The 243,793-nt window shown below is 41.4% G+C and overlaps 3 protein-coding genes across 8 annotated transcripts; all 3 read left to right on the forward strand.

Moving 5' to 3' along the window:
* Window positions 1-14,530: 14,530 nt before the first annotated feature.
* LOC101271656 (bolA-like protein 3) lies at window positions 14,531-15,037 on the forward strand. Its single transcript, XM_049702858.1, is given in 2 exon segments — window positions 14,531-14,632; window positions 14,634-15,037. Coding segments are annotated over 2 exon segments (333 nt in total). The 3' UTR covers window positions 14,865-15,037.
* A 93,622-nt stretch (window positions 15,038-108,659) lies between these two features.
* Window positions 108,660-156,320, forward strand: ZNF507 (zinc finger protein 507). Of its 5 annotated transcripts, none has more exons than XR_004479588.2 (8): window positions 108,660-108,818; window positions 110,290-110,383; window positions 116,232-118,366; window positions 119,993-120,110; window positions 123,729-123,843; window positions 125,468-125,565; window positions 151,624-151,758; window positions 151,895-152,021. XR_004479588.2 is itself a non-coding variant. In XM_049702857.1 (8 exons), exons 3-8 carry the CDS (start codon window positions 116,234-116,236, stop codon window positions 156,122-156,124), a joined length of 2,766 nt encoding a protein of 921 aa, XP_049558814.1. In that variant the 5' UTR covers window positions 108,660-108,818; window positions 110,290-110,383; window positions 116,232-116,233; the 3' UTR covers window positions 156,125-156,320. The 5 variants fall into 5 exon arrangements, 4 of the variants coding, with proteins under 4 accessions (XP_049558814.1, XP_033270899.1, XP_004284907.1 ...); XM_049702857.1 differs by lacking the exon at window positions 125,468-125,565 and adding an exon at window positions 155,987-156,320; XM_033415008.2 differs by lacking the exon at window positions 125,468-125,565 and adding an exon at window positions 114,022-114,248 and having other exon boundaries at window positions 151,895-155,750.
* A 10,765-nt stretch (window positions 156,321-167,085) lies between these two features.
* DPY19L3 (dpy-19 like C-mannosyltransferase 3) lies at window positions 167,086-242,035 on the forward strand. Of its 2 annotated transcripts, none has more exons than XM_004284857.4 (19): window positions 167,086-167,227; window positions 168,990-169,131; window positions 171,368-171,501; window positions 192,800-192,890; window positions 199,545-199,666; window positions 200,416-200,561; window positions 202,520-202,643; window positions 203,190-203,324; window positions 212,897-213,028; window positions 214,398-214,499; window positions 216,995-217,068; window positions 217,232-217,390; window positions 221,080-221,202; window positions 221,788-221,899; window positions 222,512-222,568; window positions 226,486-226,568; window positions 233,846-233,978; window positions 236,427-236,585; window positions 238,066-242,035. In XM_004284857.4, the coding sequence occupies exons 2-19, from the start codon at window positions 169,029-169,031 to the stop codon at window positions 238,225-238,227; spliced, it is 2,151 nt and encodes a 716-aa protein (XP_004284905.1). In that variant the 5' UTR covers window positions 167,086-167,227; window positions 168,990-169,028; the 3' UTR covers window positions 238,228-242,035. The 2 variants fall into 2 exon arrangements, with proteins under 2 accessions (XP_004284905.1, XP_033270886.1); XM_033414995.2 differs by lacking the exon at window positions 167,086-167,227 and adding an exon at window positions 198,220-198,247 and having other exon boundaries at window positions 169,002-169,135.
* The last annotated feature ends 1,758 nt before the right edge of the window (window positions 242,036-243,793 follow it).

The following is a 243,793-nucleotide window of genomic DNA, read 5'->3' on the forward strand; positions in this document are numbered from 1 at the left end:
GACTTTGGGCTATCATGCACTCACCTGTTTGTAGTTCTGTCTCCACCACTAGATTGGGAACCATTCAAGGGCAGGAGGATGGTGATAACTATCTCCATCCGCAGTGCCTGATACGCAGGAGAACTTCAGCAAAATCTTGTTTCCCTTTCATCATAGTCTCATGGCATCCTTCAGGTTCCGGGTCCCAAATGTTGATGGGTGCTTGTAGTAACTTGGGTAGGTAGCCCAAGACCACCATAACCCCCAGTCTCTTCTTCAACCCTAGACTCGTCACCCCTAGACTCATCACCCATTTCCAGCCCCACTTCTGATGCAGACCTCCACATTCTGGCTTTCCTTAGCTTTACTGAGGCTACCAAGAGAAGCACCCGGTGGCCCCCGAAGGTTCATTCCATCCACACAGGCAGGGAATAATTCCCTTCTTTGTGATCCTCCTGATTTATTTACATTTTCAGAACCAAAGATATTGAGAGGCAGTTCTTCTCAAGCTGATGTGTACTCTCACCTCCACGTGAACTTGCCCTTGTTTTTGTAAATCTGCCTCAGCATGGCTGTGGCTTGGAGGCTTGTGGCATGTGATCATGGGGCCTGAGAACCACAAGGGAAGCAAGAAGCAGGAGCTATGGGCACCTGTGATGAGGAAACACCAACCCCATGAAATACAGACCCCTGTGCTCCCCCCCATACCACCTTCCACTGCATAGGCAGCTCAGTGCAACACATCTGTTGTTGTAGAGAAGTTAAAACCAAAGGCATGGACAAGAGAGAAAATGAAGAGCAGAACACGCTAAATAAGGAGCACCTTTGTATATAAAAGTCAAGAAAAAGGATGAAGACTTGGGCTTTCACAATACAATTAGATACCTTCTGCTGGTTTCTTTTTGTAAAAATACTTTCAATAAACTAAAGAAAATTTTTCTGAAAAAATTTTTTGTTTACTTTTGTCTTTCAAATGTTGACAAATGGGTGGGAAAAAATTAGGAGTAATGTGCAATCCAGGTGTTCCCCTCACCTAGTCAAAATTGGTCTAGGGAAGAGGAGAGAGTCAGAGGGGGCAACAGTACAGAGCCTGAGGCCCACGTGGGCATCTGAGCAAGACCCCGGTCCCACGTAGCTCAGTCTAAGCATGACCCAACAGACTGCTGAACTCCCTGGAGCACCAACGAAAAGGATGGGACAGAGATGGGCTTGTGGGGCTGGAGCTGGCAGGTCTCCATCAACCCCTCCGAGTTCCCAGGGGCTCCGGAGCAGCTCTGGAAGGCCACCCACCTTTCCCACGCACCCGGGAAGAAAGTGCAATTAGCTGGGAGAGAAAGCAAGTGGCACGGGGGCACCTTCTGCAGGATGAGGCGCTGGCAGGTGTGGGCACATCATGGACCAGTGAGAAATCTCTAGGCAGCAGCATCGAAGGCTATCTCCACTGCCTGCGAGCAAGCCAGCTCCTCTATCCCCTAGATAAGAAGGCGGGAGATCCCTGACTTGACTGAGGAACTCCAAATTAACTGTTTCTCCAGAATTGATTAGCTTGAGTTTCTACCACTGGCATGATGTTTATAGCAACATAAAAAAGTTAGAGTATGTCCCCCCTTTGGTACATCTGACTTGGTGGGCTGAGAACTCGCCCCCATCACCTACTGGTTCATCACCATTGACGCTTGCTGCCACCACGAGGCATGTTGGAAAGCATCTCTCCCAGGAGGAGCCCCCGGGCCTGGGGGAAGGAGGAGACCAGGTCCAGCTGCTGCCTAATGACTGCAGGGAGGACCGCCGAGGGGAGGGCACCTGAGGGTGGGCGGCAGGTCGCTTGAGTCAAACAGGGAGAGGATGTCTTCCACCTGGTGTGGCAGAAAGACTCTAGCGCTGAGGCCAGCCCACAGGGCTTTGCAGGTGGCCAGGATGGTGGCCTGGGTGCTGGGCCAGTGGGAAGCTCTCTGCAGCCCACCATGGAACCCGAGTATCCCTTCTTCCCAGAAGGGCAGAGTCCACATCTGCTCCCAGCCAGAGACACCCGGGAGCAGGCCAGCCATGACCGCTGACGTTCCCAAAGGGTTTCCCGCAACTGTCACCAAGAGGGGACAGGAGGACAAGCCTGTGACACGCAGGCTCTGCTCAGCGCAGCTCCACGGGCCTCCCCCAGGGCGGCTCCAAGCCTGGGAACACTGCACAGAGGGGGCAGGCACACAGACAGCTCAGCGGGGCCCTCCCTGTCCTTCTGTCCCCAGGCCCTCCCCCCAGCCCCTTGCCAGCTCAGCTCCTCTTGTCTCTGGAGTTGAGGGGTCCTTCTCCCCTGCTTCACCCTGCTCCTCCCCCACCTCCCTGACCACCCCTTCCCATCCCATCCCTCCTAAACGTAAGGATGCCCTGAGATTCTGACCTCCTCGCTCCCATGTCTCTGCCTGGTGGCCTCGTGCCCACACCTCTGTGGGAGCAGCCTCCGCGTGTCCATTCCCGCCCCCACCCCTCCCCTGGACCCAGCCTCCTGACCCTGTCACCCACCGGGCATGCCCGCTGAGGGCTTCCATTCAGACTCACAGTGGCCGTTTCTCCAACCTCCCATCCATGTGTTTCTCCAGAGTATTATCATCATTTGAACATGGTATCCTTCCAAAACTGGCGAACAGGGGTCTCTTTTGTAGGAAGTGATCAGGGAGGGCACCACCCCTCCTGGCCAACCACATCTTGCTCATCCCTCCTTCTTCACATCCCTGCTTCAATGCCACCCCCTCCAGGAAGCCTGCCCTGACCACCAAGACGGGTGAGTCCCTCACTATACGTTCTCTTTCTTCAAAATATTTATCAAGATTCTGATCAATAAATGGTCTGTGCAATAATTAATCTGAGTCTTCTCCCTGCTAGAGAAGCAGCAGCAAAGCAATGGGTGATCTCTTGCTTGCACGGTACCTGTATGCAATAAGTACTCAATAAATGCTTGAATGGGAGAGAGCCAGGCACATTTATTCATTCAAGCATTTATAATGCTTGGTGAAAACTAGCCGTATGCAAATTGGAATTTGTATTACATATCCTTATTTGTGATAAATTTGTACCAACAGCACCTGTCTAGGAATCTTGCAGCCTAGACATACAGGGCCCACATCTTCTAGTTATTTCTTCATCACAAGTTTTTGCATTCATTTTGACTTTTTCAATACTGCATTCAAATATAATTTAGCCTGACTGTCGTTTGTTTTCACTCCCTTAAATTTTGCTCCTGTGGTGAGAACCTCCTGTGCCTGAACCCAGCCCCTGACCCCCGCCTTGGTCACCACCGTGCAGCCAGCCGCCAAGCCACATACCTCGTGTTTCCGGCATCTCCGGCCACTTGCAGGAAACACCTCACCTCTGGGGCTGGTGTGGTGAGAAGCTGCCAAAGGTGCAACCCAGAAGATGCATCGTGGAAATGCAGAGGAGATACCACCCAGGGGATGAACTGTGACCAGGGGGAAACAGGAGATGGGAGGGAGCCAGGCACACAAATGCCCTCTTCGCCTTCACTCCCAGCTACTCAGAGACGGAGTTTCTGCAGGCACAGCCCATCTGGAGAAGACCACAGAGCCAAGCAAAGCCACCTACCGAGTCACCTGCTGTGTCTGTCCGTCACCACGCAGGACCGCACGTGGCTTCCCATCCCTCCTTGCCTTGCTTCCCCCCGCCTCACTCTCTCTGCCCAGTTTGCGCCTCCCAAATAAAACATCGGCACTTTCATCCTTGCCTCGAGCCCTATTTTCTAGACAGTCTGGGCTATGACAGGTCTGCGTTTGGATTTTATGTTTTGTTATCTTGATCTATTTTGTGGCTTTAAAATGCGTTTCAATATCTAATACAAATTCTCCATCTCTCTTTTTCCCCCAAAAAATGTCCTTGCCTATTATTAATCATTTAATCATCCAAATGAACTTTCCCAGAAGTTGAATTCTGGGGGAAAGAAATGCCTTTCTATTTTTTAAGTCATCTTCACATTTATTATCTTTTTCTAAATCCAACACAAATATTTATTAACAGCTTGGCTGAAAGCACAGTGGGCTCTGGGGCTCTACGGGATCCCAAGGGAATTGTATTCTAACCGGGGCACGAAAGGGAATGATAAACGACCTTTGTGTAAGCCCTCAGGGTAGACGGCAGTAGCCCTGGTTTGCATAGAGCCGGACCCAGAAGTTCCAGAACTGCCTGAGAGGAACGGTGGGGGGAGCCCCGGTTAAGGCTAGAGCCCTGGTCCCCCAACCCCCAAGTCTCTGGTCTGTACACTTGCCAGCCTGGAAGAGTGATGACTGCAAAGGCAGTGAGCCTCAGGAGGGTGTGGTGATGTCACAGGAGGCTTCACGAAGAACAGATAAGATTCAAGGAAATGAGGAAACATCCTTCCAAGGAAAGAGAACATCTGTGGAAGATTCCAAAAGCAAATGGAATTGGATTCCAGAGAGGACCCGGAAGCATCCAGACCCCAGTGGACAAGGCACACATAGAGCAGGCACGCATGAGTCCTGCGGGTGCGCAGCTGGTGGGCAGCCATGGCTTCCTGTCCTAAGTGCTCACTCCTGTCCCCTGAGAATTTTCCTCTGAACCCCCTCCCCTTGGCCGCAGACTAGGCAGAGCCCTCAGCTTGTCCCACACACTGTTTGGTGGCCCGTGTCTCCCAGCCAAAAGTTTCCAGGGAGATGGTCCAAAGCCAGGACAGCAATGCCCCACCCTTGTTTTGCAGGATTTTTAAAATCATCTTCAAATGTGCGATTTTCTTGAGCCTCTCAAAATTTGACTTGAAAATAATACCTCTTATTATGGTAGTGGTCTGCGTGCTTCTTAAAGATTCTTCAATCGAAAATTGATTCGCACGACGATGGGATGACAATGTCTCATCCATGCAGTCCCGTGCACAGGACTCATCGTGGGCGCCACCTCCAAGAAATGTAGGACCCGGCTCCCCTTTGTGGGCGGGGACGTCTCCCTGCGTCCTGAGCAGTTATCACTGTACCCGGAACGTCGTGGATGCCTCAGTGAGTGAAAGAATGAGTAAACTAATATGAACCACGGAGCAGACTCTGAGCCCCTGGTGCCGTGTGAAAAAAGTGCCAGGGAAACACAGGAGAGGGAACAGCCACACACGCAGGGGACACTGTTGAAGCCTCTTCACCCAATTCCTGCTCAGCAGCCAGGGGACCGGGACGGCCCGTATCATCCAAGGAGCAGTGTGAGATGATGAACCAACCTCGATTCCTCAGAAGGCAAATGCCACCTTAGGGGATGCGAGTGTGTATGGGTGGGGGGAAGGGACAGATTCCTGAAACAGGACTTTTTTAGAACCCTCTGGAAGATCCTGGTTTGGATATTTCAAGGAGCTGGGAAGGCCTTTGCAAAAGCATGAGGCTAGAGCCGTGAGTGTGCTTTGAGCCTGCAAAGTGGTCCGAGGTAACTGGAGCCAGTGACTGCACAGCATGCGGCCGGGAGGGAGGGAAGGAGGGTCGGGGAAGCCAAGGAGGAAAGCATGGGCGGAAGAATGGATGACCTTGAATGCTGGCGGAGGGGGAGGGGGGCCTCTGAAGGTACTCTGTGTGCCCCTACACTGCCTCCAAGAGAAAGGCTCCGAGAGGTACGTTCATCCCTCGAATATTGGCAGTGCACTTCCTACGGGCCAGGCAATGCTCTGGTGCTGCAGATGCAACACTGGGCAAGAGAGGTGAGATGCCTGCCCTCATGGAGCTGACGTTCTAACAAGGAGATGAAGCCTTCTGGATGTAAGAGCTTTGAAGAAATGCAACACTGTGGTGTGATAGAGAGATAGCCATCAGGAAGTCAAGACCCCAGTGACAAACTGCATTTCACGAGCAGAGGGAACGGCAAGTGTTAAGGCTCAAATTTAAGGAACTAAAAGGTCAGTGGCTGGAGGCTCCCAAGTGTCAGAGGAAGTGGCGTGGGGTCAGAGGTCAGGCCTGTCTGAATCATGGAGGTCTGCCGAGGCTGTGATGAGAGGTAGGGGGTTATTCTAATGCAATGGGGAGCTATTGGAAGGGTTTAGGCAGGGTAGTGGCAGGACCAGATTTCTGTTTTAATGATCATTCTCTCTCCCATGTGAAAACACAGGGAGAAGGTGGTGTCCGCAAGCCACGAAGAGTGCTCTCACCAGAACCTGACCATGCTGGCACCCTGATCTCAGACTTCCAGCCTCCACAACTGCAAGAAAATTCATTTCTGTTGTTTAAGCCTCCCGGTCTGCGGTATTTTGTTATGGGAACTTGAGCTGACTAATATAGGGGTCCTACTGCCATATGGCACTCTGCCCCGCTCCACTCTCTTTCCAGAGAATGCCATGGAGTGCTGGGATTGAGGGGAGTCCAACTTTCAGAGTGTCAAACTCCACAGAAGCCAACAGCCCCAGCCCGCACTGTACGCCCTGTAGCGGGGGACCTTCTCACCTTTCCCAGCTCTAGCGCCAACTCGTTCACGTGTTTCATTATAATCCCCATCATTATGGGGCATCCAAAAGCTCCCACAAGCTTCTTCCCTGAACACAGAAAAAAGAGAAAGAAAAAACACCTCCACCAAAGATCTCAGAAAAATGTATAAGTGGTCTCAGATACTCCAAAGGAGCTCAAGCAGGGGGGTGTCGAGACCTTCACTCTTGCAATTTTGAGTCACAAGATCTGGCCGTGCACACCAGGCCGATTGCGGGGCTGTTGTTTTTGTCCTTGGATATGGCAATCCACCAACATTCATAGGCACGTGTATAGGGCACATGGATACAAGATGAAAGACGAAACAACTGCGTAGGGAGTAAATCTGCTTCAGCGTTTAGACTCTACAAGGTGGTCCTACATGATTGCTATGACTGCAGCCCACAATGCCAACGCAAGACCCAGAAATTTCCACACTTTTCTTTCCAGGATTCTGCAAGATGCAGAGCTTCACTATATCTTGCTACTTGGATCTGATACCTTGTCCCAGGTGGGCATGTGGACGAGATGTCTAAAGAGGGAGCGTTGACCCTGAGGTGGCAGGACGATCAACCTCATTAACAGGGTACACGAGCAAGCCCAGAAGCCAGCACAGCCTCTTCACACACCCGCTCGTTCAACATCAGCCAGCACCGTGACTAGAAAAGCCATCTTGACACAGCTGCTGTCACGATGGGGACTCATGTGCATATGCCGTGTTGCATGTGCATGTGTACAATGATGTCACAGGGTTGCCTATGCAGGGAAAGCGTAGGACATGCACGAAGCATCTGTCAGAGGCAACTACCTCTTCTACAGGTGTGTCCTCACATCTGGACCACCCCCACCCAGCCCGGATTTTACCCCCTAATGACCCTTCTGGCTCCCAGACCATGCCCAGGTGACCAACCATCCTGTTTGCGTGGAACCGAGGGGTTCCCTGGATGTGGACGTTCAGTAGCAAAACCCAGAACGTCCTGGGCAAACCGGGATCAGTTTGTCAAAGCCCAAGGGCCCGGGAGACGAACAGCCCACAGTGCAAAGCCTGGGGCCCCCAGGACAGAGTGGAGCTGCCTTGCACTGCTGGGCTCCCCTCTTGCCTGAGGGCCGGGCAGTGATGGCCAGTCCCCTATCAGGGCCGAGGTGCTCTGTGGACCTTTTTGGCTTCATAGGGTTCCTCAGTCTCCCTCAGGACCCCTTTCTTCCTGGAGAGTTGCTCAAACTGTCAAACACCTCACTACCCCAGTGGTTTCCGCTCAGAACCATGGAGGCAGGCAGGTGTGGATGGTGATTTCTTGCAGGCTCTGACTTACGGAGGGACCCGGGCCACAGAAGAGAGGCCAGCAGGCAGGCGATGCCACAGCTCCCGGGTCTGCAGGAGAGGCAGGAGGGAGCCCTGGGCCGGCTCAGGCACTTGTGTGCTTTTGGAAACCCAAGCCCTGACTGTGGACAAAGGGCACCATCCCAGAGTCTGGGGGTAGGAAGGTCCCAGACCCACGTGGCTGGCATTGCAAGGTCAGTGTTTGTCCTTCCCCAGCAGGCCACCTGCCGCCTCCCCAATCCACTTGACCTTCAGACGGAATGGCTTTCTTCAGCCTGGTTTTCCATATGGCAACCTTTCTGAGAATCAGGACAGAGTCTCCAAAGGAAATGACATAACAGATCAAGAGAATTTCTTCTCAGGGATATGGGGGACTCTTCTAGAGTTTAAAGCTGGGGCACCCCTGGTAATGCAGCAAGTCGGCAGCAGAAGCCTATTCTTAGGTGAAGGTTATACCCCCAGACCTCCCCCTCCCAAGTGAAGGCCACAGGCGGGTCCCAGAATGCAAGGACATCCCTGAGACAGGCGGTCACACTGCATAAACCCAGCTCCAGAAACTCTCAGCAAAGGGACCCTCTGTACCTGGTGCAGCTAAACTCCAATCCACCACACGGCGGGGGTGGAGGGGGGCTTTCCGGAAAGCAGTGGCCCTGGACTGTGTGCAAAGCAACATTTAACCTGATGCTGAAGGCTGCATATTCCCACTACTGCATACATTACCCTTTATCTAATTCAACTGGGCCCCAATCCTACCGAACGGCCAATTAATAAGGCAGTATTGGAAAGGTGGGTTGTTCCCGTAGTTGGACATTGTGGCAGCCCCCTGTCCTTGCTTTCACCATCTTCCTATTAGTATGAAAACTTTGTCCCTGCCTCGCCAGAACGTCAAGGCGAGCCAACGCCTGCTGGGAAGCAGAGACGGCGCCCTATAGAATGGCCTGAGGGACAAAGAGAGTTTGCGGGAGGCACAGTCTTCTTCATGGGCCCAAGGACAATAAGCGAGAGGCCCCTGGACCCTGACTTTGTCTCTCGACTCTCGGACCTACAGATGTCCTACAGGGCATAGGTCCTGTCGAGGCAGCAAGAGCAGCGAGCTCACCGGCCCTTCCTCAGTGGAGGTCACTCAGGAAACATCCCTGCCTTCCAGCCTCCCCCCAGCCAGGGAGGCAGGCCTTGGGCAGAGCGTGAGCTGGACTCCAGGAAGTGGCTGCTGTGCGGAACTGAGGCCTCACCCCTTTTGAAGGGTCAGGTGTGCCCTGTTACAGGCTGCTCCAGCTGCCAATCATGGGAACAGGCGGAGGAAAGAAACAGAGTTTAGGGAGCGTGCTTTTCAAAGGTAAGATCTTAATGATGCAAATGCATGTTTCAGCAAGTAGGGGCCAAGGGCAGTCGGCAAGCTCTCTGTGCACCTGACCACCGTCCCCTCTCCCTACCCCTCCTCTCTCTGCCCCCACTCTGCTCTCAATAAGCAATAAGAAATGTCTAGGCTAATAACTTGATTATCAGCGTAAGTCAAGCACCTCCACAGAGCACAGGGAAGGGGTGGGAGTACATGGCGTGGACGCTTCCCGTCTGTGCCCTTCTCCATCCCCCGCCACCGGGCCATCTATAATCAGCAAAGCGCCACCAGAAACTTCTGAGGAGAAAAGAGGCAAAATGCCTATGGGAGCCAGGCAGGCAACCCAAAGGAGTGATGCCAGCCAGGTGTACGAAATACAGCCGTGAAAATCCAACTGTATGTGGACTGCCACTCACAGCAGGGCTGGGAGAAGGTACAGAGCTGTGGGGACCAAGGCAAACGACAGAGCATGGCCTCGCCTGAAAGGAGCAGCCCTATTCGGCACCCCAGTCATGTTCATGTGGGAATCTCTGGATTTTTTTTCAAGAGAAGTCAGAAATTTGGATTTTACGTGCAAACTTGCAATTTGTAAAGGCTGGAACCTAATTCAGGTTTTGCTAAAAGAATGCAGAGGGAAAGAAAGAAAAAGAGAGACAGAGAGAGACAGACAGAGAGAGGAAGAAAGAAAGAAAGGAAGGAAGAAAGAGAGAAAGAAAGGAAGAAAGAGAGAAAGAAAGGAAGGAAGGAGGGAGTGAGGAAGGAGGAAAGAAAGAAAGAAAGAAGGAAGGAAGGAAGGAAGGAAGGAAGGAAGGAAGGAAGGAAGGAAGGAAGGAAGGAAGAAAGAAAGAAAGAGAAAGAAAGAAAGAAAGAAAGAAAGAAAGGAGGGAACTACCTCGACCTGAAGACAGCCCATGGACCATCTGTTTGCAACCTCTGTAGTCCCCAGGGAAAGCCAACTAGTAAGGGATCCTGGGCAGGCTAAAACCCCAGTGCAGGCCCTGACTCAGGGATCTGCCCTCCCGGGAATTGGCATGCCCAGAACCCCTCTTCTGGTCTGTGAGACTTGATCTTGGAGAACAATAGAGAGACCAGGGAGAGAGGACCTTGTCCAGCTCAGGCGGCTCACTGCTGGCACACTCCACACAGTGAGCTTTGCAGGGGTGCTGGGGGGCGGATGGAGGGGCCCATCCACATGCAGCAGGAGCTGGAGGAGGATGTGAGTTCCCCTCTCCATGGCCCCGCTGTCAACCCAGTTGAAAAAGGTATTTGAACGAATTAAATTCCACGAAAAAGTTCTGTTTCCCTGTCAAGGCAGCACCTATTTCCAAGTGTCTATGATTGACATGACTCTTCATGTCTGTTTTTAAACGAGACCATTTTGTGTGCAAATATGGCAGGAAAAAGAATTCCTTGGTCCAGCGATCCTGAGGCTTCCTCTCCTGGTGAGACGCCCAGAGATGAAATTGCCCTTGAATGTTATCCTCTTCTCCTATTATTTTTATCTTAGGTTCCAGACCACAAATGAAACACATTGGGGAAATAAGATTCTGTCACCACTTCTGGATGCCTGTCGAAGGTGCTTGCATCCTGGCTGAACCAGTGGCCTTCCCCGCGCCCCGTCAAGCTGTCCTGGCCACAGCTGAGGTAGAAGAGGACCAGTGCTGTAACCAGGGGGACCCCAGGCTCCAACTTTGGGTCTCTTCTCTCTAGCCATGGACAGAGGCTGCCACCTGTGCAATGCACAGAGTCCCTCACTCAGAAGGGCTCTGCACTGGGTTGAAGAATCTGCGGCTGTGTCTTGAAATTCTTAATTTTGTTAACAAGGGGCCCTGAATTTTCATCTGACCCTGGTCCCCACAAATCATGCAGCCAGTCCCGCCCTGAAGGGCGCACACCGTGACAGCTGCCCTGCTAAGGGGCTCAGCTCTTGAGGGAATTCCCCACCCCAGAAGGTGAAGGTACATTTACTCTGAACTGGGGGCCACCATCACATCCAAGGAAGCCTCATCTAAAGCTGTTTTTTGTGTGGTTGTGTAAGGAGCCCAGAAGCCTGAAGAGGGGGAGAAAGTATGCATAGACACAGCGTTGGAAAAGCAGAGCTCGCTGTGGGCTTCCTGGAGGAGGGGACCCAGAGCTGGGAATGAATTGGACAGATAGGCAGGGTCTGGAGGAGCCATGAGGATGGAAAGTGGGGTATGTGGTGCACAGGAAGCAGAAGTGGGATCAGCAGGCCGGGGCCCCTTGATTGTGGGGGAGGTCTTGGAACCCCTGTCCCCAGCCACCCCAGCCACTGAGCAGTGACTTCACTCATCCTCCCAGGGCCACGGCACCTGCCACCCCTCAAGCACCCCCAGCCCCTCATCTCTCTGCACAAAGGCTGCTCTAATTCCCCTTGCAGCCCGGGTGAGAGGCAGTCAGGGAACAATGCTATCTGCGCGTAGTGGCGCCCAAAATACGACTGTCATTTATTTCGTTATATGAAATTAGAGCACGCCTTGTAGCCATAATGAATCATTTCCTTCTTGCCTCGGCCATGGTGTCAGGCAGGAGCTCAGCATCTCCCATTCAGGGCCTTTCACTTCATCGCAGGCTAATAATAACCCACCCGGGTGAGCACACATCTTCCCAAGACAATGGAGGGCCCAGACGGGCATCGTGGGCAGGAGAGCAGTGCCCGCAGGGGAGGGGGAAAGATCAGGGTGTCATGGCAGGAAGAAGACAATGTCCATGGGGAGGGGAGGGAAAGCCTTAGGGCGGTGGCTCCGGTGGGAACCTGGGTCCCCCAGGTCCCTTTTCCAGCTGCTCCACCTGATGGGGGCAGGGAATAGAGCCCACTCCTAGGCTGCCCTTCTACTAGCACTTCTTTCAATCATTGCCCAGGTCCAGCTCAGAAGCCTCCTTCTTTGTTTGTTTTTTTTTGTTTTTTTTTTGGCGGTATGCAAAAAGACCTAACATTCATTTCACCAGGGCCTCTCACTGTTGTGGCCTCTCCCACTGTGGAGCACAGGTTCCGGATGCGCAGGCTCAGCAGCCACGGCTCACGGGCCCAGCCGCTCCACAGCATGTGGGATCTTCCCGGACCGGGGCACGAACCCGTGTCCCCTGTATCGGCAGGCGGACTCTCAACCACTGCGCCACCAGGGAAGCCCTCAGAAGCCTCCTTCTTGAGGAAGCCGTATCCTGATCCCCCACCACCACTAGCACCCACATCTTCCATTCGAGTGTGAGCTTTCAAGGCATTAACTGTTTCCACAGCCTTGTCCCAGTCCTGCCCAGGCCTGGAGCTGCCAGGAGTTGGCCTCACCTCTCTCATCTCACATCCCTGCCCAGTGTGGGCTCACTGTGTGCCCAGTGGCAGACGCTCAGTACATGAGTAAGTGTGTCCTGATGGGGCCAAACCTCCAGTTGTCTCCCACTGGGACTGTGACCAGGAGCCCCATCTCATCCTGGGCAGGAGAAGCAAGGCCCAGACCCTGTCCCCTAGAACCTCCTCCTCCAGGACAAGGCAAGGCCAGCCAGGGGAAATTATAGGGTCTACTCAGACACTGTGATTACTGTCTCTTCCACTAACTATAACTTAAGATCTTTTAGTCACCGTATCTGCAGGAACAGGCACAGAGCCAGTTTTGTTGAATGAAAGAGTAAATGAATAAATGAATGAGCACCAAAGGCCATGTGCCAAAGGACAGAGAACAAACCGCAGGGGTGAAGTGATCAGAGAAGGCTGCTCACTGGTCCCAGAGGCAGACTGGGTTAGGACTTCAAGACCCAAGAAATGTAGTCAGTTCACTTGGTTTCCCTTTTGCTTCATATATGTTAGACTTGGAAGAGAAGAAGTCAAAAATCTGGAAGCTACAACAGGCACAGACACAAAACAAAAGCCCCAACAAAAGCCTGATCTCTCTAGTCAAAGGACAAAGAAAGGGGCAGCTTAGTAAGACCAAAAACTTTTATACAATAACCAGTCTACTCCACCCAAACACTAGAAGAAAAGAAAACAAAAAAACTCTGGCCCCACTCATACCCATACCCACTAAGACCAAATGGGGGAGTCTAGACTTCCATCCTCAAGAGGCTATAACAAGGAACCCCAGAGTCCCCACTGAGGTAATGTCAGAGAAGGACAGGTATGGAAACAGGATCTTCATCCCCACTGGGCTCCCTCTCCCAACAGTGTCAGTGGAGACTGTGGGGAGCCTGAACTTCACCTCTCTCTTGCCAGTAACAAAAACACCCCTCCCATTCTTGATGGAGTCAAAGCAGGCCTAGTGGAGAATCAAGACTTTCATCATCACCCAGCAAACAAGGCCACGTCATCACTGTATCAGTGGTGCCCACATGGGGAGCCAGTTTTCCTACCCACACCCAAAAGTAGTAAGGATCCTATTCCCTCCAAAGGCAACAGAGTGGGGAACTTGGAGGTAGACTATATCAGATAAAATAGACTTCAGAGCAAAGAAAATTATCAGAGACAGAGACATTATATCATAATAAAAATGTTGATTCACCAAGAAGATATATCAATCCTAAATGTGTATGCACCAAACAGAACTGCAAAATATGTGCACTCAAAACTAATGGGCAGCATCCACCCCCACTAGAGCAGTGGCAGAGAAAACCATCTAAAACAAAAGGTTTAAGTAAGATCCAGAATCTCCTAAGATAATGCAAATTCCCAGGTTTCAATAAAAAGTCATCATCATACCACAAAAAAGAAAGGTCTCAAACTGAATTTAAAAAGACAATCAGGGGCTTCCCTGGTGGCACAGTGGTTGAGAGTCCGCCTGCCGATGCAGGGGACACGGGTTCGTGCCCCGGTCCGGGAAGATCCCACATGCCGCGGAGCGTCTGGGCCCGTGAGCCATGGCTGCTGAGCCTGCGCCTCCGGAGCCTGTGCTCTGCAATGGGAGAGGCCACAACAGTGAGAAACCCACGTACTGCAAAAAAAAAAAAAAAAAAAAAGACAATCAGATGTCAACAACAATATGAAAAAAATGTCAGAATTTTCTGACAAAGATTTTAAAGCACTCATCACTTTTTAAATGCTTCAATGAGCAATTACAAGCCCATTTGAAATAAATGAGGGGAAGAAAGAATCTCAACAGAGAAACAGAAGATATAAAGAAGAACCAAAGGGCAATTTTAGAACTGAAAAATACAGTACCAAAAAAACAAACTCAGTAGTTGGGCTTAAGAGCAGAATGTAGAAGAAAGAGGAAATAATTAGTGCACTGGAAGAAAGGACGATAGGCATTACCCAATCTGAACAATAGAGAGAAAAATAGACTGAAAAACTAGTAGAGCCTCAGGGTCCTGTGGGATTATAACAAAAGACCTAACATTCATTTCACCAGAGTCCTGGAAGGAGAGGAGAAAGAGGACAGGACTGAAAAGTATTCAAAGAATGACACGGCGACCTAAGACAGTAGGCCACATCAGCCGGGCATGGCAGCATGGAGCTCAGCCTTGGCAGCACCTCCGCTCTGTGGAACCTGCCGGCTTCCTCTTCTCCACTGTGCCCAGTGAATGTTTGCCTTGCAGACTGAGGGGGGAGATCAAAGTGACCCAAATTCTCAAAGAAAAGTTTCCTCGAGCTACAGCTATCAAAGTCACTGACATTTCAGGAGACTGTAGGACAATGTATGAAATTCAAGTCAAATCAGAAGAATTTAAGGAGAAGAGAACTGTCCAGCAGCACCAGATGGTAAATCAGACACTAAAAGAAAAGATCAAATGTATGCATGGATTGTGGATATTTACCTCTGTCCCCAAACACTGACCACGCCCTGGCTACATAGATATTGCTGCTGAAACCTTGGATGAATCTTATTGCCACCATTCTTTCCTAGGCATATGACAAAAAATGTATCTATTTTATTCATAGACATTTCCATATTGTAATTATAGAAGAATATGGTATCTATTTAGATGTTAATTAAAGGTAACAGACAACTAAAAATTTTTTTCATTACAAAAAAAAAAGTATTCAAAGAAAGAGTGGTTGAAAACTTCCCAGGTTTGACAAAAGACATAAACCTTCAGATTCTAGGAGCTAATTTTACCCAAAGAGTATAAATACAGAAAAAGCCATACAAGACACACCATAAATAAACTTCTGAAAATGAAAGACAAAGACAAAATCTTGAAAGCAGCCAGAGAAAAATGATATGTTAATACTGGGGAAAAGCAATGAGAATAATAGTAGATTTCTCATCAGAAACTATGGAGGCCAGTGGAAGTGACACAATGTTCTTCAAGTGCTGAAGAAAAGGCTGCCTAACCCCAAATTTTATACCCAGCAAAAATGCCCTTCTTTAATTAAAGGGAGATCAAGACATTCTCCAGTGAAAATAAACTAGGAGAACTTGTCCCCAGCAGACCTACCCTAAAAGAAAGGCTTAAAAAGTTCTGTAAACAGAAAGGATGTTACTAAACAAAAAAAACCTTGGAACATGAGGAAAGAAGAAAGAATACAATGAGCAAAAATGTGGATAAATACTATAAGTTTCCCTTCTCTTGAGTTTTCTAAACATGTCTGATGATCAAAGCAAAAATTACAATACCGTTTGATGTAGTTCTAAATGTATGTAGAGAAAATATTTTAAACAACAATATTATAAGTGGAGAAAATAAAGGTAGTTAAAGGGAGGTAATGTTTCTATACTTTATTCAAACTGGTGAAATGATGATATTCTAAGTTATATATCAAGCATGTAATGCCTAGAGCAACCACTAAAAAAGTTACACAAAGAAATACACTCAAAAACATTACAGATAAATCAAAGTGGAATTTTTTAAATGTTCAAACTAACCCACAGGCACACAGAAAAAAGAAAACAGAGAAACAAACCGCAGAAAACAAATGAAAGACAATGGCGGAATTAAGCTTTAATATATCAATAATTATATTAAATATAAATGGTCTAAGTATACCAATTGAAAGAGGTGGCAGAAATGGATTAACAAACATGACCCAACTACATGCTGTCAACAAGAAACTCATTTCAAATACAACAACATAGGCAGGTTGAAAGCAAAGGGATGGAAAAAAATATATCATGCAAACATTAAATAAATAAAAGGAGTATAATAATATCAGATTACATAGACTTCAAAGAAAATTACTATAGATAGAAAAGGATAATAATGGTAAAATGATCAGTCCACCAAGAATGCATTCTGTTTTTCTATTTTTGTTTTTTTTTGGCCGTGTGGCACAGCATGTTGGATCCTAGTTCCCTGACCGGGGATTGAACATGTGTCCTCTGCAGTGGAAGAGTGGAATCTTAACCACTGGACGGCCAGGGAAGTCCCAAGAATGCATTCTTATATACATTATTCTTGTATACTTGTGTATACACTTAGAATGTGTATATATCCTAAATGTGTTTATACCAAACAAAAGAGCTGCAAAATATAAGAAGTAAAAACTGACAAAACTGAAAGGAAAAAGAGATAAATCCACAATTATAGTTGAGTGCTTTAAGTCTCCTCTCTCAGAAACTAGACAGAAAAGCAACAAGGATATGGAAGAACTCAACACCATCAACCAAGAAAATGAACTGACATTTAAAGAACAATCCACACAACAGCAGAATACACATTTCTTTCAAGTGTCCATGGAACATATAGAAAAATAGGGTATATCCTAGGCCATGAAAAAAAATCTCAACAAATTTGAAGGAATTTAAGTCATTCAGAGTGTGCTCTTCAACCACAATAAAACCAAATGGAAATCAATAGCAGAAAGATAACAGAAAATTTTCCAAGCATTTGGAAACTAAACAACACACTTCTAAATAACCCATGGATCAAGAAAACAGTCTCAAGGGAAATTTTTTTAATGAAACAATGAAAATGAGAATACAACAATCAGAAGTTGTAGGACACAGCTAAAGCAGTGCTGAGAGGGAAATTTATAGTACTGAATGCATACATGAGAAAAGAGGAAAGGTCTCAAATAAATAATCTAAGCTCCCACATATAAAAGAAGAGCAGAATAAACCCAAAGGAAACATACAGATGGAAGGAAACAATAAGGTAAGAACATAAATAAACGAAATTAAAACAGAAAAACAATAGAGAAGATCAATGAAACAAAAAACTACTTCTTTGGAAAGATCAATAAAATTGACAAATCTCTGGCAAACTGACCAAAAAAAAAAAAAAAAGAAAGAAAAAAAATTAGGAAAACACAAATTGTCTTAATAGGAATAAAACAGAGGATATCACCACAAACTCTGCAGATATAAAAAGAATGATAAGGCAATATGTAAACAACTGTATACCCATAAATATGACAACTAAAATAAAGTGGGTTGATTCCTCAAAAAACACAAGGTACCATAATTCACTCAATATGAAAACAAGAATGTGAATAGCCCTATAATGATTAAGAAACTTGAATTTGTGATTTAAAATTTCTAAAAAGGAAACCTCCAGGCCCAGATAGTGTTACTGATGAATCCTATCAAATGTTTAAAGAAAAATTAATGCTATTCTATAGGATTTCTTCCAGAAATTAAAGAGAAGGGAACACTCCCCAATTCATATTATGAAGCTTATATTACTCTGATGCCAAAACCAAAGACTGTGAAAGAAAGAGAGGCGGGAGGGAGAGAGAGAGAGGGGGAGGGAGGGAGAGAGTGGAGAAAGAAGGGAGTGAGAAGGGGAGAGAGGGCGAGAGGGAGAAAGGAAAGAAAGAAACTACATGAATGTAGATGCAAAAATCCTTCACAAATATTAGCAAATAGAATTCAGCAACATATATAAAGAATTACACACAGTAACCAAGTGGGATATGTTCCATGGATGCAAAGCTGGTTCAGTATTAACAAGCTAAAAAATAAAAATCAGGGGCTTCCCTGGTGGCGCAGTGGTTGAGAGTCCGCCTGCCGATGCAGGGGACACGGGTTCGTGTCCTGGTCCGGGAAGACCCACATGCCGCAGAGCGGCTGGGCCCATGAGCCATGGCCACTGAGCCTGCACGTCCGGAGCCTGTGCTCCGCAACGGGAGAGGCCACAACAGCGAGAGGCCCGCATACCACAAAAATAAAAAAAATAATAAATAAATAAAAATCATATAATGATATTAATTGATGCTGAAAGAGTATTTGATAAAATTCAACATCCATTTATGATATTTTAAAAAAGAATGATGCTCTCAAAAAACTAGGAATAGTGGGGAACTTACTTGACTCGATAAAGGGCATCTATAAACAACCTACAGCTAACATTGCAGTTAATGGTGAAAGACTGAATGTTTTTCCCCTGAGTTCTGGAACAAGGCAAGGTGTCACTCTCACCATTCTTATTTAACATATTGGTGAAAGTTCTAGCTAGTGCAATAATGAAACAAAAAGGGAAATAAAAGACATGCAAATCATAAGAGAAGAAACAAAACTGTTTCTATTAGTATTTGTAGATGACCTGATTATCTATGTAGAAATCTACAAAAATTCTCTTAGAAATAACAAGTGAATTCAGCAAGGTTGCACGATACAAGGAAACATGCAAAACTCAGCCGCATTTCTATATACTAGCAGTAAACACATGAACACCAAAATGTTTAATATAATAATTGCTCAGATATAATTTATAATTGCTCAGAAATAATAAAGATGTAAATCTAACAAAACATGCACAAGGCTTGTGCAGACAACTACACAATGCTGATGAAAGAAATCAAAGAAGATCTAAATAATCATTCAAGGATTAGAAGACTCAACAAAGAGATCAGTTCTCCTCAAATTGATACACAGTTTTAATGAAATTTCTATCAAAATTCTAGAAAGACAAAGACATACATATATAATACACACACACAATGGTATTCTAAAATTAATTTCAAATGCAAAGGAACTAGCATAGCTAAAACAATTTTAGAAAAAAGGAATAAAGTGAATGGAATTGGTCTACCCAAGTTCAACATTACTGTACAGCTACAGTGATCAATACGGCATACTGGCAGAGAGAGAGAACTGTATATCAATGGAATAGAATAGACAGCCCAAAAGTAACTCACACAGATATGCCCAGCTGATATTTTTTATTGAAATATAGTTGATGTACAATATTATATGTTACAGGTTTTCAATATGGTGACTCGCAATTATTAAAGGTTATACTCCATTTATAGTTATTATAAAATATTGGCTGTATTCCCTATATTGTACAATATATCATTGTAGCTTATTTTATACATAATAGTTTGTAACTCTTAATCCGTTACCCCAGAGTCCCTCCCCCATTCCCTCTTCCTGCTAATTAGTGATGACCACTAATTTGTTCTCCGTATCTGTGAGTCTGTTTCTTTTTTGTTATATTCACTAGTTTGTTGTATTTTTTAGATTCCTCATGTAAGTGATCACACGGTATTTGTCTTTCTCTGTCTGACTTATTTCACTTAGCATAATGCCCTCCAAGTCCATCCATTGTTGCAAATGTCAAGGTTTCATTCTTTTTTATTGCTGAGTAGTATTCCATTGCATATATATATATACCACATCTTCTTTTTCCATTCATCTGTTGATGGGCACTTAGGTTGCTTCCATATCTTGTATGTGCAGCTGATTTTTTACAAAGGCACAAAAAGCAATCTAATGAAGGAAAGATACAGCCTTTTCAACCAATGGCTGTGGAGCAATTTGACATCCATAGGCAAAAACAACAAAAAAGAGAATATTGATCTAAGTTTAACACTTATAAAATAAACTCAAATTGATCACAGACTTAAATGTAAAATGTAAAACTACAGAACTAGTAAAAAGCATGGGAGAAAAATCTTAGAATCTAGGGCTAGGCAGAGAGTGCTTAGACTTGATAGGAAATCGTAATCCATAAAAGGAAAAATTGATAAAGTATACTTCATCAAAATTAAAAGGTTTTGCTCTTCAAAAGACCATGTGAAGAAGATGAAAAGACAAGTTGCAGAAAATATTGTATATCTTAAAAAGAACTAGTATCTAGACTATAGAAAGAACTCTCAAAACTCATCAGTTTAAAAAAAAATCAGTCGAATTTTTTAAATGGGCAAAACCCAAAATATCATTATATGTGCATATTCATTAGCTTATCAAATAACAAGCTCTAATGGCAGATCCAACAATTTCTAAATAGAGATGAACACAAATTATAGTTCGAGACAGCTACAATAGTAATAATGCTATATGGAAATATCTCTGGTTTCTATTGGTGACAAAGTCACAGGATATACAAGAGACATAAAAAACATAAGTGACACAAAAACAAAGCAATCAGCAAAATCAAGTCTGTAGGAAATGGTACAATTCATCCAGTTCCTTCAATAAATTCCAAGGGTAAAAAAATAAAAATAAATTCCAAGGAAAAAAGAGAAAGAGAAGGTGGGGACTTAGAGATGAAAAAAGATGAGTTATGTCAACCAATTGCAATGGATGGAACTTATCTGATTCAAAGCCCCCAAAAAACAGCTTAAAAGAAAAAAAAAAGATTATGAGACAAAACTGACCATTGCCTGGATGTTTGACAATATGAAGGAATTTTTGTTAAAGTGAGATAAAGTTACTGTACTTATGTTTTTCTAAGGAGTCCTTATCTGTTAGAGATGCACTCTGAATCATCAATGGAGGAAGTAACAAGGTACCTGAGATATGCTTCAGTAAACCAGGGTACAGGAGGGGGCCCGGGAGTTGGATCTGGGGAATGGGTACATGGGGGTCTGTTTTTCTGTTCATGCTACTTTTGTACATTTTTTAGTTTTCTATAATAAAAAGTCAAAAATAAAGTTGCAGTAAACATCATTGTACATGATTCTTTGTTTTCATTTAAGATTATTCCCCGCAGACATTTCCTAAAAGTAGAACTGTGGCATTCAAGGCTGTGCACACCAAAATGCTTTTGAAATGCACTGCTTGAGTGAATTAGCAGAACATGAAAAACCAGGCACCCATCTGCTGCATTTAAATCATTCATTCATCTAGTCTAGTGGTTAAACATATATGTTTCATCAGTACCTTTCTTTTATACTAGATGCCATAACAACACACCTATAGTAAATTGCTATGCTCATTTGTAATAATGTCCTCAGGATAAACCCCTAGAGAGGTCTCCCTAGGTCAGAAGAAAGCGTACTTTACCCTCCTGGTAACTTCTCCTGTTCCTTGCCACCACCCCCGGCAGCCAGCCATGCTGCTGGTTCCTCGCCTCTGACTACCTACCATCAAGTCCACAAACAACACTGACAAATTTGGTGGGTTAAAATAAGATCACTTTGCTGTTAGCATTAGCATCTTTTATTACTGGGAGGTTGAATCTTCTAATTGTGGCAAACCCTTAGGAGCACCGGAGAAAAATTAATTCCTTAGACTCCCGAGGAAAATAAGGTCTAGCATGGATCCTTCCTCTGGAGAGTGGATTTTCTGTTACCAACCCCTCCACAGCCAAAGCCCCCATGTGCCCTGAGCTGTGATCCCAGCATGGGCCCCAGCCCCTGGCATGGGAACCGCTGGAGAGGAGGTCCTCAGGGAAAACTCCAGGAGCGGAGTCTCTGGGAGTGAAGACCGAGCATCACTGAGGGACTCTGATGAAGACTTCTGACCAGCGCCGCATCCCGAAAAACTTAGCGGGGCGCTGTTTCCCAGGAGGCAGCCCGAAACTCTTCTTACTAAATGAGCCAACAAGGAATTAGAGAAGGAAGGAAGGGAGGGAGGGAGGGAAGGAACTGCTAAATTAACTGACCAATATATTCATGAATGAACAAATGAGTGGATTCATTAACAAATGAATAAATGAGGGAGTCGGTGGGCTAATAAATGAACGTTTATGAGAGAGTTGGGGAACCCGGCAGAGATGGAAGCCTGCCAGCCTTCCCGCTGTCACAGGCAGCCAGGTTGGAGGAAGAGGCAGAACCACAGCCCACCACCAACCTCCCTTTAGGCACCCGGGGCTGCCTACTGGTGCGCCCCAGGACCAGAGCACCCAACTCCACCCATGATGCTTCTCATAAAACGACAGAGTTTTACGTTTTCTACACACATTTTCAAGGATATTTTGTATGTGTCCTCACTACTAATGAAATAATTATTTCGGGGCGAGGGGGGAGGAAAACGTTCAACATCTGAAATAAAATAACACAAGCTGCTGAGAAAATGAACACTTGCCTTGTGAGTAAGCAGAATGGATTTTCCAAATTTCCACCAGGGAAGAGAGATCTGAGCAGCTTGGGAGCTGGCAGCTCCTCTCTCCCTTCTCTCCTGCCTACCCCCACCTCCACCTTTTCCTTCTTTATCTTCTAAGAAGGCTTAGCACAGGTGAGAATAAAGCTACTCAACATCCCCTAGGGCTCCCCGATCCCCTCCATGCAGCGTGCAAGAGGCAGGCCTGCACCCCTTGCCAATCCCCACCCAGAGGCCAGAGGAACAAGGACATGTCTGGGGTCCCAGGGCAGCTCACAGGCACTGAGGTCTGGCGTCTCTGCTGTCTGTGTTCAAACCCCGACCCCAGCTTATTCAGGGACCCACAGGCACCTGGGGTGGGATGAGACCCCAGACTCGGGAATCAGGGATAGGCCAATGGCCACAGGCCGGCAGGGCACACACTGCTTCACGTTTTCAGCAGCCCTTGGCTAGAGCAGACTCCTCTCCATAGAAAACCCAGGAATTACTCATTTTTATTGCTTGTTCCTCCAAGTTCTTGAAAATGAGTGGCCCAGAACTTGGGCAGGTTTTCCCAAGGGGTTTCTTTTGCCCCTCTGCTCTGTCTTCTGGAATACACCTCCCCCTCCTAGCAAAGCAGTGGGGCCTCTGCACCCTGGGAAAGCAAGAAGTGCTCAGCCAGTGCCTCACTGCTATTTCCATAGTCTGAGCACCACCACCTTTGTGTGCGTCACTGTCTAATTCTGTGGCAAAGAAACGGCTCCAGCTACACCTGCCCCTGTCTCCACCCCGGGAGGCGAGCCAGGGTGGCAAAGATGAGGCTCTCCCCGTCGGCACCCAAGATGCTCATCGCCCCTCAGCCCGGCTGTCCCCACTCCAGCCTCTGCCTTTGCTGCCAGCCTGTCCTCCTCCCTCCCTTTCAGGGGAGCCGTCCGGCCATGCACCTCTTCCCTCCAATGTTACTTCAACTTCTCGTCATAAAACGAAATGATTCCACTGTTGGTGCTGTTAGCTACATTTATCTTTAAGAGCAAAATGTTGAGTTTAGTTTAGTGATGAAAAAAGCCTTTCAAAGGATAACTCATTGGAACTCATTATGTACCATAAAGGCCACTATTTAAAGATTCAGTAATTCCAGTGACGATCTTTTTAAAGCAGATTTATAGCAGAAAATAGTTAGATTCTTTGACTTCGGTTATAATTTTCCATTTTGTAATTTAATACTCCTTTAGTTTATATTTGCACATTAAAAATACAGCATCTAAAAGTCCATCACTAAATACTTTTAATAAGTGCAATAAATAAGTTTTACAGTGCACATAAATCTAAAAACAAAACCCAACATAAATTGTTAATCTTACACTTTTTCTCATTAATTGCAATACATAAACATATGTTTTATACAAAGATATTTGCTACAAAATAAGTATAATAAATACAGTTTACCACATGTATTAATCTTAATAGTTACAAGCTGTTAATCTTATATATTAGGTAATAATTTGCAATAAATAATTGTTTATTATCTTGATGTTTGCTTGTCTTGGGTTTTAGCAAGATGCAATAAAGGAATGCAATTTTGAATAATTTGATTGTAAGACTGCTGGGGAAACACTGTATGTTATAATTAGCTGGGAGACGATTCTGTTCACAAGAAGAACAGTGGAAATGGGGTGAAATAACCAAAACATACGTTAGTGAGTCCATCAATAATTTAAGAAAAGTTCACTTTCAAATAATATATTATTTTGAACACTTAAATGCAAATGCAATGAGTGAAACGTGTCACATTCTCTTGTGCTTTCATCCTTACCTATTCAAGGAAGATGGAGAAAGTGGTAAGCCTCATGGAAACTACCCAGTTCCAAGCTGGGATGCAAGTACGGCTGCCTTTGGTGAAAAGAGCAAACTGCCCGCCCCATCGGCCAGAGGCTCCCCGCAGCCTGTAAATGCAGCTTCTGGAACAGCCCGCAGAGCATGCACAGATGCAGCACCCTCCAGACCCAACCTTCAGCCAGCACTTGTCCAATTCCACGTGAAAACCGCATATCCATTTTCAGGGAGGGGTTGTCACCTTTACCGAACTTAATAGAAACGGTTCATCTTATATGTAAAGGTAATAATTTGTCATAAATAATTGTTCATTATCTGGGTATTTGCTTGTCTTGGAGTTTAGCAATATGCCATAAAGCTGTGCAATTTTGAGTAATTTGATTGTAAGACTGCTGGGAAAATGAGGTGGGTGGTAATGAGCTGAGGGAGGGTCCTGTGGGTGAGAGACATCAAGACAGAACCAGACCACTGTCTACCAGCGAATGTAAAATCAGGGTCCTCGCCAATGACAACGTGGGGTCTTTGCAAATTCACTCAAAGACAGAGAGTGAATCAGTTTCCCTTTCTTCCCTTTTGGAGGCAACCAGCTCTAGCTGAATGAAGACTTGATCCCTCAGTGATGATGCAGAGATAGCCCCAGGGATGCTCAGGTCCTTCTTATGGGTGCTGGGGGTGCAGCTGCAGAGGTATGTCTTGGCCAAGACCCTACAAGGCTCTTGGGCTGGCCAGTTGGTGTCAAGGCTCACCTGTTGGTCTGATGCTTCTCACTGCAGCAACCACACACTGTCACACCCCTGCAGGCACAGAGCCGGATGGGTCCCAGTCACGAGGAGGCTGTGCCGGCCGGGCGCTAAGACCGTGAGAGCTCTGCCCTCATGCGATCCCAAGGGCACAGTCTCTTTAGGAAAACCTCCCCCAGCCAAGAAAGGAAAGGAGGAAGGGAGGAGGGAAGGAAGGGAGGGAGGGAGGGAGGGAGGAAAGAAGGGAGGGAGGGAAGAAAGAAGGGAGGGAGGGAGGAAACGGAGAAAAAGAAAGAAACAGAATCCCAGATCCATTATAACCATGAACAACTTTTCCAACTGTAGACAATATTAGCAACCCCACAAAGATACACACACACATACATGCACACGCACGCATGTGCATCAAGTGATGCAAAAGTCTCCACACCAAAGCACACTAGTAATGTGCTCATGTCAGTAGTTCCTGTGGCTTTAACACCTCCTTCTTCTATGCTTCTGTTACTACGTGTCCCTGGTACAGCCAGCCTGGCTTCTTTTTTTACACCCAGCTCCTTGGACAGCCCTCCCAGCCTCACCTCGAGGGTAAGCCCCTGGCACCCTCTGGCCAGGCTGGGTGTGGCCCACAGGCTGGGAGGAGGCTGTTCATCAGGGCAACAGATCAGCTCAGTCCCTGGACGTTCCTGCCTAGGGTGGGGCTTCAGGCAGAGCTGGTTCCAGGTTCCTAGGAGCAAGTTCCATGAGCCTGAGGCTCAAGGGATCTTAAGATATCACAGACTCACTGACTTGTCCTCTCCTTGGTCACAGCCAGCAGCTTCCATCCCGCTGCCCTGCTCTCTGCTGGACAGGGAGGAAGCCCACCCCACCCCCAACCGTCCCACCTCCACCCAGGCACAGTCCTCAGTTCTCACTACCCCAGGCTCCCCAGTCTCCACCCTGGATATGAGATAACGGGTCTCAGGATGCAGCTAGCACTACGGGGGCAGGGACTGGCCCACTCCCACCCCATCCCCCCATATCATGACTTTGGAGAGGCCTCCTAAGGTTCGTGAGGGGTCGGTAGAGCCGCACCCCAGCTCGTTGAGGAGAAGGAATTTTAGAACATCCCTGGATAGTCGGGAAATCCTGACTAATCTGGACTTCCGGTGGAGGGCCCGGCTTGAAGTGGGGACCACTCTGATACCCCAGAAGATGATGTGAAAGCCCCAAAGGGGGAGCCTTGGGCTCCTCTCAAACTCAAGGAGAAGGAAAAGGAGTCAGGAAAAGTCTGCTGCTCAGAGGCAACTGCCTCTAAAACCCAAGATGACGAACACTAAAGCTCGTTTCGGCAGATGGAAACGTGCCTGCCTCCTCGCCTGAAGATGCGAAAAGCAATCCGAGTCCCTGGGCGGCGCAGGGCAACTGCGGAAATCTCGCAGCCAGATGAAGCTCATAAATTTCCCCTATGAACAATTGTTTTCATTTCCCTCCCATGCCACTAGATATTATAAGTGGAAAGCAAAACACAAGTAAATATGTTCATTCCACTCTTGTGATCAGTGATAAACGAGAGGCCGCCGAGGCTGACAAAGGTCAGCGGGCCGCGCGATGGGTCTGCGGGCAGACACTGCCACCCTCCGGCCGCGTGCGGGACTGCACCTGTCGGCGCCGCCCGACTCGCCTGCCTGCCCGCCAGAGCCGCAAGCGCGGTCTGCAGGCTCACTTCCCATAAACGTTCACTTTGCTCCAGTTAGGGCATCAATACATACGAAGTGCAGAAAAGTGAGAAAGTACAGAAAACCCCAAATTAAAAATAGACATCATCCATAACCCTTCTAAATCTAACCGCTCCTATTAACATTTTTGTACATTTTTCTCCTATTCTGTGACCATCCTACAATGCATGCAGAAGCTGTACATACAACATTTTAAAGTGTCCATATAATGTTCAATCCTGATTTTCTACGGAACGTTTCAGCTAGAACAATTTCCATAAATATCTCATGAATATCTTTTTAGGGGCTGCATAGTATTTCAACTTGTGACTGTATGAAAAGTTATTTAACCATCCCCCAATTATTGCTCATTTTAAATGTTTCTGATTTTAAATCTTTGTAGATCATGCTGTGACTGAAATCTTTATGCATAGACTTTTGTTCACATTGTTAAGACTGATCACTAAAGGTGGAATTATTAAGGGAATTAATTTTTAAGTCTCTTAATGACATTATTTCTAGATGTGTAATACCCGTGTGAAGAATATTACAGGAAATGATGGGTGAGTATAAAACAGTGCCCAAGTGAATAATGAAAGGTGATACACTAGCTCCTGGACAGAAAGGCTCTGTACTGTCAACATGTCAATCTTCCCCCACCTAATCTTGCAATTTAATGCAAGTCCAATCCAAATCCCATCAAAACTTTTTTGAGGTTTTGTCACAATGATTTCCAATTTTATTTGAAAGCTTGAATAAGTAAAAAAACTGTTCAAGAAACATTTTAAAAAAAAAAGAAAAGGGAGATGAAGAAATGAAAAGCAAGTTTCTCAACCAGGTATTAAAATATGTTGCAGGAAACAACAATAATTAAAACAGTGAACAATTATGTCAGTGAGAAAAGGATGGCTAATTGATGAGGTTGTAAGTACATTCTACCACTCACTCAAAAAACAAACTAAATCAGTGCCCTGCTTCACACCACATATCAAAACAAATCCTATAGGAATTAAAGATTTTAATTTTTAAGTGAAACTACAGAAGTACCATTTATATAAATTGTAATGGGGAAGCTCTTTCTAGGACCAATTCCAAAGGTAGAAACTAGAAAGATAAAATATAGCTAGATTTGAATTGTGCATTTAAAATATCCGTATGTGAAAAATGCAACTTTGAAACTGAAAGGTAAACCAAAACCAGGAAAAAAATATTTTCAACATATATAACAGAGAGGAGGTTAATGATGCCCCTAATGTAGAAAGCTTTCTCACAAATGAATAACAAAGACAAATATTTCAACAGGAAAAAAATGTATGGAGGACATGAGCAGCAATTCACAAAAGAATAAATACAAATGACAAACACATAAAAGATATTCAGCCTTATTAGTAATCAAAGACATTGCAAATTGAAACAAAAATGAGAGATCATTTTTGCTCCTATATTGGCAAAGATAAAAACAATTGATAATATATGGTGTTTTCAAGGAGGGGAGAAATGAATCGTTTCAACACCACTGATGATAGGGTAAATTGGGTAACCTTTATGAAGGGTAATTTGGTAATACTATCAAAATCCTTAAAACTGCATGACCCAAAGATTCTACTTCCAAAGGAATCAATTACGGATGTGTATAAAGATTTAGCTGTAAGTTGTTCATTGCTATTGGAAACAAATCCAACGCCCAACGATGGACGAGTAGAGAATTATATATATTCTCCATACAACAGAGTCCTTAAAAATAATGTTATACAAATGTACCTAATAACATTTAGGGATGTTCATAACATAATGTTAAGTAATAAAGAGCAAGTTACAAACAATGTAACTGTGTTTTCTACACACACAGGAAAATAACTATAGGGGTGTACCTCCAAAAAATAATGGCAGGTGAGACTACAAGTAATTTTTTTGCATCCATAGTACTGAATTTGTGTGGATAATCGATACACATAAACAGGCACACCTCATATACAGTTACCAATACTTTATTTTATTGACGTATAGTTATTTTACAATGTTGTGTTAATGTCTGCTGTACAGCAATGTCTGCTGTGATTCAGTTATACATATATATATTCTTTTTCATATTCTTTTCCATTATGGTTTATCACAGGGTATTGAATATAGTTCCCTTTGCTATACAGGAGGACCTTGTTGCTTATCCATCCTATACATACTAGTTTGCATCTGCTAGTCTGGGAATTTGGGATTAGCAGATGCAAACCAATACTTTCTTATACAGTTCATGTTTCAGTACTTCGACACTATTCTATTTACACTCTGTTTATGTACATTAGAGCCTTTCTAAAGTCAGTGCATTGTCAACACATTTTATACAGTAATTTATGAGGTGAATGTAGTTAATAGTTAATTTCATATATAAGTAATTTTTAATATTTTTTGCTGATTGGTGTTTGCTAATTTTCTCCATTTAACTATTTCTTATCGATCGTTAATGAGAAAAACAGTTTTTAGAGGTTTCTAGAAAGGTCAGAGGAGAATTTGTGATCTCCATCATCCTCACCCAAAGTTGGATCTGCCTGCTCTGTGTGTATCTAGAGGACCATGTGCTCGGGATAGGGGCAGGGGGGTTCTTTTGTGAAAGGCAGATCAGGAGTTTAATCAGCGCCCTAATGCCCAGAGGCATCACCTGGTTGAGTAGATGCAAAGGCACCAGAAAAGGAGGTGCCTGTGTGGATACAGACACTGGGACTCTAGTTTGGGGTCCCCTTAACCACTTAACTGTAATCCATCTGTCCCAAGTAAGGTATGTGCTAAGAGAAGGGCATCCCCAAAAGAGTCCCCTGGGCACAGTGCTATGAAAACCCACTGCATTGGCATGGAAAGGTCTCCTAGGAAGTGACACACAGAGCCTACCACGGACATCTTAGGACCAGCAGTCTCTGACATGTCCCAAGGTATCACAATTGACCAAAAGCCACAGCCCAGCCTGGACGACATCACCACACCCAGGCAGCCATGGCATGAAGTCAGAAGGCCTTTCCTTTCTACTCTGGCTGCATCAACAAAGGAGCTCACCTAAAAGACGCCTTAAGAACACACGCATCATCTGTGAGCATCTCAATCCACTGCTCGGCCCTGGCGCTCAGTGCAATGCTTGGCACATGGGAGACACTGAACAAGTGTTTACTAAATATAGGAAGGCACAGGGGAGAGTGGAAGGGAGGTGCAAACACAATCCAATGGCTTGTTTCTCTCCCAGTTTCGTATCCAAAGGCAACATAGCATTTCCGGGTCGAATTCAAGTGCCGTCATCAATTTCATACTGAGCATCTGCTGTGGGAGAGAAGACCATGCCCACAGTCTGGGTGGCTCTTACCTCCATGACAAATCACCTTCCGAAAGACGCTCCCCAAGTGCTGCTGGGGAAAAGCATGACAGAGTCAGAACTGCCCTCGGGGATGGCTGCAGCGCAGAGGCAGGTGGGCGGGAAGTTGAGCACATGCTACTCACCTGGCAGTGGGGAAACCTGGACAAAGCTGGGTCTCTGCTTCCCCATCTGTGAGATGGTGTTAATTACCCAGGCTTGTCCCAAGACTCTAATGATGGAATGAGCACAAAAGCCCCTCATTAACCAGGGCTAAAGACATCGCTGTGCCATGTTTGAGAGAAGCCCTGTATGCCACTGGCCAGAGCAGGAAGGGGGACGAAGGGACGAGTACCCCTATCTGCAACACACTGAGCCCAGAATTTTAGCCCTGGGGCTCCTGTCCCTCCTCTTGGGGACCAGAACTGCCTGATGGCTGAGTCCCTGCGGAATGCTCTGGTGTACGTCGCTCTGCCCTGGAGGATGGGAAGGGCTCATGGTTGGGGGGCAAGGGAAGGCAGCCCCCCATTTAAGGGTCTGTGCTCCAAGTACCTCCTTTCCCTTGTGCAAGGAGGTGGGGGTGGGGCACAGGGTGGGTACAAGGCTGCCCCTGGTTCAAAAGGCCTCTCCACTGGCTCATCCCAGGGTCCTCGCAGGGAGCCCACGGGTCCCCGCACGGCACTCAGGCGGCTCCACCATCACTGGACGTGGCAATAGAATGTCCAGCAGGTAGGATGGATAAACAACAGGGACCTACTGTATAGCACAGGGATCTATATTCAATATCCTAGGATAAACCATAATGGAAACGAATATTAAAAAAAGAATGTCTGTATGTGTATAACTGAGTCACTTTGCTGTACAGCAGAGATTGGCACACCATTGTAAATCAACTATACTTCAATTAAAAAATGAAATTAAAAAAAAAAAAAAAGAATGTCCAGCAGGGACTCCTCAACTCTCTCTGTCTCAAAACGGCTAAGGGATGAGAGGTGACACAGATTAGGAAGTAGATAAGCACATTTAATAGACACTGAGATGATAGACTCATATTTTTTTTTACCCTGGCGTGAGATCCCTAAGCCGACACAGCCACGCCCACTCCCCAGGATTAGTGTAGGATGTCCCCACCAGGCCACATGCTCTGGGAAGGGTCTGCGTCCTGCTGCTTCCATGACCACGGACGAGCCCCCAAGCTGGAAACGCAAGGATGAGGCCCGCACCAACACTAAGCCTGCCAACACGCAACAAAGGCCGTGCCCCTCCCGCACCCGCTGCCATGAGGGTGCCCCTGCAGTGCACTTCACCACACTCGGGCTCACCGAAGAGACACACACATTTTAATCCAGAATGCCCCCCCTCAAGCTGCTCCACTCAAGGACCCAAGGACAAAACCGGGGAGCTGCAGATTGGCAGGTGTATCCAGACAGCCTGCGGGACCCTCACCCTCCTCAGGCCTGAGGAGGTCACCAGAAAAGGAAAAGAGGCAGTTCCGGCCCGGGGAGCTCACAGTGCGCCTGGGGAAGAAGACCCGAGCTAGCAAGGAACCCTGGAGGACGCAGCAAGCGGGGCACCGCCCCGCGCTGTGTGGCTCCACACAGAGCAGCGGAGCTGGGCGGGCAGCAGAGGCCCGCCCAGGCTGGGCAGTCAGGGCCTCTACCAAGCGTGTCAGGTCTAAAGTGGCCTTGGAGGAACGTGCTTAATTGGACTCCCTGGCCTGGACGCGCCTGGTGGCCCAGAGGAACTGGCTGGGCCTCTCCGCGTCTCTCCTCTGGGAAGAGCATGGGAACCACAGAGCAGATCTTGTTTTGTGCAAGGCCACACCTGCTGCCCAGCACGTCCTACTCACACCTCCAAAAACCAGGCATCGGTGAGGGACGAGGGGCGGTGTGTCACTCACAGGAAGCCACGAGTGGAGGGCACGGGGCATTTTGCTGGGAGGTAACTACCCTGAAAGTCTGAGGGCTCACCCAGCCCCCCGTTCTGCCTTTGCTTCCACCTCACATTGAGCACACCAAGCCCCCTTCCATCTACAACTGAGTGGATGTGTCCCCTCTCTCTGGAATGTTCTCCTTGGTCACGTGATAGCCATGCATCCGGTTGCAGGTCAACCCCCCTTCCTCGGGGGCATCTTCTCCACCCACCCCAGGCCTGGTCTAGTCGCCCTGATTCACAGGGACAGGGACAGGGTGAGGGGAGTAAGGCACTCACCTCAAAGTTTAAGGGGGCACCAAAACACTCAACAATTAGGGTAAGTACAATATTTTAAAAAATCAAAATTAATGTGAAAAAAATCCATAAGAGCACAATCTCAAATTTTAAAATAACGCTGACCCCGCCTCAGCGGCCTCCCCCAGCCCCTGCCCTGCCATTTCACATGTCACAATGCCCAGTGCTTTGTCCTCACCACGGCCATAAATCAGTATTCACAGGGTGACAGCTGGATCCGTCTCTGATCCCACAAGGGCAAGGGCAGCGTGCTTCACCAACCCTGGTGTCCCGGGCACCCAGCTGAGAGCTTGGCACATAGTAAAGACGTACCTGGGAATCCCAGAGTGAACATCACAGGTGGAAAATAGCCCTGACAGCTGTGTGGCGTCTGCTCAGATGCCACAACCCGCTAGAGGCTTCGTCCCCCAGCCCTGGGAGACTCGCCCGCTGGACCAGACACTGCCACCCAACAAGCCCCTATCTTCCCGCAGGAAGGAGCCAGGGCTGGGCTCTGACAACCCCTTTGCTGTCATTTGTGAAATGATACGTTAAGGGCAGAGCCGATGGGATGCAAAAGCCAGTAAGACTCGCAAAACAATCAGGCAGATCCTGAGAAAATGTATCACCTATTCATTTCCTACGGATCCCGTGACTTTTTGCCACCTTTCTCCCAAGGGCCACCACCAAATGGCGTAGGAGGGTGTGTCCTGCCGGTCCAGGCGCTTCAGTACCTGGGCTTCCACGGCTGGGGACCCAGGTTGGCTCCATTCCAAGGCAGTTGCTCCCTGTCCACTTCTTCACAGAGAACATTTCTATTTTGAAGAAGCATTATTTGAGGCCGGCTGGAATCACAGTGGATAGGTTTGCCTGAAACATGCTAAAATGCAGGCAACTGCTAAATAAAAATCCCCAAATAACCATGCTCTATTTTTGTGCTTTTATAAATTCTTTGAAAGGAAAAAGAGAAAGATATTAAGAAATGCAGCATTTTTCCATTTTCTTACCTGATGTCCCAGTTGCAAGAAAAATAGGAAGTGGGGGGGGGCACACGAGAGCAGGGGGAGTCCCACATGGGCCGGCACTCCTGGTCTGCGGGTGGGCACTGCCTCAGCCCTCCTGATGCACCTGTCCCTCTGGTTTGGAGGGGCAACTGTGCTGAGGATAGAAAAGGGGAGAAGAACCCCAATTTTTATCATTCGCTCCCAAGTTCCTCAAAAGATGCCCAGCTGGAGAGGTGCCCGTGCACAGCCCCCAATGCCAGCAGCTCGGTGCTGCCAGCTCCTGGGGACTCAGGCCAAACCAGAGACCAGCCCGGGCTCATTGTTGAGGAGACATGGATGAAGAGGGAAAAGCAACACGCTGTTTTGATTCTTTGTTAAAAACTCACAGGCCCTGGCAAAGGGTCAGTCTCGCTTTCAGAAAGGACGTTAGGTGCCGTTTTCCTCCTGGAAGCTCCACAAATCCCCACGTCTCCTCAATATACAATTCAGAAAAGGCCTCAGAACTGCCACTGCTGTCATGCTAAGCACTGGAAAGTTCTGCTTGACCTTTTATTAACATTTTTCTAAACCAATATGCTTTTTTTTTTTTTTTTTTGCTACAAGCACCCTGAGGAATTATGAAAAATACTTTTTTCTGTAGTTTATCCCATATGCACTTAATAGGCTCACAAATATAATACCATTATAAAAAAGAAAAACTGCCAACTCTGCTAAAAAAATTGTCATAACACTAAATTATTATATAAATATAAAAGGAGTGTGTCTGTAAAATATTCACTCAATGAACATCCCAAGGTGATGGTTTTGCTATGTTGTTTTTATTCCTGAGAGATCCATAACGCATTTGGATATGCCACATGTCACCACATGAATCAGGCTGTTAATGCATGTGCTTTTTAGAAGCAGGGATGTCTTCCCAATAGAATGTGCTATAAAAAAGTGTAGAGATCCGGCTGCTTTGTCTGATAGGCATAATTTAATGTCTTGCTTATAAGACTGCATCTTAAGGAAAAATACACACTGTCCTATGTAGTTATTTACAATATATTGCTAAGTCTATGCAAATATGTTTCCCCGAGCCCAGGATTATATAACAAAGGTCAACAATGTTTGAAATATTTTGAAGCATATTCCCAGTATGCTTAGTGTATGGTGCTAATGTCCAATATATGCACATATATCTTAATATATTTCCAGATATTTCTGTTCATTGTTCTCGCCATAGATTCCCACAGAATACTATTAGAGGAAGGTTTTCTTCTGAAGAAAGCCAAACATCGCCTATCCATCTTGGAAAAATTTATTGAGGTGGCTAATTATGCGGTCCTTAATATTGCATTAGTATGGAGGTTGCTCAGTGCCACTGCGGGAGAGAAAAAGAAGCCAGTTCGATAATTCTGAAACCAGAGATTCAACGTATGCAGAACAAGCACACACCTATGTGATCCTATTTTTCTGTCACAAATTTCCAAATCTGGCAATTACACAGAGGCATCACACTCATGCATACACACATACAAACACACACAGACACATACGTGTTTGTGATTTGGTGTACACAAAACAAAGATGACAAGTCACACAGTCTAACTCTCATTTCTAAATATTGCAAATTCTGTCCTTATTTTTCTGAGGGGAATTTTGTGATCACATGTAAATTTCATTCAGATCACTTTCTTAAGCAAAGAAAGTCTGATTAGTTGCACAAGGGTGAGGGAAGGAGTTGTAAAAACCATACTTCCAGTATCCAAGCTATGCCCAGAAGAGATTTGTATCAGAGGTATCTGAGATCTGGGCCCTCAACTCCATCCTCCGTTCCAAACATGCTGTTCTCTTACCATTCCCCAATCACTAGGTTGGACACACACAAAAAAATTTTTTTTCGGCCGCGCCCATGTCTTTCGGGATCTTAGTTCCCCAACCAGGGATTGATCCCGGGCCACGGCAATGAAAGCGCTGAGTCTTAGCCACTGGACTGCCAGGGAACTCCTTGGATCAAATTTTAAAAGCCTACACAGTCACCCAGACATCAAAACAAGCAGCTGGCGCGTATAAGAAGGAGTCAATTCTAGGAAGATCCTCATCCCCTGTGTCAGTGGGCTTCTCATTTCTGTGCTGTTGAGACACTGTGTAGCTGTCACCAACCCTGGGCCACATCACTGCAGAGGTTCACTCTGCCAGCTTCACACCCCCTTAGTCTTTAGGGTCCTCAAAAACCCCAAGGCAAAACCCTTCCAAACAATCCACCATTTAAGAAACTACAGGGCTTCCCTGGTGGCGCAGTGGTTGAGAGTCCGCCTGCCGATGCAGGGGACGCAGGTTCGTGCCCCAGTACGGGAAGATCCCACATGCCGCGGAGCGGCTGGGCCCGTGAGCCACGGCCGCTGAGCCTGCGCATCCGGAGCCTGTGCTCCGCAACGGGAGAGGCCACAACAGTGAGAGGCCCGTGTACAGCAAAAAAAAAAAAAAAGAAAGAAAGAAACTACAAACATTACCCGCTTCCAAGGACTATGAAATATGTCTAAGATGTTTTATTAGAATCCTTTTCCAAATGATCGATCCAGCCAACCACATAGCCCACCTGATGAGGCCTCTGAAAAGGGCCAAAGCTATGAAATTAGCTTTCCTCCACCCAATGCTTTGCATCCCCACCATCAGCAGAAATGAGTAACCCAGAGTGGCCTTGAGCGTGGAGTTCTCACAGCTCAGTCACAGACACAGTGCAGTCTCCTGGTGAGAAGGCACGCTCTCCTTTTTCTCCAGAGGGAAACTTCATTAACAGACTTTGCTCCAGACGACCTTCTTGTTTGACTCTGGCCATGGGATCCCCTGCACCCCAGTAGTGATCCCACTTGTGTAGGGGAGATTGGAAGATAGGTCAACATGCATACACATGTGTGCCAAGGACAGCCCCTGGTCTTGCTAAACCGTACACTGGTTTCATGAAGCATTCTAGAAGGTTTTCAGGAAGAGTCTCCCAAAGGCCAAGAGAGCTGTTAGCATCTTTGTTCTCCCACCGGAAGCTCAACTGTGTATAAGGAAGAGCAAATGTTAAATCATTTAAAGAGAGCTATTTTTCATAGTTTCCAGTACATGTGTTTCAGTACATGTTATTGTAAAATAGTGTTTCTACTTACGTTCTTATACATCTGTTGTGTTTACTCATCCTCTAGTTCTGACTCTTAGAGATAGCAATAAATCTATTTTTTAATCCCCTCTTCTGATGACTGATTATTCATCGCTGAAAGGGATGGAGGGAGGCCGTTTGAGGAGTGATCCACCCTCTGGAGCAAGCCCCACTCACGCAAGATAAACAGGGTCCAGGGAGATTCCTCTTCTGTCCTGGGTAGTTTATGCAAACGAAATAAGGAGTTGGTGGCAGCTCACATAAATATAAATTACCCTCTAGTGGGAACTCCAACCACTTGTTACAGTCAATTTCAGCAAGGAGGAGCCCATGGTGACATCTACACAAGCAATACAATTCATTTTTATACCGCGTCCCTAATACAAAGATCACAAATGGCTACGTGGAAAGTCAGTCATCCCTGAGCGAAAGCGAAGAGGATGGGAAGCCAACCAGGTGGAAGCAGGAGAAAGAGAAGCCTCCGCTTCTGCGCCCTGAGAAGAGGGGAGGAGTTGCCAAAGCCAGTGCCTAAAGAGCTCTGTCAGCCAGGATAGGATAGGCTTGTGCTGCTCTAACAAACAACCCACAAGGCTCAGTAGCTTAACACAGCAACGTTAACTTTCTTGCTCTTACAAAACCCGCTGAGCTTCTTGGAGGCTCAGAGGACAGCTGTCTACATTGCACGTGACTCAGGGAGCCAGGCTGTATTGCTCCTGTGGCCCCCACCTCTTAACAGGGGCCTACGTGAGCAGAGGAGGTGAGCCACGGGTAGCCAAACAGGCACTTTGATGCTTTCACCTGGAAGACGTCCTTTGACCAGAGTAAGGCACACCCTCTGTATTTGCACGGGAGCTGGGAAATATGGCAGAACTGAGGGGAATATTTGGTGAATACCCCTATCTCTGCCACTGGTGACAAACCATTCCACAGAGAGTCAATCATGGCAGAAGGAAGTCAGTTCCCAAGCAGGACACGTAATAAAGGACGTTCCAAGCACTTTTCCTAAAAAACCGTTTTCTCCCTTTGTCTCTAACTAAACTGTGCTTTGTTTAACTGGATCTCTTGGGCTAAGAGATCAAAGAAATGTCATTTCCTCATCTGTAAAATGTGGGTACCAATGCCAGTCGAGCAGGTTATTATAAAGATATGACTTCATGCATTTGTAAAGCTCACTCTGTTAGCGTACACATGTGGGTTAGCAGAAGTAAAAACCATAGCCATTTGGCCAGCATTTCAGCATGCTGGAGCATGCTCTGGTTCAATGGCTAGAACCGTGGCATCCAGAGTGGTCACCAAATGGTGGTACCCATCTGGTTCCATGTGATGTTTAGCCTTCTACTTTCCGTGCCTTTCATTGTCGTATTTGCTTTAACACCTCTGCCAAGAATAAACACTTGCATATTTTTTGTATACACATTCCTAACAAGTGTCAGAAGTTCACGGTTCCATGTACTTGATCCCACAGCAGAATGCCTAGATTACTGGCTAGAATTTTGGTTTTTTTAAATGAATTCCAAATATGTCCCAGGATATCTAGCAGGTTCCTGGATTTGCACTTAGTACATGCTTAATCTTGTCAGTTTTCCCACACTGGAAATTTAATTCTAATGGGTATATGAGGGGGTCGTGGATCCAGGTATTTTTCCAATGGTCTCATACTGATTTTCTTGGTTTGGGGTTAGATATATATTACCAACTATTCTTCCTAAAAAGCTTCTTGACACCTTCTCATCTCTGAGTCACATATGAAATGACCAACTGCAAACAAAACCACCTTGAGACTTGACAAGAGGGAAGAGATGAGGTGGAACCTTTCTCACTGGGCTCAGTGGAGATGGCAGGGCATGGCAAAGTGGAAGAATCTTGACACTGAACTTGGGTTCCAGTCTCAACTCTGCCATTTGCTAACTTGGCCTTGAGCAGATGGGATCCTCTCTTTGGCCTCTGCTGGCAGGAGAGGACAATACAAGGTGGGCTCAATAAGACAACATGCCCAAGACTGTGGCTTGGTGAGTGCTGAGTGCTCAGAGAAGTCTGGTCCTTTTCCTCAAACCTCTGGTGACACCCTCATCACTGGGCATCCAAAGTGCAGTAAGACTTGGCCATGTAGGTGTCATGAGCACACCGGTTCAGGGAGTGCATGGGAATAGTCTCCTCTTTATAACTCTGTTGGTGAAATGGAGCCACTTCCAGAAAGTAGCCCGTGAGATCCTCCTTGTGGCTTGAACTGGGATCCCCTAGAAGCCCCCAATAATGGGGCCATCCACCCATGGGCTTTCCTACTCAAACTCACAGGGCAGAGTCTAACCTTTGCCAGTGCCGCCGCCTCCAACATCATGGATTGGAATTCGCGTTGAAATTATCTGTCTGTTCTCAGACGACACCAACCCATGCCCAGTTCGGTTTTCTTAACCAATCTGTTGGCTATTTCAACCAAATTACCAAAACACAAAGGTAAAATAATCAGAAATGCTAAATCGTTGCTGAAAATCTGGCCAGCAGGGCCGAGATGGTTGGAGCAGTTTTAATATTATACTTTTGTGCTTTCCTAAACTAATTTAGCCTACTAATTTTCTATAATTACCTGAATGCTCTTAGCTTCCGCTGGTCAGATGAGTTCTGAGACATTTATATAACCAGCATTAAAAAGATGCATTTAGCAGCTCGGACTGTTAAAGTAACAAAGCCTATAGAATCCGGAGGTTATTGTATTCTCCCAAAAGTACTTAAATAATAGCCTAAAATCTGAAGAATTACTTTAATACTTCAATAAAAATAACCCAATTCAAAACATTTTCAAGGAAACAGAGTTCTTTGCTCTAGGCTACCAAGTAATGGCTGAGAGAAAGTATATAGCCTGTCACTTCTGATTAGAGAACTGTGCCTCTGTGCTTTGAATGAGGGGCATGTCTGGTAATAGGAAGTGCAGATATTAAAGTTAATAAAATAATGTGGAATACGATATATATGAAACTTGACCAAGTATAGCACAGAATATAACATACATTACCCTGTTCAGTCAACTCCTGTGGCCCGGCATCTAATGACAAGCTTAATTTCTGTTTCCAGTGAGAGTACAGCTAAAAATACAATTTCCAGATTAGACAAATATTTTATCCGACTCCCTAACAAATGTAACCAAGGATGGCTGACGTGTCTACACAGATGCCTGGCGACCATGAGAGGGAATTACTAGGATTGCAAACTGCTCAGCCTGAAAAGTCCATGAAACCTCATCATCTTTGAGGTCATTGTAAATAATTAGTTGCAAACCCGGCAGCGTCGAAGCTTCACCTCTGGAAAAGGACTGGGGCGCCTCCATTTCTCTCCTACCCCGCGAGGCTCCCGGCTCCCTCTCGGCACAATTAGGTCTCCCCAGACAACTCAGCATCAAGGCCCCTGCACACCCATTATTGCATCTTTAATCTAAAACCCCAACGCCAACTGTAATGGTTTTGTTTTTCGATACATTAACCTTCAACTCATATTTTCACTATTAAATAACCAGCTTGAGAACCTCCTAGAATTTTTTTTTCCCCAGTCACCTACATGAAACCATACGGTACCCATGATGTGACCCTCTTAGGGGATTTAAAAGCAATTCAATGAGCTAATCTCGGTAAGCCTAGAATCAAAGTTCTTGTTTCCATATTTCACTTTCAAAATATTTAGAACTTTGACAGATATGACATTATGTTTTCATTAAAACAGCTGATTTCAAAACGCTGCACTGTGCAGAAACGCCATAAACAGTTTATGATGAACTGCCATGCTCTTAATTAAAACAATAAATCCAGCACACAATATTTGTGCAGCCTCCAGTCTGACCTTTGCCTCTTGCTATCCACCACCAAGCCGCGGCTGCGTTCCCAATGCCAGACGGGAAAGGTTTTAAAACATGATCTGAAAGGCACTACAGATAAAATAAGAGAAAACGTACCATTAGTCTTCGCAGTTATGATTAATTCAGTTCATATTTTACAATCTGGTTATGGAGTAAAACTGCAGACTTTACATCAAGTATTTGCCATTCACTATACCTAATCTATAAAAATGCTTGATATTTTAGAAAATGGCACCAAGCTAATTCACCACAACCCCGCGAAGGACAGGAATTGAAATCATAAACACAGAGAGTGATTAGCTGTCTGTCTGAAGTGACGAGCAGAACTCGCTCGTTGGACGGTCAGCCTCGGACGATAAATACGTCGATTGCAGCCCAGCCTCACCACACCACTCTTCTCTCTCTGCCGCTAGATTTCAGATTAAAATATTCCCTTAAATCCTTCTCACGTCGGCTGCTGGAGCAGGCAGCAAGAGTGTTAATTACCAAGCAGGAATAACAGTAAATTTGTTGTACTGGCCCAGAGTCACCTAGTTAACGCGGGTCCCTGCCAGCTTGGGGTGGAAACTGTTCTGAGCGGGGTCTCACAGGCACCCCGCATGAAGAGGGCAGCAGGTGGCTAGAAGAGTCCATTCTGCAGCCTCTAACTTAATGGACGGACAGACAGACAGCAACTGTGCTCTGGAAGAAACTGCTCCAGCCATGGGAGAAGCAGACTTCCTGCAGGAAGGGGAGAAGGGTGGCCAAGCTCTTTTGGGGAAATGGGAACCAACTCCATGGTGCCTGCAGCAGACTGGTCCCCAGGTACCTCCCATCACACCTGATGTGAGCATATGTGTCCAAGCCTTTCCTCTGGGCTTTGTCCCAGCTCCAATTTCCTGTCTTTCCAACCCTCCATCATCCCCCTCCCACCCACTGCACATTCACGTGACACGCTCACAGCACTTGGCCATGCCGACAGCTGCGCACAGCAAAGCCTCAGAGGCTGGAGAACTGGAGGGTGACAATGAGAGGCGGGACACCCCCTTCAGGTCCTTGTTGGAGGTACAGGCAGAGCCCACCAGAGTTCCAGAAGATGGAGGAGGGGGAAGAAGTGCCGGTAACAGGAGGCCAGGCAGGCTCTCAGCCCAGGACCTGCATCCCTCCTGTCCACGCTGGGAAGAGTGGAACGCAAGGGGGCCACCTCCCACTGTAAGGGCAAGACCCTCACCTTAGCCTACCTGGCTCTGGCCTTCACTCACCCCTGCAGCCTCATCTTGCCTTGTTCTCTCCCCACTCCAGGCACCTTACTTAACTCCAAGGGCCCCTCCCAACCCACGCAGCTGTGAACTCACAGCTCTCACCCGTGTCCAGGTCCTGGAGGAGACTGCTTACCCTTGCATGTCATGGGGCCTCCAAAGGTGGCCTCCAGGGAGAGGTGCGTAGCTGAGCCCCCAGAGCCTTCCTTCTGCCCTAAAGACAGGTCTCAACCCTTGTTTACTTGGAGAATTCTGTCCCAGGTTATCCTAGCAAGGAAAGCCCCCTCCAGGAAGGCTGGGCTCTGGGGTCCCTGAGCACCACGCAGCCTTCCTGTGCCCACACGGCATGGCCCTCTGCAGGAGCCATCACTCAGTATCCTCGCCCTTAAAGTCAAACATCATAGTTGGGGTACATTCCATTCACCTCCCTCTCATCACAGAAGAAGGCGTCCCAACAGGAGTCAGATCCCCTGCCCCCTCCAGCTGTCCCCCTTCCCAGCCCCTGGGACACTGCACACCTGGGGTCCCCTCCACAGTGACCCGTAGCACACCGTCCACTGGTGTAGCCCACCCTGGCTGACAAAGGTCATCCTAATGTGTCCTTGGGGTCACATTTACCCCCTCCCCGCCATTTTGTGCGTACCACTATTTTTCAGAAAACTGAGAACCAGAGGATTGAAGTTTCAATCCTGAAGTCACCCAGCCAGTGAACGGCCCCACGAAATGAAAATCCACTCCCTCTATCTTTGAGGTCAGTGCTCCCTCATGGTACCAACCCTCCTTTAGGCAAACTCTGAGACTCTCCAACTGAGGTCCGTGGATATAGTCTCAAGGGTCCATAACTCTTTTTGGTAATTTTTATTTATTTATTTATTAGTATTTTCACATCAGTGAAAATCCATCTAAAAGACACAATGAGAATATCCTATGATAAACCATAATGGGAAAGAATATTTTATTTTTTAACACTTTTATTTTATACTATTTGTCACAGAAATAATGATTAGTTTTGTTAACATTGTTATTGTCTGGAAACTGGAAACTTTTTTTTTTTTTTGGCCACACCACGTGGCATGTGGGACTTAGTTCCCTGACCAGGGATGGAACCCGTGCCCCCTGCAGTGGAAGCGCGGAAGCTTGACCACTGGACTGCCAGGGAATTCCCAAGAATGTATATATATATGTATAACTGAATCACTTTGCTGTACAGCAGTAATTAACACACTAAATCAACCATATTTCAATTTAAAAAAAAAGACACAATGAATACATATTCTGGATCATCTGGGGAACCAACTATCGTATGATTTCCATCCCAAGCTTGTGTTTTCCATTGTGGGTGTAGAAAAGCGCACTCTTCAAATCAGCAAAGACTAAAGAGTGGGGGCAGAGTGAGTGGGTCCTGGGGCTGAGGGAAGGCCAAAAAGAATTATAGGATTCTGTTCATGGAAGTGTCAGCCTTGTGTTACTCCAAACTCAGAGTGGGGAGGGGGGGGTGTTCCCTGAAAGACTGACCTGGGACCCATCAGAAGAGTAGAGAAGGTAGCATATTCCACGTCCACTCTTTTCTCCACTGAGTCATTCCTCAGTCCATATGGCGTCCACCCAGGTGGACACCTGGAGTCTTCACCTTCTGTTCTTCTCTCTTCTCTCCTACTTTCTTGGTCTCTTTCCATCCCTATCTCTTCCCTCTGTATCCACATCCCATGCTGGAGGAGTGGGGTCACATCTTCAGATTCCGTATTGCTGTGAAATTTTAGATATCTCAGGTTCTTCAGACTGTACCAATGACATTTTCTTGGTAAGCTCGACAGCTCTTCAAGCTTAACGTTCATGTGTTGTTGTGAAATTATCTTGTCTTCACTGGTTCTTTAGCAAGGAATGAGGGAGGTCGAGGAAGAAGGGAGCAAGGAAAGAATAATCCCCTGACCAGTCACCAGAGATGCTTCGAGCAGAACACAGGTAGTAGAAAAACTGAATCAGCAATGTCCCCACCCCACCCCACCCTCAATATATGTCATCTTAACAATCTGGAAAAAATCTGGGTCACATTTTCAGTTCCACAATCATGTTACAAGCTGTGATTTCATTTCAGCAAAACAACATTATCCTTTCCATTAAAGAATATTTCTATTTTTAAATTTATTGGTTTTATAATTTTGTTTGTATTTAATTTGTAAATGAGACCTGGTTTTAGAGTTGTCTAAAAGCTATAAGGACGAGGATTTTAAATCTACTTTTGTAAGATCTTTAGTCAAGAATATTACTATCTTTCTCCTTGAGTGGTTATAAGGATAAAAGAAGTCATGCAGGGAACATGGTTAGCGCAGTGCCTGGCATATGGGAAGAACTCAGTGTTATTAAATATTTTAATTGAAGTATCATTGACGTATAATACTGTATTATGTAAATTACAGGTGTACAGTATAGTGATTCACAATTTTTAAAGGTTATACTCCATTTATAGTTATTATAAAACATTTGCTTTGTTCCCAGTGTTGTACAATATATCCTTGTAGCTTATTTTATCCCTAATAGTTTGTACCTCTTACTCCCCTACCCCTATATTGCCCCTCCCCACTCCCCACTGGTAACCACTAGTCTGTTCTCTATATCTGTGAGTCCACTTCTTTTTTGTTATCTTCACTAGATTTTGTATTTTTTAGATTCCACATGTAAGTGATATCATACAATATTTTTCTTCCTTTGTCTGACTTATTTCAGTAAGCATAATGCCCTCCAGATCCATCCATGTTGCTGCAGATAGCAAAATGTCATTCTTTTTTATGGCTGAGTACTATTCCATTGTGTATATATAGACCACATCTTCTGCATCATTCATCTGTTGATGGACACTTAGGTTGCTTCCATATCTTAGCAATTGTAAATAATGCTGCTATGAACATGGGAGTGCATGTATTTTTTCAAATTAGTGTTTTTGTTTTTTTCAGATACATACCCAGCAGTGCAATTGCTGGATCATATGGTAGTTCTATTTTTACTTTTTTAAGAAACCTCCATACTGTTTCCCACAGTGGCTGCATGAATTTACATTCCCACCAACAGTGTACAAGGGTTCCCTTTTCTCCATATAAGTGTTAATAAATTTTGCTATTTTATAGTAATAAATATTACAGCAAAAATAAATCAAGTTACTATTAAGGGTTTCCAATATTTTTTTCTTAATAAGCTACATCAATCAAGCTTTTTTTTTTTTGCGGTACATGGGCCACTGTTGTGGCCTCTCCCGTTGCGGAGCACAGGCTCCGGATGCGCAGGCTCAGCGGCCATGGCTCACGGGCCCAGCCGCTCCATGGCATGTGGGATCTTCCCGGACCGGGGCACGAACCCGCGTCCCCTGCATCGGCAGGCGGACTCTCAACCACTGCGCCATCAGGGAAGCCCCAATCAAGCTTTTTGTACCTCTCAAAATTCATACGTTGAAGTCCTAACCCCCAGTACCTCAGAATGTGACTATTTAGAGAAAGGGCCTTTAAAGAGATAATTAAGTTAAAATGAGCTCACTAGGGTGGACCCTAATCCAATATGACTGGAATCCTTACAGGAAGAGATTAGGACTCAGATACACACTGAGGGAGACCATGTGAGGACACAGGGAGAGGATGACCACCTACAAGCCAAGGAGAGAGGCCTCAGAAGAAACCAACCCTGCTGACACCTTGATGTTGGACTTCCAGCCTCCAGAATTGTGAGGAAATAAATTTCTGTTGTTTAAGGCCCCTAGTCAGTGATATTTTGTTATGGCAGCCCAAGCAAACTAATAGACATTTGAACGTTGAAAGTCAGGAACAGACTTACATTTCCCTGTGCTCTGCTGGGCCATCACTTCCACAAGAAGAATCCTGTCCAGTCAGTGTGAAGAAGGCGGGGAAAACAATGAATATGAAAGCTTGAGTTCACACCCCAGCTGCCATCCCCCCCCACACTAGGCTTGCCTGCCAGCCCATGAGACCCTGAGCCGAGCTATGTCTTGTCCACCAGGGTCTCCCCTCAGGGCCAGTGTCAGCAGGAAGGACCCTGTGGTCCCCCACTATCTGCACCAAATTGGACACTTGTTGGCACGCATCTCACTGCCCCTGTGCCTCCTGGCGGCAGGGTGGGGAGTGGAGAGTGGCAGGGATCAGTGCTGGGGGATGGCCCCTGGGTGGATGCAAGTTCATAGAGGGTGGCCACCCCAGGCTCTGGAGCCCTGGGAGCAGCCTGGCACGCTCCCCACTGTTCCCCATCCATCCTAGGAGCACCCTGCAGGGCGGGAGGGCCAGAGGCACAGGCAGGACCACAGAGGGCTCCCAGGGCTCAACTCAGCTTTACAAGGGGACAAATGGACTGTTTCATTTCCCAGAATAGCTTTCCAGGAACACTTCCATCCAGGGCCATAAAAGAAGATTTCGAACCAAGAACTTTCACAGGTTTTTTTTTTTATCTCCATGAGTGTCTATTGAGTTTTACACCCCTTCAGGGTATCCAATGGCTGTGGGCAGAGTAGGAAAAGGCCTTTTATTAAGTGCAGGAAGGAAGGAACAGTCAGAAACGAGTTGGATTCTTTGCTCTCTGGTTTTAAGGCAATTCTTTTAAAACCCCATATTCACGCCTGAGCTCGCATCTGAGAGCAGCCCGCGGACTAAAAGGTAGCGCCCTCTGGTGGTTGGTTGCATTCTGAGTCCTAGCCTGAGGTCCAGTGGGGCCATTGTCAAGGGCTAGCTCAACATGAAAGCCTCCTGAGGGCGACCAGGGCCAGGGATCATAAGGGACAGCTGACCCGCCAGACAGTGTCCAGGTACCCACGTCCACTGGCCCCTGGAGCAGAGGGGCAGCCAGCTACGCGATGTGCCCAAGGAGTCCTCAGGTCTCCCTGCATCTCATGACCCACCTCAGAACATCCCATCCTGCCGTCGGGAATCTCAGCACTACAGGGTTAGCCTGTGCGTTAGAGACAAACTGTGGTCTCCAAGGCCCCAGGTGAAGGAAGCAAGGAAAGGCTTAAAGAGACAAGGACAGGCCAAGGAGTCACCAGGTCTGCAGGCCCCCCATCACACCTGCTAGAGCAAGGAATAGAGCATGCTGTTGGTAACACGGGCTTGAGAGGTCTTATGCCAGCTCCAGCACTGCTGGCTAACTGAATCTAAGCCTCAGCTTCCCCATCTGTACAATGGGAGATTCACAGAACTTGTTCCAAGAGTAAAGGACACACTGCACTGAAATGCTGAGCACCAGCCTGGCCCAGAACATGTCTCTCAATGTAAACCATACTCCCCTTTACCAAGATCATGGCCATTACCTTCTTACTAACACTACGTATCCTAGCCAATATAAACAACGGCCCGGGGACCCACAAGGGACCCAGACCTTCCCCAGAGGCAACACTCTATATTTTCCACCAACTCGTGGAGAAACGGGGGGCAGAAACTTTGGCCTAGGATCCCCTACATATCCCCCAGCCCCAGGACTCAAGCAGCATCAGACACTGGCCCGTGTCTCTCTGTGAGTCTTACCTGTTCCTTCTCTCACTCCAAACACCTGCTGCCCAGCTTCACCGCCAGATAACAATGGAGGTCAAGACAGCCAGAGCTGAGCTCAAGGAAAAGTTTAAGGGTGACTAGGAAGGACCCTGGCGTCCCCAAGTCTATTTCCATCTCGAGACTCAAAAATTCTCCAGACACCCTTGGATCTGCCATGAAGGCAGGTCTCTGCCAGAACTGCACCCACATCCACTGCTCCCCAAACCCTACGTCCAAAGCACCCAGCAAACGCAGGTTGTAACTTTAAAAGTATGAAAATCAGGAAACAGAACATTGCTAATTCTCACGGCAGCATTAACTCATTCACTTGCACATATGGGGTATTTGGATCCCAGTAGGTCTTCTATATATATAACTTATTATACAGTAGGTGCAACTTGGAGAATTAATGTTGCTATAGGAACATTCGGATCAAGGCTGGCTTCCAGAGTGAAGAGAGAAAAAATAAGTTTTCCTCCACAGTGTACTTCTCTGTTTTGAGTTTCAAAGAGGAAGAAGCAATGTAATCGAGTCAAATGAGGCGAGGAGGGGCTTCCCCTAGTGGTTTGGGGAAGGTGAGAATTCCTGGAAGCAGCTCACTGAGGAGGGAAGGGGGAGGCTCAGTCTGAGCCCAGTGCCCACGTGGCTGGGAGGGCTGGAGAGAGAGACACCTCGGGGGCGGGGGGCGGTGGGGGGAGGAGGTAAACAGCTGCTCTGGCCAGGAGCAAGCCCGGTGCCAAAGCTGGAGCATTGCCTTGGGGTGATTCCAGAAACTCCCTTGAGGAAGGTAGAAAGCCCTATAAACCCTAGAACATGATGTGCTCGCCTCCCCCAGCCCGACGTCCCTGTGTCCTATTCCTACAACTTTCCATCCTTCCAGGGGATAAGGTCAAGTGAAAGGGGAGATCATGGGTGAGCTTATTGGTCTGCACTGGTCCCTGGATGGACACTGCAGAGACCCAACTCTGGCTGAACTATGCTGGAAGTTTGTGTCAACAGTGGTATGAGAACTCAGATCTCTTGTTTGGACCTTGTGTCCACCTGCAAATCCCCTTCCTAAACTAAACTCTATCTGTTAAAAATCTGAGCCTTTGGCTCACCCATTACAGGTTTTCCTGACTAGTAAATCTGGATGTGCACGGAATGCCCTAAGTGCTCCAAAATGTGTAAGCCTACTGTCTCCTTTGGGGAGAGGCGGGGGTCCTAACTATCCCCCCCACTACCTTTCCTACCCTATCTGGGGGTTTTAGCAGCCCACAGCCACAGAGACACAGCCAGAAATTCTACCCGTGGTGAGGGCAGCCCCAGGACACCCCAACACACACACCCAGGTTGAACGCATCACCCAGCCTCAGCATCCGGCAACATGCTGGGCACAGAGAGGCAGCCCAGAAATGCGCTGGCTGAGGAGCAGATGCTGAGTCCAACATGGCAGCAAAGCCAAGAGGGAAAGAGGAAAGAAGAAAGGTCAGCATTCCCACCACCACTTCCAACTCCATGTTCTGCAGGTGCCCACAGATAGCACCAGGCACTAAATTATGCCCAGGGGATACCCAGGTAAATAAGACGTTACCTCTGCCCTCAAGATGCTCACCGCCCATCTAGGGGAGGGTGACAGAGAGGCATGGAACTAAACAGCAAAGGACCGTGTCTCGCTTCTGGTCTCCCCAGGAACTGTGCATAGGCACTTGCAGATGCCCGTGGGATGAACATGGAGATGGCAGAGTGGCAGGGACCCGCCCTAGGAGAAGCATCAAGTGTCCAAAGGAGCCCAGAGTGAGGGAGATTCATTCCAGACAAGGAGGTAGCATCCCACAGGCTGATAAAACCCTGCAGGTCCACTGGTGACTAAGGCTTCTCTTTCCATTAGGTATTTCAGACACGTTCCAAATACTGGGACAGGGAAAAGAGGCTGCCGCTACCCTGAGCTGCTGTTTTGCATCTCATTTGAAGCTGTGTCTACTTTTAAATATATATGTAAGAGTCAAGTGGAATATCTAAATGCTCCCCGGTCCACTCCACTTGGAACTTCAGGCTGAGCATCTTCACCAGCGGGAGGGGCTGAGTCCCAAAGACGAAGGGGAAACCGGAGCACCTCCGTCCTCAAGGAAGGCAGGCAGAACAGGCATCCCTGCCCTCTCACATCTTCTACACAGTTAAAATAAATGTGGATTTGCAGCATCCCTGAGTCAACAATTGGCCAAATTTCACATGACAGACCAGCAAGGGAAAAGATGAGTAAAATATACCCAAAGATATTGGTTACTCTGAGATGGGGATGGGCAAGTGGTTAAGGGTTATCTGTTTGTTTAATAGACCCAGTAGGCCTCCCGGGCATCACTGAGAGAGACCCTGTTCCAGGGATCCCAGGTCCCACAGAGCATCCTACATATTGTCACTCTGTTCTGTGTCGAAAATGCTTCTCTTTGTTCCTTTAGCTCACTTTAACTCAAGTGTCGTGTTTTTAATTCTGTCTGTGGCATGATTCTGAAATTAAGCAGTTTGGGTGCTGACAGCTGGTGTTACAACTGGCCTATTCCTTTCCACCCCCATAAGAGCCAACTCAGTGGGTGTGCAGCCTCGGAGGAGCTCACGCACGTCCCAATACCCACCTTCTCTCTCGGGGAGGGGGGAGGGTGCTGGAGAACCAAGAATGCCAACAACCTTGCACAGCCCTGGGTGCATCATGGGGTGGCACGGGATGCACCCCTAAAACATAATCCCCACTTTCCAACACAGCTTTGGGACACTGTCAGGGTCCAAAACACGCTCTACAACAACAGAGGCCTTCCAGCACCTCACAGGTCAGGCCACAGGCCCAGGCTAAGTGTCTGTGCCACTAAAGCATAGGAAGGTGTATGTCCCTCGGCTGTTACAGGTGAGAATTTTGGGCACACGGTATGCCTTGAGAGCCCTTTATATTTGTTACTCTTGTCCTTTTGTCTCGACACAGCCCTAAGTCTGCCATTAGCCAGGCTACCCGAGACAGGTGCGGGGAGCGAGTTCCCAGGAGGTGGGCATTTGCAAAATTTTGCTCAGTTCAAGGTGCTAAGAAATGGTCCCCAAACACAGAAGCAAATTTGGGAAGGCTACCCCACAAAGACCCAGTAACCATGTGCACTTCCAAACCTCATCTGTGCCAACCTGCTGTCCACAGCCAGACCCCCCTCCCACACTCCACCTCCCACCTCATCCTTAACCCTCCCCCATGTGCACAGCAGGTCCTAGCATTAGACAGCAACCAACAGAAGCAGTCCAACCCCTGATTCCTGTGCCCACGAAACCTCAGGCCTCGGCCATCCTTGACGTCATCTAACTTATAGGAGGCTGCCAGAGCTGCTTTTTCATTTTCCTCTAGGCATCTGTATCTCCCTCATAACTTAGACCATTTTGCATAACATGAAATTATTAACCTCTAGAAAGTGAAATTTCTAGAGTGACTTTTTCAAGTACGGAGTATTCTAGACCTCAGGATCTGTAAATAAGTCAACAGCTAATCTAAGTATCCAACTTCCTCTTCACATGAATGCAGAGTTGAGATTTCTGTAAAACAAAGAAGGTGATGTTGTTCCTTGCAAAGTTCAGTAAGTGGTTCACAAGGTCCTTCATCCTATGAAACCTTTCACTGGCTCCTGCTGCTCTCAGGATAAAGTCCCAACTGCCACCAAGACCCACAAAGCCTGCCTGTTTGGTCCATGCCTGTCACCAGCCATGTCTGCTGTCCCATGCCTCAAACACAGCCATGTCTGCTGTCCCATGCCTCTCACCAGCCATGTCTGCTGTCCCATGCCTCAAACACAGCCAGTCTGCTGTCCCATGCCTCCTTCCACTCCAAGGCTTGTCCCCGTGCCCATGCCTCTTTCTCTGTCTGGCCAACTCCTCCTCATTCTTCTCATTCTATGTAAATGATACTTTTATCAGAGAAGCAGGTCTTTTCAGACTCTGTTTCATCCTCTCCGAATCCCTACTCTTTTTTTTTTTGAGAGCATTTTTCACCAGTACAATTATATAAGTACTTGTGAAATTATATTTTTACCATATATCTAACTGCATACAAGCAAGAACAGTACTTTTTCTCACCACAGTATCTCCCACCCTAAACAAGTGCCTGGGGCTTAGTAGGTCCTCAGGAAATATATATATTTTAATGAAGCATTGATTCTCATTATTAAGTCACGGCATACAGTTAGGCTTAAAAGAAAAGTACTTGAAATTGACAAATCGGACGTCATCAAAATTAAAAACTTTGGAGTCTGCAAAAGCCATGTGAAAGAGGATTAAAAAGAGAAGCTACACATTAGGAGAAAAATAGTTGCTAACCACATACCCAACAAAGGACTAGGATCTAGAATATATAAAGAATCCTCAAAACCCAACAGTTAAAAGAATACAATCCAATCTGAAAATGGGCAAAAAACAAACAAACAAAAAAACATTAGCAGACACTTCACTGACGAGAACATACGAATGGCAAATAATCACATGAAAAGTAAAGTGGATGTGTCAACAGGCTTTGAAGGGCCCCTTTCCTTAGGTCCAGAGAGTCTACTTCTAGGGATTTCTCCAAAGGAAACAGAAATGTGCAAAGGATGTCAGGATCCAGAATGCTGGTTGCAGCATTATTTACTTACAATAACAAAAACTTTGAACCCTGTAAATCTCCAACCACAAAGGGTTAGTTGAATGACTGTGCTCCTTCCAAACGTATCAGAATGTAAACTCCTCCAGGCTGGGGTGCTTGTTTGAGCACCAGCATATCTCAAATGCATAGAATGAGCTTCAATAAATAGTATCAGATTGACTTGAACTCAACGGTGAAACACCTGGCACCACAGAAAAGTGTGACATGCGAAAATGTAAGTGAAAAAAGAGAAACAGATTGACAGACTATACATACATTGTAACCATAGTTTTGCTTAAAGGAAAAGAAATGTATGTGTGTTTGCATGCCTAAAGACAAAAGGAAAATAAAGCAAGACATTGGCAATGGCTATCTCTGGCAAATGGGCCCTTAGGGGATTTTTCCTTCCCTTACTTTCCCTTCTTTTATTTCCTTTGTATTTTGTGTGTGTGTTTTCTATATATTCCAAATTTTCTACGAAGAATATTGATTCCTTTTTCAAACAAGACAGTGGTATTTTTAAAGTAGTTTTGAATCTGCACTAAGTTACAGTGAATTCTGGTGCAATGATAGAGTTCCAGGGGGCGGTGCCCCGCCCTTTTGCCACCAGCACCTCACAGTAATATGGTAGTTTCCCAGACTACTACCATTCACATGACACCTTCAGGATACTCCCCATAAACCAGCATCACTTGGATTCGTATATACTTAATATAATTCTTAAATAAACTCTTGTTATTTAAAGAAACATATTTAGAAGGAATCTTTATCATTACCATAAAGGGAAATCAGTATCTTTTGTCACGCATAGAACATAACTATAAAATAAATAACATTATTTTTCAAAGTGGCGTTTTTTAGCTGCAGCTGGATACTGTCCCATGAAGAATTTTCTGAGTCCAAGGCCTCTTCTCCTTTTTTTCACAAAAGGAGGTTAGCAAATATAAGAGAGTCAGGTATTAAGACATTTTCACACCAAATAAGCCTTTCTCTTTGACATAATCAGAAACCTTGAAAATGGGTTGAAAGGGGAATGATATTTGATTCAGTATCAGTTATTGCCATGTCTCTGTAGCAACCAAAATATGTCACATACCACTAGCGGTCCCCATCCCACTCCAGAGGGCACTGGGCTTCATGGATGAGCCCACACGAAGCCCTCGAGCAACCCAGCTCTGTTAGCCCTTTGGGCTCCAAGCCAGCCCTCCCCAGATGTGGATCAGAGGAAGCAGAGCAGGGTAGACCCAGAGACTAAGGAGGGACCCTGACCTTCGTCAGTCCTGGGGGGCTCAGCAGGTCACTCTTAGACCTCAGGGAGGGTCTTCTCCCACCCAGGGAGGAGTCGTGGGTAGGGGAAGCAGGAGCGCCTCTCTCCAGCCCAGTAAATCTATGAGATGTACTCTTCTGGGACGCCAGACAGGAAGAACTGGAGTGAATGATCTGCAGTCATGTTTGCCGGTTACAGAGCTAGGAAAAATGATCTTTTTTCTGCCCAGAGCATTATCAAGTGAACTGCACCAGTTTTATTAGTGTTGGAAGCAACCATATGAAATTATGGAACTCATGATCGCTTTGTCAGGGAAACTGTTCCTTTCTGATCAGAAGTTCTATTACACATTAATTTAATTCTAAACAGTGTTACCAACAGATCTAAATGATTTACATTTTAAGCAATCTTCCTTCATTATCTAATACCTTGTCGGATAGCGAAAGATGGATTTTTTTGAGCTTCTATGATGAGAAATGATGAATGCCCCTAAATGGGAGTCTTTCCCTACTCCAGCTGTTCTGGTGTGGGATCGCATCCCTCAGTCCTGCTTCAGTGGGCCCATTTGAGAACTGAGATCGAAGAAAGGGCATGCAGAAGCTGCATCCCAAACTTTCCTTAAGTTGGATCTAAACAAGGTAAATGTTTCCAGGTAGGGCATTGAATACCATTTGGTACAAAACATTCTCTTCCATTCAGAGAGAAGGAAAGAGAGGGAAAAGGAGAGGGGGGCATCCACTAGTAATGTCAAAAACTGTTACACAAGCTTGAACATTTATAAAAGAAATAACATGGTTTTAACCTGTCAGGACATGGATATGTGAGTGGGGAAAATGGACATTGATTCCCAAACAGAAGCAAATGGGGAATTTTGAATCTCGTTGGTGCTTTGAGCCATCTCAGTGCTAGAGTGTAATGAGGCAAGCTGGGTCTCTCGCTTGCTTTGCATATGCCTTTGCATTCATTCCATCCAGGGGAGACCTGGACAACCAGCCCAGAGATACCGTGAAGATGGGATGAAGATGAGGCTGCTGCGTGAACTTTTCTAGAAGCCTCTGTCCACACGCCAGATTCAGATGAGACATTCCCTGAGGGGCAGATTCTCTTCCCCAGTTTCCTGCAGTTAATTCCTCCCCCACCTTTGGTCCAAGGAAGGGTCCTCTGACTCTGAATGGCTTCGGTGAGCCCTTTGGATTCAATGGTTAAATTAGAGGCTGAGTCACCTGGAAGGAAAAAATGAGATATGCCTGGGGCTGCCCCACAGCTAAGTGGCAACTTTAGACTTCACCCAAATCATAGCACAAGTTTAAACCCAGAAGTTTAAAAAGTGAACAAAATAAAATGCAAGCAACTCCATGCTCTGATTTCCAAATTTTAAAAAATATGCAAAAATAGCCTCTGAGAAATCATCTTTGCATCTTCGGGAATCCTGCTGCCCTCTAGGCTTGGGTAGCCTCAGAAGACTACTCCAAAATGACCAACAACAAATAGAGGGGCAGGAAAGCAAACTGCACGACAAAACGTGAAACTGCCCTCCACTCGGGGAAGGGGTCATATCCTTGAAGCAGGGCCCACGGTTACCCGGAGCCTCCTAGAAAGTCTCCCCCTCCCCCTACCATTCATGGTATCTTTAGAATCAAGGCTGCACACTGCATGAATAGCGAGTAATTCAATTAACTCTATAGTCTGAGATGAAAAAAGGGCCATTTTGCTAGCTCAAGTGGAGCACAAGTTTAACCCTGGTGCTCAGGAAATTCCCAGGCCAGACAGCATATTAAACCAGCTCTTCAACTTAAGAACAATTACTGTCATTTATCAGCCTGAATAGCAATAATGCACAAATCGACAGCTTTCAGGAGGCAAAAAGCTAGCCAGGTGTAATGATATGCAAAGCCACAGCACTCTACATTTCGAACTGTCTCCATCCCATCAATACATCTCCTACCACCTACAATTTATCAATACAAATGTGGTGCCCAATGAAGGCAAGACCAAGAAGATAAATATGAATGGGGTGAGGGGAAAAAAGGCTCAGGAATGTTTGAATTTTAAAATGATGAAGTACAGATCACATTCTTAAAGTATTTTACATGCAATGACCCGATCACATCAAGTTCTCTTCTGAAAGAGGAAAGAGAATAAGGAGATTTTTCTACTCCAAAGTTGCAGGTAGATGCAGCTTTTATCTTCTCTTTCTGTTCCCAGATCATGTCTTGAACAGAAGGGTGTGATCATTTAGGGACCTAATATTAAAAGGAAGAGTGTGAATGCTAGTCACAGTGATGAATTTGCATAGAGCCTTTTTCCTGATTCCTTTCACATCTATCATTTCAATTTTATAATATCTATGAGAGGTAAAAAGATAAATATAATTATATCCCTTTTGAAAGAAGGGGGAACTGAGGCATGGGGTGAGTTTGAGATAGCCTCCACATCACTCACTCAGGGCTAGAATCAGGGTCTGAACTCCCAGCCCACCCTTGTGAAGTTACAGCACACCCAGGGCAAGACCAGTCTGCCCAGAAGTGATGGGGAGGGTTCGAGAACTCAAGTACCCAAAGAGAGCAGATGCCGATAGAAGTGGGAGCCGTGGAGGTGGGGCAGGGTAAAGATGAACAGAATTTCCAATTTCAAAACCAGACAAGTGGAATCCTAGGGCTGCAGCACACAGTGATTGAGCCCCTACTCTGTGCCAGGCCCCGGGGGGTCGTAGGAAAAAGGCCACTGCTGACCCAGGCCTTGCTTGTGGTCCCCGCTGCCCCTACAGCCACCACACACTGACTTTTTGCTGAGCAGCCATCACTTAACCTGACAGAATAAATTTACCTTATGTCTAGAGAAGCCGGGGAGGGTGGTACCCAAGGTGGAAAACATGCCTGCAAAGACAATGGGGGCCGTTTCCCCCGGGAGCTTTGGATGCAAGTCAGGCAAATAAGGCCCACCTAGCCTTATTATAGCCTTATTATAGGCAAGTCAGGCAAATAAGGCCCACCTAGCCTTATTATTATAGGGAAGTTCTGGGGGGTGTTTACTGCTGTAGCCACTTTCACCCTTCACCTTCCAATTATTCCACAGACCCATCCAAGCCTCCCAGCAGCTCCATCACACGTGCTTATCATCTCAGCCCTAATATTGTGCAACGGCCTCTAACTCTGGCATGCAAACTCTTGGCCTTTAGGTAATATTTTTAACCTACTTAAAAGGGGAAAAAATGATTGGTGATAAGATTTAAGGGATTTGTTTGCCTGGTTGTTTGTTTGAAAGGTTGGGTTTTTTATTCTGGTTATCTCTCTTTCCTAATGTAATACCTACCTAATTTAAACTCCCAGTCAGAAATAAAATGATCATCTCTTATAAAACACTGAGATAATCATTTGGTGACATGACGTCTTATGTCTTAATTTTTAAAAGGGTGGCAAAAATCTTGAACAGTCTTATATTCTGACATCAAATAAGCATGTAGGTGCATTTCCCTCCCTTTATAAGAAATTACACCTTGCTCTTACTATTAAATTAGAATCTCCTCTCCTCTCTCTGAAATTTGGCTGCTTCACAATAAATACATAAATCAAAAAGGCATGGGATCCAGATGCCAATTTGCAGACGGCACTGTGATATAAGCACCGGGACACGGGTGTGCGGAAGTGTTACAACCTGTTCCAATCTGCTCCTGTTCTTCCTCATAACAAAAGAGGAAGAGAGTCCAAACCCTCCTACACGTGCATGTACACGCACACACGCGCGCGCGCACACACACACACACACACACACACACAGCAAAGTTTGGGAGGCTTAAATAGAGCTCAGCCTGCTAAGAAGAGCCCCCCAACTGCTTGGGACATGGGTTTCTCACTCTCACCGCCGAGCTGCAACATTTGCCACATCTTGCCAACAGAAGATGGTGTGAACTTGCCACGTGACTGCTGAGAAGTTTGGAAAAGCCTGGGGTTTTGCCAGTATTGTTATCACCATTGTCGTTGTTGTCTTCAGGCCAAAGAAATTTTCCAAGCACTTGAGCTTAGAATTGTTCTCAACAGCCATGAGAGGGTGATCAGGAGAACTACTGCGATCATTCTTGTGACAAAACCCGTCCAGAGAGAATAAGGTGGGCGTAGCAATCAGGACACCTTTGGTGGTCAGTGACAGAAAATCCAACCCAAATTGACTTGAAACAAAAGAGAATGCATTGGCTCACATAAGTGAAAAGTCCAAAGGGTGAGTTGGCTTTGAGCAGGAATGAATCAGAGACCTACCACTCCCAACTTCCACCTCTGCTTCCTGGGGTAACCTTCTTCCCCAGCTCAGTGGAGTACCCTGGCAGCCTAAGGCTCAGGTCTACATAACACAATGGCCTACAGATGAGTCCAAACCAAAGCTCAGAACTGAAACTGATTGGCCCAGATTGACTTCGGTCCTGTGCACATGCCTGAACCAATCACTGCAGCCAGAGGGATGGAGTGCACTGATTGGCTTAGACAAGATCACATGCCTGTCCCTTGGCAAAAGCTTCACCAAAGCATGTGGACTCAGAGAAGTGAAGGGGGAGCCCCACCCAGTAAAACCAGGGGAAGTGGATGTTGGGAGGTAAAATGCAGCAAAGGTCCACTTCAAAGCATCATGAAATTCAATCTTTGGTTGGACCCAAAATCTCCAATTCCAATGACCACGACACTATGCCCAGAGTTCACTTACAGCTTGAGTAGAGAGTGTAGCCACTTACCTATGTCAAATGCCTTGTTTCTTTCAGCATCCAGACTACATATGGCCACTGCAACTCCAGAACCTGATAGGTTCACAAAAATGATTCCTAGAGGAGAGTTTTTCATACACTAGTGTCCAGAATTTTAATAACTGCCACTCTCAAGTTATAAAGCTTATACCAGATGAGTAAAAACCCCCTAGTTAAGAACTAGAGCAAGGAGGTGAACTGCAGGACCAAGTCACTTGTGCTTTATATATTTTCTAAAATTTTAATTAAGATTTCAAGTCAGATTAAGTAATTGCTTTCTATAAGATAGATAAACCCAGAAAGACATCAACATCAAGATTTTTTTAAAGAAACCATTTAGTTTCAACTTTGATGTCTTCTTTTTTTGTGTTCATTAAAATTCCTCTGTTGAAATACAACATACATATGGGACTTCCCTGGTGGCACAGTGGTTAAGAATCCACCTGCCAATGCGGGGGACACGGGTTCGAGTCCTGGTCCGGGAAGATCCCACGTGCCGCGGAGCAACTAAGCCCATGAGCCACAACTACTGAACCCACGTGCCACAACTACTGAAGCCCACGCACCTAGAGCCCGTGCTCACAACAAGAGAAGCCACTGCAATGAGCAGCCCACGCACTGCCACGAAGAGTAGCCCCCGCTCTCCACAACTAGAGAAAGCCTGCATGCAGCAACAAAGACCCAATACAGCCAAAATAAATCAATAAAATATTTTTAGAAAGATACATATGGACAAATGCACAAGTCATCAGTGTACACCTCAATTCACTATCCCAAAGTAAACCTACATTCAAGCAACTACTACTGAGGTCAAGAAAGCCCCAAAAGCCCCGTTTGGGCCCCTTACCAGTCAGTACCTCACCCTTCCACCAAAAGGTAACTACTGTCTGATCTCTAACAACATAGATAATATTTGCCTATTTCTTGAACTTTATATAAATGGAGTCATACAGTGTGTACTCTTTTGTGCCTGGATTCTTTCTTTCAAAAGACAGTCACCCAGAGAAAGATAAATACTGTATGATATCACTTATATGTGGAACCTAAAAACTACAACAAACTAGTGAATTAAACACAAAAGAAGCAGACTCACAGACAGAGAGAGCAAACTAGTGGTTACCAGTGGGGAGAGGGAAGCGGGATAGGGCAATATCGGGGTGGGGATTTTAAAAAGGGTTACTATGGGATTATATGAAATCATGCTTTACTTCTGAAAATCGTAAAGCACTATAGGATTTTTTTAAACATAAAATAAAATTTAAACTTTTCAATTAAAAAAAGTCACCCAAGGTGTTACAAGTAATAGGAGTTCATTCACTTTTCTTCCTGTTTAATAACCCATTATATGAATATTCTGCAGTCTATGTGCAATGGACTATATTTTCATGTCCCCCCAAAACTCCTATGTTGAAATCCTAACACCCAAAGTGATGGTATTAAGAAGTGGGGACTTTCGGAGGTAATTAAGTCATGAGGCGGAACCCTCATGAATGGGATCAGTGCCTTTATAAAAGGGACTCCAGAGAGTTTTCTTGCCCTCTTTCACCATGTAAAAACATAACTGGAAGTTGGCAGTCTGCAACCTGGAAGAGAGCTCTCACCAGAACCTGACCGTGCTCACACCCTGATCTCAGACTTTCAGCCTCCAGAACTGTGAGAGATACATTGTTGTTGTCTATGAGCCATTCAGTCTATGGTAATTTGTTACAGCAGTTCAAACTAATATGCTATGTATTCAATCTATTCATGGTGGTCATTTTGGTTACTGTGGTGCACGTTCTTATGCATATACAGACATTTTTGTTGGGTTTATATCTAGAAGAGGAACTGTTAGGTTACACGTACATCTTTAGTAGATAAAAGCAAACAGTCTTCCAAAGTGGATGTAACAATTTACTCTCCCAGCAGCAGTAATACCTCCTGAACACCTTCGACCAGTCGTTATTACTGCCTTGATCAGTTCAGCTCTGTTCCTAAGCATGACCCAACTAAAGGAGATCATGTGTAGAGCTTGGGAGGCAGCCAGAGATCAATTTAAATCCTGGCTTCACCACCTACTGAACGATGAGTGTTTCTTTGGAGAATTTCACTTAGCCTCAGATTCCTGATCTGTGAAGGGACCATAATCGTAATGCTCTTGTAAAAATCAAATTGCATTTTATACACAAAAGTGCTTTGCCAACTGTAAAACTATATACCTATGTTAGGGATTAGAAAGAAGCTGTGGGTTCTTTCAGCCAATATTATAGTCAACTGGTGTCAAAACAGAAATCCTCCAGTAGTATTAGGAGAGCAGTGGATAGTAAGTTAGAAAAACCTGGGTTAAAATCCTGTCCACAGCACTTACCACATGACCTTCAAGGAGTTGCTAAATCCCCCTGATCCTCAGGTTTTTCATCCATGAAATAAGAACAGTAAGACTTCCCTGATAGCTGTTATCAGGGAAAAAAGGACATAAGGTATCCCCAAAAAAGTGAGAGTGAGAGCAAGATTGAAAGAAAGAGAGAATCTAAGTATTGATTCCAGCTCCTGGAACACAACAGGTACTCAAAAAATGACAACCATCATTCGTTAAAGGTTCAGAAAATATGGTAGACATCTGGTTCCATGAATCCTTTATACTGATGCTCTTATCTTTCATAATGAAGGTTGGTTTATGCAAAATTATCAATTGACGAAATTTGGCTTTTCTACCTCAAGAGCCGCTTTTTCTGTTTTCTGCCTGTTCCAACCATTCGGGGGCTCAGTCTACCCAGGATCTCTGCCATCCATCCCGCTAAGAAAAGCTTGCTATCAGGAAAGAGTGAAATTTCAGAATTCTATATGACAGTCCCAAGATATCAGAGCTAGAAGGGACCCGACGGCATACAACTCATTCAATTCATAGTGGCGCTGAGGCAGAAATCCAAGGTAACACCTCTGGACAGTGGCAAAGCCAGGGAAAAGGCTCAGCTTTCCCGACAACCCACCCAGGGCTCCCTCTTTAATAGCTCAGTATAAATGTTAATCTGTATCTCCAGTGGTAAATAAAAGAGTTGGTTCTTTAGTAAAGGCCTTTCAAGTATCAGAGAAAGGGTTAAATCACATCTAATCTATTCATAAATTAAACAGGCCCTGCTAAAATTTAAAGCACTGACATAGACAAAAACCAGCAGCATTTATATTTTAAATAACATCTTCTCTTTAAAAAAAATTGGAGAACTTCTGCTTCTAACCATGACAGAATAACTGATATGAGACATGCCCTCCTGCCAAAAAACAACTATAAAACTAGACAAATATATGAGGCAACTGTTTTCAGACATTGTACAACAGACAGTGCAGGACCGTAATTTTGAGAAAAGGCATACATAGGAGGTGAATCCCATTATTTCTCTGGCTTTTTGCCTGGGAGTACCTTTCTGCCATGGCACAAGGATGAGTGGTACAAATGGAACAGTAGTTGCACTAACCTAAGGAGGTAGAGATCAGAGTTCTAGTCTGTTGAAGTGGCTGAATAGTGTAGAGCAGAACAACAGAAAAGAGGTTGCTTCACAAAGAGGTCCTGTGAATCCAGTGGAGGGTTCACCATGGGACCATGGGCTGTAATGTGCATGCACTGGGTGACATTCCAGGAAGCCTAGCAGATGTCTCCTGCTATGGAGCTGAGAGTGGTATGGTGATACTAGAAGTTGTGCACTGCTGTAGGATATTAAAGTTTCAGGCAAGCCAAGGTAGAGGAACTTCACTGAATACTCCAAGCCTCCAGCTGAGATCTTCCAAAGCTCATGTCTTTCAATTAAGGAACACAATCCAAAGTGAAGGCAAGTTCAAAATTAAAATAGATCCTAACAACAAGTTAAACCAACTCTAATGGGCAGAAAGGATCCACTTGCAATGTTACTACCTGACAGAAAAAGCTAAAACTCTTTAACGAAAGATGACATAATCTGGAATCCCAACAGTGCAACATTCACAATGTCCACTATTCACTCAAAAATTATTAGACATGGAAAGAAGCAGAAAAATGTGATCCATAGGGCTTCCCTGGTGGCGCAGTGGTTGAGAGTCCACCTGCCGATGCAGGGGACATGGGTTCGTGCCCCGGTCTGGGAGGATCCCGCATGCCGCGGAGCGGCTGGGCCTGTGAGCCATGGCCGCTGAGCCTGCACATCCAGAGCCTGTGCTCCTCAATGGGAGAGGCCACAACAGTGAGAGGCCTGCGTAGCACAAAAAAATAAAAAATAAAAAAAAATAAAATAAAATGTGATCCATAATTTAAAAATAATACTACTAATAATAATTCAATAGAAACTGACCCAAGGATGACACACAGGTTAAAATTAACAGGAAAAAGTCTTTCAAGAAACTTTATAAATATGTGTTCAGGAACTTAAAAGAAAAGATAATCATAACGAGTGAACAGCAGATATATCCCCGCAAAATTATATGTGTGTTTGTGTGTGTGTGTGTGTGTGTGTGTGTGTGTGTGTGTACCAAAACAACCCAAATGAAAATTCTGGAAATGAAAAATACAATGACTGAAATGAAAGCTCTGTCAGTATAGGCTTAACAGAAAATTGGAGGTTGCAGACAAGTTAGTAAACTTGAAGACAGATCAATAGAAAGTATTCAATCTGAGAACAGAGAGAAAAATATTGGGCGGAAAATGAATGAAGCTTCGAGTACTTGTGGCAAAAATGTCAAGTAGTCCAACATATATGTAATCAGAGTCCAAGGTGGAAAGGCAGGAGATAGAAAACTGTATGAAAGAATAACAACCAATGGGCTTCCCTGGTGGTGCAGTGGTTGAGAGTCCGCCTGCCGATGCGGGGGATACGGGTTCGTGCCCAGGTCCGGGAGGATCCCACATGCCGCGGAGTGGCTGGGCCCGTGAGCCATGGCCGCTGAGCCTGCGCGTCCGGAGCCTGTGCTCCGCAGCGGGAGGGGCCGCAACCGTGAGAGGCCCGCGTACCGCAAAAAAAAAAAAAAAAAAAAAAAAAAGAATGACAACCAAATTTTTCACAAATTCTGTGGCAAGTGTGAGCTTATAGAGTCAAGAAGCTCAGTGAAAAAAAAAAAAAGTGAAAAAAACAAAGCTCAGTGAATCCCAAATGGCATAAATATAAGGAGAACTACACCTAGATCAGATCAAAGTCAAATTGCTAAAAACTAAAGATGAAGAGTCGGTCTTAAAGCAGCTAATTAATAAAGGTCCACGGCATACAGAGGAGCAATGATATATATGAATGACAGCTGACTTCTCATCAGATTGGAATTCAGATCTACAAGAAGGAATGAACAACATCAGAATGGTAAATATGTGGGTAAATATAAAAGTAACACAAGGCTGAGGGCTTATTAAGTATTATTAAAAATATGACATTAGGATTTTCCCTGTTGGTCCAGTGGTTAAGACTCCACGCTTCCACAGCAGGGGGCATAGGTTCGATCCCTGGTCAGGGAAGTAAGATCCCACATGCTGTGGCACAACCAAAAAAATATATATATATAAATGATATTAATAGCACATAGGATGGTGGAGTAAGTGGACTTTACTGTTATTAAAGTCTTACACTTTGCATGAAGAGGTACAAGATTAACTCAAAATAGACTGTGGTGAGTTAAGAATGCACAGTGTAATCGCTAGCTTGGTCAATTAAAACAAAACAAAACAAACAAAGAGATAGGTTTCTTTGTATTTAAATGTATAAAAAGAAGAATTAAAATGGAATGCTAAAAAACAGTACAATAATGCAAAGGTATCCAGGAAAGAAAGAACAAATAAATACAAATTAGATGGAACAACTAGAAAACAAATTGCAAGATGGCAGACTTGCAGACTACTGATCATTAAATTAAATATAATGGACTAAATTCTCTAATCAAAAAGTACAGATGGGATTCAAAAATCAAGATCCAGCTATATACTATCTATAAGAGACATTGTCAATGAAAAGAAATAGCTAGGTTAAATGTGAAAGGACGGGAAAATGACAATAAATCTACTGGAAAGGTAACTTGACTATATTAATATCAGTCAAATAGACCTCAAAATAAAGAATATAACCACAGATAAGGATCTTTCACAGTGATAAAGAGACAATTTATCAGAAAAACATAACAATCCAAAGTATGAGGGAATTCCCTCACGGTCCAGTGGTTAGGACTCGGCACTTTCACTGCCATGGCCTGAGTTCAATCCCTGGTTGGGGAACTAAGATCCCACAAGCTGCATGGCGTGGCCAAAAAAAAACTGAGTGTAATAAATACCAGGGCTTCAAAATACATGAAGCAAAACTCAACTAAACTAAAAGAAGAGTAGAGAAATCCATAATCATTACTGGAGATTTTAACATCCATTTTTTTGGTAATTGATAAAAACAACTAGACAAAAAAAAATCAACAAATATATAGAATATGTGAAAAACAATTATCAACAAACTTAACCTAATTGACATTTTTAGAACATGGTGCCCAGCAACTGTAGAATGCACATCGCTTTCAAGTGTACCTGGAATGTTCACCAAGATAAATCATATGTTAGGTCAAATTCAAGTGTCAATACATTTCAAAATATTGAAATTTTTAACAGTATATTTTCTGACCACAATGGAAAAGCTGCAAATATTTGGAAATTCACAACACACATCTAAATAATCCTTAGGTCAAAGAAAAACTTAAAACAGAAATTGCAAACTATTTTAAACTAAATGATAATAAAAACACAATGTATCAGAATTTGTGGGATGCAGCTAGAGCAGTACTTCGAGAGGATTTTTAGCTTTTAATGGGTATGTTAGAAGGAAAAAAGATTTAAAATCATGATTAAAGTTTCCATCTTAAGAGGCTAGAAAAATTAAATCAAATTTAACCTAATGTAATTATAAAGAAGGCAGTAATAAAGATGAGACATTGATGAAATGAAAAACATACAAATAACTGGGAAACTAACAAAACCAAAATTTATATTTCAAGAAGATTAACAAAGTTGATGTTAGAAAGACTAAGAAAGAAAAAACAGAGTAAACACAAGTTATCAATATCAGAAGTGAAAAGGGGGACATCACTACAGTTTCTACAGACACTAAAATGATAACAAGGCAGTATGATGAACAATTTTACTGCAAGAAAATTTGACAGCTTATATGAAATGGACAAATTCCTTGAAAGCTTCTACTTACCAAAACTGATATTAGAAGAAATAGAAAATCTGGAAAGTCTTACTTCCATTAAAGAAGTTGAATTCATAATGAAAAACAAACTTGAGGCCCAAATGGTTTCACTGTGAATTCTATCCAATATTTAAGACAAAGACAATAATCATAAACTTACATAAACTTACATAAACTCTCTCAGAAAATAGAGGATAAGAGAATATCTCACCACTAGTTTTATAAAGACAGAAAAACACTGATTCTAAATCTGAAAGAGAAAAGAAGGAAAATTACCAACCAATATCCTTCATGAATTAACACAAAAGCTGTTCACAAAATATTAGCAAATAAAATCCAGCAATATATTAAAAAATAATACATCATGACCAAGTAGAGCTTTTCACAGAAGGCTGTTTGGTTCAATAGTCATAAATAAATCAGTATAATGCACTATATTAACAGAAAAAGGGAAGTAAAACTATCATCTAAGTACATATGCAAAAAAAATTTATGAAAATTCTACACCCATTTTTACAAGAAAAAATTTAAACCAGGAATAAAAAGGAACTTCATCAATCTGGTAAAAGGCCTCTATGAAAAATCTACAGCTAACATCATACTTACTGGTAAAATATTTAATGCTTCCCCCTAATATTGGAAATAAGGCAAGGAAGTCCTCTCTCAGCATATCTATTCAGCATCCTGGATATCCTAGCCAATATAATAAGACGAAAAAAGCAGAGATCAAAAAAGAAGGAATAAAATTGGATGCATTTAGAGATAGTAGGGTGGTTTATATTACAAATCCTAAGGAATCTACAGAGAAATTGCTAGAACATAAGTAAATTTAGCAAGGTTGCAGTATAAGTCAGTATACAAAAATAAATGGTATTTCTGTATACTGGCAGCAGCAAAAAATTGGAAATAAAAAATTTTAAATGCTATTTAAAATATAAACAGCATCAAAAATATAAAACACTTAGAAATACATTAACAAAGCACATGCAAGATCCTTTCTCTGAAAACCTCTACAACAGAAATTAAAGACCTAAGTAAATGGAAAGGTATACCATGTTCGTGGGTTGAAAGATTCAATACTGATTGATTTCTAATATTAGAAGACTCAATATTGAAGACTCGGTATTGATCCATAGATACAATACAGTCTCACTCAAAATCCACACTTTTTGTAGGACTTTATAAATTCTAAAAAGTTTATGGGAATGAAAAGAACCTATAAAAAGCCAAAACAATATTAAAAAAGAAGAACGATGTTGGAAGACTCATGTTACCTAACTAATGGTTAAGCTAGAGTAATCAAGACCTAATTTGATATTAATTAGGATCATAATTGACAATTAGACCAATGAGACGGAATAGAGTCCAAAAATAGACCCACACATATTGATTTTCAATAAAGGCACCAATGTAATTCAATTGGGGAAATAAAAGCCTTTCCAACAAATAGTGCTGGAAGAACTGAATAAACATATGGGGGGAAACGAACCTCAATTCCTATCTCAAGCTACACAAAAAATTAACTTGACATAGATCACAGACCTAACTATAAAAGCTAACACTATAAAACTTCCAGAAGAAAACATAGAAGAATATCTTCATGACCTCTGGCAGGTAAAGGTCTCTGAGAGAAGATACAAAAAGCACTCCCTCTGAAAGAAAAATGACTGATAAATTGGGCTTCATCAAAGTTAAAAATTCCCACTCATCAAAAGTCACTGTTAAGAAAATGAAAAGACAAGTTACACACCGGAAGAAAATATTCACAATTCATATGTCTGACAAAGTACTTGTATACAAAATACATAAAGAAGTCATATAAATCAACAATGAAAAGTTAAATAATTCCATTTTTAGAATGAACAAAAGACTTGAATAGACTTTTCACAAAAGACTGGCCCAAAAAAACACATGTGAGGTACGCAAAACCGTGAACCATCAGGAAACACAAATTAAAATCACAATGAGATACCACTTCACAACCAATAGAGTGGCTACAATTTAGAAAACTAACACCACCAAATGCTGGTGAGGATGTAGAACAACAAACATTGCTTGTGGGGGTTAAAAAGGTACAATCACTTCTGAAAACTAGCAGTTTCGTAGGAATGTAAACGTACACTTTCTATATGACCCAGCAACTCCACTTTCAGATTTTTATCCAAGAGAAATGAAATTTATGTCCACACAAAACTTGTCCACAGATATTTATAGCATCTTTATTCATAATAGCTAAAAGCTAAATGCAACCCCAAATATTCATCAACAGAAGAAAGGATAAACGAACTGTTTACACAATGTTATACAATGGAATACTAATTCACCAACACATACAATAAAGTGAATCTCAAAAACATGTTGAATGAAAGACGCCAGACACAAAAGTGTACATTCTCTGTGATTTTTTTTTTTGAAGTGTAAGATCAAATTAATCTACAGTGATAGAAATCCGAGCAATATTTGGCTACGAATGGTGAAGATTCACTGCAATGGGACACAAGGGAACTTTCTGGGGTAATGGAAATGTTCCATATCTTGACTGTGGTGTTGGTTCCAGGTGTATATTTTTGTCAAAACTTACAGAATTGTACACTGAAGACATGTGCATTTCACTGAATGCAAGTCTTACCCCAATTTTTTTGATGTAAATAGATACCATTTTCACTGAATCTTGCCCAATGATTTTGCTCTTTCACAGGCTTTGCTATTGTTAGTGTTGTTTTCCTGAAAAACTGTTCTTTCAGGTCTTGCTTAGATCCACCTTCCTCCCTACAATGTATGGGAGCTAGACCAGGACCAAATCTGAGCAGGAGATAAGCTACTGTCCTTGGGAGCACATCTCCCTCCAGGGACTACAGAGCTCATGTGACCTTGTTCTCAGCCTTCCAAGGTCTTCCTTTGCTATGATATCCATGCCCTGCCCCCATCTCATGAGAAGTCAGGCAATTCTGGCTCTTCCCCTCCTCCCACGTTAGGCTGTGGACATCCAGGGAGAGCTGACATGTTCTTATCTGGTGTTTGTTGCCTTTTCCACTGGCCATTGCTATGAGCTTCTCTGTTCTTGCCTAAGAACTCTTATATTCCCTCCTATTATCCCCAGTTTTTACTAGTTTATTAAACACTAAGTCCAGGTTGGTAGGGCCTTGGGAAATGAAGGGAGGGCTGGAGTCCCTTCATTTCCAGTCCACTTTGCCCCAGGTGTGGACTCCAGCCCTCGCCTCATTCTCAAAGCTCTACTCACCTGAACTTAGTGTTTAACAAACTTTCTAAAGACTGGAGATAACAGGAAGAAATGGAAGGAAGAAAAAAAAAATTTAACCCTGGAATCTCTTAATTCCCTCAGTCAAATCCCTTCCCTAAGAGCCCCCGGCTCCCAGACTGATGGCACACTGCTAAGACTCTCTGTTATCCTCTCTCTCCCCTGTCCCTAGGTCTGGTTAGAGGGATCAGAAAGTAATAATTTTATAAATAAGTAGAAAAGTAAATATATAAAATATATACATGTAAATAAATCATTTACTCTCACGGTAATCTCAGTAAGGGGGGGCTCAGTCTGAAGTCTGTGCATCTCAGTTAAACTCAGTGCTTAGAACCAGCTCCTGGACAAATCTCCGCCTTGGCGTCACAGATGCAAGCTGCTAGGAGGCCTAAATAGACACACCCACACTGAGTCTCCTCCCCACTTCTCTAAGTCCTCACCTCATCAGCAGGGTAGGGAACCAGGGTCCTCTCAGACCCCACTCCCAACCTACCACCTGCACTTAGTTCCCAAAGTCAGACAGGCAGGCAGAGCTGCACGCCCTCCCCTCTCAGTGATTCTTCTCCAGGGAAGCCCCTCACTCCAAGCAGCCCAGACTTCTTCAGCTCAACCTCAGACAACCAGCGTCCAATTGCAATAACCAGTTGGTTGGTATCTGGGCTGTTCTTGCTGTTTTCATTCTCAATCCATTGAAGACAATTGCAGCACCAGAACCAAAGCAAATGATTTATTAATTATTTTTTCTTTTGGCTGTGCCACAGACATGCGGGATCTTAGTTCCCCGACCAGAGATCGAACCCGTGCCCCCTGCAGTGGGAACATGGAGTCCTAACCCCTGGACCACCAGGGAAGTCCCCCAAAGCAAATGATCTGAACTAGACTCAGAGATAGAAACTTGCTTTGGGTTCTGGAATTATCATCAATAGTTGGGTTTCCACTTAATAGCTAGGTGACCTTGGGCAAGTTACTGCAAGTTACCTTGACATGACTTGGGCAGGTGACCTCTCTGTGCCTAATTTTTCTCTTTGGAAAATAGGGTTAATAACAGGACCTACATGGGAAAGGCTTAGAACAGTGCCTGGACTAAAGTAAGCACTACTGAAATGTTAAACCAATATAAAGTTGTCCTCATGGACTTCAAAAGGAGGACATTACCTAGGGGGAGAAAATTAGTCGAGGAAGCCAAAACTTGTGCACGTTTCTTTAAGTACACCACTCGTGCAACATTTTTAATTCAGCTGAGGGGGAAACTATATACATATATACAAAGGTTGGTTTTAGCTTAGTCAACAAGTGCAGAATCTTCAACATGGCAACATAAAATAACTTCAAAGGTAATATTGAAAGAAAGGTGGATGATAAAATTGGGGTCAACCAGTCTTAAATTGAGGGCAATTTCTTGGCTCAACTTCCCTCACAGTAAGAAATGCAGCTGGAGGACATTGGCCCCGGAGCTGCCTGAGTGGTCCAAGCAAAGACACGGCCAAGGCTGGCTTGTGGGCAGCTGCTCTGCGGTCTGCACAGGGCAGGGCAGGAGAGGGACCTTCGCTGGTGTCATCTCATGAGGCAGAGAGGACCAGACTGTCCATCACAGAATCATAATGCAGGATAAAGTCATAAAGCCAGCTGCCGCCGCCAGCTCACACTCTCCCTCCACTTCCCCCAATTGCTCCCAGCTCAATGACTGAGGTAGGAGGCCCTGTGTTCTTCAGCTCTTTACTCTTTAAGCCCTGTCACTAGCAGGAGAAACCTCCTGCGGATGGGCTGTCTATCCTGCCTACCTGACAAGGCTACAAGGGCCAGAGCACAGCAGTGTTAATCATTCATTCATTCATTCAACAAACATTGAGTACCTACCATGTGTTGAGCCCTGCCTTAGGCACTGCACACATCAGAGGAGCAAACCAAGAAAGATCCCTGCCATAGTGGAGGGAGCCAGACAAGAGCAATAAATATAATAAATATTATATAGTCTGCTGAAAGGTGCTGAGTGCTTTGGAAAACACAGAGCTGAGGTACCCATAGTAGTCAAATTCATAGAGACAGAAGGTAGAATGGAAGTCATCAAGGGCCAGGGGAGGGAATGTGGAATTGCTGTTTGATGGGCACAGAGTTTCAGTTTTGCAAGATGAAAAGAGTTCTGCAGCTGATGGTGGTGATGGTTGCACGACAATGTGAATGTACTTAATGCCACTGAACAGCAGACTTAAAACCGGTTAAGATGATACATTTTATGTTATGTGTATTTTACCACAATTAAAAATAATTACAAAAAACTAGGCAAGGTTTGAGCATGCACTGGAAATTGGTGGGGAATTTAGCCAAGTGGACACCTGGGGGAAGAGCAGACCTGGCAGAGGGCAACACAGAGGCAACAGCCCTCATGGGAGAGGGTACTTGGCGTGGTTGAATCATAGCCTCCCCTAGACCTCATGCCCATGGGTGACGTTGCACGTGGCCAATAATGTGTTCAAACTTCGTTCCTCGCGAGCAGGACTCAATTTACTGCCTGCGTGTTTAAGCCCCTGCCAGTCAGGTTTTTGGGCATAAGCACCCTGTGAAGGGCTTTCTTCTGGGTAACACATGTGTCTGCAGATGACATCGTAGACCACAAGCCCCACGAGGCACCCTGGGAACGCTGAGCTGGCCCCAGATTGAGCTGCTTGTTGATGAGCTACATGCTGGAGACAAGAGCACGAGGAGGGGAGAGAGAATGGCATTTCATGCTCCACAGAGGACTAAGGTCCTCAAGATATCAGACCCCGGAGGCTTAATGGGTACGTTGATTCACCAGCTTTGGCGATAAATAAACTTCATCATTCCCCGGTCTGCTGATAATTAGCTCTCAGACAAATCAGTGATCAGACTTAAAAAGATGGTCTGTGAACCACTAATCTCACAGAAGAACAATTGCACAAAAGTGTACTGTAGCCATATGAAGGGAATTTTTATGAACCTTTTAAATCTGCTGATATACTTGGGGAGTGAGTGCATCAGTGGTGCATTTAAAAGTCTATGTGGAAGTAAACATTTTACTGCATGTTTGGGAAGAAGGGAAAAGTTAGCCAAGATTCATATTTTTCTAGGGCAAACGAGGTCATGCACTGGTTTGCAGCTGGTTTTCCCTCCCACCAGGTCTGTAAAGATTCAAGAAGGCCCCAAGCACTGCTGCTCTACCCAAGACAGACCAGGAGGCAACAGCTGGAAGATGGCATCGTGGCCCCACCAGCCAAGACAACAGCGCCCACCCACGTCCTCCCACGGCCTGAGGATGGGGACCCTGGAGCTGGGGCAGACATGTCCAGGACCAGACTGGGCCTTCACCCCTGACCTGAGCCCTTCACCCCTGACCTGGGGCCAGGGGAGGACAAAAGAGAGGCCCCTTCTTCTGTTCCTGCTCTCCAGGCCCTCTGGAGCTCACAGCAGGGGTGTGATGGAGGAGTGCCCCGGTGGCCCTGCGTTGCTCAGCAGGAAGGGGCGGTTGTTCAAGGGCAAGTTTGCCACTGTGACTTCTGAGCCTCCAGTGCCCTTCCTCTCAGGTCCCCAGTTTTCTTCGAGACTTCTCTTTCCCTCGAGTGTCCTGCCATCTCCCAGCCAAGAGGTGACCCATCGTCCAGGTTCGCCAGTCAGGCTGCTTAACCCAGGCCCTGAGTCTTGAGGGCAGTGATGCAGGCAGGGAGCCCTTAGCTCCAGCTCTGGTGCCCGGATTTGCAGAAGCTGCTACATGATGCCGACGTCTTGGGCCACCTGACTCTGCTCCTTTCCTGAGCCTTGTTTTCCAGCTTTCCCATCCTCTCTAGAGCTGTCTGGGAGGCTTCCAGTAAATTCCTGATGTGCTGATAATCCCTGGAGTTAGTTTTAGGTGCCTGTTAGCAAGGAATCCTGATGGGTACAGATGGGTATTGTCCCAGGGCATGCTACTGAGCCTAACCAAAAAAGTGCACCTTACCTCTCTGTGCAAACACTCACTTTGCCTCCAGAGACCCTACCTTAGCAGGACCAGTGTGCCTCTCTAGGGGTTCAAATGAAGGCCCCAGTGGCTATGAGTTCATTAGTTCAACAACCAGAAGTAAGCCTTGGAATTCATAGTCTTCATGGAGACGGGGCTAGACTCACTCGCTCCAGCACCCTTTCCTAAGCAGGATTCTTAAGTCGTAAGGGTCAGGAGCCATCACACACCAGGATGCCACAATGCAGAATCCTGAGTTTACTTTTTTTTATGAGGGTAAAATGTACATAGTGCAACATGTACCATTTTAACCATTTTTAAGGGTCCAGGTCAGGGGCATTAAATACATTCATTGTTGTTCAACCGTCACCACCACCCACCTCCAGAATATGTTCATCTTCCCACCCTAAAACTCTGTACCCATTAAAGAGTAACTCCCCATCCCCCTCTCCCCCAGCTTCTGGGAACCACCATTCGACTTTCCGTCTCTACAAATTTGACGACTCTAGCATCTCACATAAATGGAATCATACAGTACTTGTCTTTTCGTGCCTGGCTTATTTCACTCAGCATAGGTTCAGCCATGTTGTAGCTTGTGTCAGAATTTCCTCGCCTCTTAAGGCTGAATAGTATTCCATTGTAAATCTATACCACATTTTGTTTACCCATGCATCCACTGATGGACACTTGGGTTGCTTCCACCTTTTGGCTATTGTGAATAATGCTGCCATGAACACAGGTGTACAAGTATCTGTTCAAGTCCCTGCTTTCAAATCTTTTGGCTGAATTTACTTTTGAAGACTGCCAAATGTGGGTTGCATGGCCTTGTCTTTTTATACAGGTGATTTACATGAATAATGTCTTTGTGAGCGCTTGCTAGGTGCAGGATGCCGTGCCAGGTTCAAAAGACACAAAGATGGATAAGCTGAGGGTCTTCTCCAGCACCCACCAGGAAGACAAGAGGCTCCAGGACAGAAATACCAGGAATAACAGCTAGGTCAGTCCCACGAGGTGCAGACAGGAGTGCCAGTAACTCTTCCAGGAGGCCCAGGAGGGAAAGGCAAGTGAGGGTTGGTGGGGCACTGGGAATGGGCCATCAAGGGTACTAGCACACAGAGCAGCATCAGGGACCGCCATGGCTGGGCCTACCCATCCTGTGGCCAGAGCCTGTTGGTACCTTGTTAAAAAAGGCCCAAGGTGGGCTTCCCTGGTGGCGCAGTGGTTGAGAGTCCGCCTGCCGATGCAGGGGACACGGGTTCGTGCCCCAGTCTGGGAGGATCCCACGTGCCGCGGAGCGGCTGGGCCCGTGAGCCATGGCCGCTGAGCCTGCGCATCCGGAGCCTGTGCTCCGCAACGGGAGAGGCCACAACAGTGAGAGGCCCGCGTAATGCAAAAAAAAAAAAAGGCCCAAGGAAATTCCCTGGCGGTCCAGTCTTTAGGACTCAGCGCTCTCGCTGCCAGGGCCCCAGGTTCAATCCCTGGTTGGGCATCTAATATCCCACAAGCCACGCAGCATAGCCAAAAAAAAAAAAAAAAAAAAAAAACAGAAAAGTCCAAGACAGGTCTTTCAAGGACTCCTCCCTTGCAATGGCAAACAAAAGCCCTGTCCCACACTCACACAGCAAGGACTTCACATGAATTCTCAAGGGATGGCAGTGAACCTCTCAGTGCGTGTGATATTGGGTAAGTTACCTATCTCAGGATAAGCTTCCTGAGCCCCTGTTACTTCAGTTGAAAACTCATCAAGGGTTTCTCTGGTGGCACAGTGGTTAAGAATCCGCCTGCCAATGCAGGGGACACGGGTTCGAGCCCTGGTCCGGGAAGATCCCACATGCCGCGGAGCAACTAAGCCTGTGCACCACAACTACTGAGCCTGCGCTCTAGAGCCCGTGCGCCACAACTACTGAAGCCCGCGTGCCTTGAGCCCGTGCTCGGCATCAAGAGAAGCCACCACAATGAGAAGCCCGCGCACCGCAACGAAGAGTAGCCCCAGCTCGCCGCGGCTAGAGAAAGCCCGCGCACAGCAACAAAGACCCAACGCAGCCAAAAATAATAAATTAATTAAAATTTATTTTAAAAAAAAGAAAACTCATCGAGTTGTTGTCAGAACTAAATGGGATAATCCATGTAGATCCTGGGTTCAGTCCCTGACCATAGGAACGCCCTCACAGCGTTGACTATTTCTCCCCAGCCCCTGAGCTTCATCTGAGCAGGAATCCTCATAACTGCATCTCCACGACCTAGCATAGTGCCTAATGCTCAGTAGGTGTATAGTAAATTTTTTTTTTAATTCTCTAATCTTCAACTTTTAAGCCACAAAGAAAAACAAGACAGTCATAAGTGAATGGGTAGCACGGTGAATACTGTCTCTCAGTAAAAGTCACCCTCCTGGCACACCTCCCTAGCGCTGGAGCTGGAGGCCTGCAAATTGCACTTGCCACACTCCTGTGCTGGCTGGCCCACTTCGGACTAGGCTCTGCGACCAGGAAGCTCTAGAAGAAAAGTAGCAGGCGTGAGGGAGGGAGGAGCCGTTGCCCCAGCTTTGGAGGCTCCTCCGGCAGAAGCAGCAGCCCCAGTAGTGGAGGAGGGCCAGCAGGGAAGTGGACACCAGCCAAGGCAGTAAAAGTGGTGGCGGCAGAGACCCAGAAAGTACAGGCCTGGCTTCCTGATCAAGCCGCTCGTTTGCAACCGCAGCCGTGCGCAGGAGGGTTTTGCTGATTGGACTACAACCAATGCAGTCAACTAATTCTGGAAGCAAGAGCCTAGGGGCCCTTCTCCCAGGGCCCCTCTAGATGTGGAGCCTCCTCCCCATCTCTGCCCAGCAAAGGTGGTTACAAGGAAGCCCCACCTGAGACACCGACCACTTCATACAGTTGCGCTGGTTGTTCAGTGCACAAAAGTGCGCCCTGCTAAGGGCACTTATGCAGCTGAGCTCTGCGTGCCAAGCCCTGTGTGCAGTGATGCTGTGCTCACCTGCAGGAGGCCTTTTTTTAACTTATACGTAGGCTGGTGATGATCGCGCTGAGATGCTTCTGGGCCCAAGCGGGTCTGGTGGGGCAGGCTCTTTCCCCAAAACCCCAAAGGCCCTAACCTCCTCTCAAGTAGTCCCCGGGGCTGTTTTCTGGGCTGCCTGGAGCATTTCAGAGGAGAAGAATTTCAGTTAGGATTGATGGGCATTTCCACTCAAGTGGAGGCCAGGCCAGAACAGAACAGACCCAGGACTCAGCAGAGCTTCGGAAGCTGCCTGGAACCTGGCCTTACATCATTCAACCCATCCCCAGGCCTCCTTTCCATTTTGTATGACTCTGAGCTGGGTGCAGAGAGAAAACAAGAAGTGCCAGCTGCTCTTGTGGGGCTCCTGGACGTTGGGACCCCAGCAAGGCACAAATCTCTCTCCATGCCTTCTCCCACGACGTGAAGAACCCAGAAGGCTGCTCCAAGCTCTCTCCAAATCACATGCTCCCCAGGCCAGGCCCTGATGCTACCAGCTCTTCCCAGGCATCTGTGCCAACACGACGTTTCTGAAGGGTTTCAGGTTCTCTGATGAATGCAGTAAAATGAAGCAAGCCCTCCTCTCAGCCCCCTAATCCTTGTAGAGTTAACCACTTCTTTTCCTGTTGTTCAGAAAAAGCATGGGGGCCGGGAGACCATACCACCCACCAAGTTCACTGGAACCGAAGCATCCTATTCCCGCGGGAGAGTGAGTGCACGTATATGCTTGAAACCCTCCAACAATCCCTCGCCATATGTGTCGATTTAAATGGAAACCTAACGGCAGAGGATTCTGACGACAGTCTGTCACTGACAGCACTACTTCCTCCAGTTAATGTATGTCTTCCGTAATCAAGCTGATGCTTTTTAAAAGGCTCCACCTGTAATGGCACTTTTTTGCCCATACGTTCACATTCAAAGGTCCCCAGCCTGGGCGCTAATAGTCATTTGAAGACACTGCACTCTGCTAGTACTTTATCTTCCTCGCTCTTTACCTGTATGAATTAATTAGTGCTATAAATACAACCAGCACATGACTCTTCTAGAGCTAATCAGTCAGTGACTCAGCTCAGGACCTGGAGGGAAATTAGGAAAATTGAATCTTTCAAAAGTTGGACCCATACAAGGCAACTTAGTCGATTTTGGCCTGAGGGTCAGTGGGGACTGGCTGATTTAGGCTCCAACTGGGTAGAAAAGCAATTTCCTTAACAGCAAGCCAGCAACCCCGGTTAAGGTGATACTGGCTTATTCCAAATAAAACACAGATGATGTTTTCTTGGCATTTATTGAGGGCCTACTATATGCCTCATCCTGGGCTATATGGTAATTGTCAGGGGACAGGCTTAGGCCTTTCCTACAAAATTGTTTCGGTGGTTTCAGCAAAGCCAGAATACAGTCCAGGGTCAGAAACATCAACCCCCAAAATCAAGCAGAGGAAATCAGGGCACTTGGAGCTGATGTAAAATAGTATAAATTCACCGAGTCATTCAGAGAAATAGTCATTGAACATCTACTATGTGTTGCACGCGAGACACGAGGAATAAGACTCGGTCTCCACTCGAGGGGCTGACAGCCACTGAGACATGAAAACCACAGAAAACCCAGGAATCCACGATGCCCAGAATCGAGGGGAGTGGAGGGGTACAACACAGGATATTCTAAACTGCCCAACTCACCTGGTCATTGGTTTGTCTAGGAAAAAGACTGAAGAAGGAAAGTTCTGTTGATTCAACCATGGGCCTTGGGCACTATTCTTACTGCTGAACCACAACTACCTCTATTTAGTCTGGACCTTACCTCTGAGTGTCTGGGTCGAAATTTGCTTCTGATTCCGTGTTTGGCCCACTCGATCCTGTACACCAACCCTTGGCCTCACACTGCAGGCCTCTGCCCTGAGTCTGGCCTCCATCTGGGTCGTGGGTAAATAGGGCACCCTGAATCCCTATGGCCGACCCAAGAACATCATTTCTCCAGCTCAGTTCTCTTCCATTTACTGCAAAATAAAGAACTCATCCCGTCCAGGGTCTTTCCCTGGGCCAGGAGCCACCAGCTGGTATTTATATCTGTGAGTAGAAGCATTACTTTGATCTCCTCTGATTTGCTTTTGGTTTTGCCCACCTCGACAATTAAATCCAGCAATGCTGTTACACACAGGCTCTGGGCTGGGTGCTGGGGGATCAGGGATGCAAGAGCCTGACACATGACCCTGACAAAGGAGACAGGCTGCCTGGGACTCTGACTGGAAGCTCAGACCTCGGGGAGATGCATGGGTACACAGCAGTGTCAAGTACACAAGAAGCCCTGAAGGTACAGAGTGGGAGAGATGGACTCTGCCTGCTTCTTCATGTGGGGAGTGGAGAAAGCAGGTAGGAGGTCAGGAGGCATTTTGGAAGAGGGCCCCTCCCAAGAGGGACGATTTAGCAGCAACAGGGGAGAAAAGCATCATGGGACAAGGGAAGCCTGTGGGCAAGGACAGGAATGCACGGGGCATGCGCAGGATGCCTCCCAGCCCATCAGGCATCTTCTGACAGTAGTGAAAGCAGAGACAGTTTCCCCTCAGAGCCAGCCTGTAGGGAAATGATCTCCTTGTGTCTCCTGTGCTTTCCCACCCCCTCTTGCAACCCCATGGTCCAGCTCTATTCTGAGGCAGTCCCTCTGCACAGAAAGAGGTGATTTTTCTTCTCGTTTCCTTGCAGCAACAAACCACCCCCAGATATTTTGCTTCTGCTCCTCACTGAAGGGTCCAAAATGTCCAAAAAGAGATGCTTTGCCTGCCCACGTAGAAAAGGGAAAGTCCTACGACTGGGCAAAGTCAGTCTGAGTGGCTACAGGTTGAAGTCTGTGAAACTGGCAAAGAAAAGTACCAATTCCCATTTTCTTAAGATTTTTTCACTCAACCCTAACAATGAACTCTCAGGCCGGATGGGGGCCTGGGACACCACCGGGAGCCCATGAGAGGCTCATACTGGGGCTGTCCAGGGACAGATGTCACCACCTGCCAATGGACACTTGCCCATATTTTACCTGCCTGGTGAAAGCCACAGTTTTGCTGGTGCCCAGCCAAGGCCACCTCTGCTTTCAGGAAGGTGACATCCTCTGTCAAGGATCTTCTGGCACACCAAGTCACAGCCTGGTGCAGGCGTGGAGCCCTACATCCACCAACAGATGGAAATCCTTCTACCTCCTAGCCACTTCCTCTCCTGGCTCAAAAGTCTTTTGTGCCTCCCGGGGGTGCCTCTCAAAGCCACCTACTCCTTCTATCAGGGCCCTTTTCTGAACTTCCAAAGGCAGAGGGTCTTCCCCCAAGATCACCCATGAAACAGCATGAAACTCAGCTCCCCAAATAAATGAATGAGTGAATGAATGAATGAATCATTACACTATCCCTCAACCTGCCCTCTCAGAACAGAAGACCTAGAAGAATAATAGACATACAAGATCCTGTACCACTTTAGTAGCATTCAGATCTTCCAACTAAGGAAAGCTAATTATCTGCACCCACTCTTGCGTGAAACAGCAACATTCAAAAAGGAGTGAGCAGCTCATCTCCAAAAATGTGTAAGCAGAGGCGCAGGGACTATCTGTTCTGAGCCAGAGATATTCTAGCCTTGTGCTACTACCAGTGTGGTCCATGGACCAGCTGCACGAGCATCACCTGGGAGCGGTTAGGAATGCAGAACCTTGTTAGAAACACCTACCCCAGATCTACTGAACCGGACACTGTACTTTAGCAAGATCCCAGGTGATCCTGTGCACATTAAAGTTTGAGAAGTGGCTATGCCCATCACTAGCTGCATATTAGAATCACCTGCGCAAGTTTCGTTTCTAAATATCGACGCCCAGGTCCATCTACAAGCAAGTGAATCAGAATCTCTGAGGGTGGGCCCAGTTACTTGCATTTTTTTAAATTTATTCAAGGGATTCTAATGTGACCTGAGTGAGAACCGCTGCCCTAGAAGATTCCTGCACTTCATATCCGGCTGGACTTGAGATATTTTCTTTCTCTTCCCTATTGTTATTTTTTAACACGTAATATATTTACACAGCTTTTTAAAAATCAACAAATACAAACTAGTTATACAGTGAAGACCAAGCCTTCCTCCATCCCTAATCTTCAGTATCCCAATTTCCCCCTCCAAATGCAACCACTGCTACCAGATTTTTATGTCCTTTCAGAGCTTTTCTGTGCCTGGCCAAACACGCCCGTGTATATACACCCTTCTTCTTTATATACACAGTGGTGTCAAACTACACATACTGCCCTGCATCTTGCTCTTTTCACTTAGTATATCTTAGAGATTGCTCCATAGCAGTAAACATAATTCTGTCTCATTGTTTTTGACAGCGACGTAGTATTCTATTGCATGAATGTAACAATTTATTAATGTCTCCAATTGATGGACATCCAGGTTGTTTCTAATTTTTTGCTAATACAAACCATCTGCAGTGACCAATACATAAAATAGCACCCACTGCAGTCACTCCTTCCCTCATTTTCTAACCTTATTATTTTTTTTCATAGCACATGTCAACATCCCCTCAGGGTGACCATATCATTTATCATGCAGACCGGGACACTTCCGAGAGCAGAAGCGGGTGCTATTGACAGTTATAATGAGGACGTAAATGTGACCATCCCAGGCAACTGGGATGCGTGGTCTTCCTACCTGACTTACTACGTATGTGTTACTTGCGTGTTTTGTTTATCATCTGCCTAGAATATAAGCTCCTGGTGGGTAAAAGCTAGTCTGTTTTGTTCACTGTTGTTTCTCCACTGCCTAGAACAGGACCTGGAATGCAGCAAGAGCTCATTAAATATGTGGAGAATGAATAAATGAATAATAATAAATAAATATTTTTGAATGTTCATCATTGGCACATGTGTGAGTATATCTTTAGGATAAATTCCTAGAAGATGAGTAACGGCGTCAAAGGGTATGTGCATCTTATAATTGAATGGATGTGACTGTCTTGTACTCCACGGAGTATGTACTAATTAACATTCCCACCAACACCGACAGTGGAACCTCTCTGCCCCACTTGATCCTCATGGCCGCATCTGGGTGAGCATGTGTGTGCACAAATACACGTGCACGTGCACATCTGTAAACTCAATATCCCCCCCACACAGAGACCCGCTGCTACAGCACAGCCATAGCCATGGCCGAGCATGGAACATTCTGACTTCCCAAAGGCACACGTGTTGGTGCAGAAGCAGGTGAGGAAGAGGCCCTCCTCGCATCAGCTGACGAGGGTGTTCGGCGCATCGTCTCTTCTCCCTGCTACTCCCCAGACAGGATCAACATTTGCAAATTACCTTCCAGGCCCCTGACTATCAGACACAGCGTGACAGCACCTAGCTCAGGCCTGGCTCAAGAAATGTTTAATTAATTAATTAATCAATGAGCCAAATCAAAGATTAGGTTGATTATCTAGATCTTTTTATCCATACAACCCTAGGCAACGGGTTAATTGCTTTTTCTTCTTTTTTTTTCAAGCTTTATCCTGAAATGACAATATGTTCTGGAATTACGTAGAGATAGCCTCAGAGGTCAAAAACCTGAGCCGATTGCTGCAGAAGCAATAGTCATTACCCTAGAAGTCAATGCCTTGATGTTACCCTAGTGCTGAGGTATAGAATACCCTGGCTTATGAGAGGATAGCTAAAATCCGCAAATATGGTTCTGCGAAAACAAAAAGCCAGACTCAGAAAACCGACTTCAGCACTCTTTTCCCCATTGTGGATGTCCATACATATGCTGATCATAAAGACAAAGGAATGTGTTATTGCATAACACTCTTTTTTTTTTTTTACATCTTTATTGGAGTATAATTGCTTTACAATGGTGTGTTAGCTTCTGCTTTATAACAAAGTGAATCAGTTATACATATACATATGTCCCCATATCTCTTCCCTCTTGTGTCTCCCTCCCTCCCACCCTCCCTATCCCACCCCTCTAGGCAGTCACAAAGCACCGAGGTGATCTCCCTGTGCTATGCGGCTGCTTCCCACTAGCTATCTACCTTACGTTTGGTAGTGTATATATGTCCATGCCTCTCTCTCGCTTTGTCACAGCTTACCCTTCCTCCTGCCCATGTCCTCAAGTCCATTCTCTACTAGGTCTGTGTCTTTATTCCTGTCTTACATAGCATTCTTAATTGTGCCTCTCCCTGTGGGATTCCGTCAGAATCTCGGCATGGCGTAGCGCTGTAAGAAAATAGCATGGGTAAAGTGTAGGAAAGTGAAAACCTGGTAATCAAACAGCCACCACGAGGAGAAATGCTATGTGGCTCCTGTGCTTAATAAGCTTCCCATGGATTGTGGAGATTTCTAGGAAACCCCATCCAGTAGTCTCATGGAGCCCCACGTTAGGTTCCATAAGTGTCTTCATATATTCAATTAAGAGTTCTAAATTATCTGCCTTAGTTTCACTTATAGATCACAAGATGCTGAGATTTTGCGCTGTTTATTTTTAGCTGTAAATATTAGACTAGGCCTTTCTGGCTATTAATCTCACTGGAATTGTGTTCTGGGCGGATTTGGGGCAAAATAAAGTAATGGTGTCCCGAGGCCCTTATCTGGCCATGCCACAACCAGGCACCCAGGGCAGTCGCATCCAGAACCTGCCACTTCTCTGTCACTGGCAGCAGCTTGGCCCAAGCAGGCCCAGGACCTCAGGAAGGGGCAGAACTCAGAGCAGGAAATCCTAGCAGGTTCAATTCAACTGGAAATTTCGGGTCACTCCCAGGAGCTGAGAAAAGTAATTCACAAAAGCATCTTTCCCTTACTTTCTAAAGATTTGTCTTTGGTTTTTTAAAAAGCTCTTTTGGGTTGAGTTAGAGCACTCACTCACACATTCGTCTGGGAGCGGTGATCTGGCAGCAGCCCATGCCTCAGAGACTGCCAGGAGGACTCCAGTGGCTGGTTGAGGCCTCGGATTCCTCGCAGTCTGAGCCTGAGCGCAGAGACGCGTGATCCCGACCATAAGCGCTGCCTTCACAGGCTGTCGGGGAGTGTGAACCTGGGACAGCAGAGCTGGCTGGCGGCCCTGCAGTGGCCACTTCCTCCTCCACCACAGTGAGTCGATAGCTGTGGCTTCAGAACTTCCCTCTTTTCAACGCTGTTAACACACGTGCAGCCACACATTGTATACATGTTAAGTCCATAAAGACACATGTCAATGCACACTTCTGTCACGTGTTGATCTTCACGGTCAACTCAACACCTTTAAATGATGCAACTCACCATTCAGGAGTGGCAACCCGGGCCTGGCTAAAGACTGATGTCCTGTCCACTGGCTCTCAAGGGGTCCAAGGTCCAATCAAGGTCTACCAAGGCTTCAGGGACAGTGGTCTGGCAACTATGCAGGGACATTTGTGCCTTCTTCAAGCCTGAATCACCTATGAGGGGACATGCCTCCAGGGTCTGAATGATAGACTATGTATCAGAAAGCACAGAAGTGGTGTCCAGAGGGGCAGGACCTTGAGGTGTGGACCCCAGGGCAGGCCCTGCTCCTCCTGGGGGACCCACATTTTCTTCCACAACTCATCTTCCAGCAAGTGCTATGGTACGACCTCTTAACAGATGGCAGCTCCGAACAACTCGGTTCCAAATTGCCTGTGTCTGTCTGTTTTTAAAAGAAGAGGAAGAGCTGTCTTTCCTGGGGACTCTCACTATGAGCCATGTGGGTCCTTAGCTGCAGGCAGGCTTGGGTTCAGTCTCTGGCTCTGCCATCAATGGCTGGGTGACCCCCAGCCAGTATCAGAACCCCTCAGACCTTTGCTTTCTTAATCTTTAAAATGGGGATGATAGCATCCACTCCCTGGGGTTCATTGTGGAGGATTAAAGATAAGATATATAAAACACTTTGCACCCAATAGGAGTGTGGCATGTAGAGGGGCAGGCGGGGGCCATGGTCACCCCCTGCATAGGAAAACTCAGTCTACCTGTGGTCTTTCCTCTGCTGCAGGGTAAACTTCCCCAGACCCTCCAGGAAACACAGATCAGACCAGTGTGCTTCTATATAAAGGAGCATAGCTTTGGGATTGACCACAGAAAAGGAGAGTCGAGGATCTTTGGAGTGGGAACGGGTGACAACGTGGTATGTGGGCAGGAAGCAGAGGCCTGGCTTAAGGGAAAAGGGAGGAAAACCTTGTGCTAAGCAGGCCCTCCCACACCCCTGATAGAAGAGAGAGGAATTGATGGGTGACACCGGAGGGATGTTATTGAGACACCTAGGAGCCTCACCAGGCAGAGTCCTCACCAGCAGGTCCCCACCCCATGATCTTCATGCCCAAATGATGTGTCTTCAATAGTAGACATCTCCACCCCACACACACACACAGTCAGCTAGAGGGTGGGGCCAGCAGTCACCAGCCAGCTCCCCCTAAAGAACAACTCCCTGCAGTATCTTCTCAGACTACTGTAAAACCAAAGGAGACCCTTGGGCACCTATCAGGGTCATGGGGAGGAGCCCCACCCACATGTGGGTATGAAGAGCGAGGACTTTGGCACACCAACGGGGGGCAGTCACACCTCATCACAAAGGCAGTTGAGAATGTGGCCCATCATTATCATCGTTCTGGTCCAGGAGGTCAGATACACAACAGGGAAGTTGCCAATAAGCTTCCCTGAGCAGAAAAGAGAGATTGAAAGAGGCCCCTGGGAAGCCAGCTTAGGAGTCTCCACAATGTGATAGGAATATAGGACAAGAGGGAAATGTTTCATTTCAGATTTTCTCCTGGAGAAAAACTTTGTCTGTTTAGAGGAAATACTTTGATAAGCTGCCTTGTGGTTTGGGGGTAAAACTCCAGGAGCGTGCTCAGGTAATAAAGATGGCAAGCACACTGCTCTCTAAAGCGTATCCTGTCAACTGGAGGATGCTTTGTTGCGTTGGATTTGGGTTTGTGAGTTTGAGGGTAGGACTGAGGAAAGATCTGAGCAGTCTGGCATAAAGAGGAGAGAAATTTTGGATCCTGAAATGATGAAGAGCCAGGTGCTGGGCACTGCACATAGGACAACTGGGAATGACCAACAGTGGTCACTGGTAACCAGAACTTTCTATTGAGGATGCTAGAAGGTCATCGTGCTACGACTCTCTCTGCCATCCCAGTGCTCATGAGTGCCTTTGGGGGTAAGGACTTGTGGAGTGCAAGGGCAATGTCTAAGTCGACATGTGAGCAAAACACAAGCAGCATGCCTGGACACAGGGTCCCAGGGATGAGGTAGAGCTGGCATCAGGGCTGCAGAGAGAACACAGGGTAGGAGACAGAGGCTTGTGTGCAGGTACAGCTCTGTAGCTAATGAGTTTTGAGACCCTAGAAAAGCTCCTTCCCCCTCTGGGCTTTATTTACTCAACCCTAAAATGGGCTCATGGCCTTCCAGCCCTAACATTCTATGACTCAAATTTTAGTTCAGCCCTCTCCACAACACACCGGGGGATGGTGGTGGCTATTAGCAGAGTATTTGTGCATTTATATGGAATGTGTTTGCTGCCACCATGACATAATGAATTTTCTCACAAATTACATGTGCAAAGAACTGCTCAGATTGAACTGTAATATCACTTCAGATGCACTATTGATTTTCATTATTTTCGTTTTCTCCATCCCTGAGTTCCCTGCAACCATCCCCCAATTTGATTTTACCCAGCAGAAAAATCTCTGCCTCCTCTTTCTAATAATCAGTTCATAAAACCTCAGAACTTGGGAGTTTGAGGAAATAGGCTGCTTTGGATAGAATGTTTATCCTTCCAGAGGGAAGATGGTTTCTGACCTCCTAGGGCCAGTAGGACTTTCTCTGGCTAGAGCAGTAGGTATCCTTCAGTGGCAATGTGAAGGACCAGTCGTGTATGCATATCCACTCTTCTTATATAATAAAAAAAAAGCAACTTATATTATGAAAAATTATCGTGCTAAAGCACAAGTGCTTTTTTGTCCCTACCATGGCTGTCCACCTGGGAATGCTGAGCAGCCCTTCTCCATGGAAGCTCTTCCAGTGCCCACTTACGCACCCTTTTCACCTTGTTTCCTTGCAGTGACTGGGCTGTGCAGCTTCTAGGCAGGACCAGTTCCCCAGAAGGGCAAGCAAGCTGGTTTTCCAGCAAAGGGGGCCTCTCCTGACTTTGCAAGGGCCGTCCAAGGGACTAAGATCCCTCGAGTGTGTTTTTCAGCATTTCCCCTCTGATTCACTGTCATCCTAGGACAGATTAGTTCTGCATACAAACACTGGGATGTTAACATTGGACACTGCTCTGTTTCTGATATTGAGGAACAGTCACGATGGCTTTGCGTGAAATGACTTCAATAACAGAGCAACAAGATGCACAAGTCTAAGGCTATTTTTTGTAAAGAATAAAAAGTAAAACTGGGGACTTCCCTGGTGGCGCAGTGGTTAAGAATCTACCTGCCAATGCAGGGGACACGGGTTCGATCCCTGGTCTGGGAAGATCCCACATGTCACGGAGCAACTAAGCCCAGGCACCACAACTACTGAGCCCGTGCTCTAGAGCCCACGCGCCACAACTACTGAGCCCATGCGCCACAACTACTGAAGCCCGTGCGCCCTAGAGCCCGCGTGCTGTAACTACTGAAGCTCATGCACCCTTGCTCCGCAACAAGAGAAGCCACCACAATGAGAAGCCGGTGCACCGCAACGAAGAGTAGCCCCCACTTGCCACAACTAGAGAAAGTCTGCACGCAGCAACGAAGACCCAACACAGCCAGGGGGGACAAAGTAAAACTGGAAGGACCGGCTCAGCTAAAAATTTACAGGTGAGTGGGATATAAAACAAGAGGCCATTGTGGAGAAAAAGACCACAAAGAAAGAGGACTCAAGGGCTTAATGTGTTGGCCTTGGGGACTTGAGATGACTCATTCATTCATTGGGTGTACAAAGGCTCAGGCACTGTCCTAGGTGCTGAATTTCCACACAGTCAAGAATATCAACAAGGTCCCTGCTCTTCTGGCACTTACATTCTAGTAAAGGAAGACCAACAATTAACTTGTAAATATATCATAGACAAGATGACTCCGAAAACTGTAAATGCTGTGAAGAAAACAAAACAGGATGGAGTGACTGAGAGACCTGACAAGTCGAAAAGGCCTCTAGTATAGCCTGAGTGGTTAGCGAAGGTCTCTCTGCAGAGGTGACATTTAACAGAGACCTGCAGGTTGAGATCAAGCTAGCCATGCAAAGATCAGAAAAAGAACATTCTGAGCATCCGTAACAGCCTGTGAAAAGGTCCATCAGTGACTTCGGGGCAGAAAGGAGGTCTGCATGGCTAAAGCACAGGGGGAGAAGGGTACCAGACAAAATTGGTAAGAGGAAGGAGCCTTGACAAGAAATTTGGATTTTATTCTAAGGGCATCAGGAAACCCTGAGGGACTTTAAGCAGAGCAGTGATAGGAACTGACTTTTGCTTTTTAAAGATGACTCTGGCCACTGTCCACAAAGTGGATTCCAGGGGGCAGGTGTGGCAGCTGGGAGACTAAAGAGAAGGTTCTCACAGATGCTAGGTGAGTGATGATGGTGACCTGGAATGATGGCAGTAGAGGTGGAAAGAAGTAGCTGGACTTGGGATTTTTTTTAAGATTGAGCCAACAAGACTTGTTAATGGGTTAAGTGGGAGGCATAGAAACAAAGAAATTCAGGGTGACTCCTGGAGTTTTTTGGCTTAAACAACTCTTTGATGGAAATGAGTTATCAGTGCATCAGGAGTAATGATAAACCCTGTCCCATCCTTCTTTGGAGAGAGGCAAGGGGGTTTTATTTGTTTGTTTGTTTTTGTTGTTTTTGGAGTTTAGGAGCCAACTCATAAGAAATATAAGGGCCAGCAGCACTCAACTCTGCAAATGTTTTAGCTTTTGTTTGCATATGATGATTTTTCCCTACTTTTTCAGAAAAACAAATGCTGAGCAGAGGTTAGGAACAAATCTTGGCATAAATGTAAACATCCACTCTGTAGAGACTCAACCAAAGGCAGGTCCTTTCTCTGTCAGATATGTGTTTGTTTCTAATGTGCAAAGGGCAGGAGAGGCCCAAACTCAACTGTTTGGTGGGGGATCCAGACTTTATACTTATGCCAGTGCATCTTAAAGCCAACTTCGCAGAGTGTCTTTGTTGAGGATTCTAGTGTATTTGATGGAAGTGAGTGAGCAGAAATAAACTGAGGGTTCAGAGGAGGAATGAGATTTTAGAAGAGGCAAAATATCTAAGAAGAGATACTGCCAACAGATTCGAGGGAATCGATTGGCTGCCCAGTAGTAAATATCACTTCTGTGATTCCTGTGAAGGAATCACGTGACTATTTTCAAGTACATTAGCTTGCTGTGTGGATGGCCTCTAATGAGACACGGTTTCTAGCCAGTTAGATTTCACATTGCTCAGTGCCAGCTCAGTGATTTGTTTTGCATGAAACACTGCAGCCTGTTAACCTGGTGAGTTACAGTTTTAGGTGGGCAGCCAGAATCCCTCACAGCACTTAAACACTTTTTTCTTAAAATAAAAAGAAGATGGTCATGGTGATGATGATGATGATGATGATGATGATAAAGAAAATGAGTTCAATCAGGTTACCATCTTGAAATCTTGAATTCATCTAGCTAAAATGACCCAGATAATGGGCCTTTTTCAAATCTCTTCTGGATCATTCCAGGGAAGAGCTCAATCCATTTTTCAATCTTTCTCTGCCCTCTGCTCTTGTTGGGAAAACCAGGCCTGTCTATTTCTTTCCTTTCAGGCTTAAGGTAATTTAGAGTCCTGAAAGAAGCAGTACACTTTGGGAGTTTGGCCTAGGGCAGACTGAACCTGAGGAGTAAGAATTTAGGAGCAAAGGCATCAGACTTCATTCATCTCAACTGTAAATGGAAAAGTCCTCCTGTGTGTGACAACACCAGGAAAGTAGGTATTTTCTTCTTTAGGAGACGGAAAAGGAACCATCCCCAGGAGGAGTCTGTGCATGCGCTCTCTCTTAGTGACTCAAAGGAACTTAAAACCTTGGGCTGAGCCAAGTCTGATCTCTGAGCATGCTCACTGAGCTGCATTAGAGTTTCCCACTTACTTGAAAAGTCTATGGTTACCCTCTCCATGTTCCTCCTCTTCTTTCCAGAACAGAAGGGAAAAGGGTGTGCCAGCTTTGATACCAGGAAGCTTTCAGAAATGCTTGTCCCTGCTCCCTTTACAAGGGGACATTTGATGGGTAGAATAGCTCACTTCCAAACTTCCTTCCCACAAGGTCAGGGCAAGACAACTCTGGTGGCCACAGTCTCAATGGAGGGTGAACCTTGGTTTGCTGAGGTTCAGCTGCAACTGCTACTTAAGTGAAAACTGCACAGAGCTAGTCAGAATATCCGCCTTCTGACAGGAGATGATGAAAGCTACCCTCCATCAACGCATGAAACTTAAATGACAAATTTTTTAAAGTTTAATTAAAGATAATACAAACAGATGGAGAGATATACCATGTTCTTGGATTGGAAGAGTCAACATTGTGAAAATGACTATACTACCCACAGCAATCTACAGATTCAATGTAATCCCAATCAAACTACCAATGGCATTTTTCACAGAACTAGAACCAAAAATTTCACAATTTGCATGGAAACACAAAAGACCCTGAATAGCCAAAGCAATATTGAGAAAGAAAAATGGAGCTGGAGGAATCAGGCTCCTGGACTTCAGACTATACTACAAAGCTACAGTAATCAAGACAGTATGATACTGGCACAAAAACAGAGATATAGATCAATGGAACAGGATAGAAAGCCCAGAGATAAACCCACACACATATTGTCAGCTTATTTTTGGTAAAGGAGGCAAGAACATACAATGGAGAAAAGACAGCCTCTTCAATAAGTGATGCTGGGAAAACTGGACAGCTACATATAAAAGAATGAAATTAGAACACTTCCTAACACCATACACAGAAATAAACTCAAAATGGATAGAAGACCTAAGTCTAAGGCCAAACACTATCAAACTCTTAGAGGAAAACATAGGCAGAACACTCTATGACAAATCACAGCAAGATCCTTTTTGACCCACCTCTAGAGGAATGGAAATAAAAACAAAAATAAACAAATTGGACCTAATGAAACTTAAAACTTTTGCACAGCAAAGGAAACCATAAACCAGGCGAGAAGACAACCCTCAGAATGGGAGAAAATATTTGCAAACAAAGCAATTGACAAAGGATTAATCGCCAAAATATACAAGCAGCTCATGTAGCTCAATATCAAAAAAAACAAACAACCCAATCCAAAAATGGGCAGAAGACCTAAATAGACATTTCTCCAAAGAAGATATACAGATTGCCAACAAACACATGAAAGGATGCTCAACATCACTAATCATTAGAGAAATGCAAATCAAAACTACAATGAGGTATCACCTCACACCAGTCAGAATGGCCATCATCAAAAAATCTACAAACAGTAAATGCTGGAGAGGGTGTAGAGAAAAGGGAACCCTCTTGCACTGTTGGTGGGAATGTAAATTGATATACAGCCACTATAGAGAACAGTATGGAGGTTCCTTAAAAAACTAAAAATAGAACTACCAAATGACCCAGCAATCCCACTACTGGGCATATACCCTGAGAAAACCATAATTCAAAAAGAGTCATGTACCCCAGTGTTCATTGCAGCTCTATTTACAATAGCCAGGACATGGAAACAACCTAAGTGTCCATCAACAGATGAATGGATAAAGATGATGTGGCATATATATACAATGGAATGTTACTCAGTCATAAAAAGAAATGAAATTGAGTTATTTGTAGTGAGGTAGATGGACCTAGAGTCTGTCATACAGAGTGAAGTAAGTCAGAAAGAGAAAAACAAATACCGTATGCTGACACATATATATGGAATCTAAAAAAAAAATGGTTCTGATGAACCTAGGGGCAGGACAGGAATAAAGACACAGACGTAGAGAATAGATTTGAGGACATGGGGAGGGGGAAGACTAAGCTGGGACGAAGTGAGAGAGTAGCATTGACATATATACACTACCAAATGTAAAACAGATAGCTAGTGGGAAGCAGCTGCTTAGCACAGGGAGATCAGCTCTGTGCTTTGTGACCACCTAGAGGGGTGGGATAGGGCAGGTGGTAGGGAGATGTAAGAAAGAGGCAGGGGATATGTGGATATATGTAAGCACATAGCTGATTCACTTTGTTATACAGCAGAAACTAACACAACATTGTAAAACAATTATACTCCAATAAAGATGTTAAAAAAAAAAAGGTTTGGGTGGCAATAACATGGTTTTGACTCATGATGAGAATGAAAGGCTTTCTTAGCTTAGAGGAGAAGTCAGGAAGGAATGTGAGCGCACGCATATGGACATGTGTTTGTGAGTGTTATGTGCATAAGTGTACATGAGTGTGTGTGTCTGAGTATGTGTGTGGGTGCAAGAGACACTCCCTCAAAGTACCAGAAGCCAAACTGTCCGTTGATTTCCTTTTTTTTTTTAATAAATTTATTTACTTTATGTATTTATTTTTGACTGTGTTGGGCCTTTGTTGCTGCACATGGGCTTGCTCTAGTTGTGGTGCACGGGCTTCTCATAGCGGTGGCTTCTCTTGTTGTGGAGCTCGGGCTCTAGGCGCACGGGCTTCAGTAGTTGTGGCATGAGGGCTCAGTAGTTATGGCTCGCAGGCTCTAGAGCACAGGCCCAGCTGTTGTAGCACATGGGCTTAGTTGCTCTGCGGCATGTGGGATCTTCCTGGACCAGGGCTGGAACCCATGACCCCTGCATTGACAGGAGGATTCTTAACCACTGCGCCACCAGGGAAGCCCTCCATTGGTTTTCTGACAAGCTGTATGGTCCCTCTCAACTACCCAAAACAGAAAGATGACCATAAGCAGACAAATACTGTCAGGAGGCTTGGGAAGTGTACACCAGGCCACCCTAAGCATCTGATTCAACGCACATTGGCAACCGATCACAGTGGAACTTCTGCTCCTGGCCCTGTGGCCCTGTAGGCCAAGGCCAGAAGTTGCAAGGCTCATTGGTTTTACACCAACATGGGCACATTGAAAGGTTGTGCCCTGGAGAGCCATGGATTGCTTTTACGTGTTTTGTGATCTAAACTTTGTGGTCTAATATTTCAAGCAAATACAGTCACTTTCCAAAAGAGGGTATTTCTCCTGTGCCTCTCCCAAAGAACCCAGTGTGAGAAAGCCATGTGGGACTTTTGTTTGGTGATGTGTTTGTGACGTGCTTCCGTAACAAGTAAATAAGCTTTATCAAGGCAATATGTGGCTTTGTGGCAACTGACAGACAAAAGTTGCTCTAGAATCCAATACAGACAGAGGATTGGGTTATAGCCAAACTCTCAGCTCCAAGAGGGTGAAACACATATCAGCACACAAAGGAGCAGGCAGAAGGCAGGTCCATTCTGAACTATATAAAGACATGCAGTTATTAGTGCAATTCACAGAACTTGTCTTGTTAGACCATCTTACACAAACATTTTCCAACATATTCAATCAGCCCCCTCAAATTGACACTGTCACCAAAATTCAATCAATACTTCTTGTGAGAGAGGAATAGTATCTTATCTAATAATCAACTTATCTGAGATTCACAATGCTGGTTGCCATTACAAAAAGGCATTTCTCTATTATTTACATTTAACTATACATTACTTTGACCTTTGTATCAGTTGCATTGAGATAAAATGTGAGCTTCTAATTTAATTTTGTTTTGGATTTCCTTTGACATATCTATTTATGCCAATTGCCCAGGAGGAAAAGACCATCAGTAATAATAACAGTTATGGAAAATACTTATTAAGCACTTCTACCATGCAGACTCTGGGCTCGAGCCATCACCGAGATTGTCTACTTTAATCTTCGGGCAAATCTACAAGGGAGCCGTGATTGATATTTCCATTTTAGGGCTGATGAACCGAGGCTGAGACATTAAATGTCTTATTCCCAGGATTGACCCAGGCAGTCTGGCTTGAGAGGTCTGCTCCTAACCACTGCGTGACTCCACTTCTTAGTGGTATGAATCATCCCAAAAGGAGATGCCCAAGACTCCTTTACACTCTGAGTTAGCAAAGAATCAGAGGGCCATGCAGATGCCATGCAACTAATAGATGACCCAGGCTCTGAATAAGGTCCAAGTCACTTCTGTTTACTGTTCTCTGTGCTTCAGGTTCCTTCTGTCTAAGATGCTTGCCCCTCCCCTAGGATTATCATCCAAGAGATGGAGTAGCAGTCTATTACATTCTTCAGACAAAAGGCATTTTCTGAGTGAGATAAAAGGGAAGGAAAGGAACACGTGGATATGTATGGCATGTGGATGAAGAATGCCTGTGTAAAAATCCCAGCTCATCACCTAGTAACTGATAAGTGTCCTGATAAGGGTCAATTCTCTGCACCTCTGTTTCTTCATCTGTAATACAGGGATGGTCATAATTCCTCTGCAACATGAGGTTAGGCAGAGGGTTATAAGAAACAGCTCATGGAAAGCACTCACCACACGCCTGGTACAGAGTATGTGTTCAGTCCTGTTACGTGAGCCATGATCACCTGCCATGACCCCCACAACTACACCCTACATGGCGCACGCTCTGAGGAGTTGTTTATACACCTTCCTTCTCCACTGCACTGTGAGTCCCTCGGGGCCTGAGTTGTGTTCATTCATCTTAGGATCTCCAACTGTCAACACAGTTCCCAGCCCATAGCTGGCACTCGTGGATGTCTGCTAAGTGAGTGAACCATTGCATATATGCACTTACTCCAAGGCCAGCTCACTGAACAGACAAAAGAACTGAAGCTCAGAGATGCCAAGCCACTAACTGAGACCACAGAACTTGATGGTGGCAGAGCTGGAAGGGGGATCCAAGCTTCTCGACTTCCAGTCCAATGTCTTCACATTACAGCAGAGTGCCTTAACTTTGCATTTTCTGAAAAACGTTTAATCAAGACCAAGGCCAAAATGATAACCAGAACATCATTAATATTATCAACCTAGGGACACGTTCAGAATCCATTTTTCCAACTTCCTATAACTTACATGTTAGCAATCCATCACATAAAATGCAAAAAAAAAGTTGCAAAAATATAGGCCTAAACATTTTTAGTGTCTTGCATCTTAAGTAATTACACAGCAATACTATGATAATCTAATAGCAATCGACAAGACAAAAATGCATAGTAATCATGTATTGTACCTGATATAAGCAATATTATATCACCTAATACCCTGCCTTTTACCACAACTATTTCATTACTTGGAAGCTCCCTGGTAATGAATATGCTATTAAGCAGGGTTTTTTTAATTTGCGTGTTTCTCTTAGAGATTCTTCGATAAATTTTTCAGACTTCCTTCATAAATAAGTTTCATTATTCCTCATTATTTTAAAAAAAAACACATTCTCCTTCCCTGAAAGGATACCATATATTAGATGACCCTCCTATATAAAATCATAAATGGAAAAGGACCAGACAACCTTCAGGAAAATAAGTTATCAGACAATAGGACACTAAATGCAGTTGGCATATATAAGGCATTATGGTATAGTTAAAAGTCTGCAAAAAGAATATTTTACAATGTAAAGAATCAAAAGAGAATTTAGTTTTACTACAGCACAAGACAAATCCCAGCTTTTGTACAATTTATCACCAATTTCTTCATTTTGTTGTTTTAAACATGCTTTTAAGACATACTGGATAACTAGTAAAAATTGTATACAATGCAAATGACATTTCATATAAGTTTTATTGACTTAATGCTCTGATAATAAAATTATAACAATCAGTGTTATTCTGATTTATTGCAATTTTTACTTTCACTTTGTAATGGACCTGGTGCCTCACAGAATTGAATGTAATGTTGCTGCCACCTCAAGGTCACTCACTGAAAATGAGACGGTTCACTTCGGTCTAATGCACTAAAGCACGTAAGTAACTGAGGGCTTTATGAATGAAAATATCACATCGTGGTCACGTCACAGTAAATCTAAACTTTTATTTGCAATGAAACAATGGGTTTTATATTCAATTTGCAATGAAAACATACTCCAGTAATGCTAGGACGGCACAGTGAGTTACCAGGTCTGTGAGAAGAAAGGCTCTTATATCACAGTCCAGGGGAAGAAATGTCAATCCATCAAACTAAAGAGCCATCTGTGCATAACTGGCATATTGACAGGGCATAATCCAGATACAGTGGTTTCTTTAGAAAAAGAAACAGTCCCTGAGTTTATTTTTCTTTCATAAAGCTCACTTGGCTCTTTTCCTCTCCTTCTTAAATCTTTCCCAGTTGGTGACCTCTCTGAACCTGACTCTCTTCCAAATGGATTTATCGAAACTACCCTTAACACGAATGAACAGTTTACAGAGAAGGAAATGGCAAGGAGCCGACTCACTCAAAGAGTTACATGTTTTGCCTAACAGATTGTCAAAGATCAACTTTTGATCCCACTGGTTTGGCAAGGTGGTACTGTAAATTAGGAAAGAGGGAAATGTGGTGATATTTTTCAAATTTTAAAATGCATATACCCTCTGACCAGCAATCTCATATCTAAAGATTTGTTTTTCAGATATATACATACAAGTGCACCAAATGTCTGTACAGGGAAATTTATTACAGCCAAAGATTGGAAACAAACTAAATGTCCATCAACAGAAGACTTGTAAATTACAGTAAGTGCATAAAATGGAATACTGTGCAGCCTTTGAAATCAACAAGGCAGCTTTCTACGAACCAATATGGCACAATCTCCAAGATCATGTGGGGAAGTCGGGAAAAAAAAGCAATGTGCAAAACAGTGTATATAGTATGCTTTGTATGTATGTATTTGCATAGAATCTCTTTGCAAAAATTACAATAAACCATTAACAATGGTTCCTTTGTAGAAGAACTGGGGGACTAGCAATCTAGGTGGGGGAGACAGTTTTCCCTGTATACCCACTTTTGTCTTGAATTTTATACTGTATGTATGTGTTAACTACTTGAAATGTGTAAATAAAAATAAAGCATTAGACTGTAATTCAAGGGGAAAGCCAAAATTATGAAGAAGAGATTAAGAAGTTCCTGAGGGGGGAAGGGAGGAGGGACAGAGGAGGAAGGGTAGTCAAGGGAAGGTGCTAGAGGCACACCTCCCCCTGGATGCTTCCTCTGCTCTGATCCAGCCTGAGCTTATATTTCTTTTCTGGTCTCCACATTCCTTTCATTCTCCTCTGACTCTTTCCCTCGCTGTCAATTCTCATTTCAATTCCTCTGCAACTCCTTGTGTTCTGTCTCTCTCTCTAGGGACCCTCAATCCCCACAGTCCCCAGTGTGAGGAGGACGAGAACCAGCCCTCCTGTTCCTGGTGCCAGCACGTGGCCAGGCTAGCCAGGGACACGCCGAGTGCACTCTGGACATACACAGCATGGCGGTGGACGGCCCCATCGGCCATCGGCCATCTGCCCTCGACTGGAACTCAAAGTTCAGCAGAGGTGGTGTGCATTTCGCTTCTTCTCTAAGCCTAGATACCACAAGGATGACCACTAGATCTGCCCACTGAACAGCACTAGCCAGGATGCAGAAAAACGCATTTGGAACAGAATCTAGAAACCTGGAGCTATTCGCAGTTTGAGAGAAGGCGATGGGTGAGCAGTCCTCCCACCATTTCTCAGAAATGGACCAGGGTCACCGGGCACTCATTGGCTGCCTGTGTGGACTACCTCAGTAGGGGTGGTGAGGGGCACCCAGCAGAGAGAAAAGGGAGGTGAAGAAAGGAAATGGATGCTTCCAGCTGCCCATCTTCATTGGTTTACTGGATTTCATTTGACTTTCCATTTTCCCTTTTATTAAAACAAATCTCTTGCAATTTTTATAGCTCCTTTCAATGACACATCATTAACAGCAAAGCCAAAATTTTGTTTGACATTGCTTAATAGTTCAAATTCCATCAAACATCCACCAAAATACTAAGCCACGGATAGGCAGCATTTTAAAAGCACATGCATTTTGAAACTTTTGAAAACTGTAAAGCACTACAGAATTTAAAGAATCTTTCATTCAATAAAAAAATTTTAATAAAAAAAATTAAAAATAGGAAATAAAAGCACATGCATTTCCCACTGAACCCACACTTGGGCTGGTTAGTTTCCTCTTGGTTATTAATTTGAAATGTTACGGCTGAAAAGATTGAGTGTTCCTGCACTGACCCAGGGAATTTTACAAACTTTGTCCATTTGGAAAACAGACACCATCATTTTTATTATATTTGGAGGTCATGGAAAAAGTCAGAGGCAAAACAATAAACTGGGACTATTTAGTCTTAGAGGGATACCTTTGTAGATTTCTGACGTATGTAAACTCCTCTCCCTTTTTCTCATAGAAAGGCACCAAGGGAAGGTAACGTGCTAAGCCCTGCCTCACCATGTGAGGGGGACCCCCCAGAAAGGAGGGTGGTGCAGAAACTGGGCACACGGCAGGACTGCTGAGTCCCTGCCTCTGCTCTCCGGGCCCCTCGGTCGCACAACCTCACTGATCTTCCCATTCCCTAAGATCCTTCCAGCCTTAAAATCCTATGACATTCATTCTGAGATAAACAGTGAAGGAAGAGAAAGAAGGTAAAAATGGGGAGCAACGAAAATGGAGTTTGGAAAACTTAAATCAAGCCTTGCACCTAGCCAGAGTCAGGCAATAAGCTTCCACTGTCTTTCCTCCCCCCAACCAGGGTTTTACACAGATATAAGTTAAGATAGATTATATTACCGAGTACTTCTGCCCCCAGGTCCCTTCTTCTACCTTCTGTGTAATTACCTGCAATCATCCCAAACATATAAATAGACACATTTAAAAATACCCCCACCTCGTAGGTGTTCCCAACTTGGTTTTGAAATGGCACCCTAGAAATCCAAGATCTCCTGAAACACTAGGCCTGCCACAAGTTGAGGAGGAAAAGGGCCAGATCGGGTCTCTGGGGTAGTGGCTGGAGCCTCAGAAATCCAAGCCCTTAACCAAACAAGCCAACATGGTGGCTGCAGAATAATGGCCCACAGGAGAAGGGAAAGGCCCCTAAGGACAGAACTTGGGGCTGGGGGAAGGAATTCTCTAGAAGAGAGGCACTGAAGACAAGGACTCCATGGTGAGGTTCTGACCTCGTCAGCAGGGATGTTGAGGTGAGGCTCGCCGTGAATAATGCCCGTGATCACAGATCTGATGGGTGGTCTCCCGCTAACTACATCCCAGCATTGTACAAAAGTGGGTTGGGCAGGATTAATTACTACAACTGTTGACGTTATAGAGTTTCAAAGATTTTTATTTTGCATTTAAAAGATTTACAGGAAATCTCCAAGCAGTTAAGGCAAGGGGCTGAGCTTGTCTCTCAGCTGGCTTGAAGCCAATCATTCGGAGGGTAACTTTAATTCCTGGGATAGGAGTCATACAGTCAGGAAGCAGCCCTGACCCCTGTAAGGTCAGTGTCGTGGCCAACTACCCCGGGCTCAATTTAGAGACATAACTATGGCAACAACTGTGCCCAATCGGTTATTAGAGGAGATTTATTGACGGATATGCTTGAATAGCAGAGCCATTAATTGCAATTACCAGACAAGACACTTTGTTCATCTCGGGGAACTAGATGCCAAAATGCCCTAACAACTTTAAAATCCCATTTGCTCTTGAGCTCCCGGCTGGCCTCACTGCACCTGCCTCAGCTTCCCAGTACTGGGAGGGAGAGGAGAAGGGGCTCAGCTTGACCTGGCACCAGCCGCAGAAAATGGCAAGTGTGCTGGGCTATGGGGCACAAGCTACAGGAACCTCACAGAGTCCCAACACCCTTCACAGCAGTGAGGGAGGAATAAGCAGTACTTCTCCTGCTGGTGCCCCTTCTCTGGGTCCCACCAACAGAATAGAGAAATGCCTTCCTCCTTCACTCCCCTGGTCCCTGCCCATCATTTTCTTCAAGACTCTCTGGGTCGCCTCTTGGCCTTCCTGTGCCTGGTGTAGCTCAGCCCAGGCTCTGTCCACCTTGTGGTCCCCCAAGCCTGAAACAATCAATTCCCAGATTTCATCCTTCTGGTCTACCTCCAGGCAGCCTCTCCCGAACACTCCATTTCTCTACAACAGCGACTGACTCTCACCTCCTCCTGTACTTTCTAACTTCTCATTTGCTCTTGTTTCTTCATAGATTGCAGTCATGCTATTTATTGGTCTGCCTGTTTACATGTTTATTTCTATCTTCCCTCACTAGATTCTAAGGTCCACGAGGGCAGAGATTTGGTCTGTCCTTTCCACCGCGGTATTCCTCGTGCCTAGAATAACACCTGGCATACAGTAGGTGCTCAAGAAATATTTGTTGACTGAATAAATGGATTCGGTACATTCTGCAATTGTGCTTAAAGGGCTCTTCTCTCTCCAACTAGGTCATAACTTTCCTGAAAGCAGGGATGCTCCCTATAGCATCTTATTTAGCACCGCACATACCTTAGGTGCTTTAAAACAAAGCAAGTGGATGAGAGAGGTTGCAAACCACAAATTCTATCCGTGCATTGAAATAGGCAAAAGCACACCTCCCTCCACTTCTCATGGAAGAATAATAGCTAAGGCTGAAATATGCTTTCTACAGGGGCATGCTCGAAGCACTCTCTAGAGTATTCAGTCATAAAACCCACATGATACGACTGACTGTGAGATCTGGAATGTTATTCTCTGCATGTTAAAGGCAAGGAATTAGGATACAATGAAGCAAAGTGATGTGCCCAAGATTATACAGCTAGTGAGTGATAGAGCCAGGAAATAAACCCAGGCATGGCCCAGAATCTGTGCCCTTAACCTCTATGATTGCCATTTTTCTTGACTTAGAAATCTAGGATAAATACAAAAACAATTAGAAAATGCCCCAAGGAAAGCCTTTGGGCACTAACACTACGTCCCCTTGAGTTTACTCCTGTTTTTTTTCAAAGTAGATTATAAGCAACAAATCTCTGCTCCAAATTAAGATGTTGCCTGATCATCTTTCCCTTATAAATAAAACATCAAGACTATATCCACCTGAGCTTAGTGAGGCAAAGGATTTTTAGAAAATTCTTTCCAAGAGAGAGTGGAATGTATTATAGTTCTTCCCTAGAGCTGTGAGAATGCAACTCCCATTCTTGGACTCTGCCTGGGTTTGGATCACAAGAATTCTCAGCTAACACAGATGAACTTCATCAATGCAAAACTGGCCATACCAGGTGCCTCTTTATTCTATAGCATCTCAGTGTTAATAAGCAGAAGGACCTTTGATCAATGAGGCTACTCAAGTAATTGGAATTTTCTATACTCAACACTGAGACCCCATGAGGTGAAGTATTCATTTAAATCAAATTTTCCTCAGTGGGTCTTAGAACTCACAGAAATTTAACCCATATTGTCTATCATCTAGTTCTCTATTTTGCACAACCAAATGGAGTGCTATAGACTGAATATAATGTTCCCCCAACATTCATATGCTGAAACCTATCCCCAGTGTGATGGTATTTGGAGGTGGGATTCTTGGGAGGTACTTAGATTATGTGGGTGGGACCCTCGTGAATGGAATTAGTGCTCTTATAAAAGAGACCCCAGAGAGCTCCCTCGACCCTTCTGCAGTGTGAGGACACAGCAAGAAGATGGCTGTCTGTGAACCAGGAAGTGGGTGCTCACTAGATACCGAATCTGCTGGCACCTTGATCTTTGACCTCCCAGCGTCTAGAACTGTGAGAAATCAATCTCTATTGTTTATAAGTCCCCAGTCTATGGTTTGTTGTGATAATAGCCCGGATGGACTAAATCAGAGTGATTTGATATTGGACTGATGAATCTGAAGCACTACAAGAACCTCAGTCACTCAAGACAAACTCCACCATATTTATCATTCATTCATTCATTCATTCAATGTTTGTTTCTTCATCAGCATCTACTAGTGCCAGGCACTACACTAACACAACATGTTGGCTGACATCACAATATCCGCCGTTTATGAAGGGCGGTTGACATGGATGCAATAACCATACAGATAAACTACAGCGATGGCAAGAGCTGTGACCAAAGGGCACAAGGCTCTAAGAAAGCGTAAAGGGATTTAACCTGGTCGTGAAAGTCAGGGAAGGACTCCCTGAGAAGACAGTACTTTGCTGAGACCTAAGGAAGAGTAAGAGATAATCACACGGAGAGGAGTGAGAAGAGGTAGGAGAACCCCAGGCTCGGTGCAGCTGGGAAACAAAAAAAACACACTTAAGGGTGGGCGGTTGTGATGGGGTCGATGCTGGGGCAGTGGCCAGGGACATCAGGCCAGACATCGAAGGCTGGGTAAAGGTCTGGATCTTTATTAGAAGCGTTGGAGATTTTTAAGCACCACCAGAAAGGGAAAGATTTGAGGATTATTTGGAAGGTGAAACTGACAGCCTGGTGATGCATCAGTTCTGTACACTCAGCTTGCTATGGCAGAAAACTGGACAAAGGGAGAAAAGGAAAGGTCAACAGCAAGGGTTGGAACAAAAGGATTTCCAGGCCCATCTTAAGATAATCGAAAAGTTAAACGATCAGGGTGTGCATTCCCAGAGTGGTACGCTTGGGCCAGGTCTCCCAACACTCAGCTCATTCTGTACAGTTCTGCAAACCAGAAACGAGCCTCACAGCTTGATAACGCTGAGGGTCAACTCATACTCACCAATGGAGATGAGTCCTATTTTGCATTGCTCTCACTAGAACATAAAAAAAAAAAATTCTATAATTCTTGTGCTGCTACCGACATCATTATGCATCAGTATAACAGAGTACTAATTTTAATCTGCACAAAAATCAGAGAATTTTCATGCTGTGAGGAACCTTAAACATAATCTGAATATTTGTGAATTTTTTCAGTATGTTCATAGATGTTTTCATGTATAATTTATTTCCTATTAACATGTATGTTTGGTGTCCTCTAAATAAACTGTTTTTCATGGACTTAACCCAGGTGTATTGCCTTTGGGGCCCCTATCAATCCCACCTGAACCCCATGGGACACACACACACACACACACACACACACACACACACACACACACACGCAATGCGCACATGCACAGAGATAAGACTGTACCCAGAAGATGCTCAGTCACCACTGTTAGTTGACTACCTGACAACAGACCAAAAGCTCCCTCCGAGTCTGACAGTCAAAGCCGCAAAGTCAAGACAATGGTCCATTTAAAAGAATCTGGTAAAATCATGGGGTAGAGAAGAGGTGAACAGTCAGACTCCCTCCACTGGCTCATCAAAGAATGGAAAAACCTGGAAGGAGCTAGAACCTTGGTCCCAGCCCTTCTCCACGCAGGGAAGACAGTTCTGTCACCCATAGGAAGAGTGGTTGAGGCTCAAACAGGAGAGCTGAGAAGGATGCCATATCGCTGGTTAAAAAGTCGGGGGGAAACAAGTATATTCAGCAAACTGAGAAGTGCTGCAATTTTAGAAGGAAAGTCGCTTTCTTAGATGACAGCAGAAGTTACTTCCAGCTTTTTCCTTACTTTGATCCATCAGTGTTGCCCTGGCCACCGACCAAGTTCACATGGTCCAGACATTTTAAGTGGAATCAATGTGTTAGCACCCCTATTTTTCAAAACGTAGAGGACATATATCTAAGATTAAACCTGTACAAACCAACCCCTAGATGTCATTGTTGCTGCTAAAATATCAAATCTTGAGTCTTTGAAATTCTAAATCTGAAGAGATAGCAGTGTTAATCTGAATAAACCACTTAAATAATGCAAATTCAATTCACTTTCAATTTTTCAAAGCCAAGTCCAAAGTCTTCTGGACTTCTTAACCAAAATGTAACTAAATCTTAGGGTGTTAGCACGCATTCTGATGCCAAAAAAATCCACGTTTAGGAAAAATAGGCTGGAAACGCACATAGTCATATGTAACGTGACTAACTGGGCTCACATCAAATTCCACGACTGATGAGCTGATTGTAGCGTAGCTGGGTGATCCTGGCCTCTTCTTTTCCGTGTGTCCTCTGACTTCTGTGCTTGCCTCTGCCATTGGTGTTGGAGCCCAGAGCTGTCTGTCCTTCCCACCCAGGGCACACTGAAATAACAGAGGTGCTCACTGGCTCTCCACTGCACACCCTAGTTCCAATTAGCCTCAAATGCTACTTGTTCTCTGATCACAGTCTCACCTCCATCTCTTCCTTCCATTTCATACCATTCCAGTCTGAACCTTTGCAATAATAATACTTGTTGTTTATCGAACGGGCATATCAGTGCTTCCTATACATTATGTCCTTTAAATTTTTCAGTAGCCCTGCAAGATAGGTATCACTATCCCCATTTTACAGATGAAGTAGCAGAGGTACAGAGAGGTTAAGTACCTTGCCCCAGATCACACAGCCAGTGAGTGCTAATAGGTTTTGAAGCTCAGGGTGAGACCCAGTCCACAGCCTGGATTCTTAGAGCCTCTCTGAAGTCAACTCCCAGGTCCCTAACCGGACACCGTCTTTATTCTCTCTCCCAAGCCCCAGCCCTCAATCAAATTGCTGCGATTCCCCAAAATGGCTTTCAAGTAGCTCCTCAAATAAAGCCCAGATCTGGGAGCATGTGTGCTGAATGAGATCACTTCTTCATTCAATCAACGAGTGTTTACTGAGTGTAACTGCATTCGGGGTCCTATTCTAGGCCAGGGGGAATATTGATGCACAAAACTGCCAAGCTCCCTGGGCTCTTGGAGCTCATTCTCTGCCAGGGTAGACAGTTGCTGAGGCAGGGATTACACACATAATTAATGACTGCAGAGCCGAGTCCACAAAGATGTGTGGAACAAGATAAGCAGAGCCCCTAACACAGGGCCCTACACCACGAGGGCCCCCAGTAGATGCCTGCTGCCTGTCTCTGCTCGGCCAGCCTCAGCCCCAGTGTGCCTTTCAGGGCAAAGCTCCCCCTACTCCCCACTCCAAGCCCTCCATGCCAGGCAGAAGTATCTTCACAATCCAGACAAATGCCTTGTGTTCACTCTCACCGCACACTTCCATGCATGTTGGTCCATATTCTTCCACATACCACGCTGATTTATTCAAGACCTTAGCTCAGGCTTCTCCCCTCCCATCAGCCGGGCACAGGGTTCTCCCTCCATGGGGCCCAGAGGTGTGCGCTGAGGGAGAGGTGCTAGTGCAAGAGGGGTAGATGACATGGGAGCCTGGCCACCTGCTCATGAAGCTCACAGGTGCCCTGCAGCAGCCCCACGCATGCCTGATTCTGGATATACCACTTCCATCTCACAATAGACCTCAGCTGGATCCTCCCAATCTTACGTGTTGCTGGAGCCAGTGAAGACTAGTTTTGGCCTCATGACCGGAAAAGGCATGACAATTACAGTACAGACCGTCTCTGGGTGTCATATGCATTTTCCCTTCCCTTTCTCACTCATGTCTCTTTCTCAATGAAAGAAACACCCCAGAAGATCAAACAATGTTCCTCATGCCTGGTCTTCCATAGTATATGAAGAGCTCAGACTGGAGGACCTTAGAAGGTAGTCTACTTACTGTCTGTGGTTATCCATTTACTGATGTCTTAAGGAAGCAAGAGGTGGAACTCCCAGCCGGCTGATGATGATGCTAGCAGCTTCTCCTAGTCTATCACCTCAAGAGGAGCTGTCAAAATAACAAACGACACATTTGGAGGTCACAGGATTACCCTTTAGCCAGGCCCTCTTGGTTTGATTAGCAGTTACTTTTCCTCTTAGTGTTTTTCTTCATCTTCTCCTTCTTCTTTTCATTTTCTTCCTCTGCCCCTCTCATCAATAAAGGTCACTGCGTTAAGGAAACCGTTTCTGTGAGAAGAATTTAACGGTACCCTATTAGAATCACACTGTCTTGTTCAGAAGCAGGTGGTATTACCTGTCAACAGGATTTTGGACATAGCAAATAGCTGACACCCAACTCAGCTGAGGCTCCTGGGCAGATAAAGTGGCCCAAGGAGACAGCCCTCTGGCGGCCTCAAAATCTCATTTTCATTGCCCTAGTAGAAAAGAGACTGACTTTATTGACAAAGACGACTGAAAATTGCTTGAGCGCTCCAATAACCAGTCTGCGTTGAAGCAGAGAGACAGTCTGGCGGAGACCAGCTCCCTGCTCCCCCGTGCAGCTCTGCCCAGCCCTGAGTCTGTGGCACATGCAGACCAGACTGAAGGGAGCCTGCTGACACCCTCACGGGCAGCCCCACTCCACCTCCACACCCAGCCTGCTGGTGCCTTTCCTGGACCCCAACCATAAATCAACACGAATTCAGGACAGCTCTGCCAGAAAGCAAACTCTTAGACTGATTCAGGGACCCAGGGGTCAGGCCTGAGTTAGCTGGAAAAGGCAAATGTCCTGCTTCCCACTGGAGTGTTCTGTGGCTTGACTGCACATCCCAGGTAGGCCACTAGATGTCACCACCATTGATTCTTGTCCTTACTCCCAGGTGCTGGTATAAGACAGAGTCCAGGGACCAAGGGAACTCTACAGAATTCCATCACCGCCAGGACTGCAGGGCTGCTTTAGGTCCTCTGACAGTCTGAGCTCCTCGAGGGCCTCTCCTAAACCAATTAGCAGCTCAGACCCAAAACAGCTGAGCTGAAAGTTAAGCAAACCTCAACTCTGAGAATAGACGCCCCCTGCTCTTTCTCCAATTCTTCCTGGACAGTATCAGTTGTGTATCCTTCTAGTTTATTCTGGCCCTCAATAAGAAACAAATTAATATGTGTGCCTCGTAGTACCAGAGATTTTAGATGTCAATGTGCTGCTGAAATGATGTAGGTCTGTGGCTTTTAGCAGAGAATGAATGACAAATGGATAATTTATGATGATTCTTGAGACCTGAACTATAATTATGAAGTATTTCTAGGTGTACATTCAGATGCAAAGTGTAAGGAACCTAGCGCTAATATTAATTTATTACTGACAGCAGTATATATAATAATATATCATGTCTTTTAATCTTACATTCCTTCTAACTTACATCAAGCAATCTTTTCATTCATTAATAAAATCAAGCCTTGCCATTATTCTTAATGATGAAGTCCCCTTTTGAACCCAGAGGACTCCTATAATTAAACTCTGTACTTCCATGTACCAGACATTTGAAGCTAAAAAAAGAGGATAAATTGAACTTCTTGTCTTACAGGCAGGATGAAAACGTCAGAAAGATGCAGCCTACCTGCCCACAGTCCCACAGGAGCTAAATAGAAAGTCAGGAAAAATTTTTGTGTTTATCTTCTCCACTCACACCACCACATCCTTTTCTTTTCCCCTTTTAGTCCCCTGCCTTCTCTGACCCTTCCACAATCTTTCCTTTCTTGTGTTTTTTTTTTTAATTGAAGTATAGTTGATTTACAACGTCATGTTAGTCTCAGGTGTACAGCACAGTGATTCAGTTATACATATATACATACATATATTCTTTTTCAGATTCTTTTCCCTTATAAGTTATTACAAAATATTGAGTATAGTTTGCTGTGCTATACAGTAGGTCCTTGATGGTTATCTACTTTATATATAGTAGTGAGTATATGTTAATCCCATCCTCCTGATTTATCTCTCCCCTCCCCCCTTCTTCTTTGGGAACTATAAATTTGTTTTCTATGTCTGTGGGTGTATTAATCTTTCTTTTTTTGAGGCAGTATATCCAAAGAATATTTTTTAAAGGTCACGATAAAAATTACAACTAAAAGAAATGCAGGCTAACATGTCTCCTCCAATTCTCTGTGCTGTGCCAAAAACCTACATGATTAATCCCTTCAAAAGAAATCTAACCTAATCCTATTACACCAAAGACGAGGTGTCCTTCATGAGTATCATGTCCGGGAACAAGTTGGTCTTCTCCACAAGTTTCAGCTGGTTAATGTCTCATTCAGTTTATAACCAGTCATTGCCTTGGCAACTTATTCACTGCACTGTACTGAATGTTCCCCAAATTTAAACAGTGTTATGGTTTAAGTTGTCAAGCACACACCATGTATTATCAGGCAACCTGGTCACTTTAGAAGATACAGACCCTTGACACTTGTAGAAGTGAAACCTTTAAGCTCATCAGCTAATTACTGATCCCAAAATAGAATAATGAGATGTGTGGAGATAAGCATTCAGTTATCTGGGTCATCTCTCATCTGGAGACAAAATCTGATTCCACTGAGTAGGTACTAGATAACTGAGTAAGCAAGTTTCCTATCTATAATGCTAAATCTTAATATGATTGGTTAATTAAATCATGACAAATGACATTCTGTGGCAAGTGGAAGGTGCTTGAAAGAGATTCGGTGAGATATCCACAAGTTCAGTGGAACTATACCTGAACGTCTTTGTATTCCCCTGACCTAAAAACGTTTACTGCAATTTTCTGGAGACCTTCTGTGTAGGAAAGAGAAATACTGAAGTTTTGCTCCACTGGCTTTTTGAAGTTGCCTAGGTTTTTCTATTGGATTCTGTGTCTTATACCTTCTCTGTCTTCAGGTTTTTGTATTGGATTCTGTGTCTTATACCTTCTCTGTCTTCAGGAATGAAGGTCTTAATTCTTTTATTAACATTCCTATCTGCCTGTAATGGTTTCTTCTTATTGATTCTGTCTCTTCCAGTTACTTCAGTGTAGGGAAGAGGAGTGTCAGTCAGCAGTGGTTATGTCGTGGTGAGTAACAAACAGCTCCAAAACCTCAGTGAGGTTTATATACATTCATTGTGGGTCAACTAGGGGCTCAGCTCATCACCACCACTCTATAATGTGGGCTGACAGGGTGGCCACCATTTCAAACACTGCTGGTTATCAAGCCAGCAGGGAAAGGGCACTCTGGAGGGCACTGCCCTGGCAAATAACCGTTCCAGGATGGAAGTGGCACCCCTCACTTCTTCACACAATTCATTAGCCAACACCAGTCAGAGGCCACACCTCTGAGCCAGGAAGAGGGCCAGGAAGTTCTGTCTAACCTTGTGCTGGAAGAGGTACATTGCAAAATAGCTGGTGAATATTAGAAAAGACAACCACAGGAAGTTCAAACAGAGATATACTTAACCTCTCACTTGTTTTAGAATTCCCTTATTTTCCCTAGATTATAGTTTCTCCACTTTGTTTTTGCACTGTGCTCTGGTAAAATAATTCTCTGATTCCTGTTCTGTCAACTTTCATATACATGGACATTACAGTTAAGACAGTACTAAAGAAAAGCCTCTCTTCAGGTTGCTTTAAACAAGGATTGTTTGTGTCAGTAGCTCAAGAAGAAAAAAGAAATTTGCACATTAATTGTTTGTTCTCACATTCTTCCTTTTATGTACTTCTGGTTTTCCTCAACTTTTTTCCTTCCACCCTTCCATGCTAGTCTCCTGCTCAGTCTTTTTTATTGAAAAAAATTATTCAACACTTTATTTTTCCTTCTTCTTAGCTATTTGGTCCAATTGGCAAATAATTCTGTGGAATAGCAGAATTCTAAATTTGCTGGTTTCTCAACCCCCCAACTTCAGGTGAATTTGTATCCTGAGATATTTACTGTATCTCAGGAATTACTGACCTCTCTGAACAATGACAAGGTTTTGTTGGATCTTTCTCCCACTTGATAATTGAGAGTCCAGCCTGCTGCAAAGGTCTCTAAGTACACCTGGAAGTCCCCAAGAGATACAGACATAACTCATTTTATTGTGCTTCATTTTTTCTTTTTAATGAACTTTGCAGATATTGCATTTTTTGCAAATTGAAGGTTTGTGACAACCCTGCATCAAGCCAGTCTATCAGTGCCATTTTTTTCAACAGCATTTGCTCATTTCATGTCTCTGCATCCCATTTTGGTAGTTCTCAAAATATTTCAAACCTTTTCATTATTATTATGTTTGTTATAGTGACCTATGACCTTTGATGCTATTATTGCAAAAAGATTATGAATGTGAAGGCTCAGATGATGGCTAGCATATTTTAGCAATGAAGTATTTTTTGATTAAGGCATGTATGCTGTTTTTTAGACATAATGGTATTACACACTTAATTACAGTAGGGTGTAAACAAAACTTTTATATGCACTGGGTAACCAATTGATGTCAAATTCATGTGACTCGCTTTATGGCAGTGGTCGAGAACCTAATCCACAATCTCTCCCAGGTATGCCCGTATCTCAATGAACAAGTCCATTACTATGACTGGAATCTTCAGTTTTACTCCCTTCCTACTGTTCACGGCCCACATGCTCAGTCCGGATCCAAGCACCCTGCCGTGTAGTTCTCAATACACCAAACCTGTCCAGCATTCCTGAAGTTGGGTGGAACGCTTAACTAACATTGCATTTTACTCTGTCAGCAGTGGGATGGAAACAGGACTGCTTATAAAGATGGCATGTATGTCATAAAACAGATCCAAATGACCAACACCATGGTGCCCTCAGAGGACTGAGCTTGTGCTACCAGGTGAAGCAAGCTATCAAGTCTGGTCCTACAACTCTCAGGATGAGTTCTTTCCCTCAAAATCCTCAATCTCTCCAGCAAACAGATTTCCCAGGGCCAGCTCTGCCCCTCACCAGGCACACTTGAAGTCCAGCCATGAACCTAGGTAGCACCTCTACATTTTAGCCAAGAACCCCACAAAAAAGTATAGCCCAACCAAAAGCTGTAACAAATTCAGAAGCATAGGGCTGTAAAGAATGTCAACGCCCACTGCTGAGAGCCAATGAGGGAAAGGAAACCTAGCCCACAGCAGGTTTGGGCGACGTGGGGAGACTCCAAAGTGAGCACTCACTGACTTCTAGACCCAACGACCACTCAGAAGGCCACGCTTGGGCCGTGGGAGCCCGACAACCCGCGCCTTAAGCTCACCCAGGAGCCAGGGATTGCAGTGAGCTGGCAGGGTATCCTCTTTGCGCCCGCCCAGCCGGCGTCCCGGGATGCCCATGGGCGGGGCCTAAGCATCGCCCCGCCCCCTCCGCCCGCCACTCGGGTCACCTGACCTGCCCGCGGCTCACGTGATCCGTCCCAAGCGCCGCCATTTTGGAGCTCCGGATGAGGAGGGAAAAGCGGGGGGGAAAGAGGGAAAAGAGCAGGGAGAGAGGTGGGCGAGGACGAGGGTGAGGGCACGGCCGGGCTCCTGGCCGGCCAAAGGAGGCTCGCGGAAGCAGCAGCCGCCGCCCGACCGCAGGTACCGCGCCCCGGGGCCGCCCCTCCGCCCGCTGTTAGCGCCGCCGCCGGCCATGTGCGTCCTCCCCTCAGGCCTCTACCGGCGCCGGCTTCCTCCTCAGCCGGCAGACACCCGCCCGATGCTGGCCACATGCCCCAAGTTCCTTGTCCCTTTTTAGTCCTCTGTGCCGCCCACAGCAAGGCCTGTGGAGACCCCGGGCTTGCCCTGCACCTTGGGGGTTGGGGGGGAACCTGCCGCTGCCCGCGTACTCTCACCAGCCTGGCCCGCAGGCAGGCCCGCCGGGTGTCGCTTCCCTCCCCTTTGCACGTGTGCAACAGCGTAGGCCTTTTGGGATGGAGCGAACGACGGTGTCCTCACCGCGTCTGTTGATTACTTTTCTCAACCCGCATCTCCCAAGCCACTGCTTGGTGTAGGAAAAGCTAGTACACAGACGCCGTTCTGGTGTTCTGCACCTATTTCGAACCTCCTCCCTGAAATGGTCTCCCCAGAGATCACGGAGATCATTGGGAAAAGCTCCCACCGTGTAAGACCTGGGGGCTTCCGTAGTGAATGGTTTGTGTGTGGAAGGCCTGGATGATTAATTAGGCAGAGGCCACCATCCCACCCCGTAGGCGATCTTTTTAGTACTGCAGTGGGCTGTAATTTGCTGCCAGTCTGCATCTCTCCTATCCGGCAATTACTGGATTTATCAGTAATTGAATTTGTTCTTTGAGTTTGTACTTTCTTCAGTACTCTGCTCTGATTCAGTGTATGGGTTGCATTACTGATTAAAAGAGAAAGCCTGGCCCTTCATTTCTTTACTTCACTAACTCGTTTAAAATTAATTTCAGGGGAAAGCCAAATACGTGCTTTCTGCCCTGGCAGTAAACTATTTACTTAACCATAATCGATAAAGTTGCATTCTAGGTGAAATGAATACCATTCTTTGATCTTTTAGATTCATTCTAGGTAGTATAAGAAACAGTAGGAAAGAAATGTAGGACCAGGGCAGGAAAGTGCCTTAGAAGATACATAGGTCAGTCCACTGTGTTTTATCTTTCATGATGCCGTTCAGTTGTAGAATTGCTGGAAGTTTGCAGTCACCCTTTAGATTGTAGTTCTGGTTAAGATTAAAATGGCAATATACAATTTATTGTTTCTTATTTATTAGAAAGTGTTATCAGTAAAACCAATAGTATTTTGAGTTAATTAGATAAATTCTGAGCTAAAATGCACAAACTTCTCCAATAATGCACAATTACTGGAGAAGTTTCCAGAGCTATTTTTTCTAACTGGTGCAAAATCCTGAAATCTGCTTGTTAGGTAAATTATGTAAATTTGCGTCACGTAATGGGTTGCGTGGACATTCCTCTGAATTTCTTTTTGACGTGCAATATTGGGCAATTTTTCACTGCCAGAAAAAAAAATCATTACTTTGTTTCACCAAGAAAGAGAAATGTTTGATACTATATACTTTCGTTCTTGGCCACAGCTGGATTTTGAAGATCGATCCAGGGGACCGTATTAATTTCGGGAATTGATTTGAAAGACACAGGCTCTGCCACTTAACAGCCATGTAACCTTGGGTAAGTCACTTAAACGGCACTGAGTGTTTCCTTATTTGTAGAGTTGTGTAACACCCACCTAGCCTGTCCCAAAGACTTAATGAAGCTCAAACATACATGTTTGATACTGCCTAGCTGTAAGAGGCTGTTGCTCTTTTCATTATTTATACTTTATACATTTTTTTGTTCACACTGAGAATTAAGAGGAAAATTGGTGTATTAAGAAAGGATGGATTTAGAATCAGATAGGCTTGGATTCCAGTTCTTAAACTAGCTATTACTTTGCATCTGTGAACCTCAGATTCCTTATCTGCAAATAAAGAGGCCAGTATTACCAGGAATTTCATGAGTAATACACAGAATCTACACTGGCACCACTCTCTGGTCTGTGAGCACCTCAAGGGCAAGGGTTCCCTCTTACTTATTTTGGTAGTCTCCTGCACATTGCTGGGCACGTTATAGGTGCTCAGTAAATGTTAAATCTGAATATTGGTTAACATTAGTTAGACCTTGTGTCTTAATTGCAGCTGCGAAATTCAAATATTCTCTCAGGCTAGATGCCAGCTAAGAAATTTTATACTATGAAATTCATATACATTGATATTTGCACTTGGTTTTTTCTTGGTGGGCAATTAATAATTAAGCTAAGGAGATTTTAATTCAAGTAAATTACAGCTGACGTTAGTAAGGTAAATCTATAAATAACGTGTAAGCAGTTTCAAGGTAACTTTTTATAGACAGTTTATAGGACAGGAACATGAAAGTTCATCCAGCACAACTCTTGTTTTACATCTGTAGAATGTAAAATGCTCAGAAACAGTGACTTGCCTAAGGTCACACAGCTGAGGTTCCTCTAGGAGAGGGACCCATGAGCTATGTCCCCTGCCTTCTTTTGGCTGGAGCAAAATGAACATTTTATATTTTACAATTACGATAATATGGAAGAACGAGGAATTGGCCGTTACTTCTATAACACAATTTTTTTCTAATTGGAAAGAACAAATTCTTAGTCTGAAAGAAAAGGTTCTTTATATAACATACTTAACTGTCTTTGTACGTTCACAGAAAATTACGGCCTTTCTCTAGTTCTACCCAAGCCCCCATGAATTGTTCAACTTGATTTTACATATGATAACCATACTGCTATAACTGAAAGGAACTAATTAGATGTACAAATAAGCCAAATAGCAAATTGTAAGGAAATAAAGACAACTGAAATAATTTGGCTCTATTTTTGGGAAAGATATTAATTATAAGCTTTTGCCTATGGGAGTCCGTTGTTTAGGGAAGACTTGAGACTCAGTGGAGAAGGCTGTAGAACTTTTCTGGCTTGGGATACAACTTTTATTTATTTATTTGTTTGTTTGTTTATTTATTTATAACAATTTGATATATTTGGTCGAATGTTATGTCTAAAGATTCCAAACGAGAAAACCCGTGTTTTGCTGATGCCTGTAGTCTTTCCTCATCCTAGTAAACCTTATTGTTCAGTCATACTGATCTTTTCACTAATCCCTAGATAGCATGCTTATTCTCGCTTCTGAAAATCTAATGTTACAGCTGCTTTCTTGTCAGCAAATTCCAAGAAAGCAAAATGGCACTCTCAGATTAGGATAATTCAGAGAGGATGTATTTACAAAGATACTTATAAAGGTGTAGGATTTGTATAGGCAAACCACAGGAATAATTCTGTCATCTGGAGCTAGCAGCATCAGGAGAAGGGAGAGTCCTGTAGAATAGCCTGCCTGGAGAGAATGGCCTTTTGTTGAGGAACACAGCCACTTCAAGGTGACCTAGAGGGAGGAAACCAGGGAAATGAATGTCTTGATCTCCCTTTGCTGCCTTCTTATCTCCTGTCATGGCTCCCCATTGGCATAACTCAACCAGAGGGCGTGGGAGCCTAATGATATAATCCCTCCTGGGATAGACAGCAGAGTGGAAAAGAGGAGACAGCCCAGAGGGGCAAACGGGTGACGTCCAGCATGCTCTTCTTTTGGAATACAGTGTGCATCTTACCTCTTCAAAAAGCCTTTTCTTCCCTCCCTAGACCAAAATGAGCTCTTCAGTCTCTGTTAGGATTTGGTCATTGGATGTTGCCTTCTGACTATTTCACCTTGTGTACAGCTGGGTTATTTTAAAGCTGTTAATTCTTTTTAACTTCTAAATATGTTAGTCTTATCCATTTAACTTAGTTTTAAACTCTGTGAGTATTATAAATTTAAAAATTTTTCAATTCTTCTTGGTACTTGGCTTGGTGCCTTGTACAAAATGTTTTTTTTTAATAAATTTATTTGGGCTTCCCTGGTGGTGCAGTGGTTGAGAGTCCGCCTGCCGATGCAGGGGACATGGGTTCGTGCCCTAGTTCGGGAAGATCCCACATGCCGCAGAGCGGCTGGGCCTGTGAGCCATGGCCGCTGAGCCTGCGCATCCGGAGCCTGTGCTCCGCAATGGGAGAGGCCACAACGGTGAAAGGATCACGTACCGCAAAAAATAATAATAATAATAAATAAATAAATAAATAAATAAATTTGTTTATTTTTGGCTGCGTTGGTTCTTCGTTGATGCACGGGGGCATTCTCTAGTTGCAGCAAGCGGGGGCTACTCTTCATTGCGGTGCACAGACTTCTCATCGCGGTGGCTTCTCTTGTTGTGGAGCATGGGCTCTAGGCGCACGAGCTTCAGTAGTTGTGGCATGCAGACTCAGCAGTTGTGGCTTGTGGGCTCTAGAGCACGGGCTCAGTAGCTGTGGCGCACGGGCTTAGTTGCTCTGCAGCATGTGGGATCTTCCCGGACCAGGGATCAAACCCATGTCCCCTGCATTGGCAGGCAGATTCTTAACCACTGTGCCACAAGGGAAGTCCTTTAACTTTCTATTTTTAAAAATTTTAAACATTTACACAAGTAGAAAGAATAATATAATGAACTCCTAGATGCTCATGATTCCAGCTAGAAAATTTGCTGTTCTTATTTTATATCCTCAACCTGTTCACTCGCCCCCACTCCCCCTTGGTAATTTTTTTTTTTTTTTAGGTTTCATTCACCTTGATTTCTTCTTGGAGGTCATGGATAGTATGCAGATTATCATAATCCAGGTTGTCGGCAATCTTGAGCCACTAGGATTGAATCTGTACTCCTTATTTTTATCTCTTTTATTATTCAAATTTTACTTCACAACATATAATCCCATATGTATTCAACACACACACACGTACACGCACATTGGTGGCCTAAGTGAAATTTTGGTGAAAAATTTGAGTTGGCCAATATTCAACTTAACTTCCTCTCTGTGTATACTTTATTATGAGCTGTTTATCTAACCTTTTTTTAACAAAGCCTTTTGTTTTAATGAGACTTGTGCATCGACTTTGCCATGTGGACCACAAATGCTTTTTCAGGTGTTTCTTGATGTATTTTATGTTGTCATATCTGTTTTATAGGTGCCATTTCCGTACTTATCCTCAAATGTATGCAGCCTCTAAAATGAGATACTTACATAAATGTTCAGGGAAAATTGGAGCATCTGCTGCAGATTTCCATTAGCTCTTAATGCCTGAGCAGACACAGCTTTAAAATCTGAATGTTTTGTCAGATTCTTTTATATTAGTCTTTTTTCTTGAGATAAGATGAACTCCTCTTCTTCATTTTGCTTTCTTTTTAAGGTACACACTGAAATATCCACGGGGAGCAAATTTGCACTGCTCTGACTCCCTCCTATTATGTCATTAAATAGAAGAAGGATAATGAGTCACCTTTGTAACCCTGTGGGTGTGCAAAGTCTGTTGAGCAAATATTCACTGGTTAACCTCCAGATTATCAGTCAGCCTACGTGGATGTCACATTTCATGGGAAGGAGACCTTCCATCTATAGTAGTGCACCAAATCTTATGTAAGAAATTAAATGTTCAGGGATTCCTATTAGCTATTAAATATTTAAGAAATTTGCATTTAACAATTGAATTGAGAGAAATAAAGCCTTAAGTGAATGACCCTAGAGGGAAATCAGTAATCACAAGAAGAGCCAAAGCTTCCCTTGGCCTAAAAATGTGGAATTCTCCGGCAGTAAGGTGACTTATGAAGTCACAAAGCGTTTTTCTAAAGAAACATTGTTTCCCCCACTGGTCCCTTCTTTAGTAACTTAAGGTTGAGTGTAGAGATTTAAAAACATTTCTGTTCTTCCTACTTGAGAAAGGTATAAAGGAGCTAGTCTTTTGAGGTAATGCCCTCAGGTTGTTTAGGGGAGACAGTGGCTAAAGGGCCACTGGCCTTGGGGAGCTGGCATAGCCGTCATTGTTGTAATGGCTGTGGAATGCATTCCCTGCTGGGAGTGCAGCTACTAGTGGAAGAGAAAAAAGCTGATCGCACAGAGCAGGGTATCAGGACAGAGGGAAGAAGTAGTACTAAAGAAGCTGAGAGTAAAATGTTTACCTTTTTGCATGACATGGATCTGGGTATAGAAAAGTTAGTGTGCCACAAAGAGTAGAAAATAAGAGAGGAAAATCCATAACTGCTGTCAGTTGATGTGGGAGAACTGGGCCTGCAGCTGGTCAGAGCACTGGTGAGGTCTTGCAGGAGTTTAGGTATGATCTTGGCAGTGGCTAAAGGGCCCCTATATGTTGATTCAGCCATTTGAGGGAAGAGGAGCCAGGATTCGCCTCCTGAAGAGAATTCAGAGCCTGTGAATGAGGTTTAAGAACAGTACGATCTTTGGTCTGTAGCTAGTGCCACTAGAAATTTAGCTGGCATTTATTGAATGTTGTGAGTAAGATTCCAGAATGCACCTAAAATGTGGAAAAACAAAACTTGTTGCTGGAAAAAAGTCTAAACTTAAAAACGTGATCCAGGTCAACAAATTAATCTCACTTTAAGCCAAAGGAAATGTTTGAAATGAAAGTACTGCCAGGAAATAGAGTGTTCAAGATTTAGGCTGAAAGATAAGCATTTTATGTTAATGACTTCCTCGGCCATAACACATTACTACAACCTACAGATAACCTGTAGGAAATGACATTTTTAAGGCCTCTGTGCTTTTTTAGACCTATAACACGACTAGGATATCAATTTTTTCCTTCTCCGATACCCCTTTCCCTTTCAGAAAAAAAAAATGTATGTGTGTATGAGTAATAGTTGACCACTAATATGACCTCTAGAAAAAACCACAGCATAGTTTGTGGTTTATCTTCAGGAAAATAAATCAAAGGAAGTAAAAGAAGGAACTGGATCATTGCTTTTATTTAGTTTCATTTGCATAATACTTCTCAAAATACACTGTTCCCTTTACAATAGGTTACATGCCCATATTTTCACAATTCCAAAGATCTAGGGAGAAAAAACAAACAAACATGGTTTTAGTAATAAAACCACAATTATATTTGGTGCAAGAAGTTGTCTCCCAAGAATTGTATCAGTCATGTGTTGGCTTTACAGAATAGTATTTCATAATAACTTGAGGTGGTTCCACATGCCCTGGGAATGGCTGTATTCCTTTGATAATGGAATAGCAGTCTTTTTTTTTTTTTTTTTTCTGGCATTGTGCAAAAGAGAAGGAGTACTGATTAGGTCCAGCTAGATGTCTAGGGGAAAGAAAGTGGAGAAAAAAGGAGCTGTAGATTGTTAAAAGTCATTTCCAAAGAAAGAAATGAAGGATGGAAACACCTCAATCATCAGTCTTGATAGGGGACAGCATTCCAAAGAAAAATTGTAAGCAATTTAAGTCTCTGTTGAGGATAGCCAGGTGTATTGATATGGAACTCCCAGGTTAGAAAATACTTAGATTAGCTTAAATTTAAGAGTAGTTTAGATTTCCTGAATTATATGCCTGTAATGATACTGTAACCTGGTGATTCTTTCTGTCATATATTCTCCTTTTTAGATATGGAAGAAAGCAGCAGTGTCGCCATGTTGGTGCCAGGTATCGGGAAACAGGAAGCTATGTTGACTGCCAAAACTGTCATCAGTTCATCACTGGAAGTTGATGAAAAAAGAAAAGCTAAAACAGATCCATTAATCCATGTTATTCAGAAGTTAAGCAAGATAGTGGAACATGAAAAGTCACAAAAATGTCTTTTAATTGGCAAAAAACGGTCACGTTCAAGTGCTGCAACACACTCTCTTGAAAGTCAAGAATCTTGTGAGATTCCAGCTAAAGTAACCCAGTCACCTGCTGCTGATAATAGAAGGGCTGAGATGTCACAAATACATTTTACCCCTGACTCTCTTGCCCAGAACGATGGGAAGGCTATGTCTTACCAGTGTAGCCTTTGTAAGTTTCTGTCATCATCTTTTTCTGTGTTAAAAGATCATATCAAGCAGCACGGTCAGCAGAATGAAGTGATACTAATGTGCGCAGAGTGCCATATTACATCTAAAAGCCAAGAGGAACTTGAAGCTCATGTGGTAAATGACCACGAAAACGATGCCAACAGTCACACTCAATCCAAAGCCCAGCAATGCGTAAGCCCCACCAACTCTTTGTGTCAGAGAACCTCAGGAAGAAATAATGAAACCATTCCTGACATCCCAGTCAGTGTGGACAGCCCACAGACTCATACCATCCAAACGGCATCTGTGGCAGAAATGGGTAGGAGGAAGTGGTATGCCTATGAACAGTATGGCATGTATCGATGCTTGTTTTGTAGTTACACTTGTGGCCAGCAGAGAATGTTGAAAACACATGCTTGGAAACATGCTGGGGAGGTTGATTGCTCCTATCCAATATTTGAAAATGAAAATGAGCCCCTAGGCTTGCTGGATTCTTCAGTGGCCGCTGCACCTGGTGGGGTCCACGCAGTAGTCATTGCAATTGGAGACAATGAACTGAGTATCCACAACGGGCCGACAGTACAAGTGCAGATTTGCAGCTCAGAGTCATTATCATCTTCGTCTCCTTTAGAACAGAGTGTGGAAGGGGGTGTTCATCTAAGTCAGTCAGTTACCCTTGACCCTAATGAGGAAGAAATGCTGGAGGTGATTTCGGACGCAGAGGAGAACCTGGTTGCTGATAGCCTACTTTCATCAGCACAGAAAATCATTAGCAGTAGCCCAAATAAAAAAGGTCATGTTAATGTGATAGTGGAGCGTCTGCCAAGTGCTGAAGAGACTCTTTCGCAGAAACATTTCCTCATGAATGCTGAAATTGAAGAGGGGAAAACCTTGAGCCAGACAGAAGCCAAGATTGGATGTGAAGGAAGAGATGAAGTCTATCATGCTGATAAATGCACTGTCGATATTGGGGGGCTGATCATAGGCTGGAGCAATACAGAGAAGAAAGACAGTGAGTTAATAAATAAAGGACTGACTACTGATGAGAATGCCCCACCAGGCCGAAGAAGGACAAATTCTGAGTCTCTCAGACTACACTCATTAGCTGCAGAAGCCCTGGTCACCATGCCTATAAGAGCTGCAGAGCTAACACGAGCCAACCTTGGGCACTACGGGAATATAAAGCTTTTAGATCCAGACACTGGACAAAGGCAAGTAGATGGTACATTGGCAACGTATTCTAAAATGATGTCACCACTTAAAAGCTCTTCGGAGGGATTGACTAGTTTCAACCAAAGCAACTCTACCTTAGTAGCACTCCCAGAGGGTAGGCAGGAATTGTCAGATGGGCAAGTTAAGACAGGCATCAGCATGTCCTTACTCACCGTGATTGAAAAATTAAGGGAAAGGACAGACCAAAACGCTTCCGATGATGACATTTTGAAAGAATTGCAGGATAATGCCCAGTGCCAACCCAGCAGTGATACAAGTTTGTCAGGAAGCAACGTTGTGGAGTACATCCCAAACGCTGACCGGCCCTACCGCTGCCGCCTGTGTCACTACGCCAGCGGTAACAAGGGCTACATCAAGCAGCACTTGCGAGTCCATCGACAGAGACAGCCCTATCAGTGTCCTATCTGTGAGCACATAGCTGACAACAGCAAAGACCTGGAGAGCCACATGATCAACCACTGTAAAACAAGAATATACCAGTGCAAGCAGTGTGAAGAATCCTTCCATTATAAGGTAGGCATTGGTTCATGAAATCATTCGGAGAACCTTAGAATTTTAGAGCATGGAGGGAGCTTTGTAGATACAGTCCACCCACCTCATTTTATAGGTAAGGAAACTGAGCCCCAGAAAAGTTTGGTAATCTGCCCATGGGATCCCAACTAATTAGTATTAAAGTTGGGACTGAAGTCTGAGTTGTCTGGTGTAGGACTTTTTCCCCCTGCCTGCCGCCTCCTTTACAGGCCCTGTGTTTATTGGTTTAGTGTTTCCAAGTGTATATCTTTCTTAAAGTGTGTTGATTTTAAAGTGCAAGGGAATTACAAGGGATGTACAGTGGAGGAACATTGTACACTCATTTGACTTACACAAATTTAACCCTATGTGATCGATGCAGAAAAATACCTATTTTTCATCTTACGTGGCCCCAAAATGCAAGTCATTCACTTCAGCTGCTACACAACCAACCAACAGTGATTTATATCCTTGCACAAGCAAAAATGGACTGTATGGGACTTAATGAAAGACAGCACAGTGGAAATAGAGCCATGTATGTTATATTTTATGGGAAGTTTACAGTACCTTCAAGTACCGTGATTTTCATTTTAAGTGCCACCTAAAACCAGCAACCAGTATGAAAATACTGTTTTTGTAAAGGCAACTTGTGTTCATTGAATCATTGGTTTAGAACTTTTCTTCAATATGCCAGTTGACTGTTTGCGGGGGAAAAAAGTGTATTGTAAAGGGCTAACTGGGATGTCAACTTTTTTCTCAGATTAGCCAGAGTTGGGGTCCAGCTGGTAGTAAACAGGTAAGCAGGAATTAAAAAGCCTTTGAGTCTGAGATTCACTGCCTCTTGGATTGCTCTCATGAAATTCTGAAATGGCCTCTGGCCACTGGACAAGTAGCCATTCAAATGGGCTGCAAAGGCAAGTTCCAGGAGCTGCTTTTGCTGCTGCACTCTTTTTTTTTTTTTTGCGGTACGCGGGCCTCTCACTGTTGTGGCCTCTCCCGTTGCGGAGCACAGGCTCCAGACACGCAGGCTCAGCGGCTATGGCTCACGGGCCCAGCTGCCCTGCGGCATGTGGGATCTTCCTGGACCGGGGCAGGCGGACTCTCAACCACTGCACCACCAGGGAAGCCCGCTGCTGCACTCTTGATTCATGGGGGTGGGCGTAAGGGGGAAGATGTCCTTGGAGTCGCAGTTCCAACTAAGTCTCTTTTACAAATTTCGTTGATATTTAAAGGCAGAAATCAGCTGAAGTGCAGAAGTTAACTGATTGGATTTATTTTTGTGAAAGTACTGAGTTATTCTGAACACTCTGCTCTTTCCTCTGGGCTCACCAGTGTTTCAGGAAGCATACACATGCCATGCATAAGCACTCCCTAAGACAGTGGTGGCTTCCTTTCAGAGAATGTGAAAAGAGGAACTGCCTTTTTGATAAGATTGTGTTTTCCTTAGTGTATTTCTTTCCATAAGCTGTCAAATGTTTCAAGTAATCTTTTAACACGTTTGATTTTTAAATATTGGTAGTGTGTTCTAGGTACTAGGCGACGAAAGCAGTTAACTCCTTCTACAGCCTCCTAGTAACTGTGTAAATATGTTTATTGAAAATTACATATTAATTTCTCTCAATTTTTTAGAGTCAACTGAGGAACCATGAGAGAGAGCAACACAGTCTTCCAGATACCTTGTCAATAGCAACTTCTAATGAGTCAAGAATTTCCAGTGATAAAACTGATGGAAAATGTGTTCAGGAAGGTATCTGCATTTTTTTGTATAGACGATATTGATTAGCACATGAAGTAAAAAATGCCCTTCGTTGTCATGTGGGTTATTTTCAGGACTAAAGCTCCCATCTATATGCCTCTATTTTTAAACTGTGTGAGTGAATTTTATCTCTGAGTACTAAATGAAGTACTGTATTAGTAAGTACTCAGCCTCAACTGTATAGGTAGATATACTCTGCAATGTATGCTGTCCTATAAGAGCCAAGTACAGCAGAAACCCTGAGATGACATGCCAGCAAGCCAGGGAAGCTGCAGCACAGAAAGAAAGCCTCCTTTCCTTTCTCAGTACCAGCTGACCCACTGAGAACGTAGCTTTTGCAGATGGTAGGCCCCCACCTCAATCTTTAACTGAGGCTTCCTGCTGTGATCTTATTCTTATCCAAGTGTAACTGCCAGATTTCATCTGCATTATTTAAAAAAACAACACAGGCTGTTTTTATGTACTGGTTAGGTATCAGTCAGCCGAGTTTCTGCTAATAGGAATATTAGAATCAAAAGATTTAATTAGAGTTCCATGAAAAGGCGGATGCCACATCCGGAGAATTAAAGTGTAATAAGCTGTGCTTCCTTGCATCATCTCACTTAAATTGATATACTTTAAATGTCTCAAGTGTAGTACATAGTGTTTATGGGAAGTAAAATATACTGGAGTGACTTTCCTTTTTAGATTTCCTAAGAATTAAAGTTAGGAACAACTGCAGAGTAAAGTGTTTTACCATAATGTTTCATTAAACTGACCCCAGAAAGCAAAACTGGTTCTAGAATGTTTCTGAAAGAACTGATTTTGATACTGCTGCAGCACCAAAATTCCCTTGTCAAACAGATGTCATCCCTGTAAAACTGTCCAAAACAAAAGGAGTTTATGACATAGCATCTGTTCCTGCCATAGATGGCTGAGCTAAAACTGTTTTGTTTCCTTTTTAAAAAATAGCCCTAAATGCCTACTTTTATTTTAATTCATTATGTTTCCATATCCCCTTTAAAGGAGACATTAAAACATTTGATATCTTTGGGCCATAAATCCCTAATGAAGGAATAAAGTAAGTACTACTCACTCAGTGGCCCCAACTGTGGTTACTACCAGTGGTAGAATATGTCTTTTCTAGCACCATCTCTAAAAACAATAATTTTAAACTGGCCAAATGGGTTAACAAATTAAAATGCACGATTTGAATTAAAAATATTGAAATGTCAGCTCAAAATTAAAATAACCAATTTGAGCTTCATGGCATTAGCGTCTATCCACCACATTCCATTTTGCAGCCTCTCTTCTTTGTGGCACATGCTCTGTTTCTTAGGGCTACACGTATGGATTTTAAGTTGCTTGCCATGCCTCTCCTCCCCACCCCCACACCTCCACTTGGCTCTATTTGCTGTTCTCTATCGTGGTAGTGTAACAATTCAGACGGCTGATAACCTCCAGCGTACTTACATCTATACTGATACTTTATTGATTCGGTATTAGATTTCTCAAAATCTAGTTTTCAGGCCAAAGAACAAGTTTCTAGCTCACAAAGAAGATAAAAATAATTCATGTTTATCAAAACTTTTTTAACCCTTTAATAAACTAAACAAGAGGGGAGATGCATGCTTCTGTGGCTTCCAGTCTTCATCCATCACAATAGCACTGATAACTTGTGGCACGTTTTTGACTCAGAGATCCAATGTAATAGTACCTCAGACATTTGTTCTGCCAGAAGGCATGGAGTGCCCATCTTGAGCTGGATACTGTGCTAGGTGCTTGGAGTGTGGTGGAGGTGTCACTGCCTTCGAGGTACCCAGCCCAGTGAGGAACCCAAAACTGTACTGACAGGTATGTCAGCAAACACCACAGGTGCTCTGAGAGCTCTGGGCAAAGCACTTTCATATGATGTTTCTTCATGAAATTTAATTAAATTGTTCTTTATTGTAAATCTGTAATTTGCCAAGTCCTGGGGATTCTGTGTAAGCAAAACAGGCAGATCCCTACCCTCAGGGAGTCTCCAGCTAGTGATGGGTCAGACTTGACCCAGACATGCAGGTAACGTACAGACTGCGGTGAAGGAGGAGTACAACATGCTCCTGGGCTTACCAAACCATGCTGGGAGGTTCCAGTATTTCCATTTTGTAGATGAATAAACTGAGTCCTTAAGAGGTGAAATAATTTGCCCATGATCACATTGGTACTAAGTGGCAGAGCAGAGACTAAGCCCAAGTTTTTGAAATTTAAATCCAATATTCTTTCCATTGGAAACAGTTGCTTGAAGTAGCACAGGCTCTCATTCTGTGCTATATTAAGTTTTTCCATCTGTCATTTTTATTAGTTGTCATTGATCTGTAATATTTCTCACACAAAACCATTATCCAATATTTCACACTTCATTTTTTCAGAGTTTGTTTTTTTTTTTAACTGTATCTGGAGCAGTGCCACTTATCAAGTCCAAGTTTTTAACCTACCAATTAAGAGCAATACTTAGATTATAATTATGATTAGTGTGTGTATTAATGTTACAGATTTATACCAGGAAATCAGGACATTTTGTTCTGCCTGGCAAAAATAGTTACTAGCAAAAGAAATTTTAATTTTAGAAAGCTTAAATTTAACCTAAGGATTTTCTTTGTTTTGCTAAAATTTCCATGTGGGTTTTCTTTTGTATCACCACTTTTACTTTTATGCAGTGTGTGCTGTGTTCTACCTAAGCTTTCTTCCTGTCGTGTCTTGTTCTTCAGCTTCTATGCTTGCTTTGTTTCTGAATATAAAGCAGTCAGGCTATGAATAGGCTGTGGACTTTGTGGTGACAGAAGCGTAAAGAAATCACTGAGTATCTTCAGGAACAGTTTCCTATGACCAACTCATTCTGCTTGTATTGCCTCAAGCTTACCCTGATTTGAATTCCCCAGCCCTGTTGTTGCAGAGTGAGTTTAGTGACAAGGCCTGTTCCCATGGATCCATGTTTCCTAGATTTCGGAGAGCTGCATATTCATGTTAGTCCTTGTAAGCTGTCAGTTTACTAGGTATAATTATACTACATTAAATAGCACTTAATACTTTGCCATTGCTTTCCCTTCTGTTGTTGCTTTGATAGCTGACAGTTATAAACAAAGGAAACCTACAGAGTGAAAAAGCTTTGGGCTTTTTATATTGAGTTTGTTAGATATGCTTTGTAGCCATACTTTATAATGTTGTATTATAGTATTACAGCTTGTTGGCAAATCAATGTTTCCTTAAGACAATATATCCAATATTGATTAGACTAACACCTTTCAAATTAACAGTGTATCTCTGGTTAATTCACCTGTTACACAATCAGCAGGGCAGCTGGCATCAGGTTCATTATATTTTAGAATTTTGTACAAGGTTATGTAGAAGCTAACCCAATGTATCTATGTTTACAGATCAGATGATATTCACTTTATATCCACTGATAGTGCAGATGTAGGAGAACCTGTAAAGCTACATTCAAACTTGTTAACTTTATTAAACAGTGAGAAAGCCTTCATTGAAATGTTAGTACTGTGTGGTATAAATACTCATGTACAATGGAATGTAAATGCTGTCATTTTAATCTAATCAAAGCACGTCACTAAAACTGTGAAATACTTTGTCCAGGGAATAAGTCGTCGGTCCAGAAACAGTATAGATGTGATGTATGTGATTATACAAGTACAACGTACGTTGGTGTCAGAAACCACAGACGAATCCATAATTCTGATAAGCCTTATAGGTAAGTGTGATGATCCTAGAGTTTTAATACTTGTGTTACAATACTCTATAGTAAAGAAAAAAGTAGGAGTAATTAAAAATTCATAGCAGTTGTTTAAACATAGGTTAAGCACGAAGAAACTTTCACTTCCTGGTTTCATGAGTATTGCTTACTTTGTTAAAGAATATGAATTTTAAGCTTGAGTCTTAGGATGATAGGCTTTTTTTGTTTTTTTTTTTTTTGCGGTACGCGGACCTCTCACTGTTGCGGCCTCTCCCGTTGCGGAGCGCAGGCTCAGCAGCGATGGCTCACGGGCCCCGCCGCTCCACGGCCTGTGGGATCTTCCCGGACCGGGGCACGAACCCGTGTCCCCTGCATCGGCAGGCGGACTCTCAACCACTGCGCCACCAGGGAAGCCCTAGGCTTATTTTTGACTAGATTTTGTCTAGTTGCAATATAAGAAAATGTCTATATCCGTCAGTTTCATGTGGGTATAAACTCATAGCAGTTTTCAGTGCTTAGAGTACATTTCAATAATTTGGCAGTTAAGTACTCAATATTCCAGCAAAAGATTCTTAAAACTTAAAAGTAATAAAATTCCCTATGAAAGATTCTGTTTTTGAAAATAAATCTATCGTGTAGAGTAAGGTCATTTAATTTAATTTTGTCACTTGATTTTTTACAAAAGCCAATTCTAATACGTATTCAGAAAATATAGGCATTCTCAGTTGATCAAGATAGGCTGATAAATAGAAATAATTACTTCTTAAATAAACTTTGCCCCTTGAGAATAAACTGCTTGTTGTTTAAGTATAGTAAAGATGCAGATATTTTTGCATAGTTTGTCCAGCTGTCACAGAGCAATTTGTTCTACTTGCAGCTGTGAGGGAACATCAAGCTTCCACTCAGAGTTAAGCCAGTCACCATAACCAATAGTGAGTGCTAGGCAGTGGCAGAGCTCTTTTAACCCCTTAACAAAACTTGATTCGTGTTTTAACACTCTCCCCAGGTTTTATAGGTATGACACAGGTCACTGTGGGAAAGTTACTGTATTAATATGTAAATGAAAACCTGACAGACTATGCCTTAAAATGCCATTGTTTGATCCCATAGTGTGGCTCTCTCTATATATATATGTATACGGTTTTAAATATTTAATACACACTTAATTCGCTAACCAGCAGACTTATTTATAATCACTTTGCAGGCAGTGTATCTCTTTGCAAAAAGTTTTGTAGCTCCATGGAAGCTGTTTGATGTTGTGTCATTGTCTCTATTTTTATTTCAAATATTTTTAAAACTGGGATTGCTAAGAAAGATTTTTCCCCTATTATTAAGGCCATTAACCATTATTAACAATAGTTCAATGCCATACATTGTAGATGAAGCATGCTAGGTAGTATTTAACATGTATCATTTATCATTTACACTAGGAAATATTTAGGAGAGCGTGATGGAAATGGAGGACACTAGTTCATCTGATATGAGGAGAAAGCCTTGTCTTTATATTTCAGGTGTCTGTTCTTAAATTTAATGACATACCATGTAATCCAGGCAAGAATAAGATAACATTCTCTGGGTCTAGAACTAGACTGTTTGTTGAAATTCACTGAGAAATATTTATTGAGCAAATATTATGTTCCAGGGGCTGTGTTAGACTCTTAGACTGTTGTCACAATAAAAAGGTATCATCCCATCCTGATGGTGGCGCAGATTTCACAGAGGACAAAAAGGAAAAAAAAGGTATCATCCCTGCCATCTTGAAGCTTTAGACAATGAACAAGTAAACTCTCAAATATACAATTATGATAGATTTATGAAGGAGGTTAATGATTGATTCTGGTTCTGTAGAAGAGAGTTTCACATCCACCTGAATAGATTAGTCTTAAGCTAAAAGACTCATTTTGATAGCTTTTGCTATTTTAGGGATTATGTTTTCTCATGTTCTTAAAATACTCACACTCATAGGATTGGTTGCAAGTTGTCCTAGGGACTTCCTTCCAATGGGCAACATCCTGTGAGAATCTTCTTCCTGTTACATCAGAGAAGTCTCAGTATGTTATTTTCCAGATTTGTTCACACCGTCTCACTGGGTTTGGCCTGAGTGCCTTAGAAAAAATGTTGTCATACCAACCCCTCCATGTAATTATTACCTTTCACGTAAGACTTATTTTCCAACTTTCGAATCTTGTGACTCTTCTTTTAACCTTCTTTAAATACTTTAAATACTTATCCTTCTTTGTCTTCGTGGGATTTGCCGTCTACGGAGCATTATGGATTAACATGTTCTATTTCGGTATGTTTCTTGGACTTTCTCTTCATTGTCACATACTGTTTGCCTTAAGCTTAGCTAGGAAGCACAGCCTTCTTGATATCTAATTTAATCACAGTAGTTTTTCTGGCTTATTTCATTTGTGCTTCACTCAGTTCTGCTGCCTAGTACACTTATGGTCAGAGTTGAGACTTGTTTTCTCAGGGTGCCTACCCTGTGCATTTCTCATTCCCTACTTTTTGTAAAGAAACGTGCTCACAAGTAGCAGTGATAAATTTCTTATAGAGTGAGAGTGCATCGCTACACCACATGTAGTCTTTGCATGAGGGCAGAACAGGTTGATTGTTTGTGTTTAATGTGCCTGTTATGTGCCTGTTTCTGCAGTATTGATAACTATTCTTTTCTCTTGCCTTTGCTTTTATGTTGCCATACTGGTCCTTCACTGAGCCCATTCGTGTGATCTGGGCAGTATAGCTTCATGTATCAGAGCCCTGGCTCTGGGAGCACATAGTCCTGGGACTGAATCTGAGCTCTCTGACTTATGGCATTTGTCCCCTTGGGCAAACTATCTCACTTCTCTATGCTTGGCCTTGTCATTTCTAAAATGAGGATAATTAAGACACCTGCTTTACAGGACTGTTGTAAGGACTAAATTAAATACCATATGTAAGATCCTGGCACATCATAAGCACCCCATAAATGGTAGCTGTCTAATAGTTATTGGGCCCAGTTTTTATCCTTACCCCTTCTCACTGATTCATTGTCTAACCATACACACAAAAAAACGTTGACCTCTCATCATTTGGAAAACAGAGTAATTCTGTTCGTGGACAGGAAGCTTATTAGGTTTTTTTTTTGTTTTTTTTAACAAGAGAGATGCTGTACCCAGGCAGAAATACTGTCACAGCTGAGGTCCCCATGCTGTGTTAACTGCCTTGGAGGCGACTCTGTCTTGGGGAGCACTCGTGCTCTAGTCTCAGGCCTGGACCATACACCACCTCTGCCCAACCGGGTGACCCTGGGGATGTTATTCTAAGCTAACCCTCCTTTCCCATATGAACCTGGTGAGAATATTGCTCAGCTCATAAATTTTGGGGAGGATTGAATGAGATTATATGTATTAAGCACCGATCATGTTACTTGGAGCATTGAAGGGCCTGGTTCCTTTCTTCTGCTCATCAAGTCATGAGGTCATCTCAGAAACCCTGTCCTCATTGCAGAAGGAAGAGAGCTGTTTTTCATTCCATGTTAGGACAGGGAAAGATGAAAAAAGCATCATCCCATCCCAGTCCTACCAAATGCAGCAGACTTTGTTTTTCAGTGCTTTATTAAGGAACCTTCGGAGTAAACCACATACCAGTTATTGTTATACTTGATATTTATAACACTGACCCCAAAAGTTACTAAAAGGTCCATTCAGAATTTTCAGGTATTGGATTGTCTTCAGTTTAGTTTAATATTGCAGTACTAGAGTTTCCCCTGCTTTCCTTCCCCCAATACCACCTTTGTGAATGACTGGCTAGAGATGGAGATGGGACAACAAAACGTCTTCCTCAGGTTCCCAAGTTTCCTCCTGACTATGTGGCATTGAACCCATTTTCCCTTAGAAACATAATTGTATTGGTACTTAGGTTCCAAAACTACATGGCAAGGCGGAGGGTAGGAGGGACAACAAGACAGAGGGAAGTACATGGTCTTTGGACTGAAGTACTCAGTACACTCCCTGGCACATAGTAGGTACTCAGTAAATGACTGGTAATTATGTGTATACCTCAGTTTTTTTAATCTATAAAATGGCTCTGGTTGTATAAGTTTATTATATTTTGAAAATAAATATGTAGTAATATTCTTCCTTAAGTAGAAGAGCTACCCAGATGTGTATGTTGATTTTTTAATACAAATCCTATTTTAATACCCAGCCCCAAAATACCCAATATTTCCTTAAATGTTTCAAAAGTATCCTTTTAGAGTTATTTTGTTTATATTAGGAGGTCTAAACATTGCATTTGATTGATAAGTCTCTGTCTCTTTAAAATTTTGAAATACACTTTATAACTTACGGCAGTATATATCATGAAAATTGCGTAAGTTAAAAACATACAGTTTAATGCATAAATTAAAAGCATACAGCTTGATGAATGGTCACAAAATAAACCCATCCTTGTAACTCCTCAGACCAGGAAATAAACCATTGCCAACTCCTCAGCAGCACCCTCTTCTTGGCCCTTCCACTCACTAACTTCCCCCTATTCCCCACCAGGTGATCACCATCTTGACTTCTAACATCATAAATTAGTTTTGCCTGTTTGTGAACTTAATATAAATGAAACCATACAGTACATATTCTTTTATGTGTACCTTCTTTTTTTTTATGAATTTACTTTATTTTTGGCTACATTGGGTCTTCATTGATGCGTGCAGGCTCTCTCTAGTTGCGGTGAGCAGGGGCTACTCATTGCGGTGGCTTCTCTTTTGGTGGAGCACGGGTTCTAGGCGAGTGGGCTTCAGTAGTTGTGGCACGTGTGCTCAGTAGTTGTGGCTCGCGGGCTTCAGTAGTTGCTGCATGTGGGCTCAGTAGTTGTAGCGCATGGGCTTAGTTGCTCTGTGACATGTGGGATCTTCCCGGACCAGGGATTGAACCCGTGTCCCCCGCATTGGCAGGCGGATTCTTAACCACTGCTCTACCAGGCAAGTCCCTATTTCTAGCTTCTTTCACTCAACATCATTGTGTGTAATCAGTGTAGAACTAATGCATTCCTTTTTATTACTGTATAGTATTCCATTGTAAGATTATACCACAATTTATTTTTTTATTGTACTACTGATGGATATTTGGATTATTGCCAGATGTTCCCCCATTGTGAGTAACACCATTTTGAATACTCTTTTACATATGTTTTGGTGCATATATGAAATGGTTCCTTTTCCATTGGTTTATACCTAGGAGTGTAATATGTGGGTAATGAGGGTGTGCTATGTTCAGGTTTGGTGGATATTGTCAACAGTTATCCAAAATGGTTATACCAGTTTACAGTGGTTGTACCAGTTCATACCCTCATCAACACTTTGTATTATCAGTCTTGAATTTTGATCATTCTGGTAGGTGTGTATGTTGTTGTGGTTCTCATTTGCATTTCCTGATGATTTATGACGTTGAGCATCTTTTCATTTGTTAATTGCACATTTCTTTATTGGGTGGTCTGCCTTTTACTGACTGATTTGCAGCAGTTCTTTATGTGTTCTGAATACAAGTTTTTTTGTCTATTATGTATATTGCACATATCTTCTAAACTGTGGCTTGCCTTTCTACTCTCAGTGGTATCTTTTGAAGAACACAGATTTCTAGTTTTAATGTAATCAAATTTATTAATCTTTTTCTTTGTAGTTAGGGCTTCTATGTCTTTATACTCTGAAGTTGATGCTGATTTTTCTGAATAGCCTTGTGAGTAAGGTAGATGATGAAGAGAGGGGTAAAAATGTGTGCTTATAAAATAATGACCCTGATTTTCAGGGATTCACATCAACTGGGTCAAGAAACCTGTGTGCTTATGTGTTAATGACCCTGATTTTCTAATATGACACAAAAAGTAAAAGAAAAATCTTAAAAAAAATCCAGGGACTTCCCTGGTGGTCCAGTGGTTAAGACTCTGCCTTCCAGTGCAGGGGGTGTGGGTTCGAGCCCTGGTCGGGGAACTAAGATCCCACGTGCCTCACAGCCAAAAAACCAAAACATAAAACAGAAGCAATATTGTAACAGATTCAATAAAGACTTTAAAAAATGGTCCACATCAAAAGAAAAAAAAAATCCAGAAAGGTCTTAAGCAATGGAAATGACATTTGGAATGACAGGGTTGCCTCCTGTGTGTGGTCAGTCATTGTAAAAAGTCTGGTCTTTATGTAAATATAAACATATTACAAACAGTAATAATAATAGCTAACTTTTTTTTAGAACATTTTTCATGGACCAGGCAATGTGCTAAGTACTCAATATGTGTCAGCTCCCTTAATCCTCATGACAGCCCAGTACTTAGGAATATTACTACCCCAGTGTTGTAGATATGGAAACAGAGGCTGGAAGGACTGAACAATTTTCCATGGTCTCAGAAGTGGCAGAGCCAGGGCTTGAACCCTTGCTCCTGTCAGCTATGCCGTTCTGCCTGTACCTGCTTGGCCAGAGAGAACTCTTCGTGAGCCGTACTGCTGCTGCATACCAAACCACCTCCAACTTAGTGGTGTGGAACAACAGCTCTTTTATTTTGCTCAGGGATTCTGTGGGTCAGGAATTCAGAAAGGGCACTATAGGGGTGGCTTGTGTCTGCTCTGTGAGGTCTGGGGCTCGGGAGGGAAGGCTTGAAGGCTGGAGGTGACTGAGACGGCTGAGGTTGCAGGCATCTGAAGGCTCCCTCACCAGTCTGGGGGTTGATGCTGGCTGTCAGCTGGGGCCTCAGCTGGAACACGTACATGATTTCTCCACGTGGACTTTCCAGATGTGCTAGTTCCAAAAGTGAATGCTTAGGTAAGAAGTAGACAAAAGCTGTATTACCTTTTATGACCTACCCTTGGAAGTCACATACCATCACTTCCACCATACTTGCAGACTTCTTAAATCTCTTTTAATCTGAAGGCATGTTGAATCGTTAGTCAATTATGTTGGCTTAGGGAAAATCTCAAGTCTTTGAAAAACTTCAGTTTGTTTTAAGGAAAACAGTTTAGCTGATAGTTTAATTTGGAGGGAAAATATATGTTTTGTTTGGAAGGAATGAACTAAAGGAGTTTGTTTTTCTCAGTGGCATAAAGAGTTCTTGGGTTCATCACAAAATTTGAAGTGGCTACTTCTCTGGGCCTTAGTTATTTATTCCTTTAAAAGCATAGAAAACTAATTGAATGTGGTAAGACAAACCCTATTGCAAAATTTCTCCTGCAGTCTTTTCATGTATGTTCAAGTCACACCTCGAATATTGCAGGACATCCACATTCTGCTTTCCTCTGCCTAACCTCTCAAGACAGTTCCTAATTGAATCAGACCTGGAGTAATGTCCAAGTAAGGCCCCAGGCGAAGGAAATAGGGTAGTTTAACCACATCCTTATCTCTGTGGGGTTCTGGGACTAAAGTAACTGACCCTTTATCGATGGGAGAAAGCCTGTAGAAAAATTCAGTCCGTTTTTTAGCCAGATTGAGAAACCTTGGGTTTTCCAATGTCAGATGTTTTCCACACCACCAAGCAACTCAATTCTCAGCAGATATTAGCTGAGTGTTCTGCAAATTCAATTCAATTCTGACACTTTTCTACCTGGAGATAGTATCAGATCCCACCAGTTAAGGGCCCAGTCCCACAAGACTGCCATTACTTCAGATGCCAATCACAAGTCTATGTTGTTACCTGTGCTTCTGACTGGCTGACTGTAAATCAGGTTTTAAATCAACTGTAAATGAGGTTCTCGTGACTCCCTCCTCAGGTTTGATTAATTTGCTGGAGAGGATATTATAAAGGATACAGATGTACAGCTGGATGAAGACGTACAGAGGGCAAACTCTGTGGAGAGGTGGAACTTCCATGCCCTCTCTGGACATGCCACTCTGCCAGCCCTTCCATGTGTTCACCAACCCGGAAGCTCTCTGAACCATCCTTTAGGTTTTTATGGAGACTTCATTACATAAGCACCATTGATTAAATCATTGGCCTTGATGGCTGAACTCAATCTCCAGTCTCTCCTCTGGACTGAAAGTTCCTACCCTCTAATCACATGGTTGGTTCCTCTGGCAGTCAGCCCCAATCCTTAGTTTACCTAGGAGCTTTCCAAAAGTCACCTCATTAACATAACGAAAGACTTCACTGCTCTCATCACTTAGGTGATTCCAAGGGTTATAGGAGCCCTGTGCCAAGAACTGGGACTAAGACTAAATACATATTATTATAAATCACAATATCACAGGTTTCTACATTGACTTTCTGTTCTTTTTCTGACTCAACAAAACACGTGGTCATGGAAATTACACCTTCATAAAAGAATATAGATAATAAAAAAGTAAACTATAATTTCAGAAAATAAGTGCAGCGAAGTGAATAAAACAAGATAGTAGTATAATAGTGGTTCTCATTTTTTTTTAACAAAGAGAATTTGGTTTGCTCCATGGAATTGTATAGGAAAAGTGGAGAAGGAATGAAAATGTGAAAATAATATTTTAGCTAACGGAAATATATTCTTAAGGGAGAAAAAATATATTTTAAGCCACCTTTACATAACTTCGAAGTTGAGGTTCTCTTATAGTATCCCTTCTCTAATCAGTTAAAAATCATTTTAGTAAATGCTTACCCTTATCAGATTGTTCCTACTTTTTTTTTTCATACTTAGATCTTTTAATGAATATTCACCATTATAAGTGTCCCTTCAGAATAACCTTTGTACCAGGCTAAGGTAGGTACTCATAGAATTAGGACTTAGTTGTTCAGCACACTGCTCTTGCTTTATCTCTCCTTTCCTCTCCTTAAAAAAAAAATTTTAAGGACTTCATATTAAGGGATATTGATTAACAGCAAATTTTACAGAAATAAGTCTTTGTCCAACAAAATGAGAGAGAGAAACTTGGAAAGTAAAAAGCTTCATCTATATGCATTGTTTACTTAGGAAAGCTAATGAAAGTGGTAGATTCTAGGTTAGCTCATAGATTACATTGAATTGTTAGAAAAGAGCATTTCTGACCATGCATAATATTTCACTGTAAATTTTAGCTTTTCTCAAACTTTAAGGTGTACTTGTCCTCCACACACTATTCTAAAAATAATTTGAGTGTTTACTTCTGGAATATGTGATTCACTACTTCTATAAATATCCATTATTTATTTATTTTAATTTTTATTTTTGGCCATGCCACACAGCTTGTGGGATCTTAGTTCCCCAACCAGGATTGAACCTGTGCCCCCTGCAGTGGAAAGCGCAGAGTCCTAACCACTGGACCACCAGGGAATTCCCTCCATTATTAATTTAAATGTGCTTATTTCATCATACCTGGTGTCTCCCTAATGTAGTAAATGCTGACAGGTCAAAAGCCTTAAAAATGGCAATGTCCCACAGTTCAGGAACATTCTTACCTCTCGGAAAGTAAGAGGGGCAATCAATATGGGGCACACAGGGAGTTTCAAAGGTATACTGGTAATATTCTATATCTTAACTATGAGTGTTCATTTTTTCTTTATTATTCTTAAAGATTATGGGGGTTGGGGGGATGGACTTTATCCTACAGAATAATCAGCAATAGATATAGAACATATTTGTTACAAGATTGTTTATAATGTTTAAAAGATCAAAAACATTCTCTGTACTAATAGTAGAATGATTAAGTGATGACACTTTCATAGAGTGGAACATTAAACCCCATTGAAAATGTATAACTTTTAACTTGAGAAAGTACTATGGAACATTGTCAAAAATAGGATTAAAAATCTGTAGTATTTTCCACTTTTGCTTCAGATCTATGTATGTACCTTAAAAAGATTGGGAAATTATGCAAGTGATTCTTTAGAATCTGTACTTAACTTGCCTGTATATTTTTTGTATAAGGGATATAGATTATATAATCAGGGAAATGTTTAAATAAAGACCGCATTTGCTGACCAGGTGAGTTAGGACAGAAATTGGCTTAGCAATTTTAACTAAACATCCAAAAGCAGGGGCTCCCGTTTTAGACAATATACCAAAGTAGATAAAGTGAACAACTCTCCCAATGACAATAACTAAAATGCTAGGTAAATATTTAAAACAGTGTTTATATGTATAGTTCATCTATCAGGGAAACTGAGAAACTGCAGAGGTAAAAATCAAAGTAAAGCAGGTAGACTGTGAGGTAAATGAGCTATACCTATTAACATGAATGAATCTCAGAAACATTGAGCCAAGACAAAGAAGTCACACAAGAATACATAAAGTGTGATTCTATTTATATGCTCAAAAATATGTGAATAAACAATATGTTAGGGATACATATAGGTAAAACTAAGAAAAAGTAAACAAATCATATAATACAAAATTCAGAGAAGTGATGCCTCTTTTGAGGAGGAACAGGTATGAGATGTTGAAGGAACCCTCAAAGAGCTCTTTAGAGGTAATGTTCTCCCTTAAGCAAGTATTATGAACCCAGTGTTTATCATTTTTTTAAATTGCATATACACCTTATACCACTCTTACATGTTTCACCAAAAATCATTTTTTCAGTCATAAATGTAAAGTATTACAAATTCTGTGGGACAGATGCTGATAAGGAAATGAAGTTAAGTACGTGGATTTTGTGGGTAGTTCAGTTTCTTGTTTGAGGTTTTGATTGGGTAATACATATGTGCACAGATGAACTTTAGAATCAGCTTGTCATAGTTTCCTCTTAAAATAATTCTGTTGCTGTTTGTATTGGGATCATGTTAAGCTTCTAGATTAATTTAGAAAGAATTAACAACTTTATACAAACAAGGTATGGGCTTTTCCATTTTTTCAGGTCATCTATTCTGTCCCTTTAAAGTTTTTTCCATGTATATTATTGTGTACATTTCTTGTTTTGCCTGTGTGTATATCCACACACACATATATGTGTGTATTAAGTACACAGATAGTCCTCGGTTTGTGCAATAGCATGGGACTTTAAAAATGACCGTGCAAGCTGGAACCATGCAAAGCCATCTTAATTAATGGTGAAAATTACAATTGTTCGATTACCTTTAAACATTTTTCTTAAAACATTAAAAACTCTTTTCTGTCAGTTATATAGGGAAATTAAAAATACTAAAAGTAATATTAACCTAGTACACTGTAACTTAAAACTTAGAAACATTGAGAATTAAAGTGTTTTATTTCTTGTAAGAAACTTCTCAAGAGTAGTTTGCGCGGTGCTTGCCTTCTCATTGTAGGCCTTACAGCATGGGGTGAGCAGCTTTTCTGTGCATTGGCCAGTTGTCATACTCCTTTCTAAGTATGGATCAACTTTCAAAGACATTTTATCCTTTGCTCTTTAAATATCATGAAACATCTCCGAGAGTTTCTGTAATATGAAATTTTTCACTGGCATAACCTCCCTGGGGAATAACTTTCCTTATTTATGTCGTTAAGTTCATCTTCATGGAGATCCTCTGGCTGCATATCCCGAGTTTCTTCAGTGGTGGCAGTGTCAGCATTCCTGTGGTCAGCTATTTGTTCTCTAACTCCATTTACATTTGAGTCTAATTTTACTTCCAGTGTTACCACTTTTCTGTTTCTTGCTCTATGTACTTCCATTTTGTTGGCCAGTTCTCTCTTTTGGATTATCCATTTTTGTAAAATGTTACATGGGTTTATCACTGGGATACAAGGAGGCAACGTAACTACATAGTTTGCTGTCTGTGAGTGAATTAATAGAAGTGAGTGACTAATCACTGACAGACTTTGAAAGAAACGACATAATTAGTCACTGATCATAAAGCATCTTTGTTTTCATAGTGGACCAAAGAGTTCCCGGTGAAGTTTGTACTCTACAGTTACTCACAGTTAATGTACTATGAAATTTGAACAGTGTTGTTAGGAGACTCATTTAACTAAGCCATAGTAACCAAAATCCATGCATATCAGAACCATACACAGCAAGGACTGCCTACATACACACAAGCACACACATACACACATACTTATTGCTAGGCTTATTCCTATGTATTTTTTTTTTTTCCATTGCTCTTATAACTTGGATCTTTTTCTTCCTTTCCTAGCTTTCAGTATTGTTCCTTGGGAAAGCTGTTGATCTATACAGGATGTTAGCTTTACATGCTTATTGAATTATCTTATTACTTGTAAAAGTTTTTAATTCCTGTTGGATTGCCAGGTATATAATTGTATTATCTGCAAATAATTTTCTCAACCTTTCCTTTATGATATTTGTACCTCTTCTTTTATTACCTAATTGTACTGACTAGTAGCTCCACAACACTTAAGTAATAGTGGGGATAGTGACCATCCTTATTTTGTTCTTGGGCTTAATGGGAATGATTCTGGTGTTTCCTCATTAAACTTTATACTAGTTTTGGGGTTGAAAGAGATACATTTTTGAAGATAGATAGATAGATAATTTGTAGAATTATTCACCTACTGTATTTTGGTGAGAAATTTTATTGAGTGTTAACTGGGTTTAACTGTTGTCAGCCTGATCCAAGTACCTCCTAAAATGTGGTAGGGAACACAGCTGTACCCATGAAGTATATTTGCAAAAAAAAAATAGAAGTGAAAAAAACTAACCCTGAATCTAATGAAACCTCTACATCAGTAGTTCTCACCAGGTGAGACATTTGGCAGTGTCTGGAGACATTATTGGTTGTCGCAACAGGGAGAGAAGGTGCTAGTAGCCAGTGATGCTGCTAAAAACATCCTACAATGCCCAGAGCAGCCCCCACAATAAAGAATTATCTAGTCCAATGTCAAGTGCTAAGGTTTAGAACCCTTTTCTAGATCTCACTACCAGTTTACAAAAACTGGGGGGAATACAGGAACATAACACTAACAGAAAGTAATTAGTGCAGTTCATAATATGAGAAATTCTAGAAGGCAGATGACCTGGTTTCTTCAACATATGAATGGCATGAGGGGGATGGGGGAAAGGAAGAAGAATTATTACAGATTAAAAGAGACTTAAGATATATGCCAACCAAATGCAATATAGTACTACACCATTTTATATGAGGGACTTGAGCATCTCAGATTTCGGTATCTGTGGGAGGTCTTGGAACCAGTTCCCTGCAGATACCCAGGGACAGCTGTGTAGATCTTGTTTGGATCCTCATTCAAGTAACACATTTCTGCAAAAATCAGGGAAATTTAAGTTGGGGGAATACATGAAACAAGACTGGCAGAATGTCGATAATTATTGGAGCAGGGTGGTGGAGATTCATTATTCTTTCCTACTTTAGTTTTTTGCTTAAAGATTTCCATAATAAAACGTTTTGTTTAAGATGGATACTGAATTTCTTTAGATTAACTTTCAGTGACAACAGTGAAAATATGACTTTTCTCTTCTGATCCTTTCAAATAGTGAATTATAATAATACTTTTCCTAATACTCTGTATTCCTAAAATAAGTGTCCCTTCTTCATGGTATTATTATTGTTTTAATGTACTGGAAGATTCTGTTTGCCAGCATTTTGTATCTGCATTGGTAGTCATAAGTGAGATTGATGTGTAGTTTTCTTTTTTCTGTTGCCCTTGCCAAATTTTAGTATCAGTGTTATTCTAACTTCATAAAAAGACTTTGAAAGCCTTTTTTAACTCTGGAACTTTTAAAGGTTCAAGCTAATTTAAATACAAAGAAGCTGGCTACTCTATTGACTTCAGCCACTGGAATGGTAAGCCTTTAGAAAAAAAAAATTGGTTATCTCATTTCTTTTTCTTCTTTCTCTGTTTCCTAAAAGAATGAACATATACTGGTGCAAACATCACAGCTTATGGGCTGTGTTCTCAATGACTTTTTTTTTTTTTGGCCACACCACGTGGCATGCAGGATCTTAGTTCCCTGATCAGGGATCAAACCCTGCAGTGGAAGCGTAGAGTCTTAACCACTGGACCGCCAGGGAAGTCCCAACTGTCAACTCTTTTTAATAGGCTATTTTTTAGAGGCAATTTAGGTTCATTGCAGTATTGAGCAGAAGTACAAAGATTTCCTATATACTCTCTGCCCCACATCCATAACCTCCCCCATTATCAGCATTCCCCACCAGAGTAGGCCATTTGTTAGAATTGATGAGCCAATATTGACACATCATTATCATCCTAAGTCTGTAGTTTATATTAGGGTTCACTCTTGGTGCTGTACACTATATGCATTTGAACAAATTTATAATGACCTGTATCCACCATTACAGTATTATAGTATCATACAGAGTAGTTTCACTGCCCTAAAAATCCCCTGAATCCCACCTATTCATTCCCCCTCAGTGGCCCAAACCCTGGTGACCACTGATCTTTTACTGATCCCATGGATGTGTAGAGTCACACCTGCAACTTTGTCCTTCTCCTTCAATATTGTGTTGGCTATTCTGAATCTTTTGCCTATCCATACAAACTTTAGAATCGGTTTGTCAGTATCCACAAAATAACTTGCTGGGATTTTTATTGGAATCGTATTGAATCTATAGATCAAGTTGGGAAGAACTGACATCTTGACAATATTAAGTCTTCCTATCCATGAATATAGAATCTCTCCACATTTATAGTTCTTTGATTTATCAGGGTTTTGTAGTTTTCCTCATATAGACGTTGTACATATTTTATTAGTTTTATACCCAAGTACTTCGTTTTCAGGACTGCTAATGTAAATGGTATTATGTTTTAATTTCAAATACCACTTGTTCATGGCTGGAATATAGGAAAGCAATTGACTTCTGTATATTAAGCTTGTGTCCTGCAACCTTGCTATAATCGCTTATTAGTTCCAGGAGTGTTTTGGTGTATTCTTTCAGATTTTCTGCATAGACAGTCATATCATCTGTGAACAAAAAAGTGTATATATATTTAGCTAAGACTTCAGTTATGATGTTGAAAAGGAATGGTGAGGGAGGACATCTGTGCTTCGTTCCTGAACTTACCAGGAAAGCTTCTAGTTTCTTATCAAGTATGATGTTACCTATAGATTTACTGCAGATATTCTTTGTCCATTTGAGGAAATTCCCCTCTGTTCCTAGTTTGCTGAGAGTTTCTATCATGAACGAGTGTTGGATTTTGTCAGATGCTTTTTCTGCTTCTGTTGATGTGTTTAGTATGTTTTTTCTTTACCTGTTAATGTGATGATTTATGTTGATTGATTTTCAAATGTTGAACCAGCATACCTGGGATAAATTACACTTGGTTATGGTATATAATTCTTTTTATGAATTGTTGGATTCAATTTACTGATATTTTGTTAAGGATTTTGCATCTATGCTCATGAAAGCTATTGGGCTATAGGTTTTTCTTTTTTTTCTTGTAATGTCTTTGTGTAGTTTTGGTATTAGAGTAATCCTGGCCTCATAGAATGAGTTAGGAAGTATTCCCTCTGCTCGTATATTCTGAAAGAAATTGTAGAGAATTGGTATAATTTATTCTTAAATGTCTGGTAGAATTCACCAGGGAACCCATCTGGATCTGGAACTTCCTGTTTTGGACCTGATTCAATTTCTTTAATAGATACAGCCCTCTTCAGATTGTCTGTTTTTTCTTGTGTGAGTTTTGGCAGATTGTGTCTTTCAAGGAATTGGTCCATTTCATGTAGGTTATCAAATTTGTGGGCACAGACTTGTTCATATTATTCCTTGATTATCCTTTTAGTGTCTGTGGGGTTTATAGTGATGTCCCCACTTTCATTTCTGGTACTAGTAATTTTTGTCCCTCTTTTTTCTTAAGTATCCTGTTTACTTTCTGGCTTATTGATTTTATTGTTCTTTTCAAAGAACCAGATTTTGATTTTGTTGATATTCTCTATTGATTTCCTGATTTCAATTTCATTGATTTCTGCTCTAATTTTTATTATTTCTTTTCTTCCACTGACTTAGGATTTAATTTGCTCTTTTTTTCTAGTTTACCAAAGTGGAGACTTAGATGATTGATTTTAGATCTTCTTTTCTAATACATGCATTTAATGCTATAAATTTCTCTCCAAGAAGAGAGAAAAGTACTGCTTTTACTGCATCCCACACATTTGGATAAGTTGTATTTTCATTAGTTTAAAATATTGTAAATTTTTTTGTGTGATTTCTTCCTTGACCCATGTGTTATGTATAAGTGTGTTGTTTAATCTCCAAATATTTTGAGATTCTCCAATTATCCTTCCGTTATGGATTTCTAGTTTCATTTTGGTCTGAGAGCAAACACTACATGATTTCTATTCTTTTAAATCTGTTAAGGTGTGTTTTTTGGCCCAGAATGAGGTCTATCTTGGTGAATATTTCATGTGTGTTTGAGAAGAATGTGTATTCTGCTGTTGTTGAATGAAGTAGTCTGTAGATGTCTATTATATCCAACTGATTGATGGGGGTGAGTTCAGCTATGTCCTTACTGATTTTTCTGCCTGCTGGATCTGTCCATTCCTACTACTACAATAGTAGTTCATTTATTTCTCCTTGCAGTTTTGTCAGTTTTTTGCCTTACATATTTTTACACTCTGTTGTTAAACACATTCATGCTAAGGATCATTATGCCTTCTTGGAGAAATGACCCCTTTGCATTATGTAATGCACCTTTTTTCCCCTGATAACTTCCCTTACTCTCAAGTCTGCTCTGTCTGAAATGAATATAGCTATTCCTGCTTTCTTTTGAAGAGTGTTAATTTGGTATATCTATGTCAGTCCATTTACTTTTCATTGATAACGTGTCTTTATAAAGTGGGTTTCTTATAGACAACATATAGTTGTGTCTTGTTCTTTATTCACTCTGACAATCTCCATCTTTTAATTGGTGTATTAAGACCATTGACGTTTAAAATGATGATTGATAGTTGAATTTATAGCTACCATATTTATTACTGTTTTCTATTTGTTTTCTGTTGTTCTTTGTTCTATTTTTTTTTTTACTCTTTTTCTGACTTTTGTGGTTTTCACTGAGCATGTTATATGATTCCATTCTCTCCTTTCTTAGCATATCAGGTATACTTCATTTTTTACTTTTTATTAATGGTTTCCCTAGCATTTGGCATATACATTTAAAGCTAATCAAAATCCACCTTCAAGTAACAATATACTGGCTTCATGGGTAGTCCAGGTACATTATAATAAAATAACCTAATTCTTCTCTTCCATCCCTTGCATCACTTCTTTCATTCATTTCACTTATACATAAGCATGTGTGTGTGTGCGTGCGCACATACATAATCATACATAAGCATACATAATCGGATACATTGTTGCCATTATTATTTTGAACAAACTGTTATCTCTCAGATCAATTAAAAATAAGGACTTCCCTGGTGGTCCGGTGGTTAAGACTTCACCTTCCAATGCAAGGGGTGCGGGTTCAATCCCTGGTCGGGGAGCTAAGATCCCACATGCCTCCTGGCTAAAAAACCAAAACATAAAACAGAAGCAATATTGTAACAAGTTCAATAAAGACTTTAAAAATGGCCCACATTTAAAAAAAAAAATCTGAAAGAAATGCGAGAGAGGAGCTTCAAGATGACAGAAGAGTAAGAAGGGAGATCACCTTCCTCCCCACAAATACATCAGAAATACATCTACATGTGGAACAACCCCTAGAGAACACCTACTGAACACTGGCAGACGACCTCAGACCTCCCAAAAGGCAAGAAACTCCCCACGTACCTGGGTAGAGTAAAAGGAAAAGGAAAAAACAGACAAAAGAATAGGGATGGAACCTGCACCAGTGTGAGGGAGCTGTGAAGGAGGAAAGGTTTCCACACACTAGGAATCCCCTTCGCAGGCAGAGACTGTGGGTGGCGGACGCAGGAAGCTTCAGAGCCACGGAGGAGAGCACAGCAACGGGTGCGGAGGGCAAAGCAGAAACATTCCCGCACAGAGGATCAGTGCCGGCCAGCTCTCACCAGCCCGAGAGGCTTGTCTGCTCACCCGCCAGGACAGGTGGGGGCTGGGAGCTGAGGCTCTGGCTTCAGAGGTCGGATCCCAGGGAGAGGACTGGGGTTGGCTGCGTGAACACAGCCTGAAGGGGGCTGGTGCGCCACAGCTAGCCAGAAGGGAGTCCGGGAAAAGGTCTGGAGCTGTCGAAGAGGCAAGAGACTTTCTTGCCTCTTTGTTTCCTGGTGCGCGACGAGAGGGGATTAGGAGCGCCACTTAAACGAGCTCGAGACGGGGGCGAGCTGTGGCTATCAGCGCGGACCCCAGAGACGGGCATGAGACAGTAAAGCTGCCGCTGCAGCCACCAAGAAGCCTGCGTGCAAGCACAGGTCACTATCCACAGCTCCCCTCCTGGGAGGCTGTTGCAGCCTGCTGCTGCCAGGGTCCCATGATCCAGGGACAACTTCCCCAGGAGAACACCTGGTGCCTCAGGCTGTTGCAACGTCAGGCTGGCCTCTGCTGCCACAGGCTCGCCCCATACTCCATACCCCTCCCTCCCCCCAGCCTGAGTGAGCCAGAGCCCCCAAATCAGCTGCTCCTTTAACCCCATCCTCTCTGAGCGGGAACAGATGCCCTCAGGTGACCTACACACAGAGACGGGGCCAAATCGAAAGCGGAACCCCAGGAGCTGTGCGAACAAAGAAGAGAAAGGGAAATCTCTCCCAGCAGCCTCAGGAGCAGTGGATTAAATCTCCACAATCAATTTGATATACCCAGCATCTGTGGAATACCTGAATAGACAACGAATCATCCCAAATTGAGGCAGTGGACTTTGGGAGCAATGATATATTTTTTTTTTCCCTTTTTCTCTTTTTGTGAGTGTGTATGTGTATGCTTCTGTGTGTGATTTTGTCTGTATAGCTTTGCTTTTACCATTTGTCGTATGGTTCTGTCTGTCCAGTTTTTTTGTTTGTTTGTTTTATACTTTTTACTGCTTGTTATCATTGGTGAATTTGTTTTTTGGTTTGGTTCCTCTCCTCTTTCTTTCATTTTTTTTATTTTTAAATTTTTAATTATTTTTTATTTTAATAACTTTATTTTATTTTATTTTATTCTTTCTTTTTTTTCTCCCTTTTATTCTGAGCCGTGTGGATGACAGGGTCTTGGTGCTCCGGCCAGGTGTCAGGGCTGTGCCTCTGAGGCAGGAGAGCCAAGTTCAGGACATTGGTCCACCAGAGACCTCCCAGCTCCACATGATATCAGCCAGCGAAAATCTCCCAGAGATCTCCATCTCAACGCCAAGACCCAGCTCCACTCAGCGACCAGCAAGCTACAGTGCTGGACACCTTATGCCAAACAACCAGCAAGACAGGAACACAGCCCCACCCATTAGCAGAGAGGTTCCCTAAAATCATAATAAGGTTACAGACACCCCAAAACACACCACCAGACGTGGACCTGCCCAAAGAAAGACAAGATCCAGCCTCATCCACCAGAACACAGGCACTAGTCCCTTCCACCAGGAAGCCTACACAACCCACTGAACCAACCTTAGCCACTGGGGGCAGACTCCAAAAACAACGGGAACTACGAACCTGCAGCCTGCGAAAAGGAGACCCCAAACACAGTAAGTTAAGCAAAATGAGAAGATGGAGAAACACACAGCAGGTGAAGGAGCAAGGTAAAAACCCACCAGACCTAACAAATGAAGAGGAAATAGTCAGTCTACCTCAAAAAGAATTCAGAATAATGATAGTAAAGATGATCCAAAATCTTGGAAATACAATGGAGAAAATACAAGAAACGTTTAACTAGGACCTAGAAGAACTAAAGAGCAAACAAACAATGATGAACAGCGCAATAAATTAAATTAAAAATTCTCTAGAAGGCATCAGTAGCAGAATAACTGAGGCAGAAGAACGGATAAGTGACCTGGAAGATAAAATAGTGGAAATAACTACTGCAGAGCAGAATACGGAAAAAAGAATGAAAAGAACTGAGGACAGTCTCAGACACCTCTGGGACAACATTAAATGCACCAACATTTGAATTATAGGGGTCCCAGAAAAAGAAGAGAAGAAAGGGACTGAGAAAATATTTGAAGAGATTATAGTTGAAAACTTCCTTAATATGGGGAAAGGAAATAGTTAATCAAGTCCAGGAAGCACAGAGTCCCATACAGGATAAATCCAAGGAGAAACACGCCAAGACACATATTAGTCAAACTATCAAAAATTAAACACAAAGAAAAAAATATTAAAAGCAGCAAGGGAAAAACAACAAATAACATACAAGGGAATCCCCATAAGGTTAACAGCTGATCTTTCAGCAGAAACTCTGCAAGCTAGAAGGGAGTGGCAGGACATATTTAAAGTGGTGAAAGGGAAAAAAACTTACAACCAAGATTATTCTACCCAGCAAGGATCTCATTTAGATTTGACGGAGAAATGAAAACCTTTACAGACAACCAAAGCTAAGAATTCAGCACCACCAAACCAACTTTACAGCAAATACTAAAGGAACTTCTCTAGGTAGGAAACACAAGAGAAGGAAAAGACCTACAATAACAAACCCAAAACAATTAAGAAAATGGGAATAGGAACATACATATTGATAATAACCTTAAATGTAAATGGATTAAATGCTCCAGCCAAAAGACACAGACTGGCTGAATGGATACAAAAACAAGACCCATATATATGCTGTCTACAAGAGACCCACTTCAGACCTAGGGAAACATGCAGACTGAAAGTGAGGAGATGGAAAAAGATATTCCATGCAAATGGAAATCAAAGCTGGAGGGGCTTCCCTGGTGACGCAGTGGTTGAGAGTCCGCCTGCCAATGCAGGGGACAGAGGTTCGTGGCCCGGTCCGGGAAGATCCCACAGGCCGCGGAGCGGCTAGGCCCGTGAGCCATGGCCTCTAAGCCTGCGCGTCTGTAGCCTGTGCTCCGCAATGGGAGAGGCCACAACAGTGAGAGGCCCGTGAACCGCAAAAAAAAAAGAAAGCTGGAGGAGCACTTCTCATATCAGACAAAATAGACTTTAAAACAAAGACTATTACAGGAGACAAAGAAGGACACTACATAATGATCAAGGGATCAATCCATGAAGAAGATATAACAATTGTAAACATTTATGCACCCAACATAGGAGCACCTCAATACATAAGGCAAATGCTAAGAGCCATAAAAGGGGAAATCGACAGTAACACAGTCAGTAGTAGGGGACTTTAACAGCCCATTTTCACCAATGGACAGATCATCCAAAATGAAAGTAAATAAGGAAACACAAGCTTTAAATGATACATTAAACAAGATGGACTTAATTAATATTTATAGGACATTCAATCCAAAAACAACAGAACATAATTTCTTCTCAAGTGCTCGTGGAACATTCTCCAAGATAGATCATATCTTGGGTCACAAATCAAGCCTTGGTAAATTTAAGAAAATTGAAATCGTATCAAGTATCTTTTCCGGTCACAATGCTATGAGACTGGATATCAATTACAGGAAAAAAATCTGTAAACAATACAAACAATACAGATACACGGAGGCTAAATAATACACTACGTAATAACCAAGAGATCACTGAAGAGATCAAAGAGGAAATCAAAAAATACCTATAAACAAATGACAATGGAGACACAACAACCCAAAACCTATGGGATGCAGCAAAAGCAGTCCTAAGAAGGAAGTTTACAGCAATACAATCCTACCTTAAAAAACAAGAAACATCTCAAATAAACAACCTATCCTTACACCTAAAGCAATTAGAGAAAGAAGAAAAAAAAAACCCCAAAGTTAGCAGAAGGAAAGAAATCATAAATATCAGATCAGAAATAAATGAAAAAGAAATGAAGGGAACAATAGCAAAGATCAATAAAACTAAACGCTGGTTCTTTGAGAAGATAAACGAAATTGATAAACCATTAGCCAGACTCAGCAAGAAAAAAAGGGAGAAGACTCAAATCAATAGAATTAGAAATGAAAACGGAGAAGTAAAAACTGACACTGCAGAAATACAAAGGATCATGAGAGATTACTACAAGCAACTATATGCCAATAAAATGGACAACCTAGAAGAAATGGACAAATTCTTAGAAAAGCACAACCTTCCAAGACTGAATCAGGAAGAAATAGAAAATATAAACAGACCAATCACAAGCACTGAAATTGAAACTGTGATTAAAAATCTTCCAACAAACCAAAGCCCGGGACCAGATGGCTTCACAGGCGAATTCTATCAAACATTTAGAGAAGAGCTTACACCTATCCTTCTCAAACTCTTCCAAAATATAGCAGAGGGAGGAACACTCCCAAACTCATTCTACGAGGCCACCATCACCCTGATAGCAAAACCAGACAAAGATGTCACAAAGAAAGAAAACTACAGGCCAATATCACTGATGAACATAGATGCAAAACTCCTCAACAATACTAGCAAAGAGAATCCAACAGCACATTAAAAGGACCCTACACCATGATCAAGTGGGGTTTATCCCAAGAATGCAAGAATTCTTCAGTATACGCAAATCAATCAATGTGATACACCATATTAACAAATTGAAGAATAAAAACCATATGATCATCTCAATAGATGCAGAAAAAGCTTCCGACAAAATTCAACACCTATTTATGATAAAAACCCTCCAGAGAGTAGGCATAGAGGGAACTTACCTCAGCATAATAAATGCCATATACAATAAACCCATAGCCAACATCATCCTCAGTGGTGAAAAACTGAAACCATTTCCACTAAGATAAGGAACAAGACAAGGTTGCCCACTCTCGCCACTGTTATTCAACATTGTTTTGGAAGTTTTAGCCACAGCAGGCAGAGGAGAAAAAGAAATAAAAGCAATGCAAATCAGAAAAGAAGTAAAGCAGTCACCGTTTGCAGATGACATGATACTATCCATAGACAATCCTAAAGATGCTACCAGAAAACTACTAGAGCTAATCAGTGCATTTGGTAAAGTAGCAGGATGCAAAATTAATGCACAGAATTCTCTTGCATTCCTATACACTAATGATGAAAAATCTGAAAGTGAAATTAAGGAAACACTCCCATTTACCACTGCAACAAAAAGAATGAAATACCTAGGAATAAACCTACCAAAGGAGACAAAAGACCTGTATGCAGAAAACTATAAGACACTGATGAAAGAAATTAAAGATGATACCAGTAGGTGGAGAGGTATACCATGATCTTGGATTGGAAGAATCAACATTGTGAAAATGACTATACTACCCAAATTAATCTACAGATTCAATGCAGTCCCTCTCAGACTACCACTGGCATTATTCACAGAACTAGGACAAAAAAATTCACAATTTGTATGGAAACACAAAAGATCCTGAATTGCCAAAGCAATCTTGAGAAAGAAAAATGGAGCTGGAGGAATCAGGCTCCCTGACTTCAGACTATACTACAAAGCTACAGTAATCGAGACAGTATGGTACTGGCACCAAAACAGAAATATAGATCAATGGAAGAGGATAGAAAGCCCAGAGATAAACCCATGCACATATGGTCACCTTATCTTTGATAAAGGAGGCAAGAATATACAATGGAGAAAAGACAGCCTCTTCAATAAGTGGTGCTGGGAAAACTGGACAGCTACATGTGAAAGAATGAAATTAGAACACTCCCTAACACCATACACAAAAATAAACTCAAACTGGATTAAAGACCTAAAGGTAAGGCCAGACACTATCAAACTCTTAGGGGAAAATATAGGCAGAACACCCTATGACATAAATCACAGCAAGATCCTTCTTGACCCACCTCTTAGAGAAATGGAAATAAAAACAAAAATAAACAAATGGGACCTAATGAAACTTCAAAGTTTTTGCACAGCAAAGAAAACTATAAGCAAGACAAAAAGACAACCCTCAGAATGGGAGAAAATATTTGCAAATGAAGCAACTGACAAGGGATTAATCTCCAAATTTTACAAGCAGCTCGTGCAACTCAACATCACAAAAACAAACAACCCAATCAAAAAAATGGGCAGAAGACTGAAATAGACATTTCTCCAGAGAAGATATACACATTGCCAACAAACACATGAAAGAATGCTCAACATCACTAATCATCAGAGAAATGCAAATCAAAACTACATTGAGGTATCACCTCACACCAGTCAGAATGGCCATCATCAAAAAGTCTACAAACAGTAAATGCTGGAGAGGGTGTAGAGAAAAAGGCACCCTCTTGCAGTGTTGGTGGGAATGTAAATTGATACAGCCACTATGGAGAACAGTATGGAGGTTCCTTAAAAAACTAAAAATAGAATTACCGTACGACCCAGCAATCCCACTACTGGACATATACCCTGAGAAAACCATAATTCAAAAAGAGTCATGTACCACAATGTTCATTGCAGCTCTGTTTACAATAGTCAGGACATGGAACCAGCCTAAGTGTCCATTGACAGATGAATGGATAAAGAAGATGTGGCACATATATGCAGTGGAATATTAGTCATAAAAAGAAACGAAATTGCGTTATTTGTAGTGAGGTGGATGGACCTAGAGTCTGTCTTACAAAGTGAAGTAAGTCAGAAAGAGAAAATCAAAGACCGTATGCTAACACATATATATGGAATCTTTAAGAAATAAATAAATAATGGTCATGAAGAACCTAGGGCCAGGATGGCAGTAAAGATGCAGACCTACTAGAGAATGGACTTGAGGACACGGGGAGGGGGAAGGGTAAGCTGGGACAAAGTGAGAGAGTGGCATGGACATATATACACTACCAAATGTAAAATAGATAGCTAGTGCGAAGCAGCCACATAGCACAGGGAGATCAGCTCCGTGCTTTGTGACCACCTAGAGGGGTGGGATAGGGAGGGTGGAAGGGAGGGAGATGCAAGAGGGAAGAGATACGGGCATATATGTATATGTATAGCTGATTCACTTTGTTATAAAGCAGAAACTAACATACCATTGTAAAACAATTATACTCCAATAAAGATGTTAAAATAAACTGTATTAATAAATATAAATAAAAGCTTTTATTTTATTCTTCTTATACCTTATCTGATGTTTTTCCTTTGTGTGGATCCAAGTTTCTTTTTTTTTAATTAATTAATTTGTTTATTTATTTTTGGCTGCGTTGGGTCTTCATTGCTGCGTGCGGACCTTCACTAGTTGTGCGAGTGGGGGCCGCTCTTCGTTGCAGTATGTGGGCTTCTCGTTGCAGTGGCTTCTCCGTTGCCGAGCATGGGCTGGAGGTGTGCGGGCTTCAGTAGTTGTGGCTCACGGGCTTAGTTGCTCTGTGGCATGTGGGATCTTCCTGGACCAGAGATCAAATCCATGTCCCCTGCATTTGCAGGCGGATTCTTAACCACTGCGCCACCAAGGAAGTCCCCTAGTTTCTTGATCTATATCATTTACCTTCTCTCTAAAGAACTTCTTTAACATTACTTACAAGACAGATCTATTAGCAACAAATTTCAATTTTTGTTTGAGGTGGTCTTTATTTCTGCTGTTTTATTTATGTATTTATTTATTTGGTTGTGCCAGGTGTTAGTTGCAGCATGTGGGCTCCTTGTTGCAGCGTGCAGACTCTTAATTGTGTCCTGCATGTGGAATCTAGTCATTATTGTTTAAAGTATTTCTTCTGTTCCTTTCTCTCTTCTTCTAGTATTCCCATTACACATAGATTACACCTTTTGTAATTGTCCCTTTTTTGGTTGTATATTCTTTTCTGTTTTTTCCAGTCGTTTTTTTTTGTTTGCTTTCTAGTCTTGGAGGTTTCTATCTATTGAGATATCCTCAAGCTTAGAGATTCTTTCCTCAGATGTATCCAGTTCACTAATAGGCCCCATGATAGGCACTCTTCATTTCTGTTATGTATTTTTTATCTCTTTTTGGTTCTGGTCTCTTTTGATTTCTTTTTGGTTCTTTCTTAGAATTTCCATCTCTCTGCTTTCATTGCTCATCTGTTTTCCCAGGCTGTGTATTTTATTCATTGGCGTTCTTAGGATATTAATTGCAATTGTTTTAAATCAGCAGTCTGATAATTCCATCATCCTGCTATATCTGACTCTTGTTTCTTTGCTTGCTGTGTCTCTTCAGCTTTGGTTTTTGCCTTTTAGTATGTCTTGTAATTTTTTCTTGATAGTCAGGCATGGTGTACTGGGTAAAAGGTACTGCTGTAGATAGGCCTTTAGAAATGTGGTTGTTAAAAGTGGGGGGAGAGGAAATGGTCTGTAGTCCATAACTAGGTCTCAGTTTTTTAGTAAGCCTGTGTCTCTGGGCTGTGAACTGTACTTTGCAATCCCCTCCCTCCCCAACCCTTGGTAGACAAGATAGCTGGAGTGGGCTGGAGTTGGGTATTTCCTTCCCTCCAGTCAGATATGCTCTGATAAAACTCCAGTAGGTTAGGCTCTGGTTAAATGATTTCTCCTGAGAATAGACCTTGCTAAGAACAGAATGTTCTGGGACTTTCGTGACGTCCAGCAGTGAAGACTCCATGCTTCCACTGCAGGGGGCACAGGTTCAATCCCTGGTGGGGGAACTAAGATCCCATATGCTTCGTGGTGTGCCCCCCACCCCCACCAAAACAAACAAACAAACAAAAGAACAGAATTCTCTGGCATATCCCAAAGTGGTTCTTTTACCCCTCTGCTGACTGTCTTGTTGTGAAGAAGAGTTCAGGTAAGTTACCTGATTTTTGTTAAGTTTGTAATTAAATATTTAATAAAAATGTCTTTTTAAAAGTACGTTTTCATTTTCCTAAAAAGATAAACATAATTCTGCTCTTAGGTATTTACCTAAATGATGAAAACTTACACTCACACGAAAACCACACATAAATGTTTAATAGAAGCTTTATTCATAATTGCCAAAACTTAGAAGCAGCTAGAAGATGTCCTTCAGTAGAGAAATGGATAAACAAACCAGTACATACATACAATGTAATATTAATTAGCGATAGGAGGGAGAAAAAAGAGCTCTCAAGCCATGAAAAGACATGGAGGAACTTTAAATGTGAATGGAAAAGGGAAAGAAACCAGTCTGAAAAGGCTATATACTGTATGATTCCAACTATTATGTGACATTCTAGAAAAGGCAAAACTATGGAGACAGTAAAAGAATCAGTGATTCCCAGGGATTGGGGGAAGAGAGGGATGAATAGGTGGAGCACAGAGGATATTTAGGGTTAGGAAATTATTCAGCATGATATTATAATGATAGATTCATGGCATAATGCATTTATTAACATACATAGAACTGTACAACACAGTGAGCCCTAATGTAAACTGTAGACTCTAGTTAATAATATATCAATATTGTTTCATCAAGTGTAACAAATATTCCACACTGATGCAAGATGTTAATAATAGGAGGAACTGTATGCAGGGGAGAGAGTGGGTAAACCTTAAACATGCTCTGAAAAATAGTCCGTTACTTTTTTTTAACTACTTCATTCAGTTCAGATTTTACAAAGTATACCCAATTATGTGAAACAACTATTATTTTGAATAGAAACTTTAAGATTATTAATTATTTGTTTTACTTATGAAATCTAAATTGTTGAAGCATTTCAGGACTACTTACATTTTCTGTGAATCTGTAAGCAAGCACAGAGTTCATGTTGAAAATTACTTAATTCTTTCCTGCTTTCTTAAAAAATAGAGCTGTATAGAGTACTGATTTTGTGTATTTGTGTATGTAGGTGTTGTTAAATAATATAGAGCAAAGATTTTTCATATTACTATATTAGAAATCTTTCCAAATACTGTAATAGCTAAAGTAATTTGGGATGTTTGTCCTGATTCTTATAAATTCTTTATAATGTAAAATACTTTATTTCATTGATGCTGAGATATCCACCCTAGGACATTTTAGCCTCTGAAATCAGTATGTCTCTTATAATCAGTGGCATCTTAGATTCAGTGAAATGTGATGTCTAATAAGTCTTCAGGAGAATAAATTTGATAATTGTTACAGAATCATTGTAATTACTAAAAATGATATGGGATCATCTGATTTACTTCATATCTGTCTTTCAGATGCTCTTTGTGTGGGTATGTATGCAGCCATCCTCCTTCTTTGAAGTCTCATATGTGGAAGCATGCCAGTGACCAAAATTATAACTATGAACAAGTAAACAAGGCTATTAATGATGCAATTTCACAAAGTGGCAGGTATTTGATCTTACTGTTATATATAAATAGGTTATTGTTTATAATTATATATGCATTATATATAAAGTTAGGATTAAGTCTACTAGTCTGCATTATAACCAACTCAAGGTTTGATGTGTTCTCTTTTGTTTTTAAGAGTTCAGGGGAAATCCTCCGGAAAGACTGTGTTAAACAGCAGTGAAGAAGGAGCCGATTCTCTCACTGGAAGTTCAGAAAATTTGGTGTCATCCTCAGAGCTGATTTCCCAGGCTCCCAGTGAAGTCGTAGGTACCAACGAGAATGAGAAACTAAACCCTACAAGTAATACCTCATATAGTTTAGAAAAAAACTCCAGTCTGGCCCCTCCTGGCGTGGAGTATTGCGTTTTACTCTTCTGTTGTTGTATTTGTGGTTTTGAGTCTACCAGCAAAGAAAATCTTTTGGATCATATGAAGGAGCATGAGGGTGAAATTGTAAACATCATCCTAAATAAGGACCACAACACAACTCTAAACACAAATTAGGTGGAATAGTTATCTGAAGAGGAAAACAGCAGAAGAGGAAAACAGCAGAAGAGGAATCCTTTAAACCACAGTTTGCCCTTTGTGCTGTCCAGTAACTTACTAGGCACAGAAGAAATAGTTGGTGTGATTTTTGAAGAAATGACAGGTGTGACTTTGGAACGAAATTTGTAATGTAATAAAAGGAATTCCAAATGGATAAGGGGTGATAATATTTAAGCATTTTGAGTGAGGAGAAGTGGGTTGAGGCAGCAAAGATGTACTCTTATCATAACCCTCTGTTACCTGTTAGTTTAAGTGTATTTATTATTAAAAGCTTGTTATAGTGTAGAAATGCAAGCAAAAGAGTTAAGAAAGGGCTTTTCAGGAACTATTCTAAAACTTACTGTTATGAAAGTGTCACAGTCTTAAGCAGAGCTTAATTTTCTTCATTCTCAATTTTGACATGAATGACAACCCTCTTGTGAGAAATGGGAGGCACGTGTCTGAGGGTTTTTTGGTATCAACAAAGGAAAGAAAAGATCATTACAGGGCTTTGAGATGATCAACCTAAATCTTTAGCCAGATTGATAGGAACAAATCATATACTCAATCTGAGATATATTACTTTACTCTTTAGAAAGAAAAAAGAAAAGAGACCTCTAAATCCAAATCTAGATTGTAAACAGGCGTTTACAAAGGAAATTATTGTCTTAAATTTACAGTGAATGTCTTGTGGGCAAAGGAGGAAAGAGGTGAATTCCCACCAGCCTCAAACCAAATCTCAAGGTTCATAAAAATGGTGACTGGTTGAGCACAGTGCACTTCTCAGAGGTTCTTTTCAGAGTGTTGATGGAACACCGCAGCTTCTCAATAGTTACATAGGCCTTCTTATCCACTCTTCTAAACTAGACCAAGCTTGTTGTCTAAAAACAACAAAGTAGGAAAAATTGCATTTGCTTATCAGACCTTGGAAGTAGGTTGAACTGTTAAATAAAAATCATTTGTGGGAAGAGGAATGAAATTCAAAAGCCCCTTAAAATGAGTACTACTATTGAGATTTTACTTCCTGGAGCTTTCTATTTAGTTATACTTAGCATAAGAGATACAACCAAATGTGGCTAAAATGTAGTAAAAATTCAGGTTGTTTATAAAACGTTTGATAACAAACAAAAACTATTTGGGTTTCTCCTATCCAGGAAATTGTATTTTATTGGTGTGCAATAGGACACATGGGAAGCCAACTAAAACTTGCCATCAAATAGATGTAATCTTCTCATTAATTACACATTTGTATTACAGTGTATTTCAAAGAGTGAAGAGAGCAGGGTTTTTGGGGTTTGCTTTTGTAGTTCTGATCATTTACGTATGCATTGTTCTGTTAATGTCAGTTCTGCCTACAAGTCAAAAGGCAGCCAGTGCACCACGCGGTGCACCGTCTTCACGGTGCTCTTTATGAACTTGACTAACATCTTCTAGAGCTGAGGCTGTGCCTCTCATAAAGCTTAGAAAACATCGAAAACAGAATTTCTTGAATAGGATACTCTGTAGACACATTTTAGGAAAAGAATTCTCTTCCCAAAGTCCAGGTATGAATCGAATGAATTAACATTTTTCAGATAGCATTAGGAACTATTTAAGCGGGGCCAGGTAACCTGAAATACTGTCTGATTTGCGTGTTTTTGTTTTGTTTTGTTTTTTTGATTTGCTTTTTAAAATCTAATTTGATGATGATATTTGAACAAACAGAGTTGATTGTAACTTTGCAACTCTTTAATTTACGTAGCTTTAGTTTATTTGTGAAAGTTAATCCATTTCTGGTATCTGGTTTTTAAAAGAGAAAATGAATTCATATATACTAAACTATATTCCGCAAATCCACATGCAGTGGGTTTTCTCATTTTCTCCTGTTTTCAGAATTAAAACAGTTATATTTCATTTCAAATTCAAAAATAAACTTTTAAATGGTTCCATTATTAACTATATTGTTCCCACTTAGTTTTTTCATTACTGGTAGCTCTGACTCAATGTTTCTTTATAAAAATCTATTATTCTGAAAATTAACAACCTTAGAAGAGTTTTTGTTTTATAAATTTTCCTTGGCTTTAATTTTATATAATCATTTGGAAAATACTAATAACCAAAAAACATTCCCAAAATTTCAACAGTGTATTTTTAAATTAACTTTCTTCATTTCCTTAAACTACTTCCATTGACTGTTAAATTTGCCATTTGGAATCATGAATTTAAAATTTCCCTAGCTCATGGGAAAAAATTAACCCAGAAGTTCAAAAGTCTTTAAATATTCATCTGCTCCCAGCCTAAAATATCTTCAAAAGCTTTCTCTTGGCCTATAGGAGGAACCATATACCAAGGATGTTGTGTACCTTCCCATTATGGTTTTGAGGCAAGCCTTAAGTTAACCCTCCCCACTAAGAACAATTGAATACGATGAAGACTAAATATGCAATTTTAATTATAGAATAGATATTAAAATAATCAGCAGGAATTCCTTTATAGGAATAACATTTACTGGTACTAGATCTTTTGCCATGTAATGCTCAGTATTTGTTTTCCCCTCTGAACACTTACAATTCTAAGATTTGACAGTGAAAATAGTTTTTAAAACACTTACTGGATAAGGCAAAGGTGGGGAGGGGGAAGATGATGCATTCCGATCATTATAAATAATACTTTTTCAGGGCTCTATCATTTTCTCTCTTTCTCTAATAATCCAGAATATGGTTGGTATCCCCAGTGTTCTAACAGTACCATGCCTATATTCCACTTGACCTGTAGACTTCAAGTTCTGTGTCCAGCCAGTGCAGTGTAGTGACACTGACTGAAGCCTTTATTCTAGATCTTTCATCTATTTGAGGTAGCTATCAGTGGCTTTGTTATTATTTTCTTTATCTTTTCTCACAAAGCAAATGGTGGGCACCTATGTTTACATTGTATCTTCCTGCAGTGTACTTGGCTTGACAAAGACAAGCAGGCTTCTCTTTTGAGACTTATTATATTTTTAGTTTTCATAGACACTTATTTAATCTTTTTTATTGTACAGCAAGGTGCTCTAAGTAATATTCTATAAAATATATTTAATAGAGATTTGAGTTTGATATTCATGGACATGAATACATGTATTTTTTTAAGAATAAGTATTGTGTAACACTATGGCATTGCTTCTATAGCCAAAGTCTAAAAATTTCTGGAACACTGACATGTAAAGACTACAGTTAATTCTGACACTGTATCTTATTAAAATAGGATGATTTGCATTTTGTAAAATTATCCTGCACATCAAGCTGCATGCCTTAACGCCTAAAACTCTAGGATTATTTTCATGGTAGAACAGTTTATCTGTTCAACAAACAGTGAAGCAAGGTCTTAGCGCTACTTTAACTACCTTTGGAAATACTGTACAATGTTAGAATAATTTATTTTGCTTTACAGAAGTTTGTCATGTATTGACTTTAATATTGTATTTTGGTAATAAATTTTTTGTTAAAAACACTTGCCTCTAAGTTTTATTAACAAAAAGTTATATCCATTCTTATTTTGGAAATGTTGATTTAATCACTTAGAAATTTGGATTTAAATAATGAAGAACTTCCCCAGGCTTAAACTAAGGCTTATGATTACCCTTTGGTAACATGTTAAACTATTGATGACTAGCATTAAACTCTGTTACACAAAGGTAATTGAAAAAGCATTTAGATTGTTTTAATCTTTTAAAAAATTCAATCTAGGAACTCTCCTGGTGGCGCAGTGGTTACGAATCCACCTGCCAATGCAGGGGACATGGGTTCAACCCCTGGTCCGGGAAGATCCCACGTGCCTCAGAGCAACTAAGCCCACGTGCCACAACTACTGAACCTGCACTCTAGAGCCAACGAGCCACAACTACTGAGCCCGCGCCTAGAGCCCGTGCTCCACAGCAAGAGAAGCCACTGCAATGAGAAGCCCACAAACCACAACGAAGAGTAGCCCCCGCTCACTGCAACTGGAGAAAGCCCACGCACAGCAATGAAGACCCAACACAGTCAAAAATAAATAAATAAATAATTTTTTTTAAAAATTCAATCTAATTTTGTAGTTTTTCTCCTTGCTATACAGTTCTTCACTTTATCTTCCAAATCACATCCTTATACGCTTTAAATTCTGATGTATTCAAACTGCTAAAGTAGCTCTCTTAACGGCAGTTAGCATTTTGCACTTGCATTGATCCGTTGCATTGGCAAGTGAAGCTAACATCATCTGACTGTATCATTGGTCTAGTTACACATTTGTGCCCTAGAATCCTGGGCTACCTCGGCTGCGAGTGTCTGAGGCCAAATATTTCTCCCCAAAAGCTTTAATCCCTTGTCCTGTCTCCCCAGGGGCAACATAATTATGTCCTATCTTTTAAGAGCCAAATCCCAAAACCGTCACTAACCTCTGGACAGTTGTAGAAATCTCAGCATGAAAGATCCAGAACATGTGCAGTTTGGTAGCCACCAGCCACATGCGGCTATTGAGCACTTGCAATATGACTAGGATGCTAAGTGTATAATATACAACAGTTCTGAAGACATCATTTTTTAAAAAAGTATCGCATTAATGTTTTTTATATTGGTTGTTGAAATGATATTTGGGATATTTTGGGTTAAATATTAAAATTAATTTCACCTGGTTTTCTATGTAGCTACTATAAAATTTTAAATTGCATATGTGGCTCACATCGTATTTCTGTTGGACAGTGGTGGTATAGAAGAAGGATTAGTAAACTGACAGCCCTTGTTTCAAATCTGGCCTGCCATCCATTTTTGTAAATAGTTTTATTGGAACACAGCCACACCCAGTCATTTACATACTGTATATGGCTATTTTTGAGGTACAACAGCAGCACTGAGAAGTTGTTACAAAGACTGTATGCACCACAAAGCCCAAACTATTTACTATCTGCTTAATAGTAAATCGTTTGATAGAGTTTGCTGACCTGTGACCTAGAACAATGGTATGATCTGTGCTTTAAAGCTCCCAGGAAAAAAAAGCTTCTTATAAAGAAAGCCTTATATAGCATTATTTTATAAATATATTATTTCGTCTCCTGTTCTTCTACAGCCCTACCCATAATTTATGACTTAACCTATTTCAACATCTCCACTACTTAAAGCCAAACACAATTTGTTTAAAGTAACAACATAATTAAATAATAAATAATGCCCCTTTTAAAAAGTATTGTTTTCCTCCTGACAACCTTATGGTGCTGATGGTACCCTCTCTGCTTCACCCTTTCTGTGATGTGGTCATGCCACCGGCATATCTAACTGCGGTTGGGAGGTAACCGTGGCAGCTAATCCACTCAACTGCGGTGACCATTGACTTGCATAATCCAGGATATAAAGAAAAGTCTTAGACACACCTCTTTATAATGAATAACTTGTCTGAGTCTAAAATCAGATTCTGGGGTTGGGTGGCGGTTGTAGTTGGCTTTGATGTAGAACTGTTGACTAAATTGGCAGATTAAGAAAAAGTCACAGTATTCGCCTACATAGATTCTTCCGAATCAAGCAGCAAAGATGTAAAATGAACATTTTTGGCCCTATAAATTCTCAGAGTGAGTTTCTGTTTTTAATTGATGCCATACAATAGATAGTATGTTTTGGTTTATATCTTAGAATTCAAATGACTGTAAGATGCTTAAACCATTTCCAGAGTCCTAGATGTGCAGCAAAATCTGGTTTGTGTGTTGTGTTGGGGGACTGTAGACCTCATTTTTCTGGTGGTACATTAATATACTGCATCCAGTTTTCTCATTTAGACCATAAAGTGTTTGTAAGATTATGACATACTTGGTTTTTATCGATTTTTTTTTCCCAGTATGAGTAATTCCTGTTTAAATTGTTTGCCTTGCGAAAGTTGATTCTAGTAGATCTTCCTTTGAATTAAAAGTTTAATTTTAGGCATCTAATATAAATTCTTACCATTATAGAACAAAATCATAAGATGTTGGTGTTGTTTTGTTTCCTAACTCAACCACGTTTACACCAGTTGTGTCACTTAATCCAGAGAGTAAAGGCACCATTCAGGAACAGTTTGCAAAACTGAATGTAAGACAGATACTTCCATGATAATGCTGACGTAGATGGGGCCTTGGCTTGAAAAGGACATGATGTGTTAGGTGGACGGAGTTATATTTACACAAATCAGAAAATAATGAATCCTTGACCATGAGCTGATAAAATAGACCTATTTTATCTTTCTGATTTCTCAGCTTTATCCTCTGTTAAAAGGAAAAATTAAGAATTGTCCATGTCATTGCCACTGGTATCAGTAATTGTAAAATGTTGAGTTATTAATAAAGTATGTCATCTTAAATATGTACACAATAGAAAATTATGACCTGAAGAGACCCTCAACAAAATAAAACAAGTTATTCATTTTTCAGGTCTTTTATTAGTACCTGATGTTATTTAAAGGCTTAGTGCACATCTCCAGATTTCTGGGTTTTTTCTACTTGTCATTTTATTAATTTTAGTATCCATACTTCAGCAATAATGTGGCTGCATTTTACTGAAACAGACACATCAACCTACATCTTGCTCTTTTTTGTTTATATCTGCAATCCCGTTTAAACTTAGTATTTCCAACCACAAAAGGTGTTAGAAAATTCTGTTTCAGGCTAGTGAGAAAAAGTACAGCAGGATACAGTTCAGATCATAAGCTGTATTTATTTCTGATCTCTACAGCTCACATTCTACAAAAAATAGTTATGCTGGAATAATTAAATAATTGTAGGAAACCAGCGGTTTCCAAGTTATCTTCATTTTCCAAGCCCTTCTCCATATGAAGCATGAGAATACAACTGGTGAGGTCGTGCCTTTCCATAATGCTAAGATTGGAATCCATGCAGGGTATCACCCTGTAGGTTAAAAAACTAAAAATGAGGCTCTTCAGAATCTGTGCCCAGCTGGAGCACCCCTGTGCTCCGTGTGCAAATGCTGATAAAGAGGCTCCAGTGTACTATGTGACACTTTTTAAAACTCACTTTGTAATCACAGGAAAAAAGTGTGGATCTTCCTAACGGGAAAGCGGTCACTGTGTCCCATCTGAAGCAAGGGGAGGACATGGGTGGTGGACGGCCTGCCAGCTGCACACTGAGTGGGTATTTTGCTACCTCAGCTGGTTTGAAATACAGTTTGGCTTTACCTTTTTGAACCTCTTGTAAGTTCAGTTATGTCTTCTATTTTCTGAAATGTGAAATTGGTTTTATAATACCAACCTCAGAGTTATGTGGACTAAATGAGAAGATCGTCTGTAAGATACCTAGTTGAGTTCCGACAGTTCTGGATGGTGTTGGTTCGAAGCCATGTGACCTTGAGTAAGGCATTCAACCTTTTTTTGAGCCTCAGTTTCTTCATCAGTAAAACAGATGGTAATACTTAAACCTTGTAGGGTTGTTGTGAAGATCAGCAACCATGTGTATAAAAGGCCTGGCCATCTGTGAGCTCAAACAGTGGTTCCTATCATGGTTTGAGCACTCACTGTGTGTGCTGGGGGCAGGGACGCATTAAACGCCCTTATAAATCATGGTATCAAAGCTACGTGTTACAGCCTTGGAAAGGACTCTAAGATCCATACTGCTTTGTGTTTTGAGGAAGGATACTCACAACAAAATATCATATCTCTTAAAATATACCCAAAAAAGACAAACCTGGTACCTAGAATATTGTATACAATTCATGTCACATCTAAAAAGACAACAGCCTGGGAGAAAGTGTCAGAACATTACCCTATTACCATCACATTAAGTTCATATAATCATTCTCTCACAACTATAAACCGCCATTAAGGACTATGTGAAAATGGCCCTTTCCCTAAATCAGCTGATGAGCGGGCAGCATTGGCAAAACTTAGGCCCAAGGAGAGAGAATGGTATTTCAAATTGTATACGCTCAGTATAATCAGCCGCTAAGTATACAGGATTGAGTGCCATGCACTGGACCATTAGGGAAAGGTAACAGTTCTTGGAAACGGTGAGAAATGGCCTGGCTCTGACCATGCAAAGCTCTCACACGGAACTCAGTCTTCTAACCATCGCACAAGGACTGTTTCACCTGCAGGACTCGGGTGCAGAGCAATCCTAATTCTGAAGCATACCTGCAGTCCAGCCCTAAAGCCAGCCTCTTCATATGGGGTGCTGTCCTGTGGGCCTGGGATGTAGCTCTGCTAGTTTCACCGAGGAGACTTATGACCAGGTCGGAAAACGGCAGAACGGGCAAAGATAAAATCCAAACCAGCATTTGCGTTTAACCATTATCCACTGATGTAACTCAACATTATTTCCAGTCTCCCCCCACACCCCCAACACACACACACATACACTTATGCATAGTGAAAATACAAGAGAAAAGTTAAACTCTACAATTTGGCCAGTGTTCCAACCACCAAAACTTAATCTGTATCAGCGTTTCAACCTTTTTTTCATTATCACGTCCCTAAGGAACTTTTTTTTAGACTTTTCCTGATCCCCCCCCTCCATGAAATTTGAATATCTAAGATATACTGTATATCTGCACTTTATACATTAAAAGAATAAGGTTTTTTTCAACCCCCAAGAGCCAATTTTCTCCCTGTTGGGGGTGGAGGGGGTAATATCACCACGCAGAACGTATGCTCATATAAATGAACTGGTTGGTGACAGTTGTGAGAGGAAACAAACTTTGTTTCCTGGTATCTTGACTGAAAAAAATTTAAAGCCATCAAGAGACTGTGATTAAAAACCTCTCAAAGGTAGCTGTATTCGTTCCTCCATCATGTGGGGAGCACAAAAGGACAGAGCCTACCTACTCCAATCTCCACACAACTACTGGGGTCGTTTGAGTCCTAGCAGCTTTCAGGCCTGGTGAGATGCAATGAAGCCTGTGAATTCCTAAGCATAAGTCCTTCAGGCTAGTTTATTAACATCCATGGGTGGACTCAGGAAGATCTGGGGACAGCACGTGGTTAAGTGTTAGTGAAAATCCAACCCAGTGCTAGATTAGCCATAATTTAAGGCATGATAAAATATCTGAATTTGAGGGTATTAGAAACACATACATTTCTGGCTGAAAGTCCTACTTCGTCCTACAAAAAAAAAAAAATCCCAAGCCAGACTGTACACCTTGGCATCTGTTAGTAGGAAATGTCTATTTCTAGGGTTTTTAGACACCTGTTGTATATACCTGTTTTGCAGGGAATGACATTAGAGCAGTCCAAGGGAACAAATTGGAAAGACCAGCCAAGGCTGGTTTGTGGACTAGAAGAGCCAACATCTAGGAATCATCACACTTCGCCAAAAGCTTATTACGTGATAAAGCACCATCATCTGCTTTAATTGGATAACCTGACTATTCGTGTCCTTATTCAAAAACATACAATAGTTATTCTAACCATGGAAATGGAAAAGAAAGGCGTAGGTGGAAACAGCAGACAAGTAGAGGGAAGAAGAGTACCAGGTGTTGAAGAAAATGAACCAACCTTGACAATGTTTAAATATTTTGTTAACTTTATTTAATAGAGTCCTTGGATAATTATACACCTATGCTAATCTGCCTATAAATTTCATTCTTCTAAACCATTACAAATCTAGTTAATACGAAGTTGATCAAAGGAAGAGAGAAAAAGTAACTAACAATATTACATAATACCTTTTCTTAAGAATCTTCCCAGGGAAGGAGGCAAGTATTTTAAAGGCCGGGGGGGGGGGGGGTATGGGGAAGGACTCAGGTGTAATGCTGATTCCTGTGCAACTCTGGAATGATCTGTGAGCACTGAGAAAGCTGATCTCCAGGACTCAGCATGGGTTGCCTAAGACCAAGAGTGCCAAACTAGGCTCGGAAGAATGCCGTAGACACGGCTGATCTCTGAGGTCTCTGACATGGGTCATACGCAAGGAGTGTATAAAACAACCCATGGGATGTAGGAAGAACATATTAGGATTTCCATATATTGCAATACATAATGTGTATATATATGTATGTATACACACACATATGCGTGCACACGTTCACACACAGAGAGGACAAACATTTTTGATTGATGAAGTTTTGAGATCAGAAAGTTTGGAGACCACTGCTCTGACTTTTACTAAGACACTTGAAAAACCAACCCTGTGGACGAGGTGGCAAAATAAGATTGCATGAAACTACTGTTGCAAAAATATGTGTAAGTGGGCCAAACTGTCTCCAACTGAATATGTGTTTCTGTAAAAGAATACTCAGTATTGTAAAGATCTCATTTCTCTCAAAGACTTCTTTACCTTTTATACAATTCCAGTAAAATAATCTCCATGGATTCTTTTTTGGAAACTGGTAAAAGATTATAAAGTTTATATGAGCAAGAAAATATGCAAAACTTGCCAGAACATGTGTTTAAAAGAAATACAGTATGTAGAACTGTTGCAAACTAGTTCTTTTTAAAAATCATTTAAACACAATAAATGAGTTTACAAATAGGCCATATACATACTAGAATTAGTATGTGATGCAGATAATTCAAATCAGTAAGGTAAGAATGATGGTGAAACAACTGATTCTCCAATTAGAAAAAAAATTGTCAGATCTCTCTCTTCATATTAAAAAGGTGCAATATTTTTTAAAACTAGGAAAAAGTATTTTTAAAATTTTACAATCTTGGGATGGTAAAGGTTTTCCTAAGTATGTTGGAAAAACCCAGAAGCTTTTATAAAGGGAAGATGATAGACTTGATAACAGAAAATGGAAAACCAATGCAAAGCGAAACACACTATATGAAGTACACAACACTGAGAAATACCTGCAAGGTATACAACAGAAAGTTAATATCCAGGGACTTCCCTGGTGGTCCAATGGTTAAGACTCCGCACTTCCATTGCACGGAGCACAGGTTCGATCACTGGTCAGGGAACTAAGATCCCACATGCCACGCGGTGCGGCCAAAAAAAAATGTTAAAATCCATAATCTATAACTAATCCCTTTATATAAAGATTAAATCGATGATTGGCCAAAGAACATGAAAACATAAATCACAGAAAAAGAAATACAAACAGCCAATAATGTCCTGATATTATCTCCACCTAATACATTTAAAATGATATATCATTTGTCGCCTAAGATTGGCAAAGATTAAAAATATCCATTGTTGACAAGGACACTGAAATAAGCCCCGTAATGCACATTGGTGGAAGTGTAAATTAATACAATTTTTAACCTTTTGTAATGTAGTTTGCCAATGTTTATCCTAATTTAAATTCTAGCAATTCTATTTCTAGAAATATATCCTAAAGAATTACATAAATATAAGGATATTCTCTATGCACTGCATGTAACAGGGTAAAGCTGGAAACAATCTAAATGTCCAATTAGAGGGCAATATTAAATAAATGATGATACATCCATACAGAGGATGACTACTATATTGAATACCCATCATTGTATAACAAAATTACCCCTAAACTTAGTGGCTTTAAAACAAATATAAACATTTATTATTCTTACCGTATCTGTGCATGAGATATTTGGGAGTGGCATGGATGACATGGAGCTGGCAGATCTTCCTCCTAGGTGGCTCACTCACATGGCAGGCTGGTTGTTGGCCAGAGGCCAGGTGCCGCCCATGTGGCCTTCTCTACACGATGTCTGAGTGTCCTCACAACATGGTGGCTGGCATCCCCCATAAGTGCGCAATCCAAGAGAGGATAAGGCTAAAACTAGGATGTCTTTATGACCTGGCCTCAGAAGTCCCACACGGTCACTTCCACCGTATTCTATGCATCACACAGAAAAGCTATGATTCAGTGAGAGGGGAGTATATAAATATCAAGCAGCAAGGATCATTTAAGCTGAAATTTAAAGGCTGAATAGTAGTTAAGTCAGGCACTTATAAAAACTTGGAAATTTATGAATAGGAAGTAGGGATGAGGCTGGAGAGGTAAATGGAGCCTGACTCACAGCAGTACTTTCAAGCTTGTTAAGGAGCTTTTTATATAAAGCCAGTAAGCCACCAAAAGACTTATATCTTAGTAAGATCAGTATGTTTTTTATATGGAGGGTGGACTGAGTGGACAAGGCCAAAGGGCAGGAATGGTGGTAAGGCAATCGGTTAGCAGACTATTGAAATGATCCAGACAAAAAATTGTGCCTTGGATTACAGTAGTGGCAATGGAGATGGGGAAAAGTTGGGCAAGTCCTGAGATATTTAGGAATAAACCCAATGGGACTCAGTGTTTGACTGGATATATGGGCTACACAACAGGGAGGAATCAAGTTTGGCTCCTAAGTTATTGACAGCAATTAGGAAAAGGGGGCACATGGGATGAAAAGTAGGTTTGGGGATTAGAAAAAGTTTAATTTTTAACGAGTTGAGTTTGAGTGCTCTGCACACATGGAAATTTCCAATAGGCACTACATGTATGGGACCTGGCTGTCAGGAGCTATGCCTGGACATAAACACTTACAAGTGATCAGAATATCACTGGAAATTGGAGCCATGAGCCAGAGAGGAAGAGTTTACATGAGACTGAAAAGGAATGCCAGAAAGGTAGAGAGGAGGAATACTGGGAGAGTCTATTGCCACAGAAGGGAAGAGTGATCCAGAGTTCATACTACTAAGCCAAACTACTGAAAACTGAACAAACATCGTACATCAGACAGGAAAAAGCCAATGGAGAAGGAGAGCTCTCTCCCTTGGTCCAACGCAAGATGCTTTTATGGGAAGGATGTGACTTCCCATAAGAAGACATTAATGACTTCGCGTGCAGTGCTTCTCAAAGTGTGACGTACATACAAATAACCTGGAGATTATATTAAAATGCAGATTCTGATTCAGTAGGCCTTGGGGAGAGCCGGAGAGCCGACATTTCTAAGGTCCTAGGTGATGCCAACACAGCTGGTCCACAGACAATATTTTGAGTAGCAAGGTCCTGCTATGGCTCTCAAACTTTGCTGAACACAGACCCACATGGAGAACTTCTTAAAACCAATTATTTGTCCCTGACCCCTACAGATTATGATTCGGTAGGTATGTCTAGAACCCGATAAAATTTCCAACAAGCTCCCTTATGATGTTGATAGTGATGCCACAGGTTTCCAGGCCATACTTTTGAGCTGAACTGTTCCAGCACAACTTAACTATTGCTGGCCCCAACAGAGGAAAAGCCAGATCCCACTGGGTTTCAAAACACAATGCAAACAAGTATTCCTGTAGACCTCTGCAGTCACAGCCCATGACCAGAGGTCAATAGGGGCAAAAGTCTACCGCTCATTACCCATCACCCCCATGGTTGCTGTATCAGAATGAATTCATTCTTAATTAACTTATTTATTACCAAGACTTACCCTCAGCAGTGGATGTCTATTGCTCTCAAAGCGTTATTTTGCTTAGTAAAGCCATTTCATATGAAAACAAGCAGCTGCTAACAAGTACTATTTCCTTTACTCAAGGGACGCATGTTTCACAACAGACATTTTTTTCCCCAGTGCGCAAGACAGTTTAAGAAAAAACCCTACATAATAAGGTGGGGAGGAGAGGGGGAATTCTACTTAAGGAGGAATCAATTCACATATGTATTTATTAAACACACAAATGTATCTTATGTAAAGCATCTTAAGGCGAAAGAGAAAGATTATAAATATACAGTCCCTGTTCTCAAGTCCATAACATGAAAAAAAGACACCAACAATCATGTTAAACACGACAAATGCCACCTGAAAAAACAGCTGACATTTATTTTTATTAAAACCACCAGCAGATACCTCAACCCATTGACACAGAATGTGTGTCTGTTATTAACAGCAACAGACACACAAAGGAGGAGGAAAATATCAAACAGGGGAAACAAGGAAAGGCACCTGGAATTAGACAGACGAGCAGTCCTCTTCACAGGTGGAAGACCCAGAGGACCATTTCTTAATAAAAATCAATTAACATGTGCTCGGAGAATCTGCTAACAAAAGGCTTTACCTACTGTTCATCAAAGTGTGATTAAGAAAGATATCCACGTATACAACACAGCAACTGCCCTCCGAAAAGGCTTACACTCTAGTTTGGAGACAGAGTAACACAGGAGCCTAAGAAGACAGAGGAACGTATTCTACACAAAATTTGGAAGAAGACAGCGCGCCCTGCCCCCCTCGCCAAAAAGAGGCGCGTCTTTGGAGATGCGAAAGTACCTCACTGGCAGTCGGTAAAAGACTTCCAAACACAGATCACCGGCAGTTGGGGCCTGGGGGTGTTGCCGAGACCCGAGAAGGGGGCGCGCCAGGCCTTGGCAACGCGGTTAGCTGGGAGATGTCCGAGTGGTCGGACTGCTTCCGTCCACCGGGCCCTTACTGACCCCTCCACATCCACCAGCACAGGAGACAGGAGGGCACCGGCGCAAGAAAGAGTTTTTCGCGGCCCCCAGCCCGTCTCACCCTCCCCACCCGGGGTTCGACTTGAGGCCACCCTTATTCGCATCCCGGCCCTCTTCCCCCGAGCAGCGCCGCTCGCTCTGGCCTGGGGGTGGCGGGAGTCTGCGTAGGCGAAGGTGGCCTCGGGCTCCTCGGTCGGTGACGGGGGTCCAATGTTCTTCGAGGGGTGCCGGGAGCCGCGGGACATAGCGGAACGGAGCGGAACTCAGCCAACACTACAGCCCGGCGGCCGGAAGTGCGCCGCTTCCTTCCGGCCGGCGCCGCACGAGACGGGGCGGGGCGCCCCGAGAGGGGGAGGTGGCCCGTGCTGACGGACGGCTCCCGGGACCTATAGGCGCGGCCTCAGTGGCCCAGCCTCCCCGGCGCGCCCCCTCCCCGGGGCGGTGACTCCCCCCAGCCCCCCATTTCCAAGGTGCAGCACAAAGCTCCGCGGCTGCTGGGTTTTAGCTTTCCCCGCGGCGCGTTGCTGGCCGTAGTGCGGCCCCGCCCCCACGGCCCTCTGCGACCCCGGCCGGCCGGCCGGCCGGCTGCCCCCGTTCCCGGTCCGGAGCCGCGCGCGAGGACGGCTGAGGCCGCAGGTCTGTGGCTGCGTTTCGGGCCGCGGGCAGCGCGAGGGGACGCACGGGCGCGAGGCTCCGTCGGCGGCCCCGGACTGTCCGGCGGGCGGGTGGCGCTCCGCCCTTGCGTGGCGGCGTTCGGCTGAATCTGCCGCGAAGACCGAAAGCCCGCGGGCCGCCCCGCTGCGTCGCTCAGGGTGGGGGCGCGAATCCGGCCCTCGCGGCGTCTGCGGAGACCCGGTGTGGGACTGGGCTCCCCCTTGTCCTCCCGACGTGCGGGACTGGGGGCGGCAGCTTGGGAGAGAGCAAGTTTGCCGAGGGCGGAGCGCCTTCTCGGGCGACTTCTTGCTTTGGCCACGCGGGCGGAGGGAGGGGCTGGGTGGTCTCCGGCCTCGGCGGCCACGCCACTTCCTAGGTGAGCCGGAGCGAGTTACTGAACTTATTCGGCCCCTCAGCGTCTGGCGGGGACTCCGGTGGTGTAGCTTGGGTTGCGGAGGTGAGCTGAATAATGTGCCCTGCAGCGCCCCGGGATGCCCAGTACGTGCTGGTTCTTCTAAGCGATGGAGAAAAAAACCACCCGCTCTCATTTCCCTTTTCAAACATTTAAGATGGCATTCCTTGTAATTTGATGGGCAAACTTTTGTTTCTTGGGTTCATGCAGTTATCACACGTAGTTGGCACTTAAACATTTGTTGCCCTTCTGTCCTAATGTGTTACGTTGTATCAGTTGTGGGCTTTTTACAACTCCGCTTGGGGCCCTTAGAAAGGTCATGATTCTAGGATGAGGTAATTTGGGGGTAAGCTCATCTGTAGAGGTACGACTTTGCCCACACTCCTTTTCTCCCTCGTTGCTCCAGAGTCTCCATTTTCGGTGCTTGCACCTTTTTCCTCTCAGATTTTTTTTTTTGTATGAATGAATGAATGGTATAACGTTGATTGGTGTGTTCTTTTCAGTAGAGCAACTTGTTTACCTTTAGGAATTAATAAACTGCCCCGACAGTCGTGTCCGGCAACCGGTCATAGTTAATAAATGGTTAAACGCTGTTCATTCGTCGGAGGAGTGACGCCAGCTGTTCCGGGGGACTGTAGCCAGCTTACTCACTGCCACCACTCCCCTGCCTCCCACTTACTGCTTCCAAACCAGGCCCCTGCTCCCTGCCGTCACTCCCACTGTTGCTGCCTGGTGTAGCAGCTGCCCTGATTGGCACACCCCCGCTGCCATCACCACTGAGGCATATTCCTAAAGCTTCCAGTGTGAATTGTTTGAAGGAGCACCAGTATCAAAATCCAGATACCGGAGACAAAACAGTGTTTCAGTTCTTCAAAATCAGACCATCAACAATCAACAAATTTACTACTTAATACCTTTTCCATGGTTGGTACTATAGAAAATAATATAAAACTACCTAATTATGTGACAAAATGCGTGGTAACTGCTATGACTCGGGAAGGGGAGAGATCAGTAGGGGTTGGTGCATCCCAAAAAAGAAGGTTTCCTGGAAGAAGGGCAGGGGATTGTGATGCTCACCTGGGCTCCTAACTCTTGGCAGTGCCTGCCACAGGACAGGCGCTTCATAAATGTGGTTGTGTTAAAGAAATATTTGTGTTGTGTCTTGAGAGTAGCTTTGAAAGCCGGTTAAGGTTTGGATGGGAAAATGGGAGGGCGTCCTAAGCAAGGGAAAATGGCTCAGGTAAAGTCTCCAAAACACAGATGAGCACAGGCTGTATTTGGCAGAGAGGGTACGGACATATGGATGGTGGCTTAATTCTGTGTTGTTTGTAGGAGTGGTTGGAAGAACAATGCATGTGAGTCTTTGACACCATGATATCCATCAGGCAAAGAAAAGGAATACAAACCACAGAAGTTTCAGAGGATTACGTGGCACAAGAAGAAAATGTGAAGTTGGAAAATAAATTGTCATCTAGTAGGTGATTTAAATTAAAGCAGCATTTGGGATTGCTTTTTTGTCTGCATATTGAAATAATCACTCTCCAATAGGATAAAAATTTGGTGAGACCTAATAGGTGAAGAAACTTATTCTATTACCTTGATATTTTAGTTTTACAGATGATTTGATCGCAATGTGATAATATTTGTTTTACAGTTATGATTAGATAAAAGACCTCTGATTAGAGCCCTTTGCTTCTCAGCTGCCTGTTCAGTATAGTTATGCCAATCTGATCCTTTGACTTTGAGAGTAATACTTTTTCCCACTGTTCAGATTTTAGTCTACTTCTAATTTTTCTGGTTTGTGTATGCTGTTCACAACTAGACAGCCTTACCTTGGGTGAGTTTCTCATTTCATTAAAGTATTGAAAGATGACTCAAACTTTCTTTTATTCTTTATTTTCAGTTAAATTCCTGAAATTTTCTAATTTGCTTTTTTTTTTTGGTGGGAAAAGTGGTCAGAATTTGGTAAATTGTTTAAATAATGTTGAAGACTCTTGCTAAGCCATACATCAAATGGCATTAATTACCAAATTCCTGCTACCCGAGTTGCTTTCTTAGGCTAAGCATGGTCAGGATTTTTTAAAGTAAGCATGAAAAATTCCATGTCTGTCAGCCATTTTGGATATCTGACAGAGTTTACATCAGCTGCAGCTAGAGCTAGTAAAGTAATTTGGGGTAACAGTTTTATTTTTTATTTATTTATTTTTTTGGTGGGGGGGTGACAGTTTTATAAAATAAAAGTAATCTATATTGAGCAGTCATGCCACCCAACTCAGCTATTAGCAATTTGGGACAATACAGGGTATTTTCTGAAAATCTTATATAAAAACAAATACAGGTTCAAGTTTGTCCTTTTAAATTAAAACATAACTTTGAGGACTGTTCATTTTACCAAAGCAGTATTTATTCATGTAAAAATAAAAAAAAGAAAACTAAAGAAAAGCAAAAATGAAGGAAAAAATACTCCCGCAAACCCACTCATCCTGAGATTACCACTTTATCTTGCTGTCTAAATGTTGTTCTCTGTACATGTACACCTACAAGCATTCAGATGTGTTTTTTCTCAAAATTGAGATCCTACTCGCTGTTGTGTAACTTGCTATCTTTCTCTTGTTGTGTTATGAACATATGTCAGTCAGTGTATTTTTAAAATTTTGTCAGTGTGTAGTCACTGTGTGACTGTAGCATAATTTATTTAATTTCTTATTGAATATTTAGATGATTTTTAACCTTTTACCTATACAACCTGAACCACAGTGGCCAAATGTTTGTTTAAAACTTTATTTCTTTGGGGTGTATGCCTAGATTTGCAATTATTGGTCATATAGTGTGCTCATTTTGGTGGCTTTTACTTCCTGTTGCCATGTCACATTCCAGAGAGGTATCCATTTATTCTAACACCAGCAGTGTTTAAAAAATGTCTATTTAAAAAAAAAAAAAAAGGCGATATTTTTGTATCCTTACCAAAACAGAGTACTAAGCATTTTTAAGCTATCAAATTGGCCACTATTGTAAAAGTTATAGCTCTTTGTTTTGGTTTGCATTTCATTAATACTAACTTTTTTTTCTATTAAGTTTATTGGCCATTTTTTCTTCTGTGCATTGCCTATTCATGTCCTTAATCAGTTTCCTACTGAAATATTCATTTTTTTTTATTATCTTGAAAGTATTTATCCTATATTAAGGATATTTAACCTTTCTTATATGTACTATAAATATGTTTCTTAGTTTATATTCCTTTAACTTGTGTGATGGGGTTTAAAATTTTAAGTAATCAAGTTTGGGAGTAGCTTTTAATGAATAAACCACGCATTGTAAGTAGATCATCTAAAAGACTGTTTATATTTTAGATCTGTAACCCATTTATTCCTCTATTTAAGAAACTTAGTAGTTAAACTAGGTCAAGCACAGGTCCTAGGTGTTAAGATGAATAAGATAATATGCTGGTCCTCAAGATGCTTACATTCTAGTTGGCAAAATGGACAAATGAACAGTTAGATACAGTGGGGGAAAAACTATAATAAAAGTATGAAAAGTATAAAAAGGTCTGTGGAATCACAAAACGGAACCCCTAACTGTCTGCTGGAGACACGGAAAGCTTCACCACTAACAGGCAGCTGGAACTTGGCACGTTGGACAGTCTGGAATAGAACTATTAACTGCTAAATCCTTTACTGACTTGGTTTTTCATCTGTTCATTTTTCTAACAGGTTGTACCAATAGAAGATTATGGACGATTCTTTCATTTACAATTGGTGGAACTGTTGCCCTTTGCACTGGACTTCTTACATCTGTCTACCTGGCCACTTTACATGAGAATGATTTGTGGTTTTCTAATATTAAGGTATGAACATTGTATGATTTACCCATCAGTGTCTCCAGTAGTTAGTTAGCCATTTAGACGAATGACCAAGACAGTCCGTTTTGCCATAAAGAATCCAATCTCTTGAAAAGTTTGGCTATAGAGTAAAATGACTTTTTCTTCGTTAGTTTAAAATAACATCAAAATTTTTATAATCAAGTGAGTTTTCCCATTATCATTAGTTTATTCATATCATGCATCAGTTACTCTAAACCAGTATTTTTCCAGCTGTAGATTGTGAAATTGGTGTAGTAGGTCATAAGTAGCATTTTTCATAATGAAATCAAATATAAGAGAATACTATCACATGGTAAGGTTGATAATTATTTGTGAAACTTTTAATTATATGTATGTATGTACAAACTGGGTCACAGTATAAATTTTTTTTTTCTGTTGGGTACAGTAAAAAAAAAAAAATGAAAGAAAGAAAAAGAAAGCGAAAGCTACTGTTCTAAACCAGGGAATTTTAATCTGGCTCCATAGATGACCTTGATGTGGTGTACCTTTCTAATAATATATGCAGAAGATTGAGAGGAAGCCATAACTCATCAGATTTTCAAGAGAGTGTATGACTCTTTAAATACCAGTTTCCTTGTTGTCTTTCCCCTCCCTCCCTCCTTCCCTCCCTCCCTCCCTCCCTCTCTCTCCCTCCCTCCCTCCCTCCCTCCCTCCCTCTCTCTCTCTCTCTCTCTCTCTCTCTCTCTCTCTCTCTCTCTCTCCCCCTCCCTCCCTCCCTCCCTCCCTCCCTCCCCTCCAACATCCTTTAATTTGGCTTTGGTTCAGAGCAAGTATATCACTTAAAACTTACACATTGCCAGTGGTTTTCATCCAAATATACCTTTCTTTTCATCAGAAATGTCATGATCTTTGACCTTATTTCCCACCATGGCTTTTAATGATTAGTTGCTTACAAAGGTAAAATTGAGTTTCACAGGGCAAAGATTTATCATCTATGAGAATATTCAAAAGTATCTATGCAGAATGTGAAGACAGTTCCCAAAGAGAATTTTCCAAAATATTTTGAGCTTTGGTTCCATTATTGGAATGAGTCTCCAAAGGAGACTGCTTTGAATGACAAATTTTATTTTTATCAGTAATTTCTAGTATGTTTATTTTTAAAACCTGTCATATTACTTTATAGGTACAGTATGGATATATCTTTATACAAATAATCATGGTACCAAAAAATAATAATTCTTACCCTTCAGTGACAGTTGGTAGATTTTCTTGTCAAGAAACATTTTACTCACCTGTCTCTTTAAAATTGAGTACCTATAAACAGATTCCCTGGAATTGAGAAATTTAAAACTTATTTATTAATACAAGTATTCTGAATAAAGCCTGGAATTTCCCCTTTGTGGGCATAAAGTCAAAATTAAATGCTAGTAACTCTATAGCAAGGAGACATGGTGAAAGAGATCACATAATTTTAAACTGTAAGTTTAGCTCTTTAATTTAAAGCTTATACATGGCCCTACTAGCACCCTTAAATGGATACAGCCCATCATCAAGAAACCTGAAGAAAAGGCCAGGTCATGTATGGCTTTGTAGACTGGGCAGGAGTTGGAAGGATGTACTGATTCATCGTTTGTGTGGAGTGCAGTTGAGGAGGAAAAATTATCAGTGATGACCTTCTTTCTCCTGTTAGCAGAAGGATAGATGGGTAGCTCTTCATTCGTTATGATTGTGAACCCTGTGGGAGGAGCAGATCTGAAGGGTACAGTGACTTCTGACCAACTACCCGGAGTTAAGCCACACTTTATAGGTTGAGGGCACAGTCATCCCCAAAACTGACCCTTACTTCAGAAGCCAGTCACAACTTTGGGGGACTCCAGGCTACTCTCACTTCTGACCAACTGGCTATCCATTCACTCAAATGACACAGAACTCAGGAAAGCTCTGTACTTATAATTACAATTTTATTATAGAAATAGGATACAAATCAGAACCAGCCAAAGGGAGAGGCACAGTGGGAAAAGTCTGGGAGAGTCCCAGACTCCAAGTTTCCATTGTCCTCTTCCTATAGAGTCAGGATGCATTATCCTCCTGGCACATCAGTGTGCAACAATGTGTAGAGTATTGCCAGCCAGGGAAGCTTACCTGAGCTCTGGTGTTGAGAGTTTTTACTGGTGTTTCTTTATGTATGCATGATTAATTAAATCATGGGCCACAAGGTTGAACTCAATCTCCAGCTGCTCTCCACTTGCCAGAGGTCGAGCTGATATCTGTTGGCTCAGAGCGCCAACCCTCTAAGAACACGGTTGGTCTTTCTGGCTTGGCCAGCTCCCATCCTGAGTCATCTCCTTAGCAGAAACCATCTAGGGGCCCACCCTGAGTCACCTGTTAGCACAAGCTGTCAGATGTGGGCCAAGGAGCCTACCATGAATAATAAAGATACTCTTGTCACAGGGAAATTCAAGGGTTTATTGGCTGCCTCTGAGGAACTGGAGACAAAGGCCAACCACATTCTTTTTTATGCAGGAGGCAGCGAGGCCAGAAATGATGAGTTCAGGTTTGGATACATTGTGAGTCACTTTCAAAACAATCCAAGTAAAGATATGGAGTAAGGGGAGCTGGATTTACGGATCTGAAGGCAGGAGTTCCATGTGTGTTGGAAACGGACCTTTTCATGTTACCAGCTTGTAGCTGTGTGGGCAGGATTGTTTGAGGAGTATGTAGCATGAGAAGAAAGAGACCGGAGGCCAGATTCTGTCTCTGCCTCAGACACAGGCTGGGAGAAGCTGGGAGACAGGCGCACCCTCTCACAGGCCTCCCCACACCACCCGCACCCCTTACACTTAAAGCTGAGCTCAGAGTCTTGGTGCGTTTTTCCCTCTCTATTCAAGCTCTCTGGGTTTTTTTCACCCCTGTGTCACAAGAGGAATCCTCAGATGTTGTAATCATTTCTCAAACCAGATGGTAGACTGGCTTATTTTTCATCTTAGAATTATCTAGACCCAGTGGTCTCCAACAGAACTCTCTGTACTGAAGGAAATGATCTAAATCTACACTGTCCAGTATAGTAGCTGCCAGCCAGATGTAGTGATTGAACACTGGAAATGTGGCTAGTGCATCAGAGGAACTAATTTTTAAATTTTATTTAAATTGAACTTTAATTTTAAAGTGCTTATACATTTTCTGTGAATAAACCAGTGAAATCAGCCATTACCGATCAACGGTATTACTTAGCCAAAGGGAAAGCTCATTTTCAGAGTTTATACGCCTTCCTAAATTTACTCCTTTACATTTTCATCTTGGGGGATGATAGGAATATTTGAGAAGTGTAAATCTATTTCCCTTTTTTATTTGAGTTATAACTTATCAAAATTGCCAGGCTAGTTTTTTATGTAAATACTTTGATCTTTTGAATACTCTGAATTAGTTGTAATTATTCAGAGAGTAAAAATATTGCTAATAAAATAGACTAATCATATATTCAGTTTATGCATTCAAAGTAATTTTTTTAAATGTTCATAGCAGTGTTAGTATTTCATATGTGGGAACCATGGGACAGAAACTTGGAGCCGAAAAGAAGATGTTGGTTTAAATGGTCACAGAAAATGTGTATGTAGTATCCTTTCCTAGCATATTTTTTAAATTAAAAAGTCAGTTTCTTGTTGTCTTAACCATTGTGTTATATTGCCCTTGCTGCGAAATTTAAAGTATAAGAGATTTTTTTAAATATCCTTGATTGAATGTCTGCTATGTCCTTGGCACTGTTATAGGTGCATTCTACTTTTATTTTATTTAATCTGGTTGTTTCCAAAGCCCAAACATTTTAACTCTAACTTGTCCTTTAAATGCAACCTGCTTTTTTTTTTTTGCTGCTCTTTATTATAAACAAAACAAACTAAAGGGTTTAAAGCCCATACTCTTACTTGCTGTGCTCCCCTTACAGTGCCTGGCACATCGTCAGTGCTGAGTAGACAGTGGTCTGTTGGAGTAGAGTTAATCTCTAGTGGGGAGGGAGTGGTGTAGGCAGGGGAGGCAGGGAGACACCTGGCTGCTGTAAAGAACCTGGGTTGGAATTGGAGCAAAAGGATGCAACTTTGGAGCTTGCCTCCAGGGATAGGACATAGTTAGTACTGGCAAGTGGGGAGCCAGTCATTGCATTTTTAATGATTTGTGTTTCGTAGGTGCTGGAGTAAATCTCTGTATGGTCTTGATTGTTTTTCTTTTTGGAACATTGTGTTTTTTATTGCACAGACTATACTGTGACAACAACAAAAACTTTTTTTAATGAAAAACATTACTTAGTGTTCATTACCCTTAACAAAAAACAATTTTCATTTTTCCCTTCCGTTCTTCATCCTGTACATGTATATATTTTACTTATTTATGACCCCAATATAGATAGTTTTTACAATCATCGTATGCATTTTCCATATACAATTATATATTTTCACAAACACTTACAATTATTATATAAATTAATAGCTATATACTTTAATATTTTTGACATTTTTATACCCTTGGTCATTTCACTATTTCCATGCTCCCAACTTGGGGTAGATTGTTTCTAATTGTGTGGTTAGACCCCTAAAATTGCTTACTTAACTTCTCATTTTAAAGCGGTAGGATAAAGATGTCAGTTCCTTCTTTTGTTTAGAATTACCTCAGAGCAATGAAAGAAAATGAAAAACAGTCAGATTCCTTCTTTGATGAAACTAAGAGAGGTCTGTAATCTGGAACCACAATATATGAGGAAGGGCTGCCAAATCCAGTGAAACTCCAAGGAGTGTAGAAAGATGCTGCGAGAGAACTCCTAAAGCTGCAGATTTTAGGTAAAGCTGCTGAAGTTTAGTCCTCCAAAGTCACTGGCATATTCTGAGGGATAAACCAGTGGTCCCCTGTGTGAGACCATGGGACTAGATGTGAGGAGTAATGACAGAAGCTTCCCTGTATACACTTTGGTATGAAAGAGAAACAAGGTAGACAGGCTGAAAGGAGTAATCACAGAGACAAACCATTTTTGTAAAAGTAGAGTTTAAGCAGACCAGGATAAAGAGAGAAAACTTGCATTTTCAACAGCCCTGAAGCTGCCGATCTCTGAAGAGTAAAATGAGGAAAAGACTAAAGAGCTCACTCTTGTAATCCACTCTGTATCAGCAGAAAAATTCTTGCTGGCCTGAGTTATGTCCCAGCCCTTTCCCCTACATGTAGCTGATTTGGTAAGAACTTGCCACATTTAGAAATGACTAGTAATCAGAAAGGAACTAGCACAGGATCTGTACAATAATACTGCAAGAAAAAGGGAAGAGAAAAACAAGAACAAACGATACATGAAGAACCAGAAAACTTTTACAGCAGAGACGTGAAGATTGTGGCCAAACGTGTCACATTAAAAAACAAACATAATAAAGCATTTGCCACTGTAGAAGGTGAATTCAAAGCAGGAATGTAAGAATGTATATACCATCTTCAAAGAGATTTGTAGGAAGATAAGAGGAAATGAAACATGAGCCGGCAGAACTTAGTCAAGAAATAGAATATTTAAAGATATAACCATAATAGAAATCATGACTATGTAAGGAGCAACACACAGGAGACCAGAATCTGCAAAAAGCAAGAAGAGAAAAGTTGGACAGGACTGATGAAAGTAAACAAAATGAAATAGAATTAGTAAAGTTAAAATATTAGAAGTGACAGCTAAGGAAGACAACAGAAAGATTGCATTATTTGTGTCCCAAAGGAAGCAGAACCATGAAACGGGGAAAAAAATGTTTAAATCTGTAATTCAAGAAAACTTTCCAAAAATAAAGGAAAACTTGAATCTACAAACTGAACGGACACGATGGGTCCCAGGAACATTTGGCCTAGAAAAATCATTAGCAGGATATAGCTACGAAATTCCTGTACCTAAATGGTAAGAAACCTTTGGACATCCAGACAAAAGATCAAGTTACCTATATGAGGAAACAAAGGTCAATCTGGCTTCCAAGTTTTCCAAGTAACATATAGTTACTCAAAGACCTTGAATGATGTCTACAAAGGACTCACGTAAAAGAAAGTGATTTATGTATTTTAACCCAGTTATTCCATCATATATAAAGCACCATTCAAATGTTTTTGACTCTGAGAAATATGTATTTTTAAGAACACCTGGAGAAATTGGTAGAGGAAAAACTTTATCCAGTCAAGAGATAAAAGGCAAAACAATGTTAGAAAGATTGTCAAATTTATTTAACTGTAGAACTAAGACTAAATAGTTACAGAACAAAATATATATGATATGAATAGTATAATAACATAAAAATGTTATTATGTAATAGTAACACAATAGCAGTGTAATAATTACATAACACAAGTTAGAAGAGGAAGGGAAAGAAAAGGTAAAAAATGGTGGAAAGGGCTTCCCTGGTGGCGCAGTGGTTGAGAGTCCACCTGCCGATGCAGGGGACACGGGTTCGTGCCCTGGTCTGGGAGGATCCCACATGCCGCAGAGCGGCTAGGCCCGTGAGCCATGGCCGCTGAGCCTGCACATCCGGAGCCCGTGCTCCACAACGGGAGAGGCCACAACAGTGAGAGGCCTGCATACCACAAAAAAAAAAAAAAAAAGATGGTGGAAGTATCCTGATGTATCTTTTATAGCTAAAAGTCAAAAAGTTACAACTAAAAGTGATGTCAAGAAACAGACACACAGTATATATAAAGAAAATTCCAAGAAAAATAATATCAAGTAAAATTGGGCAGGGGAGAAGTACAAATTTCATAAGATTGTCATAACTTGTTATAGAAAGTCAGTAGATACTAGCCATAGAAACGAAGAATTAAGTTACTCTCTGAAGTTATAAAGAAAGGTAACCCCTAGAACAAAAACATCAACCTTCCAAATTAAAGACATGTACACACATACACACATATTGAAACAAGCTGACACAGATCATGTAGTGAAGGATTTGTTGTAAAGAGCAGTAAAAAGCATGATACAATATCTATTAACACAAGTATGTCTAATTATTTTTGATTAAATAAGTATCAATGGGTTTTACTCACCTAATAAAAACTCTGGATCACAAAGCAAAATCCAAATCACATCATATATGCATAAGATCCTCCCAGAACAGTAAGAATCCTCCTTAGACAGATTAGACCACAGGTGTGGATAAGGACTTAATAAATGCAGAAAGGGGAAAGAAAGTATCAGACAGTATTAAATGAGGCAAAGAAGGGCAATATTTCAGTGATAAAGATACAAACCATAAGTATGACTATCCATGCATCAGATAATCACAATATTTACAAAGCAGAAACCACAGGAAATGTAAGAAGAGTATAGAAATACATTAGTATTGAGGAGTTTTAATTCTTTCCCAGTTCATATAAAAGCAAGTGGACAAAAATAAGTAAGGATATAGAAGACCTAGTGAAAATATTGAATATGATAGATCTAATCTGTAAATATCTAAAGATACATCCATTTCCAGTATCCACAGAACATTCACTAAACCATTGATAAATTAAGCCGTAAGGAAAAATCTCAGATCCAAAAATACAGAAATTATATGGACAATATTCTCTAATCACAGTGTGATAGCACATAGTCTTGGCCTGTTCCTGACTTTGGGCATAAAGGTCACAGTGTCCTCTTTTGTTAATTTATTCATTCACTTAAATAAAAATTGCAGGTAACTAATTAAAAAGAAAAATTGCTTACTATCTAGAAATTTTAAAATATTTAAAATAACTTTTGGGCCACAGGTAATTAAAACTGAATTTATAGAAATTATAAATGAAATCTAGAAAATGATGAAAACCGTATTTCAGGATTATGGAATATACCTAAGAGAGTACTCAGAAGAAAATTTGTAGCTGTAAATACTATATTATGAAATAATTAATATATTGTGCAATAAATGAATTATTCCACTTATGAAATCTCACAACAGAAGGAGCGATAAAGGTAAAATAAATTGATCACCTAGAAAGTAGGAAAACAGTTCATAAATCAGTGGTTATTTGGGGGGGTGAAAACTAAAGAAATGAAAGGAAGATAAAGATGGGGTAGGAAATGAAAATATCCAAAATAAGAAATAACACAGAAATATTTATGGAGTTGGAACTTCCCTGGAGGTCCATTGGTTAAGACTCCGTGCTTCCACTGCAGGTGGCACAGGTTCGATCCCTGGTAGGGGAACTAAGATCCCACATGCCGTGCAGCACGGCCAAAAAAAAGAAGAAATAATTACAGAGGTCATGAAATATGGTAACAGAGAAATAACCACAGAGACCATGAAATAAGAAAGAGCCACATGAGACTATTTTGTTTGATTTTATGCAAATTAGATGAATAGATGAAATGAGTGATTTCCTATAGGAATATATTTTTTAAATATTTATTTTATTTATTTATTCTTATGTTTTGGTTGTGCTGGGTCTTAGTGGTGGCACGCATGGGATCTTCATTGCAGCATGCAGGATCTTTAGTTGTGGCATGCGGACTTCTTAGTTGCAGCATGTGAACTCTTAGTTGTGGCATGCATGCGGGATCTAGTTCCCTGACCAGAGATCAAACCTGGGCCCCCTGCATTGGGAGTGCAGAGTCTTACCCACTGGAACACCAGGGAAGTCCCTAGAAGAACATTAATTACCAAAACAGCCCCAGTAAACACAATTATTTCTGTAGATGTGATAGAGAACACTTGAGAAATATTGTACCTACCTATCCCCCAACCCCAAAATACCAGACCCTGTTGACTTTATGGAGGAATTCTATCAAACTTTTAAAGAACCAAAATATTCCAATGCTATTTGAGCCATCCTAGAACACTAAAGAGGAAGAAAACTTCCAAATTATTGCTATAAATCAGGTATTACACACCAAAACTGAGGATCAGACTGTAACTACAGTCAGTTCTTATTCCCACCAGTTATGTTATATAAAGTCACTGAGAATAGTGAATTAGCGAATACTGAACCGTGACTCCTGGGGAAATATGTACATATGTATAGACACACTCATATCACACATAGGTTACAATCTTAAATCCTAAGAACTCCTCCTGGTAGATTCTATTTTCTTTTTTTCACAAAAGAGAAAGTGAGTTTCAGAAATGTTAAGTGAGTTGCCTGAGGCCATCCACTAACTGGTGCCAGAGCTGGGATTCAAACCTTCTGTGACTGGCCCCAGAGCTAGGGCTTCTCGCGCTGTGCTGCACTGCTGCCCCTTACTGTCTTTATCCTCTGATCATCTCTGTGTGAGAGCTGGAGCAAGAGGCAGACCACAGCTGGGAACTATGCACATCAGGCAACTCACATGTCTACAAATGACTGCAAAATACAGCAAGTATTGATTTTTGTCATTTTTGTTGTTACAAATAAATTTTAGCTAGTAGGCAAATTTGCAAATAGGAAATCCATGAATAATGAGGATCAACTGCATATAATCCAGATAATATTAAAAAAACGAAACTCAGAGACTAATCCCACTATATATATTGGACCCAAAATCCTAATTAATGCTAGTAAAGAGAGTCCAGTAGCACATTAAAGCATGCCACACCATGAAAAAGTCATTTTTCTGCCAGGAATGCAAAGGAGATTGTTGGGAAATATATACTTTTTTTTTTTTTTTGCCATATTAGTACCTCAAGAGATGTAAAAAAAGGTATTTGAAAAAAATTCAACATCAGTTCTTTGTAATGTACATAACTCAAAATAGGAATGGACTAGGTGAGCCCATCACATCAGTAGAATATACAAATAAAAACCATGTGATTATCTCAAAAAACACAGGAAAAGCATTTAACAAAGTTTGACAACCTTTATGATAAAAATGCTCAACTATCTAGAAATAGAAGAGAACTTTAGCCTCATAAAGGGCATTTGTCAAAAACCCACAGTTAAGAGCATACTTAATGATGAAAGACTGAGAGCTTTCTCCCTGAGATCAGGAACAAGAAAAGGATTTCTGCTGTAGCCACTTGTATTCAACATTGTACTAGACAGTTTGTCAGGGAAATAATGGCAAGGAAATGAAATGAAAGGCATGAAGTAAAACTGTCTCTCTTTGTAGATGACACGTATATAGAATCCACTAAAAAAAACTTTTAGAACTAATGAGTTTATCAGGGTTGCAGGATAACAAGATCAATATGCAGAAATTAATTGTATTCCTATACAGTAGCAGTGAGCAATCCAAAAGTGAAATTAAGAAAACAGTTCCAGCGCTTCCCTGGTGGCGCAGTGGTTAAGAATCCATCTGCCAATGCAGAGGAAATGGGTTTGAGCCCTGGCCCGGGAAGATCCTATATGCTGTGGAGCAACTAAGCCCTTGTGCCACAACTATTGAAGCCCGCACCCCTAGAGCCTGTGCTCCGCAACAAGAGGAGCCACTGCAATGAGAAGCCTACACACCGCAACGAAGAGTAGCCCCTGCTCACCACAACTAGAGAAAGCCCATGCATGGCAACGAAGACCCAGCACAGCCAAAAATAAATTTATTAAAAAAAAAAAAAAAAGAAAGCAATTCCACTTACACATCAACAAAAAGTAAAATACTTGGGAATAAATTTAACCAAAAAGTATAAAACTTAAACCATGTCCATGCATTGAAGACAATATTGTTAAGATGGCAATACTCCCCAAGTTCAACATGATCCCTCTCAGAATCCCAGGTGGATTTTTTGCAGATATTGACAAACTGATCCTAAAATTTATGTGGAATAAGAGGCCCAGAATAGCCAAAACAGAACAAAGTTGGGAGACTCACACTTCCTGATTTCAAAACCTGCAATATCAAGACTACAATAATCAAGAGAGTGTAGTGCTGGCTTAAGAATGGACATAGAGATCAATGGAATGGAATTGAGAGTACCTTACGTTTATGGTCAATTGATTTTCAACAGCGGTACCAAGACAATTAAATGGAGAAAGAATAGTCTTTTTAACAAACGGTCTGGAGACGACTGGGTATTTACATGCAAAAGAATGAATTTGGGCCCTTTTCTCATACTACATGCAAAAATTAACACAAAATGGATCATAGACCCAAATGTAAGGGTTAAAACTATGAAACTTTTAGAAGAAAACATGAATAAATTTTCATGGCCTTGGGTTGGCTAAGCTTTCTTAGATACAACACAAAAAGCACAAGTGACTAAAGGAAAAATAGTTAAATTGGACTTCATCAAAGTTAGAAACTTTTGTGCTCCAAAGTACACCATTAAGAAAGTGAAAAGACAACACTCAGAGTGGGAGAAAATATTTACAAATCATGTCTGGTAAGGGATTTGTATCTAGAAAATATAAATAACTATTACAACTTAATGATAAAAAGACAACCTAATTTTTAAAATGAGCAAAGGACTTAATAGACATTTCTCCAAAGATGATTTACATATGGCCAACAAGCACATGAAAAGATGCTCAGCCCCATTAACTACTGGGGAAATTAAAATCAAAACCACAATGAGATAACACTTCACACCTACTAGCAGAGTTATTATAAAAAGACATAATAACAACTGTTGACAAGGATGTGGAGCAGTTGGAACCCATCTACCACTTTGGAAAAAGTCCAGCAGGTCCTCAGTCAGACACAGAGTTATCACATGATCTTAGCAGTTCTACTCCTAAGGGTACACCCAAGAAAAATGAAAACATATCCACAAAAAAATTGTAAACAAATGTACATAACAGCATTTTTCATAATAGCCAAAAAGAGGAAACAACTCTAATGTCATCAGTTGATGAATGGGTAAAGAAAAGGTGGTATATCCATACGATGGAATATTATTCAGCAGTTTTGAAATGAATTACTGATACATGCTACAGCATAGACGAACCTTGAAAACATGCTAATTGAAAGAAGCCAGGCGCAAAGGACATATTCTGTGATTCCAGGAGAGGCCAATCTAAAGAGACAGAAAGTAGACTGGTGATTGCTTAGGGTTAGAGGGCATGTGGAATTTGAAGGGTGACAGCCCAGGAGTGTGGGTAATGAAAATGTTCCAAAATTGATTGTACTGATGGATTCATAACTCTGTGAATATAGTAAAAGCCACTGACTTGTACACTTTAAAAGGGTAAATTGTATGTGAATTCTATCTCAGTGAAACTTAAAAAGACTAGATGCATACTTTTTGTTTAAATATAGCATGCATACGTCTAAGACCAAATGTTAAGACCTTACTGATTAGCGAAACACTAGAAAAATGGTATTCAAAAGAAATTTTTGTTGGCTGAAGAGTACTTTATCTGTGCTGTGGTAATACTATAGCCATTATCCAAATATGCTCAGGAACTGAGAAAATGAACTTTTAATTGTTTTTTTAAATAAATTGATGTATGTATGTATTTATTTGCAGCGTTGGGTCTTCGTTGCTGTGTGCGGGCTTTCTCTAGTTGCGTCAAGTGGGGGCTACTCTTCATTGTGGTGCGAGAGCTTCTCATTGCGGTGGCTTCTCTTGTTGCGGAGCATGGGCTCTAGGTGCACGGGCTTCAGTAGTTGCGGCATTTGGGCTCCACAAAAGCCCAGGACCAGATGGCTTCACAGGCAAATTTTACCAAACATTTAGAGAAGAGCTAACATTGAGCCCTCTCAAACTCTTCCAAAAAATTGCAGAGGGAGGAACACTCACAAATTCATTCTATGAAGCCACCATCACCCTGATACCAAACCCAGAAAAAGATATCACGAAAAAAGAAAATTATAGACCAATATCACTGATTAACATAGATGCAAAAATCCTGAACAAAATACTTGCAAACAGAATCCAACAACATATAAAAAGGATCATACACCATGACCAAGTGGGATTTATCCCAGGGATGCAAGGATTCTTCAATATATGCAAATTAATCAGTGTGATACACCATATTAACAAATAAAGGAATAAAAACCATAGGATCATCTCAATAGATGCAGAAAAAGCTTTTGACAAAATTCAACACCAATTTATAATAAACTCTCTAGGAAGTGGGCATAGAGGGAACCTACCTCAACATAATAAAGGCCATATATGACAGACCCACAACAAACATCATACTCAATGGTGAAGAACTGAAAGCATTTCCATCAAGATCAGGAATGAGACAAGGATGTCCACTCTCACCACTATTATTCAATGACGAAGTCCTAGCCACGGCAATCAGAGAAGAAAAAGAAATAAAAGGAATACAAATTGGAAAAGAAGAAGTAAAACTGTCACTGTTTACAGATGACATGATACTATACATAGAAAATCCTAAAGATGCCACCAGAAAACTACTAGAACTAATCAGTGAATTTGGTAAGGTTGCAGGATACAAAATTAATGCACAGAAATCTCTGGCATTCCTATACACTAACAACGAAAAATCAGAAAGAGAAATGAAGGAAACAATCCCATTTACCATCGCAACAAAAAGAATAAAATACCTAGGAATAAACCTACCTAAGGAGGCAAAAGACTTGTACTCAAAAAAGTATAAAACACTGATGAATGAAATCAAAGATGACATAAACAGATGGAGAAATATACCATGTTCTTGGATTGGAAGAATCAATATTGTGAAAATGACTGTATTACCCAAAGCAAGCTACAGATTCAGTGCAATCCCTATCAAACTACCAATGGCATTCTTCACAGAATTAGAACAAAAAATTTTACAATTCATATGGAAACACAAAAGATCACAAATACAAAAGCAGTCTTGAAAAAGAGAAATGGAGCTGGAGGAATCAGTCTCCCCAACTTGATACTGTACTACAAAGCTGCAGTAATCAAGACAGTATGGTACTGGCACAAAAACAGAAATATAGATCAATGGTACAGGATAGAAAGCCCAGAGATAGACCCATGCACGTATGGTCACCTAATTTACGGCAAAGGAGGCAAGAGCATACAATGGAGAAAAGACAGCCTCTTTAATAAGTGGTGCTGGGAAAACTGGACAGCTACATGTAAAAGAATGAAATTAGAACACTACCTAACACCATACACAAAAATTAACTCCAAATGGATTAAAGACCTAAATGTAAGACCAGAACTATAAAACTCTTAGAGGAAAACATAGGAAAAACACTCTTTGACATAAACCACAGCAAGATCTTTTTTGACCCACCTCTAGAGGAATGGAAATAAAAACAAAAATAAACAAATGGGACCTAAATAAACTTAAACTATTGCACAGCAAAGGAAACCATAAGACGAAAAGACCACTCTCAGAATGGGAGAAAATGTTTGCAAATGAAATGATGGACAAAGGGTTAATCTCCAAAATATACAAACAGCTCATGGTGCTCAATATCAACAAAAAAAACAAAAAACAATCCAATTAAAAAATGGGCAGAAGACCTAAATAGAAATTTCACCAAAGAAGACATACAGATGGCCAAGACGCACATGAAAAGCTGCTCAACATCACTAATTATTAGAGAAATGCAAATCAGAACTACAATGAGGTATCACCTCACACCAATCAGAATGGCCATCATCAAAAATCTGCAAACAATAAATGCTGGAGAGGGTGTGGTGAAAAGGGAACCCTCCTGCACTGTTGGTGGGAATGTAAATTGATACAGCCACTATGGAGAACAGTATGGAGGTTCCTTAGAAAACTAAAAATAGAGCTACCATATGACCCAGCAATCCCACTACTGGCATATACCCTGAGAAAACCATAATTCAAAAAGAGTCATGTACCACAATGTTCATTGCAGCTCTGTTTACAATAGTCAGGACATGGAAGCAACCTAAGTGTCCATCGACAGATGAATGGATAAAGATGTGGCACATATATACAATGTAATATTACTCAACCATAAAAAGAAATGAAATTGAGTTATTTGTAGTGAGGTGGATGGACCTAGATTCTGTCATACAGAGTGAAGTAAGTCAGAAAGAGAAAAACCAGTACCATATGCTAACACATATATATGGAATCTAAAAAAAAAAAAATGGTTCTCAAGAACCTAGGGGCAGGACAGGAATAAAGACGCAGATGTAGAGAATGGACTTGAGGACACGGGGAGGGGGAAGGGTAAGCTGGGATGAAGTGAGAGAGTGGCATGGACTTACATATACTACGAAATGTAAAATAGATAGCTAGTGGAAAGCAGGCGCATAGCACAGGGAGATCAGCTTGGTGCTCTGTGACCACCTAGAGGGGTGGGATAGGGAGGGTGGGAGGGAGAAGCAAGAGGAAGGAGATATGGGGATATATGTATATGTATAGCTGATTCACTTTGTTATAAAGCAGAAACTAACACACCATTGTAAAGCAGTTAAACTCCAATAAAGATGTTAAAAAAAAAAAGTCATGTACCACAGTGTTCATTGCAGCTCTATTTACAATAGCCAGGACATGGAAGCAACCTAAATGTCCGTCAACAGATGAATGGATAAAGAAGATGTGGCACATATATACAGTGTAATATTACTCAGCCATAAAGAGAAACGAAATTGAGTTATTTGTAGTGAGGTGGATGTACCTAGAGTCTGTCATACAGAGTGAAGTAAGTCAGAAAGAGAAAAACAAATACCGTATACTAACGCACATACATGGAATCTAAAAAAAAAAAAAATGGTACTGGCAGGGCAGGAATAAAGATGTAGACATAGAGAATGGACTTGAGGACACGGGGAGGGAGGGGGAAGCTGGGGCGAGGTGTGAGTATCAGCAACATACATATACTAGCAAATGTAAATGGTTAGCTAGTGGGAAGCTGCTGCATAGCACAGGGAGATACAGCTCAGTGCTTTGTGACAACCGAGAGGGGTGGGATAGGGAGGGTGCGAGGGAGGCTCAAGAGGGAGGGGATATGGGGATATAGGTATACATATGGCTGATTCAGTTTGTTGTGCAACAGAAACTAACACAGTATGGTGAAGCAATTATACTCCAATAAAGATTTATTAAAAAAAAAACTTTGCTGAAAAGTTCTTTATCTTTGCTGTGGTAATACTATAGCCATTATCCAAATATGCTCAGGAACTGAGGAAGTGAATTTTTAATTTTTTTTAAATATACATTTATTTATTTATTTTTTGGCTGCATTGGGTCTCCTTGACTGAGTGCGGGCTTTCTTTAGTTGTGGCGAGTGGGGGTTACTCTTTGTTGCAGTGCGCAGGCTTCTCATGGTGGTGGCTTCTCTTGTTGCGGAGCACAGGCTCTAGGCACGTGGGTTTCAGTAGTTGTGGCACAGGGGCTCAATAGTTGTGGCTTGCGGGCTCTAGAGTGCAGGCTCAGTAGTTGTGGCGCGCAGGCTTAGTTGTTCCGCAGCATGTGGGATCTTCCCAGACCAGGGCTTGAACCCATGTCCCCTGCATTGGCAGGCGGATTCTTAACCACTGTGCCACCAGGGAAGCCCCTGAATTTTTAATTGTAATTAAATTAAGTAGGCACACGTGGCCCACATTAAATCCTTCAGGAAATCCCAATCAGTTTTCTTTTGACAGTGTCTAGAATCTGATCACCTCTCACAACCTCCGCCTTTGTCTCTACCAGGATTACTTCAGCAGCCCCCTTCCTGGTTTCCCGGCTTTGCCCTTGTCCCGTAGAATCTATTCTGAACACAGCAGCCAGTGCGATTCTTTTAAATATATAGCAGTGTATGTCTCTGCTCAAAACCCTTCACATTCAAACTCAACATGTCTAAAACCAAACTCCTGACCTCCGCACCTCCTGCACACACACCTTGTAGCTCAGAGTATGAGCCCAGAGTCCTTGTGTCTCCCAGACTGAGTGGTCCAGCCCCTAACCCCACATTACATCTCAGATTCTACTTCTGCCCCTACAGCCCCCCGACCTTATTACTGCCCCTTCCTTGTTCCCTCCACTCCAGCCACACTGTCTTCCTCACCGATCTCCAGGGTGCATGTGGGCTGTTTTGCCTGACTGATGGGCTCTCCCCTCAGACATCCACATGGCTCACTACCTCACCTCTTCCGCTCTCTGGTCAGTGTCACTTCATCAGTGAGGCCTTCCCTGTCCACCTCCAGGATCATGGCACCACCCCCTTCCCTCCCTATACCACTTCTCTGCTTTCCTTTGTATATTTTACTTGTTTATTTGTTCCCTTCTCCTTCTGCTCTAGATTATAAATTCCGTGAAGGCAGAGATCTGTGTCTCTTTTCTTCCCTGCTAAATCTCCCAGCAAGAGAATGCTTGTCAATTGTTGGTGGTCAGTAGGTATTTGTTGAATGAATAAATGAGTGAGTGGATGGATGGATGGATGAATGAATGAGTGAATGACGAAGATCGATTGGAGGAAGAAGATACCAATTAGAAGCACAGAATCCAGTGGGGAGGCTAGTTTAATAGGCAAAGAATTGTCATTCCTTCAAATTGATACCTGTCTTTCCTTGAACAGTCATTTTCCTTTTTAAAAAATGCATTGTTCTTTCTCATTGAAACTTAAACTCCTTGGAATCAAGGACTGAATTCTTATCCCTTTTTGTTTCCTCAGAAAATAAACGTTCAGTTATAAGGAAAGGTAATTCTCATTTGGCCAAAAGTACTCAAGTCACTCAATTTTTTTAAGTCTTTTTTCTTTATGCTAACATTTTTTCTTATTTATTTGATTTTATAGAATTTGCACATCTTCCCATTGAATACTCCTGCAAAGCAAGGAGTCTTTAGACCAAATAGGGTTAATCCGCACAGTGGTAACTATGGTAGAACCACAACTGATAATTGCTTCAGCCGAGCCCAGTGGAAATACTGTCACTTCAACAATAGTCTAACCTAGTCACAAACACTGCTTGGCAGCTGTCATATGTCATGGCTTTTAATCAACTCTAGGGCAAGAATCATTCCATTCTAACAGATGGACATGAATTTAACCAGACAATAAACCATGTATGTGCCATAAATATGTTTGCTGACGGCATGATTCCCTGTACAGAACTTTAAGAACAGCTGTCTTATCATGAGCTACTGTTGCTTAGTGAGATGATTTGTTAACTTAATTCTGAAAGATTACATTTGTCTTTAATGTAATCTTTAATGTTAATTTTACCTTTAATGTTAATCTTTCAATGGCTTCCCCACTACCAGTTGCCTAGTTGTTTTGGGGGGGGGGGGCAATTTTTATAAACAAAGTTATTTACATGAGATTTTTTAAAACTAATGATATGGTTTTTTTGCAAATTTGGTGTCATTTGTCTAAAAGGGCTTATTACCTTTTGTGTGTTGCCAGGGCATGCAAAACATTAGTTGCATGCCCTGGCAACATTAATTAGTCATTTTCTTTTCTTCATGCTTATTTCCTTTTAGTACTTCTGTTAAATTACTATATTAACTACTACTTAAATGGCTTTAGCTGTACAATTTCTTAAAAATACAATTATTTTGTCTTTCTGCTTTTCTCTGTCATCTTCAGAGACAATGTTTTTTATTCTCTCAACAGTGCTTCCCCTGTGGAACTTGTGCTATTTAAAATATGAAGTGTTTGTTCATTTTGTGTTCTTCACAGGGTAACTTCTATTGATGTACCTTTTCATTGGCACTATCCACCAGGCAAAGTATAAATTGCTGTATAAAAACTGGAAAAGTGTTTTGAGTAGAGCAGATGTTCTCTTAGCATGAAGCAGATGTAAAACTTGCAAGTGTCTGTCTAATAAAGTATAGCATTTGGTTCTATACAGCTGGTGCCAAGATTACCAATTAATCATGTTGAAAGGCATTTTTACTAGTCGGGATCTCCTCTGTTCTTTACACATTCTGGGTATGTTAAAAGAGAGAGAGATGGGGCACAAAAGTGGTTTTCTACTTTTAGTACTTTGAGCGGTTTTTTTTCTCTTTCTGCATCTTCATGAAGTCAGTCTCCTTTTAGAACCATGTCCGATAGGGAGCCCCCTACATGTGAATGACTGTTTTTGTTCTCCAGTTTGGTTTGGGCATGAGTGTTTGATATTAGAATATTCCATTGAAGGCAGCCACACTTTGAGCACTTTAAGGCAGCTGGAGAGAAGGAAAGGAATGTAATATACTTAATGTGGTTTTTTTTCTTATTTGCATGGGCAAAAGCTAGTATTTGCTTAGTTAATGTCACTTCATAGTTTCTATGGTTACCTGACCACGGAGGAGGTTGAACATTCTGGAAACAATTAATACCAATTTAGTTTTATGTTATCAAAAGCAGTGGAGCAGTTTTTCCCAAAGATTAAAGGTGAATGGATTAATGTGACTGCCAAAAGATAAAACTTTACAGGTATGAAAGACCCAACACAAATCAGTAGCAAATGTAAAAGCTAAAAGAGCTACATCATTTTCTGTTGTCCTTTTTGTAAAGCAAGTGCGCTAATGAAATTAAATTTCAAAACCCAATGAGCCTTTTTTTTCTTATGTTTGATTTCCCAAGGATAAATTTGTTTTCTGGGCTCCCCTGGTGGCGCAGTGGTTGAGAGTCCGCCTGCCGATGCAGGGGACACGGGTTTGCACCCTGGTCCGGGAAGATCCCACATGCCACGGAGCGGCTGGGCCCGTGAGCCATGGCCGCTGAGCCTGCGCGTCCAGAGCCTGTGCTCCGCAACGGGAGAGGCCACAACAGTGAGAGGCCCGCGTACCGCAAAAAAAAAAAAAAAAAAAAATTGTTTTCTGTGAAAGGAAGCTCATTATATAAGAAGGTTTGCTACCCTGTGCCTTCTGCTTTTTTAAAAAAGAGTTAAAAAAAAAAAAAAAGTTAATGATGAAACATAAATGTTTTAATATCAGTAAGTGGATGTTTATACTCTTTGATAGTAGAGTATTCAATGCTTTATTCGTGAATTAATTTATAATACTTTTTTAAAGGGTAGGAGAAATATTTCTTTAAATATCTTTTTTTATTTTTTATTTTTTATCTTTTTTATTTTTGGCTGTGTCGGGTCTTAGTTGCAGGCGCACGGGTTCTTCGTTGGCCCACGGCATGTGGGATCTTCGTTCCCACACCAGGGATCGAACCTTCATCCCCTGCATTGCAAGGAGGATTCTTAACCACTGGACCACCAGGGAAGTCCCTCTTTAAATATCTTAAGGGCAGATCTGAAGATAAATAGCATGAGTGGTTCTTTTAATGAAATGTTTATTACTATTTGAAAAATAATTGGAGGTAGGGGAAAACAAAGATGTGCTAAAAGAAGTTTATCCACTAGAAAGTAAGATATTCAGTGTTTATCATCCTCCACCAGTAAAGTTGGGTTTGTGGAATATGGATCCACTGTATAGGAAAAAACATAGATGGTATTACATTTTAGACAGTGTGTTGCAGAACCTGGTTTTTTCAACACTGGTGTAAAAGAATCTATAATGACATAGGTTATAATTTTTTTTTTTTTTTTTTTTTGCGGTACGCGGGCCTCTCACTTTTGCGGCCTCTCGCGCCGTGGAGCACAGGCTCCGGACGCACAGGCCCAGCGGCCGGCTCACGGGCCCAGCCGCTCCGCGGCATGTGGGATCCTCCCGGACCGGGGCACGAACCCCCGTCCCCTGCATCGGCAGGCGGACCCCCAACCACTGCGCCACCAGGGAAGCCCCGGGTATAATTTTTTGTTCATTTATACTGTTATATATATATGAAATATAGAATCTAAGAGTATTAATAGGATTATTCCAGAAAGTCTTCCCCATTCTTGTTACCAGTTGCCTCCATATTTTATATTACTGATTTAAATCTTAAATTTCATAAAAGCACCTTACAACCAAATTGACTAATAGCTACTACTTTAAATTTTCAGTTCTTCTAAAATTGAATATTTATATAAAAGCAGTTTAATATTTCTTGTATCCATTTTCCTACATGAACATCTTTCCACCAAGGTTACACTTGTCAAAGTAAAATTCACATGTAAAAGGTCTGCCCCATTTTACTAAGAATACCTTGTATTCTTAGAATAAAAAGAAAATTATTAATCTTATATTGTTAGCTTTTAGGCAGGTGTCTAATGCAGTTATAGTTCTTTTTATTTGAGAGACTATTTTCTACTGTCCCTATTTTGTTTTTCACTAATATTACATAAGAATGGTGGTACTTTTAAGGTTTTAATTTGTGTGAAATTAAAAACGTTAACTCTGAAACATTAACTTAAATGGAACTGGTTTTCTCCATTGTTAAAAATGGTTTGTTATAGGAAATTTTAAACATCCACAAAAATAGCGAGAATAGTGAAATAAACCCCTATAATATACACCCAGCTTCAATAATTATCAGCCTTTTATTGTTTTTATTTGCCAAGATTTCTTAAGACTGTTGTCAGAGGTTTTTGTTTTTGTGTTTTTCTTCTAAGTTGTAGTTCTGTATCCTGTTTCTACAGTGACAATAGATATTTAAACAAAACTAGGTCATGTAAACCCAGTAGACCTAACTTTATTTCAGGAAGTGGAGCGAGAAATCTCATTCAGAACAGAATGTGGACTGTATTACTCCTACTACAAGCAGATGCTGCAGGCTCCAACCCTCATGCAAGGTAATCACAACTAATAGTTTTATTTGGGGTCTACTGCATTCTTTTCAATATTTCTGCTAAAATATACTTTTGCACTAATGCATTCTAAATGCTTTATAGATCTTGTGTAGTTTTTCCTTGAACTTGTATAGTTTTTTTCCTTTTTAACATAATCAATCCATGAAAATGTTTTGCTTTGGAAGAAGTTACGTAATATTTTATGTAGTTCTCCTCTCCTTGCTTCTCAGCTCTACTCCATCCCTAATTATCTGTTCACAGTTTCTTGGTTTTGCTGTTAATTGTTTTCATGGTCATTTTGGAAAAGGTCTTTGTATGTGAAAGGAGTATTGTCTGAAAACAGGAGACATTTTGGTAGTACAAATGAGAATTACAGTTGTCTTTTTAGTCCCCAGTGCCCCCGTTCATTCCTTTATTTTGCAGTCACCATTTTCCCACGTTTTCTGTGTTTCTAAGTGGTTTAGAGCACATACTCTTTACCTTTACTCCATTTAATGGAACCCTCCAAAAGGGCCTCTCCTACTCAATATATGCGTTATATGCTTCATATGGGTGCATATAACAGAGAATTGCCTTTTTCTAGGCTTTGTTTGGAATCAGATATATTTTTGGCAAGAATTCTTCATGGGCAATGTTTTGTACTTCTAATTTTATCACGATAGGAGACATGAAATTTTGGTTGCCTTTCTTTTAGTGCCATAAAAGTTAATCAGTTGATTCCTGTGTGGATAGTTGCATTTACACATAATAAGGTTAATTACTCACCAGCCTTGCACTTAATGATTTTAGCAGCCATTGATGACTATTGCCTCTGTCCATTATTTCAGTAGAGTTACAGAAGTGACTCTCATTCCTCCTGCATTTATTAGCTGGAACTCCGTTAGATAGAAAACCTTTTTCTCATCAGCTATTTGATTACCCCGAGCTACAGTTTATCAAAAAAGGCAGGATAAGTGTTGATTTTTCCCCCATACGGTTGATCCTCATTATTCATGGATTCTATATTTGCAAATTCACCTACTCTCTGAAACTTATTTGTAACCCCAGAATCAATAGTCCTGGTGCTTTCACAGTCATTCACGGGCATGTGCACAGCAGTGAAAATTTTTAGTTGCTTCATTTGTGTGTTCCTAGCTGAGGTCAAATAAGGTGATGCAGTGCTTTCGTGTTTCAGTTCAGACTACAGAGTCCTTTTCACAATCTGTTTAGTGCCATGTTTTTTTTGCATTTTTGTGGTTTTCATTGGTGATTTCCTGTTTAAAGTGGCCCACAAGCATAGTGCTGCAGTGCTGTCTAGTTTTCCTAAGTGCGAGAAGGCTATGGTGAAGGCATACAGAGAAAATAACGTGTGTTAGATGAGCTTTGTTCAGGTGTGAGTTAGAGTGCTGTCGGCCATGAGTTAAATGTTAATGAAACAACAATATATACTAAAGGTGTCTTTAGACAAAAACTCATATAAATCAAGGTCATGTGTTGATCAGTTGATGAAAATGCATGACCAGAAGCTTATAGGAAAGTAACCCTGTATTTCCTCCTCATTCAGTATTGCTAATACAGTTTTCATTGCAGTTTTATAGAACATAACTGTGGTGAGTAATGAGAATCAGCTGTACTTACAAGTTCTCAAAATTATGAGTTGCTTCTCTAGCATTCCCCAAAGCAGGGGTTCTTATTGAAGGGCAGTTGTGTCCCTGGGGGACATCTGGAATGTCCAGAGATGGTTTTGATTGTTACACTTTACGGGGGAGAGGGTGAGTGTGCTACTGGAATTTAGTGAGTAGAGGGCAGAGATGCTGCTAAACATCCTGTAGTGCTCAGGACAGTCCCCCCAACAAAGAAGTATCGGGACCAAAATGTCAAAATACTGGTAGTGTTGAAGTTGAAAACCTCTGCTCTAAAGGTGAATAATGAGTATTTTCTTTCTAAGTATCACTATGAACTCAGTGGTTGATCTGTTTCAATTCATTTAGTTATTTGTTAAGATTATTCTTTTAGAAACTTTCAAACATATAAAAAGGTAGAGAAAATCCTCTAATGGATTTGCACTCAAGTATCACTCAATTACAGTGGTTACCAGTTTATGACCAATCTTGTTTCCTCTCTACCCCCATCCTCAACCTGGATAATTTTGGAGTAACTCCAAGATATCATATTGCTTCATCTGTAAATATATCAGTATAATTTTCTAAAGAATGGCAATTCCCTTTTTTTTTTTTTTTTGCGGTACACGGGCCTCTCACTGCTGTGGCCTCCCCCGCTGCGGAGCACAGGCTCTGGACGTGCAGGCTCAGCAGCCATGGCTTACGGGCCCAGCCGCTCCGCAGCATGCGGGATCCTCCCGGACCGGGGCACGAACCCGTGGCCCCTGCATCGGCAGGCGGACTCTCAACCACTGCGCCACCAGGGAAGCCCATCCCTTTTATAAACATAACCAAGTTGTCATTATCACAATTAAGAAATTACTTAATATCAAATATCTACTCAATATTCTCGTTTTCCTCTTGTCTTACAGATCTTTAATGTAGTTTTGAAATCCAAATAAAGCTCATACATTGCAGTCTTCTGCTGTGTCTTTGTTTCTTTTAAGCTATGGATTTCTCACCATCTTTTTTTTTCTTGTAATTCTTCACTGGAAACACTGATTGCTTTGTCTGAGTTTTCCACTTTCTGGATTTTGGTGGAGCCCCAATGGTGCCATTCAGTGTTTCTCTGTTGTCTGAATTTCCTCTTAATTGGCAGTTAGATCTAGAGGCTTGCTCAGATTTAGGTTCTGCTTTTTAGCAAGAATACTTCCTAGGGGCTCCCCTGGTGGCGCAGTGGTTGAGAGTCCGCCTGCCGATGCAGGGGACACGGGTTCGTGCCCCGGTCCGGGAAGATCCCACATGCCGCGGAGCGGCTGGGCCCGTGAGCCATGGCCGCTGAGCCTGCGCGTCTGGAGCCTGTTGCTCCGCAACGGGAGAGGCCACAACAGTGAGAGGCCCGCGTCCCGCAAAAAAAAAAAAAAAAGAATACTTCCTAGATGGTGTTGTCCACTTCCACATCAGGGGGTGCATAATGTGCAGCTCATTCTTTTGGAGTTTAGACTGGGCCATCCATTATTAAGTTCTTAGTTAGCCTTTCACCTAGGTTTATCACCGTTGATGATCATTACTTAAATCTGTTCATTACATAAGGACTATAGCATGGTGATATTCTGATTCTGTAATTCCTTCCATCATTATCAGATGGACTTCCTCTCTAAATAAAAACGTTTTCTCATCAACTATTTGGCAACCCAGAATGTCAGTTCCTAAAGGAAAGATGGGATAAGTATTGATCCTTTCCCTTTGTTTTAGAATGGGTTACCTCTCTAGCATCCCCTAAAGGTTTGCTTTTTAAATATCATAAACACATGGATTTCTAACATATTTCATGCATTTCAATTCTTTGCATTATTCTTCTCATAACAAGTTGTCCAGTCTTTGGCCAGTGGGATGCCTTTCAAATCAGCTGCTGTCTTTTTTTTTTTTTTTTTTTTTTTTGGCTGCATTGGGTTTTTCGTTGCTGTGCGGGCTTTCTCTAGTTGTGGCAAGCTGGGGCTACTCTTCATTGTGGTGCACAGGCTTCTCATTGCGGTGGCTTGTCTCGTTGCGGAGCACGGGTTCTAGGCATGCAGGCTTCAGTAGTTGTGGCACACAGGCTCAGTAGTTGTGGCTTGTGGGCTCTAGAGCTCAGGCTCAGTAGTTGTGGCACCTGGGCTTAGTTGCTCTGCGGCATGTGGGATCTTCCCGGACCAGGGCTTGAACCCTTCTCCTCTGCATTGGCAGGTGGATTCTTAACCACCAACTGCTGTCTTTTTGACATGACTCCAGTAGCCTTTGAAAATTCCTTTGGCATGACAAGATGTTTCAAGCCCATTTTGTGTATTTCCTACCCGTGACCTAGAATCAGCTGTTTCTCCAAGGAGCCCCAGTTCTCTTTAGTGGCTATTTAGAGACCACAGTCTGGGTACTAGAGGCACTTATTGCTACTAGTTTGGTCCTTATTTCCAGACCTTTAGTGAGCAGAGTAGGAAATGTGATTTTTTTTTCCTAAAAGAAAATATGAATAGAGCTATTTTTAGTTCAAAATTAGGATAACAAGGTTTTTACTTTTTTGACTTTATATTTTTATCTTGTTTTCTTTAAGTTGAAAATTTTGGCTTCTATGACATTATCACTTATTTGTTTTATGCTGCTATGTAGAATACTTTCAGTGTAGCAATGATAATATTGCTACTAACAGTATGATTGCCTGAAAACAGTTCAAGCTGTCTTTGTAATTCTTTTTGTTCTTAGGATGTAGCCTACTAGGAATTTACAGTCATATTCCTCTATTCCCAAGAACACTGGAAAGAGTTCTTTTTATGTGACCAAGCTACCAACTCAGTAGGTTTCTTTGTTTTATCTTGCTTTTGGTTTTCAGTGATTGGTTTGTTAAAAAATTTTATATATTTTTTATACTTATTAAAAAAAATGTTTACATGGTTCCAAAGTCAAAACTATAAAACAGGGAGCATTCAGGGAAGTCCACCTCCATCCCTGTCACCTCCACCCTGTTTCTTTCCTCACTCTTTAGGTAACTATTTGTATTAGTTTTTGGTTTATTCTTCTACCATTAGTATTTTCAATATAAGCAAATACTTTATATATTCATATTTTCCCTTTTATTACAGAAAAAACCCTGCTTACTGTATACACTGTCCTCTATTTTGCTTTTTTCACTTGACTGAAATCTTGATCACTCTATAGTAGAGTATCATGATATTCCTTGTTTATTTACTTACTTATTTTCTTGCAGTTGCATAGTACTCCTTGGTGTGGGTAACCATAACTTTATTCAGGTAGCCTTCTTGTCTTTGTCTACTCGGGCTGCCATAACAAACTAACATTGACTGGGTGGCTTAAAAAAACAGAAATTTATTTTCTCACAGTTCCAAAGGCTGGAAGTCTAAGATCAGGGTACCAGCACAGCTGGGTTCTGGTGAGGACTCTCTTGGCTTGTTGCTGGCCACCTCTCTCTGCATCCTCACATGGAAGACAGAGACAGAGAGCAAGCTCTCCAGTGTCTCTTCTGATAAGAGCACTAATCCCATTATGAGGGTCCCCCTCTTATAACCTTTGTCTCTACCTAATTACCTCCCAAAGGCTCATCTTCAATACCATCACATTGGAGGGGGACGGCCTTAGGGCTTCAACATAGGGGGCCATATAAAGTCTCAGTCCATAACACTCCTGTATTAGTCTAGTAGGACTGCCGTAACAAAATAACACAGAGTGGGTAGCTTAAACAGTACAAATGTATTTTCTTTCAGTTCTGGAGGCCAGAAGTCTACGATCAAGGTACTGTCGGGGTTGGTTTCTGGTGAAGCCTCTTTCTGGCTTGTAGATGGCCACCTTCTTGCCATGTCCTTACAAAGCCTTTCCGCTGTGTGTCTGCATAGAGGGAGGGAGAGAGCCCTCTCTTGTTGGTTCCTCTTCTTATAAGGACACCAAGTCCTATCTGATTAAGGCCCCACCCTATGACCTCACTTAACCTTTTTACCTCCTTGTAGACCCTATCCAAATACAGACACATTGGGGTTAGGGCTTCAACATAGGAATTTGGGGGGACACATTTCATTCCAAAACACCTCCTGTTGATGGACTTTGGCATTGTTTCTGATCTTTTGCTTTTACAGATGGCACTGCAGGAATGACCTTGTACCTATGTCATTTTGTCTTTTTGCCAGTCTGTCTTTGGAATCTGTTCCTAGACATGGGCTTCCTGGATCAAAGAGTAAATGCACATGTAATTTTGCTAGGTGTTGCCAAATTGTCTTCCATAGGGATTATACCATTTTGCATTCCCAACTACAGTGTATGAAAGAGCCTTACAGCCTCACTAACAGAGAATATTGTCAAACTTCTTGATTTTTTCCAAGCTGCTAGGTGAGAAACGATATCTTTGTGTAGTTTTAATTTGCTATTCTAGTAGGAGTGAGGTTTAGCATCTTTTCAGATGTGTAAGGACTGTGTGCATGTTTTCTTCTGTGAACTGTTCATACCTTCTGTTAATTAGTTGGCTTGGTTACAGTAGCAAATGACCTCAATATAACAATGGAATTCTATAACTACAGATTTATTTCTCACTCTCATTATCCAGCCCCTATGTGGAACATACTGTTACCACTGCAGAGGGAAAGGGCAAGATTGCTGGTGGAAGCATGCATTGTCTCTTAAAGATTCTGCTCAGATGTGACCTGTGTCACATCCACTCACCTGCCATTGGTCAGAGCAAGTCAAATGGCCAAACCCATCCCTGGGGGTGGGAGGGAGGCTTCATATACTCTCCCAAAGGAGGTACTACAGGTCTCATGGCAGGAAGGCAGAGCAGGGAAATATAATATCCTCTTGCCCAAATTTCTGTAGAAGAATCATACGGTTCTTCTATTACATCACAGAAGTTATAATTTACCTATGTTTGTGTAAACATTTAAATAATGTCCATCTATTATATGGTATGCTTTTCATGGATAGGACTATTATATCCACAACACCTAGCACATTCTCTGGCATATACTAAAGAATCTATGAATAGTTTTGAATGAATAATTTAATTATAATTATCTTTTACTGAATTTTCAAATATCAATCTTAGGTTTTCATGGCTTAATATATGATAACAAAACCGAATCTATGAGGACAATTAACCTCCTTCAACGAATGAATATTTACCAAGAGGTTTTTCTCAGTATTTTATATAGAGTTCTACCCATACAGGTATGTTGTGTCCTGTGACATTGAATTTAATATTAGATGAAAGTCAAAGTCTGACATTTTAAGTTGAATGTTTCACATATGTTTTTCTGATCTTCAACTGGCTTGGTATAAAAACAGTAGTATCCTAATTTTCTCCACACATATTGTGAATTTTGCTTTTTATTTATATTTTATAAGATATTTTTACATATAGATGCTTCCAGGCTTAAAGTATGCAGTCTAGAAGCTGATAAATATTTTCATTTGGAAACATGTGATCACTCCTCATTTATCTTTGAAATAAAAAAACAACAACCGGGAGAGTTAGCAAATCACAGTGACCACTTCTCATGTGAATAAGGTAATACTGGATGAAGTTAGCTGTAAAACTCGTCTAAAGAATGAAACTAGGGACTTCCCTGGTGGTCCAGTGGTGAGGACTCCGCGCTCCCAATGCAGGGGGCCTGGGTTTGATCCCTGGTCAGGGTACTAGATCCCACGTGCCGCAACTAAGACCCAGGGCAGCCAAATAAATAAATAAATACTTAAAAAAAAAAAATGAAGCCAGAATCCTCAAGGACTTCCTTTTCTGCTTTTGTATTGAGAAGAAAGGCTGCTAGCACACTTTTACACAGGAAGGAGTGATGTACGCTTATTTCTTGGAATTAATACCAAGCTTCTGAATATTAAATTTCCACTGTCATATTTTGTAAATGGCATGAGAAGGAGTAGGGCTTCTTTAACAGACGTTTTTTATCATTCCCTTACAGAAATATATAGAGCCAGTTTATTTTTATATTTACACCTTATTTGGACTCCAAGCAATTTATGTCACAGCTCTTTACATAACCAGCTGGCTCCTGAGTGGTACATGGCTGTCAGGACTCTTAGCAGCTTTCTGGTATGTCACAAATAGGTGAGTTGGAATCAGTATTCCCTTCTCCTTTTCTAAGGTATAAGTTAAAATGAAGTTACTTCATTTCCAGTTTAAAGAAGGTTGTTCTGCCACATTTTGTTGGAGTATTTTCTCTTTGGGTTACCTAGTGGAGGTTTTCTTATTTAGTAAGGTAGAAAGTCCTACTTTTATATGTACATCTACAGCTGAGGAACAAAACACTGAATTGTAAGTCAAGAGAATCATCTATAATAATCCCAATTCTATTACCAACTTGCTGTGTGATCAGTATTTCTCCAGCCACAAATCTCATCTCTTAAAAGGTTTATTAATATCTTTATTATCAACCTCAGTAAGATTGTATGCAGCTCATAATTAGCAAAGTATAAAGCACTGTACAAGTGTAAGGAAGTTCTTACATTATTTAATTAATATCTATTAATTTCCAAACCCTGGAGCATTATGAAATAGCATTTTTAAAAAACATATTCGAGATAAATCGAATTATTGCCTGACCTATTAAAAGCAACACCAATAGTCAGTAGCAGTCTTAAAACTTGAACATGAATTCTGATGTTGATTTTATGTTGTAATCCTCAACAAATTACTTTTTATTATAACCTTACTGAGTGCTTACTATATGCCAAGCACTTTACATCATACTTTATATGTATGATTTTAACAAACCTGTAGAGTGGGTACTATTATTATTACTATTTTGTTTTATTTTATTTTGTGTGTGTGTGTGTGTGTGTGTGTGTGTGGTATGCGGGCCTCTCACTGTTGTGGCCTCTCCCGTTGCGGAGCACAGGCTCCGGACGCGCAGACTCAGCGGCCATGGCTCACGGGCCCAGCCGCTCCGCGGCATGTGGGATTCTCCCAGACCTGGGCACGAACCCGTGTCCCCTGCATCGGCAGGCAGACTCTCAACCACTTGCCGCCACCAGGGAAGCCCATTATTACTATTTTAGAAGTGAGGTAATTGAAGCTTAAAAGGTTGTTTTATACATATACATTATATGTATAAATATATAAAAAGGTTATGTGTGCATATGTATATATATATGAGAATATTTATATAGGCATATATATTTATATATAGATAAAGGCATACACACACACACACACACACACACGTGCACACATGGAGCTAAGTCTTGGTCAGAATTCAAATGCAGAGTGTGAGACCACTATGTTATGCTGCCTCTTAACATTTTATTTATTTTTTATTTATTTATTTATTCTTTGCGGTACGCGGGCCTCTCACTGTTGTGGCCTCTCCCGTTGCAGAGCACAGGCTCTGGACGCGCAGGCTCAGCGGCCATGGCTCACGGGCCCAGCCGCTCCGCGGCATGTGGGATCTTCCCAGACCGGGGCACGAACCCACGTCCGCTGCATCGGCAGGCGGACTCTCAACCACTGTGCCACCAGGGAAGTCCGCTCTTAACATTTTAATCTAACATATTATTCCTGCTAAGAGTAAATGAAAGTCTGTAATTCAGCTATACTTCAACAAAAAATAAATTTTAAAAAAGAATAAATTAAAGTCAAATTTATTGTTTCTATTAAAAGTAAATAAAGACATTTATTGGATTCCTAGTATGTATAGGGATCGTTCTTGGTACTAGGTGTACAAAGTTGAAAACTTAACTACACTTGCCCTCTGGGGGTTCACATTTTAGGGGAGTCAAGGAGCTTTTAAAAGTTTATTAATCAATGACAAAATTAAGACTCAAGTATAAAGCACTACCAGTTCTACCCCAGTTCTACCACTGCATACCTGTGGACAGGTTAGTTAAATTTTCTCAATGCCAGTTTTATGTTGCAGGCGTGATGATGATGATGATAAAGGCAAATTATTGAGAACCAAGAACCAAAATCTAAACATACTTAACATAATATGTCTTTCACTTTAGGAAATCTTTGAGGTAATGATAGTAAAAATTACTACTTTGGTCCTTTGTGTTTTCCTTGTGCAGAATAGATACCACAAGGGTTGAGTTTACCATCCCACTGAGAGAGAATTGGGCGCTGCCATTCTTTGCAATTCAGATAGCAGCAATTACATATTTCCTGAGACCAAACTTACAGCCCCTTTCTCAAGTAAGTTTTTATAATACTTTGTATATATTTTTAGTTCTCCAATTTTATCTTAGAGAAGCTTCAGAAAATGTGATGTTCATCGTGTCCAAGTGCATGTTAATAGTTCTTATTCCATGACCAATTTTTTAACTTGAGTTAAATTAAGTTTTCTTTTTCTAAACCTGTTCCTACTTTGCAAAGAAAATGTTTTCATTTTTGATGTTAAAAATGTACTCTACATTATCTGCCCTTAAACAGTAACGGCAAACCCACACAAAATTTCTGCAGAACTGTCAGAATTTTTAAGCCATTGCTCTTGAGATGTGATTTGGTGCATTATTGCCTCCATGATAATATGGAGTACACATACCATATGTGAATATTTATATGCAGAGTGTCACGTTAGGCTATTTAGAACTTAAATAACAAATGCAAGAGTTTTCAGAGCAACAGTTCATAGTTTTTCTGTTTGGTTTATAGAGATATTGGCTGCTCTTGAGAACACTTGTCTGAGAGGCTTTTTATTACTAGAGACATGTAAATTATACAAAGATTTTCTTTTTACAGAGGCTGACACTTCTTGCCATTTTCATATCAACTTTTCTCTTTAGTCTAACATGGCAATTTAATCAATTTATGATGCTGATGCAAGCATTAGTGCTGTTCATACTGGACTCCTTGGACATGCTGCCAGCAGTGAAGGTAAGGTTTGCTCTCTTTTCTCAGTTGAGATGGTTGTTGTTTAATGTTTTATATGATAGAATGAGCTCAAAATATGCACATGCTTAATGATAAAGTTGAAGCTGCTTCTTAGCTATAATGTAAATATGCTGTAGTCAGTTGAAGCTGAGTAATTTATGCAGCCTAGTTTGACCATCTTAATTTTTATTCTGCTTGTTTTACATTAAAAGATGGATTTATTTCGGGACTTCCCTGGCAGGCCAGTGGTTAAGACTCCACACTTCCCCTGCAGGGGGCACAGGTTCGATCCCTGGTCGGGGAACAAAGATCCCACATGTGGCGTGACCTTAAAAAAAAGATGGATTTATTTGGAGCACAAATGTCTAAATCAGTTGTCCTTTATAGAGTTGACTTAAATTTTAAAATATAAGATAGCTATTTTAAAATGTATTACTGTGTATTGTCCCACCTTTTTTTCCCCAAGGAAATCAATGGGTGTATAACAGCTTTTCTGTGGTACTTTGTAAAATTTTCATAGTAACATTTACCAGTACAGGATGTGAATCCCTATTGATTGGTCAGAGGTCACATATGAAATAAGGAAATTATAAAGGAAACCATTGTTTGTCTCCCAGTGTGTGCTGCTGTCATTTAACTGTATGGTTTTTGTCATGTGCAGAAATATGTTTTAATGTGTTGTATATGTTGTTAAGTTGCTCATAGTTACTATTCCAAAGTAACAGTAACTTAAATATTTTCCAAGTATAAAATATTATCACCAGATCTAAGGCAGCAATATAATCTAATAGAGAAGAGTTGTACTCACATATTCCTTGTCAAAAGAGATGCAACAATCTTTGGAAACTGACTGAATCTGAATTAGGAAACATTAAAGTCAACCAACACACATATATTATCTATCTACTGAGTCATAATAATAGGATAGGCACTATAGAAAATTCCAACCTGTATAAGACATTGTCCCATCCACAGGAAGTTTGCCATCTAGCTTGGGAAATAAAGATGTCTATACAATTAGAGGGATGTCTGTATATCTATAGCTGTCAATTTGTAGTAACAGTAAGTGCCAGAAGTCTAGAAGAGGAGACTTCTTTTTCGGCTAGAAAGGTTTCACAGAAATGAGATTCTAGAGGTGGAACAAAAATGAGGAGACTAGAATTTGGATGGAGTTTGAGAGGGGAAGATATGAAGGTAAAATACAGTAAAGAAAGCAGGTGGATAAATGGGAAAAGTATGTGAAAAAGAATGGATACTTCTATGGGTATAACTGAATCACTTTTCTGTATACCTGTAACTAACACATCATTAATCAGCTATACTCCAATATAAAATAAAAATTAAAATTATTTTTAATTAAAAAAAGAAAGCAGGTGGATAAGCCAAAGTTAAAATTGTATATATGTGTGTGGGTGTATAATATATGTGTGTGTATATATATATATGGTATTAGATAATGATAATAGAGCCCACATGCCTCTAAAAGCTGCATGTACAAATGAAGCTGAGTCTGTTGCTGTCTGTTTATATTTGCTTTCCTGTTTTGTAAACTCTTTATGCTTTGTTCATGGAGACTTGCAAGCTAAGGGGAAGAGGTGCCTAGATACCTTTGTATTTCTTCTTGTCATACACTCTTAGGCCAGTTAGTCTCTTCATATCTGATATCACTTTTCCCCCCTTTCTAACAAGTATGTTCAAAAGAACATTGTACATTTTAACATAAAAAATAAATTAATAAATGAAAGAAGAAATAAATAAAAATAAATAAATAATATTGAGCCATTTTGAAAATACATATATAAAACTTTTTTCCTAGTGTATAATTTTTCTGTAGTGTATTTTCACAGTAGGTATCAAAAGCCTAAGAAAACATGTATGTCTTTTCACCAAATTTTGACCTCTTGAAATTTATCCTAAGGAAATAATCAAACATGTTCATTTTAGCTGGACTGTAATAAGAAAAGTCTGGAAATGACCTAAGTCAATAGCAATAGGGTATTGTTAAACAAACATGTCTTAACTATGTAACACAGTGTTAGTTATATATAACCATTAGTTTTCCTTCTCCCTTTTTTAAAAATAAAACATATGTATAGAGAGAGGAAAGTTTCTAGAAATATATGCATTAAAGTATTAGCAGTCAGCTATGTGATTGATGCTCTTATTTTCTTTTTGTTCTTTACATCTCTTGAATATTTCTGTAATGAACATTTGTTTCTTTTTTAAAAAATTGGAAAACAGAATAAAATACTATTTTGGCACAGACAAAAAACTAAAGAATAATACAGCTAATTTATTTCATATTCAGTTCTAAGCTTCATTGAACTTTTATATTTGAAACTCTGTTGGCGTTAGAAGTAGTTAAAACTATCACAATTAAAGGAGGAACAGTATTATAATGAAAGGATCCTGGGTTATAATACCAAGTTGCTACTATCAACTCTGAAGATAACTAGCTCTTTAAACTTTGTCAAGTGATATAACTTCTTGGAGCCTTAGTTTCTTCATAAATTGGAATCACTGATCTCTAATCATATTGAATGGGAAAGAGTCAGAATAATTGATACAGAAAAAAGTAATACAAATTCAGAGCCTGATGTGGTGACAAGAAGCAATATCTTTTTCAGTACACGTCATCTTCTTTTCATGGATGATGGAAAATCTCTTACCATCAAAAGATCAAGTTTTCAGTGAGAAATGTGTACAGGGTTTTAAAATATAAAACAGAACAGTAAATGTTATTACTAAGCATATAATTCTGTTCGATAAAAGACTAAGAATGTGGAGACTACCTGTTGTGAAAACAAAACACATTAGTGATCAATGCCTAAGAGGCAATTTTAAAGTACTCCATATGGTTCCAGACAAAATGAAGGAAACACACTTCTTATTCTTCCTACTAAGTACAATTAAAAGCCCTAGACAATATGTAAAAAACAAGTATAAGAAAATTTTGAGAGGTGGAGAAAAGAAAGTAGACTACACCTAGAGACCTCGAAACCAGAGGAAGAATATGGCAGTGAGTTCACTGGGTTTTCTTTTTGCTGCATATATCTCAGACTAGGTACTGGAAAAGTCAGCAATCAGGAGAAACCAATGGACTCAAACCAAAAAAGCCCCAAGAAAAGCCAAAAGGACAAGAAAGGGTGAAGCATGAATGCCACGTGGAGAACCTTCAACTTATTGGTAATGAGACAGCCCTCCCCATCCCTCCCAGGATGGTGTCAGCAGAGAGCCTAAACTTTCATCTTCACCCAGCAGTAATGAGACACCCCTTTCTTCTGCCCCTCAAAAGTCAGTGGAGGTCAAATGTCCAGGTCACCCTGGACATCCAAACCCATCTGGAAATAATGAGGCAGTGTCCTTCTTTCCTCAGTGGCATGACGCTGGCGTGGTGTCAGAGGAGGTCTGCTGACGCAGAAGATTTACATAAGATTCAGAGTTCCATAACATAATACAATACAATTGAAGATCATCTGTTAAACTAAGAACCAGGAAAATCTCTTGAATGAACAGAGACCATCAGCAGGTGCCAAAACCAAGGCACACAAAAGTTGAATTACCTGACAAGGAATTTAAAGCAGCTATCATAAAAAAAAATTCTCATTGAGCAATTACAAACACACATAAAACAAATGAAAAATAGAAACTCTTAACAGAGATTTAGAAGATACAAAGAAGAAGCAAATGGAAATTTTAGAACTGAAAAATTCCAATAATGAAAATAAAAACCTCAATAGATGGGCTTCCCTGGTGGCACAGTGGTTAAGAATCTGCCTGCCAATGCAGGGGACATGGGTTCAATCCCTGGTCCAGGAAGATCCCACATGCTGCGGAGCAGCTAAGCCTGTGCGCCACAACTACTGAGCCTGCACTCTAGAGCCCGCGAGCCACAACTACTGAAGCCCACATGCCTAGAGCCCGTGCTCCACAACAAGAAAAGCCATTGCAGTGAGAAGCCCACAGACTGCAGTGAAGAGTAGCCCCTGCTTGCCTCAATTAGAGAAAGCCCGCACACAGCAACGAAGACCCAATTCAGCCAAAAAAATAAACAAATTAATTAAATAAATTTTTTAAAACCCAAAAACTCAGTAGATGGACTCAACAGGAGACTGGAATGGTCAGAGGAAAGAATCAGTGAACTTGAAGACAGGACAATTTAGAAATGAACTAATTTGAACAAGAAAATAGACTGGAAAAAAATGAACAGAGCTTCAGAGACCTATGAGACCATAACAAGAAGTCTAATTCATATAACCAGAACCCCAAAAGGAGAGAAAGAGAGTGAGGCTGGAAAAAGTATTTGAAAAAAATACTTTTTGAAGGAATGTCAAAAACTTCCCAAATTTGTCAAAACCTACAGAATCAAGAAGCTGAGCTAATGTCAAATAGGGTAAACCCAAATAAACCAATGCCAAGATACATCATAATCAAACTTCTGGAGAATAAAGATAAAGAAAAAAATCTTGAAAGCAGTCAGAGAAAAGTGATACCTATAGGGGAAAACCAGTTTGAACGACAGTTGGTTTCTCATCAGAAACCATGGTGCTGAAAGAATAGAATGGTCAACCCAGAATTCTATAGCCAGCAAAAATATCTTTCAGGAAAGAAAGGGAAAGCAAAACATTCTCAGATGAAGGAAAACTAACAGAATTTGTTACCTATGGACCTATTGTTAAAAAAAAAAGTGGCTAAATGAAGTTCTTGAAATAGAAGGAAATGATAAAAGAAGAAATGTTGGGACATCAGGAAGAGAGAAAAGGCAATTAAAAGTAAAAATATGAATAAATATAATAAACTTCCTCTCTCATCTTGAGTGTTCTAAATTATGTTTGATAGCCGAAGCAAAAATAATAATATGGTCTTATGGTTCTCAATGTATGTAGAGGAAATATTTATGACAGTTGTAAATGAGAAAAGTAAAGGGACTTAAATTGAGGTAAAATTTCTACACTTGATTCAAACTGGTAAAATGTCCACACTAGTAGACTGTAATAAGTTATGAATGTATAATGTAATAACCCAGAACAACCACTAAAAATCTGTACACAGAGATACATTCAAAAATACTATAAATAAGTAAAAATGGAATTCTAAGAATATTCAAGTTACCCACAGGAAGGCAGAAAAGAAAACAGAAATGGAAAACGGAGTGAACAAACAGCAAATGATAAAATGGCAGATTTAAGACCTATCATATCAATAATAACACATATATGCAATAGAATATTACTCAGCCATAAAAAGAAACGAAATTGAGTTATTTGTAATGAGGTGGATGGACCTAAAATCTGTCATACAGAGTGAAGTAAGTCAGAAAGAGAAAAACAAATACCATATACTAACACATATATACGGAATCTAAAAAAAAAAAATGGTTCTCAAGAACCTAGGGGCAGGACAGGAATAAAGACACAGACATAGAGAATGGACTTGAGGACACGGGGTGGGGGAAGGGTAAGCTGGGACGAAGTAAGAGAGTGGCATTGACATATATACACTACCAAATGTAAAATAGATAGCTAGTGGGAAGCAGCTGCATGGCACAGGGAGATCAGCTCAGTGCTTTGTGACCACCTAAAGGGGTGGGATAAGTAGGGTGGGAGGGAGATGCAAGAAAGAGGGAGGGGATATGTGGATATATGTATGCACATAGCTGATTCACTTTGTTATACAGCAGAAACTAACACAACGCTGTAAAGCAATTATACTCCAATAAAGACATTTAAAAAATTACATTAAAGGTAAATGATCTAAATACAACTATTTAAAGACAGAGATGGGTTAGAATAGATTAAAAAAGCACAACCCAATTGTTTTCTACAAGGAACTCACTTCAAACAAACAGTATAGGTAGATTGAAAATAAAAGGGTAGGAAAAGACACACCATGCAAATATTAATCAAAAGAAAGTAGAAGTGGCTATATTAATATCAGGTAATGTAGGCATGAGAGCAAAGAAAATTACCAGAATAGTATATACTAATAAAAGTATTAATCCACCAAGAAGACATAGCAATCCTAAATGTACATGTACTAACCAACAGTGCCACAGTATATGTGAAGCAAAAACTGACAGAACGGAAAGGAGAAACAGACAAACCCAAAAAGAGATGAGGACTTCAGCACCCCTCTCTCTCAACAATTGAGAACCAGACAGAAATCGTTAAGGATATAGAACTCAACAACACCATCAACTAACAGGATCTAACCAACATTTATAGAACATTCCACCCAACAACAGCAGAATACCCAATGGATTGAACCAATGGATTCAAACTAGAAATCAACAAAAAGATAAGGAAATTTCCAATATTTGGAAACTAAGCAGCACACTTCTAAATAATCTATGGGTCAAAGAGGAAGCTTTGAGGAAACACTGAACTCAGTGACAACAAAAATGCAACATATCAAACCTTGTGTGGTGCAGCTAAAGCAGCACTAAGAGGGAAATGTGTACCACTACACACATTATAAAAGAGGAAAAATCTAAACCATAACCAAGCTCCCACCTTATGAAACTAGGAAAGGAAGAGCACAATAACCCCAACTCAAGCAGAAGGAAGAAAACAATAAAGAAAAGAACAAAAATCAATGAAATTGAAAACATAAAAACAATAGAGAAAATTAGTGAAATAAAAAGCTAGTTCTTTCAAAAGATCAGTAAAACTACAGACCTTCATAATTCCCTTGGAGCATTAAACATTCAATGTTAGCACACTTTGATGCCAAAGTTCTGATTCTCTGTGGCAGTACTTATGTTCTAGCCAGTTAAGAACATAGACTCTAGAACCAACTGCCTCGATTTGAATGAGTTGATATAAGTGAGTCATTTATCATACTCCCTGATATTTTATGAATGTTAAAAAATGTTAACCATGTTTAATTATGAATGATAATGAAGAGCATGAGCATGCCATTGAAGAAAATTTTGATTATTCTGTATAGGAAGAATGTATTATTGCTGCCTTGTTTCTAAACTCTGAACTAATAGAAGCTGAGAAGGAACATCAGAAGTACCACTGGAAAAAAAAAAAAAAGTACCACTGATAATCCACAACTTTCTAGTATACAGTACTGCTCAGTATTACATTTCTGGCTGATCACCCGCAGTGTTTCTCTTGAACCTAGGATATCATTACAGTTGACCCTTAAACAACATGAGTGTCACTGCGTGGGTCCACTTATGTGCAGATTTTTTCAATAAATATATACAGTCCTCTGCAGTTGGTTGAATTCATGGATGCAGAAGGCTGACCATGGGACTTGAACATCCAAGGATTTTGTTAATCCACTGTGGGTCCTGAAACCAGTCCCCCACAGATACCAATGGATGACTGTACATTTATAAAACTGTGCAATCTTGTAACACAGACTGCTCTTTTTTCTCTAAATATTCCTACTTGGTGTAAAAAAAGACTGCCAGCATCAAAAAACATCGTAATCCAAATAAAGACAAAAAAAGTTTTATTTTAAAAAAATGTATTCCTGAATGAGTCATTATGCTTAAAGAATTCCTACAGATTTAATGAGGAAAATATTTACACCCCTATGGAAAAGGGAACAAAAGATACAAATACTTCATAGAAGGAAAAGCATCAAAAGGAATAAAATATGTAGGTATAAATTGAACGAAAGAAGTGCAGACTTATACCCAGAAAACTACAGAACACTGTTGAAAGTTTTAAAGACCTGCATAAATTGGAAAGATTTCCCATGTTCATGGATTGGAAGACTTTCTATTGTTAAGGTGGCAGTACTCCCCAAATGGATCTACAAATTGAACATGGTTCCTCTCAGAATCCCAGCTGCAGAAATCGACAAGCTGATCCTAAAATTCATATGGCAACTCAAGGGACCCAGAATAGCGAAAAAGATAATGAAAAAGAACAAAGTTGGAAGACTCACACTTTTCAATTTCACAACTTAACTTCCAAGGTACAGTAATCAAGACAGTGTGATACAAGCAGAAGAATAGACATAAATCAATGGAATAGAATTGAGAGACCAGAAATAAACAGTCAACTGATTTTCAGCAAGGATGCCAAGATAATCATGGAGAAAGAGTAATCTTTTCAATAAATGGTGCTGTGATGGGACTTCCCTGGTGGCACAGTGATTAAGAATCCGCCTGCCAATGCAGGGGACAGGGGTTCAAGCCCTGCTTCAGGAAGATCCCACATACTGTGGAGCAGCTGAGCCCATGCACCACAACTACTGAGCCTGCGCTCTAGAGCCCACGAGCCACAACTACTGAGCCCACGTGCCACAACTACTGAAGCCCCCATGCCTAGAGCCTGTGCTCTGCAACGAGAAGCCACCGCAATGAGAAACCCACGCACCACAACAAAGAGTAGCCCCCGCTCGCCGCAACTAGAGAAAGCCCGCGCTCAGCAGCGAAGACCCAATGCAACCAAAAATAAATAAATAAAAATTAAATTAAATTAAAATTTTTTTAAAAAAATTGGAAAACCCCATTTAAAAAAATGGTGCTGTGATAACTGGATATCTATATGCAAAAGAATGAAGTTGGATCCCTTCTTCTTACCATACACAATCATTAGCTCAAACTAGATCATAGACCTGATTTTAAGAACTAAAACTATGAAATGTTTAGAGGAAAAGATAGGAATAAATATTTATGACCTTGGAGTAGCCCAAGCCTTCTTTGATATAACACCCAAAGCACAAGTGACTAAAGAAAAAATTAGATGAATTGGACTTCATCAAAGTTAAAAACTTTTGTACCTGGAAGGATACCATCAAGAAAGTGAAAAGATGGGCTTCCCTGATGGCGCAGTGGTTGAGAGTCCACCTGCAGATGCAGGGGACATGGGTTCATGCCCCGGTCTGGGAGGATCCCACATGCTGCGGAGCAGCTGGGCCTGTGAGCCATGGCCGCTGAGCCTGCGCGTCCGGAGCCTGTGCTCCGCAACGGGAGAGCCCACAACAGTGAGAGGCCCACGTGCAGCAAAAAAAAATAATAATAAAGTGAAGAGACAACTCGCAAAATATGAGACAATATTTGCAAATCATATATCTGAATAAGGATTTCCAGAATATATAAAGAATTCTTACAACTCTTTCAACGTTAAAATATGGACAAAAGATTAGATAGATATTTCTCTAAAGAAGATATATAAATGTTCAATAAGGACCTGAAAAGATGCTCATCATTAGTCATTAGGGAAGATTGGGAAATAATGGAGTACGGTAAAAATACTGATTGTTGGAATACAATAAAATACTATAGGCCATAACTGTGAAGGAATTTAGAAGAAAATTAAAGACTACAAACAGCATTTGCCTATTCCTAGAATATATTTATACCATTGTTTGCTTCCTCTACTTCATATATCCCTGTTCTTCTTAATGTTATAGAGTTTAAAATGTTCTGTAATTAAAAGGTAAATAAAGAGTTACTATCTTCCTTTCTTAGATTGTATTACTTGATGCTAGGTGTGTTTTCTGCATTATTTATAACTTGAGATGTATCCAACTAGTGACCAACCTGTCAGCATGTGGGAGTCTCTTGATAAAAATCTGTTTAACCATCTAATCCTTGGTTGTTGCAGGTGACATGGCTGTATGGTATACAGCTAACAGGTTTACTCCTTGTCTGCATTCTTCAGTTTTTTAATTCCATGATTCTCGGATCATTGCTTATCAGTTTTAACCTTTCGGTGTTAATTGCAAGAAAACTTCAGGTAGGACTTTTTTTTGTCCTTAATCAAAGTAAACTTTTTTTTTTAATTGTGTGGTTGTTTAGACCTTGTTTTCATATAGTATACAAAGGAAAATTTATAACCAAATTCCCACTAAAAAGCAGTAGGGCCATTATTTGCTTTTTTTGAAGTGCATGGTATAGCATTTGTTTTCAGGCTTTCTGATCTGCCATTCCTTTGTTTTGACGTTTATTATTTCTTAGAAAATTGGAATCTTAATTAAATTCAGGATTAGCCAGAGATACTTGTTTGACTGCCATTGGTTTAAAGTTGGAATAAAAGAGAAAAAAATGTTGACTTTTTTCATGTGTGAACTCAAGAGTGAGAAGAACATATTGCTTTGTGGAAATGTGTTTGTCACAGTCTTTAAAGTTGGTGGACACCTTGTTATTTGAAGTAGTAACACCACTCTTTCCCCCATCCTTCCATATCATATTATTGATTTTTAAGTGAGTTAAAATTAACTGTTTTGAGAATTTTGAGATTCCAAATAAATACCTTTAGAAAAAAATGGGACATTTCCTAGAATAACATGTTTGACATTGGCCTCATCTTTTGACTTTATTATATAATTAAAATCTCTTAAATTTACATAAAATTTAAGAGTTAGTTGTTTTTCCTTAATAATGTTGCAAAGCCTGTTTTCTGTCTTATAAGCATATGAGAAACATTTCTCATAAGCACTTTCATATCAAGAAGCTGTTTTGTTTTCCATTTTGGGAAGAATAAATACATTTTGTTATTAGTCTTTTGAGTGAGAGCTGCTATGGACAAATCTTCACAAAATTTTAAAAAACAGGCTTTTAGTTGACTATTAAAAACTGTACTTCTCATTTATCCTTTTAACCTTAATTATAAATAAACATCACTTATATTTGAACTGTTTAGATATTATTATATTTGATAATCCATAAAGTTATTTGAGGGTTATAAGAAAACTATTATGTATCAAAGAGCACAATTTACTTTTTTTATATAGGTCTTTTATTTAATGGGTTATAGTCTGTGATATATGAATCAGTGGATAAAAAGATGAATCAGTGGATCAGGTTCAGTCAGTATATGCTGAGTACCTTCTACGTGGCCGACTCCATACTCTGGTTGAAGAGGTCTTTAAAAAAAAAAAAGGACTAGGACACATTTCCTCATCATATGGAGCTTATTATTAAGTGATTCATTTACTATTAGAAAAAGACAAATTTTAAGACAATGTAACCTCATGAAAATTAGGTTATATTTTCCCTATATGTTGTGTAACCCAATGTTTTAAATTCTTAAGTAATCTCATCTTAAATGTTTATGAAGTTATATTAAAATTAAAAAATTGAAACTCAACTCTTTTAATTTCTAGAAAAACCTGAAAACTGGAAGCTTCCTTAATAGGCTTGGGAAACTGTTGTTACATTTATTTGTGGTTTTATGTTTGACACTTTTTCTCAACAACATTATTAAGGTAGGTTAATAAAATGACATATTTAATTTAGCATTACTAAAGAGTTACCAGTTTTACTTTAAACAGACTCAGTTTTACCTTTGTTTCAGTAACGGGATTATTTTCTTGATTTTAGTCCTTGATTTCTATTTGCTCTTAACATGTTCTACTTTGAATCCACCTTTTGAGTTATTAAACTTTTTAAAAACTCAGCTTTAAAAGCATTAAACAAGTATTTCTCTAAATTTAAAGCTCCTACTTTTTAGAGCGTTTTCTGTACTATGGTACTAAAAAAAAAAAAAGACATGATTTTTATTGGGGTAAGTTCATAAATAAACTGGGTTTACTGTCGGAACCACATTGATTAATTGAGATGATTTCGCCCCTCTGGGAAGGCTGGTCTCAGGACAGAAGACAGCTGCATGTACATGACAGACTCTTCTTCTGTAAGAGAATGGCAGTCTCTCTCCCTGTCTGTTGACTGTCAAAGAAAAAACAGACCCTTCACTCAGTCAGCCCACATTAAACACCTCCACTCCAGGTCCTTATCACTATTTTCTTAAACTCCATATAGTTCACTACTTATCAAAAACTTATTTGAGGGACTTCCCTGGTGGCTCAGTGGTTAAGAATCCACCTGCCAATGCAGGGGACATGGGTTCGAGCCCTGATCCAGGAAGATCCCACACGCCGCGGAGGAACTAAGCTCGTGCGCCACAACTACTGAGCTTGCGCTCTAGAGCCTACGAGCCACAACTACTGAGCCAGAGAGCCACAACTACTGAGCCCGCATGCTGCAACTACTGAAATCCACATGCTTAGAGCCCATGCTCCGCAACAAGAGAAGCCACCGCAATGAGAAGCCTGCACACTGCAACAAAGAGTAGCCCCCACTCACTGCAACTAGAGAAAGCACACGTGCAGCAACAAAGACCCAATGCAGCCATAAATAAATAAAATTTATTAAAATAAAAAACAAAACATTTGAGCAGAACAATCAGCATTTCTGAAAGACTGGCTGAAAGATATGCAGTCCATCCATTTCACCACTCTACATGTTCAGTTACCTGTGCCTGGATTAAGCCAGGAGAGAGCTACTTGTCTGGACCACTGTTTTTTGACTCCCCAAAGAATAATGCCTACTGAATTGCACTTGATGTTCTGTCAGCTACCTACAATTGGAAGAATTTTAAAAAATAGTCTTTGAGACTATTCGCTGTTTTTACTGTACCCATGGGGAAAATTTCTCTTGAGTCTCAGTTTTAGGATTATAAGGATGTCTCTTGAGCAACTGGTTTGTTTTAATCTTATGACCCTGTGCGTAGCATAAATGTTTTTACTTCCCTCTTTGTATTTGCTACTAGAATGCATGAGCCCGGATTTGTGGCTCATATCTACTGAATATATTTTGTGTACTAACCTCAGTTCTGGATTAATCTTATTTTCTTTTCTATCGTCATTTTTCTTCTGATACAATTTCTTCACCCATTTATGTTATATGAATTTTTGTAAGCCATAAATTAAAAATAAAATAATGTGAATTAAAATTATACTCACTAATGATAAACACTGGCATTTGTCTCTTCACCCCTTGAGGGTTATTGCTGTGTCTTGAATTGTCTTTGAAAGAATGAGTCTTATATCAGTTGTATCTGCAGAGAGAAAAACCCAAAGCAAAATAGGCTTTGTGGGCTATGTTCCTATTGGAGGTTTCAGATCATGATATTACCGGTTTTCTGATTTTAAAAGTTGTACTCACTGGGCTTCAGCTGTCTCCCTCTCCCTGAAACCAAAGAACCTCATCTTTTATCTATTTTGCACGTTGAACTTATGCCTAGATTTTGTTTGCAAAAACGATTCTGATAAAAAAAAAATAGGAATGGCGGGTGTTTGAAAATCCCTGCTTTTGAATGAAATAATGCCATTTGCAGCAACATAGATGGATCTAGAGATTATCATACCAAGTGAAGTAAGTCAGAACAAGACAAACACCATATGATATCACTTATATGTGGAATCTAAAATATAATGCAAATGAACTTATTTACAAAACAGAACAGACACAGACATAGAAAACAAATTTAGGATTACCAAAGGGGAACAGGGTTGGAGGAGGGATAAACTAGGAGTTTGGGATTAGCAGATACATACTACTATATATGAAATAGATAAACAACAAGTTCCTACTTGTACTTGTAAAGTACAGTGTACTGTATTCAATATAAACCATAATAGAAAAAATATATATGTATAACTGAATCACTTTACTGTACACCAGAAACTAACACAACATTGTAAATCAGCTATACTTAAATAAAAGAATTTTTTTAATGAAAAAATCCCTGCCTTAGAATTTCTCAGTTCTAAGACCTATTGTAAACATTTACTAATTTTACACATACACACACATACAGTCCTATGAAATGGAGCACTGAAAATGTGTATTCAATGGGAAATTATCAGAAAACCATGCATAAAGAACTGATAGCAATTTTTATTTTCTCCCTCCCCGATAGAAAATTCTTAACCTCAAGTCAGACGAACACATATTTAAATTTCTGAAGGCAAAATTTGGATTTGGAGCAACAAGGTATGACTGAATTTAAAGTCTGTGTTTGCTTTTTATATTAAATCAGCAGGGTCTTTAAAATGTAAGTTATCAGTTCTTAATTTCAGGCTTATTTTGAGGAAAAGTTGGAGGTTTACTTATCTTGTACTTGAATTTAATACTTTGCTTTCCCTTTGTTTCCTAGAGATTTTGATGCAAACCTGTATCTGTGTGAAGAAGCATTTGGCCTTCTGCCTTTTAATACATTTGAAAGGCTTTCAGATACTCTGCTTTTTTATGCTTATATATTTGTTCTGTCCATCACAGTGATTGCAGCATTAGCTGTTGCCTTCCGTAATCTCAGGTATGGCATATTTCAGAAATCTAATTCTATGCTTTAATGAACTTGTTCTGTGTTGCAGAAAAATTGCTAAATTGAAAATCAAAACATCAGATACAGAACAGAGTACAGTCATCTGAAAGGGGGAACCGTACCTAAGTTAGCGTGGACTGTACTCTCAGTTGGTAAGGGTGGAGTAGTTAAGAGACAGTAAAAAGTAGTAGATGCCATGCACACAGGTCAGGGTTGAGGTCCTGGCTCGCATACTTGGGAACAATGTGATCTTTGAGCCAGTTACATAACCCTTCATTATTTCCATTTCTGTTTCTGTAGAATGAGAGCACTAAGAGTACTTACTCTACAGGGTTTTGTGAGAAATAAATAAATGAAAATTACATAAAGTACTTAAAGCAGTGCCTCATGCGTAGAGTATATTGTGTAGATTTCAGCTATCATTAGCAAGTGTTATTATTATTGACTTGTAGTCTCTCTGTTTTGTTCCCATTATTAATTGCCTGTGTTTTTCTACCTTTCTTTCTCCAGCTACCTTTTTTATTTCTCATGAACTGTCAAGAGTTAACCATTGTTTATTTGTTTTGTTGCATCTTGTTTAAGGGCTTATAAAGTTGGAATGGACCATAATTATTAGCATCTACTAAAAGTCTTAAGTATTAGTTGACAGTGTTTTAAAACTTAGGGATGTCTGCTAATCTACTTAAAAGAGAAAGTCAGGGAGTATGAAGAACACCTACATATCAAGCTGATGGAGGTTTTTGCATTTACTATCCATGTTAAATTGAAACAAGATTAAGTGTAAGAAGTTGAAGCTACTGTCATTTGTGGAAAAGTAATGAAGCCCAGAAGGAAGCCCTTTTCCTGTGTAGCTACCTTGCCAATTAAGGTGCTGGTGAGCTGTGATTCGCAGCCACCGGAGAGCTGTGCTGGGAGAAGGTCATTACAATGAGCCCAGATCAGTTGAGGTGTTTTATGATTATTAAGAATGAAGCAACATTGAACCATGAAGCTATTTCACTGACTATAAACTATTTTAGTATCTTTCAGAAGTGTTCTTTTTATACCGAGTCCAAGATAAAAATTTAGCCCCATGAAAATAGATGGAAATTATTCTAGACAGTATAACTTAATGTTATTCCAGACACACCAGGTGTCGACAGGACTGTAGACAGCATGCAAAGCAGGAAGTTCAGTTGGCCTGCAGTGTTGTGTGAAAATGTCTGCCATGCTCAGCGTGAACCTATGGGCCGTCCTTGGAAGCTTATTTGGTATATGATTATAGGTAAAGATTTTACCAGGTAGGGATATTAGGACTTTATTAGAGGAAAGCACTACATTAATTAAAGTCATTTAAGAATTATAGTGTCTCAAAGTGAATTAACGTCTAAGTAATTTGAAGGATATATTATCAATGCCAAGTATTTAAAGTATTTCTACTTTCTAGTACTAGGAAGGATGGTACCATTACGTTTATACACCACATCTACATTGGTGTGTAGTATATAACTGAAAAGGATACTCTGTTCTATACTCATGGGATTAATAGAGCTTTCCAGCTCAGTTGTGGGCACCGGGAGAGGTGTCGCAGAATTCTCCCAGGTATCAAGGGAGGATGAGAGGGTATGTTCTTGTCTGGAGTAATCTTTTAGTATCAGTGGAAGCCAGAGTTTGGGTTGTGATATATAACGTTTAAGTAAAGATTATCACTAGTGGTGAAAATTACCATAGAGTATCATTTTAATTTTCTTATGTATCTAGGGTGGTGAAAAAGAGGATTTCCAGGAAATAACAGGTCTGTAGTTATATAGAAGCATTGTACATATCCAAGTCTATTGGATTTGTGTGAAGGATAAGTGGGGCCTTTATAGAAGTATTATTTTTATCCTAAGCTGGCAGCCCTTACTGTTGTTTCCTTTTCCCCTTGACAACAAATTGTGCAAATCTGAACCCACTCATCCATCTCAACATCATTCAAGTGGGGACAACCAGACAGTACGTGCTTCCCAGTGTGATGCAATATGGAATACATCATATCCCCATGAAGTGTACTTGCCAAAATAAATGAACTTGACTCTAATAATTAACCTCTAGATCTAATTACAAGTTTATAAGAAACATGGGAATAGAGAAATAATATAAAATGGCACCACGAGGAGACAATCGGCCAAATCCAGAAAGTAGGAACAGTTATAGGACAAATTGTGCATTTTCTTCAACGAGTAAATGCCCTTAAAAGTGGGGAGGGGGGAGTACTTATATTGATTGAAAGATAATTTAAAGAGACATTGATGAAATGCAGTATGAAAGCTTTGGATCCTCATTCAAAGAAACCACCTGAAAAAACCTATTGCAATAAATAGAAAATACAACGTGAACTGGGTGTTAGATGATGTTGAAGGGTTACTGTTAATTTTATGGGTGCAGTCATCTTAATGTAGCCATATTTGATTTTTTAAATCATGTTAGGGTACTTGCCTAGTGACGCAGTGGTTAAGAATCTGCCTGCCGATGCAGGGGACACGGTTCGAGCCCTGACCTGGGAAGAACCCACATGCCGCGGAGCAACTAAGCCCGTGCGCCACAACTACTGCGCCTGCGCTCTAGAGCCCACAAGCCACAGTTACTGAGCCCGCATGCCACAACTACTGAAGCCTGTGTACCTAGAGCCTGTGCTCCGCAACAAGAGAAGCCACCGCAATGAGAAGCCCGCACACCGCAACAAAGAGTAGCCCCCCACTCACCGCAACTAGAGAAAGCCCACGCGCAGCAACAAAAACCCAGCGCAGCCAAAATTAAATTAATTTTTTAAAAAATCATGTTAGTTATATGTAATGAGGTATTGTGGTAGGTTAAAAATGTGATCATTGGTTCGTAAAGGAACTGAATTCCAAGTTCATGGATACATTTTTACTTACTTGTAAAAACTAGAAAGATATGAGTAACTACTATGACATCTCTAAAGATCTCTTGTAGTTTCAGTGATTCCAAAATAATATTTTTTTGCTATCTCTTATAATTTAAAGGATTGAAGGACTTTAAGGTTTTGCTTAAATTAAAATGAAATTTGTTCAGTTTTAGTTACTCTCATTATTAATGCATTTATATTATGACACTTTTAGCCTCATAAACAAATTCAAAATTGATCAGAGCTGATTCACTTTATCTTAGGGAAATAAAACATTTCTAAATATATGAAGGCATAGGTTTCTTCTTTTTTTTTTTAGTTATTATTTTTGGCTGCGTTGGGTCTTCGTTGCTGTGCGCAGGCTTTCTGTAGTTGTGGCAAGCGGGGGCTACTCTTCATTGCGGTGTGTGGGCTTCTCATTGCTGTGGCTTCTCTGTGGAGAATGGGCTCTAGGCACATGGGCTTCAGTAGTTGCTGCACGTGGACTCAGTAGTTGTAGCATGCGGGCCCTAGAGCGCACAGGCTTCAGTAGTTGCAGGGCATGGGCTCAGTAGCTGTGGCGCGCGGGCTCTAGAGCGCAGGCTCAGTAGTTGTGGCGCATGGGCTTAGCTGCTCTGCAGCGTGTGGGATCTTCCCAGACCAGGGCTGGAACGTGTGTCCCCTGCATTGGCAGGCGAATTCTTAACCACTGCGCCACCAGGGAAGTCCTTCTATCTTCTTCTTTAAGAAAGATTTAACTAAATTAAAATTAGTTACCCAGCTTTAATTTTTGTATATGTACTATTTTATGCAGTGATTCTACAAATCAGCAATCCATGTATAAAATGGGAGAGTACAGAATCGGCCTGAAACCAGAAACTGCCTACAATTTGATACATACGATTCTGTTTGGATTCTTGGCATTGAGTACAATGAGGTATTTTTGTTTTATCTGTTTATTTTTTTATTTGACCACTCTTTACCTGACATAGTTTAGCAATATAATTTGGGAACTGATGATCATCTTCATTAATGATTATGGTTCCCATAAAAATGTCCTTGTTGGGGCTTCCCTGGTGGCGCAGTGGTAGAGAGTCCGCCTGCTGATGCAGGGGACACGGGTTCGTGCCCCGGTCCGGGAGGATCCCACATGCCGCGGAGCGGCTGGTCCCGTGAGCCATGGCCGCTGAGCCTGCGCGTCCGGAGCCTGTGCTCCGTAACGGGAGAGGCCGCAGCAGTGGGAGGCCCACGTACTGAAAAAAAAAAAAAAAAAGTCCTTGTTTACTATCTTCTCCCAGTACAAAATAGTATTTATAACCAGTTTTTTCCTAATTGCCAATATTCCTCTACTTTTACTTATATGATGATTCTCAAAAGGCAATGGAATTAATAAGTAACCCCTTGGCAACGGTCTCTGCATAGTTTTAGTAAGATTTTACTATCACAAATAATACAGCTGTCTCAGACTCCAGGTTTCTACACAGCTAGCACTGTTGACCTTTGCCTGCTTCTCTTCTTACAGAATGAAGTACCTCTGGACATCACATATGTGTGTGTTTGCATCATTTGGCTTATGCAGCCCTGAAATATGGGAGTTACTTCTGAAGTTGATCCATCTTTATAACCCAAAGAGGGTCAGTGCTATCTCTTTTTCCATTTCATTTTTATGACTTCTAGTATTTCTTTAATTATCAATTCTGTTGGGTTTTTTTTTTCAGTTGTCCATACATCAATTTGATAAAATGGATACTAAAATTTAAAGCTACAAATAATTGATACATTATGATTTTATAAGGAATTATTTTAAAATAATTTTAATTTTAGCTTTATTTTCTAAGTCATTTTTTTCCAGACCATAAGTTAGATATGTTCATTATACAGAATTTGGAAATACTGAAAAGCACAAAAAGGAAAATTAAAAATCACCAATAATCCCATTATCCAGAGTTATCGCTATTATTGTTAAGTATTATAATATAAACATAATTACTACTAAGTGTACAGTAATGATTAATGGCCCATAAGTGCAGTTCTGGGTGGTTCTGCCCTACAAATTCACTAGGTGGCAATATGGTAGGAGCTACAAATAGCTTATGAATGATTGACTCAGTTGTCTTGCATATCAGAGACTCATGCTCTGTTAAATTATATTTTTGTTGTTTAAAAAAAATGTATTTACAAAGCAAAAATGTAAAAGCAAAAATATTCCAAACACTTGTAATCTAAATAATGTCTTTCTTATATAGATATGTATAATGCGATATTCAATACCGATATTAATACTGCTGTATCTGTGCTATAAGGTAAGGTTGATTGTCCTCATTCCTGTCTTTAATCTATTTAGCAGAATAATTGCTTTGACTCAGTGTACTTTGTGTGTCATTGGCAAGTAGAGTGCTTTGCAGAACTTACAAATATCTACTTAGATGCTTCTTATGGCAGTTGACATCGATAGGAAGACTGATGTTCTTCCCAAAATGGGATTTAACAGGTAAAAACATTATAACAAAAAATACTACAATTTAATTATTCTAATTAATTTTGGTTTTGACTTACTAGTCAGCTGATGCAAATTCTGAAAATAAAGATGTTTTCAGACCTATTTTGAGGTGAATAAAGGAGAAAAATTAGTTTTCCCTGTTGCATGCTTTTTATAAGAGTAAGATCCTAAAATGCATCTTATGTTAACCTACATATTTTATTAGATGCTTAAAATCATCTTTGTAAGAGGGCTGGGCACATATAAATACAGTCTAAGTTTAGCCTTATTATGTCCTTCAGTTTCAGTAGGAAATAAAGAAATTCTTCATATTCTCAGTTGACTGATTTCTGAAACAGCATTAACTGTGTTTCAATTCTGAGACTCCTCCATATGAGCCAGTGAGTCTTTCATCACACCTTTGAGATTTAGAGGCTTGAATTGTTACCTGGGCAGGTAGCTTGGATTGTTTTATCCAACTGAGCTCTTACGCTCTCTTTTAAAAAAAAAATCTTACATATTTTTTAAGTTTAGATTTTTTTCTTCAAACTTTATTTTAAGGCAGAACAATGGATTTCAAACTCTACTGTGTACAGTTCCTGATTTGGGAGGGCAGCTAAAGGGAGTGGGGAGGCGGGTGGGACTCTCCTACAGAAAGGATCAGCTATGGCAGCTCAACTTCTAGGTTTATTTGCTTATATTTTCATGTAAGATTTTATTTGAAGCAAAGGTTATAGGCTAAAAGAAATGTGTGATAGTCACTGTTAGACAATTCTTTTGTAAATATTTCAAAAAATTATGTTGTATCGTGTTCCTGTCTATCAAAACATTTGCTGTTATGGGTGGACCACTGTGCCAACTCCCAGATACTAGAAAACATAGAAATAGGTCATTTCTGCCACCATGCCTCTGGGAATTTTATTGCTCTACGGTAAATAAATGAAACTTCTTACAAACATCTGGAAAGCAACAATTAAGGATTAGGCAGAGTATATGTTTAATGATGAATGAGGTAGCTTTATTACACATTGATTCTGAGGGATAAAGCACCCTCCTCACAGAGAAGATGCAGCTCATCATCATTCCTGTCTCACCACTAAAGACATACACACACCGTAACAGTCCTTTCCCACTGTCTCTGTGTGTAGGCTGAGTTCCTTTATGTCTCATATTTATTTGAAAATTTGTTGATTTTTTAATAGCTACTTGAGGACTTAAGTCTCTTGTTCTTGATAACGTTGAGGAAGGACATTATAGAAGAAATAAACAAGCAGCATCAGCATCACCTGGGAACTTGTTAGAAATACAGATGTTTGGGTCCTACTCCAGACCTACTGAATCAGGAGCTCTGGGAGTGGGGTCTAGTGATCCAGGTTTTAACCAGCTCTGCAGGTGGTGCTAATGCACCATCAAACTTGAGAACCCCCTGCAGAGAACAGGGATTCTCAGCAGCAGCACTGTTGACATTTTGTCTAGATAATTCTGTCTTAGTAGCTGTCCTGTGCATTATAGGACACTTAGCAGCATCCATCCCTTCTACCCACTACATGCCAATAGCACCAGCTTCCAGTTGTGACAATCAAAAATGTCCCCTTGCGGGTGTGGCAGAATCCCTCCCCCAACCCCTCTTGAGAACCAGTGCTATGGAAGAACCAATGATAGCACTGAAAAGGCCATCATTTCCTCAGGGAATCTTTGTAGATGTACCCTGAGTAAGAGAGTTAGTAGTCATTCTGAAGAATCTCTCCAAAGACAGATGGCCTCGCCTCTCTCAGTATTGGACTTCAGGAGAAATCTTAACGCATCCAGCTTTCACTGTATAAAACAGTTTACGTATTTCAGCTTCTCAAAACTGTATTTGTGTTTTAATACAAAATCACAAAGAAAATAAAGATCTTATGTATGAAACTGAATATGTTTTCCAACTGTTGAACAGATTTATCTGTAAGAAATAAGAACTAATATTTCAAAGCCTGATTTAAGTTTTACATAGCACTATAATGAGGATTTCAAATTTTCTTGTTCATAATACTTATTTTGCTATATGTCTGCTTAGGATAATCCTGTTTAAAAGGGAAAAGTATGTGCTAGTCTCCACTCTAAAATCAAGAGTTTAATAACATTATTGCTCTCATGTTAATTAACTTATTTGGATACCTAAAATCTCATATAAACACTGCTGATCATTTAGGAACAGCATTTAGTTAATTCAACATTTGTTTTTACGTTGTTTAAGAAGTTTATCATAAGACTGTGTTACCAGATATTAACATTTTCAGAATTAACAGCAAATTTCAAACTAGAAAAATATCTAATAACCACTGAATTCACAGATTTCAAAATACGTTTTATACAAAAATAATTAAAACATCATTTAAAAGTTGGTATTCTATTGTTATCAAAATTAATAGGGATAATGGATAATTGGAATCTTATAGAGGTATCATTTAATCAGTAATTTTTATTACATCTCTTCTGAAACCTAGGACTAGTAGTGCTGACACCTGATTTTCTGTCACAAGCACCAGCAATTTTCCTGACTTACCCACCCAGGAGACAAGATATGAATGAGTAGTAAAAATGGCCAAAGATGAAATGACAAGATAAGAAAGTGATAGGGATAAAAAAAACATCCATAGACCAGTCAGGTGCCACTTTGCTTCCAGTTAGTGGTTCTTAAATAAAAAAGATTATACTTGCAACTTTAATGAAATGTAGATGCATTATCACTGGGCTTCTATTCCAATATAGGAAATGAGTTCTACAGTTCACCTTAGCATGTATTTAGATGATCAAGTCTTTTTAGCCAACTGCCATTTGATAAAACAGTGAACATTTAATTAGTTGTTGAATTACACAGACAAGTTATATTAGAAAAGCAGTGGATTCAGAGTGTATTTTTACATTATATCTGCATAGCTTAAGTTACTCAAGTTGAGTAGGAGGCACCAGTGGCATAAATATAATACTCAGATGTACCAGATTTTCCTGGACCGTCCTACTTTCAAATATTCTTCTCTCCCTTTGTACCTGTAATTATGTTAATATTCATCAAACCATTTGCCCAGATTTCTAGTTTAAACAATATAATCACCATATCACACAATGAAAAGTTTCCAGTTGTGACTCTGCCACTGTGATCTGAGCAACTCAGGTTATCTATCTCTCTGAGCCGAGGTCTCCAGACTAGTAAAATGAAAAATAAATAGCCATGGTGATGATGCCTTCTGCGTCATCTGTCTCCCGAGGAGTTGTGAGGATAAAATGAGATTCTGTATTCCAAAGCATTTTTGCAGCTCTAAAATGGTGCTGTCTTCTACAGGGTACATTCTGCATTTAAAGATAAATTACATGAAGTTAGTCAGTCACATTTATCTCATATCCTGTGAACTTTCTCATGGTTGCTATTCCTGTCATATCCAAATTAATGTTTTACTAGATATTAACACCACATACAATAGCATTTTTATTAGTGTAAAATAAAAGCTCATTTTTTAAAGTTGGCAACACCTCTACTTCTAATTAGCTCCAGCTCACAATAATTTTGGAAACTTTTCTCAGACTTCATCTCACTTACACTAGAAGGGTTGACTGCAGAAGTGAAGTAGTTCTAATATTCCAGTTACCACGTTTATTTAGTTCACAAGTTATATGCAGTTTCTCCTTTTTCACTTTAATCTAGTGATAGTTGTGGGTCTGGGGGTGGATTTTGGTTTTGTTTAGTTTTGTTTTTAATTTCAGTTCTGGCCAGGAATGATGGATGAGCTCTCCGAGTTGAGAGAATTCTATGATCCAGATACAGTGGAGCTGATGAACTGGATTAAGTAAGAGGATTTTTTTTTTTTAACTTTTAAATTTAAAGTGCCTTTTAAGAGTCACTGTAGACCTCATTTGGTTTTTGTTTTTTTGGTTTTTTTCTGAATCTAATTATGAAGATACATTCATTCTCAAGTTTTTCTTTATAACTCTATATTTGCAAATAATTTCTTTCCATTCAAAAAATATTCTCTCTAACCACAATCCCGTGAAGAAGGGAAAGTACCAATACGGAGAGGGAAACAGAATCAGAGGATGCATTTCAAACCAGTGACAGCAATGGAAATAAAGTTTTATATTCTCTGCCAATTTTATCTTTATCATTTCTTTCATTTTAATACCATTCAAATTTTCTATTAATACTGACACATAAAATGTTCTTTCCTTGTTAATCACTTAAAAATTATACTGTAAACTACAGTTAATTAGAGTCATACTAGCTCAGTGCAGATTTCATTTTAACTACATATTGCCCAAGATTAGGCCTAGAGAAAATTTAAAATTCAAAAGCTAGAGCTTTTCCTTTCTTGAACATCATAATGCTTTCCTGTTATATTGGTTTGTATTTTTGCCTGCACGATTGCTTTGCCTCAGCATTCAGCATCAGAATGAGACTTGTGTTTTTCAAAGTTTTGTTAATGAAACCTGCCTCCCACCAGCAAAAATAAACTTTTTTACCCAGAGCAGCATTCCTGTGCCCTGTAATATTGTATTTCCCTATTTTATAACCAAAAAGCAGCAGTGTAATTATTCACACTTAAACAGGTGTCGCAAATCTTATGTGACATATTCTGAAAGCATCGGCTGTATTGTCTCCATCACTTAGAATTTTAGTAGCCATATTGGCACTTGCTGGTGACTAATGTTTACTAACCAGTACAGTTGAGCACTGCTTGTGTATTAAGAGATGGTAAATGTTTGATAGCTTAGGTCTCTTGAGTACAATACATGGATTTTATAGAGATTTGTATCTAAAAATATACATGTGGCTTTGGTCCCAGTGTTGGACTGGGTTGACTAGATGCAATGAGTATAATTTTTCATATATTTTCAGTGCTGAGGGTACGAAGTGGTGCTTTGTCTTTATATATTTATTTAACTTTAAATCATGGCAGACAATTATAGAGTAAGTAATTCCTTCAGTATTTTTTTGTGTAAGGGAAAAGAGGGTTATTCATATAAAGAAAAACTAATTACTTTTGCATTAGCTATAGTCAACTGGAAATTTATGACATGTGCATCTGAAGGTGAGGCTGATATTTTCTATTTTTCAAATTGCACCATTGATAGGAATGGTGTAGGGTACCCAGTCTGGTAGAATCCTGAAGGTGGCAGATCTTCTGGATCTACTTGGATTGGCATTTTAAAACATCTCACCTCTACTCCCCAGCCTTTTAGGAATTAATTGTAGTGTCATTAAAATTTTATCCTAGCAGAGTTGTCTTTGGCTGTGTCAGACAGGATATACTTTTTGTAACGCCTTTATTTTCATGCTTTTGCTCACAGAAAATTATTTAAAATAACGTATCTGGTTCTGAAAAATTATGGATGAGAGCTTATTCCATGTGTAAAGAAGATAATCTTTTACTCTGCATTTGGGGAAGTGGTCTTTGTTCTTACATTCTCCTTTTACTAACAGTTCTTCTCCCTGTATGTAGACTTACTCTTTTCACTTTTTAAAAATTCTCAGTAACTGAAGGATTTGTATTGTTCCAAAAAATTGGTTCTATTGTGATCTAATCTTGCCTGTTTTCCCTTCAAAGTCTTCAAATCTAAATTATTGTTTTTGCAAAATAGCTGCTAGGCATGTTTGTGAAATAAGCTTAAGTGATGATGAATGTATGCCAAAATAGGGTCTGTTTAGACACAAAGTGTATTTGTTTAAATCAACATTTAAATCAGCTCTGGTCTGTAGACTTCAATTCCAAACACAAGTGCATGCATTTATTATTCTTTTAACCTGCCCTGATTTCTTCTGTTTTTAAAACATAAAGTATAACCTACTTTCACTCCACTACCTTGATTAGTCACACAGTGTCTGTGATATTAGTAGGTCTGAGCTGTGCTAGAGAAAAGGCTGTGGGCTAAGGATACAGAGTGTATCTAAAAATCTGTTTGAAATTGTCTAAAGGCAGCAGCCAGACCTCTGGTCCCCACCCAGCACTGTTAGTGAGGAACACCTCCTCCCCATCCTGTCTGCTTCTGTTCTCAAATGACCAAAGTGATACACTCACATCTGTCCTTTGTCAGGGCGGTCGTGACAGCATCTATTGGGGTGGGAGCGCAGCTTCCCTTACAGGATGGCTGCCTGCCCTCCGGGATGAGTGAGAACAAGGAATAGTGACCTGCAGAAACTCGAGGGGACACAAATGACCCTCCACTTTGGCACAGGGCAACTCTTGCGTAAAGTGTTGAGAAGAAGCTACCGCCATCTCCCAGTCTGCCTCATGTACTTGGGGCTTCATGGTTGATGCTTCGGGATTCAATTCTCTTTAATCAGCAAGGATCTTTTGCAGTCAGGCCCCCAGAGTCTTCCCTATGAGAAGTAGGGCGACATCCGCATGCCTTCCACAACCCCGGCCTGTGTGTTCACCGGGCTGGTTGCCTGCCGTCCACGTTATACTGAGGTGCTGCACGCCCTGTTTCCCAGCAGATTTAAATGCGTGTGTTCACATTAACCCCTTTTTACTGATGATGTTTCCTGAATACAAAGATTAAAAACCTGTTTTTTTGTTTTTGTTTTCTTACTTTCTGGTATCTCTTTCAGCAAAACCCAGGTGGTACTTTTATAGGTTTTATGTGTGATTAGAAAGCACGTTTACCTCATCAAGGCCAAATGTCACAGCAATTGGTAGTTCATACCTCGTTCCTTAGAGTGTGTCATTTTTGGCTCCTGAAACATTTCTTTGACATTGTGCAATTAAGATAGACTGTGGATTTGACTTTTGAAGTGTGACATTTTACCTACTTGGCTTTAGGAGATTTTCACTAGAAATAGTTTCTTTCCAGTGATGAAGCCTGCATGTGCAATATTTTCTCAATGGGCCTGAGAAAATGGACCAAACTTCCTTCACGTTTAATCAAAGCAGAGAGAATTACTGTATATTTTAAACATGATGTAGGTTAAGTTCAGACCTTAAATGCCTGTAAGCCTCTTTTATACTTAATGAATCATTTTGTGGCATTTGCATAATTCTATAAATTTTGAAGTGTAGATAAAACAAATGTTCACACATTATATTATAATGCTTAGTTTCCCCATTAGTTCAACAGTAATTAACTTGTTGAAGCTTAGAGCTTCAAAAATAAATGAGATTATTTGTTCAAAATGCCATCAGGTCTTCCTGGAATGACATTTAAATTATATAATGTAAATCCATTTGACCTGTGAGTCCTTGTCATTATTTAGTGACATTTCTTACAGAACAAATGGTTTGCAGGTTGGGCAGCCTGCTATGGAGCTTGGTAGAGAACTATAAAAACAAATTATTCTTTCATTTTATACATCATTTGTTCAAACATTGGTAAAAATTGCTTTGTTTTTCTATAATAGAGAAGTGTCATTCAGTGGATAAAAGCACATTAGCTATTTTAGACACAGACCACAGACTGTGTCAGCAAAAGTATCTGAAGGAAGAATACCCATCATTACATCTGTCATACTGCATATTTTAAGTTAAAGACAAAGAATCCCTTCTCCCTTTGCCTACTGAGTTTACCACAGAGAATGTAAAATACTGCGAATCTAGGTTTTTAAAGTCTAGGAAATGTGGTTTTTTTTCATTTTGTTTCACTTTGCTTGTTTTACTTTTTGCATTTGCGTTATGGATAAACTTAAATATTTAAGAGAGCAGTTAAATATCCCAGATTTACCATAGGGCTAGCATATACAACCAAATTAGACAATCAAGTGAATAAACATCATCTCTGGTATGCTTGGAAGTCAGTCGTTTTCAAAGAAATGTATCTAATCCATTAGGGTACTTGTATTTTGCTATTTAAAATAAAACCAAGGACCTTTAGTGAAAGACTGTTAAAAATCCAGAGGATTGTGGCACCGGCAGTTGAGACGGACTGCGTTTCTTTTAAACTTCCTGACTCTTTACTAATGAGGCCAAACGTTAAAACTTGTCACAATCGAATGAACTTTGTTCCACTTTTTCCTCAACTCCTCTAAGCAGTCATGTGACATGACTTGCTCACCTGGTGATGGCTGCTGTTGCCTTGGGGACCGTACCCACTGGGGCGGCAGGGAGCAGCAAGTGCTCTCAGAGCCTACAGAGGAGAGACGCCGTATTTACTGTGTCTGATGTGTTCCATTTCCAGCATAGCTGCAGGCCCACAGAAAGCAGTCGTCAGTATGTGGTGGACTAACTATGGGCTTGTTTTGAAGTGTTTGCCTGTAATGAGAGCTGAGTCTATTAGCCAGTAAGCTTCTTGAAGACCGGGTATCACCAGCCCTGCACATAGCAGGCCCTCAGTAATAACTTTTAGCTGAATAAAGAATAACCTTATAACTCCCCAGCAAGCAGTTTAGGATTTTTGACATTTTAAACCTTTGTGAACTGTATAACTCATCAAAGTATTGTGATGATGGCCCAGGAAGGGGGGTGGGGGGGGGGGCGTGTGTGAAACCTTTGTCATTAGCCATGAATAGATACCAGGCCAGTCATCTATCTCTGCCACAACTAGAAACAGCTCTGTGCATCTCCCTGATGCTGAATCCTGTTATATATTCAAAATGATGATGCTGAGACAGCCTAAAGATTTGAATGGATACTATCAGCTCAGCTGCTGGGTTTGTTGTTTGTGAAGAGAGACAAGTTTGGCACTCTTAGGCAGTAAGACTGTACAGACCAGGATGGTTCTCTCTCTGTTAGCTCTCCCCTCTGCCTCATGCTTTGCCAGACAGGGAGACCAGACTCATCTTCTCCCTGCATTCTAAATCTCTTTGGTTCAGAGGACCCAAAGGCAGCCACTTTGTGGCATTAATTTTATAACTTATTGCAGTAGAATGGTTTGTGCCAGTTAAGAGTATACGGAAGGAAAGAAGACTGGTTTGGAAAAATAGTGACACATTTTCTTTAATTTTATTTGTTCATATTTATTGTATTTAGCAATTACGGTCCACTATAAATGAGGGCAGCATTGTATATATGGCACAGACTAAGCGTTTAGTAAGTATTCATTGAATAAAATGGAATTTTTATATAAACCTTTCACTAAGGAACTCAGTGCACCTCTTTTCATTTAATCCCTCCTGTTTCCCTGACCACATGGGACACATGTCAAGAACTCCTTATAAATTGCTGGTTCAGGGGGACAGAGCAGACATCTATTTATGCCTGTGTTCCTGGGTCTGGTTGTCAGAATGATGACATCCTATGAAGCACAGCCAAGTTCACATAAAAGTTTTTCTCTTGTAATCCATTCTGGGGTCTGACAGGAATAAGGGAGGGTGAAGATTGTGTCATTCCCTGGGTGCTCCTTGTAATTCTATCCACTTTTTCATCACTTAAGAAAGCTTATTGGAATTTGAGTGAACGAGAGTGTCATTGTTAGAAAATCTTGCATTTTCCAAAAGTAAATTACTTGTAACTGTTTCAGCTTGAGCTGTAGGATGCCTTGCTTGTAGACATCCAGAGGCCTTTGCTGGGTGGCATTCGTGCTGTAGTCTTAGCATTAAAATGGAGTAAGTAGAACATCCTCCTGGAACATGTGAATATGATGAGGCTTCTCTTAGAAACTTGAACACTAGAGCAAGTTTCATGCCATAATGTCCAGAAACACTGAGGAGAACGGCCTGCTGTGGCTTTTTCTGTAAAGTATGTTGAGTTTTAATGATTTCAGTTAGACTCCTTCTCAAAAGAACTATGTCCGTCATTTTAACTCACCCTAGCATGTTGTTAACACAGGAAGGGTGAGTATACCTTGCAGTATTACTACTGGGCCTGTATCGGAGATGGTGCTTCGAGCAGAGTCCATGGAACAGCCGTATGTTCTTCACAATAAAACGACACCTCGTTGATTTGCAGGTGGCTCCCAGGTTTTAAAAAAAATGGAAGGGAATTAAATGAACTACTAAGATTCTTTTTTTCCAAGGGAAAAGGAAAGATGCTTTCACAGAAATCAGGAAGTCTTTCCTTGGCCCTCCATCACTGTCCCTCGCATCCCATGGAGAGGCAGAGAATCACAGCTTGGTGATAATTGGAAAGTGAGATCTTAATTTAATACCAGAATACCCTGTGTTCCTTAAGATGCATGTAGTCTTTCATAATCAGGACTAAAGAAAAGGAATACATAAAATACTTCCGCTTCCGCATCAGCAATATTGTACATCTTCATACTGAGTATAAGATAAGAAGATACCTGCTAGTTCAGAATCTTCTTTCCGTGTTCTTTTGTTTTTACTAATTCTTTTTTTCTAAAATAATTTATAGTAATATCTGTGATCTTTTTTTCTTGTTTTAACCAAAAACCCTTGGAATTGATTCACGGCAACTGCAGTTTCTGGCTTTATAGTTTGTTTTACTCTAGGCAGCCCTTTTAGTTAAGTTTAATACAAAAAGCACTGGCAGTCTTCTAAGGCCTCGTGTTAGAATCTGCCTCTTTGGAACAAGAGCAGGAGAGGGTTGTGGGTTTTAGCCTAGAAGACTCAGGAGATACCCACATCCTAAGACAATTCATTATAAGAGTAAACCCATCAAAACAGTAAATGAGAAGCTTCCCAATCATTGTCAAAAACAGACACGAAAAATTTCATAAAACAGTTTGAGTGCAAATCAGAATCTCGAGCAGCCTCCTGTGTTTTTCCCAACTCATAGCCCTTCCTAACATAGCTGGGTGATCCTGAGTGTGTGATGCTATCTTCGTGGAAGCCTTAGCAGTGAGGTTAATTTAGACGCCAAAATCTTTTTTTTTTAAAACATCTTTATTGGAGTATAATTGCTTTACAATGGTGTGTTAGTTTCTGCTGTATAACAAGGTGCATCAGCTATACATATACATATATCCCCATATCCCCTCCCTCTTGCGTCACCCTCCCACCCTCCCTATCCCACCCCTCTAGGTGGTCACAAAGCACCGAGCTGATCTCCCTGTGCTATGCGGCTGCTTCCCACTAGCTATCGATTTTACATTTGATAGTGTATATATGTCCATGCCACACTCTCACCTTGTCCCAGCTTATCCTTCCCCCTCCCCATATCCTCAAGCCCATTCTCTAGTAGGTCTGCGTCTGTATTCCTGTCTTGCCCCTAGGTTCTTCATGACCTTTTTCTTTTAGCTCTAAAACTCCGAGGAAGGCTGTGTTTGCTGGAAGCATGCAGTTACTGGCCGGCGTCAAGCTGTGCACGGGAAGGACCTTAACCAACCACCCACACTACGAGGACAACAGCCTGAGAGAGCGAACCAAAGCGGTGAGTGCCTCTCCTGGCTGGCTCGTGTCCGGTAAAGCTGGGGCTTCTGCTACCTGCAGGTTATGAGGGGAAGGCAGAGCTGAAGTGCCTGTCAGGACTTGCGTCTCCAGAGTCTAGACCTTGGCCTGCCCCGTCTGTTAAAGGCATGCTGTTTCGGCCTTCTGTTCCTCTCGGGTAGAAGAGTAAACTGAGGAGAACACCTTGAGATGTACAGAGCAGAGTGTTTGAGGACAGAGTCCTCAGAGCTTTGAACTGGAGAAGGAAAAGGGGCAGAGACATACGGGTCACATTTTTTAATGGGCTGTTTCTGTGTGTGTGTGTGTGTGTGTGTGTGCGCGTGTGTGTGTGTGTGTGTGTGCGCGCGCGCGCGTGTGTGTGTGTGTGTGTGTGTGTGAGAGAGAGAGAGACAGAGACAGAGACAGAGACAGAGAGAGAGAGAGAGAGACAGAGAGAGGCGGGGGGAGAGAATAGGCAACACAGCCATACAGTAAAAAAGCTCAGAGCGTGCAAAAGAGAACATAGTGAAAAGTCCCCTGTCTTCCAGCTACTGCATCCCCTCCCAGGAGGCAAATAACATTACCGGTAATTTTATGTATATACAAATGTGTGTGTGTGGATAGATACATGAATTCATATTCTTTTCCCCCCTTTTTACAAAAGAACTAATTACATCTTGCTTCTTTTGGCACTTCATGTATTTTGGAGATCACTCCACATCAGCATATCGACAGCTTCCTTGCCATTTTTAAAGCTGCATAATGTTTTGTTACGTGGATGTGGCAAATTTTATTTGACCGTTTAGGTTGTTTCCCTGTCTTCTGCAATTATACAGCAATTTTCCAAATGATACGCCTGTATAAGCATCGCTCTGCACAGGCACAAGGTGTCTATCCACACATGAGGTTCTTAGAAGTGAAGTTGCTGGGTCACAGGATGTGGGCATTTGTAATCGAGATAGAATTACCAGGTCTGTACGAATTCTGCCAATTTACACTCCAGTCAGTGCTACAGAAGTGTACCTGTCCTAGTCCTCGCCAGCAGTGGTTTCAAACTTTTTAATGTTTTATATCAGTCACTTCTTAATCTTGGTGGCTGAAAATTTGTTGAAAAGTCTTGTTTGGGGGGTGAGATTTAACTAGCCTAAAAGTAAATGATTTTTACTAAATACTCCATTTTTAAGAGAACTGTCTTAACATAGATTCCTGCTAAAATGGGAATTTTTCAACTAGCCCAAGTGTTCCATATGGCCCTGAGTTTGCTAGAGGAAGATCGGAGGGTACCTGGATCACCAGAACCCAAAGTTCAGCTGGGAGGTGGCCACCACTTTGACTTGAGAGAGATGCAGATAGAGACATGTCAGAGGCACAGGGAGTCCTGTGTTCCATCCTCTCCAAGATCCAGTCCCTGCCTAGGTGCTGAGTTTTATGCCCTAAAAACTGATAACCTTGAAGGTCCTAGTGCCCTTCTTCAGTCATGACCTTCAGATCCTTGGAATGCCTTAGCCTGAGGCTGGTGCTGGACTGTAGGGAGGATGACCTCACAGTGTTAGCAACAGAAGCAGATAACCCCCCACCATTTCAGCATATCCGTTAAGACATGCTGACCTAGGCTCTCAGAACCCAGTCTCTTAAGTCAGAGACATATCATTAGAAATCAGTGGACGACAAAGGAAGCAGCTCCTCTCTTCATTACCCCTCCCCCAACACACACACACCATTCTACCTTTCCCAGCGCCAAGTCCCAGGATATAGGCCACTCACCATCTGCGTGTATTTACTTAACGTGTGTGAAGCTGGTGGTGACTGGGAAGGCGTGCCTCCTGATGAACTGCCACTGGGCGCTGCAAGTTGCTCTTCCTCCAGGAAGGACGAGAGAAAGATAAAGTGTAGGGTCTCCTGGTCAAGCTGAGTGCAGCAGGACAGCAGTAGAGCAAGGCTGCTGCCCCTGCCTGGGGCTAGGGACCCTATGGGGGTCCTGTTCCCCAACTGCCACTATCAGAAGCTGGGTCTCCTTACAAGTATCTGTGCCTCCAGACTACCACCACCCCTAATGGAACCTTTTAGTCTAAAGGTCCCCTTTTTAAAGGTAGAGACTGTGTTTTATTTACTTAATCGCATTATTTACCTTGGTGAAGCATTCTTAGAATTGGCATCTACTGATGAATATATTCATAACTCAATACATCCTAAATCTTTGGTGTCTAAATCCAAATGTATTCAGCATGACTCACTCTCCCCCGTCCCAACAACTTTTTTTTTTTGGAAATTTCTCACATACACTCCAGGACTACAGGTGAATGAGCAACCTGCACAGGAAGAGGTGAGGGGAGCAGGGTGTCTGCGATTAGACTCAACCCCTGTGGGAGGTTGCAGCAATAGCTAGTCCTTGACGAACTTCCCAGCAGTTAAGTGGTATTTTGCCCTATTCCATTTTTATCTTGTTTTGAAGGTCTATCAGATATATGCAAAGAGAGCCCCAGAGGAAGTGCACGCCCTGCTAAGGTCCTTTGGCACCGACTACGTGATCCTGGAAGACAGCATCTGCTATGAGCGCAGGCACCGCCGGGGCTGCCGGCTGCGGGACCTGCTGGACATCGCCAACGGACATGTAAGCATGCCTTCCGCCCCGTGTGGGGCGTCCCCTGGGGAGGAGAGGATCCAGTGTGAGCCCTAAGGAGTGTAACTACCTTTATACCTTGGAGAATTGCACAATGGATCAAGCATTCACCTCCGTTGCGTTCTGCAGAACCCCTACCTTGGCACGTTAGTAACTTGCCACGGGGGCTGGAGGGGCGGGAGAGATGGGAGGGGAGCTCTTGTCCCCACTGTCACACCAAACAGAGCAACTCTGTCTTCATGAGGCTTTGCGTAGAATTTATTTTTTAAGGTTTTGCTACTAAAGTGAAAAAACCTCAACCTTTAAAACCGCTGCTCCAAAGCATCATTTTGGCTGATGATACGAATGTCCATGAGGGCGGTGCGCCAACCCAGCACCCCACAGCCTGTGTGGTAGAATCTCACTCCTCTCCCTGCTCTCTCGTTGGGTGTCCCTTTTCGTCCACTGGCACACTTCCACAAAGATGGCTTTCTATGGCCAAGCTTACACTCCTGAGCAGGAAAACAAGCTACTTCTCTTTTCTTCTTTCTGAGGAAAATGTTTTAGGAGATATGCCAGGTCTCAGGTTGAGAAAACATAAGATTTTCACCCTTTAGAGGTGGTGTGTGTTGTAATTATTGGTATAAAAGCTGATAGATATTTCTAAAATGAGTGGGGGGAAAAGTGATAAACCTAGCCTACATCTGAAAAAAATAAATAAATAAAACCTTGACTGTACAGAATTTGAGATTCAGAACACTTAAGATCTACGCTCTTAGCACATTTCAAGTGCAGAGTACAGTATTATTAACCCTAGTCACCATGCTATACATTAGGTCACCAGAGACTTACTCATTTCATAACGGCAAGTTTATACCCTTTGGCCACCATGAATGTATTGGTTGACTTGATTGTGGTAATCATTTCACCATGTATATGCATATCAAATCATCAGATTGTATACCTTAAATGCATACAATTTTGTATGTCAATTATGCTTCAGCAAAGCTGAGGCAAAGAAAATGAGGCTTGATTTTTGCTCAAGGAAAAATAACTGTCCGTAACTACCTTGAATGCAGAGGAGGTGCAGACCAAATACATTTAAATTGTGCTTTGCGTGTAACTTTTTCTAACCAGGCCATCTGATGAGTTGCAGAACTTTCTCTGGTCATAGTAATTCTTCTCTGTGTTTCATTTTTTGAGAGAGAATGGTGTAGTATGTTCTTCAGGACAAGGAGATCCAAGTTCTGCTTCTAGCTTTGCCATTAAAGGTGAACATTGTTTGACACCGAACTCTGCTCTTCAGCCTTGGATCACACTTCCAAAGGGGAAAGGGATGGACCAGATGGTCTGCAAGCAGCCATTGACATTCGTTCAGTTTAAGTTCACTAGCATGTCATTCTTAAAGAAACCCAATCCCTATTCCTACTTCTGTTTGTCTTTTGTAAATACGATTTTTTTTCAGATTGTATTGGTTTTGTTTTGGCTTTAGATGATGGATGGCCCAGGAAAGAATGATCCAGATTTGAAACTTGCAGGCCACCCTCGCTTTTGCGAAGAGATAAAAAGAAACCTGCCCCCCTACACGGCATACTTCACTAGAGTGTTTCAGAACAAAACATTCCACGTTTACAAGCTATCCAGAAACAAGTAACAGAGCTTTCTATTTAATCTCTATTTTTGATATGTGAAACTCCATCATAATGAAACTCAATAGATAATGTTTCAAATGTAATTAGGTAACCGGTACCTTAAAGCTGTGATATGATTAAGTCTACAAATGTTTACACAAGCGTTACCATCTTTGAAAGTATCTTATACATGCTTCAGTCTTCGTCTTGTTTCATTAATGTTCTTTAGCCTAAATGTTTTCAACTTTCTAAAAGTGATCTAGAATTTTGTTGTTGGGGAGAACAGTTAAGTGTTCCATAGGTAGCCTGAACAGCTGCATATCATGTTGGAAATCTAGAGCCTCTTTCAAGATTTGAAATACTTCTAATTTTTAATTGACTTACAACAGCTATAGTTGAATTGAATTGAGGGGATACATAATTAAATTATTTAATATTTTTTCACTAGTGAAGACCAACTGGTGGCTTTTTAAAAAGCTCTCTATTGTCCTGTTTCACCTAAAAATTTTATAATGTTTTTAATTTGTCATGCTTTGAATATTTTTTTAAAAATCATGTTAAGTCTTCATATGTATCTAAAATTTTTTGTTGTGCTCCATCTGAAATGTAATGTGTAGCACTTCAGTAGTATGTGTCAGTGTGTGTATGTGTGTACACGGGCATGTGCATGAATGTTTTAATGCTGGGCACAGAAAAGTGTTACAAGTTCCATATTGTAAGTCCTTAAAGCAGCAGAAATGTTATGTAGCTGAGTAGAATTTGTTACTGTATAGTGTTACTATTTTAAAACCTGTTGATACTATTTAATCTATCCTGCAAGTAAGAAAATTCTTCATTTCTTACTCATTCAAATTTACTGGGTTTGCAAAATTTTGTAAACTCTTTGTTTTTAGCCTTTGTATTTTTTACAGCCTAGAACCTTGCAAAGTCTTACTATTTTTAAAATGTTGTATCTTAACTAACTCACTACTATGATATTTTTGGCAGAGAGCATTTTCATACCAAGTTTGATTTGTGGTCTCCAATCTTACTGTGAGGGCCCTTGATAGGTGGTTCTTTTTCTTACTCAAAGGTAACCAAGTGCCTCTAAGTCATGCTTATTTGTAAACAACGAAGAGGATTATGTGTACCTTGTACCTGCTCAAAAATTTTTTGATAATTGCTTTTGTAATTAATTTCTAATGATAGGGACATGTAAAAGTTACTGATAAAAGCATATTGTGTATTTAATTAAATCAAGATAGCTAATGAAATTAACTTTCACCTCTCATGCCAGTTGGAAATGATTTAAATATTTCTCCTTGCAAATCACTGTAGACATGAAGACGGATATATCACATGTTCAAATGATTTTCTCTTCAGCTACTACTTAAGCAGTATTCAAAAAGAAATTTTACACTATCATGTTGGGTTCAAGGAAGGATACTTGGCTTTTATCAAAACTTATTTAAATAAAAAATTGACAGTAGCTGGGTTATTAAATTATGCAACTGAAACTCCTGAATTATATCTTTCTTGTATCCCTTAATAAGGTTGGAGACCACTGCAGTTTAGGATAATACAATAATAAAACATTTTAATCAGTACTGAAACTTTAATTAAGCCAGTAATGATGCATGCCTGTTGCAGCTGACAGCATGGGTCAGTCCATCCTTCAGTGAGTGCCTTACTCTAATTGAAACCAAGCACATGTAAGGTACAGCGTGTTCGACTATCTAGTTACGTTTTTAAAACCCTCTATTACCTTCTCAGAAATATTTCAATTTATTTTAAATATTCCTGTATTATTAATCTATGCATTTGGGTATTTGGAGTTTCAGTATACAAGAAACATGTACTTAAATTTTTATGCTTATCATCACCACATTGATCACATACAGTAATCCTTTTTTCACAGTTTAGGTGCCATTTGTTGCCAAAACACTTAGTGTTCAGTCTTTAGTGAAAAATATAAAGTGCCAAAAATTCTTGCAAGACAGAATCCATACATACACGCTTTCCAGAACACTGTGACCATGTATAGTTGACATTTTTATTTCCTGATGACCAAATCTCTTAATGAATCATGTGAAATATTTTTAGTGCTCCTCAGTCTTCTCTTTTATGACCTTCTCATTGGAGTACATGGGAGGAAAGAGAGGAAAAGCGGCTGACCCTGGCTCTCTAAGCTCCCTGCCACACGATCTCAGTGGCTGTGCTAATGTTTGGTAATATCCTCAAATTACGGCTGTATTTTATGGGTAGAAAGACCACTTGATTTTGCTTCAGAGTTAGCATTCAAAAGAACCTCTAAGTACAGTAAGTGCTCTTAATTAACCTTTACTTACGTGACTCACCGGGTCCCTTCACAGTCTCCATCCCTCTTGTAAGCTGACTTTGGCCCAGCACCAGTGGGGGCTGCTCCCTGGCATTCTCAGGCCTCTGCTCTCTCCTTTGAGTTCTCTGCCTGCGCCAACCTTGTCTGCATGCTCTACTTCCCGCTGTAAATACACGATTCAACATAAACCCAGGAAATTTCGCTCTAAAATGGAAGGGTTATTTCTGCAAAAATTAGCTTGAATGCTTTGGTAAGATTTGATAACGGTTGCCACTAATAAAAATTACTTTTAAATTAATTGTGGTTGGGAAAATTATAAAATATTGGGATAACTTAAAATTCAAGAAAATTTCTGAGCTTAGATTGCTTCACAGATTTATTTATTTTAGTCCTCATTTCACCTTAAAAAAGATCTAGACTGATCAGAAGGTATTAAAAAGTACCCAAATCAGGGCTTCCCTGGTAGCGCAGTGGTTGAGAGTCCACCTACCGATGCAGGGGACACGGGTTCGTGCCCTGGTCCGGGAACATCGTACATGCCGCGGAGCGGCTGGGCCCGTGAGCCATGGCCGCTGAGCCTGCGTGTCCGGAGCCTGTGCTCCGCGATGGGAGAGGCCACGGCAGTGAGAGGCCCGTGTACTGCAAAAAATAAATAAATAAATAAAAAGTACCCAAATCATATTATTGGTATGATTTATGCAAAAATAAAACTGTAATCATTGGACCCTTATGCAAAGGAAAGGCCTCGGCTTTACATCAGAAGATGAGCAAATGAATGTACAATTATACATTTGAGGTTATGATTCCCTACTTTAACCAACTTTAACTTCATTAAATGACCAACTACTGATACCGATCACAGTGGCTAATCTACTTCTACTAGAGTTGAAAGGTTCCAGTCACTTTATTACAGACTTAAAAAGTAGGAATTCATTTCAGATATATTAGCCAGGAGCATAATTAGGTGTTATCTAGGCCATTTGTTGTCCACTTAAAGGTGATTTTCTTGACCTTTGTGAGATCAACTAAATAAATGTGTGTGTGTGTGTGTGTGTGTATGTGTTGGGTTGGTGCTGGTGTTGGCAAGGACATATGTAGATATTTCATCTGGTCTGCATCTTTACAATTAAGTAAAAAGGTTTATTCTGATTACACATGAACCTTGTAACAATTGTAGCTCATCTTTGGCCAAAACGTACCTGAATTAACTAGAAATAGTCCATTTTTAAATTTTCATTTAAACGTTGGAATTAATAGAAGGACAAAATGTTCTCAGATCATATATCTTGGCCAATATGCTCCGAAATGGTTTATATATGGCAACCTTTTGGCATAGAAGAGAGTGCTTGTCTGTTCATGGAAAAAAACTTTTAAACTGAGAGAGTGGCTTACTTTCTTGTGGCAATTGATTTTCTGTACTTAATATCCTAGGGGTAGAATCTTACAAAGAGCTTTTATAATTTGTTGTACTGAATTGTATGAAGATTGTGTACTAAATAAAGCTAAGTTACACAGGATGAGTGTCTTTCATTTCTTTGAAGGTCAAAAACCAAGGAACTGGCTTATTGAAGTGTATTAGATATGTGCTAAATAGAGTATAATCACTAAAAGATGGATGTGATGGGGTCTTACTTGTACTTGCTAATGTTGAAGGGGTTTCTTTTTTTCACAAAATTTGGTTTGATAGCTGCTTATTTGCTTTACTTGAACCTCAAGCTTATAGTTAGGACTTGTAAAGAGAAGGCTGCTGTCAGCTGAATTTATCCTCAAAGAGAAATGCTGTTGTTTTGACCTTTGGAATTGTTTCTACTTCTTGACTAAACTCTCAATCTTTAGTAACTCAGGAAAATGGGTGGTGGTTCACATTTTTGGTAAGAGTGTAGAGATAACAAATATGCTTGATGTTAGGTTGTTCAAAGCAGATATTGAAATTCCAAGCAGAAATGGTCAGGGAGACGGATATACTTCCAAATAGAAGAAAACGGCAGTGGGATCTCGAATATTCGGTACTGACTCTTTAAAGTATACAATTCAGTGTACTTACACTAAAGCTATTAAGTACATGTTGCTAGAATGGTCTGGCAAATTAAGAATTACAAACAATATAGATAAGCGAGAGATTCAGGTTATGAATGAACTGAATGTGTAATGGTTTGACATGTGACACAGGCACGTGGCAGATGAAATGCTAGTTCTCTGCCCCTCATCTCAAACCTTTTCAGTTAATTTTTTTTTTTTTTTTTTTGCCACGTCACACCACGCAGCACATAGGATCTTAGTTCCCCAACCAGGGATCAAACCCATGCCCCCTGCCATGGAAGCACAAGAGTCTTAACCACTGGACCTCCAGGGAAGTTCCCCTTTTCAGTTAATTTGATATTTAGACATTTGCTTTGTAGGATTGTTCTTCGAAGTGCAGATAACAGAACTATAATGTGAAATCAACTTAGTGGGTTGCAACCAACATTTAGTGGTTGAGAGAGAGAGAGAGAGAGAGAGGAAAGAGGGAGGAGGGGGAGAGAGAGGTTAAGGGAAGGGAGAGAGTGGACAGCCAATACGGTAAATATAAGTTGTTTTGTGAAATATTTGTTTCAGTTATACATGTCGTTATTTGTGCTCTGGGGTGCAATGTCAAATGTATTTCTTACTGTGAGTTTATAGTCAGTTTGAAAGCCATGCCTTTATAGCAGGGAGGATTCTGGGAAGATGGCAGTTTGAACTTGGCTCTGTCTTGTCCCCCAACTCCACTGTAGAAGAACCCTTTGAACAATGATGATATTAAAGAATTATAAATTTTAGGTGTGATATAGACATTGTTATTTTCTTAGGTCTTTATCTTTTAGAATATATACTGAAATATTTACAGGTGGAATTATATATGTATAGGGTTCATATCAAAGTCATTTTGTGAGGCATGTAGATGAAACAAGGTTGGCCATGAGTTGATATAAGCTAGTTTGGGATTTTTCATATAGAAAAAAAAAGAAATTAACAAATCAGGAAACTAGGGAGATTAAAATTTAAAAGGTAAGAACTGAAATCAATTATCTAGGGAAATAGTAGAATAAACAACCCCTCCCCACCAAAAAATGCTGCATCTTTTAAAAAGATTAATGAAAAAAACATCTGGTAAACCTGATTAAGAAAAAGAGCAAAAGAAGACATAATCCACAGATAGATAGGTTAAAAAGAAAACTACAGCCTGGCCAATACAGAGTATTTGGCAGCAACTGACAGGACTACCATCTTTTTTTTTTTTTTTTTTTGGCTGT

This window comes from Orcinus orca, chromosome 20 (assembly GCF_937001465.1).
Source record: "Orcinus orca chromosome 20, mOrcOrc1.1, whole genome shotgun sequence".
Taxonomy (NCBI): Eukaryota; Metazoa; Chordata; class Mammalia; order Artiodactyla; family Delphinidae; genus Orcinus; species Orcinus orca.

Bases quoted from the DNA above. Each gene is read 5' to 3' on its own strand.
- DPY19L3 (XM_004284857.4), top strand. From the start codon at position 169,029: ATGATATCCATCAGGCAAAGAAAAGGAATACAAACCACAGAAGTTTCA. The intron at 171,502-192,799 runs GTATGAACATTG...ACTTTATTTCAG, and splicing joins TGTGGTTTTCTAATATTAAG to GAAGTGGAGCGAGAAATCTC. The intron at 222,569-226,485 runs GTAAGGTTGATT...TTTTAATTTCAG, and splicing joins TGCTGTATCTGTGCTATAAG to TTCTGGCCAGGAATGATGGA.
- ZNF507 (XM_033415008.2), top strand. From the start codon at position 116,234: ATGGAAGAAAGCAGCAGTGTCGCCATGTTGGTGCCAGGTATCGGGAAA. The intron at 120,111-123,728 runs GTATCTGCATTT...TACTTTGTCCAG, and splicing joins TGGAAAATGTGTTCAGGAAG to GGAATAAGTCGTCGGTCCAG. The intron at 123,844-151,623 runs GTAAGTGTGATG...TCTGTCTTTCAG, and splicing joins AATTCTGATAAGCCTTATAG to ATGCTCTTTGTGTGGGTATG.